Below are 243621 nucleotides of genomic sequence, written 5' to 3'. Positions count from 1 at the left end.
AAGTGAATAGGTGGTAAGTAAAGGAAAAGTTTAGCCTGCCTTTTCTAAATGATGTGGACCTCAGGCTAACCAAGCAGTTGATGAAGGAAGTTGCTCTGTTTCAAAGTTGTCAATCTAATAAATGAAGATGAATTGATAGAATGTCACCATTTTGCACCCTAATGAAGTAATGGTTCTAATAATGGATCTAGGTAAAAATCACCAGTGGCTACTAACCTCACAGAGAGAGAGAGACAACCTGACCTATGACCTAACACAAGTACACACCACCACCTAGGTTTTTATCAATTTTAATGGTCTTGCCAAAAATGAAACCAGTGTCTGATCAACCGCAAAATCTGATTACCGATTTTCAAGAATTATGGAGAACAAAGAGCATGTTAAATAATACTATGGGGTGCAATCAGCAAAACCCAGACTTTGAGAAACTACACGACAGAGGACTCAGTTTCTTCAACATATTAACCGATTGCAATGAATGGATTTTATCTGAACAAACATCTGTCAAAAAAGATTATGAGCCAATCAGGAAGATTTGAATACTGACTACATATTTGGTGATACTGAAGAATTGTTGTAATTTTAGGTGTGATTTTTTTAAAAATAAGCTCAAAAAACTCAGGAGAGAACTTCCTCATCCTTCCATCTCCAAATCTACCAACCAGCATTACCTGTACTCTGATACCCTACCATGTCCCCCGACCCTAAATGAGGCCAAATCCCTGACCTCTGCCTCTCTCCCCTCCCTGACATCCAGTCACACTATTTTCCTTGTTCCTCCACAACACTCCTGCCTCATGGCTTTTGCATTTGCTGTTTACTCTGCCTGAAATGATTTCTTCATGAGCTACTCTCTTCTTCTATTCAGGTCTTACCTCAAATGTTACCTCCCCAGGGAAATACCTACCCAGACCACCCTATCTAAAGTAATATCCCTGACACTTCCTATCCACTCAGTTTGCTTTATTTTTCTTTATTGTACTTATTACTATTTAACATTATATTAGATGTCTCTTGATTTGTTTATGTGACATCACTACCCCCAAAATGCCATAACCTCACCTTGTAGAATAGTTCTGGCAGGTATAGGTGCTCCATACAGATTTGTTGAATGAAAGTGTGATTTTTGTGCCCAAGAGCAAGTTAATATATTTTTCCATTTCCTCCGTGGTCAGATTGGTTTGCCATTGTTTCACATTGTGTCTATTGTTGAGAGGATTAAAAGAGGTAACAGTCAACATAGATGAACCTTGAAACATTATGCTAAATTACAGAGGCCCAAATAAGCAAATCCATAGAAACAGAAAGTAGATTAGTGGTTACCAGGAGATGGGGGAAGGAGGAAATGAGTAATTTCTAAAGGGCATAGGATTTCTTTCTAGAGTGACGAAAATGTTCTGGAATTAGATTTTGGTGATGGTTGCACAACCTTGTGAATATACTAGACTTTAAAATGGTGAATTTTATAGTATGTAAATTTTATCTCATGTTTCTAAAAGAGGACTATTTTCTTGCCTTTTTATTTTTAGCTCTAATCCCAACTAATACTCATGGGAAATCTTGACAAAAAAGAAAATGTTTTAGGGAACACTTAAGAGAGGGTTGGAGATGCAAATAACAGCTTGAAAGGTATTTCATTGGACAATCATTGTTGGAAATGATTTCACATCCCAAATCCTAGTTTTTCAATATGGCCTTCAGTTCTATATAGTCATACCTTGGTATGGATGGGAGATAGGTTCCATAACCCCCCATCCCACCTTGGACACCAAAATCCACAGATGCTCAAATCCCTTATATAAAATGGTGTAGGATCTGCATATAACCTATGCACATCTTCCTGTATACTTTAAATAATCTCTAGATTACTGAAAATACCTAATACAATGCCTACATATCCGTTCATTCACATGGATTCAACATAGTGCTAAATGTGTGGCAAATTCAAGTTTTGCTTTTTGGAAATTTGTGGAATTTTTTTCTGAATATTTTTAATCCAAAGTTGGTTGAAATCATGGATGTAGAGCCCACAGATACAGAGGGCTGACTGTATATTCAACAAATAAATACAAGTGGTTTCTTAAAGTTCACTTTTCTCTATCAACTACCAAATAATTCAAATCTAGACTTACAAAATCAAATAAGACTTTTCTGACCCCTCAATCTCTCACTTCCCACCAAGAAAACAAAAACATTTTTCATCATTTGGAAATAACAATCTACTTTCGTTTCTTGCTGGTAACTCGTGGTTCTTTCATATAAACAAAACCAAGGAGCATTACCCTTATAAGCCAGAAACTGCCTAGAAAAACCATAATTACACTGAAAAAGATAAGTAAGTAAACACATCTTTAGCCTTTTGTATTCTTTTTCTGGAGGATTTTCTCTAAGGTAGAGGGTAAGGAACTACATATTACCTAACATTTTAGAATAACAGAGAACCAATTAACGGGAAAAACACAAACCAAAAACTACCTGATGGGTGGGTGTAGTGGCTCACGTCTGTAATCCTAGCACTCTGGTAGGCTGAGGCAGGAGGATTGCTTGGGCTCTGGAGTTTGAGACCAGCCTGAGCAAAAGTGAGACCCTCCGTCTCTACTAAAAATAGGAAAAATTAGTCTACACCATACCACCCTGAATGTGCCAGATCTTGTCTGATCTCAGAAGCTAAGCAAGGAGGGGCCTGGTTGGTACTTGGATGGGAGAAGAAATTAGCTGGGTGTAGTGGTGCACACCTGTAATCCCAGCTACTCAGGAGGCTGAGGCAAGAGGATTACTTGACTATGGGAGTTGGAGGCTGCAGTGAGCTATAATGACGACACCACTGCACTCTACCCAGGGCGACAGAGTGAGACCCTGTCTCAAAAAAAAAATTACCTAGTAACTTCTTTCTTGATTAAAATAATCTTCTGACTATTCCATTAAACATAAAGAAGGGATCGTGGGTAAGTAGTTATTTATTAACTGTTGCTGATAGTCCAAAAGGAAGCTAGATTCTTTTTTAATATACAAAATCAGTTATTTTGCTCCCAAGCTCATTTTCATTAGAGCACATATAACTATTAATAACTCTATGGTTTTACTATAAAAAAATCTCAATTTAATCTCAGTTGCTGTTTTAAATTGTGGAGCATGGATGCAATTATGGCACACCCAAAAAGTGGGATAAGGTATATACAAGGCTAGAAATGTCCATTCAGTGTAGAAGTGATAGGTCCCAAGAAACACATTTCAAGTGGATTATTTCAAAACAGGAGAGTTTTTAAAGTAACATGTTCTCAAAGGATTATCAAAGAAATGAAAGATTTAGCATTTGTGTGTATTTGGAATAAATACTGATAAATCACACCAGCAGGTTAGGACAATTTCTTTGCTCTGAAAAGTTCTGCTTCTGGTAAATCACAAGACAAGGCAATAATAAGCAAAGAATTTTTTTCCTGCATTATTATACTTTCCATGAATGCTGGATCATGTATTATTCTCTGAATCCACAGGGCCCAACATTGCACATCTCTACTTATCTCTTGAAGTCTGGAAATCAGTCTCAAGTCACATCCGTGTTCACGAAATACACCTTCTTACTAATTTTACTAAACATCCAAGAGTTAATGAAGTTGTTTCACATATTAGTGGTAAAACCAAGATGAAAAATAGAACCATCTATTCTGTTATCAGAGTAAACGAAATCAGCATCTTCATTGACCCATTTAAGATGAAGTATGACAGTTTTCTTTCTTTTTCTTTTTTTTTTTTTTGAGACAGAGCCTCACTCTGTTGCCCAGGCTAGAGTGCCATGGCATCAAGCTCACAGCAACCTCAAACTCCTGGGCTTAAGCAATCCTTCTGCCTCAGCCTCCTGAGTAGCTGGGACTACAGGCATGCACCACCATGCCTGGCTAATTTTTTTCTATACATATTTTTAGCTGTCCAGATCATTTCTTTCTATTTTTAGTAGAGACGGGGGTCTCACTCTTGCTCAGGCTGGTCTCAAACTCCTGACCTCGAGTGGTCCTCCTGCCTTGGCCTCCCAGAGTGCTAGGATTACAGGCATGAGCCACCATGCCCAGCCAGTATGACAGTTTTCTAAGATGCACCTGGAGATGAAGGTAAGAACAGCTTGAAAGCTATGTTTCATTGGGCAATTGCTGTCAGAAATCTCTCACATACCATATCCTTGTTTTTCAATAGAGCCCTCAATTCTACATATTCAACAAATAAATACAAGTGTCTTCCTAATTAGGAGACAACAGGTGCCTACAGAGTCATCAGCAACACTATAATGGGCAGTGGAAGGTCAGTATCCTGTGAAAACGCAGAAATTGCTCTGGAAGAAACTAATGTAGAGTTTGTGCAAAGACAACTTGATCTTACACATCTACAACAGAACTCCAAACTCAATGCCTGTTGGGGCCCAGCAGGACCTTACAATGAGTGTTCCAGTCCAGATATAACAGACAGAGGACTCAGTAAAAGGGAATAACTACTTTCTCAGCTCAGAGAATGGAGAAGTACAAATAACTATCCCCTCATCCTTGTCTCATGTTCCTTTTTTGCACCCTTGACTAAGAAAGTGAACTTCATATTTTAAAAAACTCTACATAGGCTAACTCTGGGTAGGTCAACAAAATATATGTGCTGCTTGCCAGTTTTTGATCTCTGATCCTCAGGGAATAATACAGAAAAGTTGTTTCCAGAAGAATGGAATTATCAATACTGTAATTTTAAATAATCTACTGTTAGCCTCATGACCCAAAGGGCTAATGTCTCTGATGATGACTAAACTTCTTTACCTTATTTTTTTATCATTGTAATCTCACTATCAGCTTGAGCCTCATGTTTGCACAGAATTTTATGAATTATAAAGTGTTTTTACTTTACCTCCTAGTCTGATTCTCACCAAAAACCTTTGAGAGTAAATAAGTAGAGCACAGATAATCATAACGACATTCAGATGAGACAGCTAAGGCCTAGAAGGAAAAGCAATTGAATCGTGGCTGTTTAGATCTGAGGAGGACCCAACCCCAGTTTCCCAAGCTTCTAGTTCAAATCTTTTTTTAAAAATATTTTTGTATCTGATGAAAATGATGCTTTCTTTAAACTCATAGATAACTTAGAAATATAGAAAAACAAAAAGAAAAATCTCATGTAACCCTCCCTACAACCACAATTATTAAAGTGGAATTCAGTTTTCAACTTCACATGAAGCATAGTTGCTGCTTGGAAACCATGTGTTTCAATATTTCAACATCATTAGTAATACTGAAATAATATTCTGGTAATGCAGAACAATTATCTTAGAGTATGATGTTTTATTGTAAACACAGCATGGTACTTGCTGGTATATTTGATCTAACATGTCTGAGGAAGGAGAAAGTTAAAAACTTATTTTACAATAAGAATTTCAAATGACCTAATAGGAACATCATTTCTACCAGGATCTCTGTGAAATTACATTGGTGGAAAAATGTTTTTCTTTAAATGCACAAGAGGTTCCACTAATCTGAAAACCTTTTTTTTTTTTTTACCATGCATGCCAGTCGGCAACCTCATAATTACATGTCCAAAGATTGTTCAAATAAAAAGGGAACAAAGCGCCTAACAAAGTTCAATGCATAAGTCAAGACTGCCTGGAGGTATGAGAAGTTTTATGTCTCTGTTTACCGCAGGAGTAAATTGAGTAAATGCGTATTTAATACATGAATCACAGTTATATTTGGTTCATATACTACAGGCAGGGAGAAACAAGAGAATTATTTCTCAGATAAAATTTATTAAGGAAAACTGAGTATACACCCACAGGTCTGAATACTTCCCCCCAGAATGCAGTCATGACAAATACAAAATAAAATAACTACAAAGCAAAACAACAAACTAGGGTCTTGGATGTCTGATTCTAGGTTTGGAGTGTTCTGGTTCTTAATTGTAAAACAGAGACAGAATGTATGTGGCACCTATTTGAGGACTCTGAGAAGTGAATAGTAGCAGGTGGATTAGGGAAGACAAGAGTTCAAAGGACCACCAAACTGGTGGTGAGTTTACCTTTTTTTCCCTTCCAATATCCATTGACCTGAATGTAATGTACCCTCAAGCCGGGAAGTGAGCACTGGGGCCCAACAAGGAAGAGCTCCAGGAGAAGCCCTCTAGTTTTTTCTTACAAAGCTGAACAGGAACTTCTAATGCTCAGAGAAAGTGCAGAAATTCCTGGGGTTTATCCTTTTCTCTGTTCTCTTGTGTTTCAGCTCCCAAATACTTTTGTAGAGGTGATGACAGGGACCACAGTGGAAGCCTACAGGAGCCAACAGTCTAAGAGAGGGGAAACTTTCTCTCTGGATGGTGGAGCTGTGGCCCAAAGAGGGTAGGCAAACTGCCATTGCCTTTTTCTCTCTCTCCATCCTTCTGCTGTTTGGCCCTGGATGCATGCACAGTTATAGATGTATGCAGCAGAGCCAGGAAACCAAAGCTTAGTAGACAGAGGACCAGGGAGCACCAGGAACTGGAAAGGATTGTAGAAACTGGGGAGATGGTTTATGAGCTCCTGGGCTCAGTGCTGAGCTATGGCATACATGAGTCTGATCCTAATCAGCACACCAAAGACTTTGAAAACTAAACTAACATATATATCACTACCCAGATCCCAAACTGACTATCAGATGACCCATTTGTAGGACAGATATGAATAGCAAAACAAAGGTTTAAGAAGCTGAGCTAACATTAGAAGCACACCCCACAGAAGTTAGGTTGAAACTTACAGCCTTAACCTAACCAGGTCAATTGTCTGCTAAAACAAAACAAAACAAAAATCAACATTTTCTATAGGATTTAAATAAGACCCAGAGTTTCAGAACATAATATTCAATATGTCCAGGAGATAATCCAAAACTACTTGGGGTACAAAGAGCCAGGAAAATCTTAACTTGCATGGGAAATGATAATCAACAGACACTAATACCAGCATAACACAGACGTTGGAATTATCTGAAAAAGACTTTAAAAACAGCTATTATATACATGCTTCAATAAACACTTGGGAACATTCTTAAAACAAATTTTAAAAAGTATCAGCAAAAAAAAAAAAAAAAGTAGATGATATAATGAAGACCTAAATGGAACTTTTAGAATTGAAAAATACAATGACAAAAAAAACTTCACTTAATAGGCTCAAAAGAAAAATGGAGATTACAGAAGGAAAAGTCAATAAACTTGAAGATATGTCAATAGAAATTTTCCAATCTGAACAACAGAAAAAAAGAGCCTCAGGGACCTATGAGTTAATAACAAAAAGTCTTTTATGTCCTTAGAGTCCCAGAAGGAAAAAGAGTGTGGTGTTGAAAAAATATTTGAAGACATAATGATGAAAATTTCCCAAGTTTAGCAAAAGACATAAACATAGACATTTTTAAACTTTGGTGAACTCTGAACGGGGTAAAGCCAGAGGAATCTATGCCCAGAAATTATAATCAACCTACTGAAAAGTAAAGACAAAGAAAAAAATCTTAAAAGCAGCCAGATAAAAATAATGCGTTACTTATAAGAAGGACAATGATTTGAATGACGGCAGATTTCTCACCAGAGCCATGGGGATCAGAAGGAAGTGGCACAATATTTTTCAAGTGTTGAAAAAAAGAGCTGTCAACTCAGAATTATATACTCACATAGCTATTCTTCAGGAATAAGGTGAAATAAAAACATTCTCAGTTGAAGGAAAACTAAGATAATTCATTGCTGGTAGACTTACTCTAAAGAATTGCTAAATAATGTTCTTCAAACAATAGAGAAATGATACTGGAAAGAAATTTCACTGGAGTGTTCAGTCTACTCAAATTTAATGAAAACTATTAATATGTTTGGATTTAGGCCTACCATTTTATTATTTGTTTTCTGGATGTTCCTTCTGTTACTATTTCCTATTTTCTTTCTTATTTGGTTTTTTTGGACATTTTTTCATATTCCATTTTTATTTATCTATGGTGATTTTGACTCTATCTCTTTGTATAGTTTTTAAAAATTGGTTAGTCTAGGGGAATAATATATACACTTAACTTTTCACAGCCTACTTAAAATCAGTATTTTACCACTTCAAGTAGAATATGTAAACCTCCCAACATATAGGTCTTTCTTAGCTTCCTCCCCTTTATATTATAATTGTCTTATGTCTTACATCTACATACACTGAAACACCATCAGACAATGTTATAATTTTTTATTTCAACTATATTTTAAAGAAGTTAAAAGAAAAAGAATAGTCTATTATATTTACCTAGATATTTACCATTTCTGTTACTCCTCCTTCATTCCTTCAATGAAATTATTTGGTAGAATGAAATGCATGTTTTCCCTCATAACAAGGCTGATCTGATTACCAGCTACTAAGAGTCTAATCTTCCATCAACATAGTCCAGGGGTCCTCAACCTATGGTGAGTTGTATAATTATTTCATTATATATTACAATGTAATAATAATAGAAATAAAGTACACAATAAATGTAATGTGCTTGAATCATCATGAAACCACCCCCCGCCCACCCCGTCCATGGAAAAATTGTCTTCTGTGAAAACAGTCCCTGGTGCCAAAAAGTTTGGGGACCACTGACATAGTCCACACTGAGTCTACAGTACAGCAACACTCCTGTAAAAGAATAGTCCAGTACCTTGGTGGCAGGTTGATTGTGTTGGATGCCTTCCACCATGGAGGGAATTTGTCCTCCTTGGAATAGAAACATATTAATAATATAAATTTTCCTTTCCTTCCTGCAACACATCTGCCAGTACCATCATCCATGGACTTACAAAATGCCTTATTCTTTGTCTTAACTTTGATTCTGTACAAAGAATTCACTTAACAGTTAAGGACATGTATAGGATAGATTGCATAGGATATGAGCTCAGATTTCATGGTCTTAACACTTCTCCCATCACCCAGAAGCAGGAAACCTGCTAGAATGGTGGACACTGAAGGCTTAGTTATGGTGCCAACTGGGAGACAACACCCTGTGAAAGGATGATGTTCTATCTTACAAGATGTACTATATGCTTTATATCAGCAACTGATATGGGATATTGTTTATACAATTGCAAGAATATAAGAGTCCTAGAATCAAAAGGTAGAACTGGGGAGGAGGATTTCCTCTCACTATTCTAACAACCCTCTCACAGAATTTTTGCTTCCTGTCCTTGAAAGTTTGAGCTCTGTTGGTTTAGAGGTCTTAGTCCCCATGAAAAGAATGTGTCCATCAAGGGACATAAAAATGTCTCCATTGAATTGTAATTTGAAACAACCACCTGACAATTTGGGGCTCCTCATGCCACTAAACTAACAGATAAGAAGGTAGGTGTATCAGACAGCTATTGATGCAATAAAACTGCGTAACAAGCACAAAATCTCAGGGACATATGACAATGAATATTTACTTTTCAGTCATAGGTCCGCAGATCAGTTGGGACAGCTCTGCTATCAGACTACAAGTCTGCTTATCTACACAGGCCTCATTCTGCTGCCTGGCTGAAGGAGCAGTAGCTACCTGTGCCCTGCCTCCTAAAGCCTAGGTTTGGAATTGGCATGTCATTTCTACTTACATTCCATTGGCTAAAGGAGCCCACCAAACCAAGGCCAAGGGTACACATATTCAACTTTTCTAACCTTTGTGCTTTGAATTTCTAACTAGTTCCTATGGGCTGTCCTGATTTTAGTTTTCCTCAATACTACCTAGTATTCCCTTCCCCTGGACAGCTGCTGGCTGGTTTCTCTCCTTAATGACTTCCAATATGGAATTTAATGGAAGAGGACTAACATTTCTGGAGGTCCTACTCTGTGCCAACCGCTAAATCATATATCATCTCATTTATCCTCATAACTCTGAGAAATAAAACTTGCTATCCCCACTTCACTTATGAGAAACCTGAGGCTCAGGGTGGAAAAATTAACTCATCCAGGGTCACAGAACTGGTATGACTTTTAAAATTCACATAAAAAAATTTTGATTCCAAAGCTTAAGCTTTCCCTCTATATCCTACCCCTTCCACAAATACTTGGCTCTTTTTCTCCCCACTCTAGCCACAGGCTTAGCTTTTTATTTACCAAATCTTGGGTTCTGGCCTATTGTCTTTGGAAAATCTGAATAGGTCATTTCATAGTCTTAGGAAAAATGCTCACTGAGAAGTCAAACAAAGACTTCTGATTAAAGGGTTCCAGAAACACTTGGTGAAGGAGGCAGGACCCAAATGTTGGCTGGGTAGAGATGAGTGAGAAAATGTCCATACTAGTGAAACAGCAAGAGCAGAAGCATAGAGGTGGGAAAGTACAGGATGTGCTCAGGAATTGTAAGGAGTCTGCTTCAACAAGAATTTGGGGTCAATTCCTGGGTAAGAGGAAGAGGGAGAAGAGGCTTAACATCCCGTTGAGGGGAATGTCTGAGGTGAGGTTGTATATGAAAGAGGAGTGAGTCCTTTTTCCCCAAATGGAAACCACAGCCAAATAAGTAGCAGTTACTGCCAAGACCTGTCAAGGCTGAAGGGAAGTAAGGATTTCATTCCATAGCATTATGTTAACAAAAGAATGAGCCAAACTATAAACGAATTTTCTGTGTAAACATTCCAAAACTGCTGTTGGAGAAACACAGAGGGCTTGGTATGCTAAAGAAAATGCATGAATGAGGTCAATTACAGGCCAAGACAGAAAGGCAAAAAGGAATTAGCAAGATGAGTTATAACTGGAAAGTCTATAATGGAAGAGCCCACCAAAAATTTCCCTTTGGGAAGATGTGGAGCATCTATATTATACATTAACGTCAGCAAGACAATTAACAGCAAGTGCCAAGGCTGACATTGAACTCATAATTTAATGAAAGGTTTTTAGAAACACATAATGGATTTCTCTCCAAACATTTAAACATCCTAGAAATATAAAATTGCATCCTGTTAGTGTAATTTTGACACATGGAAATGGACACTTTCACCACAAATGATCTCCCTATGCCCTTTAGAGAGACAGTCATTTCTGAACCAATAAAAACAAGGATCACAAGTGATTTCTGATTACTTGTGACCAGAGAAAAGGAAAGAGGGAATGATACTGTTCTGTGTCCTTTGAAAGACAAGAAATGGATCCAAGTTGCTCACTTAATTCATTTAGTACGTCCTCAGAGTATGATAAATCCATTTTGAAAATATGGCCTTGCTTTCATTGGCATGGTGCAATGTTCCAAAGCTTTGGACTTAAGGGACTGCCATTTAATTTTTGACTAGCAACAGAATTTTCAGGCAGAAAGCTGCTTGAGTTAGTCATCATATCTACTTCCACACAAGATTCTAAATGAGGGGCACTTTCCTGAATTTTAACAAGTTTACCACACTTTTTATCTCTCCACATCTTTGCATATGACACACTTGATCCTGAATGCCTCTCCCCTCCATGTTCACCTGACCCTCCCCTGCTTAAGCCCTTCAGGGTCTTACTGCTTATACAATACATTCCAATCTCCCTTCCTCATCTCACAAGGGCCTGCATGATGAGGCTTCTGCCTGCCTTTCCAGCTTCAGTGTCTTAGTCTCTCCTGGTTGCTATTTAAAAATACCATCGACTGGGTGGCTTATAAACAACACAAATTTATTTCTCACAGTTCTGGAGGCTGGGAAGTCCAAGATCAAGGTGCCAGCAAATTTGATGTCTGGTGAGGGCCTGCTTTCTGGTTCATAGATGGTGCCGTCTCACGATGTCCATACACGGGGCAAGGGACCTTTCTTGGGCCTTGTTTATAAAGGCTTTAATCCTATCCAAAAGTCCCATCTCCTGATACCATCACCGTGGAAGTTAGGATTTCAACATATAAATTGGGGGCAGGAGGGGGCACAAACATTCAGACCATAGCATTTGCCCCATGTCATTCTCTCTCCAACCATGCTAACCACCTTTCTTTTTCTCAAACCTGCCAAAATATTTCCTGCTCAGGTACTTTGTACAGGAATCCCTGTTTGCAGAGAATGCATGGTTGGATCTTGTTTATCCTTCAGGTCTTAGCTCACACGTCACTGTAGCTAAGAGTTTCTGGTCATAATTCATATCACAAACTGTAATTATCTTCTTTATCGATATATTGTACTTATTTACTACCTTCCCTATTAGAATGTAAGCTCCATGAGGGCAGAGACCAAGCACAGCTAGAACCCAACTTATCCTCCATGTGTCAGCTCAAATATTGTTCTTTGGGATCTCAGGGCCTGGTACATAGTCAGTAGTTGGTGAAAGAATGAATGAATGAATGAAGAAGACACATAAATTAGACTGAGTTTGTGAGAAAAAAAGTATTTCTGAAACTGAGAAACTCCATACAATCCATGGTGTCAATAAGATAGTATCATTTATAAACCTTGTGCTTATTTGTTGTAGGATAAACAGGGTGCCAATTGTTCAGGTTGTTACCAAATAAATTGCTTCAAAGTTGCTCATTTGCTATTAAAATTGTAGCAATATTTTTAATCTGAGCTAATGATGAGAGCAAATAAAGTTGTAAAGTTCTTCTAATTTGAATAAATGCTACTAAATGTTATCTTCAAAAAGACTGTCTTTAAAGAAAAGGAGGGGTACATAAATCATTGTTTAATATTGGATATTTAACCATTGTCTACCACAACAGAGCCAGTTCTATTAAAGCTCTCTTAAGAAGAGGGTACCTTGCCATATATATTAAATGCTAAATGTTTTAAATAATTGGTATATATAACTCCTGTTTTGCTTTATAGAATACTAAAATTAATAAATTATTTAATAAAATGCATGTTAAGGAAGATAATGTTTTAACAGTTTACATCATTCATGATAATAAGCTCCAGCTTGCTACTGCAGAACCAAATGACCAATTGTTACTCTTCCACACTTCAAAAGAAGAATGCTACTCTGATAAGGACTTTTGTTGCTAACTGCTGAAGATATTAAAAATATTTACATTATTTAGTAATTGGAAGTCCTAATCTCCCTTCTAATTACTTATTTCCCCAAGCAACCTGCCAAATGGCCTTCAGAATAAAAACTTACATTTAAATAGCTCTTTAAATTTTTACCCAATCTGTCTCTATTTTAGAAATACAACAGAGCTAATCTTGGCTAGAAATTTGCATTTCAACCATGAATGTCAAAGATCACTCCAATTTTAGGGAGTTTTTTAAATTTTACAAATTGAAAACAGTTCTCTAAACTATCAAGAAAAACTAAAAATTGAAATCTGCTTTTTAATGGAAGCGTTAAGATCATAAATCATGATAGGCTGAGAGGGGAAAAGTCATCTCAAATGAGTAAAACACAATTCCCCAAGAACAGAGCACTTGAGCTCAGCTTAAAGGGCATTGTGAAGTGCACGTGTTGGTTTGTTATTTTAGGCCTTGTTCCCATTGGCTGCTATAAATAAAATTTGAACCATTATACCATTTCTTAAAAGGGTTTTATAGAAATACCAGACATAGCTTCAAGTATAGCAATTTACACAAGTACCTCTCGAAATAGATGCCAGGTAATGAGGGACATTACTAGTTTTGCTAAAGCATATTTGTGTGACAGATTAGTCTCTGTGTAGGCACCTATTTACAGGTCAAAGCCTGCAGGCCTTTAAAGGAGAAAGCAGGGAGTTCACCCAGCCTGGCCTCTAGCTCCCAGGCAGCTGTGTAATCCCACTGAACCTGTTTGGCAGCTCAAGCAGTAACTGCTGCAGCTTGCAGATAAGACCCTCTTGGAAAGCCTGATAGCCCTTGTCAATAATGAAGCTGCAGAGAGTGAATGGAATTTTCCAAAACATCAAAACAAATTCTCTGATTTGAAAACAGTGATACCCAGTCCTTACAGAGAGCTCACTGAGTAAGATTTTTGTTAAGGAAAGATAGATGACAATTCTTTGCTTCTTTAAAAATAAATCGTATGCAAAGCTTTAATCTTATCTTGATCATAAGCAACCATTGTTTGCTTACGGGTTGCATCATTAAAGCAAAGTAAGTCACAATAGCCATAGAAACAAGACTAACATTGGATTTCCACAGCTCATTCAGCAATGGGGATTGGAAAGTCCTCTAAAAACATGGCTGTTTCACAATTTCCATATTGGATGGGTATTGCAGATCCCATTTGTGACATCAGCATGAATTTTATTGCCTCTAGAAAGGCAAAATTGGTCGGTTGAAGTCAGGGGGCAAATGAGTGCCCTACTCACAGCCCATAACAAAGCAAGTCTTCCAGCCTGAGGAGGAAGGGAGCTGTCTAGCACTCTGGAGTGCTTGGACAGTACAGGTGACCTGTCCCGGAGCTCCATGCTGACACGTCTCACTCCGGGACCAGAGAATGTTCCTGAAGTTCTGCTGGGTCTATACTTTTTGCTTTTCAAAAACCCTGGTCACTGAAGAGAGGCATATTTATTAACACTAGGTACCAATAAGCCTGTCATTGTGAAAGGAAAGAAGGTTTACTGGAACATAATACTCAAAAAGACCGTGAAGATGTTTCAGTCAAAGAAGAGAAAGACTGCGTGGGTGGACAATGGTCAGAGGGCTGGAATGTAGAAGCCCAGGGGAGTCAGAAAAGAGAAAAATGTGGTGTATGTGTCCAGTTAAGCTGTTTGAAACGGTGCCCGATCTCTGTGTGTGTAATCATTCACAGTTTATTCTGACAGTGCTTGCACTGCTAACTGTCCTTTCCTCGTAATACCACTTTTTAGTGTAGGGGGTAGAGTTCCTTTCAGGGTTACGACTCAGCTTTTCTTTTATGAACAGCTTTTCACTTGTTTAAAAGGAGTTGCATAAACACATGAAAGGACTCACAAGAAAACAACTGAAAACACTGTAAATTCTGTGTTGAGGCCATAGAGAGACAAAGTGCTCTAATTATAAGTTTATTATACTAAGCTGATAACCACAAAGTTCAACCAGAGTTAAGGAAGCAGAGTAGGGGAAGAAAACCATAAAATAGCAGCTCTCAAAAGATCAGAGTGTGAGCCATTGAAGAAAGAAACTTAAAGGATTTCATTAAAAGTGTAAAAAGAAAATAAATCTTTTAACAAATTTTGTTCTTTTGAATCACAGTGAAAGGTTTCTCGCTCAATAACAGAAGCTTAGTCAAATAAATTGAGGTTTGCTACAGCCTAGCTCACAGCAACCTCAAACTCCTGGGCTCAAATGATCCTTCTGCCTCAGCCATTCGATTAACTGGTACTACAGCCTTGAGCCACCACCCCCAGCAAATTTTTTCTAATTTTTGGTCATCTGGCTAATTTTTTTTCTATTTTTAGTAGACATGGGTTCTCGATCTTGCTCAGGCTGGTCTTGAACTCCTGACTTCAAGCAATCCTGCCTTGGCCTCCCAGAGTGCTAGGATTATAGACGTGAGCCACTGTATCCAGCCAGTTACCTAAATATTTATATGACATTTTAAGTATCTTCCTAAATTAATATCTAATTTAACTAGAAGTTAATAGGGGATTTTCATTCGCTTATTGCCCTCATAATGAAAATAGCTTTATGTTTATCTGATTATTTAAATATACTTTTTTTTTGTTAAATGGAGACTGGGTCTTGCTTTGTTGCCCTGGCCAGCGTATAGTGGCATCATCATAGCTCACTGTAACCTCAAACTCCTGGGCTCAAGTGATCCTTCTGCCTCAGCCTCCTAAGTAGCTGGGACTACAGGTGCATGCCAGCACATCTGGCTAATTGCTGTTTTGTTTTGTTTTTTGTGGAGAGGGGAGGTCTCACTATGTTGCTCAGGCTGGTTTTGAACTCCTGGCCTCAAGCAATCATCCCACCTCAGCCTCCCGAATATTTAAGTAATACATTTAAAAAAATTCAAACCCAATTTATAGACATGTAAGAAAGAAAGTAAAAATGTCCTGAAACCCCATCACCCTGTGATAACCACTGTTAACATTTTAGTGACCATCCTTTCATGCATCTTATGTCTCTATATACAAATTTATGTAAATGGAATAACGTATATGTTATTTTTATTATGACAGTTCTTATTTTTTGATATTGCTTGATTGGTTGTTTTCTTCATTCTAGTGAATCAATATCAAAATACGGTATGAATATGTCCTTTTCTTTTCCCATGCTCATACAATCAGATACATACATGCTCTGTGTGCATATGTGTGCATGTGCATAATAGGCACTTTCATGCATTTCATCTGTATGATCTAAACTATGTCACTATGTCATGGAAATCCCTCCAAGAAAACAGGGTGGTTCTAACTCATTATTTTTAATGGCTGCATAATTTTTCTATTATATGCATGAACCATAATGTATTTAATTATTTTTGTACCTAACACCTAATTTTTAAGGTTTTTTCCAAAGGCAAACAAGGATGCAATAAACACCTTTCTATGTATATCCTTTAATACTGATGCTTTTATGAAAATGGGAAAACTCTTCCTATGACTAGGATTGCTAAGAAGAGTATATATATTTTTAATTTTAATTTAGCTTTCCAAAATACTGTAACAATTCACATTTCCATTAGCAATGTGTGAGAATGGCCTTTTCCACATATTCCTGAAAGCAATAGCTATTGTTATCCCTCCTTTTCATTTTTGCCAATCTGATGTCTGTATAGGGAGATCTTTGTTAGTTTCATTTGCAATCCTCTGATGCCTCATGAGATTAGTCATTTTGGAATCTTTTTCTATGTTTAGTGGCCACCTTGGATTTGCTATTACATGAATTGCCCATTGATATCCTTTGTCCATTTTCTGTTAGGTTATCTTTTTTCTTAGCTTTTTGTGTAGAAAAACTCTTAACCCTTTATTTTTCACATGCACTGGAAATATTTTTCCTAATCTATAAATTATCTATTGGATTTGTTTGTGGTATTTTTCCCACACTATAATATTTTTCATATTTGAGTAGTTATCTACCTTTACTTTTTACAACTTCTGGTTTTCCTGCTAAAAAAAAAAAATCTCTCCAATGTCTAGGGCAAAATTTCTTTTTATTTTTTTAATTAACAATTAAATTGTATATATTTATCATGTACAGGAGGTTTTAAAATATATATACATTGTGGAATGGCTAAATTGAGCTAATTAACATATGCATCACCTCACATACTTATTTTTTGTGGTAAGAACACTTAAGATCTACTCCCAGTAATTTTCAAGAATACAATGCATTATTATTTATTGTAGTCACCATGTTGTACAATAGATTTCTGGAACTTGTTTCTCCTATCTAACTAAAATTTTGTAGGGCTAAGTTTCCATTGTTATAGTTTTTACATTTATATCTCAAATCCATCTGAATTTGCTTATGTAGAATAAAGTAACAGTCTCACTTTTAATTCTACCAACATATAGCAATATCAGCTATATATGTGATATAAATCATCCTTCACCACTGAATTAAAGTACAACATTTTGCATGTACTTAATTACTATATGCCCTGGGACCAGGAGTATATTCAAAATATAAGCAATTAAATCAGCATAGGCACAGACCAGTCAGCACAGATGCTGTCTGCAAACCTGCTACAGGGATACGGCACAAACCAAGTGGATAACAGTCCTGCCTTGAATCTAATTCTGAGTTCTCTATTCTGTTTCAATGACTTATTTGTCTATTCCTATGCTAAGACATATTGTTCTAATTTCAGTAGCTTTTAGGGTATTTTAATATCTGAGCAAGCATGTCCCCTACATTATTTTTTTATAGCATCTTTGCCTGTTCGTGGACATTTTTTCTTATATATGGACCTTAAGTTCTATTTATCCAGCTCCAAAAAATAAATTATTTTTGTGTAAACAAATTGTGATAAAGTGATATCAGTTTTTTCTTTGTTTTGTGTGGGTGTGTGTGTGTTTTAAAAGTGATATCAGTTTTGAGAGATGTTACAGCAATGACTATTGGTCTTTTACTCTTTATTCTCCCCTTCTTCCTTAATAATAAAAGTTTTGGCTGGTCCCATAGCTCCCCAGAAGAAAGACTTCATTTCCTAGCCTGCCTTGCAGCTGCTAGTGGCCACAGGACTAAGTTCTAGCCAGTGAGATGTTAGTGGAAGTGATAGCTGCAACTTCCAGGGTGTGCCTGCCGTGCCTTAGTAACGCTGTGGGGCACTGCAAAGACGTCCCTGCAGAACTGCTGCTCATCCCCTCAGCTGTTGGGTTCTCAGCTGCCTCCTGCTCCAAGAACTGCCATCAGCTGCAGAGAGCCACCTTGCCTAAGATTGCTTCTTCTTCCCAGGGGCAGCCCATATCCAGTGACTGGTTGGTTCAGCCCCCTTACTTTAAGAGGAATCAGCTCAAAAGGGCCATCACAGGTCCAGAACTCCTCACGGAATTGGCTGAGGCCTTTGTTGCAACTGCACTGCAGTTCATCTCTTTTTGTCCAATACCTCCTTCCCCGATAGTGATCCCCAGATCACTTCCTGCTGTCAATCTCTGTCTCAGAGTCTGTTTCCCAGGGACTGACCTCAGACATGTCCTTATAGGGAAAGAGCATGCTCTCCCCTTCGGCTCCCTTGTGCTCTCTCCACCCCTTTTCCCGCTGGCTGGTTACAGATGTGGCAGAGCATTAAGGGAAAAGGAGTCTGGGTCTCTGGCATTGTGGAGCACCTTACCAGCACTGAATGGCCTACTCAGACTTTTACATAGGGAAAGATAAGCTTCTAGGTGGTTTAAACCACTATTAGTGTGAGTGTGTCCTAATAAAGTATTATTAACTTTTTTGTGATATGAAATCCTCCCATCCAAGATCATGTTGAGATCTTATTTTGTACCCCTCAAACAAATCTTATCATTTTCTTTATATGAGTCTCATACTGTTCATGTTAAACTTATTAAAAAATAATTTATAATTATTTCACTACTGCAAATAAAATGTTTATTCCACTTCTATTTCTTAGTGGTTACTTTTAGTATGGCAAGAATGAATTTTTGACAGAGTATATAAATATGGAGTATGTATAGATGACTTTTTTTTTAAGAGACAGGGTTTTGCTGTGTTGTCCAGGCTAGAGTACAGTGGTTATTCACAGATGTGATCATAGCATATTACAGCCTCAAACTCCTGAGCTCAAGCAATCCTACTTAGCCTCCTGAGTAGATGGGACTATGGGTGTGTGCCACTGTGCCCCTGGCAAGATGACTTTTTAATGCATGCTTATTCCATAATGATTAAGAGTACTCTGGCTGGGCGCGGTGGCTCACGCCTATAATCCTAGCACTCTGGGAGGCCAAGGCAGGTGGATTGTTTGAGCTCAGGAGTTTAAGACCAGCCTGAGCAAGAGCGAGACCCCGTCTCTACTAAAAATGAAAGAAATTATCTGGCCAACTAAAAATATATAAAGAAAAAATTAGCCGGGCATGGGGGCACATGCCTGTAGTCCCAGCTACTTGGTAGGCTGAGGCAGGCGGATCGCTTGAGCCCAGGAGTTTGAGGTTGCTGTGAGCTAGGCTGATGCCACAGCACTCTAGCCTGGGCAACAGAGTGAGACTCTGTCTCAAAAAAAAAAAAAAAAAGAGTACTCTAACTCTGACTGACTCTAGAATCAGATGCCTGAGTTTGAATCCTAACTTTACTTCTTACTTTGGGTGAGTTACATAATTTCTCTGCCCCTCAGTGTCCTCATTTATAAAATGGTTTTATGCAGCTCACTTATATGGTTGTTATAAGGTGTTAAAAGATAAACTTAAGTACATCAAAAATTTAAAGAGCTTATTTGAGCATTCAGTGATTTATGAATTGGGCAGCACAGACAGCAAGCAGTTTAGACTCCACTGGGAGTGTGGGAAGAGGGGAAATTTTTACAAAGTGTTCACAAAAGCAAGACAAAGAAAATACATTTGGTTAAAGTAGAATGTCCCTAGTTAGGGGTTAATTGGTGTTTTCTGATTGGTTAAGCTTAAGTTTTGTTTTACTGTTTACACTGGGTTTTGGTTTGCTCATGTAGCAACCCAAGGTGCTGGAGTCATCCACTCTAACGGCCTCCCAATTTAAAAAAATTGTAATGAAAGACCTGACACATAGAAAGTCCTATATAAGCATTGGCTTTTTTTTTTTCTTTTGAGACAGAGTCTCACTTTGTCATGCCAGCTAGAGTGCAGTGGCATCACCATAGCTCACTGCAACCTCAAACTCCTGGACTCAGGTGATCCTCCTGCCTCAGCCTCCCAGAGTGCCAGGATTTCAGGTATGAATCATTGCCCTGGCCAGTATTAGCTATTATTATTCAGATTTTTGTTGTGGAAATTTCCAGCAAGGGCCCATCACAGTAAGACAGATGGTGAGCACTTCACTCTTTCAATTGCAAAGCTTACATATTCTGGATATTATGGTTACTTGGTTATTATTCATTGTATTAGAAAAGGACAGGTAACGTGATAGCATATTCTATGTCAGTACAACAAATGTTCATTTCTCATTCCATGTGTCCACTGTGAGTTACTGCAGGTACAGGAGTGGGAGGTGGACCTGCTCCATATAGTCCCTCAAGGACCCAGGCCAATGGGGGCTCCCAGTGATTTCAGGGAAAGAGAGACTGGGGAGAATTCACATCCACTCTGAAATGCCTTGCACCAGATGTCATCTACTGTACTTTGGCTCCCTGCCCTTTGATGAGAGCTGTCATGAGGGCTCAGCTAATTGCAGAGGGGCTGGATAGTATGGGCCTCCTGTATTCCAGCAAAGAGAAGAGAACCAGACTTAGGCAAAGAGTAGACGTATCTACCACATCCTTGCACCTCACTCTTCACAGGGACTTCAATCTTTTGGATGCTTTTTGTCCATTAATTTTTAAAAATGATGATATAGACCAGGTGAGGTGGCTTTCACCTGTAATCCTAGCACTTTGGCAGGCTGAGGCAGAAGGATTGCTTGAGGCCAGGAGTTTGAGACCAGCCTGGGTAGCATAGTGAGACTCCATCTCTACAAAAAGTTTAAAAATTAGCCAGGCATGGTGGTGCGTGACCATAGATTTGCCTCTCAGGGTCACTCAGGGACCCAGTTCCTTTCAGCAAATTGCTGTGCCTTCTCTTAGGGCTTGAAAGTGAGGCCACCAAATCCAAGTTCCAGCCAGCAGGAAGGGGGAAGAGAGCATGTGTGAGGTACATCTAGGTGCAGGCTTCAAAAACATTCATGAAAACCAGAGGGGGAAGGAGAAAGAAGGGCCAAAGGGCTAGAATAAATGGAGAAAAGAGAAAATGATATTCCTTTGTTTTTGTGGTAGGAGATGATATTATGGACTGAAAATAGGCAATTTTATCAGCCACAGGTTAAAAAAATATACATCAATGGACAGAACTGATTCTTGCCTTTTCCCTCTTTTTCCTTTCTCTCCACCTTCTTTCATTACAAGTGTACATAAGAGGAAGGAAAAGCCTGGAGAGTGTCAGTGAGCTGGCACCTCATTAGTCCACAGAAAAGGAACACTGAAAAGTGTGGCATGCTTCCATCCCGAAACAGTTAACTGGGATGTGGGGACTGAGGTTTCCTGGTTAGTGGAACTTTCAGTTTAGCCATTAGGTAATCAAAAAAATCTTTTGCTTGTTTTGTATTTTGAATTAAATGTAATTTTTAAAAATAGGCAATGCAGTCACATGGTTTGAAAATCAAAACGATACACAAAGATATACACAGAGAAGTCTCACACTACTGTTCCCCTTCTCATTGTAAAAATGCACTGGACAATTAAGGAGATGATTTTATTCTGGCTACTGAAATAGTAAGAATGTTCATTAATGAGAAATGTTTCAAAGAAAAGTCAGGGGACAGGTAAGCAAGGGAATCACTGTGTGTTGAGTCTCATGAAGTCATGAGGAAGCACAAAGTCGGTCTTAGACAGCAGGGTGCTCCTTTGCTCCTTTCCTGGCACACAAAAGGCTCGGAGGATTTCTCAACCTTCACTGTTTTCTGGGAACACAGGGCTCAGATAAAGTTCAACATTGTCACTGTCTATACCAGGGGTGGGAAACCTTTTCATGTTGGAAGGCTGCATTAATTTGGCTGTAATCAAATAAGGACACATTCAAGAAACTTCAATTAGATATACTTAGAAATGTACATTATTTTGTAAAAATCTACTATGTACTTAAGAATTTCAAAAAATGAAAACTGTTAATTTTTAAAGTTAACTAACCTTTTAATGACTTTGTTCTGTCTGCCTTTTGTTGGAAAGCACTTGAATATTTGCTTGCAGCATGGAGATCTGCAGCTTAAATTGATCCTTTAGATGGTATCAGTCATTTGTGACCTTAGGGCGACTTGATTTGGGTTAGGCAGGAGAACGTAGATTCCGCAGCAATAAATGGTTGAAAGGCAAGAAAGCATTTTTTGGGCATGTTGCTGAAGGCGTGGGTATTCTACTGCATTTTTCCGTATTTCAACTGGATCTTTCTTAGCATCAAATAATGATTTTAAAATGTCATCTACTTAGAGCTCAATCAATTCCATCTGTAGTTCTTCAGGTGCCTTGGTGATATCAACTAGGTGAGGCTGAAATACTAATTTGAATGTGATGTCATGATTCTTAAAGTCAATGAACCTTTCATTCTATTCTCCAATTAATAGGTCTACAACAACTACGTATTCTTCAAATGCTTCATATATATCATCCTGCTCATTAATGACCTTTGATTTTTTTTTTTTTTTTTGAGACAGAGTCTTGCTCTGTTGCCCAGGCTAGAGTGCTGTGGCATCAGCCTAGCTCACAGCAACCTCAAACTCCTGGGCTCAAGCGATCCTCCTACCTCAGCCTCCCAAGTAGCTGGGACTACAGGCATGTGCCACCATGCATGGCTAATTTTTTTTTAATATATATTTTTAGCTGTCCAAATAATTTCTTTCTACTTTTAGTAGAGATGGGGGTCTCACTCTTGCTCAGGCTGGACTTGAACTCCTGAGCTCAAGCAATCCTCCTGCCTCGGCCTCCCAGAGTGCTAGGATTACAGGCGTGAGCCACCTCGCCTGACCTAGTTCACATATCTTTCTATAGCCATATAGATATCTTCTTTATTTTCCTTATTTTTTCCCACTGCATAATATTCCCTTGTGTAGATCTACCATAGTTGTTTAACCAATGCCCTATGACACTTGAAGTACTTCCAATATTTTGCTATTATAAACAATGTTTCAATTAATAACCTTGTACATATATCATATTGCACATGGATGGACATACCTAGAGGATAAATTCCCAGAGGTGCCATTGCTGGGTCAAAGGGTAAATATATTTGTATTTTCTGTAGACAGTGCTCTCCATGGGGGTTGGACCATTTTGCCTTCCTCCCTGCACTGTAAGAGCATGCTGGGTCCCCATAGCCTTACCAATAGAATGTGCTGTCAAGTGGAATTTTTCTAATGCAGTTGGTGAGAAATACTGTTTCCAAATAGTTTTAATTTGCATTTCTCTTTAAAATACCTAGATTCGACAACTATTGTGAAAAATAATTTAGAGAATAGATACTACTGAAGATACTAATCCTGTGAGTAATCAGTGATCCGTCCCGACGCCACCAGTGTAAACCCGAGTGAATATGTGAACACGGTTACTCCAGGCGAGTATCATCACTGGTGAAGAGTAGCATATCTCAGAGTTCATTTTACAAATTTTATCAATGTCAACAGAAAAAAAAAGCCAAACTCTGTAAAATAATTTTAAAGAGATTTACTCTGAGCCAAATTTGAGGACCACGACCCCAAGCCATGCTCAAGAAGCCTTGAGCCAGTGGGCTCGCTGTGGCTGGGTTACAGTTTGCTTTTATACATTTCAGGGAGACAGGGATTACAGGTAAAGTCATAAATCAATACTGGGAGGCATACATTGGTTTGGCCCGAAAAGGTGGGCCATCTTGAAGGGGGGGGGCGGCCTTATAGGTTATAGGTGGGTTTGAAGATTCTTTGGCTTGTAATTGGTTGAAGAAATGAAGCTTTGTCTAAAGACTTGCAAAATGTTTTAACATAAGGAGTTGTTTATCAGAGATAAGCCACCAGACATAGATTTGTTGTGCAAATTGAGGACCTGTAAGTTTGTCTTGCATACCCTTAGGCCTGTTCATAGGTTACAAAGGATGTCCCCAAGAAGGGGGGGCCATGATGAGGCATGTCTGACCTCCCTCCTCCTGGCAGGCAATTTAGTTTTAGGATATTCCTTTGGCCACGAGGGGGTCCATTCAGTCAGCCGGTGGAGGGATGAGCCTTAAGATTTTATTTTAGTTCACACCAAGTTTGAGACTCTGGTGCTAAGAAGATAAGGAGGCTTCTTTAGTGACTCCTCGAAGCCTTTAGAACTTTTCATTTCTAGTATGAATCCATAGGAAGGGAGAATTATGGATTTTAATGGACCCCTTTTCTCAGAGCTTCCGCAAGTAGTTTCCATGGAACACACTTGGGGAAATGCTGGTTGGGAAGGTTTAGGAGGGTGGGATGGATTTATATCTAGTTAAACACCAATGCTGAGAAATCAATTGTTTTAATTTTTAAAAAATAAAAATCCCTATTTTCTCATGATTTTCCCCCCTAATAACAGAGGAAAGGGGGAGGGTCTCAGTTAACTGAAGGTCATTATTAGTTGGATTACCTGAGGGACAGGAGTTAGAGTCCAGACCTGGTTAGCCTCCCTTAGGGCCAGCAGAGGGAAATGACATTGGCAAACGTTCCTCATTAGGTCCCTTTTCCCTGCGGCTGGTTTGCAAAGTGCCCCCGGCAAACAGGCTGGCAGGAAAAGAACTGAAAAGACAAAGAACTCATTTGCTCTAAGATGCTGTTTGTTCATTCGTTGGACTATTTATTGAACAATTTTTAACTTTATTGCTTCCTGCTGGGTCCCTGACGTTGTCTCAGAAGCGTGTAAGGCTCTCCCAGCAGCCTCTGATCTAGTAAGGAAGACAAGATATGCACAGCAGTGAGGGAACAATGAGTGTGATTAAGTGACAAGATAAGAGTTAGGATACTGTTACTTTTCCCTGGGAGCTCCTCTCTTGGGAGTCTGCTTTCTAAGTCTCTGGTAATGCTTTATTGGGAACTGTAGTTCCCAATAATTTCCCCAATTCCACAAGCCACAAGAAGGAGGCATTTCCTTTCTTTCCTTTTATTGAGGAGCAGGTGTACCCTGGCACTCTCCCTTCAAGGCTGGAGCTCCGGGTGACTCCTGCGGTGAGGCAAACCAGCTACTCTGGGATATCCTCGAGGTCCGGCAGGCCCAATGGCTGTGGGGATTTCTTCAGTAGCCTCTGGCTCCACCTAAGGTTTGCTCTGCTAATTGCAATAATGTTGTCAATAATGAAGAAGTGGGGGAGAAAAGGCCTAGCCTAACTTTATTTTTTTTCCCCTTAGTTCTTTCTTCACCTCCAAAATTGTCTTCAGTTCATAGAGGCCACACATTGCTTTTGCAGAAGGCAAAATAACCAAGTTCTGAACTTGGGAACTGGTGAGTAGCTTTTTGGAGCACTCTAAAAAGAAACAGTATATGAGAGGAGCTAAAAGGAGGACATATTAGACATGCCAAATTGCTGTTATAAAAAGCTGGCTTCTGGCACGGGACTTAACATTTGGGACTTCAAGGAGATATATAAAATGTTTTGAAAGTACTTGTGGTCTCAAGAAGTTCGGAGCAGGAACTCAAGCCAACTAGATGAACTTATTAGTCCATCTTGAAATCTTACAGAAGTAGTTCTATAATCTAAGACTACAACCAAATGCTTAATTACAAAGATATTCACCAAATTATCATAGCATAATTTACAGTGGTGAAAAATTTGGAAATCATTTTAATGTCCAAAGGATAAATGGATGATTAAATAAGTATGATACAATAAAGTAAAACAGGCATAATAATTAGGTTGTTTTTTTTGTTTGTTTTGTTTTGTTTGGTAGAGATGGCGGTCTCACTATGTTGTCCATGGTGGTCTCAAATTCCTGGCCTCAAGTGATCCTCCCACCTTGGCTTCCCAAAATGCTGGGATTACAGGCATGAGCCAGTGTGCCCGGCTCAAAATTAGGTTTTTGAAGAAATTTTAATGGCACTTAAATGCCAAATGTTAAGTAAAATATAGTCTATATGATTTAGAATATATATATATGCATAGAAAAACACTCTCTGTATATTAAAGTGTTAAAAGTAGTCTTCTTTACAAATAATAATTTCTATTTTTAATTTCTTTTTTCATTCCTGGGTCAGCAGTCTGAAATGTTGGTTCTTGTTATGCTCTTGGCTGAAGAATGATCAGTCATGTAGAAAGTAAGGTAAGCACGAGCGAGGTTTATTGAGGACAGAAAGATAGGATTATAGAGCAAGAGCAAGATACATTCACGACAGACGATGAATGGACCCCTTGTCGTAACAAAAAGGCCTTGGTTATGTGGTCTGGGGTCTTGTTTTACAGTGTCTGGATTGGGTCCTCCTCGAGGTTCAGACGTCACCTTCAAGCCACTTTGATGGACAGTTAGGAGTTACATAACCTGAGTCTTACTACGCACGTGGATCTCCCATGAGCCTCTCTGAAAGCCCATTGCAGAGGGGTAAACCGCAATGTAGATTTACATTAATGACATGATAATTACCCTTAGGTTGTCCTAGGTCACCTTCCAGACCCCATTGTACCTGTGCTGCTTGGCCCTCAGACTAGAGAATCCTCTGCATTTTTTTGCAGTTGGCAGGCTAAGTTCTGATTGGCAGATTCGTAGGGCGTTCCCTCCTCCCCCAGATGTAGCAATTGCTGGGATGCTTGCCTTTGTCCCCAGGAGGGGCCATAGGTCCCTCATTGTCTACCTAACATAATTATATCTAACATTGATGTTATGAGAATTAGTTGAAACAATGTGACTTAAATATAGTGAATTGTTATTGTATTGTTGTAAACATTGTTCCTGTCCTTGAAAGGTCTAAATATATTTGTAGTAATAAAAGCATGCGGGTTTTTTGTTTGTTTGTGTTTTTTTTGTTGTTGTTGTTGTTGTTTTTTTGTTTTTTTTGAGACAGAGTCTCGCTCTGTTGCCCGGGCTAGAGTGCCGTGGCGTCAGCCTAGCTCACAGCAACCTCAAACTCCTGGGCTTAAGCGATCCTACTGCCTCAGCCTCCCGAGTAGCTGGGACTACAGGCATGCACCACCATGCCTGGCTAATTTTTTCTATATATATATTTTAGTTGGCCAGATAATTTCTTTTTATTTATTTATTTATTTTAGTAGAGACGGGGGTCTCGCTCTTAATGAGGCTGGTCTCGAACTCCTGACCCCGAGCGATCCACCCACCTCGGCCTCCCAGAGTGCTAGGATTACAGGCGTGAGCCACCGCGCCCGGCCTGTTTGTTTGTTTTAGAGATAGGGTCTCACTCTGTGCCCAGACTAGAGTGCACGGGCTCTATCAGGTTTCAGTCTGAAATGTTGGTTCTTGGCACACTCATGGCTGAAGAATGATGAGGTTTATCGAGGAGAGAAAGATAGGATTATAGAGTAAGAGCAAAACATAGGTTTATAGAGCGTTATGCATACGCTACAGATGATGACCGGACCCACTGTCGCAGCAAAGGGAGAGCAAAAGGAAGGCTTCAAAAAAGGCCCTGGTTATGATCTCTCTTGTTTTATGGTGCCTGGATTGGGACCTCCCTCATGGTTCAGAGATCACCATGGAACCACTTTGATTAGACAGTTGGGAGTTGCATGACATGAATCTTACTATGCATGCGGGTTGTTTTAGGTCACTTTCTGGACTCTTTTGTACCTATGCTGCTTGGCCTGTGGGCTAGAGAGTCCTCCGCCTTCTTTTGCAGTTGGCACACTAAGTTCTGATTGGCAGATTTGTAGAGTATTCCCTCCTCCCCCAGGTTCGGCAGTAGCTGGGGGCAGGATTAAGGTGAGGTAGGACCAAGATAGGAGCCTGGGGCCCACCCTTGTCCGTCTTAGGTGGGGCAGTTGCGCCAAGGCAAGACACCCACTTTCATCCCTAGGAAACCTGAAATCCCTGCTATCTAACTAACAGCTCGATCATAGCTCACTACAACCTTGAATGCTTGGGCTCAGGCAATCTTCCCCCCTCCTGAGTAGCTGGGACTATAGGTGTATGCCACCACCCCTAGCTAATTTTTCTATCTTTTGTATAGACATTGTCTTGTTGTGTTGCTCAGGCTGTAATGTTTTATTTCCTGTGCTTCTGCAATACATGGATTTTTTTCCTTACTTTTGGCACTTCTGTGAGGCAATTAAAAACCTGTTCTCCATCATTGTTCATTAAATTTTCACAGATTTCTGTTGGACAAATTAGTTGAAATCATGGTAATGCCAAGAAAACCTAATCCTCCTTCACTTACTCTCTTGGGCTTAAAAAAGTATTCAGTGCTAGGCTTTGTGATCTAAAATAAACCTCCAGGGCAAATTAGAAACTCTGATTTAGCTATCCAGCAAGCCAGACATAGGATAGCCTTCTTACTGTTGCAATGGAAACAAAAAGGGAAAAAGAACAGAAAAACTTAAGCAGTTCATAATTGGGCAGAGCGACTGGAGGAATTCAGCAATTTCTAAGCAAGTTAAACATACACAGAACATTGGTCAAATTATCTAGAAAAAGTCACTTACTAAGGTTTTAAGTCAACATATCTCCAAGTTGGTGCCAGAGGCATTAGAAAAATGCCAATCCTATTTCTTTAAAAAAAATCATCCCAGGCTGGGCACGGTGGCTCACGCCTGTAATCCTAGCATTCTGGGAGGCCGAGGCGGGAGGATCGCTTGAGTTCAGGAGTTCAAGACCAGCCCGAGCAAGAGCAAGACCCCATCTCTACCAAAAATTGAAAGAAATTAGCTGGACACCTAAAAATATATATAGAAAAAATTAGCTGGGCATGGTGGTGCATGCCTGTAGTCCCAGCTACTCGGGAGGCTGAGGCAGTAGGATCGCTTAAGCCCAGGAGTTTGAGGTTTCTGTGAGCCAGGCTGATGCCACGGCACTCTAGCCTGGGCAACGGAGTGAGACTCTGTCTCAAAAACAAAAAAAAAATCCCATCTTTTTTACCCATTGAAGCAGCTCCAGTGCTTCCATTCAGAATGAAATCATTTGCCCAGGGTTCCAGACAGTCTGGAACCCCAAAGAAAGTCTGGGTGGCAGCTTGGTGTTGAGAGGAGAGCTGGAAAACTCAAAAGCACCCGACAAATGTAAGGGCTTATTATCTTTCTTCCCCAACTATGGAGCAGTCAGGAAAAATTAACCCTCTCATTTGTTAACCTCAATAACAGGCTTTAACTGATCTGTGGCCGTGGATGGCTCAGATAATTGCCCTAATTAGTTTGGTATGGAGGGAGGCAAGGGTGAGGGAACTTGGAGCTCCAGTAATTAAGCCTAAATTAAAAGAAAAAGAAAAGAGCTTATCCCTTACAGATTTGACATATGGATTCCAGATGTTAGGGAAGAAATTTACTGCTAAGGCTTTTAGGCCATTTTCGGTACCTCGGGACAGGGTAGGAAGGGAAGGCCTAAGGGCAGAACATGGTGAAAAAGGAGGGAAAGGCCCCATGGACAGTTACAGTATACCTCAGGGCGTGCGTATGTGTAGGTGGGTGCATATATCTCCAAACTAAAAGACTAGCCAAGACCAGCAACAGGGTCTTGAAACCCCTCTGGACTGGGGGCGGCAGAGTTCAGGGGAGTTATTTCTGAGTCGGCCTGCTTGTGGCTTTTCTGGCAGACAAATCACCTCCTCAGCTGGAAGGGATTGTTCTGTTATTTCATTGCAGTTTCCCTCGGGAATTCTAAATTTAAAACGTTAATATAAACTCTCCAGTTTGCCAGGAAAGGTTGCTAGGATTTGGGTCCCATTTAGAAACAGAGACAGGTAATTATGCCAGGAAAAGAGCTACACTTTTACCTCAATGATATGCATCAAATCCTCTGTTTCTTCTTTTCCAGAAAATGGTAAACACAGGGAAAGATAGAGGAGTTCCAGACCCTGGGTACCAAAATATTGCAGACGCACAGGAAATGACTTTTCAAATCCAGGCTGTAAACCTGTCATTTCATGGGCTTGTCTGTGAGCTTAGAAAAGTGAGGCAAAGATCACACTGAAGACATTCCTACATTTGGGGAAGGCTGTACTGGAGGCCCCTGGAGGCCTTCCCACCCCCAGGTGCTATGATTCTAAACTCAAGCCATAATTTGAAACGTTAGAGGAAAGCACAGTGAAATTTGAGGCAAAATTTGTGGCTTAACAGTGTCTCACTTTGCTTAAAAAAAAAAATGAAGACTTTGAAAAACAACTGAAAAGCTAAAAAATATGTTTGGAGGGAGAGGGGTATGTTCTCAGTCCTATTACTATATTTTAAGGCTTTCAATTCAAGATACTCCAAATATGTAATAAATAAGCCACCAAGTCCTTGAAATATGCATTAATCTTCCTAAAACATTTACATATTGACTTTACATTAATTTAATCCATCTGGAAAGATGTTTCTGGTGTATTAAACCCATGCTATTCCTTTGGTTAGTGAAATGGTTTTGGATTCATTAATTCTTCAAATATTTGTATTCTGAGTACCTTCTAGGGGTACTATATTCTTTCAAACACGCACAAATAAATAATCCAATCTATTGGTTCATTCAGGCATTCCTCTCCCCTCCTACGCAGTAAGTGCACTAGCCCTGGAGCCAGACAGCCTGCGTTTCCCAGCTTGAATTCCTTGAGCAAATTATTATATTTAACCTCTCCATACCTCAGTTTTCTTCCCTGAAAAGTAGGGTTAGTAATAGTGCCTACCTCTTCAAATTAAATGAGTCAATGCATGAAAAGCACCTGGAATAATGCCTGGCACATAGCAAGTATTCAATAAATGTTGGCTATTCATTTAGTACCAAGCATGGGGAGAAGCAATGCAGAGGTGCAGATACAGAGAGAAATAAAACAAGGTGCACTGAAGAGGGAATATCTGAACTGATTCTTGGAGAAAAGAGGGAATTCACTAGGTAGATGGAGAAGGGCCAAGTCAAGCAACTGGAAACGAAGGCACAGAACTATGAAACTAGTGAATCTGGGGAGTTGTAAATGATTCATTAGAGCTGGATTAAGAGTTATGTGAGAATGAGGGGGCAGAAACCACAGCATTTACTGACAAAACCTATGTGATGGGAAGTGAGGCAGAGGGCAGATTTCTGGGTTTATGGTGATGCCATTAACCAGAAACGAAATGTAGGAGACGGTGTGGCTTTTGACACAGTGTGTTTGGTTTTGGACATACAACATGGGAGGGGCGTTTAAGACCCAAGTGGAGATGTAAAATGGGATACACAAATCAGGGGCTTTACAAGAACACTCTGGCAAGCTGTACTGTGCAGGGAACCAGCTGAGTGTTACTGATGGTGGTTGCCATGAACTTGGCTGAAATCTTTGACGACCAGTGTGAAGAATGAGAATAACAATGTAGGCTAGACTGGGGCATTCAAAGGGCAGTTGGAAAATGAGGAACCAGAGAAAATACAGAAGAGAACCAGAATTGCATGGAATTGCCCTGGAAGAAAGGAGTAAACGAGTTTTACATCAGTCAGGATGGTTTCAGCTGAAAATGACAGAAAACCTAATTTGAACTAATTTAAATTGTCAAGATGACTTATTGGCCCACAAAACTGAAAAGCCTCTGGACAGGATGGATAGCAGTATACCAAGACAAATCAGGATCACCCCTAAGCTGAGGATGAGGAATTTAGCTTCTCTGCAACATTTAGCAGTTCTGTTGAATGCCTACTATGTGCCAGGCATTGTTCTAGTCAATGAACAAAACAGGCAAAAAGTCCCTCCTCCATGGACAGTACATACAAGTGCTTCTTGGTATCTCCCCACCCTTCCTCCTTTCACTAAAATGCTATGTGGAGGGAAATACAGACAGAAAACTTTAGGATTTTATGAAAACTCCAGATCATTTGCTGGGAATTTTACACTTTTTTGCAGGAATCTCTGGAACTTCTGTACTATTATCAAATGGAGGGGTGACGTAGGAAAGCATTGCAGTATGGAGATAAAACTCTAAAATCCCAAATACCACTCATGGCATATTTTCAAGTCCAGTGGTAGATTTAAATTAGTCAAAGTTTTTGACTTAAATTGAGATGTTGAGTTCACTTAGATCATACTTACATCTTTCAAATATCTCTGGTAGGGCTTTGTATGTAACTTAATTGTATGACACGTTTTATATGTAGATTATGTCCAAACCTGCATTCATCCATCTATTTTAATTAAAACATACATAGTTTGCAATAAATGAAACCTTACACTCAGCCATTATATCTTAGTAAGCACTACCAGTTCCTCATATCCTCTCTCTTCTCTGAAGCTAACTCACCATGCATCCACAGGTATGTTGCTTCACCTCGCTGGGCCTATTTTCCATTCTCTAATTTGAAAATGGTAAAACCTACCTCATTAGGGTTGTAGAAAATAAAATACTACTATGATTGAATTTTGTTAACTCAAAAGCACTACACAGTATTAAGGGGTAAGATCAGAAAGTTGCAAGTTTGAAAAAAAAAGTCCAGATTGTAGTGTTTTAATGGCTAAAAAGCAGTGTCAAATTTCTCAGTAATGATTTTTGATTCTAGTTAGAATATTTTCCATAAAACTCCATAAAGCTATTTACACTTTGAATTTATCTTTTTATTTTATTATTTTAAAAATTAGAGACAGGGTCTTGCTCTGTTGCCCAGGCTAGAGTGCAGTGGTGGGGTCACAGCCCACTGCAGCCTTGAGCTGCTCGGCTCAAGCGATCCTCCCACCTCAGCCTCCCAAGTAGCTGAGACTACAGGTGTGTGCCACCATGCCCAGCTGATTTTTCTATTTTTTATAGAGATGGGGTCTCACTATGTTGCTCAGGCTGCTCGAATTCCTGGCCTCAAGCAATCCTTCCACCTGGGCTTCCCAAAGTGCTGGGATTACAGGTGGGAACCACTGTGCCCAGCCTATACTTTGAATTTTAAAACATGGCCCATGTATGCTTAGTTCTTTTCTCATATTACCCTGTACAAAACAAAGTCATTCATGCCTGATGTAGTTTAACTTTATTTTAAAGATGAAGAAACAACAGAAACATCAAGTGATTTGATTCTCTGAAAAGGATACTTGGATAATTTTTCTCATCTACATGGATTTTTATAAAACTCTTCCCCATTGGGTTTTCACTAGCTGAACCACACTTCACCTCAGAACTCACACAGACACACTTGTACAAACATGTTGCCAGGACATCTCTGAAGGGGAAATAAATCCATTCTCCAACGTGGTGATAGATGTACAGTGGTATGAAAGTCCATTTTCCAAACAGGAATATTTCTGTGAAGGTGAAGCAATCCATAAACAAGTTCATTTCCCTTTCCATTTTTTGAAAAGAAACCCAATGAGATACAAATGACTGAGTTAGCCTGCTCCAAAATATTTAGCCTGCTCCTTCCTAAGTCCTCTCTTCCCCTTCATAAAATAAAAACTAGCTGTGACCTGTACTGGCATTAGGTGAACATCTCCCAGCAGTTGCTTAATAATTCCACAGGCGTAGCCACCGTTTGAAAAATTAAAACACACATCCTTGCTCTAAAAGAGTGATATTTGCTTTCCCACTTCTGTTATTTTCTAGAAAGGAGGCTCAAAGCACCACCAGGGATGAACTAGTGAGCTTTTGTTCTCTGCCACAAACTAATTGATCTAAGTTGGGAGTTGAACCCATAAGTAAAAAGAGATTTAAAAGATTTTCAGACAGTGAGTGGCACGCTGGGCTTTTGTGTATGAGCTTTGCTTTTGTGCTAATTTTAAAACCTTGTAGTACTGCAGTAACTTCTGAGATATGTGCTCCACCAATACACGGATCCAAACTATAGATTTCTTCAGAGCCTGGGAATCACCACCTCACCATTATAACTCAATTCATTTGTGTCTAGTTTGGTGTCACACTGGGGTTATGCTTTAGCAGTTGACGCCACTCCCTAGCATATGACACTGTACATTTCCAAATTCTTCACATACAAAGACTTCAATTTAAAGAAAACTTGCTTTAGCAATTACTTCAATTTTGGAATTCATATAGTTGCAAACCTAGAGGATGTGCAGCTATAGAGTTGGTTTTTCTAAGTTCGAGATATACTGAAAGCCATCATTCTCTTACGCACCTTCCTCATTCTCCAAAACCCCATGGCTGGCACAATCACTTTTAATAACTTTTACAAATTTTAATCTACTCAACCCGTGCTTAAGTAAACAAATTTTATATAATTTTTCATATTTTGTCTTTCACAATGGGGGAAAAAACAGACTGGAGACTTTTAAAGAATGTCTTCTTTATACACTGAATGTGCAATATAATTAACTCTCGTCTCTTAAGGGCATAAGAATCATGGAAAGATTGAGGGAGTGTGTAACCTCTCCTTTTTATCACTCAAAATGCTACAAATAACTGCACTGCATTTTGGACTATAGAACTTAAATCGAAGATTACATCTTCCCAACAACCTCTTGTTCATTTTGCTGAGTATTACTATATGTAAAGCATTAAAATAGGACCTCAGTAGAGAATATATGTAGAAGTAGAGTTGCCAGATTAATATGTCCTGAATATTACATATACTAAACATCATTTATCTGAAATTCAAATTTAACTGGGATCCCATTTTTTTATTTGCTAAATCTGGCAACCCTTTGCAGAAGATCCTTATCTTCAGTAAACTATTATATTTAGTAGGGAAATTGATCGATGAATAATAATATTAGGCATATATGATAAGTGCAGTCATACAATCAGAAGAAAAAGGTCTCCACTATTACACAATAGAAGAGTACCTGGAAGAGATGACAATTGATGTAGCTCTTGAAAGATGACTAATTTTTAATTGACAGATGGGTGGTTTAATGTGATGATTTTAGAGTTCAAGTGTCCTGAGTTAAATTCTAAATTAATCACTCACTAGCTGTGTTAACACTAGACAAGTTACTCAAGTATTCTTTATTATAAAATGAGGATACTAATACCTACCTTACTAGGTTATTTGAGGATCAGAGATAACATATGCACAAAGCACCTGGAACATAGGAGGTACCCCTTAAATGGTAATACTTATTATAATTTAAAACATCACATGGCAAAGAAGGTACTTGTCCCAAATATTCAGATGTTAATATTATACAGTAATAGTAATATTGAATAAGTAATTTTATTTCCATGATCTATTTACACTGTACAAACACTGTTGAAAAGCACCCTACAAGTTCACAGTACATTACAATATATTTACGTTAAAAATATATTCCTTTATAAAAGGTTCATAGAACATTGGCATGTCAACATGTGACAAAATTCTCAAAGCATGTTACCAATTCTGTGATAGCAAGATGTTTCCAAGTGTTGTCAATTTCACAATCACAAGTCACCATTTGAGTTTTAAATACATACAAGTTTTAAATAAAAAATGAATTCTACAGTGGACAGTTCTTGAGGCAATACTTATTAGATTTCAATAACATATGTATTTTCATGGAAATGTTGGATGATAATAATCCAGAATATCAACTTAATTCACCCAAAGAAATATTTCAATAGGTTTAGCAGTCCAGAAATTCTAGTCATTTGTTGTTTTCTACTTTTTCTTCTTTGCTGGTTCTCCTGGTTCTACTTTGCGCTTTTTAGAAGTATGCTCATCTTTTTCATCATCTTTAAATAGGAAAGGAAGAGTTTCAATCAGTAATTTTTAAAAAACCAACATGTTAAGAATTAAAATTTCATTGGCTTTATACCAAAATCATCATCATCAACTAATGTTTCTTCCAAAGTTTCCCAACAAAAACCAAAAATTAAGTTTTAGAACTGACTTTAAACTGCATGTGAAAGTAAGCAATTTTTTTCAATTGCAGCAATACAAAATTCACAAAGTGACCCTTTAGTGCTATATTAAGATAGCTCAAATGACTTTATTTCCAGAAAAATCAGACTTGTTCTGAAAAAGTTGCTCCCAAATATTCTACAGTATACACATTGTGTATTTCCAAATACAATCTACACTTTGTAAGGATGGAGTATTTTCCCCCCCACAAAAAATATCAATCTAACCATGACAATATGTAAGTGACTCTTTCTCAGCTGTCCTTTTCCTTTCAATCTGCTTTCTCTCCTCCGAAAACAACTTCCTTCTCTTTATCTCATTCTCCACTGTTCCCAAATCTTTATATTTTGAGGTTAAAAAACCCTCACAAGAAGGTTTCACTAAACCTCTATTTTCAATTTTGTCCTAAGAAGTTAGTTTTAATTTTCTCCCCATTCCTACGAGGGTCAGAACATTCTAATAGCAACAGAAAAAGACCTATCTTCCCTGCTTCATCTTATGGAGAATCTGGATAGGGGAGGGAGGTGAGAAGAGCATTACATTAAAACAATGTCCTTTATACCCTTCCAAAATGTTACTAGTGTTTGTAGCCACAGAAAATTTCCAACTCATAAAAATGCTGTCAAACCTGAAAAAGTGGACCCTTTTATTCTATTTAAAAAGTCCAACTATATGGTTCAATAAAACAGAGTAGAACAGACTAGTTGCTAATTCCCAGCTCCCTAAACAAGTGTGGTACTATTTTAAGAACTCCATATAGAGTAAATAACATGTAAAAGATGTTATGATTTATAAAGTACAAATTTATTTTGAGCACATTACAGATTTGTAACTTTTGACTTTATTTTCTTGATCAACAGATACTCAAAGTTCAATGTGGGTACCATGTGGTGATCTATAAAATATTGTGATGTTGAAAGGGGCCTTCATATTAAAAAGTTTGGGGAACTGCTGACATCAAATCATAAATTCTTTGAAGGAAACATATTTAAATTTTTAAGCTTTCAATTCTCTTCTCAGAATATCGTATTTGTTGATGTGGAAAATTAGTATTAGCAGGTGATTCATCTTCAAACACACCATGGTGATGCTATCCATGTTTTATAGAACACTATGGATTTATGTTGGCAGAGTAATAAAATAACAATTCAGATCAATGACTTGTCCCAGGAATTTACAAGCCAAAGTTTTAATCTATAGTTTATCATGTAAACACACAAAAGTACTGGCTCTATAAATCAACTGATAATGGTAGACTGCTCAAAAAATCTAAGGCCTTTGCATTTTAATTGGCGTTGATTATCACCAAATTTGTTTTTTGGGATTATTTTCAGTAGTAACAATATAAAAATTGAAAGCATTAAGTATACTACAAAATTTACTGTTCATTAAAATACATTAAAAAGATGATTCTGAAACACTTCTGCTTTTAATCTGCCACTTTGACAAGTAAATTTACTGAATAACAACAAAACCATAAACTACTGAGGTTGAAAAATAACTTCCATCAGTGATTTGAGTGGAAGTGCTAATGCCATCTAGTGTCATGACAAGGCATTGTTCTAAAAACTAATGCAGGAAAAAAAAAATCTGAAAATGTTCATCAGCTTTAGTGAGCTTTTTCACTCTGTGTCATATGTACAGATGTATTGGTGAGGAAATAATTTTTCTATTATGGAACTCTAATCACTCAAGATAAATAAGTTTAACTTATCAATATAAACTAACTTTCTAAATTCCACAAAAAAGCAAAATAAAATAAAAAGCATTAGCTACATTAACTAGGTTTTTACAATTAATTACATGTTGATAAAGCTACAACTATTAATAATATCTAAGCCTTACTTGTCTATATTTTATAACCACTAAACAAGGAGTGCTGACAAGTAGTAAGACCCAATGATGAGTTCTGAGCTTTTCTCAGCTTTTCCTCTAAAGTAACTGGAAGAAGCTCCTAGCAAAAACAAGGCCAAAGGGCAGAAAAATGGGAAGGCAAAATAAAAACAAGGTCTAACTTGATAAGCTAAAATTTAGACAATTCAAGAGTGTCTGATACATGATATTTTATGAATCAAAAAAAATAGAGGCTAAAAAATGTCAGGAAAATTAATTTTACAATGACTTTATGAACATGGTATGGAAGTCTGAAATAGCAAATTTCTTTTCTTTTCTTTTTTTTTTTTTTGAGATAGAGTCTCGCTCTGTTATTGCCTGGGTTAGAGTGCTGTGGCATCAGCCTAGCTCACAACAACCTCAAACTCCGGGGCTCAAGCGATCCTCCTACCTTAGCCTCCTGAGTAGCTAGGACTACAGGCATGTGCCACTATGCCCAGCTAATTTTTTCTATATATTTTTAGTTGTCCAGCTAACTTCTTCTATTTTGGGTAGAGATGAGGGTCTCGCTCTTACTCAGGCTGGTCTCGAACTCCTGACCTTGAGCGATCGTCCTGCCTTGGCCTCCCAGAGTGCTAGGATTACAGGCGTGAGCCTGGCCTGAAATAGCAAATTTCTAAAAAGTGGTTCTTTTTGTCTTTTGATAACTACATTTGCTTTCTGATGGAGCACGATCATTTGATCAAAAGGACAGCAATTTTCTACAGGAAAAGCAGGGTTACTTGCCCCATATTTGGAATTCCTTCTAACTTAAAAGGCAAGATGGAAAAAAGATAATTCTTTCTTGCTTGCTTGCCCTGGTATATATTGGCCTTTTCCATATACAGACAAAGATATGACAGCACCAGCCTACGAAAACCTAGTTTGGATATCAACTCTAGTGTCCTTACTGCCATCCTCCCTACAGATGGATAGCTATTTTTCAAACACTGTAGGTTGGAAAACATCAAGAGACCAAACTCCAGTTTAATAAGGTATAATTTCCATTTAAAGGCCTGAATTTGAATCCTTATTCTGCCTCTTCTTAGTTGTGTGAATTTGGGCAAATTCTTTAATCTGAGATCATTTTCTTGTCTGTAAAATAGTAATAATGGATCATGTACCAGTCTGTATCAGGTAGCTAAGAGTAACACATTAGAAAATTTCTGTGAAAGTACCTATTCTAGAAGTTGGCATTTTCTAGTTTTGTGACCTTGGACAAGTCACCTCTTATTTCCATATTTCCCTATCTTGTTTCACAAGGTGTTCTAAGGATTAAAAATTATTTATGCAAAAGTATTTTTATTAATTATATAAAATATTATACAATGAGGTATTATAAATGCTTATTTCATTTAAGGTTTCCAAAGAGATGCCAATTACTGAAGATGAGCCTTCAGAAGTGATTTCTAATACATATTGGGAAATCAGCAAAAGAAATGAAAAAGCCAGGTAGAACTAAAACTAGAGTAAGAACTGCCAATTCTCCTTTCCCTTAAAACAAAACATAATTCTCCGCATGGCTGTAAAGGGGCAAAGAAATTGAACTGTGGGAAGATCAGAAATCTGTTTAATAAAAATGGCACATTCTTTCTTAAAAATGATAGTGCAAAACATTTAGTTCAACAATTATCCACTGAATACTTACAATGTGCTAGTGACTATGATACAAACATAAAGACCTGAATCCTGCTGTTTCAGGAACTCATTTTCATAATGGAGACAGACTTATAAAAAAGAAAATTGCATACAGGTGGTAAGTACAATCAACAGCATTAACACATACAAGGTACAGATGAGGAAATAATTAATTAGAGGCGATACCTGAGGTTTTTTTTTTCTTCTTTGAGTTGGACTGTGAAGGTTGAGTGAGTTTACCAGCCAAAGAGGGAAGAAAGAACACTTCAGACTAAGGTGCAACAGGAAACTATAAAATAGTATAGTCTATTCATCTTCTGGATTTCAAGATCTTAAAGTGCTAGAAAGGTGGCCATTCAAAATGAGGGTGGAAAGGGAGGCAGGGCCTATCACAGAAGGCCCTGACTCCATCCTATTGGTGAAGGGTTTTAAGAAGGCAAATTATGTAATCAGATGTGACTTTTAGAAACTGAACACTGGCTAGGCACAGTGGCTCACACCTGTAATCCCAGCACTTTGGGAGGCTGAGGTGGGAAGACTGCTTGAGGACAGGAGTTCAAGACCAGCTTGGGCAACATAACATGTTATTGTTCATTTCTTATTTGGTCTAAGTCCAAGTAAGAAATGAAATTATTCATTTTGTCACACTAATTTTAGATCTAAAGCACATCTGCTTTAATATAAGATGAAGCCTTCAGCACTTCAAAGCTGCAGTCACAAGAATCCATGAACTCATGTTGTTCTAATAATAAGGCACCATAAATCACAGAGACTACTGGTTGAGATAACAGAGATTTCACTTTAAAGCCTGAATAATTTATGATCTTTCATTAAAACACAGCAAATACTACCAGCTGAGCGATCAGAGACTTCACTTTAAAAGCAATATGTATGATCTTTCTCAACAACACAGCACAAAGTACCAATGACCATCGTTAAGTTTGCCAGTTCACTAGATTTAAATTTTGTTCATTAAATATCTCATTCTTCTTAAGCCCATCACGGGGACCAAAAGATATTAATTACTACTGGATTTTGACCCCCTTACCTGATTCCACTGTCTCCTCCCCTTCCGGTAGAAGCCTAGCTTTCTTAGCATTCTGTGGGGCATCATCACCATTGTCCTCATATATGTTAGACCATTTTATAGCCATATCCAGCTCTGGAGGCGGAGGTTTCTTTTCAGTACTGTAGGTCTCAGGAGGTGGTACATAGTTTGACTTCCATATTTTGAATTCCTTTGGAGGCTGTTAAGCAAGCACATTAAGAAGCACTGTGACAAACCAAGGTTCCTACGATCGGTGGGATCACATGCATCTCCCTGCCGTTCGCTTATCGTTCAGGCTGACTTTTTTTTTTTTAAGGTTTAAAGACACATTTTTCCATCAAAATCATAATACCGTTAAGTGAAAAGCCAAAGGGTTCCCTATATGAATAAAGCTAATAGCTTTTAGTTACCAAAGAAGAATCCAGTCTCAGAGATACTACGCCAAGGCTGACCCCTCCAGGAGGCTGCAGCAGACACTGTCTTGGAGGCAGCACCGCAGGCACTTCGGCGTCAAAGGGAAGGGGTCTCGGGGAGAAGCTGCAGCGGGGGGGCGGGGGAGTCACCACCGTTAGTCCTCGCCGCGCGGGGTCGGGGCACCGAGCGCGGAGGTTTGGGTCACCTCACAAGGGGGCGGGGCTGCGGGGCTGGTCCGACACCCACCAGGCTGGGGGAGGGGCCCGGGCTCCCCAGGGCTGGAGGTGGGAGGGGTGGCGCGGCATCCCGCGGGGGATGACTGCGTGTAGGGGGAGGGACAGCCGGCCCCCAGGAGAGAGCTCAGGAGGAAGGGGGCGGAGGCCGGGGCCAAGACCGCGAAACGGGGTCGGTGACCTCACCTCCTCAGGAGCCTTGACGACGTGCCTCTCCCAGTCTATCTGCTTGTTGAGCGGATTGTAGAGAAAGGCTGGGCGAGTCACGCTGCTGAACAGCTCGTCGGGGCCCGGCAGCCGCTTCTCTGCCTTGTTCCCACAGCCGCCCGCCGACTTCGCCGGATCAGGGGTTCTGCGACTTGTCTCTTCGGGCTCGATGTTATCCTCCTCACCTGAGGAGCCTGAGCTGCTGCTCCCATAGGCCGCGAAATAGCTCAAGGGGTCCTTCTCCTCGGCTGCCATGACGGCTGCGCGCTACGACCTAGGACTCCGCCGGAAGTCGGAAGCCGTTCCAGGGCCCACCCCGTGTTTGGCCCCGCCCCAAGCCTTGCCAGCGGTCTCGCGATCGGCGCCCCCTTGCGGCTGCGCCACGCTCCTGCGACCTGGCTAAGGGACTGAGGATGGAGGCGGGGCCTGAGGATGGAGGCGGGGCCCGACGATGGAGGCGGGGCCCGACACATTTCCTAAGCAGGGACTTCTTTTGCTCATCCTTGAGCATCCCTGAGGAGAGAGGTCCTGAGCCAGGGTTCCCAGCCAAACTTTCGGCATTCAATAGCATTTATTAAAGGCACAGAAGAGCTAAGATTTTTTATCTTTTCACTGTCACTCCACTTTAGCCCCTGCTCAGAGATAACTAGGATTTCTTCCTGATCCACTGCATATCCTCTTCTAAATGCAAATTACTCTCACTGTGCTTCCCTTGGTTGTCATAAAAGTTCTCGTGCTGCGACCTCAAACACCTACTTAGTGGAACAGTAGCATAACCATGTGCCTCGTCACCAGGGAAACTAGAAATCTTTGACACCTTTTGGTGAAGTAAGAGAGAATGATGCCCAAGTGAAGTTGGTATTAGTGTAAATGTTCAGATCCTGCTTAAGGATGCTTACTTCTTAGGTGATACTAATATCTTGCCATCCCTACCTGGAGGTAGGCTCCAGGGGCAGAGATGTGTATCTTGTTCACTCCTCTTTCCCAAATCATAGAGGACAATGTTTGTGAGCTCCTTGAGGGGAGGAGCCAGACTGTGTTTTTTTGCACTTTTATATTCCTGCTACCCAGCACAGTGTTACAGAGTAGATGATCAATAAATATTGTTGGATTATAATAATTTATGATGGTTTGGGTCTCCATAAGTGTTTCTCAATTTTTTCCATCCAAGTATTGACGGAGGAAAATGACAATACCAAGGTGCAAAGTTTGGGAGTCCCTAAAACCATCCTCACTCCTGACACCAATTGTTAAGGAGTCCCTTGAACCACCCTCAGGTTTGATGACTTGCTAGAAGGAATCACAGAACTCACTGAGAGCTGTTATATTCATGGTTACAATTTATTATAGCACAAGGATACAGAAAAGAAACCAGCCAAGGGAATAAGCACATGGGGCAGAGTCCAGGAGTGTTCCACATTCAGAGCTTTCAGTTGTCCTCTCCCATTGGAGGATGGATAGTACTAGCTTCTCCTGGCAAATATATGTGACAATTCACATGGAGTATTGCCAGCCAGAGCAGCTCAGTTGAGCTTTGGTATCCAGAGTTTTTACTGGGGGTTGGCCATATAGACATGGTTACCTGCTCACATGGCTGACCCCAGTCTCCAGCCCTTCCAGAGGTTGAGCTGATACATTGTGGGCCAAAGCCCTGTGGGCATAATTTTTTGTGATACAATATAATATCTTGAAAATGTATGCAAATATATAGTTGTCCCTAATATAGCTCTTTTATTTTATTAGACAAAAATATTTAAAATTACTTATTACTGAGTAAAACTGACACTCTTAGAAGATAACCACATTTATCCAGTGGTTTTTAAAGCTGGCCCACTGTTGAGTTCCTGTGAGGTTGAGTACCCAGTTTAAGCAGCATGAATCCTTGTTATGAAAGCCAATAGCTTCTGTGTAATTTGGTCCAAGGACCACTTCTTACTTAACCTTGCAACCAGATAGGTCTCCTTGAAACATTTTCTATTACCTTTCACTAGATCATACACTTTAGTTCTCTTTCTATTTCACAGGGCCCTTTCCAGTTTTGTCTGTTGCCTTCTCTGTATCACCTTTAGCTGTAGAAGCACCCCAGGCTCAGTCCTGGGTCTTCCCCTTTTTTAAAACCTACCCTCCCTTTCAAGGTGAACTCACCAAGTCCCATGGTTTTAAATACTACTTTAGGCCGGGCGTGGTGGCTCATGCCTGTAATCCTAGCACTCTGGGAAGCCGAGGCAGGAGGATGGCTCGAGGTCAGGCGTTCGAGACCAGCCTGAGCAAGAGCGAGACCACGAATCTACTAAAAAATAGAAAGAAATTTCTGAACAACTAAAAATACATAGAAAAAATTAGCCAGGCATGGTGGCACATGCCTGTAGTCCCAGCTACTCGAGAGGCTGAGGCAGGAGGATTGCTTGAGCCCAAGAGTTTGAGGTTGCTGTGAGCTAGGCTGACACCATGGCACTCTAGCCTGGTGAACAGAGTGAGACTCTGTCTCAAAAAAAAAAAAAAAAAAAACCCCCAAAACCTAAGCTTATAAGAACCTAATTTTATTGTCTATATAGTTAGCCCACTGTCTGAAAGAAAACTCAAGTGACCTAGAAATATAGGAGCTATAGTATATCTAAATTATGATATTTGGTTCAATATTAAAAAAGGTATCCATATATTGAATTTTATTTTAATTAATGAAATGAAAAGTCTGCTTTGCTTTTTAAAGCAACTTCTTTAAATGTAATGCCACTATTCTTTTATGTTACATGCTGGAGGTGAAACACATTTCTCCACAATCCTTAGAAAATGCTTATACTACATAAATCATCCAATCTTTATAAAAATTTTTTACAAGCCAGTATGCCAGTCTTCTTCATGATTGATAAATTCATCAGTCCATCCAGAAATGCAACTCGATCTCACAACTTGAAGAAATGTTTTCTATAAATATTGGTACATATAAAAGTGTTCTAGATGTTTCCTATTGAAAATTTTGAAACTCCAAAACATAGCACTACATTTTAAAAACTCCAAGACACAGCACTACATTTAAAAAAGTTATTGTTCCAGCTCTGCTTTTTTGCAATTAACAAAAATATATAGGAGACACATGTCAGGAAAGAGAATTTTAATTTAAATGAAAACAATGAGAGCATAAGATTTATAAATGTGTAACATTAGTCAAATTTTATTACACAACAAAAAAATAAATCTGGCTAATGGCTCACTTATTCCAAATAGTATTAAAAATAGAATTGCCACACACCCCAAAACCAGTTTGTTCTAGTTATTTTTAACTGTATAGTGGTTCTCATTAAAAAAGAAAAAAAAGTACAGAGAAAATATTTTTTTAAACCCCACCAAATTACTTGTAGTAATTGAGGTTTATGCCAAGATATTTTAAAGAATGAAAATGATAAAGCAAAGAATGTGAAAATCCTGAAAAAGTAGTATTAATTAGTAAGGTTAATAAGAAATGAATTTTCGCAAACTGAGGTCTTAGGTGGCTCAAACTCCAGCATCAGAAGGAGACCCTGTCAGTGCCTATAAGACCAGTGGAGTGGGAAACAGATTTTTTTTCTGTATATTGGCAGTTTTCCCATCAGTGATTTACTACTGAATACGAACAGCTTAATGCTGAAAATGTGCTGCTGAATGGTTGGAAAGGACTATTAGACTCCGAAAATTTCTAGCACAACTACACTAAGAAGAAACATTATTCCCAGCCTAAAGAGTCTATTCTCAAATAGAGAAATATTCCCTATTAAAATTAGCTTTAAAATATTTGAAAACACAGAAACACCTAAAAAAAGAAAAATGGAAAATACTGAAAAGTACACGATCAACATGATTTACATTTAGCTACTTTAAAGTATGCTTCTTTTATTCTAAAAATTCTATTTACAAAGTATGCTTACATTGTACTTTAAAAGACATGTATTAAATGTAAATAAATCATTATAGCAATTTTATAAAAAGCTTCATAGCCTTTAAAACATTTCTTGTCATTATTAAAAAAATTAAAAGGCAGTAAACTGTCATTGTGGTGAAAGAGCACGTGATCTTAAGGGAAGAAACATCTCACTAGAGTTTCCACAAGTTCCTTCTTCTTCTAACTGCAGCTCTGGTGGCAAGGGAGGAGCCCCAGGGTCCCCAGGTCTAGGAAGTGTAGTTGAAGAGAAGATGGTATTTTCAGTTCTGCCTACTTCTAGAACAGGCAAATTCAGAGAAGAATCAGTAGAAAAAAAGGGGGCCGTGCTGGATTCTCCTTCTGGATGATATATGACAGTGGATGCTCTCAGTTTTTCAGAGAAATTACTCTCATCTGAATTTGATCTAGAGAGGTTGTTTGTGGCTCCATCTGGAAAAGGCTCACAGCTGCTACATTTCAGTCCTATAATGGAAATTTATAAATTCTGTCATAATCCACTTCAAATCTCACTTGCTTTTCTTAACAACCATGAAGTATATTATTATTTGCATTTTCCAGATAAGGAAATAGTCTCAAGGAAGTTAAATGTCATGCTATAATTCACATTTAAAATATAGTATACTTATATACTTAACCACTGAAAAACCTGGAAAAAATAAAGCAGCTTCTAAAATAAAAAATACCTTTCACAACTAATAAGAATTCTTTAGCATTCTGGTACCAAAAATATTAGCCAATTAAAAACAAAATTTAAACAGGGCAAGTGCCAAAATTCTATGAGTTGTTTACTGGCAATTACTGATTCTGGAATCATAGGATGTTAGAACTGAAAGATTTTATAGATCATCTGAGATAGTCTCTCACTGTTAGAGATGAAAAAACAGAGGCACAGAACAGTTAAGCCATGCCCAACATTCCAGGACTACTTTGTGGGAAAGTGAGAACTACAATTAAATAGATAATGCCCTGGTTCTCAACCTATAGTTTATTCAAATGACAGTGGTTCTCATCTACTATGCTTTGAATGCGCCTCCCAAAAGTTCACGTTGGAAACTTGGTTGCCATCCTGGAGGTTTTAAGAAGTGGAACCTTTGGGATGCGATTGGGTCATTAGGGCTCTGCCCTCATGAATGGATTAATGCTGTTATCCCAGAAGCTCTACCGTTTCTGGTCTTGTTCCCTCTTGCCCTTCTGCCTTGAGCTGACCCTTGCCAGATGCTAGCACCATGCTCCTGGACTTCCCAGCCTCCAGAACTATGAAAACAAATTTCTTTTCTTTATAAATTGCCCAGTCTCAGGCTTTGTTATAGAAAATGAACTAAGACACTATCAAAGAATTTTATCATATCCAAAGGGAATAGCTAACAATTATCCACTGGATTGAAGGAATAAACACAAATACAATTTATCTTTCTGTTAAGCTTAGAAGAGATTCTATCTACAGGCACAGAAATTCTAGAGTTGACAAATTTTAGGTAAAAATCTATAAAGTACGTTTACATGTCATTTTTTTCCACTAGTTTTTCAACTTAACTAAACTTTCAGTATTTCTGTCCCATTTTATAGAAACTATTTTTTTTATATATGGCTCAAATGGGGAAACTTCTAATGTGTCCCAGCAAGGACTTACAGACTGTGAGTTCCTTAAGGAGCCCTAAATTACTCATTTCTGTATTCTCCAATGCCTAGAACAACTGGAGTAGAACTACATCACATGCACATTTAACTTATGTGCTCTGGAGAGAGAGACAGAGAGAGGGAAATAGAGGGAGTGGAGGGGTGGGGATTTAAATTGTGTAGGCAATGCTATACAACATCCCAATCAGTGAGTGTGTGCTTTGGAGTGAGGGTGAAATAGGAGAGGTAAATGTGCTATTTCCTTAATCGATCTCAGTTCCCATGCCTCTCACACCTTGCCAGACTGTGACTCTAGTGTTTACAGTCATGAATATTATGCAATATGATTCCTATAAACATATGCCAACTACTTCATTTTGTGATCAACTAGTGGGAGAAAAGCTAGCAGAGTTGGATTAAAATACTTTGCTTAAATACTGTTATGTGTGCTGTACAATATTTTCAAAGGTTACTTTTGAACAGATTAATATTACATTCTGCTGACTTTAGAAACAAACCCTTGTGTATACAGGGATTTCACGATAGTAAGTTTTCTATAAATGGTACTGTTAAATGAATATAAATATAGGATATTGAATGATGTTTCACTTTTGCAATGTAAAGACATCATATAAGGTAAAAAAAATGCAAATCGAATATGGTTCTGAAGTCTAAACATTTTAAAAGCAAAATTATCATTTTTTTTGTTTTGCTTTTGCATTTTTAAAAAGCATTGTTACATATAAATTAACCCTTAAATACCTAAGATATCTTACCTTTCAGATGTTCTAGTTTTATATTTCTAAGTTTTAGCACTTCATCTGTAATCTTCTGTATCAGGAAGTTTTGTGTTTTTTCTCGCCGAATAGATTCAACAAGGGTGTCTAGTCCTTTCGGGTTTTCTTGTAAGTAGTCTAACAATTTTCCAGCCCTTTTCCTACTTGACGTTCGGCAAGAAATTTCTTCAGTGTCTTCTCTACTGAGTATCTTTTTTGCACGCAGATGATCAAAATGTCTCTCAGCTATGATTTTCTCACATAAGTACACTCGCAAATTTTCTAAAGCCTAAAAGACATAAAATATGCTTCAATGTTATTTTGTAACACTTAAGAAAATCACATAGGTGACTGATTATTAGTTAGAAATCTGGTGTGAGACAATGTTCTAAAGTCAGGAGCTCAGGCCCTCTAAAATGCATGCTAGTTAAGAAGATGAAGATCCAAGTAGACACAAGTAGGCCCAGGAATTCCTCACTGCTGGGATCTAATCTTCACAACTAAAACGCAAGACCAGGCTGTTGTGAGGAGGGGCCAGCCGAATCTAGGGGGGCTTGGTTCCTTGGAAATTGAGAGGTCTGCTGGAAATAGAGAGGTCACCTTCAGTAACAATGACAACAAAGACTACTATGTATTTTAGGTACCATTAAGCAAGCAATTCAGGACCAGGGAGGATAACTTGGTGAGAGGCCTCACAGTTTATAACTTTGCCATGTTTGTTACTATTCCATTTCCCTAGAGTAAAACTATCAAAAACAAAAAACAAAACAAGGCACATGAACTAAAAGGGCCCATAAACGTATCTGTCTTTGGGGTCAATTGGAAAGATTATGCTCTAACTCAGTGAATCTGTCTTTGTGGAAGGGAAATAGAAGGCTGTGTGGGGAGAAAAACCTAAAAAAAAAGTGAATGTTGGAAAAAACTGAAGAAATTAAGAAAAAGAGACCACAGAAAACAAGCCTAGGCCTGAGAAGTACCTAAGGGGTTTAATTAGTAGAAAATCCACGTTGGTCTCAATAAATGACATTAATGGCTTGATGCTAGTGACTGTGTTTTTTTTTTTTTTTGAGACAGTCTCACTCTGTTGCCCAGGCTAGAGTGCCATGGCGTCAGCGAGCTCACAGCAACCTCAAACTCCTGGGGTCAAGCAATCCTCCTGTCTTAGCCTCCCGAGTAGCTGGGACTACAAGCATGTGCCACCATGCCTGGCTAATTTTTTCTATACATATTTTTAGTTGTCCATATAATTTCTTTCTATTTTTAGTAGAGACGGGGTCTTGCTCTTGCTCAGGCTGGTCTCGAACACCTGACCTTGAGCTATCCTCCCACCTCGGCCTCCCAGAGTGCTAGGATTACAGGTATGAGCCACTGTGCCCTGCCAGTGACTGTGTTTTGATAGGAAGTTAAGTAACTTATCCAAGAGGGTAAGTTACTTAACTCCCCTGGGCTTGTTTCCTTATCTGGCTGTTATGAGGAATAAATAAATTAATATATGCAAAGTGCTTAGAAAGTGCCTGGTACACAGTAAGGATCAATACATGTTGGTAATAATGACAAAGCTAAAGGCAATGGAAGATCTTAGACGTAGCCTAGTGTATGGTGGCAGGAGAGGAAACTAGGTAAAGAGTTCCTGTGGTTCTAGGTCTACTTAACTCTCACATTCATTTATTTATTCATACAACATTTTACATATCTCAATTCCTAATCTGCCAAGTGCTGAGCACTGAGTATGCAAAGATGAATATGATTTGCAAAGGGATCAAGGTTTAGCTAGGGAATATATATTACACATAATAATTGTAAGACAATGTGATACGGCCCAGCAAAAGATTACAGGTCGAGTACTGGGGAAGCACAGAGTGAGCAACTAACTCTATTTCCAGGACCTGGGAGATTAAAAACCTCATTGGTTGTCATTTTTACCACCTATATGCTGATGATTCCCAAATTTATGTGATTCAGACTTTTTCTAGATGACCCAAAGGTACTTCAAATTCAACATGCCCAAAACCAAGTTTTCTTCCCCTCTCCCTTTTCCTTTGATACTCTCAACTCATTTGTGAGTACCACTATCTATCCAACCCATATATAAACCAAGAACTCATCTTTGATTCTTCCTCTGTTTCACTCACTTGCCGTATCTGATCACACACCACCAAGTCTGCCAACCTACCACTTACACCTAGTTTGCCCCTTCACCTCAGGTCTATTGTTAGCAATGCCCTAGATCAGTCCTTATCATGTTTCACACGGACTATTAACACAAACCTAGCTATACTGAACTACTTCTTTCCTCCTTCTCAAATTTCTCTGTTACGCATCTATTAGATCTCCCAATTTTTCAAGAGAAAATGGAAATCTGAAACGTTATATGTCGTTAATTTTAAAAAAATTTAAAACACTGTTCTTCCCCTGACTTAAAGGATAAAGTTCCTCAACTGTGGCAGAATAGTAGAGAAGTTAAGAGCATGGCTCTAGGATTAGATCAATCTCAGTTTAAATCTTGAGTTTGCCACATATTCTTTGAGATCTGGAGCAAGTTACTTTACCACTCTAAGCTTCAGGTTCCTTATTGATAAAATAATGATTAAAAGCTTAATTTACAGGACAACTAGGAGGGCTAAATGGGATAGTGTATATGAAGGCTTGGCACAGTCTCTGATACACAGTAAGTGCTCAAAAAATAATAACTTCAATTATGGCAGACAAAGTTCTTGATAATATGGCTCCTGCCTACCTCTCCAGCTTAAACTATCACTATCTCTGTCCTGGAACTTTATGCTCTATCTAAAATTGCTGTCTGTGACTCTACATTTTTTTGTTGTTACCTTTGTCTTGTTTTTTTTTCTCATACCCTACTTCCCTATTCATCCTTTAAGATTCAGGTCAGTGGTCATCTCCTTTGGAAAGCTTTACCTAAACACTCCCCAGAATGAGTTAGGTAACCCTCTCCTCTGTCCCTGTAGCATCCTGTGTATACATTTCACCTTTTTATTTACCAGGACTTCACCTCATCTCCCAATTCATTCCTAGACATTTCCATCGTGCCCCACTACTCTTCCCAGAGTCACCAATGACCTCCTTTTTACCAAAGATTTTCAGTCTTCATCTACTTGACTTCTCAGCAGCATGAACATAGTTGACCACTCCTACCCTGAAACACTGCTCTTGTCTTACATCAATACCACAATCTCCTCATTTTCTTTTGATCTCTGTGGCTATAATTTCTCAAACACTTTTTAAAACTCTTCTCTCTAGCCAGGCATGGTGGCTCACACCTGTAATACCAGCACTCTGGAAGGCCAAGGCAGGAGGATTGCTTGAGGCCAGGAGTTTGAGACCAGTCTGAGTAAGAGTGAGACCTTGTCTCTACAAAAAAAAAAAAAAAAAAGGAAAAATTAGCTGAGTGTGGTGGTGTGTGCCTATAGTACCAGCTATTTGGGAGGCTGAGGCAGGAAGATCACTTGAGTCCAGGAGTTTGAGGTTGCAATGAAATGACGCCACTGCGTGCTAGCCTGGGTGACACAACGAGACCCTATCTCGAAAAAACAACAAAAAAATCCCTCTTCTCTTTAAAACCCTTTTCTCTCCTATCTCTCAACTTCCTACGTGAAATCATTCAATCCCACACTTAGATTTCTGGTGCAGATCTCTCTTTTGATCTTCAGACTTGGCAGATCTCATTGCTGATTTGACATTTCCATTTCCTAATCTGATTCCATTCTCTTCCTCAACTCCCACATTCAATCCATCACCAAGTCCTACCATTTCTATTTCAAACATGAATCTGGAATTCTCCTGCTCCATCCATCTCCACTGCCTTCACCCTGATCCAAGTCACCATCATTTTTCATTTATATGAATCCCAGGAGTCTCCTCACTGCTTTCCCTGCCTTCACTCTTATTCTCCTTAGCCCACAGAACAGGCAGAGGGATCTTTAAAAAAATGTAACATAATTCTTCAACAAGTCCCTACTACATTTGGGAGTTAAAAAAGCCCCAAACACTTTTACTACCACCTACAAGGCCCTTCATGAACTGGCTCTAGCTCACCTTCCTAACTTCACTTCAGGGTTACCTACTTCCTGCTTCCAATTTCCCCAAATCACCAAGGTCTTGCCTGTTTTAGGTCCTCAGCAAATTCTATTCTGTCGAGAACACTCTTCCCGCAGTTGTCATATCCTTCAGGAATCAGTTTAAATGTAACCTCCCCTGACCATCCTGTCTCCAGTAGATGCCTTTTTATTGCCTTAGCACTGTTTGTCTCCTTCACAGAACTTACCATAATTTGTAATTATATCTTTATTTGTTTTCAACTCTAATGACCTATGTTTGAAGCAGGCAGGAACCAGGTACATTTTGTTCTACACTGTATATCCTGCACTTACCAGAGCACCAAGTAGATAGTGTTTTGGATGAATGCAAAATTCACTGCATTTATTGTGATTTAAATTATCATTTATGTCTGTCTCCCCCTCCCCTCCCCAAGAAATCAAGCTATTTTCAAATTAGGATTGTCTTAGTTTTAAGTTTTTGAACTTTTAGAACCATCTACAGTATCAACCTCACAGTAGCATGTAATACATATTTATTAAATTGCACTAAATCCAACTAAACAGATGAAGTAAATAACTAGTTGGGGAAGGGGGTAGGAGGAGACAGTGAAGAAGCGGGAGTTACCAGGAGGATGTGCAGTGGTATATCATTCATCAAGCCAGAGAATATAGCAGGAGCGGCAGGCAGCTTTGGGGGAAGGATTGACAAGGTAAGCAATCTATAGGATGTAAAAGTAGCTTTCCAGTAGACATTTGGAAATAAGGGCCTAGAGCTCAGGGAGAAGGAAGTCCAAATATGTGGATAATTTTAAAACTTCTAAGATCATAAAACATTTTGAAAATATCATGGAAAAATCTCTAAGAAAAAAGCATGCACACAATTTTTTCACAGACCTTCTGAAACCCATCCATGGTTTCTTCAAGGTTATGAATTTTTGATATAGGTGTAAACTGAAACCTTGAAGATGGATAACATCAATGAACTAACAGAAAAAAGTAAAAGCCTACAGACCACTCTTCACATCTGTATATGTGTTCAGGTCTTATTTCCTTCCACCTGTAATTTCTCAGATCCTGTTTTATGAGTTGTAAAATGGGAATGCCAATTAACTCCTTTAGAGGTTGCTGTAAGGATTAAGGAGGAACATTGTAAATTGTGTGACACAGCATCTGGAACATAAGAGGCCTGGCTCTTGAAGTTCATGATTTTACTGGCTCTCATCTTAAATAAGGCAACACTTACTTATTCTATAGTAGTTATCAATGTTCCTGTCTTATCTCAACTAGAATGCAAAGCAGGGGCTAGATCTTCATTTTTTTTTGTATCCTTCCAGGCCCAAGCACAGTACATTTCATGTAGTAAGTACTCCATAAATCTCTACTGAATGAGGAAACTAAGTCCCAGTCATATCCAGTTTCCTTCTTCTAGTGAGTCATACCGACTGTAATTATGAGTACAGTGTGATAAACCTTACAGGGGAGGGAAAAGGAAGGGATTTGGAGTAGATGAATATTTAAAAAGTTGCTGTACTGTCCAATTCACAAAGATGATTTTGTAAAAGTACTGTGGTGTTAAGAATAGACTTTCTGTTGAGTTTCTGTTTTTAATTTGGATTAATATAAAGTATTTTAGTGGTACTCATACAGATCTCATATGGCAAAACGAATAACTGAAAGCTAAGGAAAAAGAAATGTCATACCTCAACAAAGTCATTCTTTACAAATTAATATTAAGGTTTGTGCAGTTCTGCACTATCCAAGCCTAAGAGCATAATTTAGCTACTGCATAATTTCAGCGTTTACCTGTACATCAGTTCTCAGCTACATGCATTCATTTCCCCCCTGCCCCATTTAAATATGCGGGCGTTTGCTTACTAGGGGAATTCCAGGTTGTGCTTTCAGCTGCTGAGCTTCCCCCAGCCCCTTTTGCAAAAGAGTTTCACGTTTTTGCTCCACTGCTGGGGATCCTTTCGTTCTGGGCTGAGACAGCGGCCGAGGCAGCCTGTTTCAAGAATGAATCTGAGCTGCCGAGCCCTAACAAAGTAGCTCCCAGAGCGCACTGAGGGGAAATCACAAGGGGCCGGGTGAAGGGTGGGATAAGAAGCTGACTATGAAGAAACGCCCTGCGTTCAGAGACTTAAAACGGAGATTAACGGTCACTGGACAATCACTTCCACCACAGTCCCTCAGACGTAGGGCGTGCCGCGGTCCTCCCGTGCCCGGACCTCCCGCTCCTCCGGCCTAGAGGATCCCCCTCGTCCTTAGACTCGGATTCCGCTTTCCTCTCCCGCGGGGCTGCAGCCCGCCCCCGCCCGCCCGGGGTCCTCAGCGGCGCCTGGGCAGGGTCGCGCTACTCACATCCTTCTTCACTTCAGTTAGGTCCTCCTCGGTGAGCGACGGCGCGGTGGGCTCCATCGTGGAGGCGAGAGATGGCGCTTCTTCCGGGTCGGGGAGCTTGGGCTGCGCCGACCAGCCCTGGCCGGAGGCTGAGGCCTCCGGGCAAGGGGGAAGAAGGAGAGGAGGCGGAGCGGGTCGCAAGGAAGACAACTGCCCCTACGAAAACCGAGGGGCTCGGGGGTCAAACCGTAGAGCTTCCGGCTCCGCCTCCGGGGCCGACGGCGCCGCTAATCTACGCGTCGCGCCGCGGGCCTCAGCGCTCGGCTTCTTTCCTGTGCTAGAGATTCAGGCGCAGGCACCGCCCCTCCGCGAGGCGGGTCCGTCGGCAGAGCCCGCCCCATCCCTCCGGCAGCCAGTCGGTGTCGGCCCACGGGCCAATCCCGTCCCGCCCCTGAGCCGGAGCCTTTCCGAGAGGCTCCGCCCACAGAGGGCGTCACATCAAGCCACGCCTCCGCAGGTGGTGGGCAAATGGCCTCGGGTTCGTCTCCCAATAAGGAGTCATTTCCGTGGGTGGAGCTCGTCGCCGCTAGGCAACGGATACTGCCGGCGCTCGCCTCGGCCTGTCCGCACCGTGGGGTTCCTCCCTTTTTCCCAGAGCTTGCTCTACAATTTCCTGTTGCAGCGTTTGCCCAGTCAAGTTTTTAAATTGCTATTTTGGTCACACACAAACAGCCTAACTACAACATTAAAGAAAGTTTTGAAAAGAAAGCCACCTATAATCCCCACTGCTTTAACAGCTGGTTTAACGTTTGCATACTTTTTGGTTACTGTTCATAAACTTTTTTTTTTCCTCATTAATTAATCTGTGTTATGGAGATATGCTTGCCTCTGAGGGCTGCTGGGATTATAAAGTTCTTAGAGGTACTTGGCACACAGTACACACTATTTATCATTGTCTTTTATTACTAAAACATTTATTGAGTCCTTATTAATATGTTATAGGACTGTTCTGCTGTAAGAGTTATCCATTTTATTGGAGGAGACTGATGAGCAGACGACTGTTCCCAGGCCATATTCTAACTACTGATAGCAATGTATGCAAAGCAACCAGAGAAGCTCCAGATAGAGCCCGAGGCCCAAGACTGTTGTTCGGACAGCATGCTAAATAAACTAGATGGTATTTGAAGCTACAGGGTAGATAAAAATGACAAGAGGACCAAGGACAAACTTGGAAACCCCAACATTGAAGGAAAGGGAAAGCAAAAGAATCAGAAAAAAAAAAAAAAAAAAAAAAAAACAATGTTGCTAAAGCCACACCAATGTAGCTTTGATCACAACCTAGGGATTCTGATTTTTACACTTTGTCATGTATCTTTTTCCACATTGATACACAGTACAAGTGCAGTTTTTTTCTGATTGCTTAATTTTCCATCGTCGTGACATAACCTGATTTACTTAACCATTATTCTTTCATTTAACAGATTTTTATCGAATGTCAACTGTGTGCCAGGCACTATTCCACATACTGGTGAAATAACTGTGAACAAAACATATAAAAATCCCTTTCCTCATGGACTTTGTATTCTAGTGTATGTGTGTTTAGGACAGGGGCGGTAGACATTTGAAAATTTTTATGTAAGCTATTTAGTATATTTGAATATGATAAAGGCTAAGAGAAAAAAGAAATAAAACAGGGAAGTAGGATGAGCCTGTATGGAGTGGTAAGATTTAAAATAGGGTGGTCAGTGAAGGCCTCCCTGAGGAGAGAGATTTGAGTTACTGCTTAAAGGCAGGGAGGGAGTGAACCATGCAGGCACGTGGAGGAAGAGCATTATGAGTACAGTGAACAGCCACGCAGCCTCCAGTGTGACTGGGAAGGAGGTGAACTCCTTGTGTGCCACCATAAAAGTTTACTCTAACTTTGCTTTGAGTCATACGGGTTTATTCTGAGTCAGACAGAAAGCCACTGGAGAATTCTGAGCAGAGGAGTGACACAATCTGATTTATGATTTGAAAAGGGAGCACTTTCACTGTTGTGCTAAGGGGAAGGAAGGTGGGAGAGGGGAGACCAGCCAGGGAGCTATTGCTGTAACCCAGGTCCCAGAAGGTAGTGGTTCAGACCAGGATGGTAGCAGTGAGGGTGGAGAGAACATCTTGAAGAGAATTGGGGAAACAATGTGATTTCATTTTGAAAGCATCACTCTGGCTGCTGGGTAGAGAGTAGATTGTCCTGGTAAGGGTGGAAGCAGAGTGACCAGCTGGGGGCTGCCACACCCATCCAGGCACAGATGATGGTGGTGTGACCAGGGTGGGAGCAGTGGCAAGCACTTCCCATTGCTCCCTTAAACTGTTCTCAGGTTTTCATTGTTATTGATCACAAAATTGTTTATCTATGTATTTCCACCCTTTTTCCTTTTGAATTATCATTGGCTTTGCATAAATTCCCAGGAGCAGGAGTACAAAGACAAAGGAAATGCTTTTTATGGGTTTTCATAGATATTTCCATAGGTTCTCCCCAAAAGAGTCATATTAGTCTATCCATGTGAGGGAATGAACTGTTTGGCCACAACCATGTCAGGGCTGCTGGTGAAGAAGAGGATTCAGAAACCATCAAAGCAAGTGCACTGAATGCTGCCAATTTAACATACCCATTTTGATCCAGCCATTTTGAGGTTGCTTTGATACCATTGTTCTTTTTTATTAGCAATAATCGTGCCTTGGATAAACCTCATTGGCTACGATACTGCCACTGCGCAAAGCTTCCATTACTCTTTTTTAAATGAAACTTTTTGAACCCACCAAACGATAAAGAATAATACTACAAACACCCTGGGCTCACTACCAAGATTTAACAAATGTTGATACATTGCCACATTTGCTTCTATTGTGGCTTTTGATTACCCAGTGTTAGCAGCAGACACTCTGATTCTTGAGCATTCTTTCATGCCCTTGCTGTACTTCTGACTCTTTCCCTGTCTTTGACCATCATTTCAGTTCTAACACCTCCAACCCTCTTCTAACCTCAGTATTCGCTCATTTATTTAGTCAGTCAACTAAGAAGTGTCTGTTCTGTGTCAAAAGTGGAAGTTATACAATGAGGATCAGGGAAGGGGGACACTGAATGAGGATCTTGGCGATTTTTTATAGCAGAAGGTTTAACAGTTTGCTTTTCAGGCTATGTCTCAATGTTCCCAAGATGAATTGTCTGGGTCAAAGCAACCGCATCTGAATGCTATGGGCCTAATCATAGAGCTAGCTAATTTGTGGCAGGCATTGCAGTTCCCAGTCCTTCTTGCTTTCTAATGCATCATGTTTCCCTCGTTAGCAAACTCATTTCCCCTTTTCTGCTAAATCATGGGTCAGACTGTAATGAAGGTTGGGCATATTTTCAAGAAGATAGCCACACCCATTCTCTACTTGCAATATTCCTCCTTCTCCCCACCCCCTAACACAGCCTCCATCCCCACCTCAACTTCTAGGTACACCATCTGTCTCCTGCTGTGAAATACAAGGCACCAATAAATGCACTGTGAAGGATGCAGTTTAGGTGCTACAAACATAATGCAGCATATCATAGTGGTAAAAAATTGGGCTGTTTTGCATCTGACAGATTTAGGCTAGTGTATTAGTTTCTTAGGGCAACCATACTGAATTACTACCACTATGTGACTTAAAACAACAAATATTTATTGTCTCACAGTTTTGGAGGCTAGAAGTACAAAATTGGCAAAGCCATATTCTCTTTGAAGGCTCTAGGGAAGAATCTTTCCTTGCCTCTTCCTAGCTTCTGGTGCAATCCTTGACACTCCTTGGCTTGTGGCAGCAATAACTTCAATCTCCGCCTTCATCTTCACATGGCCTTCTTCTCTGCGTTTCCTCCTGTGTTTCTGTTTCTAAATTTTAAGGACACCAGTCACTGGTTTTAGGGCCCACCCTAATTCAGCATGACCTCAACTTGATTACATGTGTAAAGACATCATTTTCATATAAGATCACATTCTGAGGTTCCAGTGGATGTGAATTTTGGGGAGATGCTATTTAACCCAGTACAGATGGATTCTGGATTTGACAATTATTAGCTGACCAGCTGTATGATTTTAGAATAATTAATAAGCATTCAATAAAAATAATGATTATAGGAATGCAGAGAGAGGGAAGAGGAAACCATTTCTGATTGATAAAACAACATGAAAGAGGAATATTTAAGCTGGACAGGAAGACTTTGTTTATTTTTGAGACAGAGTCTCTCTCTGTTGCCCAGGCTAGAGTGCCATGGCATCAGCCTAGCTCACAGCAACCTCAAACTCCTGGGCTCAAGTGATCCTTCTGCCTCAGCTTCCCAAGTAGCTGGGATTACAGGCATGTGCCACCATGCTCGGCTAATTTTTTCTATATATTTTTAGTTGTTCATCTAATTTCTTTGTATTTTTAGTAGAGACGGGGGTCTCGCTCTTGCTCAGGCTGGTCTCGAACTCCTGAGCTCAAAGGATCCAGCCGCCTCAGCCTCCCGGAGTGCTAGGATTACAGGCGTGAGCCACCGCGCCTGGCCGGAAGACTTTAATAGGTAGAGCTTTAACTGCTTTTTAGTGATTTATTTCAAACCTCCTGCCAGATAACAATGCTGTGCTGAACCACAAATTCTATTCTAGGTGACTATGAATTATAAATTTCCTGTAAATGGATGGAGGGAAAAAGTGGCCACTTCTGAGACAGACACTTCTAGGTTTTAATGGCAAGATAATATGTGATGAAATTCAGATAATTCAGCATAGGAACTTTGTGAAGATTCCAGGTGGTTCTATTTCCCGGAGCAGCTTCCAGTTTAGGAAAGGAAGAGCAGGAGGGTGCAGAGTGGTGGATGTGGACCTAAGCAAATGCCCTGAGGACATTTGAAAGTGTGTCACAAGAGTAGATAATTGCTGGGGCTGATGAGGGAACCTGAGAGAAGGGACTATTCCCTCTGTCTTCCCTTTAGAAGGCTGGTGTGAAGAGTATAGACAGGTGGACAGGCACCTGGTATCAGAGGCCTGAATGTTTGGATGCCACATTTTTACATACCAGCTGGGGGATATTAAAGGAGAAGCTGTATCTCCAGTCTTGCAACTTGCTGAAAAGAAATAATCACTAACAATTTATTTCACACCCACTCTGAGCCAAGCACTTTATAGCTGCTGTCTCAATTTACTCCCTATAAAGGTCTTTAGAGGTAGGCTTTATTATCCCCACTTTTCAGATGAGAAATCTGAGGCTTAGAAAATATGATTTGCCCAAGGCTATTCTCCCACCAAGTAGCAGAATCAGGATTCCAACTCAGCTCTGTCTGAGAACAAGGCCAATGTTCTTAATGACTAGCTGTAGACTGAACTAACTGCTTCAGGACACAATAATTCAGAGAAGCTAGGATACTCAAGCATTTCTTGGGGCAAGGCCAAAGGTACAATTCATACAGGACTGTTCTCTGTGCCTCAAGTAGGAAAAAGAAAAGCCAGGAAACTTATTCTGGGTTTTTCAACTCCCTAAATGGGAAAGTTAGCACCTGAGGATTGGCAGGAAAGGGACCCCTCAGGCTCTTGAAGGGCCCCATAACTGTAGGCTGGTAAGAGCATCCTGAGAGCCTAGAGCAGGAAGGCAGGGTGACTTCCCTCAAAATCGGTCCTTTTGCTTCCCATGAGCTACAGTTGGAACTGGTGGTTCTTAGTCTGAACTACTTTCTAGAATCACTTGGGAGTAGATGTCCAAGTCCCACCCAGATCAACTAAAACAATTCTCTGGAAGCCTGAGCAGTGGAAGTAATTATTTTTTTGGTGACAGTTTTATTGAGATATAATATACATAACATAAAATTCACAGATTTGAAGTATATAATGGCTTTTAGCATATTTGTAGAGTTGGATAACCATCACTGCAATCAAGTTTAGTAATATTTCATCACTCTAAAAAGAAACCTGTACTCTTTAGCCATCACCCCAGATCCTTTAACTTTTCCTAGTCCTCGGTAACCATTAATCTACTTTCTACTTTGCCTGTACCAAACATTTAGTATGAAAAGAATGATACAACTTGTGGCCTTTTGGGTCTGGCTTCTTTCACTTAGCATAATGTTTTCACAGTTCATCCTTGCTATAGCAGGAATCAGTACTTCATTCCTTTTTATGGCTGAATAATATTTCATTGTATGGATATGCCACATTTTGTTTATGCATTCATCAGTTGGTGGGCTTTTGGATTATTTCCGCATGTTTTTGGCTGTTATAAATAATGGTGTTATTATGAACATTCATGTACAGATTGTTGTTTTTATTTCTCTTGGGCATATACCTAGGAGTAAAATTTCTGGGTCATATGGTAACTATATTTAACCTCTTGAGAAGCAGTGGTAGTTTTAAAACTTCTCAGTTGATTCTGATGTAGAGCCAGGGCTGAGAACCAATGATATGGACAGAATGGCGGATCTCAGGACACACTCTGACAGCTTCAGGGTGATGTTTGCAGGGTCTTTCATGAGCCTTGGGGATCCATGTGGAACAGTGAAGTTGGTTCCTAGCTGGTTTTCCTGCCATGCACAAGACAGTAGTGATTGCTGTCAATTTGCAGAGAAATGTGCCTTAGCTCCCTGCTCTCAACTCTATTTGATTCGACATTTACCCTAATGACTTAAGGGATGAATATCTGAAACAAGGATTTTCAAACTTTTTTCAAATTGTGCAACCCTCTCTTCCAATAAGATTCTCTGTGGGTGCCACTGAGAAGAGGCTGAGTTCCCAAGGCCCTGTCCACTGGGGCCTGTAGAAGTTTTCTCCTTTGCCCACCTACACAGCCCCACTCCGCTGCCTATGAGCCCTTCCTCAAAGCACCCAGGGCTTTGTAGAGCATTGTCTGAAAACCACTTATCCAGGAGATATTTCATTAATTTGTACATAACCCAAAACTGAGAATATAAAGTAATTTTAATGACAGACTCAGGGTCCAGATGAACTCTAACAGGGATCAATATAAGGTAAGCAAAGCAAAACAAAATAAAACTAAACTTTTCTGGAGTGGGTTGCATTGGGAAGGAATAAATTTTCCTCCTTGCAAGGTATTACAGCCCAGACAACTTTTTTTTGTGGTGAGGGACTTATAGAAGGTAATTAAGAAACCAGAAGGTGAGATGGTTGGCCTTCTGATTTTGAGTGTTCCCGGCTCTAAGCCTCTGTATTCACACTGCCAGAGCCACCTGTACCTTGAGCATCTCTGCTAGACAGGTGAAAAGCTTGGCCTGAAAGGTCAGAAGTTGTTATTTGTTTCCTTTATCCTTCCCCTAATTTTCTGAATCCTGTTCCACTGGGGTTTTGCCTTGAAAAGAGCTGGCTGTGAAAACGGGGCATACAAGATTTATTATATTTATTGTTTAACATTTAATCTATAATTATTCACTTAGACTATAACTTCAGTAAGGCCACCGCTTTATCTATGTTTCCAGTGTTGCTCCTAGAACAGTGCCTGGTATATGGTAGATGATCAATAAATATGTGTTGACCGACTGACTGAATGGAAGGTCATTCCTAATCCCTTTGTGTCAGCAGACCTTTTCCATTACCTTCATGGCTCCTCTCAACAGCCATTCTCCTATCACACACCAGGAAGCAGCTCGAGGAGAATTTGGAGTTCTGTAGCTCTTCCTGTCCTTAGTTCTAACCCACTTGCACCAACCCATTCCTTGCCTCATCCTCCATCCTGACCTCCCTGTTTGTGGTTTCTGACTCACACCTCATTTTCTGGTTTTTAGCCTTACTTTACTTGGGCTTGAGTCATTTCTTTACCACCCACTGTTCAGGTTCAGGCAGGTTGCCTAACTGCTCTGTGCCCCAGTTTCCTCATCCACCCAGAGAAAAAGCTTAAAAAGGTTGAATATTGGGAAACACCAACATTTAAGGGAAAAGAAATAGCAATATCTTATCTCATAGATTGATTGCTGTAAAGGGTGTAGAGTGCTTAGCTTCTTGCATCTACCGGGCAGGCAGTAGATGTTAGCAATGATCACTCTTTCACTGCTCCTGAGACTTACTGTGTTATTAACTCATCCTTCAGATCTGATGCTTGTCAGCACCATCTTAATGATGACCTTGGTTCCTCTCAGCCACAGTGCAGTTTCTTCCCTCAGCCCCACTGCCTGGAGGAAACTCAGCTCCCCGTCTGTCTGCCTGGATGCCTGTCCCCTCCCGGCAGTGCCCACACCTTGCTGACCTACGAGTGGAAACAAAACTCACTGTTGCTAGGGAATAGTAGTCGATTCTGTCTTTCTGAGTGGGCATTATGCACTAGTTTGCTTTTAGCCATGCCAAGCTGATGAATGTAAGGCTTAATGTGCAACTCCTCAACTTCCAGACAGTCAGCTTGCTTCACGTGCTTTAAACTGTCAGCTCTGAAAACCCCAAATCAACTACTTGTGATTATCTGGGTTGCTGTTAAATTAGTTTAGCTCTATCAAGCACCCACAGTTTCTTATAATCTCTGCTGTTTATTTCAACTGTGGGTAGTTCCTAAAGCAATGAAAAGCATGTCAACCTTCTTTTAATAGGAATAGCACTTTGTTCTTGTTTCAAAAGAAAACATGATTCCATTGTGCTTTTTCTAGTTATGATTCTACTGACAGATAAGCCTGTGTCTCCCAGTGTACATGGTATCCAGGGACCTTTGGACAGCATATTACCAATTTAGGATATCTATTTCAGGAAAAAGGTAGTGACAGGATTTGCTTTGTATTTTGGAGGATGGTCTCCCAGTCATTAATATGGGGGTGAGGCAGGGAAGAGTAAGACTGGGGCTTCAGGAAGCAGCGTGGCTTCAAGGCTGAGGTGGTCACTCAGGTGGAACTCAGGCCCTGAACTCAGCGAGGTGGCAAGAGTGAAACAGAGAGGAAGGGTGGATCTGAGGGAGTCTGTGGAACTTGCCAGACCCAGCTGTAGAGCATCACCCCAACTCTGTTTTTTATATGACATCCAGTCACACTTGGCATTTTGTGATGCTTAGGGCTTTATGGACTGTTTAGGGATACTTTTGGTCAGGGGTGGGGAACCTGCGGTCTTACGGCCACATGTGGCCTTCTAGGTCCTTAAGTGTGGCCTTCTGACTGAATCCAAATTTTACAGAACAAATCCTTTTATTTTTATTAATACATTTTTGTTCATCTTTTATATTTATATTTTATTTTTAAAATGAATGTATTTAAAATATCAAAAAATAAAATGTTTCAACAAAATAATGCTCCCAGATTAACCTTCACAATTAGCACATTTCATAAGCCATAAAGGCTAAATTGAAGCTGCTATGATCATGATTGAGTTTTAACTTCCCCCACCTCACTGGCACCACTGCCACACGAGGCTGGTTGGTGAGGGTTTATGGGGATCGAGTGCGCCAGTCTGTTATCAGCTTTTGACAAATGTGCGAGCGCTGTGTTTCGGTTTGAAGTGGAATTTGTGAATAGTTGCATGGCTTGACAGTATTTTTTAATTCTGTCTCATTAATAGCCTATCATGTCAAAGAAGACCAAGAGAATAGAATGCTGAAGGAAGAAAACAGATTTTGTAATGAGGATTGGGAATTGCAATATTATCTTGTTTCTGCTAAAGATAAGATGATTTGCTTGCTTTGTGATACTGCAATATCAACATTAAAGAAATGCAATGCTTATCCGCATCATAACACTCAGAAGGACCACAAATATTTTAAATCAGAGGGAGAGGCATGAAAGGTTGTATTGCAGAAATTAAAAGATGAAAAGCAAAGACAATTCTTTCAAGCAGCAATAAGACCTGGAAATAATGCCACTGAAGCAACTTATAAAGTAGCTAATATATTCTGGAAAAAAGGAAAGCCATTCAGTAACGTGGAAATTGTGAAAATAATGCATTGTTAAAGTTGTAGGATGCTTAGAAACCAATAATGTTTCAAAATACAAACAACTGCCTCTTTCAAGGAGAACCATAACTGATCAGCAGCATGAATTAGCCTTCGACCTAACAGAACAACTTCATGCAATACTTCAAAAGGAAAAGATATTATTCAATTGTTTTGGATGAATCAACTGATACTACTGACTTGGTGCAGGTTTTATACTTCATTTGGGTCATAACAGAAGGTTTTCTTTGTTGTGAAGAGTTACTCACTTTGGGCACTCTTGCAAACAGAACACAGGGAATCGATATCTTCAACAACTTTGAAGATAAATATTTTGAAGTTGGACTGAATTTGGTAAATTTAGTGAGTGTATGTACAGTTGGTGCAGCTTCCATGACAGGAAAACATGAAGGGTTTATTGCACAGATATAAAAAATATTAATAGATCCAGATGCTCTCATTTCTTTTCATTGTATCTTGCATCAGCAAAACCTCTGTGCTAAAACTACTATTTTAAGTGACACTTTGTAACAAGTTGTAGGTATTGTTAACTATAGTTGTGCAAATGCAACACAGCATTGTCAGTTTCTTAACATGCTAACCTTGAATGATGAGGTATTCAGTGTGGATCTGTATCATTCTAAAGTACGTTGGCTATTGCAGGGACAGGTGTTAGCCACAATTTTCTCTCTGCAAGAACAGATAGTTAAATTTTATGAAGAACAGGATTAGCAATGTGAATTACTGAAAGAAGATTTCTATAGGAGTGCTGCATTTTGTGTGATATCATGTCAAATCAAAACGACTTGAATAGGCCGGGAGTGGTGGCTCACGCCTGTAATCCTAGCACTCTGGGAGGCAGAGGCGGGTGGATGGTTTAAGCTCAGGAGTTCGAGACCAGACAGAGCAAGAGTGAGACCCCCGTCTCTACCAAAAATAGAAAGAAATCATATGGACAACTAAAAATATATGTAGAAAAAATTAGCCGGGCACTGTGGTGCATGCCTGTAGTCCCAGCTACTCGGGAGGCTGAGGTAGAAGGATCGCTTGAGCCCAGGAGTTTGAGGTTGCTGTGAGGTAGGTTGATGCCATGGCACTCTTCTTAGGGCAACAGAGTGAGACTCTGTGTCAAAAAAAAAAAAAAAAAGGCGACTTGAATATTTCTTTGCAAGGTAAAACCAACTCTATATATGATATGTGGCAAAAAAATGCATATCTTTTTTCAAAATACTTCTTCAAAAGGAAATTTCAGGTAAACATGTTCCTCAGTTAGCAAAGGTCATTGATGAGCAGGATGATATATGCAAATCATTTGAAGACTATGCAACTGTTATAGACCTATTAATTGGAGAATACAATGAAAGGTTCCCTGACTTTGAGAATCATGACATCGCATTCAAATTAGCATTTCAGTTTCAGCTAGTTGATATCACCAAGGCACCTAAAGAACTACAGATGGAATTGATTGAGCTCTCAATAGATGACATTTTAAAGTCATTGTTTGATGCTAAGAAAGATCCAATTGAAATATGGAAAAATGCAGTAGAATACGCACACCTTCAGCAACATCCCTGAAAAATGCTTTCTTGCTTTTCAACCACTTATTGCTGCAAATCTACATTCTCCTACCTAACCCAAATCAAGTCACCCTAGGGTCACAAATGACTGATACCCATCTAGAGGATCAACTGAAACTGTGGACCTCCACGCGGCAACCAAATATTCAAATGCTCTCGAACAAAAAGCAGACACAACGAAGTCATTGAAAGGTTTGTTAACTTTAAAATTAAATAGTTTTCATTTTTTGAAACTCTTAAGTACACTGTAGTTATATTTTTACAAAATAATGTACATTTTTAAGTATATCTAATTGAAGTTTCTTGAATGTGGCCTTATTTGATTACAGCTAAATTAATATGGCTTTCCAAGATGAAAAGCTTTCCCACCCCTGCTTTTGGTGAAAATCTCATGTCACCCCAAAGCTTTCTGTGGTCTTCCAGCCTCTGACTCACACTCTCCTGCCTCTAAAGCCCAAGTCCTTTCCTTGCTGCACTGAAAGAGCAGTTTGGTTTCTATCTCCTAATGTACTCTGTCATTTCCTTAAGTTTATGATTTATGATGTCTTCCCCTGCTGCAATGTAAGCTCCATGAGGACAGAGGTCTTTGTTTTATTTTCTGATGTATTCAGTATGTTTACAACAGCGCTTGGTTTATAGTAGGTGCTAATAAATAATTGTTAAACTGAATGAATAAAGAAAAAGTTGTTCAATATGTTGAATGCTACAGAAAAGTCAAACAAGGGCCAGGTGCAGTGGCTCACGCTTGTAATCCTAGCACTCTGGGAGGCTGAGGTGGGAGGATCGCTGAAGGTCAGGAGTTTGAGACCAGCCTGAGCAAGAGTGAGACCCTGTCTCTACTAAAAATAGAAAGAAATTACTGGACAACTAAAAATATATAGAAAAAATTAGCTGGGCATGTGCACGTAGTCCCAGCTACTCAGGAGGCTGAGGCGGAAGGATCGCTTGAGCCCAGGAGTTTGAGGTTGCTGTGAGCTAGGCTGATGCCACTCTAGCCCGGGCAACACAGTGAGACTCTGTCTCAAAAAAAAAAAAAAAAAATCAAACAGGAAGAGAACTGAGAGAAGACCCCTGGCTTTAGGATAGGGAGGGGGTCATTCGTAACGTTACAGAGACAATTTCAGTAGAGTGTCTTGTGGAAGCCAAAATGAAATGTTGTTATTGCTGTTATTTTAAATTCACTTTTTGAAAACGTGACTGAGGCACATGGTTTTTGGAGATAAGGAAATAAGGCCGCAAGGTTAGACTAGTTTTCCATACGATAGATTGTTTATTTATTATGTGTGGCTTATGGAGGTTGAAATTGACCTTTATTTGGTGAGATGATAGCTCCAGAGAAAATATCCCTGGAAATATTCAGCTAGTATCTCAAAGGACTGTTCCATTTTGTATAATGGAAGTGGAGACAGAGGACAAAAAAGGAGGAAGGAAATTTCCATTTTCATTGGATGAATGAACAACAAAAGATTTGTTAATATATGTAGACATTTTGGGGTCAGGTTTCTTCTTGGGATATTTTAGTGCTCACTGATGTAAAATTGCTCTTTCGTCTTTGCTCCACACTCTCACAGTGCTGTTTTATATGTTGAGTGTTGTTTGGCATCACTGTAAATCAAGCTTCAACTCCTTAGAAAGCACTTCTAGAAGAATCTATGAACAGTGCCAGAGCCAATTTGCATTTCAACTGGCCATTGTTTTGCCAGTGGTTCTCAGAGGCATGGAGGGAGGATTCTCTGAAATCATCTGGACTGAAATAGCAGATTGTGAATTAATTCCCTTGTGACCCAGGTGTCCTGACCTTACCATCCATGCCTACGAAAATTTAAATTTCCTTCTAAATATGAAATTGTGGTAGCTGATACTCTCTTCTCTTGGTTTGGTGGTTGGAAAATGTCCTCTGACCTGTCTGGAAGTCCCAGAACCATCTGGAGCAAGATGGGCTCCAGTGCTGTTTTGCCCTGCTTCCTTGTCACTCAGCCACATGGCTGCTGGTGACACTCAAGAGATCACCCCTCTGCTGGGCACAGCTTTCTCTGTGGGTGCTGTCACTGCTTCCTCCACTTTGGCCTCAGGGAAGGGGACACTGGTCTCTCCTTTGCTATTCAGGCTCACAGATGGGCAGGCCCTTCTCCTAGGTTGTCATAGCACAGAATACACCTTGCTATAACTTTTAGAAAGTATTTGCTCCTAGTAAAAATAACAGAGAGTTCAACATTGAGAATAACTTAACAGCTAATAGGAGATGGCTGTGACTCCCCTTAGAGTTTTCAGGCTTAAAGCCATCATGTGTTAGGTTGAGCTCCCTAGAAGCTGACTTGGAGGCAAGGATTTAAGAGCAAGTAGTTCATCTGGTAGATGATCCAAGGAAGCAATGGCAAGGGAGTGGAGACATTCAGGGAAGGGAAGCAGGAGATTACCACTCTGGGCCACTGGGTATCAGTCCCATTGGGGACCTTTGAGAAAGAGTATTGAATTTCCCTGGTCAATATAGCAACCACTAGCCACATGCGGCCCCTGGGCATTTGAAATGCTGCTAGTAAGAATTGAGTTGTGCTCCAACTCACTTGAGTTGTGTAAAATACACATTGGGTTTCTAACACTTGCACATGCAGACAAAAATGCAAAGCATGTCATTGACAATTTTTTATATTGATTACAGGTTGACACGGTAATATGTTAGATAGATGAAGTTAAACAAATATATCAAAATTAATTTCACCTGTTTCATTATATAACCTGAACTTATGTACCCCCATGATGAGCTGCAATAAAAAAAAATGTGGTTGGTTACATTTTCTAATGTAAATTACCTATGTAACTCCCACTACATTTCCATTGGACAGCACTGGTGTAGAACATGCCTCAGAATTGTCCCACCCTATTACATAACCCAAGATCGAGGTTCCTCAGTCAACTCTGCAGCAGGACATCCCAGACTGTGCTGAACTGAGCCAAGGCAGCTACGTTTCCTGCTTTCCCCTCCATGTGAGGGCCACATGTCTGTCCTGCAGCCTCACAAGAAACCACGTGAATAAGAACACATAGCTCCTTGATAACAAACCTCATATACAGGCACAATGCCTAATCCTATGTATGAAGTGGGATAATATTTTATTTTTTTATTTTTATTTTTTGGGATAATATTTTAAAGAATTAACTCTGTGTTCTCACTCCCACCTCCCCCCACCCCCACCTCACAGCTCTTACACTGCTGTGCTCTCTGATTTTCCTCACGAGCACCCTGAGGATCTTCCTCCCAGCCCAGAAAATTAGATATGAGTCATCCATTGCTTTAGGGGAAGGCTGCCATTCTTGATGCAGAGAATGAAAGAGGCAAATTTTTAGTGTTTAAGTTCAAAAGGCACTGGTGCAGGTGTAAGACAGAAAGAGCTGGATGCTGAACTGTGTAATTGCAAAGAGGGCTCTCTGCCTTCCAGACTGAAGGTTCCACAGGCTGGGGGATGGGCAGAGGGTAAGGACACCCAGGACAGAAAGAGAGATAGCTGTGCTGCATCCGAGCAGGGACCATACACCACCAGCTCCACAGCCCTGGAGACTTCCGCCTGCCTTATGACCTGGATCCCACGTCCTGTTTGCCTGTGGTGAGCATTGCTCACGGGCCACAGCCACTGATGGTTAGTGAGGCCCAGAGACAGCCACCTGTGCCCTAGAACTTTGGTAAGCCCTCTGCCATGCCCACACCACATGGAATCCCCCCTTCCAACAGTCCAGGACACTTAAAAGCCCTAGGAGTGAAGACTTGGTCACCTAGAGGGTCATCACAGAGTAGGTCACCTAGGGGGTCTCCGTGGGACAGTACCTGGGCAAGATGGGGTCAGACACAACTGGCCCCAAGCCTCCCAACAAGTCAAGACAATGGTGGACATGTATCTCTGTTACACTTCTTAGGGGAGGAATATTTCTCCAGAGGAAACATCGTCACTGGTAATGCGTCTCTGCCCACAGTTGTGACAGCTTCTTAGGTTCACGTGCCGAGCAGCGTCTCTCCTTGAAGCCGTGTTGTCCCGCCCCTCCCCCCACCTCACTGCCAGTCCCTCAGACAGGCTCCCCCGACAGAGGAACAGTTTCCCTAAAGATAAAATCAACTGAAAAATTTCGAGTATTTTAAAAGCCCAACATATGATCTCATCTAGTGTCACCTTGTAGTACATACACCTGGGCTAAAAAGTCAGAAAGCCGATTGAATGAGTCAGAAATAGTCATCAAGAATTGTATAAGGCTGCGTGAGCAGGCCTTACAATTACCCACCCAGGGGTGTGTTTTGTGTGCATCCAGAAGATACTCTATCTTGTTTTGTTGAGGTGGTTGGACTCACGTGGGAACATTCCAGGAGTTGTTTTCTCAGGCTCTGAAATTGAAAGAGGAAGGTGGAAAGCTGCCCGCAGGATTTCTGTAGCATTTGGCTTCCTTAGGCCAATTTAGGCATTAAGCATTTCTCTGTCATTGACCCAGGGCCTCCGCTTTAGCTTCACTAACAGTGGAAACAAGTGTTTAATGCCCTTAGTGACCCAGCAAATATTTCAGAGGGCAGAGCCTTATATTTTATGCTTCCAGTGATTGTGGGCTAATGACAGAGACGACAAAAGGAAAACATTTGGACATTTGAAAGGCAATGACAATAAGTTGTTTCTTGGATATTGAAGTTGAGTACCACCAGTCAATGAAGGTAAAGATGGTGAATGTCTTTTGGGGTGATCCCCAGCCATATGGCCCCTTCTCTGAACCCTGCAGCAGCTGCTACGCCCACACAACGTGACCCTCCTCCCCTCAGAGCTGAGTGGACAAGGTGTGGCTGTGGACCCAACCTGGACCCATCAGACTCTCCCCCATGGAATTGGGCAGGGGCCTCCGAGGCTCCTGAGCAGCCATGTTTGGCTCCTGTGCACAGGTGTGCAGGCAGTGAGGAGCAGGAAACACGTGCACAGAGCAAAGGAGGGATGGGGACAGTGTGGCCAGAAGAGCAGCAGTGTTGCAGCCCCTGGTTTTCCAGGTCTGGCTCCAGGTCCTCCTGAGGTCTCAGTACGCCACATGTTCATAGGTGCCATGACATACCTAAAGCAAACCTCCAACTCTGCTTAAATGCCTGTGGGTGTCTGTGCCAGCTGTGTCCCCAATGACCTCTCAGCAGCTCCGTCTGTCCTCAAGGGCTCTGCATCGCAGGATCGCCACATGCCTGGGGTCGTTCTCCCTCTGCATCTCGAACTGTTCTCCCTCTGAAGACGTCTTGTGCACCCTGCAGTCTATGCCGAAGAGCCAGGTGAATGTGTTAGGCAAGGGCAGAAGGACAGCTTGCTTTGTCTCTGTGGAGGTTTCCAGGGCTCCACATTATAAAATGCTGATTAAACTGGGCAAAAGGAGAGGGGAGACTGCCTTCCTCCCTCCCTCTCTCCATGTATTCATTCAATTCATACTTGCCAGGCACTTACATGTGCTGGGCACTGTTTAAGACCCTGCAGCCATAGTGCCCCATGGAGCTTACATTACTGTGGAGGGAGTCAGACAATAAATAAACATACAGTTAAAATAATTTCAGATCACGAAGAGCTATGAAGCAGATAAAACAGGGAAATAAAATAGAGAATGATTGTGTATATGTGTCCTGTGCACCTGTGGTGGATTCTTTAGGAAGAACGTCAGGAAAGGAGGTTCTGAATGGGTGATGTTGTGTGTCCATGGGAAAACATGGGGGGGGGACAGCTTTCTAGAGAGGAGCGCTAGCGGATTCAAGGATGCTGGGACCTCCTTCCCGCCTGACCTCCCTAGCCTCTTTCCTTTCCCCTACCTTGCTGCAGATATTAACTGAGCTTTTGCTAAGAGTTGGGAGTTAGCTGGAACAGATCAAAAGATGAATAGAACAGAGTTTTTGCCTTGGAGGAATTCACAGACCAAGGAGGAGGAAGACAGAGAGAGAAGTTGTTAAAATCCAGATGATATGTGCTTAGTAGAGGAAGCATGAAGTATTCCTGGGAAGATCGTGGCGCATAGACTACCCGCCAGGTTCTCTTAACCACCTGCCCAGCAGCTGGCTCCTTGAAGGAGGAGGCTGAGTCTCTGAAGAATTAGAAAGTTCCATTTCATTACACAGTAATGCTCTCTACCTTACATGCCTTCAAAAATTCTACAGAGTGGGAAGCTTCTCTGAACAATACAGCAAAGCACACACACAAACTGTAAAGAGGAAACCCGGTGGAAAATTGGAATTGATTCAAGTTGCTGAGAAAACAGGAAAGGTGACTTTTATTTGCAGGACTGGGATGCTGACATAAAACACACACACACACACACACACACACACACGCACACACACACTCCACTCAAGGACTGAGGGCAAAGGGAGGAGTTGGCAGTCATCCCTGGGGATGTGTAATCCAAGAATGAAAGTTTTACAGAACAAGGAAAAAACCTTACACAGGGTCAGAGTGAACCCCATGGTATTTATGTAACTGATTTAGGGTTAAGTGAAACTGTGTATTGATTTAATGGTATGACTCATTTAAATGAAACAGACTTTAAAAAACACACACACTCGATGAGGTTTTCTGTATTGTTGTGGGACCATGTGGCACTAATGACATTGAAGTCTAAAAATATGGAAGCTGCCAACAGAATGTGTGTATGTAAGGACAAAGGAGGGGCAGGTTGAGTCCTTTAAACAGTTTAAAAGGCGAGCTAGCCTCACTGTTCCCCGTAAGCCCTCAGACTACAGCTGGTGGGGAGGAGGTGTTGGGCACTATGTAAACGGAAGAAGTGACTGCAGTGGTGGGAGGTGTGAATGCCAGAACACGGCTTCGGCTTCGTTTGCGGTGAACACCAGACATGGCATGGCAGAGGGGTACTTCAGTTACTCCGTCAGAATAGAATAGATTGAAGGGTGACCAGATGTCCCTCATGAGGGAAACTGTCTCTGTATAAATATTTGCCCCAAGAAGACTTTGAGGGAAAAGAACAGTCATTGGCTAGGACTGGTCCATGGCAGAGTTCCTTCTTTACTTGGGGAATTTGGGAAGAAAATCTGGTAGCTTGGCTCGGCGCCTCTCTTTCTCTTCCTGGGAACAGGCGCGTCTGCTGTGAGCACATGTTCTGCTCAGCTCCTCCAGGGCAGGCTCTGGCCCTGGGAGGGGCGTGTGTGTGTGTGTGTGTGTGTGTGTGTGTGAGGGTGTGTGGGTGTATGTGTGAAGCTTACCCTGGCCCAGCACTGCCTTGAAAGGGTTGTACCTAAATCTGAGGTTCCATTTGCCAATAGATACAAGTTACGTCTTCCAATTTAAACATTATCAATAATGAATGTGATATTCTGACTTCTAACTGCTATATGTTTTGTCTATTTCTCAGCAGTTTCAGAACTTGGGGTGGTAAGCGAAACATCACTATAGATACCCCAACAGGATCCCAGGAGCACCTCAAAGAGCTGGAATCAAGGTTCAGTCAGAGGCCCATGTGCGTGCCAATCTGGAGAGACACGGCTTGTATGTTAGGGCAAAGGAAATACAGCGTGGTTTCTAATATGATCCCTAAGCCCAAAGTCACAAGGGCAGACATGCTGAGTGCCAGGTGTTAATTTGTAGTTGAGCCACTTCTCACCTGAGCATGTCTGCATAGCATGCTCCAGGATGAAAGTCATCTCTCAGGAGAATTGTGTCTCTGTGTCAGTCATGCCAGGAGGCCAGCTAGATTCTTAAAATACCAATAATTTCCTAATGTGCACAGCAGCCAGAACTGACTGCCCAAACAATGCACAAAAGCTCCAAAACAAATAAACTCTGTAATTTAACTGATGGTATGTGACATGTATAGGATAATTCTTGTTCTGAACAATAAAACATAAGCTCTATGTAGCACTTTATAGTTAACAAAGCACTTTTAGACACTTCTGCTTTGACCTACATCACAGCCTCATAGCATTACTATGCTTCCCATTTACATTAAAGGATGAAAAGAGGAAGAAGAATGCAAAGGAATAGAGGGGGCAGAGAGAGGGAGGCAGGAAGTGAGTTAGAGCTGTGGGGGCAGAAGCCTGGGACCACCGTGTGCAGTTGAGCACAGCTCTGCATCGCACAGTCATCCACGATGGTCCCAGAGGTATCTGCGAGGTCAGAAAGAGCATAGGATTGTGAGATTATTGCCTTTTCTATCTCTAACCACATCACATTCCCAAAACGACTTACACTACTAAGTGAGTCAACAATTCTGCCACTCAGCCAGTCACATGGCCCAGGTCTCAGGTCCAAGTTCTGAGCCCTGAGAGTCTTGCTGTGCCAGCACTGGGCCCTTTCCTGGGGATTTCTGGGGCAGGCATGACTGGGATGGAAGAAAATGTTTATTTCTTGAGCTCCTCCGATATACCACAAATGCATAGAATAGGAGCAGGCATATTATCCTCTGAAATTCTCTCAATGGCCTGTGCAGTAGGTAGACGCTATCCTCATTTTATACATGAAGAATTTGAGTCTCAAAGAGGCTAGCAGACTTATCCAGTCTGACTCTGGGATCAACTGGCATCTGAAATCTCTAGGAGGACAGAGATTAAGTTTAGCGAAAGGAGTTAGCAGCAAGAAAGAAAAGCATTTGCTGACGACAGGGATGAAAGAAGTAGAGAGAAAGAACAGACACATGGGATATGATGTTACCCTTTGAAATACTAGGGGAAAAATTCTGTGACTACATGCTCATAATTTATTGAGTTTCCAACAAGTCAGCGAACAGTCTGCCTGAGAAGAAAGCTGCTCAGCAGGGAAGTGTCCCTGAGAAAAAGCCACTGAGATTGGGAGCCCACAGGCAGCAGTCACCCAGATACTGAGAATGGGATAATTTTCTGCTCCTGATGTAGTATGGGAAATGAGCAGTTTTTATGGAACACAGAATAAAATTATAGTAATATGGGAGTGTGGTGTTTTATGAGGCAGATTAACTGAGATAAGCAAGTAGCTTTTTTTCTATCTATAACTTTCAGTTTTTGTTTTGGGAGTGAACAATATGTACAGAATGAGAAATATATAATGGAAGCCCATGTGTCCACCACCTGCTTCAGTGACGACCAACGTTTGCCATTCTCATGTCGTCTATTTCTCCACACTTTTTTCCCTGCATTATTTTACATGAATCCCTGTCATCCTATCACTTTTCCTGTAAATACTTCACTGTGTATTTATTTCTATGAGAAAAAGATATTTTAATATAGTCACAATGCTATTATCACACCTAAGAAAAATAGCAATAATTTCTTAATATCATTCAATATTCAATCTACATTAAAATTTGCTATAAATGTCTTTTTATAATTGGTTAGTTTGAATCAAGATCCAAAAAGGCTGGCACATTGCATTTGGTGGTTATGTCTCAATGTGGAACTTTTTGCTTATATCTATTGAATACTTAGGAGCACCACTATGACCAATGACCCCCAGGTGGTCTGGGGTCAGGCACTGTGACCTACTCAAGGCAACCAGGATACCACACTAGGAAATTAAACACATGCAGAAGTTAAGAGTTATAATCAACCGAAAATGATGGATTTCTTTTGAGTCTAAATATCACACCCACAGTATTTATCAACTACAAATGGAAAGCTAGTAGATTTACAGTGGAGAAACTTGGCAGGTACCCACTTAACCAAGTGATCAATGTAAACATCTCCGGTAATGACATATCATATCACCAACCCTTTGATATAATGAGAAAAACACCATAACAATTTTGTGGCATTCTTGCCAAAAATGCATTAGATGATTCCAGTCATAAGAAAACCTTGGACAAACCTACACTGAGGGATCATCAAATTCATGAAAGACTGAGAAACTGTCACAGACCGGAAGAGATAAGAAGACATGACAACTAAATGTAATGTGGAGTCCTGGATAGGATCCTGGAACAGAAAAAGGACATTAATGGAAAAAATGGTGGAATTCAAATAAAGTCTGTGGTTTATTTTTATTTATTTATTTATTTTTTTTGAGACAGAGTGTCACTTTGTTGCCCGGGCTAGAGTGAGTGCCGTGGCATCAGCCTAGCTCACAGCAACCTCAAACTCCTGGGCTTAAGCGATCCTACTGCCTCAGCCTCCCTAGTAGCTGGGACTACAGGCATGAGCCACCATGCCCGGCTAATTTTTTTGTATATATATTTTTTAGTTGGCCAGATAATTTCTTTCTATTTTTAGTAGAGACGGGGTCTCACTCTTGCTCAGGCTGGTCTCGAACTCCTGACCTCGAGCGATCCACCCGCCTCGGCCTCCCAGAGCTAGGATTACAGGCGTGAGCCACCGCGCCCGGCCAAGTCTGTGGTTTAGTTAATAATATTGTGCCAATATTAACTTCCCATTCTTGATAATTATACTTTGGTCAGGTAAGATGTTAACATTAATGGAATGGGATGAGAGATATAAGAGAACTCTTTGTACAATTTTTGCAACTTTTCTTCAAGGCTCAAATGAGCACAAAATAAAAATTAAAAAAAAAAAAAGAGAGAGAGAGAAGCCTGACATATTCTTTTAATGAGCAGTCTGGTTTTTGCAAATATGAAATCAACCCCAAATGGTAAGCAGTTCCCCTAGCTAGAGGTAAATCAGTATTTTGTTTAAACAACCCAGCCAGGCCTTAGCTCAGCTTTCCTTGTTCCTGGCTCCCCTAACGTAGGGAGCATGGGTCATGATCACCTTTTTTTTTTTTTTTCTTTGAGACAGAGTCTCACTCTGTTGCCCAGGCTAGAGTGCTGTGGCATCAGCCTAGCTCACAGCAACCTCAAACTCCTGGGCTCAAGCGATCCTCCTGACTCAGCCTCCTGAGTAGTTGGGACTACAGGCATGTGCCACCATGCCCAGATAATTTTTTCTGTATATATTTTTAGTTGTCCATATAATTTCTTTCCATTTTTAGTAGAGACGGGATCTCACTCTTGCTCAGGCTGGTCTTGAACTCCTGAGCTCAAACGATCCACCCTCCTCGGCCTCCCAGAGTGCTAGGATTACAGGTGTGAGCTACCACACCCAGCCCATGATCATCTTTTCTGATGTCATGTAATTAATGTCCCACATCCTGCTCATGATCACCATCATCATTGTTGCACACTCTGGCTTTCTGATAAAAATCATTCAGACCTAATCCCCTAATAGGCAGAGTTTCCTAGGTGTTCTGCTTCCCACCGCTCCTCTCCCACCTTCAGGCTCAGGGCTGGCTCCCCTGCCCTCCAGTCTTCCTCCTTCCTGGTTCCCCAGGCCACTCCCTGCTTCCAATCTGGCCAAGGTCAAGGAGGCTATGGGAGACGACCACCCCAGGACTTCAAGTGGCAGTGGTATGAGCTCCCATGTGCAGGCTCCGACCAGAAAAGCCTTGTGATCTTATTTCCACATCCACTTTCCAGCCAGCAGCATGCACAGGGGTCTTTGGCAGCCTGGACTCTGAACTGTGCAAATTGGGAATAAGGGCAGCTCCTCTTATCCCTCAGCAGATGGGAGGGAGGGGCGTGGAGGCCCAAGGGGCAGGGTTGATTTGCAGGTGAGGACAATTCTGGCAGAGGAAATCTGTTTCCATTCTCCCCCTGGGTGGCATTATTACCAACTCTCTGCTTCTACCCTCAAGTCTCTCCTAGGCAGGGTGGCTGTGCTCCCCAGGGTCTGCTCACTTTCTGAGGAGGGGGTTAGAAGGCGGGCAGGGGCTATGACTGTGAGAAGAGTGTGGGACAGCATGTAAGCTAAGGGTGGGGGGAATGTTGTAATCTGTCATTCTTTCCTATAACACTAGCGCTTGGTTGGGTGCTGGTGTATGGTAGAACCTCAGTAGTTTTGTTGAGCAAATGAATGAATGAATGAATGAGTGGCGAAAGAAGGCAGTTCCACTCAGTGTTCTTTCCTCAGGCAGTTTTTCAGTTCAGATCTTTAGCAGCCAATCTTCCTAAATCAGTTTTTCCACAGCTGCAGGTATTTTGAAGTCTGCCAGTCCCTGTTGGCTACAGCGTGGGAAGTGGCCCAGGGATGCCCAAAGAGAAGCCTGTTCCTTACAGAGCCTTGGCAGTCCCTGGTTTCAGAGGGATGTCCCACGGAGAACCTGGCCAAGCAGAGCCTACTCTTGCTGCTCTGGTCTTTGCTGCCAGAACTTTTCCCATTTTGAAGAGCTCAGAATTTACGAGTCTCATTATTCATTCAATCAATATTGGAGTCAATACTTACTGAGCCCCTTCTGTGTGCCAGGCAACACAGTGGTGAGCAAGCAGGCGTGCAGTGGTGAGGAAGCTGAGCCTTGCTTGTCCCTGGGAATGAGCTGCTCCACAACTGCCGCAGGGCAGCTCACCTCCCCGTACCCCAGCCATCTCACCTTGAGCCCAGAAATGCATGCTTTTTCCTCTGAAACCCTGAAAGTCAGGCCTGTGTCCCCTTGGAGAAGCCCTAGAGGGGCTCTTAAGATTTTTTTGGATTTGGTGACCTGCTGGCTGAGATTTTAGCCAGACTATTTCCATTCTTGGACCTGGATATTTGGTTCATTTTGGACAACTGACAAGTGAGCACGGCTGCTTTAATGAGGAGATCTAACAATTAAGATAGATGTTTATAAAATTCTCAAGGAAAAACCCAGGGACAAGGAGTGGCCCAGGGCAGGGTGGACTAGGAAGCCAGGATCCTTCTAGCTTGTGGCCTTGCCAGCCCAAGGGGATCGCCTTTGCTTCACTAGGACCAGGTCTGGGTTTAAGCACACCGCAGGGTAGGAAGGGAAATGAAGGGCAGCTGGCTTCTGTTTTAAGGATGCGTCTTGGCCGGCTGCGGTGGCTCACACTTGTAATCCTAGCACTCTGGGAGGCCGAGGTGGGAGGATCGCTCAAGATCAGGAGTTCCAGACTAGCCTGAGCAAGAGCAAGATCCTGTCTCTACTAAAAATAGAAAGAAATGATCTGGACAGCTAAAAAAAAAAAAAAATATATATATATGTATATACACACACACACACACACACACACACACACATATATATATATATATATATATATATATATATATATATATATATATAAATTAGCCGGGCATGGTGGCACATGTCTGTAGTCCCAGCTACTCGGGAGGTTGAGGCAGAAGGATTGCTTAAGCCCAGGAGTTTGAGGTTGCTGTGAGCTTGACGCCACAGCACTCTAGCCTGGGCAACAGAGCGAGACTCTGTCTCAAACAAACAAACAAACAAAAAAAAAGGATGCGTCTTATAAATTGTTCACGTCGGTGCCATTCACATCCCATTGGCCAGAGCTTACTCCCATGGCTCCAGCTGGCTTTAAGGGACACCAGGAAAGGTAGGCTTCAGCTGCGTGGCCACGTGTTAGGCTCAACTTCAGGGGCCTATTTCTAAAAGGAAGAAGGGGACAATGGATATAGCTGGACAATCACCAGTTTCTGTCACATACTCCTTTAGGCCTTTTTCCCACTGCCCAGATTGTTCTTGCATCCTTACATTTGGGCCTTCAAGCCTCATCCCTCATTCCCATGTTTCCTAACCATGTGGCTCTCTACGTACTCCTGGGCCTGGCCTACTCCAGACTCCCTCTAACTTCCCGTAAGGAACTTGCTTAGGGAGAGGCCCTTCTGGTGAGAGGAGGTGTCACCAAGAGAGAAACAAGATGCTGACAGCCAAGCATGGGGCTATCCAAGGCCAGACCCACCTACTCTATGGACATTTGCGGGCCCCTCTTGACTTTAGCTGAGTGTGGATGAATAAAACCCACTTACGGTGACGTTGCCGAGGCGTTTTAGGTCTCATGGTCAGGTGGGAGAGCAGCTGTGGATGACTGAGTGATTGTGGGAGGGTGTAAGTATGAACTACAGCCTCATCTTCTTCCTCTTCCTCCTCCACTTCCTTACCTGCAGCCTCTTCAATATCATCATAGTTGTTATAACTTACATTTATTGAGCACCACCAGCTCCAGGCGTTCTACACACATCATTTCTCTCTCTTTTTTTTTAAAATTCTTTTGAGACAGAGTCTCATTCTGTCATCCCAGCTAGAGTGCAGTGGAGTCATCATAGCTCCCTGCAACCTCAAACTCCTGGGCTCAAGTGATCCTCTTGCTTTAGCCTCCTGAGTAGCTGGGACTATAGGCACATGCCACCATGCCCAGCTAATTTTTCTATTTTTGTAGAGACGTGGTCTTGCTCTTGCTCAGGCTGGTCTCAAACTCCTGACCTCAAGTGATTCTCCCGCCTTGCCCTACCAGAGTGCTAGGATCACAGGCTCGAGCTACCCCTCCCGGCCGAGTCATCTCTTTTTAACCCCAAGAGGTAGGCATTGTTATCTCTATCTTACCATTTAAGAAACTGAGGTACAGATGATAAGGACCTACTTTATACTGTTGTAAGGATTAAATGAGATAATTCACATAAAAACACCTAGCTCAGTGCCTGGCAAACAGAAAGTACTCAATAACTGTATTAGCTTTTATCATTTTAACAGAGGGGGAAACTGAGGCTTAGAGAAGGTAAATGATTTGCTAGTGTTGGCTCTAGAATTTACACATCGTAGGGACTTAGGGTGGTAATGTGGTGGTGGCGGGGCTGTTCTTGAAGCCATGTTTGCATAAAAAAAGCACTGTGTTAACTCTGAGTGTATATAAAAAAATACCAAAATTTCCTAATATGGTTATATTCATACTTTAAGCTTGAGAATATTTCAACTGTCCATCATGGTGATGATTGTTATCATCATTTGGGATAGCTTGGGGTCTCATGGAGATCATGGGTAGCTGCCCTTTGGTGCGTGACTACCCCCCATCTCTGAGTTGGTGGAGGACTTGACTGACCAGAGGTGTGGTTTCCCCTGAGCCTGGCCCTCCACCTGAAGAGCTGGGGGTTGCTGAAGCATCATGAAAGCACCGTGCCTACCTAATAGCTTCCCTTCCCTCCCCTGTGACTCTCTGTGGGGCCACCATCACTTTTCACAAGCAAAACTGATGCACAGAAATCTAAAAGGTAGATTTCCCTTTCTTGTGTTTCCTGAACGGCAGAGACTATTAGCAGGTAAGTATGAAGTTGGGCTGGATCTCTTTACTCGTCTCCAAATTGTTCCGGAAACCTGTCTCATGGCATTAGGGCAAGTCTCCTGGCAGCCCAGCAGGCTTACCGGCTGTGATAGTGTCATTCAATCAGAACCGTCATTTTCCCCTGGAAGAGCCCAAGGTGCTGTCATAAGCTCCTTACAGACAGCAGTAATTGTGCAGCCTTCCTGGCTTTCCCCAAAGGGGTCCTGTTGATTTTGACAGTCTCTGGACAACTGGTGACAACAGGCAGGTTGAGATTTTCAAGGCTTTGCGAATCTGTTTGAAGACAAGATCAGGATACTGGTCTGTGAAAGTCCATCTCAGATGCTGACCACAGGCAGCAGAGATTTTCAGTTAGCTCCGAGGGAAAAGCAGAGCCAGCCCCGCCCCTGGGGACATGGCCGCTGGCTCCATTCTCCCACCCATTGACTGATCCATTCATCCCTGGGCACCAAATAATCATTGAGCACCTACTGTGTGTCAAATGCCACGCTTAGGAGTGGGAACGCAACAACCCACTTGGCCCCTAACTCACTCACTGTCCTCTCTAAAGGACATAGGTATATAATGAGATACCTACTATATTTTCTTTATGTTGGGCCCAAATCTGTGAGTTTGTTAGTTTGTCTATTTTTGCACTTTTCAAACATCCTGAGAACTTACTACTTACTGTTAGGACTTGTGCTAGATACTGGGGACTGGTGCTTGAAAACGGTGTTTCTGCCCTCAGCCCCTATAGTCTAGTGTGCGAGCAGCCTGGGCACAAGCCACCAGAAGGCAGCGTGGCTGACAGGTGCTACTGCCAAGTGTGACAGTCACTGTATGTGTCCTCTGGACTGGGCCATGGGGTGCCCAGATGTTTGGTCAAACATTATTTCTGGGTGTGTCTGTGAGGGTCTTTCTGGATGCCTCGAGGAGCTCACTGTTCTCTATAAAGGACATAGGTGTATAATGAGACAACTTCTTACATTTGTTTTTTTTAAATTTTTACTGTACTGAACACTGTGGGCAGCTTCTTACATTTGAATTAGTAGACCGAGTAAAGCAGATTGCCTGCGCTCTGGTGTGAGTGGACTTCATCCAATTTGTTGAAGGTTGGAATAGACTAAAAGGCTGAGTGAAGAAGACTTTCTCTGCCTAACTGTCTTTGAGCTGACACATTGGTCTTCTTCTGCCTTCAGACGCAGACTGGACCTTATACCATCAGCTCTCCTGGATCCTCAGCTTGCTGACTGCAGATCTTGGACTTGGCCTCCATAATCCCATGAGCCAATTCTTTATAGTAACACACGCACACACACACGTGCGCGCACGCGCGCGCGCACACACACACACACACATTCTATTTGTTCTGTTTCTCTGGGGAACTCAGACTAATACACCAAGCAATGATGGGAGTCCAGCGGGACCACTGAAACATCTTGTACATTAAACAAAAGTGCACCTGCAGATTCTTCATTCTTTTGAATGAAGACTTGGGCAATGAGGACTCAGCCAGACTGCAAAAGGGTCTGAGCTAGCCTCCTCCCCTCCCCACCCCAACCCTCCCCTTCCTGCCCTTCCTCTCTCCTCTTTTCTCCTTCCCTTTCCCTTCCTCTCTGTGTCCCCCACCTCCCCTTCCCCCACCGTCTCCTTTCCCCTCCCCTCATTCTCTCCCTCTTCTTTCTTCCCCTCCTCCCTTCTCCCTTTCTCTCTCTCTTGCCTCTCCACCTACTGCTGGCTCTTTTTTTTTTTTTTTTTGGAGACAGAGTCTTGCTAGATTCTGTCCTCCAGGCTAGAATGCCGTGGAGTCATCACAGCTCACTGCAACCTGCAACTCCTGGGCTCAAGTGATCCTCCTGCCTCAGCCTCCCAAGTAGCTGGGATTACAGGTGTGTGTCACCACATGGCTAATTTTTTGTTTTTTAAATAGAGACAGGGGTCTAGCTTGTGCTCAGGCTAGCCTTGAACTCCTGACCTCAAGTGATCCTCTTGCCTTGGCCTCCCAGAGTGCTGGGATTACAGGTGTGAGCCACCACGCCCCGACTTTAGGCTGTTTTCTTTCCCTTAAAGTTCATCTGACCCAGGTAAGTAAGGGTCAGATGAACATATACTAAGGTATGAATAATAACTAAGAGTTAAACTGTTGGTACCCCCACCCCTACCCCAGGGCTTGATTTTTTTTCCCCAAAAAGTGAACAATGTCTTGGCTGAAGAGCAGCACGGGAGGAAATGCAGGCGAGGGGCAAGGCATGGGTGGCGGTGGGGTCCCGGCCGCGAAGCCTTCAGACCCTCTCAGATTCCAGCGCGTGCGGGTCTTAACTCCCCTGCCAGGACTTCGCCACGGTGGGAGAGGCCAGGTCTTGGGGTCTACCCAGGCCAGGGTAGTGGGTCACCCCAGGGACACACTTCCAGGTGCTAGGAAGGCTCAGTTTACTCAGAGCATTCAAAGGCCCCGCGTGCCCGCAAACCCACCCAGCGGGCAGCCGCAGCATCCTCCTCCCTCCTTCTCCGCCAAAGGCCGGCTGGCAAAACGCGAACGAGCACCTGAGGGCGCTGTGACTCCACAATTTTTCTGCAAATACGGCCGGCGGCAAACATGGATGTCTGGCTTTCCTTTGTTTTTGAGGCTAAATAATGGGATGTTTCTGGGGGAAAAGGGCAATATGCACACTCTCAGATCTGGATTAATATGGAAAAGCAGAGGTAGGAGGACATTTTACACATTCTGAAAATGCCTTGATGTTTAATAATTTTGAAGTTTTAATGGGGCACGTGTTTGCAGCATGCAGCACAGAATGATGCTGATGAGCCTGAACCACGCTGCCAAACAGAATCAGAGTTTGAGCCCAGTGTGTGACTTTGCCCAGTGACTGAGTCTCTCTGGGCCTCAGTTTTGTCATCTGCTTCACAGGACACTTGTGAGGGTTAATGGAAAGAGGCACGTAACACTTATGTCCTGGCACCATGCCAGGCACAGAGAGCTGAAAAGGAAAAAAAAAAAAAAAAAAGGAGGAGATATGATCACTAAACATTGTTTGGGAAAATTTAAAAAGAGACCAAGAAGACATCAGCTTTTTGCAAACCAAATGGAGGGTGGGCTGGAATCCAAAGCCATACAAGTGGATGAAAACGGAAAGGGTGTGTGGGGTACATTTTGGAGAGTAGGCTTGGCCAGGTCAGGCCAAGCAAATAAAGTGCCACCAGCAAGGCTAACTTGATTTCGCCATCATTCTCCCCTGTAAAAATACGGTGCTGGTGCTGCACTCACAGGCTCACTGGCCAAGGACCAACTTCTGCCCATACTACTCCCAACTTGCCACTTTCAGCCAATTTCGTTCTCGTCTCCCTTTGCTAATTCTGACTGCTATTCACCCCAGCTCAGAGGGGCATAGCAAGGGCCAAAATGTAATGCTGGGCTTGGGAATGTGGGCACAAAGCAACAATTACCAGTTAGCAAATTATTATAAGGGCCACGTGGGCTCCAGGGTTGACATAATGAGGAACTTGGTATGTGTGGTAATTGCACACACTCGAGTTGAGTCTTAGGAAAACATATAAAAGAAACATTATTTTCTGTTTTCAAAAGGCTATGATGGTAAGAACCATTCCATAAGCAATTATTATGCAGCACTATTTCAAGGATTGGGTTCTGTCAATGAGTTTTAACCACTGAAGAAAAGGAATTCTAATTGAGGGCTAAGGTAGTCTTAGGAATGGCAGCTTCTGCATTTTGTACTGACAGGTGCTGGTGAAAAGCTGATTAATCCCATTCAATACTATAATAGGCTACATTTGTATAGCGCTGCATAGAGTACCATGTACTTTTATATAAATCCTCTCGTTTGATGTTCCCAGCCACCCTTTGAGATATGAGAAGGACAAAGAGTATTATTACTGCCATTTAAGAAAACAGCTTTATTGAGATATAATTCATATACCAAATAATTCACCTATTTAAAGCGTGCAGTTCGGTGGTTTTAAGCATGTTCACAGATGTATGCAACCATCACCATGTTGATTTTCAAATATGTTCATCCTCTTAAAAAGAAACTCCCCATCCTTTAGTTATCACCCCCTTTGTCCTCTCACTGCTCCCCACTCGACACCCCCTCCTTCCTAAGCAACCACTAATCTACTTTCTGTCTCTGTAGATTTACCTCTCTGGACATTTCATATAAATGGAACCATGTAATATTTGGTCTTTTGTGACTGGCTTCCTTCATTTAGCATAATGTTTGCAAGGTTTATTCATGTTGTAGCCTGGCCTGGTAGCCTGGTAGCCTGTGGTACTTCACTTCTTTTTATACCTGAATAATATCGCATTGTATGGATATTTTAGTTTATCCATTCATCAGTTGGTATACTTTTGGGTTGTTTGAATCCTTTGGTTATTTTAAATAATGCTGCTATAAATGTTCATTTTTGTCTGGACATATGCTTTCATTTCTCTTGAGTATATACTTGGGAGTGAAATTGCTGATTCATGTAGTTAAACTCAATGTTTAAGTGAGTAACTCAATGTATAACTAGACTGTTTTCCAAAGTGGCTGCATTTTATACTCCCATCAAGAGTGTATGAAGGTTCTGATTTCCCCACATGCTTGCCCATACTTGTTATCTGACTTTTTGATTCTAGCTATTCTAGTGGGTATGAAGTGGTATCTTGTTATAATTTTGACTTGCACATCTTGATGACTAATGATGTCAAACATCTATTCATGTGGTTATTGGCCATTCATATATCTTCTTTAGAGAAATCTCTGCAGATCCTTTGCCTATTTTCAAACTGTCTTTCTTATTATCTAATTGTAAGGAGTTCTTTATATTATTCTATTAGAATTCCCTTATATAGATGATTTGCAAATATTTTCCCTGATGTTCAATGGGTTGTTTTTTCACTTTCTTGATAGCATTTTTTGAAACAGAAAAGTTATTAATTTTGCTGAAGTTCAATTTATTTTTTTACTTTTGTCACTTGTGCTTTTATGTCATTTCTAAGAATCCAGTGCCAAATCTGGAATTATGAAGATTTTCCACTGTGTTTTCTTCTAAGAGTTTTATATTTTAGCTCTTACAGTTAGGTCTTTGATCCATTTTGAGTTTATTTTTGTATATAGTACGAGGGAAGGGTCCAGTTTCATGCTTTTGCATGTGGGTGTCCAGTTGTCCCAGCAGCATTTGTTCAGAAGACTGACTATTCTTTCCTTCACTGAATAGTCTTGATACCCTTGATGAAAATTGGCTGACCATGTACACATGAATTTATTTCTGAACTCTCAATTCTATTCTATTCATGTCTATGTCCATCTTTATGCCAATACTACATTGTCTAGATCGCTGTTGTTTTTGAAATTTTGAAATTGGGATGTGTGAGTCCTTCAACCTTGTTCTTCTTTTTAACATTGTTTTGGCTATTTGGGGCCCCTTGTAATTTCATGTGAATTTTACAATCAGCTTGTTGATTTCTACAAAGAAACCAGCTGAGATTCTAATAGGCCCTGCATTGAATCTGTATACCGATTTGAGGAGTATTGCCCTCCTAACAGTACTGTCTTCTAATACATGAACATAAGAGGATTTTTTATTTCTTTAGATATTTAGTTTCCTTTAACCATGTTTTGTGATTTTCAGAGAATACATTTTTTTTGAGAATAAGTTTTGTATTTCTTTTATTAAATTTATTGCTATTTTTTTCTTTCTGATACTATTGTAAATGGAATTGTTTTCTTAATTTTATTTTTGGATTTGTTAATTGTAAGTGTATAGAAACACAATTGATTTTTTAAAATATTGATCATGTATCCTAAAACTTTGCTGAATTCATTTATTAATTTAAATAATATTTAGTGGATTTCTTAGATTTTCCATATGTAAGATCATGTCATCTGCAAAAAGAGATAGTTTTACTTCTTCCTTTCTGATTTGGATGGGTACAATTTAGCCTATATTTCCAATCAATCTACCAGCTTCCTCCCCATCGCGTTTCACTGCAACCTCCACTGTTTTCAAGGGCAACCTTAGACTTGAACTTCACACTCTGTTGCAAATGAAGTCTATTCTTTGGGGAGGGATTCGGAGTTCTTTGTTCTACACCTGCTTCTTCCTCTGGGCAAAATCTCTGAGCCCTTGCTCTGGAGCTTCTGGCAGGGAGAGGGGCTCACTCCTCTCTGAGCGACACCCGTGTTTTAGTTGGTGAGTGCTAGATGGAGGGGAGGCAGTGAGATTCAAGTCTCTTTGGCCTGGGCTGGAACTCCTGACCATGAGCCAGGGGAAGGGTGTTCAGGCTCCAGTCTTCTTACTGGTGCTACGCTCTCAAGGTAGAGCCTCTGTCCCTTGAGAGTAGGGGTTGTGTGGAAGAAGGGAGATCCTACCTCCTGGCCACACTCGCCCAGAACTTAGTCTCAGCAGCAGGTCGTGGGTGGGGGCAGGGTAAGCAATGCTGACATCCTGTCCCTTCCTTTCGAATGGGATCTGTGGGGAAAGGGAGCCTTGTGTTCTTAGCTTTACCAGTCTGGAGTGGAGTTTCTGTCTCACTGAGCTGGGAGCAGGGAGGAAGGGTGTGCGTCTTGCTTCAAATACCATTGATTCTCACTGATCTTACTAAGTTTTAGTAGGTTTTCTTGAATAAATGTTTCTCCATTTGCTGTATACGTTTATGACCTTTTCCAGAGACTTTAAATGTTTAATTTTCAAAAACAATTTTCACCAGTTTCACTTGGGAACGGGTCCACAGGGCTCCTCATGCTGTCAAGCTGGAAGTGGAGCCCTTATTACTATTGTTTACTAGATGCTATTGTTTGAACGTGTTCCCTAAAAGTTCAAGTGTTGGAAACTTAATCACTAAGGCAACAGTGTTGGGATGTGGGGCCTAATAAGAAGTGATTGGGTCATGAGGGCAGAACCCTCATGAATGGATTAATGTCCTTATGGGAGCAGGTTAGTTATCATGACAGCGGGTAGTTATAAAGCGAGTCTGGTCCCTGATGCAGTTGCTTCCACCTTCTGCCTTTCACCATGGGATGACCCTTGCCAGATGAAAGCACCATGCTCTTGGTGGTCTTGGTCTTCCCAGCTTCCAGAACCGTGAGCTGAATAAACTTCTATTGTTTATAATTTACCACGTCTGTGTTATTCTGTTATAGCCAGCAGAAAATGAACTAAAACACTAGATGAAAACAATGTTCATCTATTTGGGAGACAGGGGGTGGTAGAGGGGAAAGGAGTCACCCAGGATCAGAATAGTATAAATGCCTAATTGTAGAATTTCAGGGTGGTACAGGAATACCCTGGTATAGATGTTAGCTATCTCAGTTGTTACTGGATGGAGAAATCTCTCTACAACCACTCTTGCACATGGTCCTTTAGTCTCTGTTGAACACCCCCAGGAAAGGGGAACACCCTACTTTTAGTTTAGACTGACTATTATCCCCGTGAGCAACATGACCAAGTAAAACCAAAACAGCTGTGTCTGGCAACATGGGCTGGATGTACAAACAAAAGGAGAAACAGAAAATAGATTCTTCAGGATCCTAAACACCTTTATGTCATAGAAGGTCACAGGCATGCTGCAAAAAGGCAACTAGCTGTTGATACAAGGTGCCCAAGAGACTGCTCTAATTTTAGAATGAACATAGTGCTTACTAAAGAGGTCCAGGACTCATGGGTCTGGAATGCAACGTTCTTTCACCCTCATGCTGTGCATACTCATGTTCTGTTGTTAATTTTGCTTCAATCATTTTCTGATGTTGAGGGAGGGAAGACCAGACCACAGAAATGGCATGTGCCTGAGGAATTTGCCAAGAATTGTGATTTAAATGCCTACCTTGTGAGACAGAGGTGGTGACGGCCTCTGTCTGATAGGCTAAGAGGTCACTTTCATGGTGGTATTGTGTTGATATCTTCTGACCTCCCCCGATCCTGCCTCTGCCCCTGTCTGCCAGCTCTCTGCCCTGGGAGGATGACCTCTGCTGGGGGCCTCCCATGGGCCCCTCACTGCATCTTTCATTGTGTTCAGCCAGTGGTGAGCACCAGTGGATCAGAGAGGAAGAAGAAAGAGCAGCTGAGGGGCTTCTTTCCTGCTCTGGAAACTGCTCTCTGGTTGGGGCGCGGTCCTGCCTTCTCTGTCCCATATCCTGCGGCAAAATTTCCTGTCCTTGTTGTGCTGAGTCTGGGAGCACTGGTGACAGCTGGTTTCTGGGTGTCTTGCCACCTTTGTTTGTACCCTTAACACCTATACTTCTGCAACAGACCTTCATCAAAATCTCTTCATTTGAAACAAGTAGGAATGAATTCTATTTCCTACCAGACTCCTTGTTAGCATCTTGCCCTGGTAACAATCCTTCTGTCTCCCCCAGTTATTACCAAGCTTAGAAAGAAAGAAAGCCCCATGTTGCTGTCCTAGCATTAACTCTAGGGTACCTCATACACTCATCTGAGCCCCCTGTAAACAAAATGATGACTTTGTTCACATTCTGCCCTGGAGTTTTAAGCCTCTGCTGGACCTGTGAATCAGGGTTTATTCCACAAGCTCTTTCCAGAGGTAGAAGAGCTAACATTTCTACAAAGCAAGATTGTTGCTTGGAATTAGAAATTGTTTGGCTCCTGAACTTTTCTCACATCAATGTGAAATATGCAGAATCTTTGTACCCTTACAGGATAGAGGGAAATTTCAACACATAGCACATAGTATCCTGGTTTAATTTAGAACAGTTGTCCTCTGAGTTCTTGCTCCAAAGTCCTAGCTAATCAGTCAGCTTCCTCGTCCATGAGCAGGACCTTAAAAATTACTTTTAAAGGGGGAAATGGGGAGATGTCAGTCAAAGGGTACAAAGTTTCAGTTATACAAGATGAATAAGTTCTGGATATCTAATGTATAGAATGTGATTATAGTTAACAATACTGTATTGTATACTTGAAATTTGCTAAGAGGAACGATCTTAAATGTTCTCAACTCCCCCCACCAAAGAAAAGAAAAAGAGAAAAAGAAAGTGATAACTCTGTTAGGTGATAGATATGTTAATTAACTTGATTGTGGTGATTATTTCACAATGTCTATGTATATCAAAGCATCAAGGTATATACTTTTAATATATACCAGTTTTTTTTTTTTTTTTTTTTTTTGAGACAGAGTCTTACTCTGTTGCCCGAGCTAGAGTGCCGTGGCGTCAGCCTAGCTCACAGCAACCTCAAACTCCTGGGCTCAAGCGATCCTCCTGCCTCAGCCTCCCAGAGTGCTAGGATTACAGGCGTGAGCCACCACGCCTGGCCTATATACCAGTTTTTAACTTGTCAATTATACCTCAGTAAAGCTGGGGAAAAAAAGTTTAAGCATAGGAAAAAGCAAGCTACTTTCTTAGGCCTGTGTTAATTCACCTAAGCACTTTCCCTGTATTTGTAACTAAAGAATGAAACTTTCTATTTGTAAGTAGAGAGTCTTCCCAAGACCTAGAGCCCCATTATTGCTTTTAGGCATTCATGTCACAGGCCAGTCCAGGCAATATTTTACCGAGCGGTTTGCTGGCATACTTGTTTGAACCTTTTATTTATTTATAGTGCTGGTAACATATTTGGCTCTTACATGTTCTCCTAAAAGCCTGATAACCCCAGTTATCTTGTGCTATAAGTGGCCCAGCTCTCACTAAGTGAGAAATGAGTGTTTGGAGGGAGAAGGAGATGGGAACATTCGGATTTGCCAACAGGTCCCCAGTGTGAGTATGTCTGAGGAGCAGCCGGGTTGGCTACCAAGGAAACCTGTGAATTCCCCACGGAGGCAGTCAGGCCAGCTTAGAGGCATCAAGGATGAAAATCCTGAGTTATTTCTGGAGTAGGTGATTGATGTTTCAAATAGAAGATGACATTTTGATGGGATCCAAGCTTGCTGTGATAGGAGTTAATGAGGATAATGATGATGATAATGATATTTACACTATACCTTTCTTCCAAAGAACCCTTCAGTTCTTTTATCTCATTTGCCTTGAAAATGTCCCTTTGGAGTTGAGAGGGGAAGGTGTTATTCATCTGTTCTTCAGGAAAGAAAATATAGAGAGTTAATTGCCTGGCTTTCAGGCTGCATTTTGGTGGTAAGAAGAGATGTTTAAATAACAAATTAAACTTGGAGAAATTAAACTTAGAGAAACACCAGTCTTTCTCAGTTCCCAGTTGCCCTATATAATGCTGCCAGACCAAGCTCCAATAATATCACTCCTTGACCTAAAAGTCTTCAGGGGATCCTCACAGACTGCCAAACTCAGGCCAAATACCCTAACTCAGCAGGCAAGGCTCTGGACGTTCCCACCTACACTGCCTCACCATGCTCTCGTATTTATTCCATGTTTCAGCCGAATAAATCCACTTGCTTGCCCCTATCTGCTCTGAGCACTCCATTCTCCTTTCCTAGTATCCATCACACTAGCTGGAACTTGTTTCATGTCTTTCTTCTGTGTTGGATGTACATTTCAGGACAACAGAGAGTGTCACCAGCGGATCCCCAGGGCCTAGCAGAGTTAACTGGCACATGGCAGGTACTCAACAAATACTGGCTTCTGGAGTGCACACTATGCTCTCCCACCCCCATGCCTTTGCTCATGCTGTTCCCTCAGCCTAGAGCCTACTCTCCCATCTCGACCTATTGAAGCTAGGGGTGTCTTTCCAAGCCCAGATCAAACCCCGATTCCTGTCTTTGTCTCCCCAACTTGGGAATAGCCACAGTATTGTTCTTTTATGGTTCTTACCTTCTGTTGTGTGCACTGGTGTAGTCATCCTCCCCTGCTCCTCCCGAACCATCAGCTCTCGAAAGACAGGAGCTGCACTCCAGAACCTGGCAGGGTGTGGGCAGTTGTTAAATATGTGCTCACTTTCCTAAAATCGTTGTCAACTAGCATTCTTCATTCAGCAAAATTCCCATTTCCAGAGTCTGCAGCTTGTCATAAGAGGATATTTTTTCTCATTCTTACCTTCCCTCATTCTTTTGGAAGGTTGGGAGGAACACCAGTCAGGGAAATCCGGGCAACACTTCCTTTAAAGAGAATCTCCCTTTCTGCTCTGTGGGGAACACTGTTCTCTGGCACTTAGGTGGAGGCTCATTTCTTATTCGGGCCCAGAGCAGGTTTGTGGGGTGGCATTTGGCATTTTTTAGCTTCACTGCCCATGCCAATGCCAACCTAAATAATGCAGAACTGGCTGGGTGTGGTGGCTCGCACCTGTAATCCTAGCACTTTGGGAAGTCGAGGCAGGAGGATTGCTTGAGGCCAGGAGTTCGAGACCAGCCTGGGCAGCAAGATCACATCTCTATTAAAAATTTAAAAAAAATTAGCCAGGCATGGTAGCATGCACCTGTAGTCCCAGCTACTCGGGTGGTTGAAACAGGAGGATTGCTTGAGCTCAGGAATTCAAAGGTGCAATGAGCTATGACATGGCCACTGCACTCCAGCCTGGGTGACAGAGCTAGACTCTGTCTCTTAAAAAAAAAAAAATGCAGAACTAATCAATGCAACATCAACTGAGAAGGTGTGAGTAAATCAATTACCTCCCCCAAAGGAATTTTAGTACTGGTCTGTGCATTTGGTGAGCATTCATACATACCATTCAGTTATGATAAGAATACACCAGATGGAACTAACTCTGAGGCTGTGTGAAAGCTTATAAGCAGCATAGTTCTGATAGACTGAGGACCTCCAGCTAATAGCAATGTGGGCATACTGACCATCTGTGATACAACACTCCATATAGTTTAAAAAGAGCTGCTTCAACAACCGTGTTGTGGAATATTAAAGGCTGTTAAAATTGATGACGTAGATCTATATTTATCGAGATGGAAAGAAGCCCATAATATATTGCTAAGTGAAAGAAGCAGACTACAGAACTGCATGATTATGTAAAGTTATTCCATATTTATGTCTATATCTATTTATAGATGTATGGATATTCTCTGAAATGTTAATAGTGGTTATCTCTGGGTGATAAAATTTTGGGTAATTTTTTCTTTACTTCTTTTTTAATATTTTGATAATGTTTGAATTCAATTTTACAGTGAGCAGTTATTTTTGTAATCAGAAAAAGAAAACAATTCAATTCAGCTCAGAAAAAATGCTAGCAATAAAAAAGCCCCATTTTAAAAAACTTCAAATTTCCTAAAAGATACTTACTGTAAAACAAATAACAAACTCTTGCATGAGTGAAGAAAAAAAGTCATTCCTCTTCCTCTATAACTGAACTGCACAATGTGCTGACTATAGTCAGCAGTAAAGGGGAAGATGGGATGCTGTTTAAGGAGAAGCACAGGTGAAATCAAGCTCTTCTGACCTAGACTGTAAACTATGCATACTTTTTAAGTGCCTGAAGTATAAAGTATCACTTCAAATATCATTATAGCCCAAGCTTTGATGGCAGTTGATTTACAGGTACAGTATTTCCAATTTCATAGCCCATAGGACAAGAGAGAAACATCTCATGCCTGATACCAAAGGAATTATTATTTCATTCCCCATGGCAGTTTCTGTTGCAAAAAAGAGACATACACCGTTGACCACAGTACAACTCACACTTTATTCCATCTGATTGGTACACATGTAGGATTGGGACAGCAAGAGACTAAAATCAGTGCAGAACTCCTCTGGACTAAAGGACCATGAAAGGCATTACTGGTTTTGGCACACAGAGTGGATAACCATACTTTGGCTGGAACAAGATGATTAGGAAAATAAAATGCACAAGTCTAACACCATGTTGAAATCATGTCTGAGGTCTGTAGAATGTTAAAGAGTAAATAATTACAAAGACTAACATGCAACTCTTACATGTCACATTATTCATCTACAGACTATTTTCTCCCCCTTAGAGATGAAGAGATGACTTTAGTAATCTGTTCACAGTAGCTTAAAACAGCAATCAATACACATTGGAGAGATCTGCCTGCTGATTTCTATAGCAATTCATTATAGTTGAAGAAATAATGCTAAATAATGTATTTTCTCTATATCATCCTTTTATTAAATTGAATCATATTGACCAAGTAATTCTGACTTAACTGTTCCTTATTTAAATATAATTCGTCATGTCTTTATAATGTCAAAAAGCAGTTTGTTAGCTTATCCATCCTTATAAGTCACAATGGACAAGAGGGGAACCTTTCCTTTGCAAAGATAACATTATGCTAATAAGAACATCAAAGAAGTAATACCAGTAGGCTGCAAATAATTTAGGTTTTCACATCATCATATCATGTAGTGAATCCAAAGAAGCCAGCCAAGTAGGTAATGTAGCAGTGCAGAATAAAATGTAAAGAGGCACACAGATTCTAAGTGATTTCTTGAGACAAAGAGAAGAAGAGAGAAAGAAGCAAAGGAAAGAAAAAATGAAAAACAGCCTTCTGCAGAACAAATTGTTAAAAAGAAAAATCTACTCACTTGCAACTGACTACACATAATAGATGACAGTTCTTTGATTTGGGATGATAGAAGTAAAGATATTGAAAATTATATGCTGATAAACTTAAAACAGGCTGATTGGGCTATTTTTCCTGTGGTTGTTTTTGAGATGCTGAGCTCTCTCAGGGAGAATTTCTGCTTTTGCCAACGTAGGGCCAGATTTAACCCAAAAGGGCAACCATAACTTCCCAGAACAATTTTTCTTTGTTAAGTTGGGTACATGGCTAACATTCATTCTCTATCTGGGAAAAAGACATTACTCATCCATGATGAGATGGTTCAAAATATGACAGTGACCAAGATGTGTTTCATTTACAGGATGCACATAATTCGATTTTACATGTGATACGAATTTTAAAGTTAAGCAACAAGGAAGAGAAGGAGGAGAAGGAACTTTTTCAAATTTCTGGCACAAAAATCATCAAATAAATGACAAAGACAGATAGTGGTTAAGGATGTCTTGATTTTCTCAGAGGTTTCTCACTTCCATCTGCTTGGGGGAGATGAAATGAATGAAGGTAATTATCTCTTGGTCGCCAACATGAGGAATGTTTGATTGCAAACACAGAGGTGAGCAGAGCAAGACTTGAAGTGCTATTTTTTAATCTCTGTGGTTCTTAATCTTGAACAACAAGCCCCAGGCAATACAGGAAAGGTGGAGATGACTAGGAAGTTTGATAACATGCCTGGATCAGTCACCATTCCTTGGAAAGTACCATTCCCTGGCCTACTAATAGGCTGATTCTTTCAGATTTAAGTGAAAGAATGATCTCTTCCTTCAGTTCGGCATTGTTCTTTGTAAGAGACCCATGTCAGTTGAAAGTTGTGTAATTTGAAGGCTAGAGAAGAAAGAAGTTTTAACTGAATCCAATGGTGAATATTCATGAGTATTTCAAAGTAGAAATGTCCATGGTCTGAGGTTGCTTTCAAGCATCAAGGTGATCACTTCCTGAACATGCTCCTTGATCATGAGGAGCTATTTCCTCTGGCTTACACCAGACCACCAGTAACCACTTTTAGATGTGTTGTCGCTTTTGAAAGAAATATCTTAGCTAGATCAGGATAACTGCAAGGGGTAGAAGGCTGGAAATAGTCAGGGTAGGGAGAAACAGAAATGAGCTGAAGGAAAAAAATAAGGTCCTCCAAGGTCATATGTGGCCAGTAATGAGACAAAAATTCATGGACTGTGACTTAAAGACTTTTTAAGACATTGTACCCATGGGGTGTTTCCAGGCTTCTTGATTTTGATCTCTTAGCAACCTTCTGATGTTAAATTTACCTTCCTAGGTGTGGTGCCCCACTTTTGGAATTTAGATCTCTGGGGCAAAGCCCGTCAGGATGTGCCTCTGTGTAGTGAACACTCCTCCAGACAGCAGCTCTGATTTTGATCTGCTGAGGAGCCTGTTTGCCTGGGGTGGGGGTGAGGGTTGGTGGTGGCAGACACAGCCGCAGGCCGAGCAGACCAAGGGCAGGCAGGGTGGACCTGCAGGAAGGTACCCAGAAGGCAAGACCTTGGGTTTTACCCAAGGTCAAGGTGGCTGTGATAGAAGTGGGCAAGGCAAAAGAAAGTAACCGGATAAAAAGTTTTCAGAGTTCAGAAGGAAAAAAGAGAGAAAGGGGGAGGATCCCTGGATCAGGGAATTTCACAGGAACTGAACATGATTTATGACACAGAGAAAAAAGACGGAGCTTATCTGACTGATCAAGAAGACATTCTTCGGAATATATTGGCAACTAAACGATTTTCACACTGATAATACAAACACTAAGATGAGTGTTTCCTTACTATGATTAATCACATTTCAATCATTCATTAGCTCTATATTCTCTAGGTTGCTTAATTCTTTTAGCAAATCCACAGCTTAGGTACCACCGTGAGGGGAGGGAGGGTGGGAGTGCAGAAGGAAGCAATTAAACTTAGAAATTAAATTTTTGTAAACAAGAGTTAGTAGCACAGTGGCACAGTAGATTGTCGAGGAAAACAACGGGAGTGGGTACAGAGTCGTGGGCTTTGCCTGTGCGGTCTTGCCGGCTACCAGGGAGGGACTCTGTGGCTCAGGAGTCTGCCTTCTTGTTAATTAAAACCGAGCAGCAGGTGAGCAGCCCGTCCACCTTTTCCAGTTCAGAATTGCTCACAGGGATCAGCATATGGTCCTTCAGTTTCTCATAAATCTACAGTGAGAATCGAGGGAAAGGGAGAGAAGGTTTACATTTCTGCCTGTTTTATCACCCCCAGGTGTAGAGAGTCAATTCAGTTTGCACGTCTAGGCTTTTCACTCATTAAACCCCAAGCTGCACATGCAATATCGACCACACACACGTTCACAGCTAGCCCCATAGACCTAGTAGCAACTGGTTAACCACTAGCTCTATGCCTTAACCTCAGAGCCAAAGATGTGTCAGAAATGCGGTTATTGCTAGAGATGCCTTTCCTCCGCTGTTGTCATTGCTAGATTAAGTGGTACATGAAAGTTGGTGGCCATGTGTTCAGTCTGAATATAACTCAACATTTTAAAACCCTCTCAACTATACTTTCATGTTTCTTGCCTAACAAACACCATTGGAAAAAATGTGATAGATATATAATCTAAGTAAAATATTTCAGGCCAAACTGCTTTTAAATTTAACGTGTGAATTTTATTAGCATCTTTTGACACTAATAGAAAGCACGTGTCAAAACTTCCAATTAACAGTCCACAGATTTTTCTCTGATGATCAAACAAAGCACATTTTAACAAACAAAATCACTTAAAAATGCACTGCCTAAAAACGATCTACTGTGCTTCCTTAGGAAGCATTGTGTTCCTTAAACTTCAGGACCGTGGTTAAATAAGAGTGCTGGAGCCAGACAGAATAGGGTTCCAAACCCAGTTCTGTCAACCTACTCAGAGTATTATTTCAGTCAAGTGAATTCCCTCTGAAGCTTGGTTTACTCCTCTGTGAGACTGGAATAGTAATAATGCCCCTATAGGGCTGTAATAAAGACTAAATAAGATACTACATGCAGCATGCTTGGCACAGGGCCCAGCTGTGAAGGACAAGGAAGATTTTCTTAGACTGAGAAAGAATTCCAGATCCAAGGAACACATCCTTGGATCCTACATCCTTGTAGGAACACAAAGGCAGAGATTCTTGGAGGGACCGGTTGGCTGATTCCAAATGCACGATATTTCTTTCTGCTGTCTTCTCAACAAAGATCTCTTTGCTACCTAGGACATACAGCCTCCTCTTTTGAAGCCCTGACAATGAGCACCTACCACTCTGGGTCATTTATACTCTTTTTCCATAAGAAAAAAATGACCCTTTCTGAGGGGCAGCTCAGATTTGCCAGAAAATAACACAGTTGATCATCTAATTGTAGGTCTTTATACTTAATGAGTATCTGAGTGTGGAAACGTAAACTTAATCAGAGCGAGGGCAGAGACTTGGGCCATCCGAGTACTTACTGGAAAAGCTTTGAATACCAGGCACGATCGCCTCAATTACTGTGCATACATGAGTAACCAATGACATGAATGAGAAAAGGGAGTTAAATAAACTTTCCTCGTGTCCCAAATTACATTATCCTTTCTGCTTTCTTAATGATTGGATATGTATAGAGGAAAAAGAAGCCCTTATTTGTCACTTCGTCAAGAAAGAATTCCTAGGGAGGCCTACCCAGCCACAGTGGCCAGAGGGATGGTTTTTACCTTTGCACTTTCTGGATACTCTTCTGGGGTCCGGTGCAGCAGGACGTGCCCCTTGCTGGGGATGTTTAGGTATATACAGTTTGCAGCTTTGTCATCAGGCACAGTGAGTTTGTCGTAGCGGTGGTCACTCATCTGCTGCATGATCTACAAAGGGAAACAAAACAGGCCTAAGCAGAGCAACTCCCCACACGTGCAAGCAGACGGGAGGCAGCGTGGTGGGATACCAGCGAGCAAACGATGCCTTAGACCGTTCCTCTGTTCCAGTGCCTATTACCTCCAGCCAATTACAACCAGAAGAGGAAAAATCTGATTAAATTATGTCTTTGGAAGAATTGCAAGGGTTCGTCTTGTTGTTCTTTTAAAGCATGTGTTTGTGTCTATTTTTTTAAGGTTTTAAAGCTGTCTTTTATTTTTCTAGTTTTTGTTCATTCCACCTATCCATAAGACACAAAATGGCCACATATACAAGGGCCCGGCAGGGATTTTGATGATATCTTTGGGTGAGTGAGCAGGGTTGCCCTCTCTATAGGAAAGAAGGACCATGGCAGTAAGCAGAATGGCCAATAATCTGATTTAGCAATAACTACATGCAAACACACATACCCATAGTTTGCTCTTCCACGTACATTTAAATTGAATTCACCTGTCTGTTGGCAGGTGATGCCCTTAATACAATGAGTATAAAAGTTACCTAGGGAGAATGATAAAATCACATTCCCAGGCCTTACCCCTAGGGATTCTGGTTGGCAGATTTGGGGTGAGGCATAGGAATTTGCATTTTGAAAGCCCTCCAGATAATTCTGAGGAAGAGGGTCCCTGGACCACAATTGAAGAAAAACTTACTGAGCGGGTCTATTCTTTAAATGCTGAGTTTATCAGTACCTCAATATAAAATAACTTAAAAGATAACACAAAAATGAACTCTGCACAAAATTTAAAATGTTGAAACCTAACCCTTACCTCCTCAGCACAATCAAAACAACCCCCCCCAAAACAACACTCCCCTCCCCCAAACAGGAAAGAGATCCAAATACCAAAAACAAAAGCAATTATTATTCGGGGCTTAGTCATGTAGACTCTTTTCATTCTTTATCAATATCTGTACATTTTAAGGAATCTGCTGAAATGTCATGCCAGGAAGGTATAACACGATCTTTTCCACCATCTGGTTCCAATCTACCTTTCTAGCCAGATCTCCTTTTACCCTTCATTATTCATGGGAAATGCACTTCATATTACTAGGCAGACGTGCCCACTCAGTCATGGTGGCATTGAACAGTAAGATTTACAGTATGGAAGAGCAGAAGAGATATGGCATGCTTCCTGTAGAGGATTCATTCCTAAGAGAACGTGAAGAGTGACATACAACAAGCCCTTCCTGCCTCACCAACCAGGTAAAAACCATTTACTTCTAGTGTGGAATATGTCCAGGGTGGAGAGAGGCAGGAGCAATCTGATTATGGATGTTCTTGTTACCCTTTGCACACAGGGAGACATCAGGGCTGGGGATGAACTTACGCACTGTAGGAAAGGCTGACAGACACAAAGAGGAACAGGACATAGACGTGGTTTTCTAAGAAATTACAGTCTAATGGAGGAAACTGATAAATAATTATTTTACAGTAAGAACAAGCAGGGCACCATACTAAACATTTTATATTTATTATCTAACCTCAAAATTCCCATTTTATAGCTGGAGAAACCAGACTGAGAGAGGTCAGATAACTTGCTCAAGGTCATACAGATAGATTCAGCCAAGATCTGTGCAACTCCAAACCTTTCTTAATCATCTCACTTGGCTTTCTTTCTTGACCCCTGTAGGGGCAACAGATCTCTCCCTCCTACAAACTGCCATAATGTCTACTTTTTTGCACTCATTTGGCACTTATTCCTTATTCTCTTGCAGTACCATTAATTATTTTTCATATGTAATCCTACTATGACATGGTGCAGTTTGGTGTAGCTAAAGAACTTGACTGGACATCTCTCTTGCACTTTTTAATTTAAACTGTTCCTTGAAGGGATAGGCCCACCGAGGGGATCACCTGCAGAGTGGCTCCTTCTTTACAGCCGTGAGTGAGAAACCTTAGATCTGTTCCAACATATGGGCAATTAAGAAGCTAAAGATACTCCTCCTAAAGATTAACTTTTCTAAGCAAACCAGCAACATATTTAACTTAGCCCTCTTCATAAAACAGATATGCTCAGAAATAAAATGAAGAAGCTTAAGAGAAAAAAATCCAGACCCAAGTAGCTCTCTTTTATTATGAATTGGTATTTAATTACTTCTTATGCAGACTTTCTTTTTGGCTGCTTCTAAAACGCAATTATAGTAGCTTCCATTTATTATTGTGTGCAGGGAGCATATTAAGACCATGAGCTCCGGAGCCAGAACTGGGATTGAGTCTCAGTGCTAACCTTTAGTAGTCGTGTACATTTTAGATTTTTTTTTTTTAACTTCTTGGTTTCCTCACCAATAAAATCGGGGTAATAATAGTCTTTCATATACTTATTGTGAAAGTTAAATGAACATAATGTATATAATAAGACCTTAATAAAATACTAGTATTTCATGACAGCATGACCAGACAAATAAGGTTCAAGCCTCCAGTCTGCAATCCTGTCTATTATTCTGGAAGTGTTGACCTTTATTCTCATTCTTAAGAAAATCTGTTTTGGAAGTTAATCCTTATTCTTACAACCATGTAAGATATACTCACCATATATTCCTATGGTGGTTTTTTTTTCAGCCTTTTTCTTTCTGTGCCCTACACTGTTCAACACATAATTCAGTAGCATTGCAGGCTTAAGCATCCCTTCTGCCTAGATTCCCTAGAGAAAATTGTTGTAAAGTTTCCAATTTTTTCAAAACAAGGATGAATTTTAATATGAAAGTTTTTGTGCAGTTTCTCTTTCTCTTCAACCAGACATCTAGCTCCTTGAATGCAGGTCCAGGCAGAAAGGAGTGGACAGAGCATGGGATTTGGAGTCAGAAAGGTCTGGATCTGAAGGCTTGCTCAGCCACGCACTGATTGTATGACTTGGGAAAGTCACTTTAGCTCTCTAAGCCTCAATTTTGTTAGCTGTAAAATGGGATGAAAATGCTATACCTATTGCCCATACGGTAACTCTGAAGATTATTGTATTTTATTTATTTTTTATTTTTGTTTTTTAGAGACAGGGTCTCACTCTGTCTCCGAGGCTGGAGTGCAATGGGGCAATCATAGCTCACTGCAGCCTTACACTCCTGGGCCCAAGCAATCCTCCTGCCTCATCGGCCCCAGTAGCTGGGACTACAGGTGTGTGCCACTGTACCTGGCTAATTTAACATTTTTTTTTTTTTAGAGACAGAGTCTCACTATGTTGCCAGGTTGGTCTCAAACCCTGGGCCTCAGCCTCCTAAAGTGCTGGGATTAGAGGCGTGAGCCACCACACCTGGCCTAAAGATTATTTTAAAAACCCAAACAGATAATACACATAAAGGGCTAAGCACAAGTTCCTAGCACATATTAAATGTGTTATAGATGCAAGTTCCCCTACCTCTTTCCCTTACCAGCCATGAGTCACTTTGCATATAGCAGCTGATCAAAATATATTTGTAATTAATTGATTCATTTCTTCATTCCTTTCATCCTTTCAAAGGATATAGTGAACTATGTGATCAATCACATATGTAAATAATTCTCTCAGAAAAATAAAATAAGGTCTATGTCCAGAAATAGAAATACAATTCATTATTTAACGTGAAACTTGGCTAAAATCAATGAGGCCAAGGTTTGTCTTTTTCTTAAAGCTATACAGAAGGGCACTATATTTTGTGGTCCTAACTCAAATGACTTTGGATGACAAAGTAAGATAATAGGAATGTTGTACCTGGGTTCACTAGAGAGTCTGTAGCACTTACAGGCTTTAAAACAAAGAAAGAAAGAAAGGACTTTGTGTATATCAACTGAACACATAAGCCTTTGGGACCCTGATTTAGTAAAACAGTCCAGAAGCCCAATGGGCAGATTGACATCTTCCTGGGTATAAGTGGGGCTGTCTCTATATGCAAGATGGCAGATAAAATTTGTGAAATTTCTTAGCAGTTGCCTTTGGGCAGTCTGGCTAGCCTGCTTCTTTCCAGGTGCAGGGAATGGGATTATGCTATGTCTGAATCTCTGCTTATTGTGTGCTATTAAAGGTAGACCAAGATGGTCAGTCTTCATGTTTGCAGTAAGAACCAGATGGTCATCTTGTCACATGAATTGGACCTAGATTACCCGAGAAGTTCAGGATTTCTTCCAGACTACTGGGGAGACCATTCTTTGAGCCAGACGTTTACTCGTGGGATCCCAGTGATCTGAGGGCCTCTGAGAGGTCCTTTTAATATGGTATGCACAGCCACTGCTACCTGGTTAAGCCTAGACACAAACAAACAAAAAATCCAGGAAATCTACTATTCCCATTGACTCAATTTTCTATGAGATTGGGAGAACTGTGGGTAGCATATTTTGGCCCAACACATTCAGGGTAGGTACTCCCACCATTCATAAGCACCAGCTAATTGCTAGTTGGTTTGCCATTTAATTCATGGTCTACAGAGGATTCATTGCACTCTTTATCCATAGATTAAAAAGTCACCCACGCCTCTTGGTACAAGATGAGTTGGAAGAGAAGGAAGCACGGCAAGACCACATCCCTCAGGCCTGACTCTGCTCACTGGATCCATAAGCAGTCTGGGCAAACCCCCACCTCTCAGTCTGACTCATGCATGTCCGGTGGTGACTGCAAAGCAGAAACATGGAATGCTGTACATTCCAGAGGAAGTGATATCAAGGATTGTTATCAGCGCTGCCTTCTTGTTTTTTAGTGAGGGAACAAACTAAACTCTCCAATTGTGCCTACCCCAGACAGTGCCAAGTGTCACTGGAGTAACAGGGACTAGAGATTTCCTTTCTGGTTGGCTCTAGCCCTGTTGTGTCTCAAGCCCCCACCTCACCTCCTGAGTGAACAATCCTCTGTCCACCTTGGTTCCTATTTGATTTGTTGCTCTTCAGGTACTAGCATCTATTTGAAATTTTAATCACTATTTTGCCTCACTCTTTAATGCTTCTACCTTTTCTGAGCCTTATATTTCATAATTTATAGCTTCTGGTGGGGGCATTCCTAAAACTACTGATAATTGGCTAGTACCCAACCTAGAATTGTTTGAGGATGGCTTCATTTTTTTCATTACTCGGAGGAAGGGAATTATAATACCCTTAGTGGGGAAATAATTTAATGCTGGGAATATATGAAGTAATTCACTGATAAATTTCACTGAGAGTTACTGTTAAAATGTCTCAGCAAAACCACCCAAGTCACCATAGGAGACATTTTTCAATTAATTTATCAAGACCCCATGGTTATCATTTTAAGACAGATTTAAAAGCATGCCAAAAGAAATGACTTTCAATAATGAACAGGCCCCATTTGAGCAGTGAGTGGTTCCGCTCAACTGTAGAAAGAAGAAAAATACCAAAGCTATGTCAGGCGTAGTCTTTCTAAATGAAAAGAATTTATGAAGTGGTTCTTGTAGATAATAAACAAGAAATACATTTTTCCCCCATGAAAAAGCTTAAGGTGCTTATTCTAAACACAAAGAGTTTCTGTCTTTTGGGACAAAGAACAGGTTTCTCTTTTCCTGTCACAATGATCATTTTCCTTTGTCTTATATGTTGCTATTGTCTGAAGAAGACAGCTTACCATTTGTTTGTAGCTAGCTCAGCAGGTACATGTATATACACCATGCAGGGCTCTGGCCATTTGGCGGGGAACACGCAGAGAAAGATTCAGGGAGACTACATCACTTTCTAACATCTTTCCCCTGTTGTGTCCTAACGGGCACTGAGAGGATGTGCTCATATATCCCGCCTGGCAGGACATCACCTCAAAGAGCTCAAGCTCCTGAGGACCCAGCCACAGTGAGGCCAAGGAACAGGTTTTGTTTCCCCTTTGTGGAGGCACAGAGCCTTTGTTCAAAGATGAGCATCACTTCAAATATTCCGAGAATGCAGCTGTTGGGCTTAGTTCTATGTTCCAACATTTTTTTCCTAAAAAAGCGTGGAGGAGGTGGTATTGCTCCAGACTCTATGTGAAGTGTTCTTTTAACCCTGGGGACTGTACTTCCTGCTTTTCACTGTGCCCCAAGCCAGAACGGAAAGGAGAAAGCCCCTAAACCCTCTACACGTCACTACAAATTCCTCTCCCTGAGAGCAGATTACGCTATATCCTGAGAGGCCCCAGACTAAACTCTGAATAATACACATGAGTTCTACAGGATTTGGGGGGATGATTTGAAAAGTCAAGTTGCTGTTCCAAATGCCTTTTCCGACTTCTGCCAAAGGAACGATTGCATTTTGTGTAAAATAATTACAGTGATTATTGTTGGGATTGGATACAATTGGTGTTTGATTCAATTCAACAATCTTTTACGGAGTGCCTCCTTTGGGCTAGGCATGATGGCGGTGCGAGGTGGGAAAGGGAAGAGATGCAAAGGTAATTTAGTCGCAGGCTCTGCCTTCAGGAGGTGAAGACCTATGATATAAGGCAGGAGAAGTATGTGAAGGGTACGCCAGCAGTAAAAAGAAAGTTAACCTCACTTTTATCATAGGCACCTCCTTAATGAAGAAGGCATGTAGCCGTAGAGAGAAAACGGCTCTGAGAATCATCCTGGCTATGTCGTCATGGTCTGTTGCACAGCTGCTCATTTGGAGGAACTGGCCTTGCTCTCCAGAGTGGAGCTGTCACAAAACAGAGTGGGAACTGTCTGGCTTTCAGCCCAAGAGAATCCGCATGGCTAGTTGCATTAACAACCAGGCATTTCCCGCAGTTCCCAACACTTCTGGGAATTTTCTCATCCGAAGGTCTGCAAAGCAGAACCATTCTCCTGCTTCTTACTCATTCTTTCTTTGTATTACAGCAATTATGTTAAAAAAAGTCCAACAATCCTGGGCTATGTTGTTTCACATGACAATTTAGGACTTATTGGTCAAATACTGAAGCAAGGATGTATAGAAAGTAGTTAGAGATGTAAGGGAAATATTCAAAGCACATTTTTGAGTCACTCATAATTGATCTTCCTATGATATATACACTTGTTCTCATCTTAACATATCAAAACTAAACCAAAGTTAAAAGCAACTGATTATAGAATCTATTGAGATATACAGTATATGATACACAAGCACACTTGTCATTGCCACTGGGTATCTAAAATCATTCATTCATTTATCTGTCCATCAGGAGTTCACTGAGAGCTTGACAATATATCAGACATCAAGCCCTGGCAATCCTGTTGGCTGAGCCAATATGGCTGTGGAGAACATTCTAGAACTGATATCATATTTTCATGTTTTATAGTCTGTCCACAGATTAGTTCAAAATGAACACAGCCTGAGAAGGGCTTCAAGGCGGCAGACTAGAGGTACCAGACACCTGCCTCCTCTACAAAGAACCGAAATAGCAAGTAGATAATCACACTTTGAATAGAACATCTAAGAGAGAATGCTGGAATTCAGCAGAAAAGTGGCCTCAAGGATCCTCCTGCCATAGCCTCCTAAAGTGCTAGGATTACAGGCATGAGCCACTGCACCCAGCCTGAACTGCATAGTAGTTTTTGAATCCTGGAAAAATATTTCCTTATTTTTCCCTCAATGTCATTGTAATGGCTACACACAGCACACTTTTTTTTGTTATGAAAAAAGATTCCATTTTATTAACTAAAACATGATAATTATAATACATGCTGAATAAATAGAAGCAAAATGTAATGCCAGCAGTTAAATGTGACTCCTATTCAAGACATGCTATTCTGGTTCTTCTGTCTTCAATTTCAAGAATTTTTGGTTTTTTTGGTCAATCTTTGCTACACAACAGCTATCACCATTCAAATGGCAAAAGTAACCACCATTTTCCCTGTATTATTTCCATCACATAATTAGTCCATGGTAACATATTACTCTCCTTCCATAAAAATCCCCGTCTCCTAAGACAATATATTTGTAAGTTTAACTTGCATTATTAAAATTTTTTCTATAACTTATGTCTAGAAAATCAATAAAATGATACATCAGATCTGTAGTATTTGCTGATGCCAGTGGTGTAAACACTCCCACCATGGCCAATTTGGAACTACCACCATGACATCACTGAATGTGGAACTGGGAAGAGACGTGCAGTGACACGCTGATACAGAATACTACCACCACAGAGGCACCACAGGTGCAAATAACCTCAAGAGCACAGCTAATGGTAAAACGCAGTAATGTTAATTAAGAAGTGATGAGTTTTAAATATTTATTACCTTAGTTTTTAATATAATTTAATTGTAAGAGTACATGATTTAATTTTTAATAATGGCAATTTAACAGCTAGCTTGCAAAATTCCTGAAAATTTAATTGTTAGCTCCTGTAAGCTGGTAGGAACTGGCTACAGCATAACTGTCCTATTCTTGAGACTTTGTAGTTTTATGAGCCTTGGTTCTTGGACTTCACTGAGAGAAAGTTACCCTACGCTGCTCTCCACCCTGTTTGTCAATACCATAGATAACTTTAGCTTTAAAGTTTGGCTCACGTAACTTTTGCTTCCTCATGGGCAGTCTTTAGATTAACCTTCAATGAGCTTATAAAATGCCCTGATGGCATAAGATATCATAAATACTTGGAAGGCAGGATGGCAAATTGGATTTGCTAAATAGGAGCCTACATTCACTGAGGCTCTCAACCATACAAGAAAAGATGATTGGGTTTTTCTTTTTACACTGACTGATTGGAAACTTAAAGTCCAATTGTTCTATGGCTAAAAAATGAAATGAGAATTCATGGTGTGCATTCTCTCACTCAGCTCCAATTTAAATCCTTACTCTTGTTCCTCCTTTTATCTCATCTTTCCCTTCTATTTCTAGTTATGTTATTTTACTATATTTTATGTATCTTTGATGAAATGAGGTGAGGTATGATTATATAATTTCAAACTTTCTTCTAAAAACATGTTTTTTAGTTATTAAACTGTTACAAAACACAAGTTTCTTATAAAAGATTCAAATGTGAAAAGTTAAAGTTCTATTGGACTTAACGGCATACTCTTGTCAAAACTCATTGAATTATACATTTAAAATTGTGAATTTTATTGTATGGAAATTAAATCTCAATGGAATTAACTTAAAAAAAAAAGTTAAAGTCCTCTTTCCTCCCCACTCTACCCATCTTTCAGCATTTTAACAACTCTTAAAGCCCTCCTAAAGTCTCTGCTGGTGCACTTTCCTTTATAGGACACACTCACGAGAGTTTAGCCTTCAGTGAAGAGCAAAGAAGAGCCACCCATCGGCCCTTGTGCCACATCCTTCTGTGCAATCAATACTGGTCACTGAATCTCCAACTGTAATCAGCTTTGGTTGCTCTCCAGAAACCCTCCTCAAATTCTCCCTAACAAGCTTCAGGGATGGGACCAGACACAATTCTTACCCAGACAGAGATAAGGGTTTCCTTCCCCCTGCCACTATCCCTACACATAGAATTTAGCATCATGTTTGTTGCTAAATTCAGAGCTCGAAAAGAAGGCAGACTTTTCTAATCAAGTCTGAGGGACTATGTGCCTGGTGAGAATTAGCAGAATAAGAACTCACTACAGATACACTGTACTCTAAGACATATATGTTATCAACACAGAGAAAGGCACTGTATGGAAAACACTGAAAGGAAAACCTTTCGTTCTGTAAGCATTTCTTCCTAAAAAGACACAGCATGTTAGAGAAAAGTTAGCACTTCATAAGCATTTGTATTTCAATACTCTAGGAGAGTTACGCTGGTTTTCCTTTACATGAGAGCTATTTCTCTAAAGTGCCAGTTATTTTACTCAATATGATATTATTCCGAATGATTTCAGGTGGCATCTTCTGTTCAAGGACATAGCAATTTGCTTTAGGAATGAATTTTCTCTCCCTGCCCTCACATGCTAACGTAGGAACAACTCCAGACAGGGCCAGTGTTTCTCACAGTGTGGTCCGTGGATTACCTGCATCAGAATCCTGCAGTGGTTCCTGGCTCCATCCCACTCTTCTCGAATCAGAATTTCTCATGGTGAACCCCAGGAATGGGATGTGCATTTTAAATGTGTACTCTATGTGAATCTTGGGTACATTAAAGTTTGAGGACCACTAACTTAGAGTATTTAAATTAACATGATCTTCATGCCTAAAAGGTATTTTTACTGCTATTGAGAGTAGAACTGCTAATAGCTGATCTATATTCAGTTCTTATCATTTGCCAGGTGTGGATAAAAAAGAAATGAATGATTAGAAACACACACACAAAATATAATAGATTGAGCACCTTTCATTTAGCTTCTAATTGCTTTTTTTTTTTTTGAACCCAGTAACTATAAGTCACCTTCAGGTGTGCAGTCACAGCTTTGAACTTGGTTTCACTTCAGAAAGAGACAAAAGGGATTGGCTGCTGTACCCTATCTCCAAAGCTACCTTCTACATTTATAGACAGATGAGTTATACAAGGACCCAGCAGCAGCAACAGAAACATCCAATGAACATAACTGAAAATGGGACTTAGAAATATTCTTAAAGATTATTGGACTAATATATTTTGGGCGATGAAAACAAGGAAAAATAATAAGTGATTATTAAGAGCAGGGCAATGTTAGTGGGATGATTTTGCAGGAGGGTGGTAGCAAATTTACTTTCAATTTGTTTCTCTTCCATGTCACTATTTTTAAGAATGGTCCAAATCCTAGCATTGTGTCGGATAGTGGAGAAGTTTTCCCCAGAAGCTGGAGAAAAATTCATGGTCAAAATGTCACTTCTAATTTCGTGTCTATGTCTTACCCTATGCTTTATTAACCTTCAGCCAAGCAATAGGATACTCATCAACACCTACGGCATTTAATACATGTGATTTCCACAGAGAAACAGTAACCCAAAACTCAACTATCTTCCTTCCAGCTCAACTGACACATTTGCTAATCCCGTCAACACCAAAGGTACTCGTGTTGGCATGACCGAGAGTATCACGTAGGTCATGCTGTGATGTGCAATTTCAGCCCATGAAACAGAAATCATCCTGGATTTTTTTTTAATCTTTTGCCAAAATCAATTTAGCCAAGAAACAATCTGGCACTGTGAGAGACGGGGGGGCATGCAAATATTGTTGAAGTGTTTTTTTGGTGGGCCTTGAGAGTGAGCACAGATAAAAACAAGTGGAAAAGGATAAAGGACAGAGACTCCAAATTTGAATGCGCACTGATTCCACTGCTGCCAGTGGAAACTGCAATGGAAGCCAACCCCGTTAGTGTCTTACAGGCTTAGACGTCGGACGCCTACCAGAGCTGCTGTCAGTTGGACGTGTCTGAGTAGCACTCAGTTCCCAAAATGTGAATCTAGGTCATTGAAATCCGCCAATGGTTTTTCCTTTGTAGAAAGATGGGGAGAACTCAGTTTGTGGGGTCAGGAAGAGTATGAACTCTCTTCCAAAAATTCTACCAAGGGTACTGCATTCTGGTAGTTATTTCTTAAGTCATTTTGTTTATCTGTGTCCCCCAGGGCCTACTGCAGTGCCTGGCACAGAACAGGAGTTCTGTAATTATCTGTCAAAGTGTGGATCTGATCTCTTTTTCTCCCTTTAAGATCAATCACAATATTCTGTTACTTCTCTAAATGGGCCTTACTTTCTGCACTGCCATTTCCACCTTCCTGGCTACTTTCCTAGCCCAGATCCTTCTCTCATTTATTCATGGGCTTTGTGATGGCATCTAACTTGTTTTCGAGTAATCTTTATTCTTGCTAAATCATTACAGGCACAGTGCCAGACAGCTCTTTCTGAAAGAACACCTTCAGATTTTACACCTCTGCTAAAAAATTTTGTGTGTCCCACTCCAACAGCCCGAAGATAAGAAAACCCCTTCTTTCCCTGCACACAGCCCCCACCCAGCCATTGTCTATTATAGAATAGATATCCCCCCAGGTTGTCCTGTTTGTAACAACCACTGCTCCTTTGTGCCAGCTTATGGCTCATGTTTGTTCAGGTCCACTCAGACTTGGACTCTTGCCTCTGGTGACCACTCCCTCCTCAGAACTCCTACCACCTTTACTAGGACGCTGAGCCATTTAATAGGCACTTAGCTTGTGCTGCACTGTGACCATACTAACCTTTTAATATTCTCTCCTGTTTTTCCAGCTAAATCAAATCGGAGCAGCCTTGAGGACAGAGATTATTTATCACCCATCTCTGTATCCCTGTGCTTGGGCTAGTATCTTTCATATAGCTGCTGCTCAGTAAATCTTATTGCTGTATGGTGCTCAGGAAACACAAGCTTCAAGTTCAATTGTGATCTTTTTTTAATTGCAGTTTTAAAAGTCTTTTTGAAGAAAAGATAATAATAAGAAGTTATGGCAACCTTAGCTTCCTTCCCCATCAGATTTTTATGTATGAATTAGAAAATCATGCCATTTGTTAGATATCCAACTTAATAGTTATATATGTAATTGAAGCTTCCTCTGAGAAAACGGAATGAGGTTGGAGTCTTCTGTGGTTTGGTCTCTTTAAACAGGCATAGAAATGTTGCTACGCACAAACAGGTATAAAGATGTTCCATTACTTGCAGGCATTGAAAGGACAATATCAGAGCTGTCGAGAGTCTACAGTGAACCCACTTTGAAATAATCCTTATTGCTAGTGCTTTATATTTATACCGTTGCTACCTTTTACCAAGTAGTTGCTCCCCCCTTTGTTTAAGACATAGTCCTTCACCTTGGCTTGCTGTCATGAAATTTCCAATAGGAGGAAATAACACTCTGATTTCATAGTGAAGTGGATTCAACTTTGTTCTTTCAAGAAGACTGAGTACAAGAGACAGGGGTCACACAGGGATAGCTGGAGGCAGAGCCAGAATGACAATCCATGAATTGGACTCTAAGTTCTCTTCTTTGCCCTCATAGCCATTTTGGCCCCACAGACAGCTATGCTTCTTTAGTAGAATCAACATATGATTATTTTTAAAAGTAAGTAATATTAGTAATGATGTCAAATTTAATTTTTTTTTTCTTTAAGGCACAAATCTTTACACATCAAGATCAGGTCCTCTTGTTAGGTTGTTCTGTGTGTGTGTTGGGGGAGGAAGTATGGAACTATGAGTCAAACACAAGTTTCCTATTCTCAAAAGATAATTGCATTAGTGATTTTTGGTAACTTGAATATTTTAATGAGGAATTTACACATGCCAAATGGATTGAATGATGGCATTCAAATTATGAACCAGTTAGGTATTATATTTCAAGTTTATATTATATAATGTTGAATTTTAGGCAGCAGAAAGATAAGGAGCTTCCAGCTTTCTGTGGCTTTAACTTGGACACTTTCTTTACTTTTACTGCTACTCTAATTGGAATATGTTATTCTGCACCTATATTACATAGGGGTTGACTTCTTCAGGTGCGTATTATTCAGGATTCTAAGCTAGGTGCGTTTGGAGGTGGCAAGTATCCTTGAAGGCAGTGGCTCTCAACTTGGCCTGGGCATCAGAATCATCTGCAGAGCTTTTCAAAAATGCAGATGCCTAGGTTAGATACCAGACCCAGAACACCAGAATTTTCTGAGGTAAGCCCAGGATGGTGTTTTCAGGAAGCTCCTTAGATCATTTTAAACCACACCTCTCACTAGGAACCACTCATTTAAGGTCACTTATGGACTTTTCCTTTCATATATAAGAGTCTTGGGTTGAAAGGCCCCTTAAAAGGCCATGTGCCCAACCTCTGGACAGATGCTTGAATTACCTCTACAATACCCCTTAGAGTCAGTTGAATAATTTTTGATATTCTATTGTATAATGGACAGAATGCATAGTATTATACTTTAAATATAATTTCTTCCTTTCTTTCCTTTGATATTTTCTTGAAAGCCCAAAAGAAAAAAAAACAGCACGTTATTCCCTTTCTCCTACTTGGCCAATTTTGCCTTCTTCCTGCTTTAGGACTAGTGCTAAAATTCAGCATGACTGTTTTGGTCTCACAGCTTCAAATTATTTATTGCCTCATTATGCCAAAGCATTTTATTTTGGCCACCCTAGCCTTGTTGGCATACAGCTCTGGGAATATTGTCAGATAAAGCAACTGCTGCCAGGAAAAGGAGTATAAACAGTTGTTACAAATTCAGAAGCTATTTGGTTTTGTGTTTTAATTTCTTAATATAGGCATGGTAGATTTAAAAAAAAAAATCATTGTTTTGTGGATCTGGTGAATACAACTGGAATGGACAACCAGATAATAAGACTAAATTAAACCTACAATGGGGATTGTCAATATGCTTTTCATAGCAAAGATCCAAAGTGGAAAATCTTGGGGCTACACACTATAATTCCTCGTGACAACAACTAAAAATGCAAAGTCTTTATTTTTCCATTTCAATCACCCTGTTGATACTTGTTGGTTTTCATTTAGTCTTTTGGGTTTTGCTACTGCTGTTCTAATTGTCATTAAAGGAAATTCCAGGCAATAAAAAACATACAAAATCCAAACACATTAAGGGTTTTTCCATGTTCATTTTTTATATGACCATCTATAAAATAACATGGACATTTTTGGACATAAACATCAATGCTGAAGCTGAGTCAAAACAAGAGGAAATACTGTCTGAGTGATCTCTATTATGTAGTTAGTCATTCAAAAGAAAAACAGGCTGTGTGCTACGCAATTTAAATGAGCTATGAAGCAGCTCTAGTCCTCATTCAAGGAATCTTACAAATTCAGTCAGCTATTTCGGGAAGTAGACAAGAAATCTAAAAGACATTTCCATTGAGATGCATTGTGAGCATTTTAATTTAAAATTACAAGTCCATTGGAATTCCACCTACTGTACTGTATTTCAGCTCCATTTACATGACAAAGACACCAAAAAATGGAGTGGTGATCTCATAATTCTTTTCTTACCACATCCTTTCATTAATAGTATTTTTATTAAAAGTATTTGTAGATAATAATTTACTGTGATACAGAAGAACAGAATTATTAATTTAAAAGGCCACTAAACAAAACTGTAGATATACCCCATAAATATGTACAAATATAATGTCTCAAAAAATTAAAGACAAAACAAAACAAAAACAAAGAAATTGGTCTCCAGCATGTGGTTGGTAAGGTGAGAAAGCTCCTCCTGCAGCCCAGCCAGCAGATGGCACAACCCCCCTGCTGGTCAGTGCTGTGGTCCCTCCCAGGTGGGGCCGCAGGTTCTTCCTCTGATTAGTTTCAGGCAAGTTTCAGCTGAAGGTTACCACCTCCCCCTTCCTCCTTCCCTTCCTTTCTTCCTTCTTCCCCAGCCTCCTTCATCTTTCCTTCTCCCCCCCCACCAGTTGACTGGAAGACTGAATGCTACCAAGGAGACTGAGTTAAAAATCATTACTGAGAATTACTGCGAGTCCCTCTTGAGGGCAGATATTACAATCTGTCCTCCTGTGACAGATAGCATGTAATTAATCCAGGTTCTTGGAAAGGAAGGCAACTTGGGAATGGATCTAGAAAAAGAGCGAGGTAAGATATGGTACAAATTTACTCCTTATGAAGTCGAGGGTAAAGCAGGGTTTGGGAGTTAGACACATCTAGCTATTAGAGAATTATTTCTGTAAGTCAATCAATCACAGCCCATGTCCAATACTGTAATATGTGTATTTTTCCTAAACTTTAAAAAATTAAAGTATAACATACAAAGTGGCTCTCTGGACCATGACTCTTTCCCTCCTTCTTAAAATAATCACTATTCTGTCTGCTAACAGTACAGAATAGTTTTGCCTCTTGTTTAACTTTATACCAATGAAAGAACAGAATATATATTCTTTGGAGGTTGGCTTCTTTGGCTCAAATTATGTTTGTGAGCAGAAGTTCCAGCTGTGGAGCAAGTGGAGTTCTCATCTTTGAGAAGGGAAACATTCCTTCTGGAAGAGTACAAATGGGTCTAATGCCTGCGCATGAATTAAGTTATCTTACATTATTTTCTTTTGTAGGTAGACGGGCAGGATGAAAGTGGTAGCTGTCCAGGGGCATGAAGGGAAGGATGGAATGTGTGGGAGAAAACTATAGAAAGTGCAGGTTGCTCTAAAGACTGATTTTGGCTAAATAATAGTATTTCTAGGATCAGACTTGGTGTTAAATATCATTAAGAATTTGTTCAAATCAACCTAACCTCCAGTACATTGGCCATATCGATGGTTAAATGAAGTGATAATATGTATTCCTTTCTTCCTTCCCTAGGTTGGCACCCTAATCACCCTGTGTTCTGGGCTTTTTAGCAGAGAGTCTACAAAATCTTCCTAGATGGATGATTTCATTTAAATATACAATGCACACACTATTAAATCTACTATAACCTAGACAGGTATGATGACGATCTCCATAAGAACTCATTTCATTAACCAAGAATAGGTTGCAACCCATCACAAAGGTTTCAAATGCAATAAAACTATCCAGAAACCCTTTGGCTGTCAGCTTTACATGAATATGTAAGAAGTAGTTTTTAGACTCTGAAGGAATCAAGTACTGAGAGCAGTGACAGATGTGGGAAGTATTCAAGCTTTCCTTGTGTGGCACAGGAAGGCACAAATCACCTTTGTTTAAATAATAAATATGCCCTTTAAAGAGATGCCAGGGACTTCTGTACAGAGGCAAGAACTGAGACATCAAAGTTTGCAAGGGAAAAAATAGGTACCTGGGACCAAATTTCCACCTCTCCTGAGACTGTTCAGATCCTGGATATCAGCAAAAAATGAGAAGAGGGGAAATAGTTGGAGGGAGAGGGGAGGAGGAAAGGAACCCAGCTAGAACCAATCCACAGTAAATGTTTTCCAATCGAAAAAGAATGGGTATAGAATGGGGTGGGCAATTGGGGTAAGGGTTCTGGAACCATGAGATCCTACTTGAAATGCTTACTTCATCAGACCTCAGTATTTTCACCTGTAAGTGGGAAAAATAAAACCAATGATACTTTTATTACTTGTAAATTATGTATCTGTCTCTAACCATCTATCTGTCTTCCTGCCTATCTATAATAGCATAGAGTATTTATATCTCCACATCAGTTATAGACCTTACCCATTATCAATTTTATTGATGCTTCTATTAATAATACAGGAGCCAAACTATGCTCAAATAAGTAAGCAGCTCAATTCAGCTAAATTTGAGTTTCACCAACCTACCTATTTCCAACCTGAGATCTCAGGGAGATCTCATCACTCTCTGGTTCAGTCTGTCCTCCTGCTTCCACTACAAGATAAGAGGACTTTTTTGATGCTAGGAACATAGCAGGTGGGCATTTGCCAAATCCACAGGCCCATGGTTAGGCAGTACATTTGCTGATGGAAAATATGATCTCCAAAGAATGCTTTTCTAGCTGGTGAGGATTATTTATAGCTTCTGACACAGAAGGTTTCAAGAACAGAACGAATATCATTATTGACACTAACTCAAATGAACTTCACAGGAAGGACTATAAAGTCCTCATAGGATGCCCTGAAGAGATGGGGTCTTAGAGAACTTGACAATGGGAGGAGAAGGGATGAATGGAGAAATGGGGGTAAGTTGCCAAGACATGCAATAGATTTGGGGCTTAGCTTTCTTTTTCTGACTGCAGGGTCTTTCCCCTCCAATTTTTTTTTCTGTCAAAGGAATGTTGGTTCAACATCTCTGAAGCAATGCAGAGACTTCTGCTCAAAGACCTGTGGGCACGCAGACTCCAGCTTCACGGTGATAATCTTGTCTTCTTCACTTTTAAGTTCCTTTCTCTTCAGACCTGCCCTGCATCCAATGGTACCTCCAGAAGCCCACATGAAAATTGTTTATTAGTGGGGCTGGTTTGCTCACATCTCATAAATGTACTTTGCTCAGTCTGTGCTTATGCTGAGTCCTCACCTGAGAATTCTCTCATGAATCCCCTCCTACCAAATGCCACCCATCCTTCAAGACCCACATCTAGCCCCATTTCTCTCCACAAAGCTTTCTCTTATTACCTAGCCCTCAGGGAGCCCACACCTCTTCTCTGAATTGTGAAGAGCAGTTAGGGCCTATTTTATACAACAGTGCTAATTAACCATATTGTATTACCTCTTCTTTTGTTATATGTTATTATAGTTTCTCTAGACTATTTTTTTTGAGTTAGGGACCTATTGAAGTAGGGACTAAGCTATTTGAGTCAGGTATTTAATCTACGTAGAATGGCAGAGAGGCTACTTTTTCTAGTTTGTCTGCCCAGAAGGGGGTTCTTTCTGCGAATACACACAAAGGTGTGGTATAAGCCAACTTAAGCCCTCATCTTCCCTTGTAATCCATTTCAGACATGTGCAGACCAACCTACCTGCTATGGATAGTTACCACAGTTAGTCCTTAAGGAGCAAAATCATCTTCCTAGACCCCCTGAGTGACACCATTCATCAAATGATTTCTTTCAAGATGCCATCTTTTTTATATGCAAAGAGTTGACACAGCCTTCCGGAAGAAGCCGAACAAAAGACATTCTCTAACCACCATCATACAAATCACATTCTGAGAGATTGTTCAGCAACAATTAATAAATGCCCTAGAAATACAATCAAAGATATGGTTTGGGAAAAGGGGGAAGAAAGTCCAGGTGAGCTAGCTGCAGGAGTTGCAGACAATGTGGAGGGGAAATTCAGCTCAATGATTGCGTCCAGCCAAATCTCACCAAGTTTAGCACAGTAAAAACCGGAAAGGGCATACAAACTCGCTGTATGCCATGGGGCACATAGATGTACTCTCTTTGCCTGAGAGGAGTTTCTGGTTTGGGTCCTTTAATAAGTCATGTATGTTGATGTGCAAGACCAGCTGGGAGGAAGGGGCTGCAGTCCCTGCCCACTGTATAGTATTAGCCTGTGACCTGGGGCGAGTCACTTGATCTCTTTTCTCATCTGCAAAATGGAGATAATACCTCCTCCCTCGTTCATTGATTCATCCCTTCACCAGATGTGTTAAGGGCCCACTATGGGCCACGCACCAAGGAGTGTGACAGTGAGCAAAACAGACATGGTCTTTGCCCTTAGGGGGAGTTCAGATCACCTCACAGGGGTGAAGTTACAGAGAAGAAAAGTGTCTTTGAACTGGGAAGCACCATAACAACGGAAAGTCTTCTTCATTACCAACAACTTCTACTCACGATCTAGCTGTGTAACACTGGGCGAGTCTAATTTTTCTGGGTGTTCCTATTCTCATCTATAAAATGAGGAAATTTCCTGTCATAAAATTTAATTATTCCAAATGCACATGAAGAAGTTAAGCTTTCTAGGTACTTCTGAATCATGGCTTTCTGAAAGATTATGAAATAGTCTAGACACACCAAAAGGATAGGAATAATACAACAAACCCTGCATACCAACTCCCCAACTGGAGAGAAAACATTACAAGGAGCTCTACCTGGTGGCCTGCCCTCTTTTCCCCAGAGGGAATAACTGTGATGAGTTTGGTGTTCATTATTACGAATCATGGCCTTTCAGGAAACCTGGTGTGTGACAAAAATGGTTCCCCAATGAAGAGTTCTTCCTACACGAAAGTGTTTCTGGTTCCTGATGAATGCCAAGTCACAACAGTGCACATCACAGAAGCTCAAGTACCAGCCTGTTCTCTCCCTGCCAACCTTGCTTGCTGCTCACCCAGCAGACAGAATTAGAAAAACCCTGTGGCAGGCACTGCCTGCTGCATTTAGAAGGAGCACAGTTTTGTAGTTACCTTGAGGGCCTTCTGTGCAGGTTCACTAGACCCAATTGCAATGAGGTTAGGCCCAGCCATGCTGCAGAAACTCTTCAAATGCAAAGTATCGGTCACCGGGACTGTGGAGACTGCATAGTCCTATGGAGACAACAGAAAAACAAGCAATTTAGTATTGCAGAATAATTCTAAAACCTATTATAAACTTGCCTGAACCACACCTGCTTCTCTGAAAGCTGCCAGGGGCCCTGAATATCTGGAAGAAAAACTGGGACCCACAGGTTTGGGTATTGCCAGTTAAACGAAGACTGCATCTAAGAAGAAAGCGGAGAGCTTCCTTCCAGATGTGTGACTAAGGCAATATCTTTGCCAGCTCTTTGATTTATGGAGTGGGCTACTCTGGGAGGGTGTGTTTGAATATCCTGTGCAAACTGTGGCTCAGCTTGAGCCTCACATGCTCATAGGGAACAGAGCTTCCTGGGAGTTATGTTATTTCCTAAGCAATCTGGAGATCCAATCTATTAATGATCAGTTGAGTAAAGGGACCTCGAGGATGTATGTGCAATACCTTGGACAGTTTCCAGGGCAGAGCAGGCACTCAAGTACAGGGGACCCCTGATTCTGATCTGAAAAATCCGTATTTCGTGTCAGAGTCAGTTGGGTTTCCAGATTTTTTTTAAAGCTGTCAATTGTGCCAGGAACATCTGCCTGGTGATTCCATGATTATACATCGGGAGAAAGCAGAAGATGCCCATGCTAACTTAGTTGCTCCTGTGGTAGCCCAATGAAGCCGCTTTATTGAGAAAAATGAATTTAATAGCTTCTGGCAAATGTACAAATATTAGGAATTATTTTACAAAGCCAATGAAATATAAACACCATTACTCATCACATTGACTCAATGGGCTATGAATATTTATTAAGTAATTACTTTGTACCAGGCATAAATTATCCTTTACTTACCTTAAAAGTATCAGCCAAGATTTCAGCACCTCGTTGATTTGTCCTTTTGGAAAGGCCCACAAAAAATTCTCTGCCTATAATAGATGTCATGGAACATAGTGAGTGGGTGGTACCTGACTGCCCACTATTTCTTTTATCTATAAGTAACGACCTTAAAGCATCACACAGTTCTCTCCTTCCACAGCGGACAGCTTCACTAAAGAGACCCCTGCCCTCTTTACAAAAAACTGATTTCAAACTATTGCCCTTAAAAATAAACTTTTCCAAATTCATAAAGACAGAAAGTAGAATGGCAGTTTCCAGGACCTAGTGGGAGGGTGAAATGGGGAGTTATTGTTTAATGAACACAAAGTTTCAGTTTGGGAGGATAAAAAAGTTCTGGAGATGCATGATGGTGATGATTGCCCAACAATGTGAATGTAGTTAATGCCTCTGAACTGTACACTTAAAAATAGTAAATTTTATGTTACGTATATTTTACCACAATAATGAATGAACTTTTTTAGCCTGAAGAATCTTAGGGAAAAAAAAAAAGAATGAACTCTTTATTTAGGCAATAATAAAATTAAACACATTAATAATCTATAATCAGAACTTAAGTAGTAGAAATGACAAGTTAGCAGTACAACAGACCCTTAAATAACATTGTTTTGTTCAATATCATTTTGTTTTAATGTTCATGAGAAAAAAAAGTCAATTTCTGCCCAGATCCACTGTCTGTGTGGAGTCTGCCTGTTCTCCCAATGTCTGCATGGGTTTCCTCCATGGCCCAGAGCTGTGCGTGTTAGGTGAACTGGTGTGTCTAAACAGTCCCAGTCTGAGTGAGTGTGGGTGTGTGAGAGAGTGCACCCTGTAAGGGATGGCGTCCTGGCCAGGGTTGGCGCCTGCCTTGGTCCCTGAGTGGCTGGGATAGGATCCAGTTACCCATGACTGAACTGGAAGAAGCAGTTTGGAAAATGAATGAATGAATCGGACACAAATTATTGTAAAGTAAGAATTCATAAAGTCTGTGGTTGTTATAGAGATGCACGACAATAAATCATGTGATATGAAAGTGCTCAGCTTTGTGATTGTTTATTTTTGATCTGTGTGGCGGGAGGAGAAGCTCCTCAAAATTTTCGCTTTGCAAACAGTCATTCTTTGACTTAACCCACCACCATTCCAACTGGCATCACTCACTGATTTACCAGAAATTGGGTAAATAATTCCCTTGTTTTTATTCATCTTTCTTAAATGTATGTGTATCTCACATTTATTTCAATGTTTAATATTAGAAGCATTTTTGGGTCTTTATTTAGAAGTTTGGTGATGTTTTCATGACTGCAAATATGAGGTAGGAACTTAACTCTTGTTTATATCAATTAGCCTATGGTAAAATTGGTTTCGTTATATGTCATTTTGCTTAAAGTCACAGCTTCCAAGAACATATCAATGGTGTTAAGTGAGACCTTACTGAACTATCTTTTTATTGCCTTAAAGAACAACTAGACATTCTTGATAAGGTCAGATCCCTTTTCTTATAAAGATCATATGAAGCCTGAAAAAACCATCTGGGTGAAGCGAGTTTAGATTGACTGGTTTTCAGATTTGAACTCTCAGAGCCCTGTCTTTAAAACTATACATCATTTATTTCAAATCAAACCATCAAAAGATACCTATCTACAAACTGCAAATGTTTTGGAGGATGGAACTCTCTTCTTATTTGATTTTTCTGAAATTCTGCAGTTTTTCTACTTAGAGGCAAAATACTAGATAAAAATGGCCTCTTAGTTATATGCAAACAATTATAGTAGATGGGGTTAGGCAATACATAAATGTGGGGATTCTCATCTTCCCTTAATTCTTTGGAAAAGAATTCCACATAAAATGTGGGAAAAAATATTCAAAGAGAAATCAATATCTTTTTGCCTCAAAACATTACGGTAAACTAGAAGAAGAGTAGCCATGTGGAAGGAATTGTTGATAGACTTTACAAATGTTATAACTTTAATTTTCACAATGTCCTTATGAAAGAACATAGGTCAAATTATGTTATGACAAATTCCAAGGGCTTTTGCTGTTAGCAGACACAGAAATCTTTTGTGGCACAATGACAATTTTTTTTGTTAATGGTATGATTGTGTTGTCCCTTAAGAAAACTCACTACATAAATATCAAAATTTTAGTCAGGGAGAGGCCATTTGCTTGACAGAAGTATTACTCAGTTAAAAAAAGTCGGCTACAATCAAAAACCTCAAGTTTCTTTAATTCTTTCAAGATGAAAATAAATTTATATATTTGATTTATAAAAAATTTTAAGAAAAATATTTAATTTGTTAAAACTAAGCAAGTTTTAACAAATTTATAGGGCAATATGCATATGATTTCCATTTTAAAAGACTGAAGTGTGATAGGAAAATACAAAGAAAAGCATGCTGCTTCTCTCTTTAAAGTCAGCTGGCCTTCTTTTTCTGGCAGTATGTTGGATGAGAGCCCCTAAATGACCTTCCTGATGGAAACAACTCAAATGCTGGAATTGACATATTTTAAAAATTGTTCATTTGGGTTTTATATCTCTTGTGTCATTTTCTTCTATGCCAGTTCACGTTTTGGGTTTTTTTCCCCCTTCCTACCTCAGTGGTTTATAGGAGAAACCAGGCCATTTGTCCTACTGACTGGATTTGGCTGATTACTTCCTCATATCATTTAACATTTAAATGTTCCTTTATCCTTTGCATTTTCAATAAACTGGTAGTTTCATGTAGGTGGTTAATTAGATTCTCATTCAATTTTTTGTTTTGATAGGACTACTTCAGAGGGGGGCTGTAGCTTTACTATGTCATATCACGGGGTACATGACTGATTGCCACATTTTTAGTGATAACAGAATGATCAGTAGGTTCAGGTGGCATCAGCCTGATTCCCCCATTATAAAGTTCTCCATCAAGATTTCACTTAATGGTTTTGACATCCTTTGATGGTCACGGCACAGATCTACTATTTTATTAGAGATCTGCATTTACTGGCTGGAATTCTGTAAAGAAAATCTTTCCTCAATAAAGTATTTGGTCAGCTTGAAAGGGAATTCATAAAGGAAAGACAGGTTAAATGCTTGAGTCTTTCCTTTTACATGGCAGTTACTGGAGTAATGAGTTGGTGCTCCAGAAACTTGTAATAATGGTCAATAAGTTTTTTTAAAAATATCATTTTCCACTAATGAGCCAATTAAATCATAATAGAAATTAGAAAATATTTAAAACTAAATGGTAACAAAAGTATTCATTCAAACCAAGAAGGATTCTGCTAAAGCAGTACTTGGAGGGAAAGGTATATAGCCTTAAATGCTTACAGTAGAGAAGAAGTTTCAAAATAAGGAGATAGAATTCCAACTTGAGAAGTAGGAAAAAAAAAGAACAGAATAAAATAAGGAAATAAAGATAGAAACAGAAAGAAACATTTAAAAGAGAGTGTTCAACAAAGCTAATAGTTGGTCTTTTAGAAAGATTAATAAAATTGACAAACCTCTGAAAAAAAAAGAAAGAATGCACAAATTAACATTACATGAAAAAGGAATATAGCTATAGCTTCTGTGAAGCTTAAACAGATTGTACAAAGACATGAATAACTTTATACCCAACATTTGAAAACTTAGATAAAATAAACTCTTAGAAAATGGAACTCACCAAAACTGAGTCAGGAAAACCTAAATTGTCATATGTTAATAATAAAGAAACTCAATCAGTTTAAAATCTTCCCACAAAGAAAGCACCAGTGCCTGTTTATAGGTAAGTTCTATCAAAATTCAAGGAATACACAATTCAAATAGTACTGACTCCAGAGAATAGAAAAATAGGAAATATTCCCTAATACATTTTATGAAGCTAACATAAATCTTTTACCAAAACTAGACAAAGATAACAAGAAAGAAAAAATTATAGGCCATGGAAATAATAGTCATAACAAAATAATAGCAAATTAAATCCAGTGCTGTATTAAAAATGGAATAAATCATAATCAAGTTTGTTTTCATCCCAGGGATGCAAGACTGGTCAAATATCAGAACATCAATTAATGTAATTAACTGCATCAACAGATGAAAGAGGAAAATGATATAACCATTTCTTTGAAGCAAATCAGAGTGTACTGTATCACTTGAAATTCATTTTCAGGTGTTTACCTTAGAGAAAATCTTATATATGTTCCTAGGAGATACACACAAGAATGTACATAGCAGCATTGAAGATAATAGAAAAAAAAAACCCAAACAAAATACCTCCAAATATACACCAGCAGTAAAATGAATGCATACGTTGTGGTGTATTCTTACCAGAGTACCACACAACATTGGAAATGAACTATAGCTACACATATCAACTTAGAGCAAAAGTAGAAAAATCACACTAGAGTTCATATAGTCTGACTCTAATAATATAAAGCTATAACACAAGCAAAACTAAACAACATGCAATTTAGGAATACATATATTGAGGCAACACTCAAAGAAAGACAAAACAATGATTAACACAAAATTGAGGGCAGTGGTTACGTGAAGCTGGGAGGAGGGACAGGTTGGGGGACGACATGGGGGCTTCTATGGTCCTGGCAATGTTCTGTTTCTTAAGCCAGGAGGTGGGCACCCAGGTGTTCATTTTATTATTGGTCTTTAAACCATACATAAACATTTTATAACTCTTTTTTATATATTCTATATTTCACAAAAATAGATAAATAAAAGTAGAGGTAAGTTGATGTCTATTTAAAAGAAATGGGATTGAAACAATTTTTGCCAGTAGCTGCTCGCCGGACTGACAGAATTCCCAGCAGGGACTGGAGTTGGAAAGCAGCTTTCCTTCCGTCTATTTCCCGATGTGTTGTTAATGAAGCTGCGAGTCACAGAGGAAAGAGGACAGACACAGAGCACAGAGCAAGTCCTACAGATTTTCTTACCGAACTCTTCTCAATCCAAAACCTGAGTGGGTAATGGTTGTACCACATTGTGCATATAATTAATGACACTTGAATTGTATATTTAAAAATGGTTCAAATGGCAAATTTTATGTTATATATGTTTAACCACAATAAAAAAAAAAAATAAAAGTGAGTAAAAACTAGAAGGCAGGACCAGGCATTAGGTGTGAATGAGGTGCCAAGCAGGTAAAGATATCCTAATACCATCTCAGTTTTGAACAAAATAACTATTAAGACATTAACTTAAATATTATATAACAAATTTTAAAAGTCTACAGATAGTATCAAAGGCAAGCCGCAATGCAAAGACTTTAACCAAAAGAAGATTCCTAGTGCCTTCACTTTGAGATTTTAGGGGAGTCTGTTCAGCTCACCTGTTCAGATAACTAAATGGCTATGAACAAACTTGTTTAAACCATCTTTCAAATGGTATCAGTACCTGCTTACAATAAATTATTCATCATATGGCTATGTTCTGGTAAAAAAGATTTGTATTGTAAGGAAGTGCGATTGACACATCTAGCTTTTCACAAAAGCCTATTTTCTTAGAGAAACAGGCTATTGTTCTATGCTGCCAAAAAGAATGAAAGTGCCATCAATGGGAGACACAAAGAATATTCTAAGGGGAACTTACTAGGCAGATTCAAAGAATGCCTGAGTCTGCTGGGAACATCCAGAATTGAGAATGTGGCGTAGGTTTCCTAGACCCCTTGTTCTGTGTTCTTAGGGCTCAGTGGGTATGCAAACCAGCCCCCAGAGGCAGGGCCATTGCCTATGACAGTGGTAGCACAGGTTGTGCAGTGCACAACTCCAGGGAATAGTATTCACACACCCCCTGATAAGAATGGCACCCCTGGAGCTGGCAACACAGTGGCCCCTTCCATAGGTATAGTACGTGACACTAAGCAAGGAACCACTCAAATGTCACAGGATAAACACCATTCTTCTTCCAGGAACATCAATTATATCCAAATGCAAGTAATACAAAACATTCTTTTTCTATTAAAACAAAGATGCCTACAACTTGGTTATATGTACACATGGGATTCAATGTAAAATTCAGGGCAGCTAAGACATGAGACTTCCAAGAAGCTTCTTGTTTTCAGTAGGCCACCTGGGGCTACATTCCCAAATCCCTAAGGACCAGCCTTTGCTGTTAGGGCTACATTGGTGAAACGGGTATTTATTCTCTGACATTTAGGGGAAAATAAGCTCTCACTATAAACTAAAATCACTATTGATTATTTTGCACATCAATATAACCAGAATGAATCTGGGGATTCAGATTTTACACATGATTTTACAAAACACTAATCATTTGATCATAAGGAGCTGGAAAGGTTAAATGCTAAAATTACTATTTCTTTAGTAGCTACATTATACATATTATAAAAACTGATTCTGGTTAGATCAATAATAATATTAGCTGTTTATATTTTATTGAGTTCTGCTATTATTCATCTGGCATTAAGCCAAGTTAATTTGCATAGAAAATTATTTAAATTTATCTTGCCATCTGGGAAGAAAATTATTTGCAAATGACACTAATATTTTTTTTTTTTTTGAGACTGAGTCTCTCTCTGTTGCTCTGGCTAGAGTGCCATGGTGTCAGCCTAGCTCACAACAACCTCAAACTCCTGGGCTTAAGCAATCCTGCCTCAGCCTCCCGAGTAGCTAGGACTACAGGCATGTGCCACCATGCCCGGCTAATTTTTTTTCTATATATATTTTTAGTTCTCCAGATAATTTCTTTCTATTTTTAGTAGAGATGGGGTCTCGCTTTTGCTCAGGCTGGTCTCGAACTCCTGACCTCGAGCTATCCTCTTGCCTCAGCCTCCCAGAATGCTAGGATTACAGGCATGAGCCACCATGCCTGGCCAACACTAATCTTGAATTAAGAATCCTTTCAATATAAACCAGATATATGGTCACACGATGGAAAACTATGCAACCCATAAACTCATGTTTTAGAAGACTATAGTAGAAATAAGATTCATACTGATGATATACATACTGATAATATTCTTATAAAAACATGCAAACATATACATACAAAAGTACTAAAAGAACACACACTCAAATATTGAAGTGATTATATTTGTATGGAAAGTCATTTTTTTTCTTACTGTGCTTTTCTATGTTTCCCAAATACTCTGCATTTAGCGTCTGTTACTTTGGTAATTTAAAAAATTATAATAAAACAAGTGAATACAAGCCAGTATGAGAAATATTTTTGGATAGAAAAAATAAATACAACTATACCTGTGAATAAGACATCTCCACCATCTAAGGTCGCATTTTCATCTTTCATCTCTACTACATTGAGCTGAAGTTTTTCTAATGCTTCTTTCATCATGTCAACCTGTTGAAAAGAAAATGATTCAGGTTAATATTCTACCATTTCCTAACAAGAAAGTCAACTATCTAAAACTTATAAACACTAAATCATGCTCTCATGTGCACACATGCACACACACATACACACCCATCCTCGTGAATACATGAATATATGTAGCGTAGTATAGGACTAGTCATGATCATTTGTAAGAGAAGAAATTATTTGTTAGAAATTGCCCATTTGTTCCCTTCTAGGCTAAGGCTGAGTCAATATCATGTGCCTTTTTCTGGAGGAAGGCTGACCAGTTAGGGCACATGAGTCAAAGAAGACGGGAGGCAGAGCATATAATCTTCCCACCCTTGCCAGAAGGTACGTGATTTAATTTTAAACCTTATGTGAGTTATTCATGTAGTCAGGATTAAACACACAGAGAGTAATATATGGAAGGAATATCAATGACAATAACTAGTAACTTGAAATCTCAACCCATAGGACAGTCATTGCTTTCTATTCAAATATTTTCTAAAATGTCAGATTATCCACTGCTTCTTTGTAAATCTAAAATGTTACTTAAGTTTATACTCAAACGGTTAATATGATCATCTGTCTTTTAAAAAGTAGTTCCCTAGAGATGATTAACAAATACAACAATTACAATCAAACAAAAGTTTGAAAATAAATTTCAGGGAATTTCTGTGATTATTTCAGGGTGTGTCTAAAATGCAGAGATATTCTGGGATGAATTAGGGAACATTTTTAGTGAGGATTACTTTGATACAAGAAAAAAATGTGAAGCATAACAAATTGACACTCACAAGTTAATTCAACTCCTACCAGCAGCTCAACAAAACAATTTAAATATTTTGAAGGTCTGTAAAACCTTTAGCATAGTAAAGACATACATTGAAAAGAAATGAATAGGGGCTAAGGGAAAAACAAGAGATCACATCACACTGGGCAAGCAGGTAGTTCTGCCAAAATACAGCATGCTGAGTACACAGAGTGAATTGTCAATGAAGAGTTTATGAGACATAAATATAGCAGAGTTACTCCTAAAGTAATAAAAATATGGAAATACTTTGACAACAAGCCTGACATTCATGCATTCAAAAAAACAGTAAAGAGGATACAAAGTAAAATAAATATATCATCTCATCCTTGTCCTGGAACTCATGTAAAAATTCCACAAACCAGAGTGACTCAGGACAATAAAAATTATTTCCATGGACAAAATGGTCTTAACATTGTAGTAAATACATCCAGTGACCTCTTTTAACAGCAGAATAGGTTTTCCTATGTAATAGGAAGTGGAATCGTTGCTATAGCATAAAAAAAGAGCAAAACATTTACCATGACTTGTCGGGCTACCATGAACCCAAGAAAACACACAGTTTCCTCTGGCATCTCTGCTTCTGTGTCCATGGAAAATTCACTGAGCTTAGGGAAAGATCATGAGAACTGAGCTAGTTACTTTTTGTTTCTATTACCAATGCTACTGCTTCTATTATAACTTAACATTTCAAAGATTACTAGGAATTCAGCAATAATGTGGATTTTGGTCTGAAAAGTTTATGTGTAACTATGTAACATCTCAACTCAGGAACTTTATTCAACTCTTAAAGGTTAAAGAAGAACAGAAATAGACTACTATGTAGCAGTTTCAGAAACACTGTATTTCTTTAAAAAGTCCTATGCCTTTCAAAATTAAAGTTTTAGAGGATAAAATGCTTGTGGTTTTTTAAAAGTTAAAACAGCTGTACTGACATTAAAAAACTGGCTTTTGTGCAGGGGCAGTACTTAAAAAAATTCAATCACATCTATGTAAACAAAGTCATCAGGATAGGTCCATACCACAAATGTTGATGATACCACATTACTTTCAGAGTTAAGCGCATGGATGAGTTTTTCAAAATTGTAAACATCAAGTAAACAATTTTGAGAACTGCAGGACCATATGGCATCAAATCAGCAATGCTAACCCCAGGGAGATTTCTGGAGAAGAAACAAGAGAGGCTGAACCCAGCAGGCTGTCCATTGAGAACCACATACTCTTGGCATAGACAAACTCAGCTGCAAACAGGCCCACTGTTGCCCTGACACATGGGTCTATAGCAAGCCAGCTATTCAGGCAGCTAGGACACTAAATATAACTATAGAAGTGGGAATTTTTGCAGGAAAAGATCCAAACCATGAGCCTTCAAGAAAATGCCCATTTGTGGTTACATAGCCATGGTTAATGTTGACTTAATTAACTTCCAAGAGGTAAAAAAAATGACTAAATAACACATCCACCTTTCATTGAGACACTAACCCTGAAGAGTGGAACTTAGCATTACTCAGAAAAACCATCAGAACAAACAGTATTAACTCCAAAGGCTGAGTTGAATGGGTCAGTTTAGCCCACAAAATTAGAAATAGAAAGGGTAAAACAGCCTTAATTAATTTAACCCTCAACTTAAACCTTAGAGTATGAGTATATACAGTAATTTTCATTCTCTACTGTAAAGGTCTATAAGAACTCTCTCTTTCCTTTTCAGCCTACATGCACTTTGACTTCATTTTTTAAAAATTTATACTTACATTTCCTTTTGCCCCATCTTTTCTCCTCCTATCTTTTACCACAGATTTCTTCCCTGGCCACTGCTTCAGACCATCTCTGCTGCTCCCATTCATCCAACCCACCTTTATTTCTCTTAAGCTGGTGCTAGTTTTAGGGTACAGTTGGCCCTCTGTATCTGCATGTTCTACATCCCCAGATTCAAACAACTCCAGATCAAAAATATTTGGAAAAAAACCCAATAAAAATAGCAATACAACAATAAAAAGTAATACAAGTAAAAAAATAAAGCATAACAACTATTTACATAGTATTTATATTATAATAGGAATTATAAGTAATCTAGAGATGATTTAAAGTATAAGAGAGGCTGTGCATAGGTTATATGCAAATACTATGCCATTTCATATCAGTGACTTGAGCATCTGTGGATTTTGGTATGGGGGTGGGTAGGGGTGGGGGTCCTGGAACCATCCCTCTCAGTTACCAAAGGATGACTGTAATTATCTTATCTTTTGTTTTTTTTCTCTCCCTCCCTGTCTTTCTTTTTCTTCTGGAGTGCTCATGTTAAAAAATGTAGAATTATTGGGGTTATGCATTCATAATCACTATACTAGAAATGTCTGTATTGTTTATTATTATGACCAAGGGTCTGGGGTTCAAATCCATCTCTTCTACTTATTAGCCATGTGACCTTAAGTGGTTTAACTTTCTGAGCCTGAGTTTTTTCATCTTTGTAGTGGGTGATTTCATAATCAATATCAACTTCTAAGCTTCTTTTGGTCATTAAATACATGTAAATCATTTAGCACATAGTAATTGCTGAATAAATATTAAGTATGGCATATTAATTTGATGAATATCAGCATATGTGCACATGGTGACAGATACTTATGCTATGAAACTGGCCCATAAGAAAAAGCTGTTGTTTTTTTCTTACATTTGGACAAGTTTTGTGTGTTTTACCACCCCATGACAGATCCTATCTGCTTTCCAGTGCATTAAAATTACAGTTTTTTTTCCCTGCAGAGCCAATGTAAAGCTAGAATATAAACATTGAGGACACATTTAACTGTAAAAATTTAAATTATTCAAATTTGATTTCCTTCCAGCTCCTGGAAGCTGTCACAATATAACCTCTGCTTTGAAGTAGCCCCCCAGAGGCACCCCATAAACTGGAAAGTGGGTCTGTATGCTAGGATGTCCCACAGGACTCAAGAGAGTACCAACCACGATGATGCAGAATGATCGTGGTTACTGAGGATGTTGCCACTCTAAAGAACCCCATCAGGCTAAAGAATTCCTTCTCTTTCTCTACACCTGGTCTCCTTTCTTACCTTTCCTAGTTTTACTCTCTTCTTACCTTTGTTTGTCACTCTCATTTCTGTTCCTTCATTTATCCTGTCATAATTTCATCGTTATCCTGTCTTCTCCTTTCACTCCTTTCAGACCCCCATGGTGAGTGGAAAAAATTGAGAATTAGAATATTGGCTTTGTCACTTATTAGCGATGTGATTTAGGATAAATTCGCCTCTCTGAGCCTCAGTTTCATGATCTGCAAATGGGATAATGTTTTCTCTCTAACAGGGATTACGTGAGTAACAAGTAAGAAAATACATATAAGGCACCTAGCTCAGTGCTTGGTACATTGTGCTCAAAACTAGTAGTTGATGGTATTATTATAATTTTGCCCTAAATTAACTGAGTCCTTGGTTTGGATTTTGGCTACCTTTCAAAAAGAAATAAAAGATAAAAAACATAACATTTTCAGTATTAAATAAAATATTGCTTAAGACCAATTTTCCTTTTCTTCTTGCAAAATCTTCCCCAAACCTAAAATATCAAAAAACCAAAATGATACAAAACAACCCCTCCAAACTTACCTTAATATAAAATAAAACGAAACAAATATAAATGCTTACATAGTTTTACTAGGAAGCTATATTCATAATAACTTGCAACAGCATTGTAATTAGTTTAATACTCTTTATTTAGAGGCGATCTTTTCCAGTTGACCCTGTCCATGGGCTACTTTTGCTGTGCATTTTCAACAATGCCCATTTCGAATGTTTCATATCTTCACTCTGGATCCTGTGAATGTGTTCCTGAGGCCTGGTGAACAGTTCTGAACTGTGGCTCCGTAAAGAATATGCACCAACCTCTGTTAGCCAAGCTGCTTTCTTTTAGCTGCTTCTGCTCCATGGGCTGCCAGATATTATGGCTACAAACGTGGCCCGCAGAGTTGGCCTGTCTGTGGCTGACACGTCTCTGTCGCCCACAGTTCTGTCATGCACTAGAAGCTGTGCTATCACTGCTATCACCACTACATTTCAATGGCCACTTAAATTTTTCCAGTTTCTTTATAACCCATCACATTATAAGAGCTTTAAAATTATACTATCAACCTATCCTTACTCTTGTCTATCTCCAAAGAGTTGATTAGCAGCAACCTAACTTTGTGGGTGGTGAGATCGTTTCATTCTCTCAACTTGTTGCGGATTTTGTTTTGCCTTTTAATGTGAAGTGTGATACGTAGATAATGCTGAGGAAGCCACTCAAGAAGCTGATGTAATGTCTCTAGCATGTCAAGGCACAGCTGGCTTGGAACTTGCTGATGCATCAAAGTCACACTCTGTTGTCCTGGGTCACATTCAAAAGTCCATATTTTATTTCTTTAGCCTACTTTCATCTTCTTTGCTAATAAGCACATCTTTGGCCACTCGCTAGTACATTTGGCTGATTTTATGACATTGCTTAATGTTTTATCACACTTTCACAAATATTTTCTCATGTGATCAATATCTTAGTTCAACAGACATTTGGTGAATTCCAACTTTTTTTTTTTTTAGATTTCTCTTTTTTTTAAAAAAGACATGGCTTTTTTTTTTTTTGGAGACAGAGGCTCACTCTGTTGTCTGGGCTAGAGCGCCATGGCGTCAGTCTGGCTCACAGCAACCTTAAATTCCTGGGCTCAAACGATCCCCTTGCCTCAGCCTTCCAAGTAGCTTGGGCTACAGGCACGCGCCACCATGGCCGGCTAATTTTTTCTATTTTTAGTAGGGACAAGGTCTTGCTCTTGCTCAGGCTGGCCTTGAACTCCCGACCTCAAGTGATCCTCCTGCCTCAGCCTCCCAGAGTGCTAGGATTACAGGCATGAGCCACTGTTCCCAGCCAAGACATGGCTCTTGTGCCTGTGAGTTTAACTATCTAGTGGGCAGATATACCTTCTGAATACCTAGTGACAATAAAATGGAATATTTGTTGTGAGGCTCACAATAGCTCTAAAAGGTAGGAAATATAGACACTAGTATACCCATTTTATTTATGAGTAAAATGAGGCTAAGGGAGGCTGACTGACTTGCTGAGTCAAGCCTTCTGAGCACATCCTCATGTTGTTCCACTGTGTGATTATGATTCTGCTGAGGTGTCATCATAGAGCATAGCCCACACCAGAAATGGAGCTTATGCCTTCTGCTTTCTAACTCTGTACATTTAAGTCCCCTAGGTATTATGAAATACTGTGCCAAGGTGACTTTCAGTTCCATGATCTCTTCATGTCAGAGATGAATGAAATTTCTGTATACTAGGCCTTAGGATGCTAAGTCACAGAATGATTAAGAACACTAAGTAACATAAACAGAATGTATAAACCACACCAGAATGTTCGCTAAGGAAGACCTGCATATTAATCACTACCCTTCAATTTGGGGATGCCTTAGGTTTGTTCAGTGGTTCGTTCCTTAATTTTTCCATGTGTGATGATTAAATTGCTAAAACTAACCAAAGCTACCAATAAAAAAAGGATCAAAGAGAGGTTTAATATACTAAATGATTTGGTCTTAAAAGTTTCTAAATAAAAACATTGGACTCCTGTATTCTAATTTTAGGACAAAGATCTTAGGAGTAATTTATTTAGCAGTGATAATAGAAAAGATTTAAATAGTCTTCCTATATGTCAGGTACTCTACTAACAACTCATATTAACCTTATTTAACGCTTACAACCTGATGAAGCAAGTAAAAGCATTATTTTGGTTTTACAGATGAGGAAACTGAGGCAGAGTAGGTAATTAGCCCAAGGTTTCACTTTGAGTAAGCAGCAGAGCTAAGATTTCAACTTAGAGGCTAGGCGCGGTGGCTCACGCCTGTAATCCCAGCACTCTGGGAGGATGGGGTGGGAGGATTGCTTGAGCTCAGGAGTTCAAGACCAGCCTGAACAGGAGCAAGACCCTTTCTCTACCAAAAATAGAAAAAAATTAGCCGGGTGTGGTGGTGCACGCCTGCAGTCTCAGCTACTCGGGAGGCTGATGTGCAAGGATCACGTGAGCCCAGGAGTTTGAGGTTGCAGTGAACTATGATCATGCTACTGCACTCTAGCCAGGGTGACAGCAAGATTGTCTCAAAAAAAAAAAAAAGATTTCAATTTAGAGAGCTTTGCTATGAAGTTTATGTTACTCTTTCCTATACAATATCATCATTAACAAAAAAATTTAGGTATCTACTACGAAATAAAATGAAAAAAAAAAGTTAGAATGCCTGTGAGAGGCTATGATACTCTCAAAACCTATTATTTATTTATTTGAACAAAATGTGGTCTCAGACCTTCTGGAAGAATGAGAGAAAAGAGTCGACAAACTGCAGCAGTCTGAACTCGGGTTTGGTTTCTAAAGAGACTCAATTCTGTTTACCAAGCATGTACAAACTAAGGCTAATAAATTTTGGGAGCTATTACTTCATCACCAGATTATGAGAAGGAATTATTGTTGGGAAAACCTTTAAACAGTCAACAGTGTATTTTAAATAGCAAGGTTATGAAAGCATATGGACTTGCAGACATACTACAAACCAAGATACCATAAACATTCCAAACAAAATCCAAAATCTTTATTAGAAAGATAAGAAGGGTTTCTCTCCTATATGGGGAAGTATGGTAGGTGGAATTCTAAAATGGTACCCACGATTACCACCCCTGATGTACATGTCCTGTATAAACCTCTGCCTTTCAGTGTGGGAAGGGCCTGTGAATATGATGGAGATATTCCTGTGATTGGGTTATGTTACGTGGAACAAGTAAAGATATTTTGCATATGTAATTAATACCTAATCAGTTGACTTGAGTTAATCAAAAGGGAGATTACCCTGGGTGGGCTTGACCTAGTCAGGGGAGCACCTAAAAGAGGGTTTAAAGGTTGTAGACAATGGAGGCCAAAGAGATATTCTGAAACTTTGTTCTGAAAACAGCAAAGAGCCATGTTGTGAGTTGCTGATGGAGGTGGCCTGCAGGGTGGCCCCTAGGGATGGAGAGCAATTCCTGGCTGACAGCCAGCAAAACACCAAAAAGAAAAAAACCAAAAAAACCAAACAAAAAACCCCAAAAGGAACCTTAGTCCTATAACCACAAAGAATGGAATTCTGCCAACAATAACAATCTGAATGGAATATGGAATGAATGTGGAAGAGGACCAAAGTTCGGGACGAGAACACAGCCCAGCTGACACCTTGACTATAGCCTCGTATAACTCCGAGCAGAAAATCCAGCTATACTGTGCCCAAACTTCTGACCTACAAACACTGTGAGATAAGAAACAGGTATTCTTTTAAGTTGCTATGTTTAGGTAATTTATCATACAGCAGTAGAAACCCCAACCTTATCTCATTTTCACTCATGCAGTAAATATTGAATGTGTGTTGTGAGTGCGAGGCCCTGCCATACCCATATAGTGCCTGGGGTGACAGGAATGAAACAGTCACATGAGCCATATACAGTTATGGCAAGGGCTATGAAGGAACATTACAATGTGCTTTGAGAAATACGAGGAGCATAAAATTCAGATGGGGGGGGTCAAAGAAAAACTCTTTGAAGATATTACATTTCAGCTAAAAAATCAAAATGTTAATATTATAGTAGTTATCTATTCTCACCAGTGGGTCATCTGGAATTCTTAGAAACAAAGGGGGTTTCTGGATATCCTTAGATTATAAACAGTTCACCTTACTTAGTCTCGTCTCTGAAAAATTAATGAAGGGCTTACTATATTAAGAAAATGGTCAATAGAACTGCAAGTTATTTAATCATTAAAGTCTTTCAAAGTTATCAGAGTCCAATAAATATCACTAACCCAGTGATTATTCAAGAATCTCAAGATATTTATAGAATAGTCAACATGAATGAAAGTTTTATAACCAGTAAGTTCATTTTCTCTCTTATTGAACTTTTGTTACAATAACTTTTACATGAATAAGATCTCTTGAAACATTTCCCACGAGACGATTACATATCCATTGCATTTTTTCCCATTGATTTCTTAGATTTCTAAACTTGCTGGTTTATTTCTAGTGACAACTGCTAAAAATTAACTAGGCTATTTAGCATTTTGGTTTCCATATTTGTAAATTGAGGGGGCAGCGCTTAAAAAATGAGGTCATTTCCAGCTCTGGAGTTGTAGTCTCAAAACAATGTTTGGCACATTTGTCATATAAATGTGACTCTAACCGTAATACTTTTTCCCTCCCATAGAGTTTACAGAAAACATCCCAGATGGTTATTCATGAGTAAAGTATTCTGGTGTTTTACCAAATCCAATCAGAAGCAAGAGGTTGACTATATGGATTGAAGCTTTAAAGATAGTGCAAACCCAAAAGTGTATAAAAAATTCTAGAAGGATGGGAGCCCTCAGAGGCAAACAGAAGGATTCTCTGCAGTAAGTAAATTATATCTAGAAAACAAGGTGCGTGAATGTCAACTTAACACTAACTTATGATACTTATATTTTATTTTTTGGACTAACCCATCACACAGTTTCTCCAAGGCTGCTAATTGCCTGCCAACAGTGAGAATAATTATACTACACAGAGCATCTATAATGCCTTTCCTATGAGAAGGCAGATGTCAGGCCCTGCTTAGTTGCTAATCTCTATATTTTCTTATATCCACATATAGTACAGTAGACTTCATCAACTTTGGGTTCATTCCCTACCCAATTCCCAGGATCAATCTTCACCTGCGAAAGGAGGCTCTAACAAGCCGCAGGCCAATGCTCAGACACTCAGGATCAAGTCATTCTTTCTGCTTTGTCCCACTTCCGAGCACATACCTGGGTACCGCCTTGGTTCTTTTCCCTGGAGTCCTGTTCTAGTAACTTAACCCATTCCCTTCCTATGAGCAGCGTCTTGCTCTGTGGTCTAAGGATTTAAGCCTTGGTCCTATAGCCAGTACTGCAGATGGATTCCCCAGGTGATCCTTGTCATTTCCATCCCCTCAACACAGAATCCTTATCAATAAGATCTAGGGAACCTACCTCTTAACTACTCACAACTCAGGCCCTCTTTTACAATTTTGATACCACAGGTTTACCAGCATTAATAATAAGTAAAATTTATTAAGCTCTAAGTGCCAGGCACTGTGCTAAGTGATTTCACATGGATTATGCCATTTAATTATCACCATATCGCTTCAGGCACTTCCCAGTCTCAACCGGTCATGGCAGTTCCATCTCTCTCATCAGGGACTGGTGCAAGTGATCCAATTTTGGCCACTCGGAGAAGTCTATTGAGAGGTTCCTGGAGCCATAGAACAAAACATAATTCCTTCTTTTCCTTTGGACATTGACCTATGTGGATGTTGTACCTGGAACTGGTGAGAACACAGCCATCACCATGCGTGGCAGGGCAGAGAGGGAAGGAATATGAGTCCTTGATAACATTATTGAGCTGCTCAATCTACCAACCCTAGAGCCCTGGAGTTCTTGATATATGAGATCTTTCATTTCCTTAACCAATTTGAGTTTTCTGTTAGCTGCAGCTAAAAGTAAATCATTCATTTATATAACAAAATTGACAAATGTATCCAAAGAGTCAGTAACACCAGGCCACATTACTAAACTCATTCAATTCTGATGTAGAAACGACAATTAATGGAGGATTTTTTTCTTTTTCTAGGAATACACCATGACTTGCCATATCACAAATTATACAATATGTAAGATGTGATTTAACCTGTTATCTTGGCTCAAAATGTTGATCACATGGCACTTATAACCACTTGCCCACTTATAACACTAAGATCATACTGCTTATAGAAAACAGTAGACTATAAATAACAGTGTGTAAAGCTAAAAGCACCCCAGGAAGGATTATATGAGATAAAGCACAATTGTTGCAGTTCTGTATGTCAGAGCTGGAAGTTAATGTTTCAACACTCTCATCTCTGAAGCATCACTCAGATCTGGAGGACACATGGTATCTAGGAAAGTTAGACAGAAAGGTGGAAGGAGAATCAATGGGGCCAGAGAACACAGAAGAAATAAAAATCACTCTGGACAAAACTGGGAAAGATCTTTCTCATTGTCTGGGGAAGACAAAATGACAAAAGTTTCAGACGTTCAAAGGTCCCTCCACAAAGATATCACTGCAAGACAGTTTCCTGAAAGAAGGCTGGAAACACATTTAGCTTTCTAAATGAAAAGCAAGGCAGGAGTCTGTTGGAGCTCTGTTGGTCTTGTCAGCTCTTTTGACATGTAACATACTAATTCAAGTGGTCCCTTTCCTTATTGATGATAATGACACAATACATGTATTGAGTACTTAAAAGCCACTGACATTCTGTATGCAGAGGACAAATAAAAATATGATTTATCTACCAAATATAAAATGAAAATAAGTGTCAGCTGCCAAAAGACCTGCAAAAATTTAGTACGTTAAAAACCAGGAAACTGACAAGTTTTTACAATTTTAAACTAATTTTCCTGAAAGTTGAGAAGCATAAAAATTTGCTGTGCATACCATCCAAAATAAGCACTGGACCTAGCACTCAAAGCGCCCCATAATTTTCTGTGAATTCAGAGAAGTTGCATGCTGCCAGACACAAACAGACTTCATGTATGGGAAATATTTTGTATGTTCAGCATACAGTTAATACATTGTAGGCATTACACTGCCCTCAAAGCCTTCCAGCATACCCTGCTCCTACCCCAACTGTAGGTTAACGGCTGGGTTAGAGATTCCTTCTGTGTGCTCCTATGCCCCTAGGGCATTCCAAGATCTGGCCCTTAGTAGACTCGGTATGGTATATGTTTACTGAATGAACAGCTGAACAACTTTGTAAGTCAGAGAGAATTTCTAGAAATGTTATAAAAAACTTATGTTTAGCCAGGGCATAGTCACAAAGTTGGATGACCTCTTCTAAACAACTCTTATGACATTCCAAAGGTGAGCAGATTCATCTTTATTTCTAAACACCCCCAGTGAGAAAACTACCCTTGACCTATTTGTCCCAATAATCTCTGACTGCCACTCTTCTCCAATAATTTTGTTCATTTACCTAGTCATTCAATAAACATTTATTTAGCATTTTCAATATATCTGGGACTATTCTAGGTTCTGGGATTATGAGAAGAACCCTGTGTATATTCTGTTGGGGATATGGTGACATAGGTAATAAATAGTAAACAGAAAAAATATTAGATAGTGCTAAGTGCTATGCAGAGATTTAATTCAGGAGATGCAATATAAAATGAGTGGGTGGTTACTATAGATTGGGAGATCAGGATCAGTCATTTGAAAATAGGACATTTGTGCTGAGATCTTCCTGTTACCAATAGGAAGAAGAATGTTCCAACAAGAGCCAGTACAAAGGCCCTAAGGTAGAGAATAAACTTAACTTGCTCAAGGAACAGAGAGATAGCTATTATGGTGCTACAATGAAGAGGGCAAGTGTTATTGGCTAAATTGTGTCCCCCCAAAACTCATATGTTGAAAACTCCCAGTACCTCAGAATGTGACTGTATTTAGAGATAGGGTCTTTAAAATGTAATGAGGTTAAAATGAGGTCATTAGGGTTGGCCCTAATCCAATATGACTGGTGTCCTTATAAGAAGAGGAGACTAGGACACAGACACATAGCTGGAAGGCCATGTGAAGATGCAGGGAGAAGGTGGCCATCTGCAAGCCAAGGAGAGGCCTCAGAAGAAACCAACCCTGCTGACACCTTCATCTCAGACTTCTAGCCTCCAGAATTATGAGAAAATAAATTTCTGTTATTTAAGCCATCCAGTCTGTGGTACTTTATTATGATAGCCCTAGCAGACTAATACAGCATGTTACCAGATAAAGCTGGGGATACAGGAAGGGGTCAGATCAGACTGAATTTGGTAAGTGAGCATAAAGGGCTGGAATTTTAAGTGCTATGGGCAGTCACTGGAGAGTCTGAAGGAGGAGAGTGACAAATTAATTTACAAAGATAATTCTGGATTGCTGCTTTGAGGAAAATGGATTGGAAGGCACAAATGCAAGCGGGGAAATTAGTTAAGAGGCAGCTGCAGCCGTCCAAGCGTAAAATAATGGACAAGTGTGGTGATAGTGGAGACAAAGAAAAGTGGCTGAATTTGGCACGTGTTTTGAAGGGAGAGTTGACAGGAGTTGGTACATTAGATGTTGGGGTGAAGGCTAGAAAGGATTCAGGGTGATTTTTAGATTTTTGTCCTGAGCAGTTGGGTGGATGGGGGGTACCAATTTGTAATGGGAAAAAGGCAGGGGAGGAAAGGAGCAAGGCTAGAGACGAAATTCAATGATTGTTTTGGCCATGTTGAGTTTGAAGTGCCATCTAGATATTCAAATGGAAAGATCTACAAATTTGAATATATTACTCTGGGCTTCTGGGGAGGAGTTAGAACTGGAAATAAGAATCGTGAGTCACTGACATAAAAAGGTACTTAAAACCAAGAGACATTATAAGAACTATTTCAAACTGTGGCCTGCAGGTAGTGATGTGAGAAAATCTGCCTTCTCCATTACTTCTAACAAAAGTAGTCTAACAAAGAGACTCCAGGAGACATTGTTTATTCGTTGCTGTTACAAGGTATGATAGCTGTTTGCAGCAATGGATGGGAACATCCTCCCATGGCAGGAAGGGCTATATAAGACTCATTCATTATGATTGCACTGATACTATCCAGATAAAAGGTCTGGAAACAAACAAATGGATTGTAATGAACTTTCCACAGGTAATAGGTAGGGCACAGTGGCACATGCCTGTAATCCCAGCTACTAGGGAGGCTGAGGCTGGAGGATCGCTTGAGCCCAGGAGTCCCGGGCCACAGTGTGCTACGAGGGTGCCTGTGAATAGCCACTGCACTCCAGCCAGGGCAATACAGCGAGACCTTGTCTCAAAACAACAACAGACCAGCCATAGCAGTAGCATTTTATTCTTTTAGAAACCATCAATTTGGAAATTATGATCACTTGAACAGGAGATGTGGTGAAGTTCATTAAGCAAATCAATAGAGTAGGCAAGGCTATAGGAAGAACAACTTTCAAACACATTTTAGATCAGTCAGTCCAAAATACATTTGCACTGTACAGCACCATAGGACTGAATGAATGCTGGCTGTGCTAATTAAAACACAGTCTTATTCAGTTGTTCAAGCAGGTCCCTTAAAGATCTTGACTGAGAAACCCTTCATTAGTATATACTCAATGACTGTTGCATGTGCTAAAAACGTGTAAGGCTGCATATCTTTAAAAAATAATTGTACTTGCTAATTTTTCACCAATTGAAACAAGCTTTCACCACTAGTGTGAGTTGGTGCTTTTTTGACTGTTCCACCTTGCCCAGGGTTTGAATACAATATGCAGGATGGTTTTTGGAATGTGGGATTATTATTATTATTATTATTATTTTAGAATGCTGGTGCTTATTTTGTTCCTTCCTAGTCCTTGACTTTTTTGAGTGTTGTTATGAAAGCTGTCATTAGAGATGGTTGTAAAAAGTTCTAGTCAGGATAAGTATAGTGGATAGTAATTAACTGTGAGAAGCTGCCTTCTCATTCCAGGCCGCAGCATGGCAAATAATTTTGTAAATATTCACCCTTTGTTATATGTTCATACATTTGTTTCTCTTGGAACTTATTTAAAATACGTTAGTGAAAAAACACCAGCTGAATATTTGGATGCTTGTGGATATTAAGTAAGGGCTTATTTCTAACCATAGTTGTACAAAGCGGCTAGCGTCAAGAAATTATCCTTGGTTTCGACAGTTGTCCATGTTCTAATATTGTGGTAACAAAAAGGGTGAATAATTTCTCTTCATTGTTATCAAATCTAGGGATCCTCAGCTGGGCTGAGACTGGAACAGTTCAGTAATATTTTCCTAATCGAAACATTCCAGTCAATGTTCTACCAAGAAAAACTAATTATCATCTAGCTGATGGGTTTTGTCTTTCCCAATTTACTTTTGAAAAATATGGTAAGTTTCTTGCCATTATAGTTTTTCTCCTTAAAAAAAAACCCACTTTATTTCTGTTTCTAATTTATCACTAAATAGTAACTAATTTTTAAATAAAACACTCATTTGAGGAATAGCCACTGGTGTGTAACACAGAGGGGCCTTCATAGGCGGTCTTGACTAATTCTCCAAGTACAATAGCCTTAACGCCACCTAGATTCTCTTCTTATGAGGCAGAGCATGATGAAATTCGAGTCTCATAAATGTCATTGTCCCTATTTATTGTCTTTTTCCTTGAACCAGGGCTGAGCTGGCTAGGATCCATTGTCTCTCAAGCAGATTTATTCTAGATCAGATGCATTCCATTTCCAAACAAGAATGTGCTTATTATAAAATGTACAAAGTTTATAGTCTAACAAAGCATATAATCTGTTGGCAAAAACCCACTTAGTTAAATAGCGGGCATAGTTTGTAAAGTTTTCTGATGTATCTTAACTAAATTTAATATCCCATAAGTTGATGTTCAAATCTTGAAACAAATTCCCAGTGAACATAGTTCTGTTTATGCTGTCAAAACTAAATGTCTTAGTATTATGTAAATATATAATCCAAGTATTTCTTATTGACATTATATAGTTAGCCAGAGTTTCTTGCTGCTTTCATTTCTCCTGGATAGTACCTCAGGAACTTTAAAAAGTAGATTAACTCTTTCAGGTATTCAGGTCATAATTGAACATAATGCCTCTGGAGTGATTTACGTCCTTTAGTAGCTTACAAAAACTCAATATCCTTACAAAGTATCCTTGAGTATCCTTACAAAAACTCAGAGAGAAACAAAGAGATAGCTTTAAGGACAAGGAAAATGTGGATAAATTTAGCAGTTAAAAGATTACACAAAGAGCTAAGATCAAACCAATTTTTTAAAAGTTTGCCTATTAAGTATTCCTATTTAGTTAAGACTAAAAGGAAATGTGCAAAAATTCAAAGAGCTATGGCTGGTTGGTGGATAATGGTTGATGTGTCATTGGTGAAGAAGGTGAGAGATATTTGGGCCCCTAAAGCCTGAATATTTAAAACTTCATCCACTTCCTACAACTAGAGTAGCCGCTGCCTATTCTGGCTCCCAAGGCAGATCTATGCACAGAGGACACTGCTTATTGATGCATACTTTCTATTATTCCAAACATGCAAGCAAGAATGTGGCTCCAGATACGGGAGACTGGACCACTTGGAGCTGCATTACAGGAGTCTTTTTTGCTCCGGTTATCTCCCCCTGGTTCATCTGTGGTTTACTTTATCCAGGCTCTCACTGTTGGGGTCCCCATGCTTCCCTGGGCTATTATTTGAACTAGACTTGAAACAGCCCCAGCCCAGCTTTTTCTCCTATGTGACCCATTTCTAGTATGTGAAAACACTTGCACGTCCTTTGTCCACAGACCCTGGCAGTGCAGCTATGCCCAACACAGTAGCACTTTCTTGGTTCCCTATCTAAGCAGTTAGTCACCGGCTTCTTCTCTTCTAGATTTCCCAGACACTTGTCCTGGGTATTTCCAAACTGCAAGGAGTATATGTCAACTCTCTGAGAGATCTACTTAAAGCCCACTTTCTCTGGACTTGAGGTGAAAAGGGTAACACATCCCATCTCACACATTCAGTGTAGAAAAATTAGAAAGTACAGATAAGTAAAATAAAGCCATTAAAATTCTTTGTAATCACAGCACCTATGCATAGATACCACTCACTATTAATAATTTTCACATAAACTTCTACACATTCCTATTAAGTATGCTTATGACAATGCTTTTTGCTCATACTATAAAATTATACTATAAGCACACACATTCCATAGTTCAATAAAACATAAATTTCTTATAAAGAAATTTAAAAATAAATTCATACCATTTAAATTGAGATTGCTTTTAAGTGGATTTTCTAAAAAATTATCTTCTGAAAACAGTCTTTTGTTATGTTAGGTAACTGCAAATACAATAAGCTCCTTGTATTGAATTTTAGAATACTTCAAGACTTACCCAAAGCAGAGATTCAGACTTTTATGGTGATAATAGAATTTGAGAACAATATTATAAAACATATGAATATTTAAAGATACTCAGGACCAGTTAGTATGTGTGTTACAATTGAGGATACAGAGATACATCACAATTCACAGAGCCTTTCTTCTCTAAATATACATGAATCAGTAAGAGAAAGAACAAAACAGAAATATTTAGCTGCCCAAAAATAAGTTGTTCTGAGATATCAGTAAAGGTTTTCTTCTGTGATGACATGAAGTTTTTAAGTATTGCACCAAATGCTGGGAAAGAAATCTTACAACTGCAAAATAATTATTAGATGTTGGACAGAGAGAGGTCCTTTGTTCTCTGTGGATACACAGAGCAGACCCAGAATGCACCTGGCCAACTCCAGCCCTCATTATCTTGAAGACACCTGATATCCCGTAACACTGGATGAGGCTGCCAGCTCCTTGTCCACACTGACTACAAGCCATGTACCCCATTTTATAACTAAAAGGGATTTAAAATTCATGAAGCTTGTTGAAAGCTCAACTGTCACATTCTACTCATTCCAACGTGTATGGGAAAAAGAGCAGAACAGACGTTTCAACTGAAGCCATTATTGTGCTTGAATAACCATATTCCATTAAATTGCTAATAAACCCACTCGAAGATGTTGATCACATCAACCATACAGTTGCATTCCTTCCCTTTATACAAACTTGCCCAATTTCATTCTATGCAGTATTACTCTTTCTGTGTCCTTTATTCCAAGGTTGTCCAGAACTCAAAGCACTTATTCAGTACGTTTGTAATCCAGTTTAGTATGCTATTAACAGAATTCTTTACAGAAAATCATGGAAAAAGAAACTCAAACTTATTTTTGGGTCAATGACCAATTTTAAGGGAAACACATACTAAACCAGTTTAAAGGAAAAGGTCAAGATCCATGAGGTATTAAGGAAAAAAGAAAAAGAAAAAACATTCATTTCCACAATTTTCCAACATTCCTTAAAAATAAAAACAAGCCCAAGTAGGGAATGGCAAGGAGCTGGTCCCTTGCACTAATGGTGGCAGACAATACTGCTATTGATAGGAAGTTAAAGCAAGGGTTTTTCCTCAACACCAGGGAAGTTTTGGCTTCCTGTCCCTTCATTTATTCTGGGGTTCAAAATTAAACCTTATAAATCCTCAGTTAGTGTTGCAGAGCAAATAATAACCTATAATGATTTAAATACTTTAACGTTTGCTTTTCACTAGTGTAACTAGTGAACTGTTTCTATTATAAATGGCTTATTAAGCCACTGCTATTAGGGTATTAACTACTGAAAATATATGAAGCCGATTAGATACCCTGTGGAATTAGGCATTTTTAAAGAACTAATACACTATTTATACTATCTACCTGACGACTCAACTACTTTATTCCCCCCATTTAAGGATTAACTGAAAATGTATGATGAAAAAAAAAATAAAGGGAAAAAATGCCTTAACTTTAAAATTATTTCAGTAAACAGGAAGCAATTATTTTCTTGTAATTTTTTCAATTCTATTTCCATCTTCGAGCCTTAGAAGAAAGGATAGGTCTCTTCAAACTCAAGGTGCCAAATGCTTGCCTTTATCCAGTTTTCCAATGGGTAGAGCTGGAGAAGCTTTTCTTTCCATAGGGCAACCGGTTTGGAATAAGCTGCTAATGTACCCAGAAAGATTTTCTTTTTTTCAGCAGCAAAATCAAGCGGAAGAAAAGTAAAATTCACTTCCTGGATTACCTTATGATTATGAAAATATTTGTGTCTGTCTATCTTTTTAGAGGGACCGAGATTAGGTGAAATGAAATGGTTTTTCCTGCAGCTTTCTCTCTGAAATACCTTAGTGAGAACACATAAAAACCAATTCTAAATCATACATAGTAGAGAGGAAGTAAATGTTAAAGCAACAACATGATTCAACAAAAATAAAAATGAGTAATAGTCTCAATATAAAACACTGTGCAATTACAGTAATTTTACAATCCATCAGAAACAGCAAAATACATCATTACTTTAACAAGTATTAATTGATCACCTAATACATGTCAAAGCTGGATACAGATGTATGTATGGTAAATTTATGGACTGGAGAATTAAATGAAAAGAAACTAGCACAGGATATTTAGCTCACGGAATTATGAAATGTAAAAATCAGAAGAGATCGTCGTGGTCACATAGCTCAGGAGACCAAGTTCCACTAGGTGTAAATAACTTTACCCAGTCCTGCCAGAGGAAGGATTACAAGTCCCTTTATTTACAATATAACAAGACTCCTGATGAACTGGAAATGTTTTTGAGATGAAAAGCCAATGATAAGACTACTAATAAAAAGTTGTTTCTACTTAAAACGTTTGAGAATAATTCCCATTAATTATGTACACATACATATTTAAATAATCTTCTATACTCCAAGCACAGATTACCAGATTTCATTGAGAGTTTTCATGTTGGCTGGGATTTTATGTTTTCATGGTATCAAATGAGGAACCATCTGCCATATGACCAACCAAAGGCCACAGAATAAATGTTGTTTGGTGTTGGAAGACAAGAGGGGGGACCATGGTTCTCCATGACATTATGCAGGCAGGTACATTTTTAAAGTTTCCACACAATTAAGAGTTAATAGTCCACACGTTTTTCAAATACTATTGACAAGGAAAATTTAAAAATAAAAGCAATTTACAATGTCTGTTAGGTTTTCCCTAGAAGATTGTGTCAGGAAACAAAACCTCTGTCTCTTTCTCTCTCACATACATAGACACACACACGCCTACACAGACACACATACACTCACATACTCAGTAAGACTTTTGAGTAATCCATTTGAGGATTGAAGATTTGGCGTCCCAATTAAGTTGACAACTTCTCTTCCTCTTCATTAATATTTGAAGGTTACCTACCTGAACAATTGGAAAATATGTTGTATAAACTGTGACACAGTTTTTGTATTTGATCTCTAATTTCTGTCTAAAGTGAGCATAAAACGTGTCATATGAATAAAGTTTTCAGCATGAATATGAGGTAATAAAGTAATTAGACTGATTTTTATAGGTGATTTATTGGACTCCATTCCTTATTTCAACCATATTTTTCACATTGCTCTTTATGAAGGATATAAGTGAAAGATGATTTTGTTCAGTATGCACAGATGGGTGTCAAATTGTGAAAATCAGAAAGGAATAAGAGAAATTAATGACGGTGAGCGGGATCTCTCCTGGTAAAGGCAAAGCAACAGAGCAAGTGTGAGCTACTATACGGAGGTCATTCTGTGCCTTCTCTTCTTCTCCTCATAGTTTCTCCCCAAATATGCCAAATTCACATAAACAAAGCTAAGATTATATATGCTAGGATATATTCTATGGTAGTCTGGATATAGAATTCTAGGTTGACAGGTTTTTTTCTTTTCTTTTTTTTTTTTTTTTAAGCACTTTTAAAGATTGTCATTACATTGTCTTCTGGTCTGCACTGATTCTAATGAGAATTCTATTGTCAGTCTAATCTTTATTCTTCTATACGCAATGAGCTTTTACCTCTGACTGCTTTTCAGATTTTTCTTTTCATCACTTGTTTTCAGTTATGAGCATACCTCATTTTATGTTTTTGCTTTATTGGGATTCACAGATAATTTGTTTTTACAAATTGAAGGTTTGTGGCAACCCTGTATCAAGCCTACTGGCATCATTTTTCCAATAGCATGTGCTCATTTTGTGTTTCTGCATCATATTTTGATAATTATTGCAATATTTCAAACTTACCATGCCCATATAAGACAGCAAACTTAATCAATAAATGTCATGTGTGTTCTGACTACTGCACCAACCAGGCATTTTCCTATTTCTCTTTTTCTCCTGGGCCTCTCTAGTCCCTGAGACTCAATAATATTGAAATAAGGCCAATTAACATCCTTACAACAGCCTCTAAGTGTTCAAGTGAAAGGAAGAGTGAGAAGTATCTTACTTTAAATCAAAAGCTAAAAATAATTAAGTTTAGTGAAGAAGGCGCGTTGAAGGCGGAGATAGGCTGAAACCTAGCCTCGTGTACCAAACAATTAGCCAAGTTGGAAATGCAAAGACAAAGTTCTTGAAGGAAATTAAAAGTGCTACTCTAGTAAACACATAAATGATAAGAAAGCAAAACAGCGTTATTGCTGTTACAGAGGAAGTTTGAGTGGTCTGGATAGATGATCAAATCAGCCACAACATTCCTTTAATCCAAAACCTAATCCAGAGCAAGGCCCTAAATCTCTTCAATTCTAAGAAGGCTGAGAGAGGCAAGGAAGCTGCAAAAGAAAAATTTGAAGCTAACAGAGGTTGGTTAATGAGGTTTAAGGAAAGAAGCCATCTCCGTAACATAAAAGTGCAAGGTGAAGCAGGAAGTACTTTTGTAGAAACTGCAGCAAAAGTTTTATCCAGAAGGTATAGTTAAGATAGTTGATGTAGGTGGCTACACTAAACAAAAGATTTTAAATGTAGACAGAATAACCTTACATTGAAGAAGATGCCATCTAGGATTTGCATAGCTAGAGAGGGGAAGTCAATACCTGGCTTTAAACTCCAAATTATAGCCTCTCTTGTTAGAGGTTAATGTAGCTGGTAACTTTAAGTAGAAGCCAATGTTCATTTACCATTTTGAACATCCTTAGACCCTTAAGAATTACATTAAGTCCAAAGATTCCTTTCAAAATATTACTGCTCATTGACAAAGCGCATGGTCACCCATGAGCTCTGAGTGTATAAGAAGATTAATGTTGTTTTCATGCCTAGTAACACAACACCCATTCTGCAGCCCATAAATCAAGAAGTAATTTCAACTTTCAAGTCTTATTATTAAAGAAATACATTTCACAGGACTATAGCTTAGTGATTCCTCTGATGAATCTTGGCAAAGTAAACTGAAAGCCTCCTGGAAAGGATTCACCATTCTAGATACCATTAAGAACATTTGTAATTCATGGGAGGAGGCTAAAATATCAACATTAACAGGAGTCTGGAAAAAGTCGATTCCAACCCACATGGATGACTTTCAGGGGTTCAAGACTTCAGTGGAAGAAGTCACTGCAGATGTGGTAAACTAGAATTAGAAGTGGAGCTTGAAGTTGTGACTGAATTGCTGCAATATCATGATGAAACTTTAACAGATGAAGAGTTGGTTCTTATAGTGAAGCAAAGAAAGTGGTTTCTTGACATAGAATCTACTCTTGGTGAAGATGCTATGAACACCTTTAACTAAGGATTGAATAACTGAAGATTCATAATATTCCATAAACTTAGTTGATGAAGCAGTGGCAGGGTTTGAAAGGATTGACTCCAGTTTTGAAAGATGTTCTACTGTGGGCAAAATTCTATTAAACAGCACTGCATGCTCCAGAGAAATGTTACATGAAAGGAAGAGTTCGTCGATGCAGCAAACTTCATTGTCTTATTTTGAGAAATCGTCAGTCAACCTTCAGCAACTACCATTCTGATCAGTCAGCAGACATCAACATCCAGTCGAGACCCTCCACCAGCAAAAAGAATACGACTTGCTGAAGGCTCAGATGATTGTTAGCATTTTTTAATAATAAAGTATTTTTAAATTGAGGTATGTACATTGGTTTTTTTTAGACATAATGCTATTGCAAACTTACTAGACTGCAGTACAGTACATACCTAACTTTTAAATGCACTGGGAACCAAAAAATTTGAGTGACTACCTTCATTGTAATATTTGCTTTTTGTGGTGGTCTGGAACTGAACCTACAATATCTCTGAGGTATGCCTATATTTGATTATGATTTATGAAGATTCTGGTATAAAAGTAGCAGTTTCCCATCACTACTAAGGCATGGCTTTTCTGAGGCTCTACTCAAAGCCCTATGTATTTATAAGGTCTCTTCATTCTGCCTTGTGGGAATATGAACTGTTCTCATCCCTGCGTAAGTTCTGGGAAATTGTTTGGCCTATTTTCTGAGAGTTCTGTCTCCAGCCTTGGGTAGTTCCTCTTACATATTCACAGAAAAAAACCCACCAAAGACTTAAGTAACAATTCTGCAGATCTCTGGAATGCTCTCTCTGTGCAGTCCCTCATCTCCAGGCTCTGCCCTGCAAATTCTACCATAACACTCTGATCTTTGTCCTCTCAACTCGGCAAGATGACTGGGCTCTGCTCTGTTCTCCCTCCCTCTGCTGTAGCCTGGAAACTGCCTCCAGGCAGTAAGCTGGGGAAATTGTAGATCTCACTTCATTTGTTTCCCTTCCCTCAGGGACCACAGTCCTAAGCTTCCTGTGTGCACTGTCTGTTTCATATAGTTGGTCCAGTTTTATAATTGTTTACAGCAAAAGGAAAATTCCTGTAGCAGTTCATCTTTCATGGATGGAAGTGGAAGGCTCATGACCACACACTTAAACATTGTTACTTTGCTTCCCTGACAACCTCTGTGACAACATTATACAATTTCCCATAACTCCAGTGACTGTTTTTTTCTCATTAAAAAAGGAGGAACATTTTCCCCTTAACAAATAAATGGATGGTCTAGAAATTACCTCTGTAAAAACAAATCTAGTGATTATTGATGATCTGGGTGATGCTGGCATGAGTGGGAGCAGACAGTGAGTATGATAAAACTCATCCAGGATTTATTTAAATGTTACTTAAAATGCTATGCTCTGATATAGCTGTTAACTCTCATAGAGCTTGGAGGCTAATTAAGGAGACCATTTATATCTGCACAGCAGTCCGTCTCTGGACTCTGGGAGATGGACCTTAGCAAAGTGATTAATAAGCAAATTCAATCATTAAAATTAACAGAGACCCAGAAGCACAATTAGTAATCACGGCTGATTCTTTTCCTCTTCTCTGCAATATCTATTTAAGCTCCTGAATAAAGCAGCCTTGGCCTGTGAGTACCTTTGCTGAGGACTCAGCCACAGGCACAGAGTAAAGTAGCTGGAAGCACAGACATAGTTATAGCCAGGGAGCTTTTCTAACTTGAAGCAAAAACAAATTCAGAATGGCTTGGGGAAAAACAATCCATTTAAACCTGGTAAAGAAAACTAGGATTATCTCAGAGGAAAATAAAGGATTAGTAAAACAGGTACTAAATTATAGCTTAATGACCACGTTCTTTAATAATTTGCTTTTAGGAGAGCTATCTCATTTTAAAACATACTTTAAAAGAATATTATCAAGTTGGAAAATATACAGCCTCTTCCTCAAATAATTTTGCCCCTGGGCAACCTGTATGTTTGGACCACAAGGCCTTAACCAAGGCACAACCTCTTACCCGAGGCGGTTTACTCCTCAGTCAAGCCAGCCTGGCCGGGCCCTACCTAGCGTCTAGGAGAGTAGTTGAGCTCATGGACGTTGGAATTAGCCAGACCTCATTTTCAGTATAGAATCTACCACTTCCTTACTAGTGGTATGACCTTGAGCATTACTCAACTTTCAACTTTTGGTTCCTTGTCTGTAAAGTGGAGATTATAACAGTGACTATTTCACAGAGTTGGAGTGATAATTAAATGAAATAATGCATGCAAAAGCCTTAGTACAAAGCCTGACACATAGTGAGCCCTCAATTTTAGCTGTTGTTACTATTAATATTACTACTATTAAGAAAAAGTAGGCCTGGTGAGGTGACTCATGCCTGTTATTCTAGCACTCTGGGAGGCCTAGGTGGGAGGATTGCTTGAGCCTAGGAGTTTGAGGTTGCCGTAAGCTATGATGATGCCACTGCACTCTAGTCCGGATGACAGAGCAAGACTCTGTCTTAAAAATAAAAAAAAAAGTAGTTTTTATCTCACAAGGTTATTGTGATGAATAAAATGATGTGTAGAAAGCACTTAGCATGGTGCGCTCCTCAGTAAATGTTCATTAAATATTATTTACTTGCTATCTATTAAAATTTAGTCTGAGAGTCTAGACAATCCATACGAGACCACTGACTCTGTGCCACATCCATCACTACTGATTTATTCATCCATGCTATTCCTCTGCTATAGAGAGCACACGTGTGTTGAGCAGCTGATGCTGTTTCAGACCCTGTGCTCAATGCTTTAGTTACTCAGCTGAACCCCTCTTGTCATGACAGGCTTCATTACAGACTGTGAGCTCCGCAAGGGTAGAATCTCTATTTTCATGTTGACAGCTATGTCGCCATGTGTCATGTATGGGGCCTGGCATGATACCTACCAAACAGGAGATGCAAACAGTTTTTGTGGAATCAATAGGTGAGTAAGGGATGAATGAGTGATATGACACAAGAATGATTATGATGAACTCCTTGACCTCAGAGTACTCATGTTCTAGCTGAAGTTGGAATTAGCTCCCCCAAACGGAATGGAAACAAGGACAGTTAGGGAGGGAATTTCAGGCAGTGGAATCACCATTAGCAAAATACCAAAAATTTCTTTACAGTTATGCTAATACAATTTAATGGTAATTGCAAAAGAATGTGTAATCAAACTTGACATTTCTAGAAGTCCTCTTAACTTCTAACAAAAAAATCAGAAGCAGCTTTATTAGTATTTATCATAGGAAAAGAAACTCTAGTCAATTTTATATCTGAAGTCAAAGGACAGAAAGGAAATGTGCTGTCACATATTCTTCTGTGTTAGGTCAAGCCCAATCCTGCTCCAGTGTCCTTGCCCTATTTGCTGGTGGTCAGGGATGTCAATCACCACCCTCTCCTCTCCTCCACCTTTTGGCTAATTAGGAAGAGACAGGACAAATGAAGGTCAGATACCAGCTTTACCCAGGGTCCCCCAGTAATGGCCAAATTGGAGAACTGGCAAGGTCTCCTACCTTCCAGTTAGCACTGAACACAGCCTGACACGCAAGAGCGGTGAATCTGATTTAAAACCCAACCACCATCCTCTACTTCACCCACCTGTCCCAAGACATTCCACAGAGCAACAGGAAACAGAAGGTCAGGGCATGCTCTGCCGAGCAAAGAGAAAAAGGAATCTGTTTCCTACTTTGGAGGCAAAGTGACCTGCCAATCCACTCAAAAGCATGGCTGACCAATGTTAGCCACCTCCTCCTGTGGATAAAAGGACCAGAATGGTTCATCGCAATGGTCTCCTTCTTTAAGGAAACACGAGGAAAAGAAATAAAGGGTTCCTGCCTCCCACACCATGTGCAACTATTTATTTAGGAGAGAGAAGAAAGAAAGGATGCAAAAGGAATAAAAGATCGTAGGTATATTCTGGCTTCATTTGAACTTGTCTCTTATTGATCCTATACTGCTTTTGGATGAAACAGATGCTTGTTCCTCTGCTATAGATTGCAGAAAACCAAGTGTTCTTTATACAGACATGATTTCTTTTACCACTGTGGTGTCAAAAGAAATATATTTGGTCTTTGCATCTGGTTCCTGGCACAAAGCTCCTAAAACCCTTGGAATTTCCTGAGTGACAAGAGAGTCTTTTGTTATTCATAGCAAGACCCTTTCCAGCACACCTGAGTTTACGCTAATGGATAACAGTGGGGGGTCCCTAGATAGCTTTAGGATGAGGCTGGTCGCCAGAAAGACTAAGTGATTACAGGGTTAGAACTTCCAGCCTCACCCACTGACCTCCAAGAAAGTGTGTGTGTGTGGGAGGGGGCAACATTTGAGACTAAACTCTATAAAAACTCTTAAACAACAAGATTTGATAAGCTGGTTGGTGAACACACAGAGGTGCTGGGAGAGCAGTGTGCCCAGAGAGGGCATGGAAATGCCACACCCACCCCCAAACCTTGCCCTGTGCAAGTCTCCCATCTGGCTATTCCTGAGTTGTATCCTTTAAAAGGAACTGATAAATGTTAAGCAAAGCATTTCCCTGAGTTCTGCGAGCCCCTCCAGCAAATTATCAAACATAAGGTGGGGACTGTAGGGCCCCCTGTTTTATAGCCGGTCAGTCAGAAGTATGAGAGGCCCAGACTGGCATCTGAAGTGGGAGCAGTCTTGTGGGACTGAGCCCTTAACTTACTGGATCTGACGCTTAGTCCAGGTAGACAGTGTCAGAATTGAATTTAATTGTAGAACACACACCTGGTATCAGAGAACTAGTCAGTGTGGAAGATAACCCACACATCTGATGTCAGAAGCGTTCTGTGTGAGAGTGTAGAAAAACAGTGTTTTTGTCAGAATCTCTAACTAGGAATGGAGTGAGTCGAACTTACTAGCTGATAATGACAAAATATAAATAAAAAGGATCAAAGTTATTTTATTACTTATCAGACAAGTAATAACCTGGGGAAAACTAAATTATTTAGTTGTCTGGGTGTGTAATTCTCAATCAGTTCATCTTGGAGACAACACAAGGCAGCAACATTGTCCAAGTTCAAGTTCAATAGATGTTTTACTGAGATTTTATTTTGGTCATGGGGAGTCCAAATTACCTCAGGTTCTTTTGAGATTGCATCTATGTCAGCCCTGTCACAAGAATAGAACTGTGGGGCTTTCAAGGCCCATTTTCTTTTGGTCTATATGCCTATTAAATAATTATAGGTGGCATCGTTTATGGACTAAGCTCCTATACTAGGTCCCAACAGACCAGACTAAAAATCAAAATGAAGCCACCCATGCTAAAGTTCCACATCGTCAAACTGAAACTAAGTTGTTATCTGACCTTCCAAGAAATCTGCAGAGAGTTAACAGCTGATTTTCTAGTTTCAGTCTTCAATTGGGCATAAAAATGAAATTCTCTCTGTTTTAATCCTTACAACAGAAAGTAACCTGATGTTAACCAATCAGTTATCTCTCTATTGTTCTGTCTCCCTGTCCCTAGCTTACAAGGAAAGTAAATTGGAAATGATCAATCTACTTTTTGCTCTTTGTTTCTGCTTTCTTTAGCCCTTTCTGTCTATAAAACCAACCCTCTTTGCTCAACTCATTGGGATACTTACTCTATTTTATGGAATGAAGTGTTGCCTGATGCTAGAATGGCAATAAAACCAATTGGTATCTTTAAATCTGTTTTAATTTTGTCCTTTGACAGATCTGGTCACCTATAAAGGGACCTGAAGAAGACTGCTGACAACCTTGAGACCCCTTAAAGAACTTGGAAAGCTACCACTAACCCCTTTTTTGGGTGGGTAGTCCTCTGTCTTTCTCATGGAGCCTCCAGAGTCTTAAGTCCCTCTCAGGTCTGAGCTCTTTTGCATTTGAGCTCCCTGACATCTTTAGCTTTTGGGGTACAAAGGATTAGTTAGTGCTGTGAGAGAGTACTTGACCATGAGGTACCAAGAGTTAGTTTGTGTTGTGGCAGGGCATATGACCTTTTGGTTCACGATGACATTGATGGCAGTTGCAGTAAGTGGTTATTACTGCGGGAGGCCTCTTTATTTCTTCTCTTCTCAAGCACTGAGATATCAGAGCCAAAAAGCCATCTCAGTTCTGAGAGACCAAGATCCAACATGAGAAGTGGATCCCTAATTTCTAACCATCTGAGGACTCTGCCTTGCAGTATACCTGCCTTTTTTCATGTATAGAATTATGAACCCAGAGGCTGCAAATACTTAAAAAAGTAGCAAAATCTTACTAAAGATGATATAGAATTACAATGGCCATTACATGGAACATTCCAGATGAATAAGACCATTCATCTAAGAAGTGGACTCAAATCCCAGGACTCTAGAATTAGGCAGGGAGAATGGGATTGTTATTCTAATTGGCATTCAGAGGACTCTGGGAGATTGCAGGATTCTAAAACTGCTTTTTAACAAAATTCATTGTAAAGAACCAATAAAAAGTTAAAAATGCTAGATATTCCCCATACCAAGGAGAGTAAAACAGACGTGACTCCTACTGCTCCCCTCTGTCTTACTTTGCCTGGCTATTCAGTATACCAACTCTGTCTGACTTGCCTTTCCTCTCTGACAATACAGATAAACACTTTCCTTATAAGATAAGACTACCTACAAATTCAGGAAATAATCCCAGAGTGACTTACTTCTCTGGACAAAAACAAGAGATCAGGGACATAGTTTAAAATTTTCCTAAATCTGGAGAAGACTTTCAAAAGTTTTCTGAAGCATTTGGAACTTATGACCCTTGGATACCTGATCCCTAACAAGTAATACACATATTGGTGAGAAATGGAGAAGTCCAAAAACGGATGGAAGAGGCAAAATGGTATTACCTGACAAGCCCCACCTGGTCCAACTATGGGCAAAGCAAAAGTCTGAAAAAATTACAAATCACCTTTGGAAAGCCATTCCCCAAGTATTTCAGCTCCACAGCAACCAAAACCCTAGAATGGTCTTTGGGCCTGCTCCAGGGTACTTCTTTGACACATAATCCCTAAAAAAGCCAGTTTCCAAAAAATTATTTGCTATTGGTGCAAGCAACCATGGCATTGGAAAAGAGACTGCCTCCAAAGATTTTTGAGAGAAGGCCCTAAAAACAGGCTGCTTTCCCTATGATAATCTCCATGTTAACCACCAGGACTGATGACGGCCTTTGAAGGAAGCTATAGTAAAGTTTTACCAGTTATCTGATCTGGGTAGACACCACAGCTGCTCTTTCTACTCTAGACCCCACTGTTATAGGACAACTTCTCCCTTGGAATAAAAAAAGAAAATTTTAGTTCTGGGCATATTAAATTGAGCTCCATCCATGAGTCCAGGCATAACAAATGCCTTCTTTACCCTATTTGTTAAGGGGCTCCACCCTGAAGTCAGTAACCCAAGTAAGAAATAAGCTAAATTAATAGGATCACCTATCCAGCTAAATTGGTCTTCAAAATACAACTTTCTGATATGTAGCTGGCTATTTTAAAACTCTTTGTAGAAGAAATTTACATCTATAAGGAAAATCTCCATCTGTAAGAGTATCTCCCTGTCTTTACCTAACACCGCTAGAAACTTTTACAATGGGAAAGACATTGGCTTAAAGTTTATATAACAAGTCTTACTTTGCTTTAAGGTACTTTTCCTGACCATCTTGTCTTAACTGGACTTTTATTTATGCTCTTCTTTGTCCCAGCAGATAATAGTGTTTAGATCTAAGTTCTATGCCTTTGCAATGTAATTTTTCTACATTGGTTCACCTAAGAGTCATGCTTTTGGAAGGGCAAATTTAAAGTTGCCTAGCTAACAATTTTTTGGACAACGGATCAGATAATCAGGAGATTGATAGTCTAAAGAAAAGAGAAAACCTATTTGAAAACTGGCAAAAATAATCTTATAAAAGCTGTAAGATCTGCTTCTGTCTGTCTGTATGTCTATATATGCTATATGTATGTGATATTTCCCTACCAAAGTATACAAAGCAACTCTAATTAATTGCTGTTTCAAAATATGGGTTTGGGAAGAAAATAGAAATAAGGCAGGAAGGAACCAGTAAGTAGGAAAAGAAATGTGAAAAAAGTTATGAGGATGCATTTTTAGTAAAGAAAGTTGAAAAGAGAGAGTAATTTTTTTGTATATGAGAGAATTTTGTGTGGTCAAATAAGGTGAAAAAAAAGGAAATTTTTGCTCTAAGGTAAAAATAAGTGGTTGTTCCAATATGAAAAAGAAGAATGTATAAAACAAAACTTTTGGCTGGGCGATGTAGCTCACACCTGTAATCCTAGCACTCTGGGAGGCCGAGGCGGGAGGATCGCTTGAGGTCAGGAGTTTGAGACCAGCCTGAGCAACAGCGGGACCCTGTCTCTATTAAAAATAGAAAGAAATGATCTGGACAGCTAAAAATGTACAGAAAAAATTAGCTGGGCATGGTGGTGCATGCCTGTAGTCCCAGTTACTTGGGAAGCTGAGGCAGTAGGATTGCTTGAGCCCAGGAGTTTGAAGTTGCTATGAGCTAGGCTGACGCCACAGCACTCACTCTAGCCTGGGCAACAGAGTGAGGCTCTGTCTCAAAAAAAAAAAAAAAAAAAAAAAAAAAAACCAACCAAACAAACAAACAAAACTAAACTTTTGAGCAAGTTTTTAGGAGGTCTGTGCAAGTTGGAGAAGATTTGCGGAAGATGAATCTTATGAAAGGAATTATGTGTGTGGACAAGTTGACTAAAATTAAAAGATAATTGTTTATAGGTTTTTCTAAAAATTAAGCTTTGATATAAAACGTACACTGATACAAAATTAAAATTTGGTTTCCTATGTTAAAGCAACAAAGTTTTCTTAAAGTATCCATCTGCTCTCAGTAAAAAATTGTGAGACCTTTTAGTTAAGTGGCTAAAACAAAGATTCTGTATTTTGTCAAAATAATTTCTGTGCTTTCTGTTTTCTTTATCAGTCATTGATTACATAGGAAAACTGAGTCTCCTATCTATAAAGAGTTAAGGTTTTCTGTAGCTAAGTAACTTCTTTTTAAATCTTTTAATTACCACTGTGGTTAAATGAGTGACTATTATTTCCACAGTGACCTGTGATCCTATTTTTGATCAAGTGTTTTGAGCTTCTATTTTTGATAAACTTCCCAAAATAAAATTCTAAAATTAAGTCTTCTTAACCTCAAACTAACTTTTGGACATTTCAGAGGGCTCCTGGAAGTCCAAAAGAGAGATACTAAACTAATTAGGCTTATTTGATATGTTAAATTATATGGGAAGCATTGTTAAACAGAAATAATGTTTAACCTTCTTTGAATTATTATATATTTGTACAGATATGTTATTAATGTGTTCCAAAATTGTATGAAATTTCTAGCAATCTGATGCATTATCAGTATTATTTTTAAAATGTTGTATGCTGCAGAAATAATCAATTTCCTTGTCAATTGCATCAGTATGAACTCTCATCAGGTTTTTAACCATGGTCATTTTAAATCTTGTTATCCACAGTTAATTGCTTTATTCTGATGTTGTTCTGAAGGCTTTCTTCAAGTAACTATAATCTTAAAGCATTGTGTCTCAAGGAGGTTCATGGATAGAATGTAAAGAATTCTAACATGTACAGGTTTCTGATAACTTTGTGATACGACTGGACTGGGTAAGAATTTTCAGAACTCTAATGAAGAAACTGATAGGTTTGTGAAACTTCTAACCAAGATCAAATAGAGCAAGAATTAATTACATTAGACTGAATGAACTGATGAAGAAAAATTATGAGTTTTTACAGATTTTTTATTTAAAACATTGCTGGTTCTTTTAATGTTTTTTTCCCAGATTGAAGAAAACTTTTTTTCTTTTAAGCTATCCATAACTCACAGTAATTTGGTAAATTATACATTTGTAAACAAAAATTGAAACATTTAATTTTTTTCCTACCTGATCCCTCCAAAATTTGGAAACCATTTGCAAGAATTCTTATTTTTATTGCAATATGGTTATTTTCATAAGTTCAATAAGAATTTGCTCTCTTTATAAAAGGATACAATTGGAAACATTGGTTATATTACTAAGGGTTTACCTGAAATGTCATATTTGAGAATGTGCATAGAATGCCTGGCTTTCAGGGTTCCCAGCATTATAGTAAGTGAGGAAAAAGATGTCACTTTCCACAAGGCTCAGAAACTTCAAGGTATTAGATACTGCAGACAAAGTTTGATGTCTGCCTTGGTTTGGCTTCCTAAAATCAAGAGGTTTTCAAAAGTCTAATCTGAGATTCCTTGTCAAAATTTCCAACAAAGCAAATTTTAAAAGAGCCTATGTGGTTATTCTTGCTGCACTTATGTAAAATAATTGGGTCAAATTTAATGAGACTAAACTTATTATGCAAACAAATTAGTCTTACTCTGATTATCTTTGGTAGAAATCAGGTGAATATATAGAGAAAAATTATGTAGCAGAAGAAAAATTATAGTACAACTGTTAGATTGCAGCCTTGTTCATTTTTTTCAAGTTTTTATTATCTACATGTAGACTTGTCTAGATCCTGAATTCTTCCAGTTTCCTCCAATATCTGGCTACAACTCTTTAAGAACAAAAACTGCTAAGTTGGACAACTTGATATAAATTTCAAGGGACAAGTCTCATGCCTAATGTGTGCACCACACAGAGAGCTTACCAGAATGTCCCAGGCCAGAACCAGAGACATTCAAATTGCAAACCAGGATGAGAAGTGGCCAACTTCATGCTGTGGACAGCTTTTCCTAAGACAGTCAGAACAAGACTTTCTATCATATGACTCTTCCTTACACCTCTTAATTTCTCAATGCTTATACCTCCCTCTTTCACTTGGCAGGATAAAACTGTAGCTAAATTTCACAATCGGTGGTTTTTGTGTGTAATATGACAGAGTGTTGAATCTGTCATGTCAAATTCAAATCTTTATAAAACCTAAGAGATCCTTCAGTCCCCCTTGTGTGTAACTTCAGCGACATCCCTACACAACTGTTTGTTTGAATTGTACTAGTGGTATCTTTTACAGAATTAGCACTCTCTGTTTTAATATAACCCATTCCTGAAATGCCAGATACTAGAATTGTTACCTATTAACTGAACAGGGAGGAATCTGTGTACTTGTCAACACTTCTTGTTACATATAGATAAATACATTGTGTATTGTAGAGACTCAGCTGCAAGAAGCTGACAAACAACAGGCTACTTGGTTAAAACAGGTAGATTCCTTATCTGGTTCATTCCTTAATCTATTTGATTTTAGCTGGTTTATGTCATGGGGATCCTTGCTAAGGAGCATACTCCAAACTCCTGGCATTGTCTTCCTGATAGTCATAATAGTATTTTCCCTGGTATGTTATATCCTCTCAAAAAGTTTTAAATCTTTGCAAACGGTCATCTGTCAAATGTTGATGGGTCTCTTTTTGGTTAAAAGGACAAAAATTCAAAGAAATGCATAATCATGAGGACACCATAACCTAAGAATGACATGTTGAGAGCAGAAACCTGAAATGATGGCAACTAAGTGTGGTGCTAATGCCCCCCTTAGGGGGCACTGTTAAATAAAAATTATAGGAGACCATTGTTTTGGACTAACCTCCTACACTAGGTCCCAAAAGACTACACTAAAAATCAAAATGGAGTTACCCATGCTAGAGTTCCACATCACCAAAACGAAACTAAGTTGTTATCTGACCTTCCATGAAATAAGAAATCAGGAGAGAGAGATAACAGCTAATTTCCCAAACAGGCCAGTTTCAATTTTCAATTGGCGTAATGAAGTCCCCTTGTTTTAATTCTTGCACCAAAAAGTAACTCGGGCCAGACACAGTGGCTCACATCTGTAATCTTAGCACTCTTGGGAGGCCAAGGTGGGAGAATCGCTTGAGGCCAGGAGGATTGCTTGAGACTAGCCTGAGCAAGAACAAGACCCTCATCTCTATAAAAATAGAAAAACTTAGCTAGGCACGGTGGCATGCACCTGTAGTCCCAGCTACTTGGGAGGCTGAGGCAGTAGGATCTCTTGAGCCCAGGAGTTTGAGGTTGCAGTGAGCTATGATGGCACCAGTGCTCTCTTGCCAGGGAGACGGAGTAAGACTCTGTCTCAAAAAAAAAAAAAAAAAAGAAAAAGAAAAAAAGAAGCTGAGGTAACCTGATGTTAACCAAACAGTTATCTTTCTGTTATTCTGTCTCCCCGTGCCTAGCTTACAAGGAAAGTAACTTTGAAATGACCAATCCATGTTTTTGTTCTTTGTTTCTGCTTTCTTTAGTTCTTTCTATCTATAAAACCAACCCCTTCTGTTGAACTCAGTGTAACGTTTATTTTATAAATGAAATGTTGCCTGATTCTAGAGTCACAATAAATCCAATTGAGATCTTTAAGCTAAATTTGTTGTAATTTTGTCCTGTGATGTGCCCAAATGGACTCGAAGATTTTTTTTTTCCCCTTTGGAGAATCTTGGCCTTGTTTTGCTGTACCTCAGCCACTTGTTTAGCAATAAATATTGAGCTCATTGGCACTATTTATCAAAAATAACCAGGGGAGGATTGCCTGAAGAACCCAACCTACTCTTCTAGAAATTCTAAAATGTACATCTGAATTAAGAGAGTTTACCTTCTGTAACAATGAATTAAGTGAATTGTAGCTACAGTAAAAATGTGGTAGATGATGTATTTACATCATCACATGCTATCTCCATGGAGTTCCCAGGAAGAAGTTCCTGTCTGAGCTTAGTAGCAAGCACATTTTTACTTCTCAGTAACAGATTTGCTCATATCTTTGGGTCCTCATAGGCTGAAATACCTACTGGTTCATCTCTTTATGCTGGCAGTTTGAAAGCTTAGAGTGGAATTTATGACTTGTCTCTAACTGTGTAGATCATGCATATCATTAACTGAGTTCCTGGCACTACCTGATGGTAATTATTTTTATTTTATTCCCGTATCCATCTTTTGATTGATTCTACCATGTGTATATTCTTCTAGGCTGCCTTATATCCCTTCTGCAGCATGATGGTGCATAAATGAAAACCATAAAAATGTAAGTAGAGATATGATCTATGCTCTCAATGTGATTATCTTCTTCAAAGACATGGTAGACAAATGCCTGAGGTTCCTAAAACTTTATCTAAACAATATCAGGGCATAAGGCTAAAAAGTGAACACTTCTAAGTATGTTAGACTAACACTCTCTTTCATCATTAAAAGATGATTTTCGTGCTGTGCAGAAACAGCCGTTCAGTACTTAATAGTTGCTGTGATAATATACTGTGTTGACATAGTCTAATAATAAAATTACAGAAATCTATCCTTTTCTAAAAGCCTACAGCTCCAAAGCAAAAGAGGGCTTCTGTAGAACTAGAAATTCATGAAAAGTAAGAGCTTCCATTATTGAAATCTTTTTGCCTGTATTTATTTACATTCTGGGAGCTGTGGAGAATGAGTAAATAAATCAGATAAAGAAAGACAGTTCAAATAGCACATAAAGAATAGCATGGTTAATATTTACTCTGAGGAAAAAGTTGCAATGAGAATGAAATTTAATCTTACCTTGAATTTTAAGAGAAGCAGCTTTTGAGCTATGTTTAAATTCCTATCATTCAATTATACAATCAAGATATTCAGTTATATGTAATTTTTTTAAAAGAAGCATTATTATTATTTTACTTGAAAGAAAACATTTTCATAAACCATTCTGCACCTAGTTCTTTTTTAATGTGTCCTGAAACTATAGTCTTTTAAAAAATTCACCTCTTGTTTCTCTCTTCTAGCCAGGATCTAAGGGTGAATTTTTTTCTTCAATCAGAGTCTTTCAATGTAAATAGGACTACTTGTCAAATTCTTTTTATAGACAAAATATTTTTAAAAGACAGTATGTATGAATTTACCACAATGTTAGCCACAGATTAATTTGATATTTTCTTCAGAAATCTATAATTTCAGTTACAGATACGAAGGTATAAATGCACTTTATGGGTTTTCTGGTAAATCTAGCTGATGAAAGTTTCACTTCTAGAAAACACAACTAATAAAAATCTTCTCAGAATTCTCCTTTTTGCTCCAAATATTAGTTTAACCTCAACAGATACCTGCTCTCTTAAGAAAGCTGTGTAAGCACTGGTGGAGGAGTGTGTGTTTCAAGTGATAAGAAGGGATCTGTGTGTGTTGGCCCCGGACTGCAACCCTCCCTGTGGGGTTGCTAGTGTTTGATCTGGTGAGTAATGATAGCAAGTTTGAGGGAATTTTTCCCTTGGACATGTAAACTCCTAGATTTACCAAATAGCAGTTTAGGAAAAAAAAAAAAAGTGAAACAAAATAGAATAGTTAGATCCAAGAAAAACCTGAGAAGAACCATTCAAAACGTGCGAGACACACTGTACTTAAAATGTACTTGAAGGCTCGTTTCTGTAAGGGCTGCCTAAACATCCCTAAGCTCTACTCTTCAGGAATCTTATTTCCAGGCACAATGTCCTGGAGCATTTGCAATTTTTCAATTGGAACTCTCAGCACTTTATTTTAAAAATAGTCTAGAGTCAGAAACCGAAATAGTGATCTATTTTTCAACCCCCAAGTTGCTCCTCAGTCAATATAATATTGAACATTTCTGAACAAAGGATTCTCAAGGCTGGCTGGAGTTTACTAAATTGAGGCAAGCCCTACACTTACTAAGGGGAAAATAAGTTATGTACAAAAGAAAAAATTATATCTATGCCTAGTTGGGAAATGATCTATTTTCCCCCTAATGCTGAATTATGTATTAAATCAGTTCAAATTTCATTTTACACCACTAATCTGTAATTTAACATAGATGTTAAAATAAATGCATGTTTCAGTCTATTTTATGGCAGGTCATTTACTAAAAAAAATCCCATGGGTAGATCATTTAAAATACAGTTTCCCTTGTGTGATTATTTACAAATGGATACATACTGTACTCCTGGCAAAATTTAACTGCTACATTTTAACAATGTAATTGCTGACAATAAAACATATTAATTAATATAAAGCAATTTCTATATCTTAAATCATAACTATATTCTTCCTTCTGCCACTTTTAATAGGATAAGAAATCTTCCTATAACTAGTTTTTTAACAAGTTTCTAGAATATATTTAAGCTCACACAAAAGACAAAAAAAGGTTTGTGGAATTTTCCTTTAAGAACTACACAATATATTTCACAAGTAAAGCTAATCAGAAGAATGCAGATCAACATTACAATTCACAAGTACTGAGTATTCCATGACCTCCATTTTTAGAATCCACTTCTTAGAGGATGCCACCAGTTAATAATGATCCATTATACATGAAACGTCTGCCCATAGGACTGTAGGTGACAAACCATGAAAGACCACATTCTATAAGGTACTACTGAGCTTCATTTGTCCTTACCATAGCTGACTGCCATCAAACTGCCATCCAAAACTGCTTTAGGGAAGCAGTTCCTCCGCAATCTTTTCAACAGATTCCCTGTTTTAACATCCACCTGTGTTACTGAAGAACAGTCTGACCTGGATTGAGCCATGGAGCAAATAATAACACTAACTGCAACTCCAGACAAAAAAAAAAGGAGTTAATTTTCCAGACTCTTGTGGGAATACAGAGCATGTCTGCTGAAACTGAATCCAAGAGTTCAATGATATTGTAGACTCGAGTATTTCTTTATATTCCACATAATGGCTTTTCCGTTCTTGGTGTTTTATAACACACTTCTGAGCCATGATTTAGAAAGTGAGGGAAATTCTCCCTCATTCTCTCTCTCTCTCTCTCTCATATTCTCTCTCTTTCTCTCTCTTACTCTCTCTCTCTCTCTCAAGTTGTGTTATATAAAAGTTACAATTACAAAGTGAAACTCTTAACAGAAAGCCACGGGAGTTGTTCTCTGTAGTATTCTCATTGAAACCCACCACTGCAACTTAAGTCAGTTCGTGCCAATTTTATTTTGAGGGAACACTATTTCTTTAGCCATTAAACCTAAACCTTTTTCCTTTGTGTTTTGTTTTGCTTCATTTTTGCCAGAGAATGACCAACTCTACAATCTGCCCTAGGAGAGCCTGAGTATTACATCCTCACTGTGTCATTTCCCACCCTGTTTTATCTTTTCTCTTGAAAACGGCAGACATGTTCTTTGGCTGATGTCACTGTTCAGTTAGTTGTATGAGGCCTTACCTTTTTTATGGAGGGCCACCAGCTTCTCTATCAGTTCTATTTATAGCTGCCACTTCATATTACTGTATTCTGAGAGTGGACATGCTGGCAGTTCTCTTTGATTTAATTCAGTAGATAGGCCAATGGGTTTGATTCTGTTGGGTCTACAATCTAACATAACAAAGATTACCTAAAAGAAATAGGGTTTAAACTGTATCTGAGATTACAGAGAGAAGTAGCCAAACACCTGAGGAAAAGATCTTGTTTTTCCCTGCTTTAAAAAACTTATTGTAAAAACACTGTAGTTGGTTCTATAAAGGGCGTGCATCATGAGGTTGTTAGTACAGACAGAGATATTTCCTCTAAACAAACACAGGTGTCAGGAAGCTTACGTGTATAAACAGGGTCACTCCTTATTTTTCTGTAAGCTTGGTTTAAAGTCTTAAAAAGTAATGTCCTGGATCGACAGCAGCAGGGTCTGTACCAAGGCAAGTTCCATTCCCTGTTCTGCATTTGGCTGGGAAAACGCTTGGTCCTTGGCTGGATATAAAGTGCCCTAAGGAAGCCCTACCTTATAGCAGTGAACAGTAAACTGGAGATGGCATGTTGGAATAGAAGTCTTCAGAGAAGGTGGAGTCCTCTGCAAGAAAAAGAGGACCTCAGAGAGACGGAGGAGGCAAGGACCCAAGAATCATAAATGTTTTGTTTCTCTGCAAGAAAGAAGGCCAAGGTGCAAGACTCTTCCACGTCCTCTTACTCCAAAGCACCCCACATGAGATGAATGTTCTCACCCACTCACCTGAATACAGGGGACATTAGAAGTAACACAAAACATTATGTTGCCAACTTAAAACAGACAGGGTTTGTCTGTGAGTATTTAAGAGCATACTGATATTAGCTTCCAACAGAGTTAGGAACAGAGTTTAGAGAAGTTGAGAACTGACATTTATCCAGGCCCCACCATGTTGCCAGGGGTACCATGTTTCCTCATTTGAATGCCATAACTACCTGGGGTGGTATGCATGACTACGTTTACTTTACAGGAGTGGAAGCAGGTCCCAAAGACCTTGTTCAAAGTCATACCATCTAGAACATGGAGTAGCCGGGCCTGTCCCACTCCAAAAGCCATGTCTATCTCAAAAGCTTCTTTCAGAATATTTGATACAGTCCTCATGAGGGATTTGTGAAATAGAATTTTATCTTGAGAAACTAAGGAATAAAGAAGAGAAATGTTCCTCACTATTAGATCTGAGTTCAATAAACTTAAAAATATCTTGTTTTTAAGTTATGTTATACTTGGCCTCTTTTTTTTTTTTTTTAAATTTGTGGTCCAAATTATTCCTTTCCTCTCATCAGAATGAAATATTAACCTCTATAATAAATTATGGGATTCTTGATAATGTAAAATCACCAAGTCCAAAAAGAACATAAATAAAACAACTATTATATATTTTAAAATTTGAAATATTAACGAATGAATATTTCACTTAGAGAATAGTGGTCCCCAACCTTTTTGGTACCAGGGACTGTTTTCATGGAAGACAATTTTTCCATGGGCTGAGAGGGTGGTGGATAGTATTGGGTTAATTCAAGCGCATTACATTTATTGTGCAGTCAAACCTCTCTGCTAATGATAATCTGTATTTGTAGCCACTGCCCAGTGCTAGCATCACCGCCTCCACCTCAGATCATCAGGGATTAGATTCTCATAAAGAGGGCGCAACCTAGACCCCTTGCATGCACGGTTTACAGGAGGGTTCGCGCTCATGTGAGACTCTAATGCTGCTGCTGATCTGACAGGAGGCGGAGCTTATGCAGTGATATGAGCATTGGGGAGTGGCTGTAAATACAGATGAAGCTTTGCTGCTAGCCTGTCGCTCACCTCCTGCTGTGTGGTACCATCCTGTGGGCCAGGGGTTGGGGACGGCAGATACAGAATATAATATACTTTATTTGAAACATTTTATTTATTTTTAATTGACAAATAAAAATTGTTTATGTTTATGGTATACAACATTATGTTTTGAACTATGTATATGTTATGGAGTGGTGAAATCAAGCTAATTAACATATGAATTACCTCATACATTTATCATTTATTTGTGGTGTGAACACTTACAATCTACTCTCTTAGCAATTTTCAAGTATAAAATACATTGTCATTACTATAGAGAACAGAATATGCCTTAAACATTCATAAAGACTAAGCTGAAAATAAATTCCTTTCTTTTATGGTAGTTTTTAATTTTTATATTTAAAAAAATATTATATAAAGGTTTTAAAATAACATGCTAAATTATAAAGAAGGTCTCTGACTCAGAGAAACAAGGAAAATTAGAGCATATTTAATAAAAATTAAAGAAAACCTTCTTCATTTGAAACATATAAGAGCAAACACACATTATATTTCTTTAAAAGAATTTAGGCTTTTCTAGTTGAGTTTTCGTTTTAGTGTCTGTGTCCACTTTTTAAACGTTTCCATTTCCTCCACACACATATTTCTGAAGAGTTATGAACAGGAAGTTTTCTCACGTATTTTCCCAAGTAGAAAGTCCTCCAGCTGCACATAGACTTTCTCATTGCCCCAATATTAAAGTTCTGGGCAAAGTTTTAATTACCAATTTAGGAAAGATGAGACATTTTAAAATTTAATACATTTTGCCCTTTTTACAGACCATGTAGAATAAAGCCTTAGTATGCTTGAAAAATCTCTTAGCAACTGAGAGTGGAACTAGCCAACAATGGATGATTCATTGATTTAGCTTGCGTGTGCAGGAATGTCTGCCAAAAGGTCTGAATACACTCACATTGCTAGACACTATGGTAAAACGTACCCTGACCTCTTTTAAAACTCTATCAGAGCGGAAAGTTAAACTTGCAGCTTTCCAGCAATTCACTGGCATCTGGAAACACGCCTGAATTATAATATCTTGCTTTTATAACAATCAATAGACTTTCTTAGATTATCATTTTCACCTAATTAGACAATGGTGTCTACTAATTGGAGATTTCCAAGGGGAGGCCACTGTGTTTTTAAGCACTACAAATAATGGTTGCCCATTTAATTTAAATCTGAAAGGAGGCTTTTTGAAATTGCAAACTGAAAGAACTGATTGTTGGGTTTTTTTGTAATATTGACCCAAGGATTATGAAAGGTTACCCTAAACAATAATTTATGCATTTAAAATTGGTAAACATTATGTAACAGATAGCTAGTGTCTGTCAGTACATACGTATAGGTAGAGATTATACTGGGGCATCCTCTCTTCATATCTTTATATTTATATAAAATTCAAAAGAGTTTGGCTCTTTGGTTTACATCTGTCATTTGTCTCCTCCAACATCCTTTTTAGGGGCAAGTATTATTTCTCTTGCTTTAGAACTGGAAGACCATGCACATGGAATTTTAAATTGCTGGCTTGAGCTCATAGCTCTTCAAAGGCAAGCCTGGGTTTACAATATGGATTTTTTTTAGTTTAAAATTGGGTATGAGATCCATCGCACTGCTTCACCACTCACAATTTCAGCAGCTATAATAAAAATAATTCATGAAAACAAATTCTTCTTTCCCAGTATTAGACCAAGACATACTTCCCAATTTCTTTTGCCCTTGACAAATGTAAGCACAGAGAAAGGGATTTTCTGCCTTGAAAGAGCTATGCTTTCTGCTTTTGTCTGCTTTACTTCCTCCTCCTCTTCTTCCTCCTCATCTTTCTCTCTTCCCTCTCCTTTTTTTTTTTTTTTTTTTTTGTGGTAAAATACTCAAACAAGGATTAACTGGAAGATACCCCCTCTACACCTAGTCTTTCTACCAGAGGTAACCACTGTTATCAGTTTGGGAATTTAAGGTATTCCCTTTCATACTGTTTTCTGGGCATTTAAATGACTGTATGAATACATATAAAATATATAATTTTGATTTTTTTCCCCTGTTTAATATACTGCCACATATTGTTTCATAACTTACTTTATAAAATAAAGAAGTTCTTGGAAATCTTTCCTTATCTGCCCATATAAATCTACTTCCTTTTCAAAGTTGCTAAAAAGTATTTCATAAGTGTGCAGCTTACTTTCTGAAATGGGGCAAATTACACACATCCACTAAAACTATAGCTATTCTTCTGGCATAAATTAGATGGACAAATAGAACAAAACGTGGATGGAAATGTATAAATGAGTGAGGACATTCAGTTTAATTTTTTACTTACTTCACTGATGACAATTCTATGTCAGCAGCAGAAGCCATGAGTGGGCTTGTTACATGGGACAGTAAAATCTGAGTAGCAAGGTAGAAAGGAGGGGATCCTGCAAGACAGGGGCTATGTCAGCTTGGGGCTCCCAACAGGAGCAGAGAGCTTTATGGGTCACAGCTGAATAGAACACATGGGGTCCCTGCCCTCATGGAGCTAACAGCCTAACTCTAAAGACCCTCCAACCCTCCTCCCCTCCACTCTCACAGTCACTGTTAGTCCAGACTCAGCATTTCTGGTGTGAACTATTGCAGGAGCCCCTAAGTGATTTCCCTGAGTCCGGTAGCTTGAATTTCTAATTTATAGCAGAGATATCCCCACAGAGCAAGATCTGGTCACGTCACTGCCCAAATGAAACAACTTCACTATTTTCCCTTAAACTACAACACCGGACAAAGTATAATCGTCTCAGCCTGGCCTTTACGGTCTAACCTCCCAGTTTCTCTACTGTTACTTTAAGTTCTCGTCACATCAAACTTCCTACTGTTCTGCAGAGATTCTCTGCCACACCTTTATGCTTTTACACATGCTGCCTAAAATATCCTTCACCTTTCTCCACCTGGAAATCCTACTTATCATTCTAGACCCAGCTTAAACATCGCTTCTTTGGTGAAGGGCTACCGAACTCTCATAGCAGGCATTTACTTCTGCACTCCCACAGCAGTTTGCATCCACCCCTACAGTGGCACTTCATGCTGTTTCAGTCTTATTTGTAATGGACACATGAGCTTTCCACTTTGCTTACAGGAAATTCTACGTTAGTTAAAGCCAATCGTGAAGCTCCTATGCTAACGTTTTTGTCAAAACTTAAGTTACCGGTCATGACTCATTGCTCCACTGGTCCTCAGCCCTACTCAAGCTGTTGGACTGAAAGTTAACTGGGAAGATCCAAAGTCTATTGTAATCATAACAATTCTCCTTATGTAAGTAATATAGCAATGGAGATTTTGAGAAGATAGATCTAAAGAAATTTCCGTAAAATTTAATAATATTTATCTCTTTTTGAGAAAAGGGAAAATGAGATTAATATAGAATATTTTTAGGTTTAGGTACTAAGTGTGATCGAGTTTAGAATGCATAATGTGAATGAATTTTTAAAGGTAGTTTTGTAGTGGTTGGTGTGAGCTAGTCCCAAAAATATGCTGATTCTCAATTTTACTTAACTTTGTCTCATAAAGAATTAATTCTTTTACTTCTCTGCTGGAATACCAAAGTAAAAAAGCCAATGAGAAATATCCCCTTGCTTCTCGTGTAAAAACATTGGGGAATATGGACCAATAAGGAGCAGGCACTCTGATGATGAGAGGGAGAGAGACACTATAAAAGGGTTAGAGTCAGCATCAAAGAGGGCCCAGGCTGTTGAAGACAGCATTGTTCATCCATGGGGCTGAGATGATGTCTTGAGACCCAACTCTACCCAAATGTATGCTTCATAGGTCCGCTGACTGAGTGCCTTGGCAGGGACCCAGACCAGCCAGTCTTAGTCTAGCCCACAAGTTATCACAGCATCACAAAAAACACTGCAGGACACATGAAAACATTCGACCACTGTCATCCATGAAACAGACCGATAACAGTTTGATAGAGAGGCAGCAGACTAAGAAATAGCAATAAATTGTTATGAATTGCCTGAACTAAATAAATTAAACACCTGGAACAATTGTAGTAAGTAGCTTAGAGTAATATTCAAAAAAACAAACACCGCCGGGCATGGTGGCTCATGCTTGTAATCCTAGCACTCTGGGAGGCCAAAGTGGGAGGATTGCTCAAGGTCAGGAGTTCGAGACCAGCCTGAGCAGGAGCGAGACTCCATCTCTACTAAAAAAAAAAAACAGAAAGAAATTATCTGGACAACCAAAATATATATAAAAAATTAGCTGGGCATGGTGGCACATGCCTGTAGTCCCAGCTACTCGGGAGGCTGAGGATTGCTTAAGCAGGAGTTTGAGGTTGCTGTGAGCTAGGCTGACACCATTGCACTCTAGCCAGGGCAACAGAGTGAGACTCTGTCTCAAAAAAAAAAACCAAAAAAACCCCCACGAAACTACAAGTGTTAAGGTCAAGTAGGACAAAGAGAAGAAATCATAGAACTCAAAGAACAATTAGAAAGACAACAGGCCTGCCTTAAGTAGGATGCTCATTTGCCTGACGAAGTAAATGCTGACCCTGCTGGGGGACTGATGCTGTGTTTATGACCATGCTGTGCTGTCCTTTTTTGTCTCCTTCACTAAACTGCATGAGCTTTCAGGGAGCGGGGGGCAGGGACTGCATCTTTCATTTCTGGATTCCCTACTCTTAGCAAAATGGCTGTTGAGTGTACATCTGTCTAGATACAGATGCCAGGACAGCAGACAATTAATTCTATTGGGCCCTAAATATAAAGACTGTGACAGAGACATCTGCAGCTCCTGATAGCTGCCATGATGCCAACTGCTGAGCCATAAGAGGGTGAACCCTGTGCTTCACTCATTCTGCAGCTCCCCATGGGGACTGCCACTGTGCATTCCTTACAAGTATTCTGGTCATGCTGGCTTCTGCTCTGAAAGGGAGGAATCTTAAGAAACCAGAGAAAGGTCAGCTGACACCTCAGCCTGAGCACGGTGGAGGCAAATCAATAGCTGGAAAAGGATTTAGAAAGGGATAAAAACCCTACCCAGGCCTGAAGGAATTTTCTCCACTAATATCATTAGGGCTTCCACTAGATTATTCCACTGATGTAAAATATACTTCTAAAACTTAGGAGAGAAAAAAGCACTGGACTGATTTTTTAATTTCCTACAGGTACCAAATCCCAGGCATAGTGCCAATGGCAGGAAATAGAATATATATTTTTAAAAATTAACCTAAAATATTTGAAAAGTTTTTTTTTAAGGCCAGGGATAGTCTCTTATTTACCATAAACTGTTTTTATATTTCAACTGCCTCTGACAACAGGAATTTATTGAGTGTGGAGTCTCCTACGTCATATGAGATACTCTAAAACTATTTGTTAAGTGATGCAAATGAACACAGAAATAATCAGTCTGCTGTTGAAACACCATGATTTTCATCTTTCAGGATATTCTACCAATTCTTCGCCTGCCTCTTCTAGCTAGTCCCTCATAACAAACCACAATGATCCCTCTACTCGGGGCAAGACCATCTTCCTGTGACTGCAGTCCCTTGGTCATTACTGTCTCTATGCTTTTGCTTGGCTCTTCTTCCTAAGTCTTCCCCTCTTCTATGCTACTAATTGGTATGGTGTAGCTCAAAATTTCCCTTTTGTTTCCTCCTAATCCCACCTCTTCCTGCCCTCATCATGTTGAGGGCATCTCTTGAGAGGACTTTCATACTCTTTCTTACTCTTCATCCTCGGAAAAGCACAAAGTTGGTTCTGTGGGGAAAGATGAGACCTCTCAAGAAGAGTACAAATATATGTATGAAATGTTTTGAGGAAAGGTTTTTCTGCAAATGTATTCTAGGAATATACAGCTAGAGAAAAATGTAAAATAAATTCATCACTGTGAATACTTTGATAGAATAATAATAAAATTAAAACATTTTTTAAAATCTGTAACATTATATAATAATAGAATAGAATAGAAGATACATATCAGCTTGCTACATGACTATTACAATTATCAAGCTCCAATTATTTTTAATAGAATCGAGAAGATTTAGTATACTGGAAACAACTGAGCTAAATCTCCAATAACCAGGAAGTAAAGGAAATTTACTTATAGTTTTACCATATAAGGACACTGGATCCCAGGCTTGTGAACCTGTGCCTTTGCACATATTTTCTGCAGCTGCTGATACACTTCAGAGCCAAAGCTGAGCTTTGAAAGTTTGGATTCCTGTGTGTTGTGGTAATCAGCTTGGGTTTGGAAATGCCTTCAAAAATCTAATGCTCTGGCACTTTAACAAGGCTTCTGAAAAAACAATTTAACATCTGGAATCAAGTACTTTGTGGAAGTCCAAGACCAATAGAGCAAAGAACATTTCTTTCAGTAACAGTTAAAATGTGGCACTTCCCTCTACTTCATCAAATAAATGGGTTTATTTTATAAAGATTCTGAGGTAGTTTATAATAACCAAAATATGAAATTAAGGCAAGGTGTAGAAAACAAGATGCTCTAGGTATTTACCACTTAAAGTCTTTCCCAAATATGCTTCTTTATTCTTTCAGCATCATTTTCTCTTCCAAAACTCAAATCTAAGAGAGGAACAAACTGTCAAAGTCAAGCCTCCTTCATTTAACCTTTCTAAGAGACTGCTGAGTGAGGATGAGTAAAGAAGTAGAGTTCATCTTTCATGTTTTCCTACATACTTCAGAAGAAGGTAAAGACAATGACTGAACATGTATTTTTCTAAGTCTCTGGACAGCCACAGTAACTCAGATCAAATGCAAACAGAAGTGGTTACATCTTTTCAATGTTTACTAATTCTCTACAGTTTTAGATATTATTTAAAATGTTTTTCCTACTAAAATAATAATAGGTGACACATATTGAGTGCTTAACATGTGTCAAGCACTGTACATTTAACTTTCTTTTCTTTTCCTTTTTTTTTTTTTTTTGAGACAGAGTCTCACTCTGTTGCCCTAAGAAGAGTGCTGTGGCGTCAGCATAGCTCACAGCAACCTCAAACTCCTGGGTTCAAGCGATCCTCCTGCCTCAGCCTCCTGAGTAGCTGGGACTACAGGCCTGCACCACCACATCTAGCTATTTTTTTCTATTTTTAGTAGAGACGGGGTCTCGTTCCTGCTCAGGCTGGTTTTGAACTCCTGGGCTCAAGCTATCCTCCCGCCTCGGCATCCCAAAGTGCTAGGATTACAGCTGTGAGCCACTGCACCAGCCTATACATTTAACCTTCAAAACAATTATTACCCTTTTCTTTTTATGATGAGTAATTAATTAATACAGTGGTACAAACAGAACAATGAAATAGAAGGGAAAATCTAGAAACAATTCCACACATATATATGGACATAACTCATGACAAACAGAGCCCGGAGAGTTAGTTCTCTATAAGGGGGGGGGGGGCAGGAAAGAAAGAATAAAATTGGATCTCTTCCTCACACAATATACAAGAGTACATTCCCAATGGAAGTTAAGGTCTTAAATGTGAAAGGCAAAATTCTAAAGCTTTCAGAAGATAATATAAGGAAAGGAGTTGACCACATTAAAATTAACAGCTTCTGTTCATCAAAAAAATACCACAGAGTAAAAAGACAAGCCACAAACTTGGAGACAATATTTGCAACACATATAACCAACAAAGGATTTTTCCAGAACCTATGAAGAATTACTTTGAAAAACAACCCAATAGAAAAATGGGCAATTGATAAGTACAGGAATTTCAAAGAAGTGGAGGAGGAACCTAACGAGTGCCTGGCACTGGGAGGTACTCAAACATTTGTTGAATGAATAAAAAGACAAACGGCTCATAAACATATGAAAAGATACCCAAGTTCATTGGTAATCAGGAAAATAAAAATGAAAACCACAATGGGATACCATTTCATATTTACTACACTGGAAAAAACTAAAATCAAATGATTTCCGGTGTTGGAGAGAATGTAGCAAAATGGGCACTTTCATCCATTGCTTGTGGGAACATAAATAGGAACAACCACTTTGGAGACCATTTTGGCATTACTAACTACAGCTAAAAATCTTGTGTACCTTATAACCCAGCTCCACTCCTAGATATCTGCCTGAGAGAATCTCTTGCACTTGTGACCCTGGAAATATATTTAAATCTATTAATCGCAGACAGAATTGCTCATTATAGGATGAAACTAGAAACAACCCAAATGTAAATCAGTGGTAGAATGGATAAATACATTGAATATATTCATACAGTGGAATACAGTACGCAGTGATGTGAAGTAAAAGAAGTCACACGTAAATACATAAAGTATAATTCTATTTACATAAAGTTCAAAACAGACAAAATTAAACACTATATTATTTGGGGGAAATACACAGGTGATTAAATTATAAAGAAAACCAAGGGAGGCCGGGCGCGGTGGCTCACGCCTGTAATCCTAGCACTCTGGAAGGCCGAGGCGGGTGGATCGCTCAAGGTCAGGAGTTCGAGACCAGCCTGAGTGAGACTCCGTCTCTACTAAAAATAGAAATAAAAATTATCTGACAACTAAAAATATATATAGAAAAAATTAGCTGGGCATGGTGGCGCATGCCTGTAGTCCCAGCTACTTGGGAGGCTGAGGCAGTAGGATTGCTTAAGCCCAGGAGTTTGAGGTTGCTGTGAGGTAGGCTGAGGCCACGGCACTCACTCTAGCCGGGCAACAAAGTGAGACTCTGTCTCAAAAAAAAAAAAAAAAAAGGAAAACCAAGAGAATGGTTTGACATAAAATTCAGATGAATAGTTACTTCTGTGGGAAGGACTGTGATTGAGGAGAGGTTCACAGCAATTTCCTAAGTTTTGATTTTTTAATCTATGTAATAAGTACATAAGTGCTCATTTTATTGTTTTTCTTTAAATTGTTCATTTATGGTTTAAAACAGTTTTCTGAATGCATAAAGTGCTTTTCAATAATCAAAAAAATCATTTTTGAGCTACATTTTTAAATGAATTAAATTCTTCCTGAATCCTACCATAGGAATTATCTCTTTATATAAATTAGTAAAACAAATAAAAAAACCTTTAATTTATTTATGTTGATAGTCACACTTGAGTTTTGAGTTTGCTTATGTCAGGACATATCTGCATAAAATTTACCTCAAGGTTTGGAAAAAAATACACATTTTTTTGAATCTTTTACTCTAAGAAAATCACTCAGAGAGAATCTCTGAGAATCACTCAGAGAGAATCACTGAGAGAATCTCTTGCACTTGTGACCCTGGAAATATATTTAAATCTATTAATCGCAGACAGAATTGCTCATTATAGGATGAAACTAGAAACAACCCAAATGTAAATCAGTGGTAGAATGGATAAATACATTGAATATATTCATACAGTGGAATACAGTACGCAGTGATGTGAAGTAAAAGAAGTCACACGTAAATACATAAAGTATAATTCTATTTACATAAAGTTCAAAACAGACAAAATTAAACACTATATTATTTGGGGGAAACAGTCTTTGTGTGACTGTGATTTTGGTTTCCTTCTACAAATAGTATTTGATTACTTTGATTATCTGCAGGGAAATGCTCATAAACTCAATGCCATTCCCAAACAATATTTATTTTAAAAACAGGCATCTCTAGTTTCTACAAAAGAAAGAATTCAGAATGGTGTGGTCAGATCTGCAGTGGATCAGACAACTGAACTGGTGTTTTCTAACCAAGCTTCCCTCAGTAGCTTTTACTGGGTAGAGTTCCTACACATAAAATCATGAAAGATAATATTGGACTTCATTTTTTAGAAGATAATTTTTGTGAGTGAAACCCACCAACTGTGAAGTGATCAAATTACCAGGTGAAAAAATACGATTTTAGTGAAGGGGCTCTGTCAGCACCTGGAGATGAAATCCAAGGCCCCCATCGCCAAGCTGGCTGGGCTGGAAGGCTGCGTGGAGCACAGCGTGCCGCCAGGAGCTGGCTCTGGCCAAGGACAGCCGCCTCCTGGCAGGGCTGGCTCAGTCTGCTCTGCTGGGTGAGTGGGAGCCGTGGAGAGGGAAGCCAAACCCCATTCACACAGAGGCAAGTGGGTTCAATATGCTTGTGTTCTAGGAATTCTGGTTCCCAACCCTTCCATCACGCCAGCCTCCACCCCCAATATAACCACCGCCACACCCTCCACATGCTGACAGGCCCCTTCCGAGGGCAGGGATCCTCACGACTCTTATAGCTCAGTCCACGGAGGAGTCCAATGACAGTTCCTGAGAATTTAAGCAAACAGGTTCCCTTGAAGGTTGGAATGCAAATGCCATCTCCCTCTAGGGAAATTTGAAAGCCTTGAAAATATTCCTCTTTTTCAACCTTAATATATATAACTCTCCCTTTAATCAACAACATCTTCCTGCAATATTGTCCAACACAAAAAGAATAAAGCAATCTCTGTCACCTATAACCCCCAAATGGTATCTATTTAACTTACTTGTACCATAAAAGCCATAGCTCTCTTGAAGAGTAAATTTAGGAAATTAACTGCACAATAATTGCAAAATATTCCGATTTGAAAACTAAAGCAATTCATTGTCAAGCTGAGATCTTTTAAAAGATGGTCTTAAAGACTGTCTTAGAACTGTAACTGTTATGTATGTTTACACACCACACACCACCACTCTACTAATGATTACAAATAACGGCTGCTTTGCAGAAAGGCTGTAGGAAATGGTGGCAGAAGATAAGCTTTCAAAGAATTTGATTAGGATGGATATAATGACTAAATCTACAGAGCTCTTTGAAAACATTGGGGTTAGAGTCTTTATAAAACAGCAGCTTCATCTCTTTGAACCTCATTTGTTATTAAGCTTGCTGCTGCTGCAGGCAGATAAGATCCAAGACAAAACACAAAAACATACATTTGATTCAGCAAGAGGCTTATCTCAGTAACTGGACCAACTCTGTTCCAAAAATTGGCCCAAGAAAAGCATTTTCTCTTTTTGCCCTAACCAGTCAGGGTCTCCCTGCAGTGTAAAAAAAGTGAAAACATGAAATAATTTTTTTCTGTCCCATTAAAATAAGACCAATAAACCTCTGTAAAATGAGACATTTATGAAGTTCCTTAAAAAACAAATTTCTTTTTATTTGGTTTTCATTACATAATTTGACACATCTGGGGTGTATAATTTGTGGGAACAGAAAGTGAAAGATCATTAGTTTGGTCCGGAATGGGGGAACTTTATGATCTAAACTCTGGTGGAACATAATTTATGGACCAAATAACAGGAGAAAGCCTCACATTTCATGGGGATTTATAGTTTCATTTACATGTTTCAGCTAAATGCCCAGGTTTTCAGAGGAGTTGTCACAGTCTTTATCTTTCAGCCTCTCACTCAAGCAGCTTGGAAAATGTAGCATCTCTTCTCAGTGTTCAGGAACGCTGCCGGAGCTCTTTTCAACACAACGCACTTTCCCTGTGGTTCCCGACCCATTTGAGTTGGTTCCTGATGCAGGAAGCTGAAGCACCAGGACTGTGGTTCACGCCATGCTACAGTTCCCACCCCATAACCCAGGTTAGTGGTGGATAAAGGTGTGGAGTACAGATCATAAGCTGAGGACACAAGAAGCCAGTCAGCTCTCCCCATCTGGGCTCCCTCTACCCTCTGCTCCTATGCAGTTGTGTTGATGGCTGCTTTACGAGAGGGAAAGTGCCTCCCGTACCTCTTTCTGAAAAAGGCTGAACACTGATTTAGCCCAACCTTCCCCACCTGAGCAAACCAGTTAGGTAGGATCTGTAATCAACTTAAGCAAAGTTTCACAGGAGACACATGTCATGGGAGATGTGATCACTTTTCTTAGGAAAAAGCCACCAAAGTTGTAAAAGTGTTGCAGCCTTGAACAACTCCAGGGAGACCATTCACACTGAGTTTTATATGGGTGGTGTCTACTGGAGTTGTTCAGTGAAGCAGCCCTTTGGACAGCAGCAAGAAAGTCTAAGTAACACATCTAAAAAATAAACGTTGTTTTTAGGACAGATTTAGATTTATAGGAGAATTGTGAAGCTAGCACAGAGTGTTCCCATAAATGCCTGTAACTAGTTTTCCTTATTACTGACATCTTACATCAGTATAGTACATTTGTTATCATATATTGGCACATTGTTAATGGAACAATAGATTCATACAGCCTTAGTTTTAGCCTAATGTCCTTTTCCTGTGTCAGGATCCTATCCAGGATACCACATTGCATTTACTCATCATGTCTCCCCAGGCTATAACAATTTTTCAGACTTTCCTTAATTTTAAAGACCTTGACAGTTTTGAGGAGTGCTGGTCAAGTTTTTTAAGAGTGTCCCTCAAGTTGGAGTTGCCTGATGTTTTTACCATGATTAGCCTGCGTTTATGTTTTTTTGCAGAGAACCACAGAGGTGTTATTTTCATCACATTATATCAAGGGTGCACACTCTCAACATGACATGACGATTGATGTTGACCTTGAGACAGTGTCAAGTTCCTCCCCTGCAGAGTTACTTTTCCTCCCATTTCCATACTGTAGCTTTGGAAGGAAGTCACTATGAGCAGCCCACACTTAGGATATGTGCTACCTCCTTGAGGACAGAGCACCTAAATAAATAATTTGGAACGCTGCATAGGAAATCTGTCTTTTCTCCCACATGTCTTTATTTATTCAATCATTGATTTATATCAGTATGAACTCAAGGATATTTATTTTATACTCTGGGTTATAATCCACTGGTACTTTATTTTGTTGCTGAAACTGTTCCATCTTTGGCCATTGGGAGCTCTTTTAATTGGCTCCTGTGCCCCTTTGACAAACCCCCTCATTATGTGGTTTTCTTGTTTGTTTGTTTTTAGCACTTTTCAGCAATACAAGGTGCTCTAGGCTCATCTTTTATATTTCCTGCCCTATTCCTAGAAGTAGCCATTTTTCCAAGGAGTCATGGTTCTTTTTATGGGAGAATGGTATTAGAAACCAAGATCTACGTGCTAAGTGTACTCATTGTTACTGGGGTGTGGTTACTTCTAGGCCCTTTCAGCTGATACAGCAAGGAAATATATATATATATATATATATATATATATATATGTATATGTATCCTAACCCATGCATATACACGTCTATAAATATTTCTATATGTAACCATCTGTGCGTATATTAAACTAAACATGAGTTCATAATGATCTCTCCAACTGTAACTCAGTACCATATGGATCATTCTAGCTTTTCTTGCTTATCTGTAAACTCCCACTCCAAAAGTGAGAAACCTGGCTCCCACCATCTGCCATCCATGTACCTAATTGTTTGATTCCAGCATACATGTGTAACAGTATCAGAATTGTCAACTTATATTTACAAGTGAAGCAACTTTATCAACTAGAATGCTGTACAGTGTTTTTGTACTGTTTCTTTATTTATTTTTCTTTTTTTAGGAACAAAGTCTTGAAATATTGCCCAGGCTACAGTGGCTATTCACCCAACTGCATACGAGCAGAGGGTAGAGGGAGCCCAGCTGGGGAGAGCTGACTGGCTGCTTGTGTCCTCAGGTGTGATCCCACTACTGATCAGCACAGGAGTTTTTTTTTTTTTTTTTTTTTTGAGACAGAGTCTCACTTTGTTGCCCGGGCTAGAGTGAGTGCCGTGGCATCAGCCTAGCTCACAGCAACCTCAAACTCCTGGGCTTAAGCGATCCTACTGCCTCAGCCTCCCGAGTAGCTGGGACTACAGGCATGTGCCACCATGCCCGGCTAATTTTTTCTATATATATTTTTAGTTGTCCAGATAATTTATTTGTATTTTTAGTAGAGCCGGGGTCTCGCTCAGGCTGGTCTCGAACTCCTGACCTCGAGCGATCCACCCGCCTCGGCCTCCCAGAGTGCTAGGATTACAGGCGTGAGCCACTGCGCCCGGCCGAGGAGTTTTGAATTGCTTTGTTTCTCATGTGGGCCAGTTCACCCCTCCATGGGCAACCTGGTGGCCCCCCATTCCAAGGAGATTACCATATTGATGCCAAACTTATGGCAGACACCCAATTGGCATAGCTCACTATACCCTAGAACTCTGGCTCAAGTGATCCTCCTGCCTCAGCCTCCTGAGTAGCTGGGTTTGCTTTGAATTTTATACATCCCACTCATTTCCAAAGTTACTTAGGTCAGCAGCTTTCTCCCCAACCTTCTTCAGTGAGGTTGTTTCATGCATTGTAAGACAGATTGTTTTTTTGTTTTTTGTTTTTAATCACATTTTGATTTTCATTCTGGGACTCCCAACCTCCTAAATAATTTTTTTTTAAGTTTGCATACATTAAAGTTTACTCTTTGTGCTGTGAAGTTGAGTTTGACAAATATATAGTGTCACATATCTGTAATTACACTATCATACAGAATAGTTTCACTGCCCCACAAAATCCCCTGTGCTTCACCTATTCATACTTCCTCTTCTCTCCCTGAACCCCTGATCTTTTCACTGTTACTATAGTTTTGTTTTTTCCAGAATGTCATATAATTGGAATCATACAGCGTGTAGCCTTTTCAGACTAGCTTCTTTCACTTAGCAATATGCATTTTAAGATTTATCCATGTCTTTTACAGATTGTTCACCTCTTCCTATTGATAGATAATATTCCTTTATGTGGATGCATCATAGTTTATTTATCCATTCGCCTATAGAAGAAGGACATCTTGGCTGCTTTCAGTTTTTGGTGATTATGAATAAATCTGCTAAAAACATTCACATGCAGGTTTTTGTGTGAACATAAATCTTTCAATGCATTTGGGTAGATATCTGCATGATTGCTGCATTATATGGTAAGATTATGTTTAGCTTTGAAAGAAACTGCCAAAATGGCTGTTCCTACCAGCAATAAAGAGCTCCTGTTGTTCTGTATCCTTGCCAAGCAATCAATATTGTCAGTTTTTTGGATTTTAGCCATTCTAGTAGGTGAGTAGCGATATCTCATTTTAATTTGCAATTCCTTAACAACAAATGATGTTGAGTATGTTTTCCTACACTTATTCCCATCTGTATATCTTCTTTGGTGAGGAGTCTGTTCAGACCTTTTGCCCACATTTTAATTGGGTTGTTTTCTTATTGCTGAGTTTTAAGAGTTCTTTGTATATTCTGGATACGAGTCCTTTATCAGATATGTGTTTTACAAATATTTTCTCCCAGTCTGTGGCTTCTCCTTTATTCACTTACAGTTTCTTTCACAGATCAGAAGTTTTTAATTTTAATAAAGTCCAGATTACCACATTTTTCTTTCATGAATCATGCTTTTGGTATTATATATAAAAATTTGTTGCCAAACCCAAGGCCACCTACATTTTCTGCTATGTTTTCTTCAAGAAGTTTTATAGTTTTGCATTTTACATTTTGGTCTGCAATCCATTTTGAGTTAATATTTATGAAAGGTGTCAGGTCTGTGTTTGGATTCACTTTTTGCTTATAGATATCCTATAGTTCTAGCACCATATATTGAAAAAACTATCTTTTCTCCATTGAATGGTGCTATGGACTGAACTGCGTCCCCCTCCCCCACCAAATTCATATGTTGAAGCCCTAACCTCCAGTGTGGTGGTATTTAGAGATGGGGCCTTTAGGAGATAATTAGGTTTGGATGAGGTCATAAGGGTGGGGCTCTCATATTGGAATTGGTGCCCTTATAAGACGACACACCAAAGAGCTTGCTCACTCTACCTCTCCATGAACACGAAGCAAGGAAAAGCCATGTGAGCACACAGGGAGAAGGCAGTTGTCTGTAAGCCAGGAAGAGAGCACCAGAACCCAGACATGCTGGCACACTAATCTCAGACTTCCAGCCTCCAGACCTGTGAGAAAATAAATTTCAATTGTTTAAACCACATAGTCTATGGTATTTTGTTATGGCAGCCTGAGCATATTAAGATAAATGGCTTTTGATCCACTTGTGTGGGTCTATTTCTGGGCTTTATATTCTGTTCCATTGATCTATGTGTCTATTCTTCTACCCATATCACACTGTACTGATTACTGTAGCTTCATAGGAAGTTTTGAAATCATGTACTATGGGTCCTTCAACGTTTTTCTTCTTCAGTATTATGTTGCCTATTTTAAGTTTCTTGCCTTTCCATATGTGCTTTAGAATTGGTTTATTGATATCTAGAAAATATAATTTTATAGGCTATTAAGTATGGAATGTCCAATTTCCTTAAGTACTAAGTTTGACAGTTGGTATCTCTGACATTTCACTTTGACACTGCTTGTTTTATTTTTAGTGTAAAGGCACATCCTCATTCTTTCAAATTCATGTTTTGTCTTGTGATTATCTTTCAATTTTTTTAGAGCAATTTTTTTGAAACCATGGATAAGTCAAAAATTAATGTTATTTTTGAATATGAGTTCTGTCATAGAACCAATGCAGAACAGACAGTTTGAAATATCAGTGAAGTGTCTGGGAAGGATGTGGCTAATGAATGCACAGTACATCGATGGTTTGAAAAGTTACATTCTGGAGATTTTAATCTTGAAAATGAGTCATGTGGGTGACCTGAGACCAAGGTGGATAATGATGAGCTGAAAGCTGTAGTGGAAGCAAATCCACCTCAACCTACACATGAATTAGCAACAAGGTTTGACGTTACTATTCCAACAATATTGGACCATTTGAAACAAATGGGCAAGGTAAAGAAGCTGGATAGATGGGTACCACATGAATTAAACAGCATCAGAAGAGATATCATCTGGAAGCTTGCCTTTCCTTGCTGTCACAACATAAAGGTGAACCATTTCTACACTGTATTGTCATGTGTGATGAAAAATGGATTCTTTTTGACAATCACAACCATTGGGCACAATGGTTGGACAAAGATGAAGTGCTGAAACACAGTACAAAACCAAATATTCATCCAAAAAGGCTAATGGTATCTGTTTGGTGGTCCAGTGCTGGTATTATCCACTACAGCTTCAGGAAACCTGGTCAATAAATTACAGCGGATGTCTACTGCAACCAATTGGACAAAATGATGAGGATGCTTGTGATTAAAAAGCCAAGACTGGTCAATAGAGACAGGCCAATCCTCTTGCAAGACCCCATGTTGCAAAAAACAATGCTGCTCAAACTACAGAAGCTGGACTTGGAAATTCTGTCATTCACTGTATTCATAAGACCTTGCACCAACTAACTACCACTTCTTCCAGGCTTTGGACCACTTTTTGCAAGGAAAAATATTCATTCTCAACAAGCTGTGGAAAATGCCTTTCATGATTTCATTGCCGCTCACTCTTCAGGCTTCTTTGCTGCTGGCATAAGCAAGCTACCATTAAGATAGCAAGACTATGTTGATAGTTTAGGCACACACTTTCATGAATTGTACTGCTTCTTGTTTGAAATATAATAAACTACACTTCTGATTTGAAATTAAGAATTTCATATTTAATGACCTAATAACTTGCTGGGATTTTGATTGAGAATAAATCAAATCCATAAGTCAAGTAGAGAATAATTAACATCTTAACAATATTGAGTCTTCCAATCCATGAACATAAAATCTCTCAATTTATTTAGATCTTCTCTGATTTTTTTCATTAGAGTTTTATAGTTTTCCACATAAAGATCTTATACTTATTTTGTTAGATTTATACATAGGCATTTCCCCTCCCTCCCTCTCTCCCTCACTTGCTCTCTCCCTTCCTTCCTTTTTTCTTTCCTTTTTGGTGCTACTGTAAATGGTATTATTTTTAAATTTTAAATTCCAATTGCTCATTGCTGGTATTAAGAAAGCAATTGATTTTTTTGTATTAATACTGTGCTCTGAGACCTTGCTATACTTCCTTATTAGTTCTAGAAGATTTTTTTTCTAATTCTTTGGGATTTTCCTATGGAAACAATCATGCCATTTGTGAACAGAGAGAAGTTTAATTTCTTCCTTCCCAACCTGTATTCCTTTTATTCCTTTTCATCTATTATTACACTAGCTAAGAGTTTCAGTACAATATTGAATAGCAGTGGTAAGAGAGGACATCCTTGTCTTATTTCTAATCTTAGAGCGCAAAAATTTAGTTTGTCACCCTTAATCATGTGTTACTGCAGGTTTTTTGGTAGGTGTTTTTTAACAAGTCAACAAGATTCCTCTCTATTTCTGCATATATTGATATGATCATATGACTTTTCTTCTTTAGCCTATTGCTGTGGTGGATTACATTGATTTTCAAATGCTGAATTGATTGCTCTTGTATACCTGGAATAAATACCACTTGGTCATGGTGTATAATTCCTTTTACATATTATTAGATTTGATTTGATAATATTTTGTTAAGAATTTTATATGTATGTTCATGAGAAATACTGACCTGTAGAGCGTTCTTTCCCTCCCTCCCTCCCTTCCTTCCCTTCCTTCCTTTCTTTCTCTCTCTCTCTTCCCCTCCCTGCCTTCCTCTCTCTCTCTCTCTCTCTTTCTTTCTTTTTCTTTTTTTTGAGACAGAGTCTCACTCTGTTGCCCTAAGAAGAGTGCCATGGCGTCAGCCTAGCTCACAGTAACCTCAAACTCCTGGGCTCAAGCAATCCTCCTGCCTCAGCCTCCCAGGTAGCTGAGACTACAGGCATGCGCCACGACACCTGGCTAATTTTTCTATTTTTAGTAGGGAGGAGTCTCGCTCTTACAGGCTGGTATCAAAGTCCTGACCTCAAGAGATACCACCCCCCCTTGGCCTCTCAGAGTGCTAGGATTACAGGCGTGAGCCAGTGCAGCACCCAGCCTGTAGGCCTTTCTTGTAATGTCTTTATCTTGCTTTGGTATTAAGGTAATACTAGCAACTTAGAATGAGTGTTCTCTCTGCTTCTATTTTCTGGAAGTGATTATGGAGAATTGGTGTCATTTCCTTCTTAAATGTTTGGTAGAATTTATCAATGAAATAAACCCGGTTTGTGCTTTTTAGTTTTTTGAAAGTTATTAATTACATTTGCATCAAAATGGAACAGATACTGAGGGACTGTGAGACTAAAGTACTGTATAAATTATACAATCTTATATATCTTCAAATACCCATGTTTTTCTGTACAACTATGAACTCAGGAGGTATCTGTCAACACACAATATAAATATAGAAAAGGAGATCTTTGTAGATGCAAATATAGTCTGGTGAGCATGCTTATTAAAAAAATCCATTTTTTTCTTTCCTTAGTCAGCATCTTTGTTTCCTCAAATGTAAAAATCTATACCATTGTCTCCTTCCTTTTTAGTTCACAGAGTTGTATAATCAGAAAAATGCCATTCAGTTTCTTTGAGTTCCTAAAGGATTACCATAAGTATGTAAGCCACCTCTCTAATGGAAATTTCCAAGTGTGAAATATTAAATTAAAACTTTTTTTTTAGATTTTCCAAATTATCTTCAACGAGTATGCATTTATTAGTTTTATAATCATAAAATAATCATACAATATTAAAAGGACTCTCTGGCTGGGCACAGTGGCTTGCGCTTATAATCCTAGCACTTTGGAAAACCAGGGTGGGAGGATTGCTTGAGGCCAGGAGTTCAAGACCAGCCTGAGGAACATAGTGAGATCTGTCTCTACAAAAAACACAAAAATTAAACAGGCATGCTTGTTTACACCTGTAGTCCTAGCTACCCAGGAGGCTGAGCAAGGAGGATTGCTTGGGCCCAGGAATTTCAGGTTGCAGTGAGCTATGATGATGCCACTGCACTCTAGCCTAGGCAAGAGAGAGGGACCCTGTCTCAATAATAAAAAATAAATAAATAAATTATAAAAAGAGGAATTCACCCTTGGCTTTCCTTTCTGGTGTATTAATGTAAAACAAGGAGCAAATATAAACACGCTTAAAAGAGGTAAGAATTGCATTAGTTATAGAAATAATAATGAGAATGATCCCAGTCATTCAGTCTATTGTTACAGGCTATTTATAGGAGAGAGTATCCTTTTTTTACTGAAACGTTTACTTATTCTCTGCTAAGAAACCTTCAATATTTCAATTATTGAGATCACACAGTATTATTTTTAAATTACAAATTCTTTGCAGTTTATTTTCAGGTGAGCTGTCATGTCCTATTAACTACTGGATGAAGTTAGGTGTTACATTTTGCACCACAATTCCTTACATTAAAACCAAAATCTCCCTTTAGGATTGTATTTTAAATGTGCACTTTTCGGAGATAATCCATCACTTCTTTTCTTATTTTTCTTTCTAGATTTTTACTTGTTCATCTCTGCAAGCTGTTAACTTTCTGATAACACTGTTTTTCTTATTTTTTTTTTGACTGACCTGAATTTTCATTCCCCCAACCCTGATCCCCACTCTTAGCTTATATAGCTCAATACACTATCTCTCAGACACTTATATTTCTTTAATGGATAAATTTAGAGCTAGACTTTCCTAGTTTGTTAGGAGTACCTTGGCCAACACAAACATAAAATATCAAACACCTTTCGAGAATGTATTTTTAGCAGAAACACCAGAATGTTCAGTTAACTATTTTCGAAGCCTGATCACCATCAATACATAAAGATTATATATCCACTCTGAGGTTTTATGTCAAATAAATGTTTCTTTGCAAGAACATAAATCCAGGCTGGGCATGGTAGTTCATGCCTATAATCCTAGCACTTTGGGAGACCAAGGCAGGAGGATCACTTGAGGCCAGTTGGAGACCAGTTTTAGCAACATAGCAAGACCTCTGCCCCCCAGCTCTACAAAAAATTAAAAGAAATTTTTTAAAATGCACACTAAGAACCAGGTTAAAAAAAAAAAAAGAACATAAATCCAAGGATAAGAAAAGTTATGATTTTCTAAGGTAGTTTGAAATTTCTCTCCAAAACATACTTACTCTTGGTTGGTGGTTTATTTTTTTGATTTTTAATATAAAGATAGCTTGTGGTCTCCAAGAATTCTAGAATAAGCTGTCTGAGTTCAAATCTTGTACCCACTGTGTATGAGCTGAGTGACCTTGATGAAGGACAGTGAACTCAATTATACTGGGCTTAAGTTTCTCTATCTGAAAAAACAGATTCATTCATTCAAAAATTATTTATGGAGTGCTCATTCTGTGTTATGTACTATTCTAACTGGGTGTGTAAATGAACAAAACAGATTTTAAAAATCCTGTCCAGATATACATTACATTCATTACCAGTAGGGATAATTTCAGTACTTCCATCATAAGATTGTTGTGAGAATTAAATTAGTGAGTACATATGAAACACTTAGAGTAGCGTCTGGCGCACAATGAGAGCTAAAAGTTAACCGTAACCATCATCACCATTATCAGATATTTAATTTTCATAAAAAGTTTTCCTTTTGTGTTTTTCCATTTCTATCACCTTGGAACCCAGAAATAATAGATTGAAGTTATAAAATAATAGTGTTCTATTCACACAGTGTTCTGTGTGATATCACCAAAAATCAATGTCCTTATTTGTAAAATGGTGATAATATTTGCCACCCCATCCCACAGTGGGTATGAAAATAAAATGAAATAATTTACATGAAAATGCTTCATAAACCAAAGAGTGCTACACAGATTAAAGATGTCATTATGTAGCCCTTGGCGTAAGTCCTCACACTCAGAAATCTCTCAATACATGTTAATTGAATTAAATGTAAAATTTATTACCAAATTGCATAGGCACTATTCAAGCAGTCCTGACAATCCTTGAGACCCAAGACACTAACCTGTTGTAAGTAGGTAACTAGCTACCAGTTTTACTCAAATTCTGCTAATTTAATATTGCCTATCAATAAATTACATGAGATCTCAAAGGTGTTAAAAAACATTACATGTTCCCTGTACACCCACTTGGGCTAAAACTTCTAAACCCCACAATCTTAAGGATGATGTTAGTTCAAGTTCCTTATTTTACAGCTGAGGCAAATAAGGCTCAGAGAAGTTAAGTAACTTCTTTAGGATCATAGTTAGTGTCAGCTCCAGCTTCCATTTCAGCTTAACCCAAGACATGCATGTGCCAGCTGCCCTCACATATAAAATAGAATGCGGGTCTCCAATTCTCACTTCAACCCTACTCAGTTCTACAGAATGTAAGGAGCTCATCATTCTCGTGATTCTGTTTGTTTGTTTTTTTCCAAGTGAGCTTTAAAAAAAAAGTGGAAGAGGCAATGGAAAACAAACTAGAGAAAAGGGCATTCTGTATTATGGCATATCTAAAAAATCTGTTCATTTTATGAAATTTTTTGTGAAACTTTAGATTTCCAACTGTCAAGGAGCCTGCTTAGAAAGAACAAGCTAGTCATGGAACTTTGTTTAGGGTTTTTATTCCAACTGGTTCATATGGTAACTTGGATTCAAGCAAGACTTTTACAGCAGTGAGATCTCTATATAGAAATGGCATGTGCAAAATGCTTGTGTCTTGCCAGTCCACGCAGAGCCAACTCAAAGGGACAGACCGGAATAGTCATCTGTCTGCTTACATGATTGTTAAACCGGGTATGTTTACATGACTGTCTGTTGTCAACTGCTCTGGGAAAACAAACAAATATGGTGTAAATATCTTGTTTCTCTCTAAGAATGTAACAGAAGTAAGAATGAGAAAAAGTAAAAGGGATAGAAAAAGTCACAACAGGGGCCCCTGATATTTGACCATATTTTTTTTCTTCTTGTACCCCTCCTACCACATAGACACTTATGTGTTTCCCAATGAACTGACTCCCCAAATATCATCATGAGGGAGTGGGAGGAAAGGCTTTGGTCCTTCAGGTGTCAAATGTCTCCTCTAACGTTGAGAGCTGAGCAAAGAGGTGAGAGAAGTGTAATGCAAGGCACTGAGGCCCAACCCTTATCCTTACGGCACCCAAATCTCAGTCTTATTAGTTACAGAGGCAATAGAAGGCTGTGGTGTTAATCAGCTGAGTCACAGCTAACTGCCCCTAAGTTGTCTATATTAATAAGAACTCAAGTTTGTGTCACCCAAGATCCTTCATGTTATCCATCTGCCGTTCCAGATTTCTTAGAATGCAAGGCTCAGGAGAGGGCTATTACTGTATGTGCAGAGGTTTGGTTGGAGATGAACACTACTTAACAAGGGTAAAGTTGTTGCCAAGGTCGGTGAACTGATATTTGAGAAGGCTGTGGAAATGGTCTGTTTCCCACCCAACTTCCTGCAGCAAAGATGCAAGACAAGTAACTTCAGACAACACAAACAGCCAGCAGTGTGGCTGTTTACTGCTGTCTGCCTGGACAGCAAAAGAAAGCCGTGTTTTATTCAGGATGATCAAGCATTTTAGCTCCAGCAGATCAGAGCCCTGCTGGATTACAATTTTCTGGTGAAGGCTTGTTCTATTGAGTATGTATAAGAAAAGATGAGAATTTGTGGCCATATGGCTACAGACAATAACATGGGGAAGTGAAACAAGCAAGGAAGGCAACAGTTGGAAGTCTAGAGCTATAGACCAGAAAGATAGGAAACCGGGGAGGGCTGTGGGGATAGGTTTTAGTCCTGCTAAGGATAGCTAGGATAGTTGTGCACAGCAGGGCAAATGCTTAACCTTCCTCGTCTGATAGCAAGAAGACAAAAGTTCCAGGGACAGAAGGGATTCCTTAAACTAGAATCCTCTTCCTGTGTCTTATAACCAGAAAAATCATTTCTCTCTCCCTCCCTCTCTTCCTCCCTCCTTCCTTCCCTCTTTCCATAAAGCTCTATAATAGTGTTTAGACACATTCACATGCTCTCCCTTGTGCAGTAACGAATTTGACCCTATTAGGTGCCTCCTGATCTGTTACTGGGTGATTAGCACCTCCATCCCGAAAAAGCTGATGCTTGGAGACATGAGCAATATTCCTTAAATATATTTACTTACAGCCTCATAAAGTAGGCAGAAGAGTCAGGCTGGGTGAGGTGACCAATCTCAAAATGCTCCTTCATTTCTTGCATGTGAGGTTGCTTTCGGAATCAATACAGGAGTCAGGGCCCTCAGAGCATGACATATTTTCTCAAATCCTCAGGCAACTGATCTAAGCTAACTTCCCCAGCAGGTACTACCTGTGTTAACTCAAACATGATGAGCCTTATAGTTAAATATTTTTTTCATTCCTATGTATAATAAAAGATATTTCTAAAAAAGCCTCTGGAAATGTGAGGTGACTTTGCAGAGCTAGAAAGTTTTGAAAGGGCTGTGTTCCCACTTTAAATCCATGTCCTTCTGCATCCTGCCCTAGACTGTGACCTCCTTTGGTAGTCCTGGAGCATGAAGGAATTAATAAAGGCTCAAGATTGCTAGTTAAGCACCACCACACAGGGAGGTCCCGGAGGGTACAGCCTCTTCATCTCCCATTTTCCTTTCCCCGTGGACTAACAGGTGCCTGGTTTAAGCAGGCCATCAGCTAACCTATTCTAAACCAATGAGACAACACCCCCACATCCCTCCCAAAGCTATGATGCTGAGACATCTAAGCAACACTAGAACACAGAGATAATGCAGATTCTGCCATTATAGATGCTTCTAAGTGTAGTCAAATCTATTTTATTTTTGTGTGGATGATTCCTGGCCAATTTTCATTCCCAGTGGATTCCACCCTGCCTGGAATGATGAAAAAACACCACATCCCTTAATGACACAATTGAATTGTACTCAGGAAATGCAGTTATTTTAATATCATTGTAAACCAAACATAATTAAGAATGTGAATCTTACCAGGAAAATATCACATGACATATTCCAGAAACAAATAAATTTCAGTTTACTTGATGAGTCTATCTACTCCACCTTCCATTAGTTAATTCAAATGTTTAGTATTTAAGACATCTAGAAAATCAACAGAATTTTTCACTTTTAATTCTGGTATTTTAGCATCTCGAGGGCATAGCTTGGTAAAAGCAAATTGGGGGCGTGAACTGATCAAGACTTGGACTGACTCCTACAAACCAAAACCAACAAAACCAAACAATACTCTGGAACTTGTAATTCTCCATTTTAGTGTTGGCTTAAACTTATTAGTTCAGAGATGATGACTACAAACCATGGAATCTACTCTATGACAATGATGTTTACACTATGTGATACCAGTCCATGTAACAAAACTGGTTCTGGGCTAGGCACTCTCTCTGTCTATGTGTATATACATATAATTTCTTATTCAACTATGTTTCTGTTAAGGTCCTTTATGTGACACTCAGTGATTTTTCATGGAAAGGCTTAGGTGCCAAGAAGAGTTACAATCAGGAGGTAAACCATCAAGGATCTGGCGGGGACTTGAGCTGGTGGCCCGGCAGGGTGGGATGCAGCAGGGGAATGGCCATGGGTGTGAGCATGGCTGGGGTAGGAGATGGGGCTTTCTTCTCCATCTCTGCACATGAAATCTACCTCCCTTTAATGACTTCTGGAAAACACACCAAGCATTTGGTTGACATCTGTAGAGATTCCTGTCCTTAATGCTAAACAATAATGACAACTACAATAATGTACATCTAGTGCACAGTCTGAGAATATCCTCAGGATTTTCTGGAGCAGGCTAATTAATAAACCAAATTATAAGGAATTTCACAAGTACTATTGTCAATCCAACAACTAGACAAATAACATGCATAAAATTTGTACTAAATTCTTAAGCTGGAAAAAAAATGAGTAAATTTTTAAAAATCTCAAGCTTCCATACTTTGTACCATTCCTTCGTAAGAGCAACATTAAGATCATCCATATTCTTTCATAAAAACAACAATGTCAACAACAAGCTATCAACTATGCAATGTAATCTAGATGTGTCATTTGTAGCCCAAGCTATGTTAATTATGAAGAGAAATACTAGGGAAATTCTAAACTTAAGAGAAAATAATGTATTTTATTATTTCTGATTTAGCTAATTCGAAATCCATGTATGTTCAATGTTTTTGATATTGGCTTTTATAGAAAAGAAACACATAAATCTCAAATAATTATTTCAGTTATTTAAATCAAATATAGAATTCAAAGAAAACAATTCAACATTTTTGTACAATATTTTTATTATTTAAAAATTAAAATATATTTAAGGGATAATGTTAAGTTATAAAATGTTAGGGTCCTATAAATTTTTTAATAATTTTTTTCCAGGGCATTTTATATTTGCATAAGATTTTAAAAATATATTTACGAACAGATTATTCATGCTACATAAAATAGTGATTGAACTTTCCACTTGATTTGCCCATTGGTTTTTACAGTTCTCTATTTGATTGCCTTGAGGTTTCTAATTAGATGATTTAGCAAGGCAAATAATCATGACTTTGGTCTCTTCCTTTCTAATAGTTATGCATTCATTCAGTGAACATTTATTGAGCATCTACTGTATGCTGGGCATGGTACTAGACAATGGGAATAGATGTGTGAGGAATATATACAAAAATCCCCACCCTAGTGGTGCTTACATGCTAGTGGGGGATTAAAAAAACCAAATACAATAAATAAACATACATAGCACGTGAAAATGTGATAAGTCCTATGGAAAAACAGAGCAGAGTAAGAGTGAGTGACAGAATGCAGGAGGTGGAGAGTTTTGCAATTTTAATTAAAGTGGTCTGTGTAGACCTCCCAGGGCATATGCTTGGAGAAAGTGAGAGAGCCTTACATAAGTGTGAGAGAAGAGTGTTTGAAGCAGACAGATCAAGTAGTGCAAAGCCCTAAGGAGGGAGTGTTTCCAGTAGTGGCTGGATGGCAGTGAGTACAGGACAGAAGAGTCAGTGAAGTAAAGGGGCACCTAATTGTGCTGGACCACTTATTTCTGTCTTATATTTTATTGCAATAGTCATAAATTCAAGAACAACATCAAATAAAGGTGAAAACAGGTCTCCTTAACTTATGATAATTTTTAATAGGAATACTTTTGTGTTTTTATGTTGATCACTGATTTAAATAGTTATTATTTATCATATCTAAAAAGGTATATGTGAATTCATCACATTAATGGAACAAAGGAAACCATATGATCATTTCAGTGGCTGCAGAAAAGCCACATGCGAACATTTAATAACCATTTACGAAATTCATGAAAACTCTCAGAAAACTAAAAATGAAGGAAATTTTCTCAATCTGATGAAGGACATCTGTGAAAAACTTACAGCTAACATAATATTTAATGGTGAAAAACTAAATGTTTTCCTCCTAATATCAGAAACAGGCCAGGATGTTCACTCTCACAACTTCTTTCGTATTGTATTAAAAGGTCTTAGAGCAGTAAGTAAAGTAAAAAGAAAAGAAATAAAAGGCATACCATTGAGAGGAAGAATTAAAATTATTTTTTTCTTCCTCAGATGACATGATCATGTATTAAATATGTAGAAAATACTACAAAATCGACAAAAAAAATCTACTAGAGCTAATTAGTGAATTTAGCAAGTCACAGATATAGTCATTATACAAAATTTAATCAATTGTATTTCTAGGTCATTAAATATGAAGTGTCCAATTTCAAATCAAAAGTGTAGTTTAGTATTATCTCAGACAAGAAGCAGTACAATTTACCAAAGTGTGTCCCTAAACTATCAACACAGTTTTGCCATCTTAATGGTATCCTGCTTATGCCAGCAGCAAAGAAGCCTGGAAAGTGAGTGGTGATGAAATCACAAAAGGCCTTTTCCACAGCTTGTTGAGAGCTGAATACTTTTCCTTGCAAGACGTGGTCCAAAGCCTGGAAGTAGTCCTAGTTAGTTAGTTGGTGCAAGGTCTGGTGAACACAGTGGATGACAGAGAGTTTCCAAGTTCAGCTTCTGTAGTTTGAGTAGTGTGTTTTTTTGTGACATGGGGTCTTGCAAGAGGATTGGCCTGTCTCTATTGACCAACCTCAGCTTTTTAATTGCAAGCATCCTAATCATTTCATCCAATTAGTTGCTGTAGACATCGCTGTTATTTATTCACCAGGTTTCATGAAGCTGTAGTGGATAGTATCAGAGTTGGACCACCAAACAGATACCATTAGCCTTTTTGGATGAATATTTGGTTTTGTACTGTGTTTCAGCACTTCATCTTTGTCCAACCATTGTGCCCAATCCTTGCGATTGTCAAAAAGAATCCATTTTTCATCACACGTAACAATACAGTGTAGAAATGTTGTGACAGCAAGGAAAGGCAAGCTTCCAGACGATTTCTCTTCTGATGCTCATTTAATTAATGTGGTACCCATATATCCAGCTTCTTTACCTTGCCCATTTGTTTCAAATGGTCCAATATTGTTGGAAGAGTACTGTCAAACCTTGCTGCTAATCCACACATAGGTGGAGGTGGATTTGCTTCCACTACAGCTTTTAGCTCATTATCCACGTTGGTGTCAGGTCATCCACATGCTCATTTTCAAGATTAAAATCGCCAGAATGGAACTTCTCAAACCATCAACATACTATGCATTAATTAGCCACATCCTTCCCAAACACTTTGTTGATATTTCAAGCTGTCTGAGCTGCATTTGTTCTACTATGGAACTCATATTCAAAAATAACACAAATTTTTGACTTATCTAGGGTTTCACAAAAATTGCTCTAAAATAAATTTGAAAGATAATCACAAGCCAAAATGTGTGTCTGAAAAAATAAGGATGTACCCTCACAATAAAAAAAACAAAAACCACACCAGTAGTGTCAAAGTGAGATGTCAGAGATGACAACCGTCAAACTTAGTACTTAAGGAAATCAGACATTCCACACTTAATAACCTAATATAGACTAGCAAGAAACAACTAGAACGTAAATTTTAAAAAACAAAAGCATTTATAATAGCACCAAAAACATCAACTACTTAAAGAAACTATAAAACATCACAGAGATTGTTAAGATTTCATTTTTCCCACAATTCATCTACAGATCCAACATATTAAACACAATGGGTAAAAGGTGAATCAAAAAAAGTAGTGATTTTTTTTCATATGTACTCAGAATATTATGCATATAATTGAATATTCCTCATAAATAAAAATGAATGACCTATCGATACTGGCAAGAACATGAAGAAATTTTAAAACATTAGGCTGAGCAAAAGAAACCAGATACAAAATCCCTCACCTGGCAGCAATGAGGCAATGCCCCACTTATCTCCAGTCAGAATAGTGTCAGAAGAAGCCAGCTAAAATAAGAGGTTTAAATCAGATCCAGAGTCTCATAATAGAATACCTAAAATGTTCAGGTTTCAATTGAAAGTCATTCATCATCCCAAGAATGAGCAAAACAATTTTAATTTAAAGAAGAAACTCAAAAGATTTCAGTACTGAGATTAACAGGGCTGTTAAATTATATGGTAACGATTTTAAAACAACTATCATAAAAATGCTTCAATGAGCAATTACAAACATGCTTGAAACAAACAAACAAAAAATAGAAAGATGCAGAAAGAAATATAAGATATAAAAAAGAGCCAAATGAACCTATGGGACTATAACAAAATATTTAATATTTGTATCATCAGAATCCAAGATGGAAAGGAAAAAGGGGACAGGGCTACAAAAGCACTTGAAGACATAATGACTGAAAACTTCCAAAATTGGGCAAAAGACATAAACCTACAGATTTAAGAAGCTGAGTCAATTCCAAACAGGACAAATTCAAAGAAATCCACACCAAAACACACTACAGGAAAATTTCTCAAACCTAAAGACAATTAAAAAAAAAAAAAAGAAGCTTGGAAGTAGTAAAAGAGAAATGATAACTTACCGACAGAGGAAAAACAATTCAAATGGTAGTGGATTTTTCATCAGAAACTATGGAGGTCAGAAGGAAATGACACATTTTTCAAGTGCTAAAAAAGAAAATGTCAATCCCAAATCCTATATCTGTTAAAATGTCTTTCAAGAATAAAGGAAAAAATCAAGACATTGTCAGATGAAAGAAAATTAAAAAAATTTGTCATCAATAGGCCTACCCTAAAAAAATGACTAAAAGGAGGTTTTCTAAACAGAACAAAAATAATTAAATAATAGAAGGAAATAATAAAAGAAAAAGTGTTCCTTAGAATATTAGGAAAGAAAAAAGCAAGGAACAATAAAAGTATGAGTAAATTCAAGACATTTTCATTCTCTGTAATTTTCTAAATAATGTTTGAAAATTGAAGCAAAAATTATAATACTGTCTGATATAATTCCAAATGTATATAGAGAAAATATTCAATATAATTATAAATGAGGGAAGACAGAAGTAAAGGAAGATGAGGTTTCTATATTTTACTCAAACTGATAAAATATCAAAACCAGTAGATTGTGATGTTATATATATAATACCCAGAGCAATCACTAAAAAAATACATACAGATATACTAAAAAACATTATAGATAAAATGGAATTCTTAAAATCTTTCAAGTAATCCATAAGAATATAGAAAGAAGAAAGCAGGGAAATAAAAAACAAATGGAAAATAAAAAATAAAATGGCTGACAGCTCTAAAATATCAATAATCATATTAATTGTAAATGACCTAAAAACTCCAATTCAAAGAAAGATTGACAAAGTGGATTTAAGAACCTAACAACACAACTATATGCTATCCACAAAAAAACTCCCTTCACACATAATGATGTAGGTAGGTTGAAAATAAAAGGATGAAAAAAGATGTATCATGCAAACTTTATTCAAAAGAAAACAGGAGTAGCTAAAGTAAGTAGACTTCAAATCAAAGAAAACTACAAGAGATAGAGAGGGACATTACAAAATGCTAAAAGGGTCAATCTTCCTAGAAGACACAGTGGTCTTAAATGGCTATGCATGAAACCATAGAGCTACAAAATATATGAAGCAAAAACTGATGGAATTGAAAAAGAGAAACAGACAAATCATAGATGGAGACCTGAATACCCCTCTTCTCAGCAACTGATAGAACAACCAAACAGAAAATCAGCAAGGTTATAGAAGAACTCAACACTCCATTAACCAACTCGTCTAACTGATATCTGTAGAACACTCCACCCAACAGTAGTGGAATCTACATTCTTTTCAAGTGCCCACAGAACATATACTAAGATATGTTTAACTTAGTATATCCTGGGCCAAAAAACAAATCTCATCAAATTTAAAAGAATTAATATTTTACAGTGTTTTCTGACCATAATGAAATCAAACTAAAAATTAATAACAGATAGCAGAAAAAGCTTCAAACACTTGAAAACTAAACAACATACTTCTAAATAATGAATGGGTCAAAGAGGAAGTCTCTCTGGAAATTAAAAGATACATTGAAGTGAATGAAACTGAAAATACAAAATATCAAAATTTGTGAGACATAGCTAAAGTAGTACTAAGAAGGAAATTCAAAGCACTAAATGCTTACATTAGAAAAGAGGAAAAGTCTCAAATTAATAAGCTAAGCTCTCACCTCAAGAATATAGAATAAAAAAAGCAGAAGCCCCCTAAGATTAAAGCAAGCAGAAGAAAATAATAATGATAAGAACAGAAATCAATGAAATTAAGAGCAGAAAAACAATAGAGAAAATAAATGTAACAAAAAGGTAGTTCTTGGGAAAGATCAATAAAATTGACAAACCTCTAGCAAGATTGACAAAGAAAAAAAGAGAGAAAACAGAAATTACCAACATCAAGAATGAAACGAGATATTACTACAGACCCTGAAGACATATAAGGAGTAATAAGAGAATACTACAAACAACTCTATACTCACAACCTTGACAATTTAGATAAAATGAACCAGTTCTTTGAAAAACACAAACTTCCACAACTCACTCAAAATTGATTATTTGAATAGCTTTGTAACTATTAAGGAAATTGAATTGATAATTTTTAAAGTCCAAAAAAAGAACTCTCCCAACCCAGATGGTTTCACTGGAGAGTTCTGCCAAACATTTAAAGAAAATTTAACACCAATTTTACACAATCTTTTCCAGAAAATACAAGTAGACAGAACATTTCATAGTTCATTTTATTAAAATAGTATTATCCAAATGCCACAACCAAAGACAGTATACATACACACACACACATAGAAAACTATAGACCCTCATAAATTTAGACACAGAAATTTATAACAAAATATTAGTAAAGGAATTTAGAAATATATAAAAAGAACTATATACCATAATGAAGTTAGCTGGTTCAATATTTAAAAATAAATCAACACAACCCACCATATTAACAGGTTAAAGAAGAAAAATCACACAACCATATCAATTCATATAGAAAGACATTTTACAAAATTCAATACCTACTCATGATAAAAACATGAGGATAGAGAACTTCCTCAACTTGATAAAGATGATCTATAAAAACCCTATACACCATTATACTTAATGGTGAAAGACTAAATGCTTTCTTCTGAAGATCAGAAATGAGGCAAGGAAATCTACTGTTACCACTCACTCTTGTTCAATGTAGTACTAAAAGTTCTAGCCACTGCAACAAGGCAAGAAAAGGAAATAAAAGGCGAACAGATTGGAAAGGAAGAAATAAAATTATTTCTATTTGCAAATGACATTATGGTCATCGCATCTTGGGATAGAAAATTCTAAGAGAGCTACAAAAAAACAAACCTCCTATAATTAATAAATGAGTTCAACAAAGTCACAGGGTACAAGATAAACATACAAAAATCAATTGTGTTTCTATATACTAGCAATGAACACATGGACAGTGAAATTTAAAATACGATACTATTTACAATTGCTCAAAAAATGAAATACTTAGGTCAAAATAAGTTTTGCTGCTTGCAAATATGGATATTAACACCTATCTCGGAAGATTAAATAAGATAAATCACCTCAAGTGCCTGGCACAGAGTAAATGCTCCCTAAATGGCCACTAACGATGATGGCCATACTTGGCTGTGCCTGAACTCAGCCTTATAACCTGGCACTGTGGTAACTGACCAGGAGCCCTGCAGGCTATTGCATCCTCCTGGATAGCAAACACTGGAAACACTTTCTTTCTGAAAGTAAGATTGAGGAGCATAAGACCCACTGTTCACATATGATGAGGTGATTCAGAATTAGGAAGTAAGGGCCATATCTACATCCCCCAACTCAAGTGCCATATTTTAAAATAAAAAAAATGTACCATGCGATTTATGAGTAAAAACAAGGTCTAGAGTCACTGGGTCTCATAATGTACATCCTGCACGTTATTTCATCTTCAAAACACAGTGAAGAGCTGATGTTTGGGAAATAAGACAGAGGATGTTCTAAACAAAACTATGATAATTTATTTTAGTAGCACATAAAACAGTATTCACTATTATTTCTCAAAGCTCTAAGAAGCTTTTATATTTGAATTTTATTTTGTAAAAATGTATTTTCACAAATGAGTAAAATATGCAGCAAGATTTATAAAAGTACTAAGGTAAAGTATTTTATTTTCTAGTCTATTAAAGTCACCAGGTGAGTCAAAAAAAAAAAAAAAAATCCTGCCTTGTGCTTTGTTCCTGCAACCACTGTATTCTTCCTAGGAAGGTGAGTCCACCTCTTTTCTATGCCATCGAATAGGTGTTTGCCATGTCAGAACTAATATCCTTTATTAATGCCATTCAGGGTGATTTAATATGTCAGCGAACATGAGAGTGAGGTATACCAAAGCGGACAATGAACTTTTGGCCAAAACACCCTGGGAAAGCTGTGGCACATTATTAATGCAAATGATGAGAAAGCAAGGTATTGTTGTGTACTATGGCAGTGCTGGCACTCTGGGAGCCTTGGTGAGAGGTGGCACGGATGCTGCAGGAACTCTGCTGGCTGTGCTGGTACTGGTACCAGCATCTCTCTGGGCTTCAGGGTCCTGGGTTAGTCAGCCAGATAAGTATGATGGTGGGGGTGAGGAGGGGTATGGAGTGGGAGACAGAGAAGCTCTATGGCCATACAGGGCCATTACTGGTGGGAAGGGAAGCCCTGAAAGGAGTGAGGGTCACGGTTGTGGAGTGGTGGATGTTGTTGACCACTCTTACTTCTTGCACATTTCTGTCTGGGCCCAGCTCTGTTACTTAAAGTTGAGATAGATGTCAAGAGAGGAGCAATTCAAGCAAGGTTCACAGGTGCCTTGGTGGTTTTCAAACAAGTTCACAAACTCTTTGACATTTTTCCCACAAAAGGTAAAGACTAATTCCCTTTTCCTTGAATATGGGCCAGCCTTAGTGGCTCACTTAGTGATGCTGCATGATTTCTTAGGCTAGGTTAGAAAAGGCAATGCAGCTTCCCTCTGGTTCTCCCTCTCTCCCTGCCCACCCCATTGCCCTGTACATTGGGCACCCTGAGCTAACATGTAGGAAGCCTGGCAACTCTGATGCCCCCATGCTGGAGAGACCACATGCCATGTGACTCCACACACAGATGGGGAGAGCCTGTGGAGGCTTAGCTGTGCCAGCCCCAGCTAGTTGAGTCTTCCCAGTGCCAACTGCCAGACATTTAAATAATTACAGTTGACCCTAGAATAACACAAGTTTGAACTGTGGGGGCCCATTTCTTTTCTTCTGCCTCTGCCACCCCTGAGACAGCAAGACCAACCCTTCCTCTTCCTCCTCCTCCTCTGCCTACTCATGTAAAGATGACAAGGATGAAGGCCTTTATGATGATCCACTTTCACTTAATGAAGAGTAACTATATTTTCATTTCTTAATAACATTCTATTTTTCTCTAGACTACTTTATTATAAGAATATATAATATAAAATATGTGTAAACCAACTATTCATGTCATAAGTAAGGCTTCAGTAGTAAACTATTAATAGTTAAGTTTTGGGGGAATCAAAAGTTATATGCAGGTTTTTGATTGTGCTGGGGGTTGGTGCCTCTACCTCCCACATTGTTCAAGGGTCAACTGGATTCTATTCCTTTTTGAGCCACCCCAGCTGATGCCAAGCAAAGCAGAGACATGCTATCCCACCAAGTCCTGCCCAAACTGCAGATTTATGAGCAAATGAAATGCTGTCGTTGCTTTAAGCCACTAAGTTTTGAGATAATTTCTTATGTAGCATTAAATAATCAGAACAGGGATCATGATGAAGGAGGAAGATCTATTTTCAAAGAGCTCTTAGATTTTGAGGTACAATATGTTGATATCTACAGAGCTTTGTTCAGCAGACAAAGGTAGGCCAAAGTATAACTTCCTATGAGAAACTAGTGGTGAAGATGAATAAAATGTTATATAACAGGGTGGTAATTGAGAGGATGGGGTTTTGAACTCAAAATAGACCAAATTTAAATCTAACTTCAGTCTTTACTAAGTTTGTGATCTTAGTCATGTTATGCAACTTCTCTAAACTCCAACTTGCTCATTTGAAAAACAGTGATAATAATATCAAATTCATAGGGTTGTTGTAAAGATTAAGTGAGCTGATAATAAGTGCTTAATTAATGATGATTGTTATAATTTGTCACTGTTATTTCTGCAGTTTTCCTATCTTTGCATTACACCAAAATTAGCAGTGGTGGAATCTAATGTTCCAGCTTAGGCTGGTTACTAAAGTACCCTTCTGTGCATACAGTTCACTGTTTAATTGAGAATTTGCCACTGTACCCTCTACATTTTCAGCATCGTGCTACAACTGCAGAAGCTATAGAATACCACCCTGGAAAGCCAACAATCTAAACATCCCAAATTGAGTGACATGTGAGCAAGGACTTCCTCTTCCCAAGTGTCTCACACAGTTTTGATCTCCAAGTCTCCCTGCCAGAGGGCTACAAAGCTGTGGAAAAGGCTTTCATTACAAGCCCTGGCTGCCACAGGGATTTATGCACATTATACCTATCACATGTATTTAGCAATCAATCAATACATTGATTATACATTATACCCTTCTCGTTTCTTACACTCACTCTCTAAAACTATCTGCTCTTTGAAACAAATTTTAATCATCTAGCTACCACATGTTGAAAAGTGCTTTCCATGTAAGATTTAGAAGAACTCAACATACAGTTCAATTAATACTTGTTGAGTGCCTGTTAGGACCTAGGCACAATTGGCTAGAAACTATTAATGTGAATTTTAAACCTAGTAATCCAGTGTCTGGTAAGGATAACAAGACAATTCATCTGTAACGAATAAAGTTTTGATTAATTTTCCTATTTTAAAAGATACTAATAATTTTAAGAGACTGACAGAAAATCAAAGATTTCATTCATATTGCTAATAAGACTATAGTATTCTAAAACAGTTCAGACAGCAGCCTTTGATATTATGTCTCGTAGCTCTGCATAGAGGGGTTTACACTCTTCTGAAAGAAACTCTGAGCTCTCACTGAAGACCTGGATGATCATCCAGGTCAAAACATCAAACGCTGACATGGGCTTTAAAAACCTTCAGTTTTACCTAGCTTGTTAAGATTTTATCTTTCCATTGCTTTCCACAGTAATGATAATTGAGTATCTAATGTTTATGAGCATTAACTAACCTAAAAAGAAACACAAAATATTGTTGTGTAATTGAGGTTGGTTGGTTTGTTTTTGAGACAGGGTCTTACTCTGCTGCCCTGGGTAGAGTGCAGTGGCATTCTCATAGCTTACTGCAGCCTCAAACTCCTGGCCTCAAGCAATCCTCCTGTCTCAGCCTCCCAAAGTGATTACAGGTGTGAGCCACTGCATCTGGACTATTTTTAATTTTATTATACTTTTTCCTGATCAACAGCATGCTTTTTCTTTAAGGTAAGTCTGAGGTTTTTTTTTTTTTTTGGTCCCTTAGTCAGATCTTCAGTCTTCTTTAGAGTTCCAAACAACTCCATCCTCTTTTGCTATTAGTCCCCGTCTTCTCCAACTTTCCAATACCCCTCTGAAACTGATGTGTAATTCCCAAATTGCATTGGAAGCTTACAGGGGTCTAACCAGAGATAAGTGGCTGGGAAGAATTGCTATATAGTTCTATGAATTAACTCCTGAAACTTGGAAGTTTATTTCCCATCTCTGGCCCTACATAGTACTACTTTCAATAATTCTTGCCTTTGAAGGGGCTGGAGAATGTTATGTAAAACTACTCAAGCTTCAACTTTTCATAGGTCATAAATACCCAGGGGCTTTGGTTTTTACTGTAACTTCCTTAGATAAAAGCCGGTTTCCTTTTTCCAATCCGGGAAGTGGATGTCTGTAATACAACATAAATTACACAGTTTCTGATTTTACTGTCTAGACACCATCAACCCCCTTAACACTACCTTCTCTGTCAAAAGTCTGGGCAGGGCCCAAAGAAAACTGATGTCCAACTAAGCTCGGAAACATATTTCTTCCAACTAAAGCTGGCAGGACTCTGGTGAGCACATTGAAAGCCAACAAAAAGTAGGATTGGAAAATTAAGAATGGTTAAAAAAAGAAGAAGAAAGAAAGAAGGCAAGTACAAAACTCTTTCACAAATTAACAAGGCTCAATGGCATCAAGCACTTGAAAGCTTTCCATCTCCACCCCACTGCTACACGAAGCAGCCTATCAGCCCTACAGATAAGTGCAGACAGTTTTAGAGCCTCACTGTCCTCAGCAGAGGCTCCACTGTCTCACAGACACAGATAATAATAAGAGAATTAAAGCACGTGCTCAAGAGGGTAGCAACACTCACCTGGATTTTTATAGCACTTCTTCCTTGAGCTCAGAGTCATTCTCACAGCACTCAAAGACAGATTAGAATATTGGGAAAGGAGACAAGAAATCAGTTGCTTGTTCAGGGAGAGAGGGTTGCACAATTGCATGAGGTTTAAGACTCGTTAAACTTCTCAGATCACCCAGTTGCTTTCCTCCAAGCCAGCAGAGGAAATGCTGCGTTCTCCAAATTAATAATAGTAGTAATAAGAGTAACAGTAACTATCATTTATCAAGTAAGTACTGTACATTAGGCAGAGGTTTCATATTTATTATTCTCACAACAGCATAGCTTTCAACCCTATGACATGTTTGCCACAGAGAAGGAATCGGCAGAAGAAAGGTCTGTTTTCGATCACATCTAAGGAAGATTCGTTTCTGAAATTCCAAAAGGATGGTTTTGATAATATCTTGCTCAGAAATTGTACTTTAACATTATAAAGACTTTTCTCATATATATATCTTTTTTTCCATTTCATCTTCACAGAAGTCTTGTGCAGCAGGAATCCTTACCCCTATCTTATCTATGAGAAAACTGAGGCCCGGGAGACAGCAACCAAAGCCACACACTCATAAAGAATAAGACTAGGCTTAAACACAGCCATCCTGACTCTAAGTCCTGTGTTCTTCCCACAGGATGGGTCCCGAGAATATTGTGAATGCTAAACTGTACTGAACAGTCTACTCAATTCAACTAACATTCACTGAACTCCTACCACGTGCCACTCACTGTGCTCTGTGCCGGAGGCTCAGAAGTGAAAAAGCCACAGCGCTGTAGGAAGGGAGTTCATAAATGAGTGAGGGAGACCGTCATGCAAAGTAACTACCATATAGAGTGGTATGTGCTGACCTAAGCAGAGGGGATGTGATAACTCTAAGAGTCTGAAAGTTTCAAAGAGGAGGGACATCTTAGCTAGGATTAATAGGATACATTCAGGAGTTTAGCAAGCATATTGTTTTTAAATTGTCACGAAAGAAGGGTAAAAAATTAATGATTTGTGCAATGCAAGCCCAGTGCCCAAGATTAAATATTTAGGAACATTGACATGTGTGAGTCTCCAAGCTAGACCATATGGCATCAAATTAGGATAGATGGTTAATGTTGAAAACAAGTGAAGAATATGTGAAAGAATAAAGAAGTCCTTCCTAAAGGGTATATGCTCAATGAAAATATCATGTTAAGTTTTAAAGCCATATGAATTTATCCCAACAGTTAAATGTCATCCACAACTCTGACCATCTGTTAGAATGGCAAACTCAAAATATTATAGCCCAGTAAAGACATCTGGAGCACCCACTTATTTTCTGGTCCATCTCTGATTAGGGCTGGTTAGAAGTAGAGACATCCATGCTGAGCTGTACTGCCCCGGCAATTACTCATGGACTTGGTCCACTGGCCAGCTTTCCAGAAATGGTAAAGCTAAAAGCCAGCCTGGCCCATCTGATTATCCCCATTTTGTCCTATCCTTTGGCTACATCAAATCAAAGACACCAGGTGGAATTCCCACCTTCTGTGGCCTGATATCCAAAATCCTTTCCATCTTGTTCTTTGCCCCTGTTTCAACCTCACCTCCCTTCCTCCCCACCTCCCCTCAATCCTCCTGCCCCACAACCCCAAATCTCTAGCTTATGGCTTAACATCATAGACATGTATCAAGTTCTTGAGTGGAAATTGAGGATTTCCTTTCCAGCCTGTTCTTCCTCATTTCTTCTTCTCTCTTTCCATTTGCCCCCTTTCCTCCCAGGGTCTACTCTCCCAGCAGCAATCGCCTTTTACATTGTGTCTTAATTTTCACCTGGGGTGGGATAGCAGTGTTCTCACCAAAAGGATACAGGACAGGCCAACTTTCAACAGGAGAGAAAGGAAGGTGGTCATCATTGAATTTCAAAACTCCAGGGAAAAAAGACCAGACTGTGGTCTCCCCGCCCAGCTGCCCAGGGCAATTTTTCTTTCACAACAGTTCAGTGTTTGGATTCACTTGCTAGAAGGAGCCTGGCTACACGGGAGACACCAACCACTGCCTGCCTATTTATATGCAGGAACCTGCGCAGCAACAGACTGCTGCTCTGAGCAAACCTACTCAGACCTTTGATCCCGAAGCTACATCTGATTGCACCTGGGTTGGGCACCTGACTCAAAGCCCGTCTATTCACAGGCTGGCCAGCTACCTATGACTTGGTTGCCTGGCTCAAAAAATTAGTATGGGCCCATGAGACTCCGTATTTAAGCATTTTAATTTGACAAACTGGAAATCTGAGTCAGATTGCTATGGCAGCTAAATTAAAAGGACATGAGGTAAACTCTGGGTAGACCAAAGGGAAGCTCAAGATAAACTTGGGAACAGAGTGAAGCAGATCCACAAAGAGAAGAGACAGAAAGAAGAGGAAAGACTCCACATCCCGAAATGATTTTGCAGTTTCACTTCGAGACTATCCTTAAAATCTTTCTCCTTTTTCTTGCAGTAAATATGAATAGATCTCTGTTGTTTGCAACCTAACTCTGACTAGAATGTAAAATCATTGACCCAGTAGTATGATTGCTAGTCTGATCCTGGAGGTGGATCCAATTTACTTCCAAAATTTGTCAAAGATTCAAATTGAGTTACCAGGAATTCCATTACCAGGAATTGTAGATTTAGTCAGTCTGAATTATGCAAAATGTTAACCAAAAGCTATACTGGCCTTTGCTCTCTGAATTTCCTCATCAACAGGCTAATCCTCTAATCCTGAACAAAACACTGGGATGATTTCTCCTCTGCAAAACTATCCTCTCCCTTCACATTCAATCATCAAAAAGAGGAGCTAGCTGTGTCCCTATATTCATCACTTATTCTAATCAACGTGAGGAAGACATGGACACCTTGGATAATGCTGTGTGTTCAGCAGTAAGTATCAACCAATTATGAACAGGAGCTGGAATCTTCATCATCCTTTCTTGTTAGAACATCAAGGTTTATTACTTTACAGTTGTTATTCTGGATCACCAATCAAAATTCATGCTTTTATCATTACTAAGCCTGCTCCTTAATTCTCTCAATCACTTCTCTTCTAAAAGATAAAGAATGGCAGGAATTATTAAGAGTGCGAGGTTCTGAGAATCTGGTTTATTGTAGAGTTCTGTGAAGTATTCATTTCCCCCTCACACTACCTGCCTTTGTTCACAAGTGAGTATCCCTCTAATGCTCTCCTTCGGTGCAAATATTCAGATGAAAAACATGCACATAAATGAGTGGTGTCTTAGTCTGAAGAAATGTGCTGGGCATCATCAGCGGCTCTAAGTTCCCACTATGGTTCAGGACACTCCAGTGACTCACATGACCTTTCTGCTAAAGGATTTGCATCACATCCTCTGTTCTTGTTCTGCACTATATGGAATTACAATAATGTGAATAATTTTTCTTTTACAAAAAAACAACACAAAACACAGGAAATCTATCAAAAACAGTTTTGACAATTGAGAAAATCACATTTTAATCTGTTTAAACACAGTAACATTTCTTTTCTACCAGCAAATGCCATTTTATTTAATTGGTGTAAGGTCAGTTTTGTGAGTTCCAAGAACAAATTTGTTTATTAGATAAAGTTGGAAAAGTAGCATTGATAGCTAGTTACTACAGGGGGAAGGGAGAGAGAAGGAAAATTAAGGGTGTGCCTTAGTCAAGTCATCTTACTCTAAACTTTCTAGTAGGTTAAACCTAACACATACTTTAAAATATAAAAGCACATGTTGGATTTGAGACCAATCAGTAGAATGGTCTATCAGCACAGAGCCAGTGATGAGGGATGGTTCCAACTGGCAAAATGAAGAGAGGTCAGAATGGCGGCTGGCAACAGAGTCCCCTGCAGAAGGGGCCAGGCTGATGGGCAGAGCCCAGTATAAGGCAGGGTGGTGTTTGGCCTGATACATTTACCAAGCAGATGTATGAGAGAACTGGCAGAACATGGCACCAGAAGGCTTAGCAGTGAGTTTCAGGGATTCTCTCACACAAGGACTAGAGGTCAGCCTTGAGGTCTTTCATGGGGCATCTAGGCAGGAAACCAGAAAAGAAGGTCAAGATTTAAATCCAGTTAATGGAACCAAGATACAACTTGAGCATATGAAATGAGCAAGGGTCATGCTGGAGCCAGGCCATCAACATAAGTGATGAGGCTGACCAAGTGACCTACTGACCAAGGGGCCCCTTATTTCCTCTGCTAATAGCCAAACTGCTCCCAGGGCTTAGATGGGGGCCAAGACAGCTGGTGAGAATGATGGATTTAAAGTGCTGGCACACGATAAATACATGATAAATTATATTATTGTTGTTGTTTATTAAGGGTGAAAGGATTAACTGGGAGAAGGTGGATCACACTGGAAAGGGTCTATGAACCTGAAGACTGGACTAAAGTACAGTAGAGATACATGTTTTGTGGGTGGCAGCCCAAGCAGGTGGGGCTGAATCTCTGCAAAGCACAGTAGCAGGAACAAGTGGGAGATGAAGTTGAGAGGCTGGTAAGAGGTGGTTGTACTGGAGATAGGGGCACACCACAGGGTCCAGATGTCAGAGCTGGCCAGAGGCAGGCACCCATGGGGCTGGAGTTCTAGTCTTCTCCAGTAGGGAAAGGGAACATTCATAAGAACAAAATCAGAGCTGTACAAACAGTAGCAACAGCATGGGTAATTCACTAACTTCTCTTGAACACAGGTAATACTGGTCTCATCTAAAAGCTGATATTCATGTCCTTTGCAGGTAAGGTCTCTTACTAACGTTTTACACCTTTATGTGGCAAGGACCTTTTCCTCTGCAGTATTTACCACTATTTTTAAGTACACATACATTTGTGATTACTCCTTTTACGTTTATCTCCCCAATTAGACTACAGGCTCCATCAGGGCAGGCATCATATTTGTTTATGTTTTACATACAGAGGCACTCAATAATAATTGCCTGTTGAATAAATAAAAGTAGCATTATCCTTTTTCACAGGTGACAAAAATGTACCAAAAGGTTTTTTGCCTGAGTTCACCTTGCTAATAAGTGGTAGATCTGGATCTTTAGAGTTGACTAAAGCTTTCTAAGAGTAGCCTCTTTCTGTCAAGACCCCTCTCCAAGGGTTGTCAGAGCTTAGTATCATGGTTATTGTGCACAGAACCTTGGTCAATTCTAGTCAGTCAGAGACACCATCATGAATAGACTGATTATCCCTAGTCCACAAACAATAACATTACTATTACCATTGTGTACAGTCTATCACTCATTGTAACAATGTTACCACTGCAATCACATTTGTATACGGCATCACAATATTCAGAGCAGTTTCATATTCAACATCCTTGGGAAGGAGGCAGAAAGATATTTTACAGGAAACTGAAACCTGTGAATTGTCCAAGATGATGCAATTGAGAAGTGGAACCAAGATTCAATTCTAGGAGGAATTTTACTTTGCAATGTAAGAATTTTAAAAGTGCTTAAAGACAGAAACATTTTTAATGTGTAAAGATACTGAAAATGTGACTTCAAATCTAAACACACATATGTGAGCAGTTAAAGATCAGATGATAAGTTTAAAGGCAGAAATTCTCTAAGTATTCATTCACTTAGAAGATCAGAAGGATGAGGGGAATTATAGAAAGGGTAGTCTCTTTTGATTCAGTTGAGTATGATGACTCACTCCTAAAAACATGAGCTAGAGAAGAGGCCAGTACCCACATGAGGCCTGACTTTAGGGTGGCACAGGTGCTAGGTGACTGGCTCAGCTGCCAGCTGATATTCTAGAAGAGATCTCTAATGGTCTTACCAACCTCCTGGCATGTTTTAGGCGAAGTCAGCACAGGGGTCCAATTACTGACAGAGAGCTACTATGCATGGCACTGCTGAGTGCCTTACATATGTTATTGCATGTAGCCATCATAACTAAACTGGAGGCTAGTCAAAACCACCTCAACATTTACAGATGATGAAACTGAAGCTCAACTTCCTCAAGACTGCACAGCTAATAAGCAGCGGAACCTAATTTGAATTTATAGCTGACCTCTTCCAGCCCTCAGGGCACATGGAAAGGAGGAGAAAGCCACAGCTCAAGGAATGTCCTGGGAGTCAAGCAGCGTGCCTCCCGAGTCAGTGTGGAGGCATGTGTCTCCAGATACCTGGGTTGTGTGAGAGGTGTGCACATTAGGGGTGATGAAGATTTAAGTACCTGTGCTGATTTGGTACCTTGAGTGATGATGGGTCTGGGGAGTGGGGCAAGCTGAAGAAGCAGTGGGCAGATCAGCGAGGAGCAGAGGAAAGTAGCAGCAGTGGAAATGAGACTGCAGTCAGCAAAGCAGAAAACGGACTGGGCTCTCATGTGGCCCTAAAAGCAGTGTGCTTTCTGAACAACCTTCCGTCCTGGGCTTTAGTATCATAACATCATAATTTGGTTTACAAATGAGCATATCACTTCTAAGTGTATGGAAATACTCTATAGCATTAACACAAGGGAATCCTTGATATTTGAAAATGCCTATTCACTGGGAAGAGCCTGAGACTTTCCACCTACACTGTTTGCTTTTCTTCTCTTCCTCTCCACCTCCTGCATTTTGCTGCATTTATGAGTGGTTTCACCCTCCTACTAGGTAGTAAAACACCCAGTGCCCATTTGCTCAATGGAAGTCAAGTGCCTTTGACACATCCCAAAATTCTATTGTTGCTGCAAACAACAAAGAATGGCAACAAAAGCTAAAACGACAGTATTTACTTAAATTTTGTTTTGGTTTCCTAGATAAGTAGATTTTAAACCTCTTGAAAATGACCCACAGTAAGAAATACACTTTATATTGCCACCTACAACACACAGGGAAACGTGTATGTATATAAATGAAACAAAGGTTACATGAAATAATACCTGGCTGTATTAAGGGCAATGCATGCATTCTGATATTTTCTATTCTACTCCAGCTCCTTTACAAACAAATTGGAGTGATGCACTAGGGTAACTTTATGATCCACCCATTAGTTGAAAGTTAAAATTTGAAAATCACTATCCAGACCTAGAGTATAAGACCAAATCTATAGACGTAGAGGAACTCCTTTAAAAAATGAAGGTGAGGAAGGGTAGGGAAGCTCTGGGGACTGCAGGTACTCTTTCTCCTCCACTGACAGCTCCAGAAAAGCCCACCCTAAGGGTGGAATCAAGAAGACCAGCATGGAGGTGATTGCAGGCTGAAAGAGCCCAGTGAAAAGGTACAAGTCATTAAAAAAAAAAAAAAATGTCCTGGCTACAGGAGCACTGAAATAATGTAACTCAAGAATCCCTCTAAGAATTTTTGATGACCCACATTACCACCAAGGATTATTCACAAGGAAGTCATTGTTAGAAAACTGATTTGATCTGAACCTGATTCAGAATGTGTATAAACTGTGTGCGCATGTGTGGAGGGGTATTTTTAAAACAGGCCAAGGGACAGTAGCTGTTACATTCACGGAATTTCCAGTCATTAGGTTGACCTCAGGGCAGGAGAGTGTTTCAGGGAGTGTGTATTGAATCATAATTGAGCCCTCAGCTGCACTGAGGCCAGTGGGCTACATCTTGTATGTTTTTCTGCATTTACTTTAAAGAACATGTTCTAACTTAAATCCCTATTACATCACCCTCCCACCAAGAAACTTCTCTTTGGGGTCTGCACAGTTCAGAAGCAATATTAATCCTCAGTTTTCTTGCAAACCACTCAGAGGCTTCAGTTATCCAGCTCAGTGCTCACAAAGAAAAATGCAGACACAGACATGACAAGTGCACTACCCATTTTTTCTCATGCAGTTACAGCTCCAAGTTGCACAATTCCAAGCCTTTCTACAGACATACAATTTCACCAGTCACAGCCACTGTTTGCCTCTACCATTAACGTCTCTTATCAAAATCTTCAGAATACTATTTTTGGGGGACAAAAGAGCACGGCTGAAGGAGTACACTCCATTCTTAGTGCTAGGCTGCTCAGCTGGGAAAAAGGGGTCACCACTGAAAACTAGATGCTCCATTTCCCCGCAATCACAGATGGACCCACTACTAACCACCCATATGCACTTTGTCAGAATGAACCCTAACATGCACATCAGTCCAAATGTCTTATGCTAAATGGGCACTGTCACCAACAAATATGGATGAAATGGGTTACTGGGGGGAGAAAATTAAATTTCCTTTGGCCATTCTCAATAAGGGTAGGATTTCCATCTATCTAGTGTGGCAGAAATATGAAAGAGAATCAAACCAGTGATTTTCAAGGTCACTTCTGAGCTGTTAGACAGTGATCTGAGAATGACATGAAAATTATGTTTTAGCACATGCAGTGTCTGAACACATGCTGGGGGTCTCTGAACTAAAATAAGTGTTCTGAGTTTTTATCCCCATTCCAAGAGTGTCCTCAGCCAACTCCTGACATTGGACCCTGAGGCCTCCCGGTGCCAGTGTAGGTCTCAGTCTCCACCTGAATGTCGCTGCTTCCTACTGTGTGCAACCCCTGGCAAGGGGTTAGGGCATGCTGCTGCCACTAAATCTCATCTCAAAAAAATGCAAAAGGTACCAGTTCAAGATGCTTTCCCATCTTAATCAACCTAACATTCCCTTAACTGGTTTAGAATATGTCACCAAAAAAGGGCAGGTAGAATCAGCTTCTAGCAAATGGTGAAGCTGACAATCTTCCTCCTCATCATATTCCCCAATCACATCTACCAGGCCATAAAGAATTACAGACCCAGTACCAGTTTGCTGAATGGATAGGGGTCCAGACAGTCAGGAAACCACCACTGTAAGAAGTCAATGCAAAAGTGGAAATCAAACATGACTGCATAGAAAACAATGAGATTTTGGCCATGGTTCCCAGGACCTAACTGGCCATCAGGCACGGACCTCCAGAATTTCTATAAAGAGGCTGAGTGGTGTAACTGGCTGAAAGGGGATGCATTGGATTTTCACTTTTTTTTTTTTTTTTTTTTACTATGACCTAGAGTAAGAAATTTATCTACCTAATCAGTACACACACAAATACAAATGCATACAGATGAAACAAGTTTCATGAAACAATAGTTACCCTTATAATACTTATGTTGTCGTACACTTTGATATTTTCTACTAATTCTATTACAGTAAAAATAAAAGATTTGGTCATGACCCACTAAATTGATTTCATGACCCAGTAGAGGGTGGAGAGCAGCAATTGGGGGAAAAAATGGTACAAAAAGCCTTGTCTTGAAGCTGTGCTCTAGTCATAGTTAGACTGTTTATATACTTGGGGTAGCTTGAGGAGACTTAGAGATTAGGGAGGCCTAAAGTCTTAGGGATGTTTAGTTTGAGAATAACAGAGAAAAATGAAGAAATCAGTGACCTTTTTAACTAGGCCCCCTCTACCTCCTAACATTGTATTTTTCAGAGAAAGGGGAGCTGGAAAGACAGGGTCCCTAATGGAGGACCAGGATGGCATATTACACAAAAAGTCAGAAAAATACCAAAAGCAAAGAGCAAGAGCAAAAATGGTTTGGGTACTTGAAAATAAAGTACAAGATTTAAATTTCTCCATACAAAACTCTTGAGCCGGAAAATATGATTACATCACAAATGGCCTAAAATATGACCCAAAGCCAAACTGTAGTTATAATAATCTTTCTTCCTGAAATGATGGTTCCCTTATGACTCAAGAAAAAAATAATAATTAAGAAATAAAATGGCTGTGTTTTTCTTCTATTATTATTTTGAAACTGCACCAAGATTAATTCACTAAGTTCAGTTTTTTGAATCATCTCAGGCTAAAAATGTATAGGTTTATCTCCACATTTAAAAAAATAATTACATCTATATCTGGATAGGCTAACAATCTTAATGTATACACAGCTAAATATAGAAAGGCCATATTTAAATGGGTATCTTTTACTTCTTTGTCTTTCCTTAGAAAAATAACTTCACGCAGTTTGTGTGAGACAATTTTGCCCAACTATAAGCTAATGTAAGTATTTTGAGCACTTTTAAAGTAGACTAGGCTAAGCTTTGGGGAGACAAAAGTTAAAACTTGGAAAAATGAAACTAAAATTCTAGCAACAGGAAGGGAAACCAGTACACAAATATGAAGGGTTTATAAGAAAGAAATACCATGGGCAAGTCAAGAGTTAGTTATAATGAAAAACAAAACTTGCAGCACATACCTCATAACCATTTGCTCTCCATTTCTTCAGGTCATTGATTCATTTACCACAGAAACATCAACTGGCAGACACTGAGGAAAGTGATGTGTGATGGTAGAAAGTACATGGGTCCAGCCAGGGATCTTATGTTATTTCAATGGCTTTTATTTAAAGTCTTCTATAGAAAAAATTACTTATCAAATGTGTTTTAAATGGTTGAGTAAGCAGAGCTTTAGAAATAGATTTAGCAAATTCGACTGCATCTCATAATGGATTAGCAAGGCATCAGTTTAATATGATTGGTTAATTAAGCAGAACAAGTATAATGTCTTGGGTTGAATAAAATCCAGTATTTTTTATTCATCAAACCCCAATCACTTCTCATGAATATAATTTAACATCATCTCCTCATCTATTTCCTCTATCTCCTTATCCCTTTTCCAGCCTACACTTCCACCCCAACACAACCTGAATTCTGAAAGGAAAGAACAGCATATTTAAGCTGGAAAGAATGTTCAAGCTTAACATTACTCCGAAAGTCAAAACAAGCATCTCCAGACTCCCAGGACAGTGTTGTATTTTCCACCATGCTGCCTCCTCTAGCACGTACAAAGTTCAATTCATGATTATAAATGCACACTCAGTTTAGGCTGTCCTTGATTTACAGTAATGTGAGATTCAATGCTGACTACTGTCAAGATGGAGAAATCTATGAATAAAAACACATTTCAACAGCAAATAGGAATTAGCTTTTTTTTACTTGTCATCGATACAGGTAGTGCATAGACAGTCCTTGACTTATGATGGTTCAACTTAAGGTTTTTAACTTTACAATGGTGCAAAAGTGATACACATCAAGTAAAAATGGTACTTCTAGTACCCAAAGAACCATTACGGTTTTCACTCTCAATACAGTATTCAATAAATTACATGAAATATTCAACACTGTATTATAAAACAGGCTTTGTGTTAAACAATTTTGCCCAACTATAACATAAGCTAATGTAAGTGTTTTAAGCACTTTTAAGGTAGGGTAGGCTAAGCTTTGATGTTCAGTAGGTTATGTGTGTTAAATGCATTTTTTACTTATGATGTTTTCAACTTATGATGGGTTTATCAGGACATAGCCCCCTTGTAAGTTGAGGAGCATCTGTATATAATCATATACTACATGATGCCAGGTTTGCCTGATACATTCCAACGTGGCAAATTATGGGCCAAGGGGGGAAAAATGATTGTTCAGCAAAGAAAACACCAATAACTTATGGAACCAAAAAAGTGCCTTGCCAGAATCTAAATGGCAACTTCAAGAAATGAGTCTCACACTTGAAATGGACTTTAGTTTACTACAGAGTGGGCTATGTTGTTCCCACACTGTGCTAATCAAGAATCCAGGAAGAGGTGCCAGACCCTTACGGAGTGTGTGGGTAAGAGAAAAGAGGGAAGTGCACTTAGAAATGGGTTATGCTAGGTGGCCAAATCTCTTCAGCCCCCAAAGAAGGAATATAGTTTTGGATGTGGTTCTCTTGGCGAACTTGGAATCAGGGATCTGAACTCTCAGGAGATCTGAGAGGATATAAGTAGGCTTTTTCAATCCTGCACCTTTCCCAACATTAACGAAATGAATTTTCACTGAACTATCACCCCCACCCTATCTCATCATGCTCTCTGCATCTAAAAGGCTCCCCCTCTCTGCCTTCCCCTGGTTAATCCTCACTCAACAATCACTCCTTCTGGCAAGCCTTGGTGTGGGTCACACATACCTCCTTGAGCTTCCACAGCAGAAGATGGAGCCCTGTCATAAAATCTGTCCCTCTGTTCTGCAAGTGTCTGTCACTAGGCTGCCTCCCTGGCTGGACTGTGAGGTCCTCCAGGTCAGTGGAGGTGTCTAATTCATCTACATCTCCCCACCACCAAACATCGGGTCTGCTACATATTAGACAATTGCTGAATGCACAGACATATATGAGTGATCCAACTATTATTCCCTTACTTTCAAAAAGCAAAGTCATTTTTAATGCAGTCGTGACATTCATAATAAATGCCACACAAAAATTAGAAAACTTTTAATATTTCTTAAACAAAATAAGAACAAAAGGATCAGGCAAAAGGTTTTTAATGAAGACAAAGGTTTATTTACTTACATATATTCAAATCAAGCAAAATACTGAGGTACCCATCTTCACTGGAATGACAACTCACCCCATAAGCTTATCCAGCTGCAAAAGCAGCATAAATGTTACATTCCCTTTAATTTGCTAACCTAAAATTAAGTCAGGTTCTTGTCCACATTGATTTGTTAGACAAAATCAAACCAACCCCGTAATACTTTGTACTTTTGTTTGGACTCTGCCATGCTGATTTGTCTTGTCATACTTGCTTAGATGATCTAAACATTTAGAAACAAGTCTAAAGTCTGGTGATTTATTCCTTTCTATGTGGTGCTACCACTCCTTCAGTACTCAGCTTCAGGAAGACAATGTACATTATTAAATTATTTGACAATGACAAAGTGAACTAGGAGGCTTCCACACACACATTTTTAATGGGATTTGTTGTTTGAGATTACTCCTGCTTGTCCATTCAGATGAAAAGTGCCTGTTTATGAAATGAGCCAGAGAAGTCTGACAGATTTAATACCTAATATCAGCTCAGGGAAAGGGATGGAAGCTAACTTCAAAGGTCAGGTGAATATTTTGTTGAAACATCAGGAGATCCAGTTACGGTAAATAAATATTTACAGACTACCTGGGGAGAACAATGTACAGTGCTCTATGTAAGATATTAATGAAAACTTTCTTTCATTAAGGTTTTCGTCATTTTATTTTTAATCACAACATCCCCTTGATAAGGGGAATGAACACTACCACATATCCAGATCTCTAGCCAGAAGATGAGGCTATCTGAAGTGGTTACAGATTTTAATAACAAAAAAAAAAACCCATAAAAAATAACTAGCACATATTTTTTAAACATGCATCTCCAAATGTATATTGAGATTCATAACATGCTATAATAATTTACTTATGACACAAAGGCAGTGGAAGGTAAATGTGTTTGTTCAAAACTCTTAAGTAGATTTTTCTGTGCTTGTGGTTTATATGAATGGATGGATACTTACCGTTACTATAATAAAAACTAGTTTTGAAAAAAATGTGAGCTTAATAAGAATTCAAATACATGCAAAAGCAATTTTCCAGCATATCTGAATTACAAGGGATCCAGCCCTGCCTTCTTAGTCTTGTAATAATTCGCTAATGTTACTAAGAATCTCTGTGGAAAGCTCATTTTCAGCTAATAGTATCTATTAGAAGTCACTCCCTGCTCATTTTGTTCTTTATTTTCAAGGCTTTCAAGATCAACTATACAGGAACAGATTATATTATTGGATGTATCCCAGTCTCCAGAACACATCAGTTTCCAAATGTTATTGCCAAGGCCATGTATAACAGAAGAGGTGAAAAAGAAACATCCTGAAAAGGAGCAGTTGTTCTACCTAGTTGGAGGTGACTGACGATTTATCAAGAACTCTTAATCTGCTGCCACGTGAAAAGCCTTCAGCACATTCATATTCCATATTGGTGAGAGTAAGAGTAATTTCTAATAATGGTTTCAGGCAGTTTTCTCACTTGAAACTAAACAGAAATTTGAAGAAATGTGTGCATTTAAAAAAGCAATCATCCACTCTCCTGGTAAATAAGACACAATTATGCACAAACTGTGCCTAGGCAGTTTAGGGAGGTTATGTAAATGATTGAATTATTATTTTTTAACTAACATGAAAAGAACCTACTCTCATTTATGAGAGAAAGGAAGTAAAATGATTCACTTAGTTAACATCCAAGTTAGATTGTATATCGTTAATGTGTAAAATGAGATTCAGGTAGTTATTCTATACTGATTTAATGTTCTGTTAGGATTAACCACAACTGGCAATAAGCACTTCAAGCAAAAATGACCTTCACATTTTCATAAAAGCCTCATTTCTGCAACTTATTAACTATGTGTGACTTTGGACCAGTTACTTAACCTCAGTTACCTGAGTCTCCACTTCTTTATATTTTAAAACAGCCAATACTATTACCATCTTTTAAGATTTACACACACGCTCAAAGACTTGGTATTTGTTAGCTATTGCTATTAGACATGATCTTGATGTTCACCTTGCCTCTGGGATCAACATAATTACATTTTTTATTCTCTGGTTAGGAAAAAGCATAATTATGTTCATATTTTCTATTGGATACCCAAAGTATGTAGGTCCTAATAGTCAAGTGCCCTAATAGAAGGGGAACGTCTACCCAAATATACATTGCCCACTCATTAATTTATGTCCCCATTCCCCCACTTGATGCCTAATTCTACTTTGGGGATTTATTACCTTCTGCTAAGCATTGACTTGTCCCTAAAGAGGTCCCTAAAATGCTAATGCTCAGGGAAAGAATAATTAAAGCTATTATCACTTTGTGAGAATGCGTTTGCATGGTTTTTCTCCTAGAATATTCCCACATACCAATACTTGGTACCTGGGAAAGGATAAAATTGCTCTTAAAAAGGGACAAAGGGCACAGGATACATTTCACAATTTTGCTTAAGTAAGCTTTGTCGGTTAATTGTTTATTAGGTACTAAAAACCTTCTAGAAAGAAACTCAAGAAAATGGTATTATTAGTAGTTGCCTCTAAGGAGGGGAACTGAATAGCCAGGTGCAAGAGTGGGGGTGGAGGGCAAGACCTATTTTCACTGCATATCCTCTTGTACTTGTTAAATATGGTTCTGTAGGCATGTATTATCTATACAAAAGCCTTATTTTAAATAATTTTTTAAAACAATAACATTTTTTTAAAAAACTCAATCCTCACACCCTGTCACTTACCCTACTTCAGCTTTTAGATAATTTGTTTACAGTACTTTGACATTTAGCAGTTGACTTTTTTCCCTAAAAAGTAAGTTGGATTCGTTTAAAATATGATAGGCTTCTCAAGGCTGATTTGTCTTCAAAGTATTAAATATATTAAAATTACTCATAGTTCTGAAGACACAGAGTTATTAGGCAACTAACATTATTTCCTGACTTTCTGTATACACAATTTCTTTCACTAAAACTTAAGCTTCCTGCACACAGGGCCTGTGTTTAATTAATCTTTCAAGGCCACATTGAAGCAAACACTGAGCTTTCACAGGAACACTTTCTTGAATTCCAAGGAAGAAAAGTCATTAAATATAGCATGATGTTTTGATTAGGAAGGAACTTCTCAAGATTTTTATAAAAACAAACACACAAAAACAACAACAATAAGAGGCAAAGACAGGAACAGAGAAAGGAAGAGAGAAACAGTTATAAACCACCTACATTCATAATAAAAACTTTTGGGACTCTACTGATTGGGAATGCTTGCAAAATACCAAATATGTCATAAGGAGGGAGACCTAAGGTTGACCTGAAATCATGGAGACATTTACTCAACAAAATATTTGCTGCATGCCTACTGTGTGCAAGGCCCTGGGGATAAAATGTTGAACAATGAAGACATGATCTCTGTTCTGACAGTTTACATAATAATGGGGGATACAGAAAGGTAAACAGGCAATTGTATGGTATGATAAATATAAAAAGAAAACTATACAGGGTTTTAGGAGCTTATAAAGAAAAAACAATTCCATGCTTGGGAAGGTCATGTCTAATATCACAGTAGGGGGGACTAGAGCTCTGGAGTCCTCCAAACCTGAGTTCAAAACCTAGTATTACTGGCTCTACTCTATAATTTTGGTCAATTTATTCTGTTTCATCAACTTTAAAATAAGAATAATGCTAGCTTTGAGCTCAAAGAGTTGATGTGAACATTAATGAAATGCATGTCATAAATCTGGCACAGTGTGTGGTCAATGGCAAGCATTCAATAAATATTAGCTAAAAATGTTGAAACCACCTTTACAAATTGATAAAGGGAACAAGGCAAGAACTGTGGTAAGGGCCTAGCTAAAAATAAGGCACAAGCCTAGCTAAAAATATGATAATAATTAGCCATTATACCTCTGTTTGCTTCTCTATAATTGCCACTCTGGAGGCACATAGCTGGTGGTCATAAAGATTCTTAGCTTTCTCCATAGATAACATAAACTCTTTGAAACCTAAGAGTAGTTTCTGAGATATCTTTCAGGTCCTGCATTCCAGTGGCCCATATGGAGAAACCGACTCAACTGGTCTTGTGACCCCACCCAAGAACCTGGTCAGCAAAGAAGACAATTTCCACAACTCTATGGTTCTGCCCAAACACAGCCAATTAGCAGACTCAATTGCCTACGACAAACTGTCTTTAAAAACCCTGTCTCCCAAATTCTCGGAGAGATGGATTTGAGAAATTTCTCCCATCTCCCTGCTTAGTACTATGTGGAATAAACTCTTTCTCTGTTGTAAAACATGCTGTCTCAGATATTGGCTTCCTCTTGGGCAGCGGGCAAACAAACCTGGTTGGGCGGCAACAATATTAATGATAACAGTAAGCTGAGAACTGAAGCATGAGTAGGAACAGTCAAATAAAAGGGAGGATGAGCGTCCCAGACAAAGGAAAAACGTATATCCAGAAAAGCAGTAGTAAGGTCAGCTTGAGTGTAAGAACCTGGCTTGAGCCAAGTGTTGGGGGTGCTTGGGGTGGGGTCAGAGATGAAGGTGAAGCTGGAAAGGCAAGCAGAGTCCAGCTCAATGAGTTTATCTAAGCACAAAGGGAACTCCTCAAGAATTTTAGTCAATGGAGAGACAGGATCAGATTTGAGTTTTTAAGAGATCAGCTTGGCTACAGTGTGGAAATAGAACGGACAATGAGACTGGAGGCAAGATCAGTGGTGACAATTTTAAAATAATTCCTTGGCTGCTGTGGATTTTCAGTTAGGAAGGCAGGTATCACATGAAAAAAATGTATACCAATTCAAAGCGGGCCTTGAAGTAACTGCCAGCTTGTCTGTATTAGCATTTCATTCATTCATTCATTCACTCAACAAGCATTAGCACCTACCAAGGCAGAGAGCTGGTGCTGTGAGAGATGTCAAAGAACATTGCCCTGCCTGGCCCTGCTCTACAGAAGCCTTCCATCCAATACAGACTGCCCGATACCTTTACCTGCCTAGAAGGTCTATTATCCTGGTGACCCAGATCAGGTAAAAAAAAAAAAAAAATGGCAAAGGTGCTTTTGGGAGAGACCGCACACCAGCAGGAGGCCCAAGCTGGGAGGCAGAATCACAGAATAGATTAGGATATAACCTAAGGCTTGAAGATGACTCCCCTTCACCCCAGGAAAGGGAAATGTGACTACATCAGTGTATAGATGACTTCTTATTAAAGGGGTAAATCTTCCATGACCCACTGCTAAGTGAAGAGTCAACATTCATTAAATGTCCTGTCCTATGGGTTTGAGGTAGATTAATAAATTTATTACAATAACTTTTTGATATAGCTATTATTATGCCCATCTTATAGATGAGAAAACTTAGGCAAAAGATACTTCCCCAAAAGTTGCAGAATTAGGAAGTGGTGGAGCTGAGATCTGGTCTAATGTTCTTATCCACTATACTGTGTGACTTCTGGCAGTGGGCTGTTATCAGAATGAAGCCAATTTAAAATGTATACCTCAAAATCTAGGCAGAGGAGAAAGATCACTGCTCACTTAGGCATCAGGAAGGCCAAAATTTGGAAGGCTTTATTAAAGGAATAAAATGAAATGGACAAATAAATGTGGCAACAGTCACTTGAGAGGAAGTCTGACTACCTCCACCAAACGAGTACCATTTGAAAGGGTATTTAAAACCTATTTTACTCTTTTAAGTACAAACCACAGCTCTGCCACATGGCCTAGAACACATTCAAAAGGATTCAAATGGCGTTACAATTCTTATCAGTTTAAAAGAGCGGGGATCTCACAGACTCAAAAATGGAGAGGTGTGGCAAAGGAGATCAAAGGTCTGAGAGAATGAGACCTGTTACCCTTTGAGTTTTCTGCTAATGGAGAGTGAAAAAAGCTGATTATTTCACCAAGAAACACATGGAATAGACTTATTCTCTCTGACCATGTAGGATTCCATTAACCAAGTAGTGGAGCGTGTGTAGAATACGCATATTTTAATCATAAGCTCTATGAGGCATTTCCAATGTGAAGTGAATAAACACAAAATAAAAAAATTCCTAAACCTCCAGATATAAAAGAAACTACTAGCTTCTTGCAATGCCACTCGATGCCAATAGCAACGGAGAGTCTTGAGCCTGGGCTCTTCACTAGCAATGAGAAGAATCCCATGCCAGATGGCATTTTAATTTCCAATATCGCTCTATTTGTCTCTCCCCACTAACCTACATTGTGTTTAAAGCAATTACAGCCATTTTCACACGCTGCAATATTTTAAAGTAGTCACCATCCCTTGAGAACACGAAAAGCTCTCTTAATTGCTATGAGTTAAAAAATATAGAGAAAAATTATGGAATTTGTGGAACCAGAATTTCCAATGAAACACGCTTGCTGGCACACACACCCAACACCCCACGGAGGGTAAAGCTTTTCAAATCCAGCCCACTCATGTACACACTTAGCACAGCTCACCAGCAAAACACTTTCCTTCCATTCATTCACTCACTAGTCCCATTCTTTGGGACTCACTCGCCACCAATGAAAAGTAACTCGGGACGCCCCACGTCTGTGGGCACCAGCACCGGGTTCTGTCCTGCCTGCTCCAATGGCCAGGAAGGACCTAGGGGCTTCCGTGTCATGCCTGGCGCTGGCCCCTGGAGGGACACCCCGCCTCCACCTGCCCGCCTGGAGCGGCGCCCCACCCTGCCCCCACTGCAGGGAAACTCAGAGTTGCATTGTCTTTGCCGCTGTTTAATTTTTACAAATAAAAATGCTGCGAGATGGATTCCCCAGCCCACCCACCTGCCCGAGCCCGCACCACCACACTCAGTCGGCTCGTTTGGAAGGCTCCCGACAGCCGGAAGGTGTGAACAATGAACTTCTCTCTCTCCGACACGAACACGCACACACTCGCCCGCAATAGGAAGTTGTGAACTAGCCCAGGGGCCGGTTCCGCGATTTCCCGGGCAGGGCGGCCACGGGCGGCGGCCACGGGCGGCGGCCACGGGCGGCGGGGGGGGGGGGGGCGCGCGCGCGCCCCCGGCCGCGCCCCTCGCGTCGCCGGGCGGGCAGTTACCTCCTTCCTCCGGCTGGACGCCCCGGGTCGGGTGATGAGGGCCGTCTCCTCACACACCACGGCCACGTCCTCCACGAACACGCAGTCCGGGAGGCTCTCATCGGCCGGCAGCTCCACCACCTGCAGCCCCAGCTTGCTGCCCAGCACGCCCACGTAGAGCTGGTGCTGCCGCTCCGCCCGGGCGAAATCCACCTCCTCGCCCTTGCTGCTCCTCAGCGCTTGCTGGGCGAGGGACTCGGGCAGCGCCCGCACCACGGCGTGGGTGGCCCGGCCGAAGGCGGCAGCCTGGCAGAGCCCGGCCATGGCTCCTGGAGGTTTAGGGTGGAGGAGCGGCGGCGGCGGCGGGCGGAGGGCTCCTCCCGTGGGGCAGAGCGCGCCGAGCCTGCGAGCGCCCGGCGGCTCCACTTGGCAGCGGTGAGTGTGGTGCGGGAGCAGCCGGCTCGCGCCCGGAGCCCTGCCCGCGCCACTGAGCATGCCCAGAGCTCCCGGCGCGGCCCGCGCGCCCACTCCGGCGCTCGCGGGTTTGCTGCAGCCCAGGCGAGTTGTAGCTGCCCTTCCCGCGCTAGGAGTGGGGCTGGGGGCGGCGGCCGAGGAAGCTGCGAGGGCGAGAGGTGTGCGCAGGTGGGGGAACCTCGGCGAAAAGTCATCCCTACGGGGATATGACCGCACCTGTATTCTGCCGCAGGTGCACACCTCACACCGCCCCCAGCGCGGACTTGGAGAGCAGGCATTGGTCTGGACAGAGCAACTAGAGAGCTTCTTGGTCTTGTCTTGAACTTTTTTTTTTTTTTTTTTTGGAGACAAGAGTCTCACTCTGTTGCCCGGGCTAGAGTGCCATGGCGTCAGCCTAGCTCACAGCAACCTCAAATTCCTGGGCTCAAGTGATCATCCTGCCTCAGCCTCCCGAGTAGCTGGGACTACAGGCATGCGCCACCATGCCCGGCTAATTTTTTCTATTTTTAGTAGAGACGGGGTCTCACTCTTGCTCAGGCTGGTCTCAAACTCCTGAGCCCAAGCGGTCCTCCTGACTCGGCCTCCCGGAGTGCTAGAATTACAGGTGTGAGCCACCGCTCCCGACCTGTCTTGAACATTTTAAACCTCGCTTACTTACGAAGTCTCATCTACTTTTGAAGAGCTATAATGGTTAAAAAATTCTCCTTCATTTGAACTTAAATCCCACTGGTCCCAGTTCTGTTTTCTGGCTTTACCTAAAATACTCGTTGTTCCCCCCCCTCCCAAAAACAGCATTCACGTAACTGAAAACAGTTCCAGTATCTATGCTGCCTGACACCACCCTCCCACCCCCGATCCCGATCCCCTCCAGTCTTGGAGCCTGAACCACCAAAAAGTAGCTAGTGTTTGATTTCTAAATCCCTTCAACATTCTGGTCAGCTTCCTTTTGATACACGCCAATTTGCCTGTATCCTTTTTAAATCATGGTATCCGGAGAAGAAACAATTCTTCCTGTGTGATCTGACTAGCACAGACTACAGCAGCACCCTTGTTCCAGATGCTAGGCTTCTATTAACACTTGCCTAAGCCTGTATTCACTTTTTTAGCGGTCTAGTGCCAAGACCCAGGCTACAGCCTTCTTGCCAAAACTCTGATGCCAGATTTTAGGAAATGTGGATTTCTAGGAGTGTCTCTATCTGAGCATCCTAAAATGGTTGTCTCAACTGAGCCCAGAGGAGATGTGATCTGCCTTCTCTCCCCTCCCCCAAGGGTGACTTGAATTTACAAATGACATAGCGTTTCTCAGCTACGCAGATGAGGGGTCTTAAGTGAAGGATAGCTCTGACCCTGACACTGGGAAGTGGGACCAAAAGTGAAGAAACAAATCTTTAAGATCTATTAGGTTCTACTTCTAAAGCAAAACTCTTGGGGGACCCAAGCTGCCCTATTAGCATGAGTTTAGTATGAGAAATAATTTAATTGTGTCCTTATATGGCAGATTCCCACCATGTGCAGGTGAAAGTTGACCCATGTGCTTAGTTTGCCCAAGTTAAATATAATATATATTTATTTTCATTGTTATTTATTATTATTATATAGTACTTCTTTAACCCCCAGGTTAAATAAAACATTGGGCTTTGTTCGTGCCTTTACTGCTGGCTTTACCAGACACTGAGATTCCATCCACCTCCAACTGGCCACCACCTAGCAGCCTTCATTCATGCCTATGCCTTATTGGAACCTGAATACTTTGCCTGCCACTGAGTGTCCTGAGCCTAACTATGAGCAGGGCCCTATGTACCACTCTGAGCTCATGTCAGCCTGGCAACTGATTAAAACCTGAAAGTTTTCCCCTATAAATTGGTGTTAGCCATGCCTTTGCAATATTGAAATTAGGTAGCTGGCCTTTTAAAATCTAATTTTGTAGTTACCCCTATTAAATGTTAGCTGCTTCATTCCAACTTGTCTAGTTTTGGTTCTGTCATCTTGTGCATTATTTATTACTTCTAGTTTGTGCCATCTGAAATTTGATAAGCATGCCTTCTGTCTCCTCTAAGCAGTTGTCAAAATGTGTTAGAATGTGTATATTAGCAAAAAGACTAATAAAAACACCAAATCCAGTAAATTATAGTTTACATGCCTCTATGCTTCTGCAATGAAGGACTGTTTTTAGGAAAGTAGACTTTATCGAACTTAATACATTGATAAGTCATTTTCTCCATGAATATTTATTGAAAATTCCCAAGGCACAACACCGGGTTATGTACTTCAGAGTCACAAAAGAAGCATAAAGACATGATCCTTGACCTTGAAGAGCTTGCGATCTCACTAGGAAAACAAGACATCCAAAACTGGAGCTATGATAAGTGCACATGAGAGGTATAGATGGCATAGTGCCACAGGAGACTGAGGGAAAGAGATATCACTGTGGCTGATGGGAGTGAGAGAAGGCTGCTTGAAGGTAATTGGACTTGGTTTAGGCCTTGAATAATTTTGGGGACATGAATAATTGAAGGAGAGAATGAGAATTCAAAAGCCAGAGGCATGTTCAAGGGACAATAGGTAGATCAGCTCAATTCCCATATGCATTAGTTAAGGTAACTCACTATCTACTGTAATAAAATAACCCCAACGTGTATAATGGCAGAAAGCTGATAGAAGCTGATCTCTTGTTCGCTTAAAGTCTAACACAGATGTTCCCGATTGGTTCTTAACTCTTCTCAAAGCAATATCCAGGAATCCAGCCTTCTTCTGTTCTGTGGCTCCAGCTCTTCAACGTGTGACATCCCAAGTTCACCATGCTCACCTTCCTCAAGCTGAAAGAAACATACAGCACCACGTGTGAAAGTTTTAATGAGTCAGGCTTGGAAGGGATGCATATTACCTCTGCTCACATTCCTCTGGCTAGAATTCTGTCACACAGCTACAGTTAACCATGAGGAATGTCTGCTGTGGACCCAGAAAAAAAGAGGAAACAAGAGACTGGGGAAACAGCAGGTTTCTGCCCCAGAGAAGAGTGGGGAAAATGGGAAACAAAAGTATAAAGGTGGGTTAAGCTTTCATCACATGAGCAATAGAGAAATATATGGTGTGGAAATTAAGAGCATAGGTTCTAGAGCCAGACTGTGTTGGTGAAGGCTTGGCTCTACTATTTCCTTGTTACACAATCTTAGACATGTTACTTAAAAGCTCTTTGCCTCAGTTTCATCCTCATCTGTAAAATGAGAAATAATGAACCCATTATCATAGGATTATTATGAAGGTTAGTACTACAAAGTGCTTAGAATAGTAGCTAGAGCCTAGTAGGTGCTCAATAAATATTATCCACTGACAGGTTTTGAACAGAAGGCTTTGAACATGATTTCCTACCAAAGGCCAAACCACATATCCACATCCTCTGAATTATCAGAGTCATACAGGTATCCTAACGGTTTCCAGCAGAACTAGTGGCCTTCTTAGGTTGACAGACCAAATCTCACAAGTATAATTATAGATCCAACACATATGTATTGAACCCTTGCTACATGCCAGGTACTGTGCTAGGCCCTGGGGATGTAATTGTGAATGATAATGTAAGGCTGATGACCAAATTGCTTCTTTTGCTCTTTCATACATTTCAAGACCTTTATAACCAATTCACTGTTTAAATTCCCTCCATATAACACACATAGAGCTATTTCTATTCTCCTTATGAGATGCTGATCAACACAGTGGCAATTTGTCTTTTCCATTGATAATATACTTCTAGTGCCTGTATTTTAAGTCAATTTTATTAATAGATAGCAAGTATTTCAGTATTAAAACAGGCATTCATGCCTTACTTTCCTCTTACTCCATTGTAGCAGATACAAGATTTACTTTCATAGGGAATAGGTATTTGAGAGTATGGCTGGGAATCCTAAAAGAGAAGAAGGGTTCAAGGGTGTCCTTGTCTATCCCAAGTGTTAGAAATACTGGATCTAGTAAGTACTGTAAGTCTGCAGTGTGACACTAAGTCCTGAGTGTTTCAACATAAGAATCATGACAAAAAAGATTTACTGAGCAAGAAACCCATTGCTGCAGATTGCCTTTTACATCCAAGGAGGGAATGACATTTGGTTGAATGGACAGGCAGTGAGTTACAGATCAGGAGATGGTTCCAGGGTAACCAGGGCTCTGGTTCCTAAAGTCAAGACACATAGCATCCTAATCTCAGTTTCTTCAACTTTCATCTGCGATTTCATTCATTAGATAAATAGCTGCTAAGCACCTACAATGCATATGGGAGAGAAATACACAAAAACAGTGGATAAGGCATGGTTTTTGGATTCAGACAAACCTGAGTTTGATTCCTGGCCCACCTGCATTCTAGCTGTGTAACCTTGGTGTGACCCAGACCTATGCCCCACCATTGTATGCTCCAGAGGACTGACCTTCATGAACCGAGATCGCATTTTTGTTGGGTTTCGCCAATGGGATCCACTTACAGGAGATTGGAGGGAAAGAGGACAGAGAGGTTGGAGTATTTATTCCTTTGGCTCCCTTCCTGCTTTTCACGGTTCTGATGACAGCTGCATCCTTCTACAACAACCATAGCTTCTGCTGGTGGCCCCTCTTCTATGGTTCCAGCTCTCAGCTGAGTTCTGTTAATGCTGTTGTCTGCCATTATTCCATCTAGGGAAAGTATTGGCTTCCATTTCTGCTAGTCCCTGGGTGCCTCACTGTCCTTTGTTGGTTGTCTGTAACCTGCCCACACCTCTGAAAACATTCCCTTTGTTAAACATTCTCTTCAAAATTCTTTAAGTATGCCATTTGTTTTTTTTGTAGGGACTTAACTTGTAACTCAATTGTTATATATATGTGTGTATGTGCACATGTATACACACGCATTATCTTGAATTCATATTATACTACCTTGTTCTCAGAGTTGTGAGCCTGAAATGTGACAGCATTTACAAAGGGACTTAGCATTGCTCTTGGTACACAGAAGTATTCAATAATGATGGCCACTAATATTAATAGCCATTGCACTCTTGTGCTAGGCATTGTGATGAATACCAAAGTATCCATCTGCCTCTGAGTAAAATTCCCATTTCTACCAGTCAAAATACCCAAGTCCTTCAAATGAGATAACACATAAAGTGCCTACCATGGTGATGGGCACACTGTAAGCACTCAATAAGCGCTGTTGGCTCTTCAAAGCTCAGCCTTCTGTTCTCCCTACTTCCTCCCATGCAAACAGTACATCCATTTTCTGATTCTGTAACTCTTTCTATATTCCTCTCTTACACTGCTTATTACTTTCTCCTAGCACAGTGTAATAACCCATTGATGCCAGGGTCATCTACCTCATTCCAGCCACATTAGGGGCTAATGACATAATCAAGAGGTCCTGAAAAGTACAAAGTACTATGTAAATGTGCTGAACTTTAACAACAAATTTATGATGTATTATGGTGATATGCAGAGCTGACTGTGGCCCTGAACATTTATAATAACTTTTTTTTTAGTTTTTCAGAGCTTTTTGCAACATTACCTCTTCAGAAATATTTTTAATGACTATTTAATATTCAAATGCATGTTTGTGGAGGAAGAAATAGCCTGAGGAAAAAGACCTTTCAAACTTTTAGGAGATCTAAGTATAGAAGGAAAACACTTCTCTATAGTTAAAATTGTTATATATGTATATGCATGTTTGTGTACACACACACACACACACACACACACACACACAAACACACACACTACAGGGCTCTGATAAGTCCCCTTCATTTCCTGGTAAAATGAATTTGCTTCATTTCCTTATGAAAAACAATGAAATGTCAGTTTTGCAATACCAAGGAATCATGTGTTTGCCCTTGTGGTATTAATACACTAATTGTTTTAACATAGCACTGGTACACAGATGTCCCAGGAATCCTTCTTTACTTCAGTGATACTGCTCTCTCTTGGCTTCTTTCCTTCTGTCTGTTTGTCCCTCTGCTTCTGCTCCACTGCTTTTCCTCATTCGCCCTCCTGTGGGTAAGCTAATCTAAGCCCATGACTTCAAATACCATCTCAATGCCAGCAATGCCCAACCTTCATTTCTGGTCTTGTTCTGTCCAGGGCTGAGCTTCAGAACTGCCTAAAAGACATGCTTATTTGGCTGTCCCACAAGTACCCACAGTCAATATGCCCAAAGCAGAACTGATCGTGTTCTGCCCAGGGCTGCTCCTTCTCCTCTTCCAGTCCCTATCCCATTTGTACAGGTAGCTGCTCAAGTCAGTAATCTGAGTGTTAGCCTTCACTTTCTTCTTTGCTCCACATGAAATCAATCATCATGTTTTCACAGATCAATCTCCTTAAAATCGCTCAAATCCACCCATGTATCTCCATCCACCTTGCTACCACCTAGTCCAAAACATAATAAATGGTTTCCTAGATTACTGCAACCACCATCTTATCCAAAGTGGTCTTTCTAAACTACAAATCTGACTGCCACTCTCTTGTCTAAATCCTCCAGTGGCTTCCTAGTACCTTCAGAACAAAGTCCAGATGTCTTACTGTGGCCCACAAGACACCTCAACCCCATGATGTAGCCTCTGATATCTCTCCATCCTCATTCTGGTCACTTCCCCATCCTCTCTCTTACTTGGGACTCTGCATGGTATTCTATTTCCTGGAAGGTGCTTGACCCTGTCTCTGCTTGGGTGACTCCTAATCCTACTGTAAGATTCAACAAAGGCATCACCCCTTCCAAAAAGCTTTCCCCAGCCCCCCAGGCTGGATGAGATATACCTGTACCCCTATTTTCTTTCCTATCACAAAGCACTGTATTACTTGCTGGTCTGAGAAGCTCTTGTCAGACAGGTATATCTTTTTATTGCTGTGTCCTCAGTTCAAGTATTTAGAAAATATCTTAATCTAAGCAATGGATGGCATTACCCTCTCCCCTGATCTCGTCAGCCCACCTTCATAAGAATAGGTTTCAGTTTTTATAAAATAAGGTTATACCAGATACCAGGGCCCCTTCCAGCTCTGAATGTCTATGATTTTTTTGCCCCAAGTGTCTATTAATGGCTGTGGGATAGTTGAGAGTTCACACCTGGGTTTGAATCCTGGCTCATCACGGCTGTGTGATCTTCTACAACTTGCTTGCCCTTTCTGAGCCTCAGACTCTCATTTGAAAAACAGGGATAGTAATACCAATCTTACACAGTTATTATGAGGATTAAATGAAATTAACTTAGACAACATATGAAATATGTTCTCCTTCATCCTCCTGCTGATTAAGATGGCCCTTTGTTCAAATGCTGGCTCCACCAATTACTAGCTATACAATTCTGGTCACTTAACTTTATACACAGAGCTTCAGTTTTTTTCACTTGTGAAATGAAGTTGATCACCTACCTTACGGTGTTATAAAAATTAATGAGATGATCCATGTAAAGCTTTGCAGCATATAGTTGTACTAAGTGCTCAACAAATGTTAGCTACTTGTGTGATGATGAAGAAGAAGGAGGAAGAGGAAGAAAGAAGAAAATATGCAAAGCCTGGCAATCGTTGGCTTTCAATGAAAAGTTACTCCCTTCCCTCTTTCCCATTCCATTCATGGTTGGGAAAAGCTTCATTTACCCATTCCCAGGTCAAATTCCATTACAATATAATTGTTACCCAACTTCCCCTGCTGAATGGGAACCCTCTTGTGTTAAATTTTGGGGAGAATTTACTACATTTTAAGTAACTTAGGTTAATTCCATATGTTTCACAATGTACAGGCATAACTCTCAGAAATATAGATCACATCAAAAATGGTGTCAGATTATTTCCCCACATTTTTTTTCATGCCAGCACCATTATAAAATTATAGTGGGGGTCCTATACATTCGGACCTATGTCATGCATAAATGAAGGTGGGAAGAGATTGAAAGCTTCTAGTGGTTTCATGGAGAGGTTCTCACCTTCCCCATTACCTGAACTCTTACCTCTGAGGTGGTTGTTACATGTTTCTTTATTTCACCCTTCATCTGCTTTCTCCCCTGATTCATCTTTCCTCAGCTCCTCCTTATCATGCATTTGCTGTTATTACTCTTTGTTTCAGTTACTACTTATGCATAAAAACTACCCTAAAACCTAGTGGATTAAAACAATTATTTTGTTTTGGCCATGATTTGTGGATCAGGAATTTAGGAAGGGCTTGTCTAGGTGGTTCATCTCTGATGCCCACGGAGTCTGCTAGGGCAGCTGAAGCTGGAGGAATCACTTTCCTGCTGATTCCTCACTCACATCTCTGGTGCCTCCGTGTTCCTTGGTCTCTCCCTCTCTCTTTCTCTCTCTCTCTCTTCCTGTCCCTCCCCACATGAGTCTCTTCTTCCAGGGCTTCTTCATGTGGCTTGGGCTTCTCACAGAATGGTGATCTCAGAATAGTTTCCCTTCTTACTTGGTGGCTGATTTCCTAGAAGCGAGAAGTGGAGGCTGCCACGCCAATTGGGGGTTGTGCTCATAACTAGCATTCCTGCCATGCTGTATTGGTCAAAGCAGTCACAGGCCTGCCCCTCAAAGGGAGGGGAAATAGACACTGTCTCTTGATAGAAGCAGTGTCTGTCATTAATCAGTCACACTCTTATTCATCAAGTCCTATTATTATTCTGGTATAGTATTTAAATAATATTTTCAGAGAATTTGTCTTTCATTTTCTGAAGTTTTGCTAATTTTTTCTGAATTAAAATCAGTCCACACATACAGATTTATTTATACAACCAGCACTATTCACTGACTTGTGGTAGGTGCTAGTACTGTCTAGCAAAGAGATACCTGTTAATAAAACAATCATTAAATACTCACAAACTAAGTGCCATAAAAGAAAAGAACCGGGTGAGCATGTTATATATTAACGTAAACCCCATATGTCTGGGGAATATAGGAAGGCTTCCCTGAGGAGGTGACTTTTTGAGATAATAATTGAAAAGTGGTAGTTAACTAAGAGTGGAAAGAAAATGCCAAACTGAGAGAGCATGTGAACAAGGACACAGGTGAAAGGGGATTTGGTGTGTTTGAGGAAGAGAAAAATCCGTCGTATTACAACTGGAATGTCAGTTATATCGTTAACTTTATTTTAAGACTGAGGGTCAGCTCCTTGCTGAGAGCCCTAAAACTGGTAGGGGCTCCACAGATGTGTGCATCCCCAATGAGGGGAAGCTTGTCCATGATATGCCTGCCCTCAGGCTTCTTCCACAGCCTTTACAACTGTTAAGAGTGTCCTCTACAACCTATGACATCTTTTGTGAGAGTCATCCAGATTCAGAGAAATCAGCATCCGAAAATCTACCCAAGAAAACATTATCTACAAAAAATATAACACATCCTGGTTATGCAAGGGAGCAGAGTGTAGAATGTATTATAGAAAGTAGTTTAAATGTAAATCAAGATTAACTCCTGCAAAGATAATCTAACTCTTTAGAGATAATTTATGACTCACGCTACTATCTCCACTACACACACACACACACACACGTAAAAGAGCTAGAGGAAAATGGTAACCTGTGTTCATACAGATCACATTTGTAGCTACTTACTAAATTTTCCAGGGAATTTATTTAAACATTGCAACCATCAAATTAGTATATGCATCAATTAAAAAAGTGCTGTACAGATTGTCTACAATTTACCATACTAGTATATTTATGCTTTTATATCCCAGTATATGGGCTTCAATTCTATTTAGTTCTTAAGTTATTTTAATGTATTTACTATAATTGAAAAAAAATTAATTATACCATCTGCCAACTTCCAAAAGAAAAAAATTAGAAATGCTTTCAAAGAAAGAATTTTTCAAAACTATAGGGGAAAAACGGAAAGGAGGTTGCCTGGAAAAGCAAATGTTTTTCTGTGAGAATGCTGTGATAGATAAACCATTTTAGGGTGAAAATTTACAGGAATATTACATAGAAAAATCAGAATTACAATTTTATGTAAAACTTATGAGTTCCCATTAAAGACCATTGAATGCATCTTTAAGAAGAAAAGAGAGAGGTTTCAACTCTAATTTGTTTTTTGCCAACAATTCTTTCTGATATCTTAATTAATTTTAGGGATTACCCTTTCAGTTGTATCCTTTCTATTGTGACTTAGTTAATGTTTCTGGAACTTCACAATATTGTCTGCCTTGTTGTAATATTGTTCTGATCCTGATGAGAAATAGTCCTTGGCAGGTAAATGGGAGATGGGGAAGAGGCTGGGCATTGTCATGGAAGACTGATGAATGTTAATTGATAAAGAATGGGCTGTTAATGTTTTGGGGCATAGTTTTCAGTACATTACTGTATAATACTGTATTCTACATAATTCTATATTACTTTATAATATTTATTCTAAGAACTATAGTGAACTAATATGTCCCTTGGAATGCTTTTATTGCCTTTTAAAAGTTTAAACATAATTTTTATTTTACTTGACTTTGCATTTAGTTTTTAAAAGATTCATGATTTGATATAGCCCAAGAGGTACTAGCCGAAAAACTTAGTTAATAATCTGATATTATTTTTCCTCCCTCCTGTTTTTCTTTTATAAAGACACCAGAAGGAAATTAAATGCTTAATTAAATTAAACAGATTAGGTGAGTACTAATATTACCACGATCAGTGTTTGCATCACTAATTGCTTATTGAGTATTACGGGTGTTCACACAGTCTGAAAATAGAGTAGTTATGACCACAAATCAAAGCAGGCACTGTTAGTTCTAGATGTTGTAGCAATAGGCACTCTGGAGGTGGAGTCCCTGTAAGTATCATCAGAACACCAGGCAATTAAGTATTGCTAGGTTAATTTGCTGGACCCTGCCTTGATCACTTGAGGGTGAAAATGGTGCTTCCAGATTCCATCTGCTTGGCCCTGCTTGGGAGAGAGTCATGTTGGCCAGGCTAATCACATGTTCTGGAAGAGTTCATAAAGATCTGACTTAGGAATTTCCAGAAATGACTATACCCATCTTACACATATTGAAATCTAAGAAGATAAATTTCCTTGCAACAGTGTCCTCAAGCAGACATTCAATTACATTCAAATAGCACTTTGCTCTCATAGGAACAACTGTGAGCAATTAAAAGAGAAAACAGAACATATGATAGAACAGCTACTTCTTCAGAAGAGTGGGAGAACTAAACCCTTGTGGATGGTTCAACACTTCTGTCAGTCAGTAAAATTGTGACACAGTCAGAATTCATCTTAGAAACCCTTCTAAGCTCCCCTCCTCCCACCCCACATGCTGTTAGCAATTCCCCATCTCTGTGTTTCCTCTCTTATTCCAGAACATTCTTTCAGATCCCTCCTAAGCTTCTAATTAAACCTAATAAACCTACTTGGGCTAGGATCTTAGATGAAAATAACTTTAATCAGTTCAATACTTTTATGTTAAGTGACTAAGTGTACAAGGCACTCTGTTGTGCTAACAATGATTGAGAATGGTTTCTCTATTCATTTTAAATTAAAAATTGGGAGCAACTGGGAAGCCCTACAATATGGAGTAGTTAAATAAACCATGGCACATCCATACCTGTGGGATACTTTATAGCCATTAAAAATAACGCTTTTGAGGATAATGTTTTAGTATGATCACAGTTTGATTTTAAGAGCATGCATAAGAAAAAAGACTTTGTGAAATGTACTATTAGGTTGGCGCAAAAGTAATTGCAGTTTTAGCATCATTGAAATTTGCCGTTGGATATTGCAATACATTCTTAAATAAATGTGGCTATGTTATACATCATTTTTATGCACATTTCTCACTTTATGTTTTTATATTTACCTTAGACTATGGAAATGATGTTAGACAAAAAGCAAATTTGACTAATTTTCTTATTCAAGTTCCAAATGGGTCATAAAGCTGTGGAGACAACTCGCAACATCAACAACGCATTTGGCTCAGCAACTGCTAACGATCGTACAGTGCAGTGGTGGTTCAAGAAGTTTTGCAAAGGAGACAAGAGACTTGAAGATGAGGAGCGCAGTGGCTGGCCATCGGAAGTTGACAATGACCAACTGAGAGCAATCGTCAAAGCTGATCCTCTTACCTATGGTGAGAAGTTCTCAAAGTACTCAATGTTGACCATTCTAAGGACATTAGGCATTTGAAGCTAATTGGAAAGGTGAAAAAGCTCAATAAGTGGGTGCCTCATGAGCTGACTGAAAATCAAAAAAATCATCATTTTGAAGTGTCACCTTCTCTTATTGTACACAACAACAAACCATTTCTCCATTAGCTCATGACATGGAACGAAAAGTGCATTTTATACAGCAACCGGCGACAACCAGAGCTCAGTGGTTAAACTGAGAAGAAGCTCCAAAGCACTTCCCAAAACCAAACTTGCACCAAAAAAATGTGACGGTCACTGTTTGGTGGTTTGCTCCTAGTCTGAACCACTATAGCTTTCTGAATCCTGGCAGAACCATTACATCTGAGAAGTATGTTCAGGAAATCAATGAGATGCACCGAAAACTGCAACGCCTGCAGCTGGCATTGGTCAAGAGAAAGGGCCCAATTCTCCACAACAATGCCCGATCACAGGTTGCACAACCAACACTTCAAAAGTTGAACAAATTGGGCTGTGAAGTTTTCCCTCATCCACCATGATCACCTGACCTCTCGCCAATTGATTACCACTTCTTCAAGCATCTTGACAACTTTTTGCAGGAAAAATGCTTCCACAACCAGCAGGATGCAGAAAATACTTTCCAAGTGTTTGTTGAATCCCGAACAGATTTTTACACTACAGGAATAAACAAACTTATTTCTTGTTGGCAAAAATGTGTTCATTGTAATGGTTTGTAGTTTGATTAATAAAGATGTGTTTGAACCTAGTTATAACGATTTAAAATTCATGGCCTGAAACTGCAATTACTTTTGCACCAACCTAATAGTAACTTTGATTATCTTTAAGATGTAGGATTATATATGATTTTTATTTTCTTCAGACTCACATATTTTCCAAGCATATACTTGTGTTATAATGAGAAAATAAATAATAAACATTGTTTTTCAAAGATAATTTCTCTCTGGAAGAGTTATATGTCTGGTCCAAATTGAAAGACTGAAAACAAATTATTACTATGTGATGGTAAGTGTTTTGATATAGTTATGTACAAAGTGTTATGAGAACAACTAACTACCCATATATGGGTGATGGAAGATTTAACATGACACCACCCCCAATGATTTTTCAAAAGTCTTTAGTATTTTAAGGAAAGATACAGTTAATAATTCCTTATCCAAAATCTTTGGTGCCAGATGCCTTTTAAAACTTAGACTTTTTTTGGATTTTAGGAAGATAATGCGTTAAATGTACCTATTTACATAACATCTCCAGTGGGTCTGGGCAGCAGCCCATAAGCAAACATATTAATATTCCCATTAAATGAGATGAATGAGGATTATAGAGCTTCACATCAGTTTGGGCCACCAAATTTGTACCAAAAAGTCTTGCTTTTCAGAGCTCTTTGGATTTCTGAATTGTAGATAATGGATCGTATAAAAACTATGGGGACTCAGTACCTGAGCCTGTGGAAGAGGCATCATTCATTATCTATTCTCAACCCACTAACTTATTAAGCCTCACTCTTGCTCTGATTGTAGGAGTCATAAAAGTAATTTCAATGCATGATAGAGCATATGATCATATGTGATCACAGATACACACTCTAGGAGTGACAATGCTACAATTCTATGTCTCGAAGACACAAGTGCCTGAGGGGTCTCAGGTTGTTTTGAAGGAGAAGGAAATGTTATCATAAACACAGTTTTCAAACATTTAAAAAATATCCAAAAATATGTGGGTCATCTAGGTAGAAGTAATATTAACAGAGCTGGCAAAAATGCACTTCTCAGTACATTTTAAAGGTTGTCTCTAGGCTGTTTCTTAATCTCTCTTGGAAGAATACTAGCAGCAAGTGACTAGATGGCTGTGCTTTCAGAACTTAACTATAAAACTCTTGCATTTATTGATACATAGCCAGTTCAGGAGAAATTTTATCTATTTATTCATTTTAATATGTCATATATTTTATATATTATATAATATGTTTTTTTCAATTTTTGTGGTATAATGAATTATGTGCAATGTCTGAGCTAATATTGCATACCACTGAGGGCAAGTGGCAAGTAGCAATTTCCATGAAGTGACAGACAAGCGGTTTTAGTGGAAAAAAATGCTGCCAGGGATGATTCATTTGAAATCAACCTTGACAGTTTTCTTGCTGACGAAGCTAACAGAAAGGACTAGAACAAAGGTTAAATTCTTAGTTCTAGGAACTGTGCTTTGCCTTTAAGGCTTGCTCCTCTGAGCTCTGCTGGTCCATCAAGACTAGCATGTGGATACAAGATCTACGGTCAGACTAACTATATAGACCTTTTGACAGAAAAGGAGTTTCTCCATAGTTCTACAAACAATTCATTCAATATTGATTTATTGATGCAAGTTGACCATCAAAATCTAAATTCCACAATAATCCCTAAAAATCATGGTTTAGCAATCATTACCACCTTCTCTTTCAGTAAACCTATTACCAGAATTACCAATATGTAGAAAATTGGCTGATTTGACCAGCTGTATGCCTTTCTAGCCTCTGGCTGGTGTCATAAAAGCTGAAACATAGCTCTAGGGCAAAAGCAGGTGAGCAACTTAAGGGACATATGTACCCTATGAGTCATCGGAAGTTGGCTATTTTGAACATTTTCATCACTGCTTTCATATAATACTAACCTCTTCTTAGTAACTGATACAGGTTACTGTGTTCTATGAATAGCACAACCAGAGCTTCAGTAACTTTCTTTTTAAATGTTAAGTTCACATTTTATCAACCTACTATAGATTCCTGTCTTCATCATGGTCACACTAAAATAATTATTATCTGTTTAATATCATATAATGCTGTGTAGCATATAACACCACAAAAAAATAAGAATACTCAGGTCTTGCCTTCTGGAACCTTTCAATTTTGGACAAACAATGACAACAGACAGAGAGAGACATATAAGCTGCATGGTAAACAATTGCATAAATTTGGCAAGACATTTTACTAAGAACAAACAAGACAGCTTGGGTAGTCTTTTAGTTTATGACTGAAAAAGCAATTATAGAAGCAAACTGCAAGAGAAGAACTGGTTTCAAAAGAGCTTAATTAATTATTTAGTTAAGACAGCATTTCCTGGAGGAGAGCAAATCCTGGAAATGTTGCAGATCTGGTGACTGCAAAACAACTAAAGTTCTAGAGTCAGAGAAATATTCCAGTACTCCTATCTTTTTTATCCCCAAACTTTACAAGAAATGGTATCAGAACTAAGATCCAGCAAATTCTGTTAGATTTAAGTTTTGCCTCAATCCATGTCGCTGAGATCAAGTGAGCTATTTATACTGATATCAGTGCCAGGATTGTGCTCAAATGTATTTTCAACTCAGGCTTGTGTCAGTGCTCATTACTGTAGAAAATGAGTACTAACATATCAGATATATCAATGGACACATTTTAATAGCATCCATAGGGCACTTAAAGTCAATGAACTCTGAAAAAAAATTATTATGAAGCCATGTTTATACAAGCACGTCTAAATAGCCAGGATTCAAGCATTTATTTTGTCCATTTTGTTCAGGATGAATCAAATTAACAAAAGATAATGGGCCCGTCTCTAAAAATCTGTCTCACTAGTGCCTTATTGATACAAAATCAGCACTTTTAGCTCAGAAAGTGAACTATTTTGGCTAGAAATTGTTAGACTTGTTTTCTGCAAATTTCACATGTTAAAAGGACATCTTTAAGAAAGACACATGAGAATGACATCTAACAACAAAGTGGTAGAGTTTACACTACTGTTACTCATGCTCTCTGGCAAGCAAATGTGGACCTGAGGTTTGAGCTAAAGGCTCACTTCCACAGGGTGATTTTGATAGATAATGTAACTTACTCTCACAAAGCATAAGAAATGTGGTTTTCTGGAGATAAGGATGAAAATCCACTGGACTAAGAGCTGTAATCTATGCTTTAGGATGTAAGAAGTAAAATGCTCTCAAACAGAGGATATCGTCAAAGAGATACCTTAGCATGGGAATGCCTGTCGGAATTTTCAAACCACACATATACAAATCCACAAAATTGAAAGCTTTTCAAAAAAATCAAAAGGTTCATGGAGACTTATCCTGACAGAAAGTATCTCTTACAAATCAATCTGAGGCTAAATAATACTCTCATTAAAATGCAGAGAGTTAGAATCCTCCTGAAAAGCATTTCCCCTAAGCCTTGGTTAGGATTTTATTATAGGGTGCTACAATATTTCTGTCTTTAAAACTTCAGTCAGACTATACATTTATTCATTCATTCTACCCTCAAGTGCCTACTGGGTGCTAGTATTGGAGGCGCAAAATGAATATGCCTGAACTTCTTGAGGCTGATAGAAAGAAGCAAGCACATAGAGAATCTCAATGGTGTGCAATAAATGTAGGATGATATGAGAAAAAACCACTCACTTCAATTTGGAGGAGCATCATCAAAGGGATGAAAAAGAAGGGTGGTCCAGGCATGGAAAGAGCATTTACAAAGGCATGGAGCCCTGAGAGAGGACGGTGCTTTGTTTCATTTATCAAGGCAAAACAGCTCAAAATGAACAGATGGGGAGAGAGAGAGGCAGAGGCCAGATGATCAGGGTCTTTGAATATCATATTTGGAATTTGAATTTTATCCTGACACTAATAGAGAAGAAATCCTTGATAGATGTCAAACAGAAATAAAATGATCAGAACTACATGAGGACAATGCTCTAGAGTAGCATGATATAATGTCCCTAAAATAATTGGATGTTTAATTGACCAAAGTGGATTGTGAGAAAATTTATCTGTGTCACTGGAGGAGATATTAACCTCTTTCAAATGAATGGTTGGGTCCTTTTCTCAGCAGTTGCTGTCCTTGTATGGAGGACCACCAGCCAAGGGAAGTTGAAGGAGGAGGCTTTACTCTCAGAGACCATCTGGGCAATGCTGAAAGAGTACTTGAGAACTTGTGGTCATCACCTTTCAGTTGAATGCATGTCATGCGGGCACTGCAAGCTCTGCTGGTGGTAACCAATGCAGATCCAAGAAAAGGGCAGTTGACAATAACAACTGTCTACATGTTCATAGGGGTTATTAAAGAGCTGACTGAGAAAGCTATTTAATACACCTGCTTCTATTCCTTCACCTTATTCAAATTGTGCCTGCATCAAATGTAAACTTCTGATATAATTATTCTGCTAATCAGCAATCTTTTTTCAATACAATCAGCATTTTTCTTCTTTGAATATAATCTTATTTTTCCAAATCAAGTGTTTTTGTTATTATTTTTAAGTAAATTTTATTTATTTAATTTCTTGAACTGGTAGCACATTCACATAGTTCAAGCACCAACAGTATAAAAAGATATACAGCAATATTTGTCTCCTTTTCACCCCTGTCATCTATCTGCCAAGTTATTATCCCTGCAAAACATGTAGCCAACACTATGAGTTTCTCGTTTACACTCCCCAAGATTTAAAAAGTATATTTGTAAGCCAATGCAACTATAGATTCTTTTCTTTTCTTTTCTTTCCTATTCCAATTGTAGTACACTTTTGGCACCCTTTTCTACCCACTTAAAAATAAATCTTGGAGATTGTATTAGCTGGCTCAGGCTGCCCAAGCAAAATACTATATATTCGGTGGCTTAAACAACAGAAATTTATTTACTCACAGTTCTGGAGACTGAAAGTCTAATATCAGGTGCCAGTATGGTCAGGGTCTGGTGAGGGGTCTCTTCCTGGCTTGCTGTTGGCCTCCTTCTTGCTATGTCCTCAGATGGCAGAGAGCCAGCAAGCTCTCTGGTATCTATTCTTATAAAGGCTCTAATCTCATGATGAGAGCCCCACCTGCATAACCTCATCTAACCCTAATTACCTCCCAAAGGCCCTATATCCAAATATCACCACATTGGTGGTTAGGACTTTACCACATGGATTTTGAGAGGGACACAGACATTAATTTCCTAACAGAGATCTTTCCCTATAAACACATAAAGAGCTCTCCTATTCTTTTTTATAGCTGCACAGTATGCTATTGTTACATCAAACATCCTTAATGTTAAAATTGGAAAAACTGAAGCTGTTCTCAATCATTCTTTGTTAATAGGACCTGCAGAAATAAAGTAAGAGAACTTGAGTCCTAGAGATTGAAAGGTGATATTTCTGATGAGGTTAGACATAAACTGGAATTATTTTCTGATGATTGATGAAAAAGTATCAAAACTCAACCAATATGTTCAGTGTATATTCATTAGCACATCTTTAGATCCTCAAAATTTCAGCCTTCTGAATGAAATATGATTGAAATGTCATAATAGGAAGATACTGATTATATTTGAAGATGCAAATTAATAAAGATATGTAGCTATGAAATGTGGTTTTGTCATATCATTGCTTATAAACAATAGTCAACTTGCACCCGGGTGTTACTTACCAGGCGTGTTACACAGGCCATTTTAAACATGTTTAGGGTAAGTTCTGAGAAAGGTATTGGCGTAGAAGATGATTTAGTGATCTCTAGAAATAAAGTTAAAGTTGTTACTCAGTCCATAAAAGAGAGAGATCTGTGGGTGGTTTCAAGGAGTATTTATGAGAAGGGGAGAGAGAGAGAGAGGACAGAGCGATGGAGACCACTCACATTCAGAGGTAAAAGGAAGATGATGAGCATTGAAAGAGAGAGACAGGAGAGGTCAGAGGCAGAGGAGGCAAACCAAGGCAGTGAGGTTACAGAAACCAAGAAAGGAGGGAGTAGTTAACTGGGTCAAATGCTGGAAGAAACATAAACAAAGACATGGACCCCCAAATAGAATTTTAGGAGACAAAGTTCAGATTTTTAAGCCATGAAGTAATGAGTTGAATGAATAATGATATAGCAAAATCAAGAAATACTTCATATTGATGGTTTTTTGAAATGATTATGAAGTGAAGAAAGACAGGGTTATGATACTATTCTGTATTTATATTGTACTTTAGAGCAACAGAGCACTTCCCCATACGTGATCTCATTTGATGCTATCTCAAGAGGGTAGGCTTGTAGGTGGCTAAGTGGAGAAAGATGCAGAGGAGAGGGATAATTGAAGATGAAGTAATGGGTGGAGTTAGTTTCCCAAAGAAGTGGAAGAGGGAAGAATTTAGTGCTGGAAAAGAGTAAGGATATCTCTAATTCTGAAACATAAAAGAAGAAAAAGTGAGTTCATGAAAAGACAGGAAAATTTTGAGGTAAAAATAGTACAGGAAGATTCATGACTAAAGACCTGAAAGTAATCAAGATAACCTTGAATTGAGGGCCAAACTGATAGAGAAATGTGAAAGGAGTGGGAAAATGATGATGTTGGCATAAAAAGTCAAAACACTGACTCTTCAACCAGTCACAAGGTCACCAGATCTCTAATACAATATATTAATAATAGTCACTCCACTAATGTAATGGTGAGTAGTCATTGAACCACTGCAGACAAGAGTAAACAGTTCAATGTCTTCACTCACCCCAGCAAAGACATTAAGAGTTCATTCACTATACAATCCAATTTATAAGTCTGCTTTGAGTCCCCACCCCCAGCCCACTCTACAAGAAGGAAAAGCATTAAGCAATCTGTTAGAATAATGCTTTCCAACAGAAAAAGGCATCCTGCAATTTTTCAAACAATGGGGATGTCAATTCTGTGGTCCAGCCTCTAGTTACTCTCTTTAGAGAGTTCTGCTTTCTCTAAGATAACACTCAAGTAGTTATAACATTATTCTTTTAAAAGTATGCATGTTAAGAAATAAATTTAAATCTGTGGTCTATGAGATAACACAGCTGGGGGACAAAAGTATGACCAGTTTCCCTTCTTGGCTGAGCCATCCACACGACATGTTCACCTGGGTCCTGCGGTATCTCAGCCAGATATTCTGAGAGTCTAGTCTCTTGGCTTTTTGAACCAACTCTACCATTAAAGTATTAATTCCTCTATTATATCTCATTAGAGGTAAAGGTCACTATATTTGCTTGCCCAATGCACTTCTCTCCATTTTGATAACAAGGGTAACATGTGCTCTTAATTGGACCAATCATATTACCCCATCTTCCTGGTTTGGTGATTGGTTTAGGGAAGATGTATGACCTAAGATGATCCACTGCAAGTGATTCTTGCTATTATTTCCAGGATGGAGCCAAAGAGGAAGAAATCTTTCTTTGCTGGCAGAACTTCTGCTGAGATGAGAGATCAAAGCTGCTAGCAACCACGTTCCCCATAGCAAGGAGGAAGCTCATCAGCAAAGAGAACTAGAGCTATGAGTCAGAAATAGAGAGTATAAGACCTAAAAGTGTTCTTGCCACTGAATCCAGATAGCCCCAAGACCAGCTGATCACATCCTGTGTTTGGGTGACATCAGCCAGCAAGTTCTCCTTTTTGTGTGAGCAAGTTGGGATTCTGTCACTTGCAACCCAAAGTAGCCACTTGTGCACAGAATGCTTTATACATACCAGGTGCTCAATAAATACACATCGATTATTTGGTCAATTTGATGTCAGTGTTTTTTCTGTACCTTTTGCTTCTGTACTTTGTGTTCTACACTCATGTTCTCAATAAGGCTTGATCAAAACTAAGGATGCTATTTGCCTGAATAACTGGGTGTGCTAGCCCCCCAACACTGGCCTAAGTATTTAATATGTCTGTGTTTTAGTTTCCTAATTTGTAAAATATGGCCAATAATAATAGCAACTACTTATTTAGCATCTACTATATTCCAGGTACTGGTCTAATGCTTAGCATATATTATTCTAATTCTTAACAGCAACTTTGTTGAGACATGCATAATGATCCTCATTTTAGGGATGAAGAAGCTGAGATGCAAATGAGGTTACATGAAGAGACTGAGGTCATACAGCTTGATTGGCAGAATTTAGAT

The 243621-nt window shown here is 39.3% G+C and overlaps 3 protein-coding genes and 1 pseudogene across 3 annotated transcripts; all 4 read right to left on the bottom strand.

Annotated features, from left to right (window-relative positions):
• Positions 1-32970: 32970 nt before the first annotated feature.
• C3H1orf52 (chromosome 3 C1orf52 homolog) lies at positions 32971-41495 on the bottom strand. The gene is made up of 3 exons (XM_045547625.1): positions 41179-41495; positions 40346-40544; positions 32971-35618 (listed from the first exon to the last, which is right to left on the bottom strand). The coding sequence occupies exons 1-3, from the start codon at positions 41452-41454 to the stop codon at positions 35545-35547; spliced, it is 549 nt and encodes a 182-aa protein (XP_045403581.1). The 5' UTR covers positions 41455-41495; the 3' UTR covers positions 32971-35544.
• Positions 41496-44296: 2801 nt separating this feature from the next.
• On the bottom strand, positions 44297-54261 carry BCL10 (BCL10 immune signaling adaptor). The gene is made up of 3 exons (XM_045547624.1): positions 53922-54261; positions 47509-47797; positions 44297-45577 (listed from the first exon to the last, which is right to left on the bottom strand). Exons 1-3 carry the CDS (start codon positions 53976-53978, stop codon positions 45222-45224), a joined length of 702 nt encoding a protein of 233 aa, XP_045403580.1. The 5' UTR covers positions 53979-54261; the 3' UTR covers positions 44297-45221.
• Positions 54262-56508: 2247 nt separating this feature from the next.
• Positions 56509-56661, bottom strand: LOC123636110 (annotated as a pseudogene).
• A 36228-nt stretch (positions 56662-92889) lies between these two features.
• On the bottom strand, positions 92890-222720 carry DDAH1 (dimethylarginine dimethylaminohydrolase 1). Its single transcript, XM_045547623.1, has 6 exons — positions 222249-222720; positions 125378-125477; positions 118169-118242; positions 117227-117346; positions 97479-97622; positions 92890-95961 (listed from the first exon to the last, which is right to left on the bottom strand). The coding sequence occupies exons 1-6, from the start codon at positions 222549-222551 to the stop codon at positions 95845-95847; spliced, it is 858 nt and encodes a 285-aa protein (XP_045403579.1). The 5' UTR covers positions 222552-222720; the 3' UTR covers positions 92890-95844.
• Positions 222721-243621: the final 20901 nt, after the last annotated feature.

The sequence above is a fragment of the Lemur catta genome, chromosome 3 (assembly GCF_020740605.2).
Source record: "Lemur catta isolate mLemCat1 chromosome 3, mLemCat1.pri, whole genome shotgun sequence".
NCBI classification, from domain to species: Eukaryota; Metazoa; Chordata; class Mammalia; order Primates; family Lemuridae; genus Lemur; species Lemur catta.
This window is presented reverse-complemented; position numbering and strand designations above follow the sequence as displayed.

What these genes read in the sequence shown, in the direction of transcription:
- C3H1orf52 (XM_045547625.1), bottom strand. Translation starts at nt 41,454, where the DNA reads ATGGCAGCCGAGGAGAAGGACCCCTTGAGCTATTTCGCGGCCTATGGG. An exon ending in TCGTCAAGGCTCCTGAGGAG is followed by an intron (nt 40,545 to 41,178) that starts GTGAGGTCACCG and finishes CTTGCTTAACAG; the next exon opens with CCTCCAAAGGAATTCAAAAT. An exon ending in GGAGGAGACAGTGGAATCAG is followed by an intron (nt 35,619 to 40,345) that starts GTAAGGGGGTCA and finishes TCCTATTTAAAG; the next exon opens with ATGATGAAAAAGATGAGCAT.
- BCL10 (XM_045547624.1), bottom strand. Translation starts at nt 53,978, where the DNA reads ATGGAGCCCACCGCGCCGTCGCTCACCGAGGAGGACCTAACTGAAGTG. An exon ending in TAACTGAAGTGAAGAAGGAT is followed by an intron (nt 47,798 to 53,921) that starts GTGAGTAGCGCG and finishes TATGTCTTTTAG; the next exon opens with GCTTTAGAAAATTTGCGAGT. An exon ending in AAAACTAGAACATCTGAAAG is followed by an intron (nt 45,578 to 47,508) that starts GTAAGATATCTT and finishes TTTCCATTATAG; the next exon opens with GACTGAAATGTAGCAGCTGT.
- DDAH1 (XM_045547623.1), bottom strand. Translation starts at nt 222,551, where the DNA reads ATGGCCGGGCTCTGCCAGGCTGCCGCCTTCGGCCGGGCCACCCACGCC. An exon ending in TCTTGGCTGATACTTTTAAG is followed by an intron (nt 117,347 to 118,168) that starts GTAAGTAAAGGA and finishes TTGTCTCCATAG; the next exon opens with GACTATGCAGTCTCCACAGT. An exon ending in AGTATCCAGAAAGTGCAAAG is followed by an intron (nt 95,962 to 97,478) that starts GTAAAAACCATC and finishes TTCTCACTGTAG; the next exon opens with ATTTATGAGAAACTGAAGGA.